This window comes from Patagioenas fasciata, chromosome 5 (assembly GCF_037038585.1).
Source record: "Patagioenas fasciata isolate bPatFas1 chromosome 5, bPatFas1.hap1, whole genome shotgun sequence".
NCBI classification, from domain to species: domain Eukaryota; kingdom Metazoa; phylum Chordata; class Aves; order Columbiformes; family Columbidae; genus Patagioenas; species Patagioenas fasciata.
The window spans coordinates 2,280,489-2,545,241 of NC_092524.1; the positions used below are offsets into that span (position 1 = coordinate 2,280,489).

Consider the following 264,753-nt stretch of genomic DNA (forward strand, 5'->3'; position numbering starts at 1 on the left):
ATGATGCCAACATAGTTATTAACCTACCCTTAGGAAGAATGTCTGCTGACTTTCCACCACCAGCGAGCACTATGTTTCACTTTCTATACGTTGTTTGAGATTGGGTTTGTTCCTTTCCTTTCCTTTCCTTCTTTCCTTTCCTTTCCTTTCCTTTCCTTTCCTTTCCTTTCCTTTCCTTTCCTTTCCTTTCCTTTCCTTTCCTTTCCTTTCCTTTCCTTTCCTTTCCTTTCCTTTCCTTTCCTTTCCTTTCCTTTCCTTTCCTCCCCTTCCCCTTCCCTTTCACTTCCCCTTCCCTTCCCCTTCCCTTTCCCTTCCCTTCCCCTTCCCCTTCCCTTCCCTTGCCTTCATTCCAATGTCTTTTTCTTTCTTTTCCTAAAGCACATTTAGAGTTGTTAGGCTATTTCTTTGGCTTTTTCCAAATACTGTGTGTTCATCAGAACATCACCCTCCAAAGATTAGGAAAGGAAGTATTACGGTTATTTCCAAAAAACAAAGACTAAGAAATTAAGAAAAATGCAATACTAATCCCTCTCTCCCTCACGGATTGGAAATGTAAAGTGGAAATTAGCCAAGAATATTCAAAAATACACCTAAAGTGTAAGCGGTTAATGAACTGAATGGCAAAGAGTCAGTTTATTAATGCTGTGGTACAGGATTATATGGAAAACCCAAGATTTTTGATGGGATTTCAGCCTCTCTCTAACCCTTTTGTGTGTTACATATATCCCTTCAAATACTCAGCCATAGCTCATGTCTGTGCTAGTTTGCATAGATTATATCAAGTAGCAGGAAACAGAGCGTTTCTTGCTGTGGAGATCACCAGGAGTAAAGCAGTTGTTTGATTTGTGTATTTAATGGTAGGGTGGTGAAAATGCAGCGCCAGGATCCTGGCCAAGAGACTAAAAGGATACGAATGTTGAGGCAGTGTAGTAATCTATATGGGGTGAGGTATGGCCACATAAAATGGGATCACCCACTCAAAGTGGATGTCTCATTGTGCTGGCCAGGGAGTTTAATTCTTAACGTAGGCAGCTAAATGAAGTTAAATACTTAGAGTCAGCCGTGGTAAATCTAGACCTAAATATTTGGCCTTGTTGGGAAAGCGGAGACAAATTCTGTTCACTACAATTCTAAAATAAAGTGTGCCTGTGTATACAGGGGAGAGGGAGGAAGAGAGGGCCTGGTAGATTAGGACATCATGCAACTAATGTAAAGATCTGGGCATAATTTGAACTCTGTTTTCAATCCTTCACATGCCTGAGTCTGAAATACTTTAACCATTGCCTGTTTTTCAGGTGTCTAAGTTTTTAGAACAACTGCTCTCCAAATACAACAGGAGAACACGAGGGAAAAATGTGTAGATAGAAAGCTTTCAGTTCCTGAATTTCCCACTTGCTGTTCTAATAAGAGGGCAATGTTCCCCATGGCAGTAAGTGGCCATGCACTTGATTTTGTGTGTAGGTTTTGAGCAGAGGCGGTGTGTGATTCTTTATTATGCCTTCCCTTTGTGTCCCCTGTTGTAGCAGCAAGGTAATTGCTGTCGTGCATTGTAGAGTTTGAGGTGTGAGAAACAAGGCTGATAAGAGAAATCACTTGCCCATTAATGTTATAAAATCTATTATGCAGCAGCTTTAAGCACGTGAGTACAGACATTTCTATAACTTTCTATAACTTTTGTACCCAGGGTCTTTCTCAGCTTATCTTCCAGTCATCCTATTAACAGTCCTAGAAGTTATTCCATGTTAACATACCCTAGGAAGCAGAATATTGAGTATATGCCTGTTTCCTTTGCTGTGTTGCCTGAGTTGGAGAGAAACTGGAAAAATTAAGTCAAATTGAGTATTGAGTGAGCTATTCTTCCCCACTTATAACATGGAGTAATAGTTCCCACAACCCACCATGATACAAACAATACATATTCTTTGTATATACATTATTTGTATATATATATCTGTATATTTTGTTCAAGTCCTTCTCTATTCTTGTGGCCTAGTCTTCATAGCTTGGCTCAAGTAACTTTCAGATAGGTTTTGAGTTCCCATGGCTCTGGGAAGCTTCTCCTTCATCTCAACATTCTCACCTGCCTTGTTCAGACACGCAGAGCCACATATTTAGTGGCTCTTTAGCGCCTGAATATGTGACAGGGAACTTCTGGTCTGATTGGCATAGAAGTATTGTGATCTGCTGCCTTGAAAAGCAAATTGGAGTGAAGTAAATGAGGATAATGCAAGGTTTTCTTAAGAGTTTAAGTTGTTACAAGTGAGGAAAAGTCAGCGGGAGAATCCTTCCATATGCTTTCATAATTTCTTCAAGGGGTTAAGGCATCCACCCCATGATCGTGGGTGCAGTTATGACCAAAACAGGGCTTAAGCAGCTGTACTAGCCAAAAAGGGTGTAACATGGTACGACAGAAAAGAGATTATATCACTTTTTCTACTCAGCAAGTCTGTGCTGCAAATCTTGAGTCATAAGCTGATGCTTTTTGGGGGCCAGTAGATAAGATCTATTATTACGAAAGACGACGTTGCTTCATCCATTGCAAGGATCCAATTCTGTCAATGCCACCCTTCCATCTGTACTATAAAACCTTATAGCTGTGTTTCAGCACAGATATCCCATGCAAACACGGCAGCCAGAGCACAACTCTTTATGTGACCATGGTATGGGCATAAGAAATTGTTCAGTCAGGATACAGTGGGTTTTTTCCCTCTGAATTCTACCATTTTCAAACATTCTTTTTCTCTTTCCTGACCTTCGCTGGCTTACATTACCTAATCTTCCAGAAATTTCTGCAAAGTAGCACAAACAGAAAGCCCTTTGCTGTGTTGTTATCAAGAGGACCTCTCACCGTGCTCATTAACAGTGGAGAACATCTCGATAACGGGGAACATCTGGAAATAATATGGTCAGCATCAGCTCTGTGCCACATCAGCTGCTCCACTCAAACACTATTTGTAGGCATCTTGCTCACCTGAGTCTTTCCTAGAACAGTGCTCAGGACCATCAGCTAAGTGTAATTGCTCCAGCAATGGGACTCTGGTATTTGGCTCCAGAGGAAATGTTTGGATTAAGTCACTGGTGATCTATTCCCTAAAACATGACCTTCAATTCATAGCAAAACAGGGAGAGTTCATGGTCATCAAACGGTCCCAGAAAACAGCAACACTTGCAACGTTTTGCACTGGAGGGTAATATGGAGCAGGGTGCTCAGGATTCATTTCTTACGCATATGATGTGCCACCTCTAAGGATTTTTGCAGTGTTCTTGTAATCAGCTTTCAGGAAAACCACAAAGACGTTCTGTTCTACTTCTACACACTTCCATTGCTGTTTACATTTGTTGACTTGATCAATGACCAACAAAAACGATGGGGCAGCCACAATTTCTCTGGGCATCCTCTTTCATTGTCTCACCACTTGTACAGTGAAAAAATTCTTCATTATGTTCAATTTAAATCTACCTTCTTTCAGTTTAAAACCATTACTCCTGGTGCTGTCACTACAGACCTTGGTAAAACGTCTCTCTCCATCTTTCTTAAAAGCCTCCTTTACGTATTGAAAAGCTGTGGACAACATCCCCATATATTCATTGATAGATGCCAATCTTGGGTTCGTTACACGGTGACGTGAAGCCAGTAGAGGAGCAGAAAGATTCAAGCATATTTTGGGGATAGTCAACCAATATAAAGCTTTACAGGTATGTGCATCAAGAGACCAAAAGTCCCTTCAGACCCATGTGAAGTTCAGCGACTTCTTATCCACAGCATCATTCTGGCTGAACGGTCCCACATCAGAATTCTTAGTAAAACATGAGGACCTTCTCAAGTCCCTGCCATGGCACTTTCCAGCTTGTTGCTGTAAACTCTGAGAAGTGACATCGATCCTGCTCCCCATTCCTGTAACGTGTTGCGCCACACGAGCAAGAATCAGGAAAGAAAAAGAAGGAACCGGAGTTACAGGTTGTGAATAATTACTTATGGACACGACTTGCATCCTCCTCCTATATATTGCGTTTTTATAAATCATGCTCCGGTTTATTTATTTATATTTTGTTCTGGTTTACTCAGCTTAATCAGCACTTTGGTTTTTTTTCTTACTTATCTTAATTGGCACTTCTTTTTCCTTTTTGCATGCTGTTTTCAGAGGCCCCTGTTTATGGAGATCTGGTGGTATTGTTTTGTGGCTGGTTGCTCCAATTACGTCCTTTTGTTACTTATGTTGTTGAAATTCATAGCGTCACCTATTACTGAAATTGTTACTGCTGCCCACACAAGTGTAATGAAAGAGGAATCCATTAAAAGGTTTTACTGACTTACAGTAACAAAGGAAGCAGCCTGTGCAATCCACTGGATTGATTTTCTACCGGGCCAAAACAGCAAACCTTGAGTCCGACACGTTGCTTATCAGGCCAAACAATATCTTCTTTCTCACTATTCACCACAATTCAGAATATTTTTCAGAGGCGAATTGTTGCAAATATATTGATAGCTGCCCCTTCTACCAGGGTAAAAGAACAAACCTATGCCACAAAATAGTGTGTTAGCAGAGACACACTGCAATAGAAGCACTGAATAGAAGCACTGCACAGCCCTAATCTCCTTGGATTACTCACGAGGACATTTTCCAACAGCAGGGACTGGTTATGGAGTCCATCAGTATTCGGGCTGTTTTCTGCTGAATATTCAGTGTTAAATATTCAGTGTAGGAGGGAAGCTAAAAGGAACAAGTTCTGCTGTGCTCCCAAAGGTGTGTACTGGCGGCAGCTTATCTCCAATGTTATAAACATGTATTTTGTAAAAAAGTACCAAACGTGAATCTAAGGGATGGCAAAGCCCAGGAAGGAGAAGGAAACGATGCTTTCTGACTGCCTGCTATGGCAAGGGAGAAGCAAAGAAACAGATCGATGCTAATGACTATTAAACTTCTTTTCTAGGCGTCTTAGTGCCTTGGCTGCCATTGGGAGCTGCGTTGAGAAATCAGCTTTAGTCTTTTCACACCTTCTTATAAAGGAGAAGAGCCACAAAGGCTGTTTAGAAAACTTAACATGGGATTTCTCACGGTTCTTCGGATCAGCATTTCTAACTTGAAACACTGACCGCAGAGTTATTATCAAATCCAAACTTCACTAGCCCAAGCAGACCCAAGGGCAAATGAGCACCAAGGAAAAAACATGCAAGTATATTTGTGAGAAATGTTACAAGTGTGTAGGAATTAACTCCAAGTAAATACTGCAAGCCATCAAAATACAGTAACACAGGCAAATTAGTTCCACCTTTGATCACACGCTTTGAAAACTCTATCCTAATTGTGTGCTTCTCCATCTGGGTTGATGCTGATGTGGGTTTTAACTTTTGCTTTTATATGGAATAAAAAAGAATCATTGACCCAGTCATGGTTTCATAACATTTTCAAGACTTTATAGTCTTGTTATAAAAAGAGAAAATTATGTGAGTGCCATGATTGCTTCAGAAAGACAGGACAAGCTGAACCAAGTGTTGTTTTGCAATTAATACGAATTCCCTGGAGTCCCCAAGTCAATAGTTTCCTTAGTAAATTTACAAACAAGGAGGGGGCAGGAGGAGGGGAAGAAAAAGCAGTTTCACAACCTACCATCCCATTTTGTGTGTGCTTGTCCCAGGTAACTGAAGCACCGAGCGCAGAGCTCTGAGATGATTATTGCCGCAAAGGGCACTCTGGAATCCTCCTCCGCCCTGTTCTGTTCTTGCTTTGAGAGCTGGAGAACTGGAAATACAGAAATACGGGTTTTCATCAGGTTCTAAATATAGTAGTGAGTTCTCATGGGATTGGCAGGGTTTTTTGTTTTTTAAACAGGCATAAGAACATGCACAACTCACATTTCTTCCAAAGGGGTTCATGGACTGTAACAACTGAATTAAGCTGCAGTGATTTATTTTTCTGGTTAACAACAGGTAAGTCAGAGGTGTATTTTAAGTGAAGTTTTCCTTGACTGTCAGAGACGTATTTTAAGTGAAGTTTTCCCTGAGTGTCAGAGCCCAGTAAGCCTGTTTGGGGAACAGAATGAGCTATTTGAGGGGAAAAACATAAAAATCAACTCCTTACCTATAGTTACAGGCTGTGCTTTGCATAGCTGGGATACACCACAGCTGCCACAGCAGCAAAGGAGCAGTTTGGGGGGGGATAAAACCCAGAGCAGCTGGAGCTTGTGTGGGAGCTTTGCCTAAAACAGAGCCCCAGGGCTTGGCCAGCACCTTTGGTCCTTCCCAACACCTCCCTGCCGACATCCCAGGGATGGGGAAAGGCGGAGGGCGGGGGCCCTGGGTGTGTCCTGCCCTTATATCCCATGGAGGGAGCAAAGCGCTGGGGCTGGTGAAGCAGGAGGAGAGAAGGAAGGAAGGAAGGAAGGAAGAGAGAAAGAAGGAAGAGAGAAGGAGAATGGCACCACTGCGGGGGGCAGAGGAGCTGCATGAAGATCGGGATGGGGACCCCACAGCGGGTCCGGGGCTGCGGTTCTTCACCTGGGAGGAGATCGGGCAGCACAATGGGAGGGGGACGGGAACGCAGGAGCGGTGGCTGGTGATCGAGAGGAAGGTGTATGACATCAGCCATTTCTACCGGAGACACCCGGGAGGGGCCCAGCTCATCACCAGCCACGCCGGGCAGGACGCCACGGTGAGCGGTGGGGATGGGGTGATGGTGGGGAGGGGTTTGCTGCGGTCTGGTTTTGGGCTGCGAGGAGGAAGAGGCTGGTACCCAGTAAGTATTAGGCAGCGAGAGATTGGGTGGGCTCACCTCAGTGGGAAATAGTTGAGCTTGGGGTATGTGCAGGATCTGGAGTATATCATAGACTCACAGAATACTTTGGGTTGAAGGGACCTTCCAGGCTCCCCCAGTGCCACCCCTGCCATGACAGGGACATCTTCACCAGCTCAGGGTGCTCAGAGCCCCGTCCAGCCTGGCCTGGGATGTCTCCAGGGATGGTTCATCCACCACCTCTCTGGTTGACCTGGGCCAGGCTCTCACCACTCTCAGGGGCAACAATTTCTTATGTCTAGCCCGAATGTCCCCTCTTCTAATTTAAAACCATCACCCCTTGTCCTGTCATAACACGCCATGCTAAAAAGTCCGTCCCCTTCTTTCTTATGAGTGCCTTTTAAGTACTGAAAGCAGGGTCAGGGGTATGTATTATAGCAGGATTAAAGGTATATAGCAGAAACAAGGGTATGTAGTGTCACTGCATCATTCAAGCTTTCCAACCTGCTATGGAACCAGGCAAATAAAGAGGTTCAGCCCGCAGGGCAAGCAGACTGTGTTTACCCAGCTGAAGTCTTTAGGATCACTTATCTGCTGATCTTGCTTTTGCAGTTGCTGTGAGCTGCAGTGATTGCTTACAGGTGGGGTGAGGTGAGGAAGATGCCGTGAGCCCTGTGGCAACAACAGCGGCTCCTTCCAGAAACGTACCTGTAGGAAAGGGTTCCCTCCTAAATGCCGCTCGGCGTCACTGGAAGGGAAAGCAAGGACAACGTGCTTTCTCAAGCAGTCTTCCTGAAAAGTTTCTGTAGTTATTGTGTGTGGTCCTTCTGACCCCGAAGGCGAACAAAATTGAAAGAATTAGCCAGTTAACAACTGTCCAGATGCTGATGAGTGAGCCTGTGAGCTAAAAGGCTTCTGCTCGTCGTGTTTCCACGTCTGACTGCTGTTTCGATGCCCTGGAAACCCGTGGTAACACACACACCAAACCACTCAGCAAATTCCCTGGAGTTCTTGCCTTCGGGTACACACAGGAAGGGTAGAAAATAGGGGTAAATTAACATCTATACAAAGACATCCTGAATGCGATTGCTTCCTTGCTGAGTATTTGGAAAGAAAAAAACCCAAGACAAATAGTTCCCTGGTCTCCCATATGTAAGTGATGTTTGAGGCTCAATGAACTAAAAATCATTTGAAGTCCACTAAGTTTAAATTCAAATTCTGTATTAGCTACACTTTGCATTCTATATTTTCTACTGATCATTTGCTCTAGTTAGCACCATCAGGTTTCTCTCATTTTAGGGTGCTGGGATACCCCAGGCAATGGATGAACCTGGAAAACACAGATATTTTGTTTTTGGGGTCTTACTTGGTTCCTATATGTTGGTTCCATGTCCAAACCATTAAACCCTGCAAGACTTCAGCCAGTTTCGTGTGACACCAGCTCAACAGCACATTAAATAGACTTTATACCATAAAAGAAAAATGCCCGGCTATTTCCCCCTCTCTCTTTTTAAGCATATATAAGAAAACACCAACTCAGGGGCTCTAAGGGTTTTTACTTTGCTCCAGAGATGTTGAAGAACACTCAAATCTTCAACAAGTCTGCACTTTTGGATGACAACAGCATCATCACTACTGACAAGGCACAATATTCAGAATATGTATTTATTCCAAGGCTAATTGTTCCATGTGATACTGGAATAGGTCAGTTGATTAAACTTTTGACTGCATACTATAAAAAAAATAAGAAATTATCTTAGTTTAACTGGGAGGTGTTACCAAGAGCTTATAGCCATGAAAGATGGTGACTTTGGAGAGGGTGAAAATCATGGAAGGCGCTCAGTAAGAAACCCGAGGAATGTACAAATGAATGTGATTAATGCCACAATATTAGCAAGGGTGACGTTACATAAAACTGTGGGGTCCTCTTATTGCCGCTTTTTGTTGTGGTGTTTTCTCACAAAGGGTAGAAGAACAGAGATAAGGACTTAGAAAACAGGAGCAACAACCTTAAGACTGCAATTTTCGCCTGAATTCGGCAAAGTTTGGTTGAATTTTGGAGACTGTGAAAACATCTGCTGTTGCAACATCGTGAAATAACCAGGAACTTGCAGTAGGATATTTATAGAGAAACTGCATGTTGATTCTTTTGATTCATCAGTGATAGTGCTTATATGCACAACATTTAAACCCTATGTATATTACATATATGCCTCAGTGATAGCCATACAGTTTCCCACACCTCTGTCGTTTTGGAGCAGGGAAGGTGTTTTGGGCACCTGGATGTCCAGGAAGATGGAAAAGTCACTAATATTGGGGTTGGGAAGTGGTGGGAAGAAGAAAGACAAGGGAACTAGACTCTGCTTTTGGCATATAGTGGAGATGCATTCAATTTTATCTTAGGGAGCTTGCATACTTGTAGTAATTGTAGTAGTGGAAGTCAGACCACTTCCATTTGCCAGCTGAAATAAGATCTCATTTAAGAGCACAGGACAAACAGGAGAAGAAAATGGTCAACCCAAGCTTGAGGGGATAGAGAGGCAAACCAGCCACCTTTGCCATTGTGGTTTCTCCACAGTCAATGTCTTGGGCTGCACAGCAGACCGAGGTTAGTAACACCAAATTTGTTTTTCTTACCCCTTCCTTTGCTCTTGTGCATTCGCAGGATGCTTTTGTAGCGTTCCATGTCGACAAGGTGCTGGTGAGCAAGTACTTGAAGTCGCTGCAGATCGGGGAGCTGGCGCCAGATCAACCCAGTATTGAGCCCACTAAAAATGTAAGTCTATCCCGGAAATCAGAGCAAAGGGAAATATTCTGAGATGAGACCTTGTTCTTCTGTATCAGTGTAGCTCCTGGAACAACAGAATCCAGGTTCTTCAGAATTTTATTTTGGTGCTACTACTTAGAAACAATACACAAATATGTCTAAATCCACATTATGCCATTGAGATTCCTGAAGATTAGTTTCTCTTGTCATGGCAACTCTCTGTGAATAGCAGAGCCTTGTTTTGCTCTCATGAATATCACAGCTATCACCTTTTCTTCTTTCTCCATGCTTTGAGAAAGAGCGAACCAAAAAATGGAGCAATGCTTTCCAGCTGATAGTGAATTTTCAGACTGTCCTCCCTTCTGTTGTAGGTACCTATAGGAAGAGAATGGTAGAGTGTTTTAGCCTTGAATTAAGTTTCCTATGCAGGTAGGAACCTCCTAAGCCCTCTTCCCCATCTATGGCCACACTTTGCCTATTTATTGACCCATAGCTTGTCTGCACCAGTGCCTTGCACTATGCAAACTCAACTTTTGGGAAAAGCTCACTGGCAAGCTCCTTTGTGAAGTGGGTTGCATGGAGACAGGAACAGGCTTGGGAGGCATCTGCAGAGCTGGCAAAGACAAAGGTGGGTTGGTTTAGCACGGGTGCTCTGCCCATTTCTTGTTCCATCCTCGTTCTTCAGTGCCCACCAGCCTGAGGCCAGTTGGGCTGTAGGTGCCATTTGTCATACGGGCATTTTCTCCTCCCTGTTCATCTTGGGAAGGGTAAAAATGTAGGATGAATGATCTATTGGAACTGGTGGCAGAAGAATAATAATTTCATCCAAAAGACCTGCCACAAGATGGCATGTTATGGTCATGCACACACAGTACACCTCCCGCTAGATAAAACTTCCATGCTGTTGCCTGCCAAGAAGATGATGGAAGAAGCACCAAAGACACCAATGTCTGGGGGTACAGACATTGTGCTCTGCGGTGGCTAATTTTTGCTTCTCTGCTTATTATTATTATTATTATTACCTTATCAGGCAAAGACACAGAGAAGCTGCAGGAGAGCAATGATGAAGTTCACTAGTGTGCAAGCCCGGCTCTTCCCCATTTGGCCAGATTCTTTGCCCTTCTTTTTCCCTCCATTAAAGTGGTCCTTGGCTTTGGAGGCTGCAGCGCTACACTCCAGAAACAAGGAACACGTAACACTGGTGCTTCCCACAGAAAATGCTGGTGAAAGACTTCCGAGAACTGCGAGCTGCTGTGGAGAAAATGGGGCTTCTGGAGCCAAATCAACTCTTCTTCTTCCTGCTCCTCGCTCACATCCTCCTGTTGGATGCCGCTGCTTGGCTTGTTCTCCTCTACTTCGGGACATCCTTGATGCCCTTTATTGTCTCTCTGGTGGTGCTGACCATTTCCCAGGTAAGCCACTAAGTCCATAGCATGTACACATGGACTCGCATCAACTTTCATACACATAATACCATTGCAGCTTTGTAGTGCTCCATTTTCTACCTTGGCATAGTTCTCCTTTGTAATTAGAAGACAAATACTATGCGATATATGTTTACAGAGATGTAAAGAAGAAATTCTGCATGTGGGGAGTTCCCACTAATCCTACTCTGGGTTTCTTTAAGTAAGACATATTGTAGCCTCAAGAGTATCAGGATTTTATAGATCCTTTCCTATTGTGACTTTGGAGCACTGTCCAAGAAATAAAACTCGATATTTCAAAGCAAAGGACAGGTGTACCACTGTCCTGATACGGATTCGTCTTTTGTTCCCCTCCCACTGTTTTCTGTTTGCTCTTCCAGGTCCAGGCTGCATGGTTACAACATGATCTCGGGCATCTTTCAGTATTCGGGCAGACCAAGTGGAACCACTTACTGCATAAGTTCGTGATGTGCCATTTGATTGTGAGTATCTGACCCTGGAAAAACGTCCTAGATTTGGTGGTTTTCCTGTAAAAGCGCATGTTCTGCAGGCTCCATGTCCCACATTGGGCGAAGGAAGGGAATTGGCTCTGAAAGCTCTGTACTTTTCATACTCTGTTCTTCACTAAAACAGGGGGCATCAGCCAGATGGTGGACTCTTCTGCACTCCCGGCACCACGCCAAACCCAACTGCGTCCAGAAAGATCCCGATGTCGATATGCACCCTTTCTTGTTTACCTTGGGGAAGAAATTATCTGTGGAGGTCAGTGTGTGTGCGCTCGCGTACCAGGCACTGGGAAGAACGCCCCACCGCTGTGCCATAAAGGTCTAAAACCGAGACGCGATGACCGTTTGCTTTCATCTGTGCCTCTTCAGCCTTTGCAAACAGCTCACAGTTCACGTTATTCTCCTTTTAGAATTCCTTGCACAGCTGACAAGCAGTTGTAAATAAATTAGACGTGATGTACGTGCATCATATATAGGGTGGAAGAGAGAAAACACATACATCATGGGGTTTTTTGACCACTAATATAACTTAGCCTTGGAATATCTAATATTTCACAAAATGAATTATGAATGAGATAAGAACACAAACCCAAGGAAAATGACCAGTTAAAATTCACCTCTGTCTGTCCTCAAAGTTATTTTCATCATAACTTAGAGATGAAATGTTCTGGTATCGCTTTTACTGCATCATTCCATTCTAACCCAGACAAAGGTGGTATTTGTGATTAGCAGTTTTCTTCCTACCATATACCAATGTAGGTTTTTCGGATGGGCTATTACCTCTGTTTTGGCTTGTCATAAGAATACCTGAAACTACTTTTCAGCAGCCGCTTATTTAACTTATTTTCCCCTACTGGAGAAAAATCTCATGGTTACTGAACAGTTCATCTCTGAAGGACTTTACAAAGCTGTAAGGCATTTAAGACTTACATTAATGGAATAAGGACTTATAGAAAAGGTGTATTATGTATGTGGACTAACAGGGCAGGCACACAAGAGGGAGACAGTAGGAGTGAGGGTTGTGGGAAGTGTGCAAGAAGAGCATCTCTGGGGGAGAAAGCAAATTATCTGTGCAAATTGCTTAGTTTCCATTCAGTACCTCTGTTGTTGTTTCTTTTTCCAGCTTGGGATCAAAAAGAAAAAGTACATGCCATACAATCACCAACACAAATACTTCTTTATCAGTGAGTATCTCCCTTCTTGTAGATCTTCCTTTTGACCTGTAGAACTTGAGCAGGGCTAAGGTGCCTGCACTAAACTAGCAGGGTAAGTTCAGATCTGCGTGTCTCAGATGTGCAACTCAGAGATGCCCTAGTTAAGGAAGGTGATCCCGTGTTACCATATCATGCCATATCTGTCAGAACTAATCAAATTTAAGTAATAGTCTGTGGGGTTTTGGGGCTTGGTTTGTGTGTAGTTTTGTTCATTTTAAGTACAACTGAGATGTCTGTTTGGAAGCTTGAATTTGAGTTCTTCTTGCAACCCAAAATCTCTGGCAGGCCAGGGATTTCTTATGCATTTCTGCTGTTCCACTGCTTTGAGCAACTGAATGGGGAGCCCGATAAGCTTTGGGGCTCTGGAAACCACTTGAAATATTGATCTGTGTCTGTTTCTCAGTTGGAATCCTCAAATGAAACCTTGGGTTTGCAGGCACTATCAGATTATGGACAGTCCTAGAAGCGTTCAGAGGCACTAATCACAGAATAGTTTGGGTTGAAGGGACCTTCAAAGTTCATCCAGTCCAACCCCTGCCATGAGCAGGGACATCTTCACCCAGATCAGGTTGCTCAGAGCCTTGTGTAGCATCCTAACCAGCATCAGTCAGTTGCTTTCTTGCAAAGCAAATACTGTGATTATTAAGTTTCTGGGGTGTCGTCCCACTCATTTTTCAGGATTCTCCACAGCCCTTTTTGTTGTCACTCTTTTCTAAAAGGATCCCTGGTCATAGCCCTCCATGGGTAAACAGAAGGCAATACCACCCATGCTGACAGGTGCCACAAGGAGCAGCAGGCTGTCATGGTGAAGAGCAGGACCTGTCCTCCATGAAGCTTCAGAGAGCTTCTTGTCTTACCTCTGTTTTACCTCTTGAGGTCAGCAGGCTCCTAGATCGCTTAGCATTAGTCTGTGTTGATGCATACCGACATCACCCAGAAAATTCCGCAGCCCTAAAACCTCTCGGAATATTCTCCATATTGAGTAGCTGTTCAGGGATCCTTTGCTTCCAGTTTGATTATCCATCATTTGGTCCGTGACACAACCAGTGACAATGACTTCTCCCTTACAGCTCTTCCTCCGCTCCTGTTTCCCACCTATTTCCAGTGCCACACGTTTTACATTGCGTACACCAAAAGGTATTGGGTGGTGAGTATTGCTGCTTGTGCAACCAAGAAGGGGTCAGCTGTGGGCCTCCAATCTTTCTTCTGAACATGGAGCCAGCTTCTCCTCAATTTGTGAGCAATATAACATATACCTGACATCACCTCCTATGCCAGGAAGCCAGAATTCATGCCTAACTGTGCCTTCTCTTGGGCATGTTATGCACAGAGGAGGACAGAACAACTTCCACCCAAAATGAGGTGGTTGGTCTAGCACTTAGTTCACGGTGTAGTCCTGGGCAATGGCCTCATACAAGTCTTTAACTCCTGTTTCTGAACGCAAAGTCATTTGCAAATGTATCAATTGCTTACGAGGGGTGAATGCTCAGATTCATCTCTATCATAGCAAGCTGTGAAAAAGTATCGTTGGTTTGTGTTAACTTGGATTGCTATAGATGATTCAATTCAGCAAAAACCTATGAAAGCTGAATGTTGATTGTTCTCTTGCACATGTAGCATGAAGCTCAGAAAAAGATTTAAGCAATTATAAATGATAATTACTTTCTTTTCTTGTCTCTGATTTTGGTAGGACTTGGCCTGGATGATGACCTTCTATATCAAATTCTTTTTCATTTATGGATCTTTATTAGGAATAAAGAGTCTCCTGGCGTATTATTTTATATTCAGGTGATATTACTTTAGAAAGTTCTTCAGCTTTCCTCTACCTGTTCTTTCCATCCTCCTGCCTGTCTTTCTCTGCCTTCACTTATCCTTCCACACTCCTCTTTACTCTTTTTTTGCTTATTTTTATAATTCTATAAAGTTAAATTAAGACTCTTCTGCTTGATTGCCGGTTCAAGTTTTACATTGCCTTATTGGCTCTGGCAGCAAAGAGACTTCACTGAGTGCTAAACAAAGTGAGAAATACCTCACATAGCAGTCAGTGCTTTGGGTGTTGGTTCTGTTACTGCTTGGAGAAAAAGAACATTTAACAGAAGCAGCTCAGCCAGGCATTGTCCAGCAGCATTGGCTTGAATGGACAATAGACTCCCCACCTCAATGGTTTTACTGATTCCAACCAGTTTAGTCCTTGGCTACATACAAAACAATATGAATACCTGGCTAAATAGCAAACCATATTAAATAATGATGAATTTCATAAGGAAATACGAAACTTTCAGGTTTGGAAAGTTCTTTGAGCTGCTGGATTAGCAAGGCTGGTGTTCAGCTATGTGTTTCTAAGTCTGGTTATGCTGTTATTTCAATGGTTTCCCATTGACTTGCTCACCTGAATTCTGGCCTCTTGTCTGATTGCGCAGGATGCTGGAGAGCAGCTGGTTTGTCTGGGTTTCACAGATGAACCACATCCCTATGGATATTTACTACGACAACAACTTGGACTGGGTGTCCACACAGGTAAAATATTTTCCATTCTTAAGAATTGTGACCACACAGGCACAGATTCCATCCATAAGACATGCAAGTCCTCTATCGCATTAAGGGTGAAAAACTGTTGGTACCTGGGAAGCGAAGGTTCATAGGATAACGGGATTCAGTTATGGTAACAGTAAAGGAGGAGAGCGATGATGGGCAATCTAAAATCAAAGCTAGATCCCAACTCTATTTCCCAAACATACCCACCTCCCCACTCATTGCATCATTCTGTTTTGGACCGTTTCTGCTTATGTAGAGATGGAAGTTTGTGTCCTGCTCTTGCTGAGCGATTTTGCACCAGCAGAACACTGGTGTGGTGTCCCCTCTTTGCAGAGAGGCTTCTTGGAGCCCAGCAGTAGAGGCTGAGCACCACAGAAGTTCCCTGCCACCTCTCCTTTTTCTGCAGATGTAGGTTTGAGGGGACCCAGGAGGAACTTCTGACTGTGCACAGGAGTACGGAGCCAGCCCCTGGTTGTACTATGGTCCATGTTAGCCAGTCTACGTACCTCTGGTCCACAAAGCTGAAGGATTGTGATCCCTTAGGCTAAAAGAACAGAACAGGACAGAGCAGCACAGCACTGTGCACCTTAGACAAATGGAAAGGCTGCGGTCACCAATTCACGCTGACTTTGCTTTCCTGTCCCCTCCTCTAGCTCAAGGCAACATGCAATGTCGAGCAGTCTCTGTTCAACGACTGGTTTACCGGGCATCTGAACTTCCAGATTGAACATCAGTGAGTACACACCCTCGGAGAGAATTTTCTTTCTTTTTTTTAATATATCTATCTTTTTTTCCCCGTATTCTTCTTCGCTCTGAATTCTACAAACAGTTGTAGGGCACCAGTGTGTTGGTCTTTAAAAAAGACTGAAAACCCTAAAGGGAATCACAATATAATTCAAGACCTTCACTGCACTCTCAGGAAGGTGAGAACGACGAGTGAAAATTGAACGTGGGTATGTTCTGTGAAACCACACAGACAGCAACAGGGTCTATTCAAAGCAGTACTTTGTAAGTGTTGGTGAAAACGTACATTCTAAGGCACCCTGTTTATAGTGTGACACAGCAGTTTAACTACCTATACTTTACTACTTACACTATTATTCTATATGCAACTAGAGGATGGGCTGATCTCCTTTTCTGGACCATGGAGATAGTAACTTCTGGACAACAGGTAGTTTCTTCCAGTTTATGGCATCGCTTAATTTGAAGAAATGTTGCTGGAGGGGTAAAGCAGGAAGGTCTTTTGAGTTACATGTGCTAAAAGCCCCCAAGTGGAAAGAAGGGATGGGAGCAGCTGAAGACCCTGCTCACTGGGAGCTGTGTGATTCCTGGGAAGTAATAATGACCGTGAACTTGGGAAAGGTAATGTTTCCTCTGGGGCACTGGAAGAGAATCTGTCTGTCTTCTCTTCACAGCCTTTTCCCCACAATGCCCAGACACAACTACTGGAAGGTGGCTCCTTTGGTGAAGTCCTTGTGTGCCAAACACGGCATCGAGTACCAGTGCAAGCCATTGCTCATGGCTTTCGCAGACATTGTGCAGTAAGTACCAGCACACCAGCAAAAACATTGCAGATGGATGTGAGAGAGACTGGAAGCCTAAGAACAAGGGTTGGCTTGTTCTTCTCTTACAAATCAATGCAGAGAAACTGATTTCCCTCAACACTTCCCTACGCAACCCTGTATAACATGGTTTCTTGTGTTCCATCTTTCTCAGCTCTCTGAAGAGTTCGGGGGAGCTCTGGCTCGATGCCTACCTACACAAATAAGACAACAAGGCTTGATGGCACCATTCACAGCCTGCCACATCTTGGCATTCCCAGCAAGCTGAGGATCAGGGACCACAAGAGACTCCAAAGGAGAAGAAAATGGATAAAACTGAAGGATCTAAATCCAATAGATATGAAGCTACTTGAATTTTACTTTTGGTCTTTCCTGGTGGTTTGGTTCAGATACATTAAGAGCGGAAAGGACGAGTGAAAATGAATGGTTAGAACAAGAAGAAACTCTTCACTAACCGCATCCGAGTAAATACGGCCAAGAGCATTTCTGAGCCCGAGTATGTGTTCAAGTCACATTATGGACTAGGGCAGCTGCACACACCTCACTTCATGTCAGTCCTCCAACCAGTTGTATTGTTTTTTTCTGGTACTCCTTGTATGGATGATTTAAAGCTCAATATGAAATTTGCTTATTTGAAGTCATTTGAAATCATACAGCGTTTGAATTAAGGTGGTGTTCCAGCAATGTGTTTACATCATAATAAATTATAATAAACTACATATCACGCTTAGAGTGTGGCAATTGCAATATGCAGTTGAATAGCAACATAAATGTGTTTGCTATTACTGTTCTCTAGAGAATCCTCATTGTTGCAATACCAGGAACCCCCACTGAGCAGGGAAAAATACGCAGGTTCCAACCAGCTCAAAACTGTTGCTGTCTTCAAAGTTTCTTTATTCATTGTGTTTGTTTGGTGGCTTTTTTCCTACTTTGAGTGGGCCTGAGCCATGTGTACACTCCCCATGCTCGTCTGCCTGGGTCATTTATAACCATGAGGTCCCCAAAGTGCTTCTCAAACACTCCACACCACATCCTCTGTCTTCACTTCTCAAAGCTGCTACTACAATACCAGATCTGTATTTCATTACGTTATCAAGCAGCTATATCTCGTTCTACACCAAGTAACTGCTTGGTACTGCTACCTATGGAAGCCTGTGATCATGCTATAGAAAGATAATAAAGTAAAATAAATTAGACATTTAAATCAGCATCACACCAGGTTAGGTGATGGACATTTGGACAGGGGAACAAGAGTAGAGGATCCAGACTCAAGGTTTAAGACTTTGGTGTGCTAAAGCTTATTAAGGCAAGGCTTACTAAGATCAAGCTTGCTAAGACAGTTCTGACAGTTCAAGAGTAAACTGAATTTCCTGAGTGGGCTCAGATTTTGGGTCTGCTCTGAGTCAGAGAAAGAAGCTAATCCAGCTACTTGGAATCAGTCTTCAGAGCAGGCAGTTTCTTTCCAATAGTTAGTAAATAAGTGTATTCTTTGTCTGAAGTGGGTACCATCACAAGTACATACTCAGACCCTGAAATAAAAGACCAACTTTGGGAACAAAAAAACTCATTTGAGTATCAGCAGTTAAGCGCTTTCTTACCATAATGAGAACTATGAGGTTAATAAATAGAGATCCAGCCAGGTTAAAAAAAAAAAATACAAGAAAGCCTCTGATTAGATAATGAATAGACTTTGTATTGTTTGTGCAATGATTGTCTGAGTTCTACAGGCCACGCTCTGCATCGACTTTTACTTCAAAACCTTTCACCCGGTACAGTCAACCATAACATGTAAAAGACTTTTTGCCAAAGCATTTTCTGCCCTGGAAAGGGGACAATTGTGTTTAGAGGTTAAAAGCACAAAGTACGACTCCAGAACCATGGGAGTAAAAGAAGCGGTTCCCGAAAACACTGTGGGAGACGTAAGGAATGAAGCAGGACTCTGTTATTCACACATTTCCACTATTTTAAAAGCCTTTTAAACTTAAGTAGTCTTTTAAAACTATTTCTTTGGGTAGCTGAGAAGCCTAACTTGGAAGAACAGCATTTCATTGTTGAACCTTCATCATCATTGGTCTTCTAGAGCAATTTGAAAAGCAAGATATAAAAAGAAGCTGCAAATGTTTTCATTAGTTGAGGAGCCAACAGTGTGTAAATAAGAAAAGGTGTGTGAGAAGGTTGAGCAAGATTGGCATGAAGAGCTGTGCATATATGTGGAATAAAACCTAAACAATATGGAGCAACGCCAGAGCAAACAGGAGTTGCCAGATTTTCCCCGGGTGTCTTTGCCCAATCTTATCAGCACAGGAGGGATGGCAGGTTTAGATGAAAGGCCTGTGTTACCTCAGCAAAATATTTCATAGCTTGGTGAGATTGTACACAGAAGAAATCACTGCGAGGGCCAAAGAAGGAAACTTATACAAATTAGTTATACAACTCACAGGACAAACATAAATGACTCTTACATAAAGGAGTTACGATACATGAAAATAGAGTGGAATGAAAATTAGCATCAGTGTCTTCTCTAAATATGAAGAATGATGGAAATAATACAAAATGTTAACTCACTTACTCTAAAATTCAACCCTTACTCCTGCAACTCTGAAATGCAAATCCTATCTTTTTTTCTAATAGTTATATCATGAAATGTGAAGTCCAGGACAGATAGTTTCCATTGGAAATAATACTGCGAGTTTCCATTTAAAATGAAGTAATTTCTTCCATAAAACATACCCTTTTTCAGAGAGAATTTAAGAAATAGTGCATGTGATAAATTTCATCTTACGCATGGCATCTCATGTTAATAACTAGATATTAAGTAACTGAAATAAGCAGATTCAATGTCTTCTGTGTGATAAAGCTGAATGGTAATAATTAAAAAAACCTTAATCTTTAAACAAAAAGCTGTTAAAAGGCTGACAGATCTTAGTCAAGCTTTTTATGGTATAATAACACTTTCATGGAAGTGTTGAAACTATTCCTCATCCTGCTATCTCCAAACTTGTATTTATAAGCCTGTCAGATGCAGAATTTCAGTAAAAATACTTGCAACTTACTTGTTTTAAATCTAAAGCGGCATTTAGGAAAAGCAACGAGTGTCAAAAGCACGTTGGACTCTGCACACACGCAGTGAATAAAGCGTGGAAAATGAGCAGAGATTTCTTCATTGTCGCTTTTCCAAACCCCTCCACAAAGTCCAGACCCTGCAGACAACACAAGAGCCATGATTAGGTAGAGCTGCATCATCTCATCACCTTCATATATGCTAATTTTTATTTTCCCCCTCGTCTCAAGCAACACAAAAAGGGACTTACTGCCTTATTTAACCGGGTTTAACAGAAAGATAGCGGGGAAAAAATGCAAGGGAGGCAAAAATACATCAGATTTCTGTTAAAGATTACAGCTTTGGGCACGGCAAGAGTTGTGTAACTGGGTCCGGGTCCTGGAACAGGTCGTGCAGCCCTGGGCTCAGGCGGGAGCAGCCGCGGTTGTTTGGGCAGATGTTCCTTAGAGCAGCCAACAAATGGGGTGTTGGATCAACCAGGCCATTTGCTCTGCGTATTTTCCTTTGATCTATTATGTCAAGACAATGCCAACGTGAAGAAATAACACGGTTAATTGAGACGTTTGTTGAAAGCAAGGAGGAAGCACAAAGACGGCTGGACGTGATCTATGAGGGTGAAGTAACCGCAGTTATAGAATAAAGCGGGGTGAGAAATCGGTGTTTGGGTTCAGGTATCTTGACACCCTCACCCTTTCACAGTGTTACACACCAACACAATCCGAGGATAGAAAATGAGATATTGACTTCCACGAGAACTCAGTTACCTGCTTCTTCACACATTTTAATGGCATCTGGGACAGAAAACCAGATTGAAAGCTCAAAACTCACCCTGGTGCATGGGCAGAGAAAGCTGAGCGAGGTATTTGGTGTTTTCATTCTGTTTGGGGTGCTTTGCAATCGCAGCTTAGTCTGTAAACAGTCTCTCACATCATCCCTCTTCCTCACTAATTCTTACAACTTATCTGCACAAGGTCAAGTAAAGATCCCCAAGTGTGGAAAATAGGAAAGGGATGATTGTTCCCCAGCTGTTTGTTTGTATCAGTCTCTCCACTCCCCATCAATCCTGAATCAACAGTCACCGTGAGACAAGGATTTATTGCACCGAAAAAAAAAAATCATTAAAAGATAACAAGGTTCCTAATGGAGGTCAAAGTTTTAAAATGGTGAAATGTGACATGAACAAGCAAAGAATAAACACTGAAGTTAGACAACAAATCTATATAAAACATTATGATTTATCACATGCTACAAAGTGGGAAATGAAATTTTTCTTCCGACTTGTTCCATTTTAGCTTTTCAGTATTGGAAGTGAATCATTAGGTCCAACTTTGACTACAGAAACCAAGTAAAACACCTTGTGCATTGTCATAATGATCTGAATGAGATGGCTTGAGATCGAGGTGAACATTTCTGAGGTTCTCAACAAACTATGAAGACATTGTCTAAGTTCTTCTGAAATAAACCACACAAAGTAACCAGTGTCTACTGTTTTCTTTGAGGGTAAAAAGCAACGGATCGTTATTTAATGAACCAGGTCAGGCTGCAACTTGTAGGCTGAAAAACATCCCCATTAATCACCTAAGTGTACTAGACCTCCCCGATCCAGCGACTTCGCTCTGTTGAGCAGGATGCAAGGAATTTTTATTTCATTTTAAAAAGTGCAACTATCAGTTTACCAGACTTTAACATGGGAAAATATGAAACCTGAAAATAAATTCCAGCACAGCTCCCGAGGGACTGTTTGCTCTGAGACCGCGGTACAGTGACATTTCCAGCTGTGCTGGGGTTGAAGTTTGGCTTCAGGTGGAACCCACCATGACAAAGTTCGAGCTTTTTATCCCACAGTTAAATCATACAGGCCCTACACAGCAAAACAGGCTGTAGAAGCGTCATAATGACCAGTGAGCTGAGTATTGAGCTACTTCTTTATTATTTTTACACCACTTGCTCATTGTTTAGCCTTAATTAGCTTGCCCAGACTATATAAACATGCAACTCTTTACAACTTTTTGTAAATATAGGGCTTTTCCAGGGATCTTCTTCAGCCTAAGTGATCCATCCCACAACTGAAATCATCCTGAACTAGAACAGGGAGTTTTCACAAGGAAAGGGATGTGACAGATGTTTTGCAGGTACCTTAAACACCTGTTTGTGAGGTGACGTACAGCACAGATTATAAAGCCTTTAGCTCTTAGCCTGGATTTAAGAGCTAAGTGGGAATCTAGCAGTTACTGACAAACCACAAATGTGGCAAAACTGCCTTTATTTCATTTACAACCAAACCAGAGGCTCAGTTCTTTTCCCAGTTCTGTCCAAAATGGCCTCATGCAACTGCTGGAGTTCCATCCTCAACATCAGTTGAGTCAAGGCCATGCTCATGTCCAGCTTTGCATGCCCTGACCTGCATCATGATCACACATCTGTGAGCCCAAACATCAGACTAAGCTCTGCAATATTGCCTGGGAGGAAAGGTCGAGCCTTACCATGCAATGTGTATCTTCATATAACTTACTATCAACAAGAGGTAAGAACATGGAGCATATCAATGGATCAATCCACTTCTGCAGCACTGGTTTGGCATCCCAAACTCCACAGAAAGCAAAACTCAAAGTGCAGGAAGAGTCATAGAACAGTTTGGGTTGAAGGGACATTGAAAGGTCCCCCAGTGCCACCCCTGCCATGAGCAGGGAGATCTTCACCAGCTCAGGTTGCTCAGAGCCCCGTCCAGCCTGGCCTGGGATGTCTCCAGGGATGGTTCATCCACCACCTCTCTGGCCAACCTGGGCCTGGCTCCCACCACCCTCAGTGTAAAACATTTCTTCCTTACATCTAAAGATGAATGGAGCCCAAAGTAAAAATATGCTCAGTTTCTCCTACCTGAAATGTGGGTTCTCAGGCTTAAGGTGGGTTTGAACCTTCACAGATCACAACCACCTTCTGCTGTGGAATTAGGTGAGGAAAGATTCTTGCTTTGATGGAATTTTATGAAAAAATGGTGACTCACATGCCTGCCTGTGAATTCATGTCTCAGATCTCCCAATGGAGAACAAACAGCTTTTTCCTCCAAATGAGGAACAGGGTATAACATTATTTGACAAATCAACATGATTAACTTAAGGGACACTGAAGCCACGGACACATGGTTCAGCAGACAATGTCACTCAATGACTTTGGGGTTGAAGAAAGGAATTCAGGGCTTTTTCCAACATGTTTAAAACGGTAACTATCAGATCCAGACCTACCTCACCCTTTATCCTGGAGAAGATTGAGCAATCCCACACACTCATCTGGTGGCACAACTCACTTCAGAGAACATCCAGAGATTCTGGAATCTGCTGCCAAACAATCTGGAAAACCACCTAGGAATAAAGAGGAAGGGGCCATGAGGAGGAGAGGTGCTCCAGAAGCTGTCATTTCCAAACCTTTTCAAATTCATTCCCAAATTCTATTGTTAAAGATGTGCGGCTAAAATAAAGCTAATAAGAAAACGTTGAGCAATTCTCCTTTATTCACAGCTGAAAGTTGTATTGCAGCAACCTGTAAAAGGAATATTTGCTTTTACTTGAGCAGAACACAAAGTTAAAACACAAGTGGGATTGTGTCACGTCAGGTAAACAGTCTTTATTCTCACGGTAAGTAGCCATAAATGCATTTATCAACTTGTTATTTGAAGAAATAGCATTATTGTTCTTCCAGTGTTGCCCAACCCTCTCAGCACCTTTGGTAAAGGCCAAATTTCACTGTACAACACCTGTCATGGTCAGTTTAGCAGCACAGGTCAGTCTTCTAAGCACAACTACACTGAAATTGTGAGTTTTCTAAACAAAGGTGGCTACAGAAGGTACGTGACACCCACCTTGTCCATCCTTGGTCTTCTCAGTGTTACTGCACAAGATGTGTCCTCTCTCTCCTTCATTCCCTGCTGCTCGAGTCTCTTTTCTGACTTGACACCAAGGCAATTCTAGGTTAACCTGTACACTAAATGAGTATAACCTACCGTAGAATTTGTTAGTGATGATCATTTATGGGTATTGTGAGATAAAGCCCACCAAGACCAAGTTAATAAAATAGCTTCCCATGTTAAATATTCTACTAAAACCCCCACAAGGTCCATCGGTGTATTTATCCACCCTCTTATAAAGGTGACCCTACAATGTATGATGAGGCATGACACACAGCTCCTTACCGTACAACAAAAATTAGTGATTTAGGGGAAAAAAAACTACGATAGTGTTCCCTTTTCTGACAGCTCAGGAAATTAAAGAGACAGTTCCAAACAAGGAATTTCACATAGAGCTGAGCAGAATTTAGTGCTTGGCCCCTTCCAGGTATCAGCGTTGAGTCCAAAGACAAGTAACTGAGTTCTGAAATAGATCCCAGTTACCCAGAGCTTCAGCAGCTTCTGCACAACCTCCAAAACAAAGAATTAGATGAAGGTATGAACTTCCTAGATTAAAACACCTGAAAACAGGCGCATATAAAACAGACATGTTGCCAAGAGGTTGTTAAATTCAGTTTTATTTCAGAAATAAGAGGAAGACAATATAACTCATTTAGAAGATGCAGCCAAAATTAAACAATTAAGCCTTGCTTACTCTTCTCTGAAACTCATTAGGATTTTGTGTGCCAGCCAGAAATATTCCTACCCATTCACAAATCTTTCAGCTCCAACCTGCCTCATCAAGTAAAAATTCAATTGAATCCCAGAACAGGTTATCGAGTTCATATTATTTTACTGCATCTAATTATTTTACCACAGCTAATTTTTCACAATAGGTCAGTGGATAAATGAGTTGGAGAAGCAGCAGTTCTCTACAATTTGATGGAGCAGCACTTAGTATCTGCCATCACTTCTTGGAACGCCGAATCAGGGAATATTCCTATTCAAAACACAATCTAAGACTCACAAATGCACAAAGTATTGAAAAAAAATCCAAACCTGCTATGATTGGAAATTTCACATTTACTTGAGTTGAAAACCAGTAGGTGGGCTCTGAAATTTTTTGTATTTAATGCGAGTTTAAATTAATTTAATATGTATGATATTTGTGTTTTTTCCAATCCAAATGCTGTAGGTGGTACCAACAGGCAAACAAGGAAAGCAAATATTGCAAATGAGGGTTAGTGCTGCACAACAAGGATCTGGACCAGTTACATGAATGCACTGATCTTTCTCTTTGGCATGGGAAGAAGAACGAACAGGTAGAGTTATTAAAACTTGAGGTGAGCTTCTCTTTTAGTCTGTTAGGATTAAATTCAACATGCAACACCTATGGCAGATTTTTATTCAAAACTCCACCAGTAAGCTTGGATACTAATTACCCCATAACTAGCTAACACCTTCCAAATAAGAAAAAACACTAGGTGGGATTTTGGCTCTCATAAAACAATAGTTGAAGCCTTGGTTTTGTTGTGTGCTTGTAAAATAAAGCATTTAAATGCAGATAACATTCTTTCTTAGGCCAACACTACCCAGATCCAACCAAGGTAAGTCCAGAAACTGCAAAATTATCACTTAACTGTTGCTCTAAATTCTCCAATATAAACGCTTTCATTTTGTGCCAATTAGTGACTATTAGTAAGAACTGATTAAGGATTATGCTGCAAGACTGAAAAGACAACAAAACATCCCTAAGCTAAAGAAACTCCTTTGGATCTAAGGAATTATAACAGGGAACAGCTGTCAGTTCAAAGGGTTCCAAAATCTCTTCAACTGATTAACTAAATCAATTAACATGAAAACATGCCTAAAATCAGGTTTTATCCATATATGTAGCTATAGACAGTCACATTCATAAACATGCCACTTTAAGACTAACTCTGAATTTAGCTCTGGCTTGACCAATAGATACCAATGTCAGATTATGGCAGTAAAAGAACAGAATTTAAGGAAGTGTTTGGAATAGCTTTGAAGAATGCCTATGCTTGAATTTGACCAACAAAAATATTCATGCATTTGGAGGTTCATTTCTCAGACATCTGGAAAATTAATATTTTTCTATTTAAATTCTTGCAGATTGGAAAGAATAATTCCACCCCCTCAAAGGAATTTAAGATGGAATCAATTTAGTTGTATAGTGTAAGAAATAAGAAAATAGCCTTTCCTACCACCCTTAGGTCAGTTATATCCAACCTAGTATTAATAAGCACAGATTATCTTAAAACACATATTAGGAATAAATTCACATATATTGAGATTCAAGTTGCTAGTTGCTTCATTTCTGTCCTAAGGAATGAGACAAAACCAACACTTCACTCAACTACTGCCTATCATTGTTTAACTTCCCAAAGGTCAAAAATGAAACTGAAAGGAGCTGTCTACAAATACACACAGACAGCTGTTTTATCAGAAATACTGAGCAACATCAACTTTTTATCATGAAGTTTATCCATAAGGATAATCACAGTATTATTATAGAAGTGCTGTTGTCCGATTTAGTCAGGAATTTTTACCAAAAAAACACCAAAGAGTATTTTGATTAAACTCATGTTTGCTTCCAGAAAAGAAGGCAATTTTTAATCAGAAATTTCCTTAAAAACACCGTATGTTGTTAACAAGCAGTAAAGCACTAGTGTTGAAAGGCACTAGGATTGTTAGCTTGTGTTACTTAGCTTCTAACACAGATACAGGCACTTGAAAGCTTAATAAATCAAGCCTGTAAAATGCTGCTTTATTTGTGCAGAAGTCAGCTACATTCATCAACAGCTTCATCAGGTTGTCCTGCAGTTATAAGGATGCAAAATCCATAGAGTAAATCTCTGCAGCGCACTTTACAAGTTGGATCTTTCTCTGGCAGACACACGGGATGTGGATTGTGTATACGTCCTGATTACATCCTAAAAAACAATGAAAAAGAAATATTCAGAGTGAATTCCATTAAAAGTAGTCAGGGGGAGTTCAGAAACAACAAACAAGGACTTGAAGCAACAGTTTTGTCTGTGTAGCGAACACCAAGCCCAAGAAAGACCCGTGGAAATGTTTCGTCCCCATCACAAAGAGCAGGTAACCATTGGTCTGAAGAATCAACCTGCACACATCATATATCACACACAGTTATCTGCCCAGAGCCTTGCAAACCCCAGCTGAAACAAAGGAATTGTACCTCATTGGTTAGTGAGCATTTAATTACAAGTAATTAGACCCACGTTGCCTCATTTTGTAATTCTACGTGCTCTGCCATTTAAACCAAATGCGAATCAAGATGAATTTCTCACTTTGTTGGGTTTACAAAAAGAAACAAAGAGAATTCACAGCCAAAATTCAGCTACAAAAATCATGAACATACGTTTTTCCCGCTGTCAGCGTTGTATTTGTCCAGCAAAGCCTGAACACGGGCACCATAGTCAGGGTGAACATCAGTGAAGTTTTTCACCTGAACAGGAAGACAGAACAAAAAAGGCAACAAGAAGTTTTTTAATTCCACTTGAAATGTGTTCTTTACCATGTTTTCTGCTCTGTGCTCTGCAAGCAGCACACAAGGGAGAAAAGGAAGATGAAAACTCTGCTAAAAGTTTAATTCTGACCAGCCAGGAAGGAGCTCTGAACATCCTCAAACGTTGTTTTTATGATTGAATGTACAGCTCTCTCCTGATTTCAATGAAGTTCCACTGGGAAGGGTGAAGATCCAATCCCTCCCCAGTAAAACATGACATGGAAGTCACCTGGTTTTTGAAACACCAAGCTAAACACATCAAGACATCCTTGATGTTCAACAGTCCCATTCTTCCCATCAGGAAAAAGCTACTTTAACAGTATATTACATTACATAAGTACACACATACTTAAGTGTCCTCTCTTGATAATTCCTGCATAAGAAAAGTCAAGGAGCTGCCTTCTCAAGGAAGAACTCCTGATACTCATTTCCACAATCTGGAATAAAGAGCAAAAGGCTAAAAAGCAAACAGGCCACTCACCGCTCTCTTCTGGATGAAGAGTTGCGCATCTTTAAGGTGATCAGCGATATTTTTACACAGCCTCTCGCGTTCTTCCTCATTCAGCACTTTGGTGTAGAACATCCGCACCTTATGATCAGAAGCAGAGTTTTATTTTGAAATTCCTACCTGCAGCAGCCAATAATAAGTCCTGAAATCCAGTGGTATTACTGAAAAATAACAGTTTTCGCTTACTAGTCAGGCAACACTTGAAATACTCAAAATACGTAAAACTCAAAAGGCAACCAATCTGTAGGGTTTGGTTTTTGGCAAACTCACTAACAACTCTTCCCATTTCTACTTTGAAATAACTGTTGTTTATTGAATCAATGCAAATAAAGATTGCTCTTGGGTCCAATTCAGGAATTGATGATCACAACACTACATGCATACTCTAGTTTGGGTATCTGCAGACATTGATCGCAAGAAGACAAAGTCCCAACTTCGAGAATATGGATGGCAAAGGGCTGTGAGAACTCACTAACTGTCCTGTCAGCAGAAATTGAGTTATTATTTCAGTTATATACTCAGTTATAATTAAGCTGTATGGAGATATTCCAAGTTCTCATGAGAGCTGAACTTCAGGTTATCCCAGATGCTTCAAAGAGGAGTCCTGGCTGAATGATTCTTAATATTCTCTAAACTCATCCTATAATCTAATCTGATTTAATAAGCAACATAAAGCCTTTTCATACATCATACCTGGGTCACATTATCTTCGTTAGCGCTATTGAAGCGCTGCACATCTCCCGTGACACACATGCGGCTTTCCCTCAGAACGGGCTGATCCTCCGGACCGCTAAAGCTATTTGGATAATAGTTTGGGGCACCACCTGAAAACAGACAACCCCCCCAAAAAAAACACCCCAAACAATCAGATATCAGCTCTGCCAGGTTTAGTCAGAACACAGAAAATGTTCTTTGCTTAGGAGAACCTAAGTCAATTATCCAGTTGTGATTCAAAAAACAGTTGTCAACATCTTTCTGCCAACAACCAACCCATCCTGAAGAGATGTGTCCTCAAGCCAGCACTTATCAGCAATTCAAATTCTCTTTGTAGTAAGTGCTTTTTGGGGAAAAATCTGTTTCAGCAATAAGAAGGTCTGGCCACTCTTACAACACTGCTAAAACAATTTTAATAACCAAAATCAGGGAAGTAATTCAAAGTTTTAGTCAAAGGCAGCACAAAAATACACTTTCATCTGCATATTTATTGATTATATTAATCTGAACTATGCAGGGGGTTTCTTTTAATCACATAATGAACTTATAGCACTGCATAAAACTAAACTTATTATCTGTTCTTGGACAGGAACAGCTGTTTGCTTTCCAAATATTCCCCTGTATCTTAAATCTCTCACGAACAGAAAGGAATTTGGCAGTACATGCGTAAGTATCATTATATTTAAAGATATTTTCATCATCACCTTGGTTGTCAGAAACACACATGGGCCCATCCCTCTGGTAATTGGCCACGCGAGCTCGGAAGGGGCAGTTCACAGGGATCTGCAGGTAGTTGGGTCCCAGGCGGTGTCTGTGAGTGTCGGGATACGAGAAAAGACGACCCTAAAACATTTAGCACAAGCATTAACCACTACTTGCCGAAAGAGATCACTTAAGCGGCATACGCCAATTCAATTTACATTAAATAGTAAAAGGGAGAAAAATGTTGCATCTATGTACTTGACATACTCCATATTATGTCCAAAGCGACACTCAGCCACTAACTCTGCTGGAATACCAGGGAAAACAACAGGTTGAGCTGAATTTATGCAGCTTGGGTATTTCCTACCGACTTCAGGATGCTAAACCTGCTCTGAAGCAGGAAAAGGGTTACGCGTGTGGAGAGGAACATGACCACAACAGTGCTAAATGGTACCAATAATACTCTCCTACTTCTTCTCAACCTTCAATTTTAAAAATGATCACATCTGAAATACAGCAGCCCCTTATTTATTTACTGAACTGAATCCGAAACAGTTCAAGTAACATCTGGAAGCCAAGAAGATGGACTGATTCTAACCATGAAGTCTGTGGGAGTCAAGAGGCAAACAAAAAGAACTGCATGATGGTTCAAGAGTTTATCCAGATAAAACTGTCAAGATACCTTCTTATTTTCTACAAGTATCATTTGAAACAACAATCTGCTTTTAATGTGAAAAAGCATACGATGCCAACATCCAAAACTCTGCAGACAACCGTGTACTACAGGAAGTTTTATCAGATATTTTGACCTGTAAGAAATCTGATACTGAACACCAGTCTTGTAGTTTATATCAGGAATTAGTTATACCTGTATTTTAGAGCATTTAAAGTCCACCTCTCACGCTCATAAGAGTTTATAATTCTAAGAGATGCTGTAAAGGCAAAAATAAATACGCAGATATTCTGAATTCTAGAGTTAGTAGTTCTTTAGTTCTTTCCTGTTTTCTTTATACTTAAATTTTGGATAAGCACAAATGGTGATCATTAAAAACAACCATCTGTCAGGTTCACTGCTGCGACACAGAGAGGGACAGGGATGTTTCCATTGACAGCAAAGCAAATGTAATGGTCTCCAGGTAAAATCCCATGCACGTGGTAGTTTACCTGCAGCATTTTGTCGGGGCTGGGCTCGATACCGGGCGGCATGTTGGAAGGGTCGTACGCCATCTGTTCCACCTCCGCAAAGTAATTCACGGGGTTCCTGTTCAAGACGAGCTTTCCCACAGGGATGAGAGGGTAGTCGCCATGCGGCCAAACCTATAAGACATCACACGCACATTAAAAATCAACATTATTATAGCGTTATGCAGCTTAAATAATTACCAGGTAACATTTGCCTGATTTAAGGATTGACTGAGAAAACACATTACTGTTTTTTGCTAGCAAACTTTTTGAGAAATGTCATATTTTCAGAAGTCTTTTGCAATGAATAACAGAGTCCTAAGGCGACTTATTTCATCATCCCAACATAATCCCAGCACTTGACTGCTTAAATTAAATACTTGCACTTGAAAAGCTGCCTAGGAATGCAATATCATAGGTGGAACTGGTAGCACGATTGTTTTCAGCTACTTAAAACGTAACCTATTTAATCAGTCTTTTTTCTTTGTTGTCATAGCCTGTACTTTCAACTTCAAAAGTCTTTAGCCATTTTGGGAGGGCAATATTAGAGGGAAAAAAAGTAATACAAGTTTATGTTACTATCTTTCAACAAGCCAGGCCTTGGAATAGCAATTGGAAGTCTGACAAAATCAGACCAATAATCAGAAGCTACATAATCAACACCACTTAAAACTAACGAGCTCAGGGTGCGACTATAGGATCTGAGATCACACTTCAGAAATGCAGGGCAGTTGTAATCTGCAGGCCTGGAATCAAGCCCTATTTCGCTGAGGAAGAACAACATCAGATAGAACATCAATATAATTTCATCTCCTGAATTTCTGACTCATCGTGACCTTATAATAAAGAGTGTGCTTAAAAAATAACAAGGGCAGACTAAACTTTGATAGGGACTAGTAAGAAAATAGTGCTATTCCATGGAAACTGTTAAACTTCTTTTATACATGAGCTCAGTTCTGGCATTTTTGCCCCAGGTTGGGCAGAGAGGTGGTGGCTGAACCATCCCTGGAGACATCCGAGGCCAAGCTGGATGGGGCTCTGAGCAACCTGAGCTGGTGAAGATGTCCCTGCTCATGATACAGGTGGCACCAGGTGACCTGGGAAGGTCCTTTCAACCCAAACTATCCCATGATTTGCTACATTTTCATCTCATGACCTTAAGCTTGCTCTAATTGAATATTCACAACAGTATCAGAGATACCTTAGTTACATCAAAAGGGTTAAATGGAAACTTCTCCGCTTCTTCAAAGGTCATGACTTGGATGTACAAAGACCAGGACGGATAGTCCCCCTTGGCAATGGCATTGTAAAGATCACGCGTTGCATAATCAGGATCGGTAGAAGCCAACCTTCCTGCTTCTTCAACAGGAAGATTTTTGATGCCCTGGTCAGTCTAAAAGCAACAAGAGTGGTAGCACCCGTTACAACATGCAGAAAGTATTGCAGAAATCATTAATAATTATGTACTTTAAAAAGACTTATACAAAAGAATGTGATTCTTTATGTTCCAGTCTCCATAGTTCAACTCAAGAAAAACAGTACATTCAACAGGTGCCTTCCAGGTAAAAATTAGTTCTCTAATAAAGGTGAAATAAATACGTAAAGCTATACTGCAGAATGGAAGGTATCAAACATGAAGGTATAACCCCTGCAGCAAATCACACATTTTCCACTCTTCCTGACAGGATGGAATGGTCCTTTACTGTCCCATCATCCCACCTTTTCCTATGGGACCACAAGCCAATATAAAGCGATAAAACAGCTGCAGCCTTGAGGGATGAGAATTCTGGATTCAACATGAAACTCAATTTCCCACCCCTATTTCTGTGACATCCTCACCTAACTAACTAGAATCTCATTTTAATCAGCTTTTGGTAACTCAAAGCTAAAAGCAGCTATATGAGCCCTCCTAGTCTAACATAATTGTTCCCAGTCTTGCTTCCAAGGTAGATGTCCAGAAGCTGTATGGCCTTGAAAGCTTCAAAGTGAAGTTGTTTTCAAGCCAGATACACTTTTCCACAAAGGTGTGGAAGTTCCGCAAGGTTCTGCGAGCTTCAAGTGCAGAGCTCTTGCAACACGGTCCTTATATTTTGGTAGATGGTTGAGGCCACCTTAAAAATGAGATCGATGCAGCTCATATCCACAAGATAAATGGGAACAGAAACCAGATGCAGACTGAGAAGCACCTGTTGAATCCCAGTCGCTGCATGGCCATGAACATATCGCACACTGAATAAAACACGTGTGCACTCAATGATAGCAAGGGAGCCTGAGAGGATGTTCTTGCACAGCTTCATGCCCAAAGCACCCAGAGGGATGAGGCTGAAATGCAACTGAATTCTCCAATAGCAAGAAACAGTTTCCCAAAGAAGGGTTTTTCATAGTCTAGTAAATACCCAGCGTGTCACAGCAAGAACAGCGATGTCCATTGTGTTTGCTAGAGGCATCCACCCCATATAAAACCAACACACACCTTTTTGCCAGGCCTGTGCACGAACAAGTCTTAATTAAACTTGCAAAGACACAGAACATTTTTAGACAATATTTAAACTTTTTAAATCCAATATGATGTATACTTCCCATAGATAATAGGAAAATAATAAATATCAATACCTTTGCGTGGAATTTGCAATAAACTGCTCTTCCACTAGCATTAACCAGTTTAAAAGTGTGAGATCCGTATCCATTCATGTGGCGATAACCATCGGGAATGCCACGATCACTGAACAGGAAAGACACCTACGGAGAAGGATCAGATGACATCAAGGGACGCAGAAGTGATAAAGTGACCATTTGAGACAAAGTTTATTCCATCATCTGCATCACCGCAAGCTACCTTAATGTTATTAATTCCTTGAGGAATTTCTAGTTTAAAGTTTAAGAGTGCTAATGAAACAAGACCACTTTGGTTTTGCACAAAGAACAATTGTGAATTAAACCTATGTGAAGTTTTATGCCCACATGAAATAGCTGGTGAAGCACAAGGTATTAACCAGTCATAATTTTAGGTTTTCTCCTATAAGTACAGAGCAGGTAAGCATGGATAATTTAAGCTACAAATATAAATAAATTCTTTCCACATTAAAGACAACATTTGAAAATTGAAGTCCTTAACTTCAAAGTCTTCAAGCACTCAACATACCACCATGCAAACTATCAAAATGCTGCTTTTCTTTAGATTTGTGAGCACAAAAATCTTGTGGTACTTCTTTTTTCAGTTAGTAATTACTGGAAGGCTTCTGTATGAACCCATTTTCTTCAAAAAAAAAAAATACAGGTGCATTTTTAATCTTACATTAGCTTTTTTTGAACAGCATTCTTGGACACAAATGCATTTCAGAATAATTAGAATGCATTGTGGATTGTAGCCTTTTTTGGAGCTGATGTAATGTGCCACACAATATAGAGCTTTAAATAAACTTATATGTGGTTGCATTACCTTCCAGTACTTTACTGTTCTCCAACATTAACAGTTTTTTGTTCCTCACTATCTCCAGTTAGAAAACTTAACTTCCCTTCATCCCTATATAAAATAGGATTATGAAAACAGAAGAATCCCACCCATTGAAACAAAAAAGGCTCAATATATGTACTAATAGCCTTAAGTTATTGTAGGCCTTCTATTCTTACTGTTCCTAGAAATTACATGGACTAGATAAACCATGCAGAAGAGATAGTTAATATCTGCTGTCATAACCTGATTTTCTTCATCACACAAAGAAGTCAAAGGAGAACTTCACCTGATGCAAAGACTCTGGTCGAAGGCTCCAGAAGTCCCACATCATGTCTGGATCCCTCAAGTGAGTCTGAGGGTTCCTCTTCTGGCTATGGATGAAGGACGGAAACTAATTTGTCCGGAAGGGGGGGAAAACAAAACAAAACGTTCTGTAACACTTCCAAATTATAGAGAGTATACCAAGCAACTCCTGCTACAAAATAAGCCAACTAGTTTTTTCAGTACGCTTAACTACGAAAGGAACAGCACCCTCAAAGATGAGACAAAGTTGTAACACCAACTAAAAAAATATCTGTATAGTCTTAACCCTCCTGTAACTAAATTAATTACCTTAATTTTACCGGTCTGGGCAAGTGAAACATTTACAATCAGTATAAATGGACTGTTCAAAGCTAAAGAATGCTTTCATTTTCTCACTGATACACTGAGAGGAAAATATCTTCCAATTCATATATCTCAACTTCACTGAATCTGATTCCTAAATGAATACAAAGATAGTAAAAAATATCTGTGCGGAACTCGTGTGCTCAAGGAAAGCCCCTCTACTTCAAGCGCTCTTAAACTTACACCGAAGGACAAAGAAATTGAGACTTAATAGAAAGACTCTGCAAGAAACTTTTAAAGTGAAAAGTCTTCCCCTCAAAAATAGGCTCAAAATGTAAACTGCAGAGTAAACCAGCTAATTTGAACATCAGTGAAACTGATTAGATCTGAAGTTAAAAACTTCATTGTGTACTTACTCACTGGCTGTTTAACAAACACAACTCAATGTGTGTGCTATTTGTGGCAAGAAACCACATTAAGTAACCAAGCATTAGTTCTAAACTTTATTTTTTTTTAAAAAATAACACCTTTTCAAATCAAAAACCATCCAGACCATTTAACAAAGTCTAGAGAGTGAACACCTTTTGCTTCCCAAGGAAGCAAGAACAAAACGTGAACAAATTCTTGGCCTCTTTCACAAGTATCCTCGCCTTTGGTGTTTACTCACCAACAGCGCATCCCGGATAAAGAAGATGGGAGTATTATTGCCCACGAGATCCCAATTACCCTCCTCTGTGTAGAATTTCATTGCAAAGCCTCGAGGGTCACGGACTGTATCAGCCGAGCCAGATTCTCCAGCTTGAGGAAAAACGTGAATGTACAGAAGTGTTATAATAGGAAACACATATAAATTGTAAGCGTTAAAATGTAGGACGTGAGAATATGCACTAAATGAATAAACCCCACCCTTGGAGGGTTTTAAGTCTTCTGTACCAAGGAATGTTTGGCGTATTTTCAACACCACCTCAGGCACTGGAAGGTTCCAAAGTGTGAACAGGCACCCGTTCAAGCATTTGGGCCACAGTAAAAAGAAACCCAAGTACATCCATTTGAACCAATTAAAAGTGGAATTTGCGTTATCACTGAGAGCGACAATATCACATTATAAACCTGAATTGGCTGATTTTAGCTTCTGTGCATCAAATCCCAGTGTGAAACCTTTGTTTGGAAGGTAGCAACCTAAATAATATCCTTAATATAAAGGGAGATTATAGGAGAGTTGTAAACCTTTTAATCCCCTTCCTATCCAAAACAGGAACTTTACACCAGACAAAGTACCTACCGCAATAGCTAAGCAAAAGCATTCAAGTATTGAGGACCAGCTAATGCTAAACATCACGATAACGAGGACGTTCATTCTCTCATTAAAAAAAATTGCGTACTACGGAAGAGCCAGCAAGAAACACGTCCTGACACAGCAAGGAACCGTGCAAAAACCCACTTGAGCACAGAGTCACAGCCCAAACTCCGCTCTGGGGAACATCCCACGAGCCCTTCAGTTCCGTGACCCAGGGAAAAGCCAGGAGGCCAAACCCAGCAGCTCTGTCAGCCTCCTTGCACTATTTTCTCTCCTCTTCTCCTTCCAGGATTGAACCCTCATTAGGGTTTTTCTTTTAAATAGAGTTGAAACACAGAAGTTTCAAAAGATCATTTTCTATCAGACAAGATATTAGTCATAACTCATTTTAACTAACAGCATTTAAGATTTCGGTTGCTTACGCATTCAGCTCTTCAATAAATAAGTTTATTTATGAAAGATGGTTTATTCTTCTTTGCTTCGTGCTTACTTTTCAGCATTCATCCCCAAACATCCCTACAGCATAAGAGATTATAAATATTGAACTTCCACGTATTAAACAGCAGCATCCAAGCGTTGATTCTGACCCATCCAGAAACAAAGCAAGCTCTCTCTTGTCAGAGGAGGAAAAACAGCTCAGACTTTCCTTTCTCCCACATTCCGGAGTGAAACTGGCTACAGAGAGCTGGCAGAAAGATGCAGAAGCTGCTTAAGGTCTCGCAATTCAAATAAAACCCACAGAAGGGGAATGGGTTGGCAGAAAGCGTTGCAAACTACCTTAAGCACATGAAGTGCTCCACAAAGCAAACATCGCTGTGGTCCACGTGTAAAAACACACACAAAGTTCAGAGCCTTACCCACAGTGGAGAATCGTATGGCAAGTGGGGTTCTCTTGCCTATGTGCTCAAACACTTTCGCCTTACAATACTGGGTGATGTCGTGGGTGACTTCGAAATAGCCAAAGGCTCCTGAAGAAAAGTAATTTCAAAATGTCAGATCTAGGTATACTCTGAGTGGAATGAAGGTTCCATTACGGTCCAACATACAACTTTAAAGCAAAAGGAAACATGTAAATACACCAGTCTAAAGAGACTTTATGACTATGCACTAAAACACTCATTTCTTTTCACAAAATGCAATTTACTTAACACAAACTACTATTTGCACAGTGCTCACTCTCCTCTCCTTGACTGATCGTAACACAGACCTTACTGCTACTGTGCAAACAACAAACAGTGGCTCTTTGGATGCTCTTCTTAATCCGCATATGTGTTGCACAACCTTTTGGTCCACCTGTCAGCTGGATGAAGCAACAGAGCTCTTCCCATCCCCACGCAGGAACTTTTCCCATGAACATTCACATTATAATAAAACCGAGTCCCATGTTTTCTTTTTCTATGGCAACACCTAATTAAAAAAATAATCAGCGGTGCCAGATCTACCCTATTAAGATCAGTAACAAATTTTAAAATGAGTTGGGTTTTATTTCAGATTGAAATATTAGACCATCATCTTGCTTTGGCAAATGCATCCACTGGATGACAAAACAAGAATCTCTATCAAATAAAATGCAAACAGACATTAAACCAGAGGTGGGCAAGTCTTCCCTTCCAGAGGAATGGGCTGCTATGGAGGAACAGATAGAGGAAGCAGTAATTACAGCAAATACAATCAAAATCTAAGGCCTATAACTACTTTTTCTCTTTAAAAACAAAACACAAAGTTTTTCAGTGCTTCAAGTTTTGGCATCGTGTTCTTTTAACCCAGGTCTTACCATCGCTGATATATAATTACTTATTACAACCTATAACATTAAATTATAGATAATTTGATACAATTTATCTGTCACAGTGTACATGTTAACTCTAAAGCTTCTTAAAGTTCAATTCTACACAGAAAAAGTATGTGTTTTAAACCTACCTGCCCCTTTTGCATGCACAACCCTCTCAGGAATCCTCTCTCTGTCAAAATGAGCCATCTCATCGGTGAAAACAACATCTTGAACGAGAAGAGGTCCGCGCGGCCCCACTGTCAGGATATTCAGTTTATCCCCTATGGGGTTCCCAGCACCAGTGGTCAAGACATCTGGGTTCTGAAAGTGAGAAACAGTCAACATCACACCACCAGAAATTGAAATCTATCTATACTAAAGCCACACAACGTGCATGTCTGTTCAATCATGCGTCAAAGACGTACTAACAAGGATATAGCAAAATGGCATAAGATTCTGCAACAGGTTACAGAAAATATAGATGTTTAACTACAGAATTATGTCTGGGGCTATTTAAGAAGAGGAGCTCATGTATAATCCAAGAGTGTTTTCTGCTGTTCAGAAACGTTACTAGTTCAGACTATTTATCTCAAGAAAAATATGAAGTGTTGACCTTAAAACATGAGTTAGGGTTCAGTTTGCCCCCCAGCTCAACAGGAGAGGATGGAGAAGGGGATGAAGAAGGTAACGCTGGTACAGGGGTGGAGGTGAAAGGGAAGAGCTACAGTGACACAGCATAAAGGTGAAAATGGGTTCCCATGGCTACCACTGATCTGGAAGAACTATGGAAAACAACTCTTAACAGCTGGACTCGATCTTAAGGTCTTTTGCAACCAATACAATTCTATAACCAATCATTCCAGACTCTCATACCATGGAAGAACTAAGGTTAACAAAAGCCCCAAGAAGACCAACTACCAATAAACATCCTGTCAGAAGAACAGCAAAGCAGAACTTTATTTTCTTTTAACTAACATCATTATCTTTAAAGAAATTATCCAAGATAGTCCATAGTCATTCTTTTCCTCTCCCTTCCATAGGAACTTTAGGTTACCACTCTTGCAGGCTACTTAGAGCTCAGCATCTTGTATGGTAGAAGTGACTCTGTACCCAAACAAAATAGCTGCTCCAAGACAATTTCAAGAAAAATCAGTTGGAATTCTATAGCAACACAGCTGAGTGTACTCACACTTTCTTAAATAAAAATAATCCAGTAGAAAAGACATTATTTGCATCACATTTGGGGTCATATGCTCCTCTAAGGTGAGAATCCTATTTCACTGGGTACTGTAGAAAATGTAGCAAGAAAGAGACCTGATGGTTGCAGGTGTCAGCTCTTACCGGAGCACATTTATTGTTAGGAGCCAAGGGGATGCTTGCAAAGGACTCAGAAGAACAGAACAGGAGTTAGTACAAAGAAAAGGAAAAAAAAAGGCAGAAAAAACCCACACCAAACCAAACCAACCAAAAAACAAATAAAGGTTTGCAACAGGATAAGCTCAATTACGTGAGTCAGGTTATGACCAGCTGGATGTTGGACTAAGCTGGCACACATCCATATGGACTCTATCCATACCATCCTACCTTCTTCTGCCAGTAGCATCCACACACCTGAACCGTGCTAAACGCACCAGAATAAACCCACTCACCCCCTCCTGGCTACTTCTCCTTCTTTTAAAGTTCTAGAAATGAAAAGGGATGGTGAAGAGAAGGAAAAGAACTTAATTCTTGATGAGAATATGTCTTCGTTATTATACCAGCAACTTTATGGGCTTCCAACTTCTACATTGACAATCTCAGTTTTGCTTCCCATCTACAGCCTGAGTTCTGGATGAGGCAGATTATACAGGGAGAGTTACATTAATATATACCTTTGTGTTACTCTAGCACATGAATAACCACATGAAAGACATTTGACAGGATAACTGCGTTTTTATTGTGTTCTTCCTAATCCGCAACACACGCTGCTCTACCTGGCTTGAATCGCAAAAATACCCGGGTTCTTTATTCTTCACTCACCACTTCTTTAGCATAAAGCTATAAGCATAAATTCACCTCATTTGGGATGCCTGAAACTCCAACCTGCACTGAAATCTACAAATATTTACAAAAGACAAAATAGATCTAGTTACAAATAGGAAAATGATGTTCAGAAACTGACAAGAAAGTTACCACTTAAGAATACTTTAAATAAAGCCTAAAGTCAAAGGAATATCTGCTTAATTAAAGCATTATAGGGAAAACGCAAGAGTAGAAACTGTTCTCAGTATTCTTTTCACTGCTTATACACCCCACGCTTCCTACCTTCTATTTTGCTCCATTTTAAATGAGCCAAAGGAAATGATTTTGTTTCTCGTGTTGAGAAATCACTTCATTAGAGCACAAGGGAAGTTCTCCCATCCCAGAGTTCAACTTCTTCAAATGGTACCCTAACATACAGGCCCCACGTGACGTAACACCCTTAAATATGTACGTTCTAGCGATCAGCTTAAACTACAAAGTGCTTAAATTGCCATTACAAATGAACTTCCTGAATTAGAATTTAATTTAAATTTTATATTATAGTAACTAGAAGGACACTACCACATTCAAGGAACTTTAGGAAAAATCTCATTCAGCCATTCCATGATTCAGTAGCATATTCTACTTCCAGATATTCACCAAGCACAAATTAATGTCATTATATAGACTTATTTTCTATACCGAGGTACAAATGCTCCAAACAACCCATCCTGACACCCGTTCCAAGCCTCTGCTTTGAAAAGTCCTTTCTTAGAACACGTACAGTTTGCAGACAATGAGAATATAAAATGCTCACACATCACAATAGTTTTAACAGAACTTTTTCATCAATATTTTTTGTCAGAGTTCTTCCTTTATTTCCATTAGTTTTGCTGATTAAAAGCTTCAAATTTCTCACAGCTAAAGCCCAGTGCATTAGTTTTCCTAACCATAAATTGTTTTTTTGTACTGACGGCTCTGCCATACTCATCTAAGATGAGCACGCTCGCTGTAACGTGATGAAAAAGAACAGATCCCACCAATGGCATCCTACGCTCACGCATTCTCCTCTCCAGCCTCCCTGTGTTGCCATTTCTTACAGACATTCCCATCCTCCCCACGTGTCCTACACAGACATTGACATTTCCACTTCATCCCATCCAAGGCGGCCTGTGACACAAAAACTCATCTACAGCTTCAGCACCATTTCTGAATTCTATTATCATTCTAAGAAATCTCTCAAAAGAAACCCCCAAGTTATGTTCAATTAGAGCCCAGTTCATCCTGGAGTTCTTCATAATTTCTAAGCAGCCCAGGAGGTTTAAACACCCAGCTGTACGACTTTAATCCACCCTCTCCTCTACAAAAACGGCCTTTCCCAAACCAACTGGCTATACTGTTGTCTACAAACCATTTATTCCATAATGCTAATGTTTAAGGCTACTAAAAGCAGTAGCTAAAACCACAAATTCTGAAACCAAACTTATCCAAAAGCTTTGTGGCTGTACAGTCTCTTTTGCGTAGGCGCTTTCTGAAAGTTGCTTTCTGGTGTTCACATAAGAAGTACAAACTGTTTTTTAATGGTAGGATATATCCATTTTAGTTTCAGGATAACGTTACGTGGTGCACATAAAATAAGTTCCATCGGTGTGAAAGGAGAAAAGAAAAGCCACAGTAGTTTTCAGAATTCTCTTAGTACTTTTGTACTCGAGTTTGTTTGACGCCTATATACATTCATATGGTTGGGCACCGCATACAGTCAAAACCTTAAAAGATATGAAGGGAAACAAAGCCAGAATTTTTGTTACAGCTGTTGTAAACACCACACACCAAAGTACACACTTCCAGGCGTTACTGATACTTTGCACCTCATACAAGTCACTTGAAAATTTTAATAAGTTGTCCCTACTTTATATCTTAAAGTCTCATGACTCCTTACGCAACACAGACTTTGGGTTGTGTCCCAGCCTTCAAATTGGCCTGTATTCAAATACTGCTTTGTTACAGAAAAGCCATCATCTGTTTAAAAAAAGTATAACTCCTGCTACAAAAATAAAGTCTTATAACACATGCTGGAATATGATGAAGCCACAATTCATAGCTGGAAGGTAGTTTTCATCCAGTACCTTTTAGAATCAGGGGGGGAAAAAGGGGGGGGAAGGAATAAAACCAAGGTCACTCAACTATGAACAGTGGGAACTGAGGCACTCCTGTCTTTTAAGACTAATGTTTAGAATAACCAGCAGCAGAAGTACTTATTGCCAAATACACTTTTCTGCTAGAAAATACAGAGTAGCAAGCGTCACAGCAATTTGGTGAAGAAGAGGGGAAATCAGCTCTTGCAGCATTTGTACTTTCACCCAAATATTTTGGGGGTATATTCTGCGCCTTCAGAAGACCGAGCGTCATGCTGCTGATCACGCGTTCTTATGATTTTGGCCAACCGCACGCCCCAATCCACTTGAACCTGGTAAACAAGCCTCTGTAAGTTGCCAAATGTACTTTATCTTCTATATCATCCCCTAGTTACATTTTTACTGGTCCTACCGATGTGATAGCAGAACTGAAAATGGGAATAGCCGATCTGAGATGGAAAATAAAATAAAAATCTCTGCTTAAGGATCTGCCCGTTTGGGCGCAGACAAAGCCCGTTCCTGCCCGGGGGCGCTGCGGACAGGGCAGCGCTGACCGCCCGTGTCGCTCCGGGCCCTGCGGCCCCGCTCGGGCTTTCCCGGCCGCGCCACCGACCCAAGCGCTCCGCCCGACACCCCGAGTTCCCACGGGGTCGGGTCAGGCTCTAAGGGGGGCAATCCCAGGGCTTTGCGGGCTCCAGCACCGCGCTCACCCGCTCCCCCCCAGCCCCTGTAATGGGGCAACGCCGCCCGCCGGCCCAACGTCCCCGCCGCGCGCCGGACCGTTACCGCGCAGCGTGCCCGGCGGTGAGCGGCGTCCCGAGGGGCGCAGCCCCCAAGCCCCGGCGGGTACCTGCGAGCCCCGCTGGCTCCGCCACTGCTTCAGCTGGTCCGAGGCGTCGTCCCGGTTGTCAGCCATTTTGCAAGCTTAGGCGACCCCCCCAAGGCAGGAAGGGCGGAGAGAAGCAGACACGGGGCTGCCCAGCGGGGCTGCGCTCGGTACCAGCACGGGAGAGGACTCCTCGGCGCGGCTGCCCCTCGCCCCGCAGCACCGGCCAGAAGCAGGGGCTCCCCCACCCACGGCTTGTACCCCAGCGCTGCGCCCACCCCCCCGCACCTCCTTGGCCAATAGCGCCGCGTCCAGTAGGCAACGCGAGCGCTGAGTGGGCGAGAGGAACGTCAATCAGGCGTTTTGAGGGAGGGGGGGTGCTGGTGCAGCCGTTCCCGCAGCCTGAGGGGGGCGGCGGTGGGTGAGCGTGCGGCTGCGGCTCTGCCCTTGTTGGAGTCCAAATGTCTGTAATTAACCCTATGGAGCTGTGTAAACAACTTTATTTTCGGTATGCCTTTTCAATTTTGAGATGTCGGTGCTCCCTAAAGCTGCTGATCGGGGGGAATTTCTGCAGTGGCGTCGGAAATTACAGGATGAGGGACCTGTGGAAACTGCAATTACTGAGGGAGTTTCAGAGGGAGGGTTTGGTTCAGCGGGAAAAAATGTCTCGCTTGCAGAATCGAGGTGGCCAAGTGTATCGTTAAATGGTTATTCTGCTATCTGTACCTCAAATGAGACACAGGTGATGCATTAATGTTGGTCATAATTCACATGCACCCGGTTGTAAACAACATTTCTTTGGAGGCCTGAGCTTGTAACCTTGAAAAACCCACTTCTGAATTCATAAGAAGACTCCCTGGGTTATTTTTCAAGGTGACTATTTTATAAAAAAACTGTCTTTTCATAAGAAAACACTGATTGACAAGTCCTATGGACTTATTGAGGGTGCATACACACATTCTTCCAAAATCAAGTAATGGATATTTCAGTTTGTTTAAGCAGCAAGATGGAGGAAATGTGGACATTTTCATGAAGAGTTATTGTTTGCTTTTCATTTAAAGTTTAACACTTTTTGTCAACAAACGTGTAGATAAACATGTCACAAGTCTGTTTCAAAGAGTAACTTGCAAAAACTGCTTCTCTTTCATTTCCTATAAACGCTTCTTATTATAACTGTAATGCTAAAGGGAAGAATATATGTGTATATATATGTCTGTGCTTAGAAAAACAAGAGGAGATTAAATATTGGGTAAGAACCTGCGCAAAACAGATTCCAAGAGCGAACAGGTGGCAACATCAAGGGCAGGTATTTTTCCAAAATGTTTGCACTTTGGCTTTTCTGCTTGCACTTTAGCAACTGCGTTTGATAACAAAGGTCAGATGCAAAGCTAAGTGTGAAACTAATACGCATCTTTTCTCTCATCTTGCCTTAATCCTTTATCTTTTCAGTGAAGAAATTCCACAGGAACCTCGCCGTGGATATCTATCTGTATTTATTTACATTCCCCTTCTATTTTGCTGTTTGATTCCTATGGCATCCTATTTGCCTGCATGATCCTCCTGTTATATTTGCATTAGGTAAACGAACTTCAAACAACTCTGAATTCATCATATTTACCTGGGGAGACAGGTTCTATGTTGCTGCTTGTCTTTCTGAGGCGTAATCCAACCCACACTTCACCCTTAATTCAGATTTTGTGAAATTCAAAGCCGTAACGCTTAGCATTTGTATTTTGGTGGGGTTTTTCTTTGTGTTTAAAGTGAGTTTAAACACAAATTATGAGATCAGTTTCACATGTAGATACTGAGATATGTAGCAGAGAGAAAACATTTGTAGAAGGAAATCAGGAAAATGCAGATAGGGAGCCTCTTTTTTTGTGTGTTTGAAACTTTCTGCTGTAGTTGTTTGGGAATGGTTTTAATTTAAACCACTAGAAAAAATGACTGACCTCAGAGGTAGAAAAGCGTGTTAATAATAATGGTTTACATGTTTCAAACAACATGCTTTTCTTTTCCTCTTCTTCTGTTCTACATAAATGATAAAGACTTCGGTGATTCTGGAGCAGACGTCTTCACACTTTAATAGCATATGTGGTTAGTAAATGTCAATGGATACACCAGTGCCAGAATAAAGGATATTTCACAGTATTTTTACTAAGAAGAGAATTTCATTTGCCTGTATTCGTGTTTTGCAATAACGTATTCATTTCCATAAACAGTTCTCCATCATCAAGAAGTTGTGTCTCACATTTAGTGCTGGAAAGACATCGGTAATACACTTCTTGAGATAACTGAAGGAAGAATAGTAATAGAATAAGAAATGCAGCACTTTTCAGGTGGTAAGGTATTCAAACATGTATTTAGAATTCTGGATATCTCCATTTTGTATTTTTATTCCTAGAAACAACATTTCACATATAAATATAATTTTCTTTTGTTAATGCATTTGCTTTTATTTTGTTTTGCTTCGAGTTAGAGGTTAAATGTTTATCTGCATTTGTTCTCTGTATTATTAACAGCATTGTCTGAAGCATTTAGCTAATAGCAGATAATAAAACCTGTATTTTGAAATGTGATTTTGCCCATTGACACTTCATTCTGCATAATATTGAAAGCTTGACGCAGCAATATTGTTTTCTGTTGTTAAAATCAAAGCTCTTAAGCTTTTAAATGGGTCATCCATCCAGTATGACTTAGTCACATGTGTTTTAAATTAGTCAAGTGCTTAATTGGCTCACTGGATGTCGGCATATATAAGTCTATTTGCATATATAAGTATAGGTGCTTGATCCAAGAGATACCTTGATACAATAGATGTCATTTTATATGTTCTAATTCTGTATAAAGAAGAGAATCCTCATGAACTGGATTTTCTCACCAATTTAGTTATCAGAAACTTAAAGGCAATTAAAAATGTTGGTTGGCCAGCAGGACTGGGAATATCAGGCTGTTATTTCATCACCAGTTAAAATGAGATACACGTGTTTGAAAATGTATGTATGTCTATAGCTAAATGCATCAGTATGGTTCTAGACTGACAGATTATTCATGCAACTCATTAATGTGCTGATAAAATGAACTAAACGGAACCTGTAAAAACTTGGATGTATAAGCAGAATTTGTTTGCCCACTATGTATGTTCTATGAGCCGTAAGCAGAAGAAAGGACAGACTGATGCTGCGCTGAAAAATAGTGGTGTGATATTTCAGGTTAAAATGTAGAATTCCATGCTGCAAGTGGGAAGGTGTACGGGATAAATGCTTTGTTAGAGAATGTGAAGGGAACAAAAGAAATTGCCTGTATGGCTAACAATATCAACGCTGCTTGATCATCTGAGCATTCCATTTTGAAAGGAAAACCCTAATTAGTGGAATTTTGAGTGCATGATTGACATTTAAGACACAAGGTGAATAACAACACTAATGATGAATGTAGCCATGGCTCATATCTCAACTTTCAGTTAGTTTTGGTACTATACCAATGCTAAAACGTGTCAGCTAATCACTTATTGTTCTTTACAGCGGTGATTTCTGAATTTTCCTCTGAATATAGTGTCACAGTTACGAGTGGAAGAGACACCAATGTGACCACAGGAAGCTTATGGGGGGGGAAAAACAACCAAACCAGCCAGTGGAGCAGCAACAAATGAGACGGATTCACTGTGACCACGGCAAATGTGGCCGTTGGGAAACAAGGACAAAAAAGAAGATGCGTTGCGTTTGTACAGTGTGAAAAAAGGAAACGTCACTATCTGTGAAACCAATAGACAAGTAGCTAGAAATTCTCCGTACATGATCTAGTCACTAAGTCAAAACTGTTAAACCTGCGAGATGTAATTTAGGCATCCAAATAATGTTTAAGTACCTGAAGAAAAGCTGGATTGATCTTTTTCTATTTAAGCTGTGAAAAATGTGATTCTCTGCAAGCAGAGATACATCAAAGACTGTTCCAATACATGTGGCAATCATAATAGGTCCATGTGATATTTGTGTACTAGAATATCGGTAAGAATTTACATATATAATAATCTCATGTGCTGACTTGATGGGTCAGTTCCCCGTGGGATCACCCTGAGGTTATTGTTGCAAATCCCCAGTACAGAGATTGTGATAATAATACTGTCCAAGTTTACCATACCTATAATCCACATGTAGTTCACTATGTTTTCTCTTTTATTTATTTTTTTGTTCTGAATATATAAATGCACTTAAAAATATTTAATGGAAGCTAGCTTATCACTGATTAATTTTTATTGTCTTTAAACTAGCTGAATAATAGATGCCGAACGTAACACAGATTTTTTTAAGGTAATTGCAATGAATTGTGAAATAAATGCAGTTTTAAAAATCTGCTTTATTGTACAAGAAGAATTGTGGCTGTCTCTTTAGTTGCCCTGTTTAAGGGGAATAACAGCAATAGACTTAAGATTGAGGATTGTCCCTTGAGACGGTCGCAAATAGAACCAAGGGAATAATTAAGCCGACTGCACTGGCACACTAATTAGCATTGTTTGAATTGATAGGACTTGTAGGTTCTCAGTACCTTTGAAAATCTGTTTTTATTGAGGTGTATTTTAGCCTTTTATTCCCACTTTAAGCAGCTGTTATTCTCAATATATTTGAAATCATAATAGGAGGCATCTAAGGCTGGAATCCCATTAAAAAGTCTGTATGTCATCTCCTCACATATCTCAATTTTGACAATAAAAAGGACTACAAAAAATTCCAATTGACCTCATTTTTCTCAGGTTTTCCAAGGTTTTGCATCAAATGGGTGAATTGAAATTATGGAAGCGTCTAATCTACTAAAAAAAGCAAAAGAATTCCGTAACTGCAATACTCTTTACAGCGGTTAGTTAAACTTTGGAATTAGTTTTAGACATCCTAAAAATTCTCTATGTTTATGGGCAGCTATGTTTTTAAATGTGTGCATGCTATATAAAAGTTTCGAGACAGGTAATAGTTATTGTTGATATACCAGCGGTTTCAAGGCAACCCAGAAGTGGTGAAACTGACCTGGAAACTCTAACAAATTATTTGTTTGCTTTGGTTTTCTTTCCGGAGATTGATACAAAGTTACCAGGTTAACTATATTGATACACATTGGCTGATCATTTACAAAACATTTACAAGAGGCTTCCCATCCGCTGTAGGAATAGAAATGAACTACAGATCATAACTTAGAAACCAGCTAAAACCTCCTAACCAGATCTGCAGTGATCTATCAGCGCTCCTATCCGGCTTGCTTTGTGCACATTTCCTATTTTTGTTGGGTTAAAAGCAGTGTTCTCTGTTTGAACAGCACAGTTGGGTCTTGATCCATAATGTGGATCAATACAATTTTAAGAGAAATACACATTATTCACTGAATATGCAACCTTATATTTTTTTTTCAATACTTCTGGTCTATTTTTCAGTAGTCCTCTGGTTGTCATATTTATTTTAACAGTGTGCTAATACTTCTTCTCTTTGGTATTGTTATCCATACATTTTCCTGAAATCTTTAAACATGTTTCAAGATATGGAAGGCTGAGATATATTAATTTTCTGTCTGCTTGGCAGATTCCCGAGGCTTTTCACCATCTTCTTCCATATTGATGATTTTGCTCCTTTTCCTGCTTACCAGTCATAGGGATGGCAACCAATACATCCGATTCACAAAAGGCTCCATTGTACTAGAAAATAAACCGCCAAGTGTTCTCCTATGGATTGGAGATAGAACTTGGTCCATCCCTCCATACTTTAGTGCATTTAAACAATGAGTTTTTTGTTGTGACCCAGTTCTAATGACTTACCCTATGTCATCCACCCACCATTCCTGAATCATCATTTTACTGAGCGCTGATGGATCCCGTACTTTACAATCCTGGTGCCAGCCCCTCTTTTAATGAATCATACAGACTATTCTTATATATATATATATATATATACACATATATATATGTATTTTTTTTCAGGACCACTTACTGAGATGTGCTGTGCACAGAACATTATATGTGATACTTTCATTACAGGTGATATGTCACAGGTATGGCTTCCCAATGATGCATGTACAAGAAAAGGGAGCTGGTAATTATCTACCCATTGCTTATATCATAAGTCTCATCCTGTAGCAATAACAAATTGGCCAGTGTCACTGTCCTTGTTGGAAAAAATAGTCCTGGGTTATATGATGACAAGCAACCATGGGTCATAACTGGAATTAGGTGTATAAGAAGGTGGATGGTGTTATATTGATTAAGACCATGCATTAACCAGGTGGTTCTTGAGCCAGTAGTGCTAATTAACACTACATGTGCATGAACTGATCTGACAATGAGTTTTGGAACATTATTATATGAGTGCTTCCTTACTGTTTTTCACGTTATTTTACTATTTAGGTTACAAGTAGGTACGTTCTCCTGCTGTAGCAAAAGCACGGTGGTATATGCATTCAGCATCTTCATGAGAATAGTGAGATCATAAAATACTGTTCATTCACGTAAGAACTGGGAACAAACACACTGCGAAGGTATGAACAATGCGTTGTGTAAGGTGCTTTTTGACCCTCATGTAAACTCTGAAAGTTTTCATGAATTAGTACACTCATTTATTTACTAAATTTGCGTTATGTGATATTGACGCCCTTACAAGGGCTTGTAAGAACCTTGTGGGATGAGATGTGGGATGAGCTGGGAAGCTGTTGCTAGACCAATGTGTATCAGTACCACAATAAATGAGTGATATAATAAATGAGTGAATAAATGAGGGACAAGGTAGAAGACTGTTTTAAGACTTGGGCTTTGCCCTTGCATTTCCTCTATCATTTGCCTTGAATTATTTTCAGCATTGTTTGCCATGGTGCATAAACACTATTCTCAGCATGGGCTGATACTCTTTGAGGCATCCACTTTGTTAGAGATACTTCCTGACAGTTTCCTGATTGTTAAGGCTTAGGAAAAATAAAACATTTAACTATAAGTGTATGTCAGGCTATTCTTCCCATCGGCTCTGTGATCACAGTGACTGACTCTTGATAATGTTATTGTCAATAGTGTATTACGGGCTAATACGAGAGAGTTGAGGACATGAACGTTATCTCAGTACACACGTGCCAGGAAGTGTGACACACATCCGTTGTAATCCATACGTGTCATTTACTCCATCAAGTGCCTCATGAGACAGCTTAATATTACAGCCAGTGAACGGCCTTAGTAATAACTGTAATTTTGACGTGAAGTTAATCCAAATATGTGAGTACTCTGGCGCATGGGACTATAGCAGGTTTCCATATATATGTTATATAGCAGCGAAAACATGACGTGTGACCCCATGACCAGACAACTGAGTTTATTGCAATTGTCTCCAATGAATTATTTCACACGGGTGGCAAATCACATATAGATTGGTCAGACCAGGTATTGTACCAGAGCTGGATATCTGGGTGACTAGCGAAGGTTTTCCTGCTGTAACTTTATACGTGGATCTCATAAATTCACAGCTGTTAAATGCTGAAGAACAGCATCATTCTTTGCATTCTAATTGTTTCGTCCCTGCGTAATAAGAATCAGGCACTCTAAAATGTTAATTAACAGGAAGGACTGAGATGAGCAGTGGTGGGAAAAGATGCCTCAGTAAGTTTTCCTCGAGTAGTGTCATGTAATGAAGCAAATACCCTTCTATCCACTTTATTTGATCCAATTCCAGGTGGAACAAGTGCAGGAAGGGTCTTCAATACTATATGTACTGATACATGGGGTTATTCCTCTCTAGATGCAGGACTTGGTGCTTCCCTTTGTTGAACTTCACGAGATTCCTGTTTGACCCATTGAGGACCCTCTGAATGGCAGCTCCTGCTGGATCAGTCATTCCTTCCATTTTTTTGTCACCTGAAAACTTGGCCAGCTGGCCTTCAGTTCAACTTCGTGATGCTGATCACAACTCTTTAAGCACAGCTTTCAGTCTACCTTCCTACCCACTTTTCTAGGCCAAAATTCATCAATTTGCCAATGTGGATGTTACAGGAACAAGTGTCGGAAGCCTTGTTGGAGTAAAGATGAATGATATCCACTGCTCTTCCTTCATCCACCATACCAGTGATTTCATCATAGACGGCTGTCAAGTAAGTCAGGCATCATTTCCCTTTCATATTTTTTTAATTTGTCCTCAATGTATTTGCAAATGGTTTCTAGGGTTTTTTGTTCCATCCCCTTCCCAAGGATAAAGGTGAAGCTGCCCAGTTTGTAGCTATAATAGTTGCTTTGGGTGACTTCTGGAGAAGCACAGTACAGCCCAAATCAGTGAAGTTGTCTGTATAGCAGCAGCAAACTCCTTTTTGTTCATCTCAGGAATCCATTGTACATGTGTGCAGAGATTTCCCTCCAAGTTCCTGTTCCATCCCAACAGATGGATGAGGGCCGAGTTAACTCTGAACGCGATGTGCGCCCTGACTCACCAGATGAGACCACGTGTGAGTTAACTCTGGGTTAATTCTGCACAGTTACGCAAAGTGAATGACAGACAATCACTCCAGGGGTCCAATTCAATTATGAGTTTTACTAAAAGTACGTGTTGGAATACTAGTTACAGAGGCAAGTGGCTTGGCAAAAGTATTTTATGATATCACAGAACTTATCAATACATTAACAGCAAGAGTCCTTCTATGAGCAATGTATTGGCAACCATTAGTAGCTATAATATGAAACTTCATAAGAATCCAACAGCAGAGCTTAAGATGATGTTACACTTATATGTTCAAAAGGAAAAGATAGAAAGACAGTGGCAGAGGGGAAAGGAATATTAAGGTATAAGAGAGAGAGATAGTAATATATCATGGAAGGAGAGACAAAGAAATAGGGATATAGAAAAAAGGAGATAAGGCAAGAGCAGAGAGAAAGGAAGAAAGAAAAGGGTGAGGGATCCAGCTACTCTTACAGCTCCACAGCATGGATGACAAGATTTGTATGATGATGTATGGCCTCTGGTGTCCCATGGTGAGGATGATGGGGTCCTCGAGGTGCTGGATTCCCTATCAGTGCTGTTTTAGGCGAGCTTCTTTATAGCTCTCTGAGTAGAGAAAAGCCTGGGGGAGGAAAGGTGTGACTGCAAAAGATCGACAAGTCTTGACAAGTCCTGGGCCACATCGAAGGGTCTGAGCTTTCCCCCTTTGTTTGCCAAGCTGGGCATACCAGAAGATGGAGCGATGTGCCCTCCAGCTCAGCCCAAGCTCTGGTATCTGTGGCTTGTTAGCTTCTTGTGGACAAGTCAATCGCAGTTCCCCCTATACTGAACGTGTCATCTCCTGTGGCTGGATGAACTCGTTTTGCCACAATGTTTTCAGCCATGATCCTTATCAATACACAACAGTTCCTTATCTCTCTAATTATATCGCCTACAAAAGGCAGCTTCTGAGTGTAGAAATGATATTTTTTGTTGATAGATTCTAAATGTTTCTTATGCTGAAAATGTGGTGTTGTATAAAATCATCACAAATTAAAGTTTTTAAATGGTCTTGCTTAACAGTCCTTATTAATCATAACAGGCATGACCCCTTATTTCTCCTCAGTGATAAGTTTGAGTAACATCTTATCTATCGTGATAAATAATAGTGAAGCTGATCCGCGCTGGTTTCCTATGCTAAGCAGCTTTATCAGGGAAAAATGAAGAGCGTTTTGGTTTTGTTTTGTTTGTTGTCGTTTTTACTAGAAATCCTGTTTTAACTGATGGTCTAAGGGCATCAGTGAGGCGGGTTTTGTAAGGACAGGTAGCATCATTTATTAGATTAAATGGGCAGGATTTGTTGGGCAGGAGCACTTGGTGGAATTGTTGAAAGCCAAGTGTAGTTATAGGCTGTGCTAAGCCACAGATAAAACCAAGACAGGGAGAAGGGAAGGTTGCCACTTATTAACAACAAGCCTAAAGATTTTTTTCAGTGTATTCTCTGTAGAAGATTCCAGCGAGTTCTAACTACCTGTAAAGGGATAGTATTATTTCTGAGGCTTTTGAAGAACAAAGGCTTGGCCCAAAATTCTACATTCAGAACATTGTGTTCTCTTTTTAAATTTTAATGAGTGCCATTAAGCAAATTCACTGATGAATCAGCAATTAACACTTTCTGAAGTGCAAGTGGTGTAACCTTTGAAAAGGTCATTCTGCACAAAACCAGTGGGAGAAGCAGCTGGTTTATCACATACTGGGGAAAAAACCTCTGTTCACTGAGAAGATCCAGCTGGTACCTCCCTTAATACTCAGTAGCTGGTGAGGTAGGCAGTGAGTAAGTAGTTAGTAACTTGTTAAAGTTACCAAACTCAAGTTAGACAATAAATTGAGGACTTTTGCTGTAGTGTAGAAAACACATGTATGTACATTATCTCTTCATCCATGTTGCAAATGTATTCTATTAACTGCATTGGATTTAAACCTGATAGGATTCACCTGTTCTAGTCACCGTTCATCTCTGCTTTCCCCCCACGTCTTCTGGTCTATGGGCTCAGACTGATTTTGCAGGTGTTGGGTAGGAACTGTTAACGGAGCTACAGTTTATTAAAAACCATAGTTCTGAATGCTGCGGATAAAACATTGTTAAATTAAGCAGCTATACAAGGAAAAATGCCACCTTTTCACAGCAGAATTAACAAACAGAATTAGCACTGGGGTAAAACAGAGACTGGAGCTTGGGAAGGAAATGTCTGGAAAGGACGCGTGGACAGTCCCAGGTGCAGCCCATGAGGTTTGGGAAGGGCTCCTCCGGCAGGTGCTCTGATGAACTGCGAGGGGGGCTGCACCAGCCCAACGCCATTTGCAGTGCTCTGCTCTGGATGCTTTTTGGGGGTTATTTTCTTTATTTTCATGTTTTTCTCCTGGTGGAACAGCTTGAGTCTACTTCAAGTGAGTGAAACTCACATTGCACCTAAAGGTAAGGTCTGATTATACAGTTCAATATATATATATGAACGTTATTTTCTAGGAATACACTGAACTTTGTGGTTTGAACAAGTAACAGCTATCAATAACTTTAAAAAGTATTAATTTGAAGTCTTTGATACAGGTAGAGTTTATGGGGCTTAACTTTTGCTTTGACTGCTGTATTTCCTTGAAAAAGATAAGTGATTATCTCTTAAAAGGATTTTCTATTTCTCTGGTTGCTGTTTGTGTATCAGATAGTACTGATGCTTTTTAATGCTAATTAACTTTAACTGCCAAAGTCTGCAGTGTATCGGAGTTAGAATAACACTTGGATCTGCGCTCTTTACATGAAGGAAAATGGGGCTTCTAAGGTGCTATATTTTCATTTATTATTGGTTTTCCTTTATCTGTTTTCCCTACATTCCTGAATGTCTTCTGATACCTTCTACTTTCTTAACACTTCAATTTTAGGGGGAAATGATGATGTCTATGAAAAGTTGTCTTCTATTGTATGAACATACTTCGTAATCTCTAATGGCTCCCATTGAAACATATGCAAAAAGAGTCCAATACTTATTGTGCCTTATACATCAAGGAATGTGAAGTTGTTCTTGTTGATGTTTGACTTGTAATCTTGATTGTTTGGGTTGGAGGTTTCGTGTTAGTCCAGTGTAGCAATTGCTTTCTCGAAATATACCTTAGTTTACATAATATAGTCTGTAGTTTTGCTACAAACGTACGCGCCTGGGCTGAAAGTGAACTTTTCAAAGAAAGAAAACAATTTGATTATTTCCTTCCAGTCTTGGTGCTTCTTTTAGCTATTTCTGGAAATCCGTTAGAAATTTGGCTGTTTCTAGTGCTCTGATACGGGCAGTAAATTAACATTGAGGAGCACAGAGCACGTGATGAACTTACTCTGTCAGTAACACATGGGAAATTAAGAAGAGCTGGTAGAGATCCCTTCCTTGCCTGGTCTTCTTCCTCCCACCTCAGCTTTGGTTTTAGTTGTTGGATGTCTTGGAGCTTGAGGTTTGCATCCTCGGGCAGGAACGTCCTTTCCATTCTGCGATCTGTTTGCTTTTGGAAAAGGCTGGTGATAATTTTGCAGTGGAGGCAGAGAAGGATTTATTGGGCAAAGAGTTATTGTATCGGGAAATATTACATGTGAGGTTCTAAAAATGGAAAGTAATGTGACTCCTCGCAGGGAGCAAACAGCATGAGGGAAGTGAGAAAGCAGACGCTGCTGTTGAGCCAGATGATTTTGGTATTGTTAAATCACTTGGAATGGTAGGAATAACAAACTGTGCGGGAGGATTGGAGAAGGGTGATAAAGGGAAAGAATTAGAAATGATTTGTAGAAATACAGTAGTTGCACAGCCAATTTTTTCACAATGTCAAGTTCCCGTGGGCCAGCTACGTAGCGATTCTCAGTGGCGATTTATGCTGGTTTTTGTGATTGAAATTTAATCTTGAGAGGTAGACAGAACAGGATGAATTTTAGAGGGACCTTTTGCAAAGGGGCATCACAAAACAAAGCACAAAGGTGGGGTTTTTTTAGTAGGAAAAAGGTGATAGGGATTGGTCTTATTGTTTCCCGTTTGGACAGAGTTCAGTGTGAAGTGTGATCTTAGAGATCTGGACAAGGAACTAAAACATAGCACCCTTGTATTGAGGAGGTAGCAGAGAGATGTGGGGACATGAGAGACAGACACCACATGGTAACTTCACCAAAAGCCATGGTTCAGAGGTCTACAGTAGTCCCTGATACCTAATATATAGGATTAAATACAAATGTAAGAGTGAAAATGTCATATTTAAAAGGGAAGTATATTGGTTGAATGCATGAGACTTCAGGCTTGTCTTACATTCAGGTATCTATTTAGCACGTGTACTGTCAGCTGTGTGTCTTTGCTGGGCTTGAAACTTAAAAATAGCGCTCAACCCTGAGAAATATGATGGAATAGCAGAGTTGGCTTTGATCTGTAACATAACAACCCAGGTATTAGAATTGTGCAGTAAAAATACCCATTTCTGAAATGACAGTGGAGCACAAATGAGGTGCCGAGGTGTTCTGATCTTCAAATGAATTGGAATGACTTAGAGAGGATTGTGTTTGGTTTTATCAGACAACTTGTGCTTCGTGTTCATGCTTCCATGGGGAGCAGCTGAGTTATAGTCAGGCTTAGAGCTAAGAAAGATAAAAGAAGATGTAATGTTAAAAAAGAAGGTAGTTTTGAGGGTCAGCTAGTGGGAAGTTAATACACACTGTTCAATCTTTTAGTATAAAGTGAAGATGCTTGATGCTGCGAGCAGAAGCGCTAAGTAAAATATATATTTTCAAGTATTTAATTCGTATCTAGTAGTAGTTCTGATATATTTTTCTTTGCTAAGCAATGAGCATAAAATAGTACAAAACCAGAAAATGAGGTTCCACAGGGTGTTATGCTTTTGAGGTAGGAAATCTCCTGTGTTCTGGCTAAGAGAAAAATCAGTGGAACAGTGAGTTGCCAGCTGTGCAATTAGGTGGTCAGGACCACACTGCTCAACGTCTTTGTTGGCTCCAGCCCTTGTAGGAAAGCGCCGCGCTCTACATCAAGTCGTACGCAAATACAACCCTTTTACTTCCTCTATTGCAAGTAGTTATTAAGGGAAAGTATCACATGCTGAGAAGAGATTGTTGCTCCGTGAGTGTGACTGCAAAATATTTACCTTTTGAGTTGTAAATGCGCTTTTTTAAACAACAAAACAAGCGTCAAAGCATTTGACGTGTTGGTTGTTGCTTTGTAAAGTGGGTGTCATCGCGGTCAGCCCAGTGTTTTAAATATCAAACATCATCTTAGAGCAAAATGAGCTTCTGTGTGTCTGAAAGAGCAGAAGTGAAATGCTGTGTTTGTAAATAAGAAAGCTGTTGAAAAAATCAGTGCTGGAAATACGCTGAATTACAGCTCATGGAATAATTTAGCTTGGAAGAGACCCTCAGGGTCATAGAGTCCAACCATAATACAACTCCGGCACCAAACCACGTCCATCAGAACCGCGTCTACGTGTCTTTTAAACCCCTCCAGATATTTGCAGCCACTGCGGTTTCCTGTACAGAGAAGCGAAACAAAGCTGAGCGTTAACATGGACTCTTGGCCACCTTCACTTTCTGTGTCCGATCCTTGTCACCTACTGCAAATGTGATTTTTGGGCTCCAGGGCCTGAGAAAACGTGTTTGCCTGGACACTTTGATACTTGGGTGCCCCTAAATATTAGCTATATGTGTGTGTATATATATATGTATATAAAAATAGATATAAAATAATAGTAGCGGACTTGTGAACTTTGGGGATGGTTTATACCTTGCAGAAAGATGTGAAAACTGCAGGTAAAAGTTGAATTGCTTAGTGCGGGGCACTGAGGTTTCTCCTGCCCCCCCGCGCCGGTCCCCGGCGCTTTGCCGCGGTGCAGCCGACAGGAGGCGCCCTCGTCCCGCGCACCCCGGGCAGGACGATCGCGGCGGGGGGGTGCGGGAGGGAGCGGTGAAACAAACCAGACACCTCCGCTTCGTACCCAGCTCACGGTTCAAGGTCAGCGCTGTGTAAACTGCCGCACAAAGGCTCCTTTCAGCAGCCGGCACGCCGGCTTCGCGCCCGCCCGCACAATCCTCCATTCAGGCGCTGATCCCCGCGGGGCCGGCCGTGCGCGACCCCTCGCCCCGAGGAGCCGCCGCGGAGATCCGGGCAGGCCGGTGGCAGCGAAGCGCCCGCCCGGTGCCGCGAACCGGCGGAGCTCCGCCGAGATCTAAGCCGCCCCTCGCCCCGCCTATCCCGTGTGATTTGCATATTCCCCGCCCCAGCTCGCATTTCACTGGCGGAGACGCCTCCCGTCGGCGCCGCTGATTGGTGCTTCTCCCCGCACATCATTTGCATGCGGCGCTGCGGGGCCGGACCCGGCGGAGCCGCGGCGGAGAAGTTGAGTCGGAGCCGCCGCCGAGTGTCCCGGCCCGGCCGATCGCACCGAGCCCGCCCCGCTCCGTACGACCTGCCCGGGCAGCCGCCGCCGCCCGTCCCTCCCGAGGCAGAAGATGGCCGAGCGCAGCCGCCCCGCGGGATGGAGGTAGCCGCTCCTCGGCGGAGCCGGCGTGCGGGGAGCGCTCCTTCTCGCTGGGCTGCGGAACCTCCCGCGCCGCGGGCGGGGCAGGCGGCGGCCGCTCGGTAGGCGCAGGATCCGCGCCAGCCTCACCTTTCGTGCTCTGTTCCGCGCTTGGCTTTGCCCGTCTTTTCCTATGGCTGGGATATACAGCTCTACTCTGAAGACCCTGGAGGATTTAACTTTGGACTCTGGTTATGGGGCAGGGGATTCCTGCAGGTCCCTCAGTCTCTCTTCGTCCAAGTCCAACTCCCAAGCCTTCACCTCTTCCCAGCACAGAGGCAACTGGTGGTGCTACTCGGGCTCCATGAACAGTAGGAACAACAGCTGGGACACCGTCAACACTGTTCTCCCAGAAGACCCCGAGGTCGCCGATATCTTTTCCAAGTGCCCTAAGCTGCCGGATCTAGAGGAATACCCTTGGACTGATGAAGACATCGGAAAAATCCTCCGAAAAGGGAAGGGAGATGGCAAGGGCAGGAGCTTTTCTCAGGAAGCCGTCCGGCGGCTCTCGCAGCTGCTGAGACGTGCGCTGATCAGGGTGTCCAGGGAAGCCCAGCGCCTCAGCGTGATGCACTCCAAGTGCACCCGCTTCGAGGTGCAGAGCGCGGTCAAGCTCATCCAGAGCTGGTCCTTGTCGGAAAGCTGCGTCTTGGCCACCGTCAAGGCGCTGTCTCTGTACAGCATGAGCGCCGGGGACGGGCTGAGGAAAGGGAAATCGGCGCGGTGCGGCCTCACCTTTTCGGTGGGGAGGTTTTTCAGGTGGATGGTGGACACGAGGATCTCGGTTAGGATCCATGAATACGCGGCCATCTCTTTAACCGCGTGCATGGAGAACCTTGTAGAAGAGATTAAGGCTCGGGTTTTGGCAAGCCAGAGCCCGGATGGTGGAGGAGGGGAGATCTCGGCTGAAATCCTGGAGATGGTAATCAACAATGATGCTGAACTTTGGGGAGTGTTGCAACCTTATGAACATCTCATCTGTGGGAAAAATGCGAACGGTAAGATCCAGCTTTTACCATTTCTAAGCTTCGTACCGGCAAGCTTTACACTAAATCCATTGATTTCTATAGACTTGGGTGGGTTTTTTTTGCTCTTCATCTGAATTGCATCTTGGTTGTGGTTTGTGTGTGTAAAGCAGACGTGATGGTTTTACCAGGAGAGAAGGATCCTGCGTTATCCTTAAGATGTGCCAGTTTATAAAAAGTGCGGAGGCTGCGGGAAACCAAACCCCGTCGTCCTAACAAATGTCCCCTGACTCTCTACCAGCTGCTGTTTTGAGCATCTATACTATAACTGGTGTGTAAACGTGTCTCTGTAACCATAGGGCGAAATGTGCTTTACAAGCTGCTCTTTAGAAAATACCCCTATTGTTTTTAAGCAAAATTTCAACTATAGTAAGTATCTCGCAGTTTCATCTTAAAGATGCTATTCCCATGTACAGCCTGGAGAGGGAAAACAACAGTTTTTAATGTCTTTTTTTTTTCTTTGCGGTAGTAAAGTCAGTTTCTGAGCAAAAACACAGAACTACATGGTACTTGGGCTTCCTTCTGGTTTAGCAGAAACCTGTGTTGTAATTACACTCATGCAATAAACGAGCTTGTGCTCGGCTTGCCGGAGCGAGCATGTAGGATGGTGCCTCGGTGATGAGAATAACATAGCATTAAGGTACTTACCTCTGTAATTTGTTTAGAAAGGAGGCTTTTTGAACAGTTAAGCAAATAAGCAGATAGAGGAATGTTGGCGTCTTCCTCTGAGGCTGAGGAGCGATTTGAAAGGCTTAAGTCACAACGGTTGTGTTAAGAAGCTGCCCTGTTTATTTTGCACTGTCACACTGAGGAGTACCATGGTTTTCCATGGAAAATTTAAAGAAACATTCAATTTGGGAAACTGTTCTGTGTGCCACACACAACTTCATAACTTTTGCTGGCCTTGTTGTTACGGTCAGATATTCCACATGTAGTACCTTTTGGATTTAACTCTATAAAGCCAAGTGGCTTGAACCTCTTCAAAAGATAATGTTGTAATGGGAGACAAGTAAAGGAGTGGATTTTCTTTGAGGAAAAAATATACCTTAGGTGAATGTTAGTAGCAAAATACTTTGTCAGAGAAGGGCTGACTCAACTTCTGCTCCTTGGGTGCATTGATTTCCTGTAGTTAACCCACAGCAAAGCAATGAAGTGGTGATTCAGGTCGCTGGTAGATGGGTGTAGATGTCCCTGTTGAGTCAGCTGGGTTCGGATGACAATGTACAAGGTTGGCTGCTATTAAAGTGCTCACAAAACCTCTCTTGTGCGCTCTGCCTGCCCTCTGTCCACTGACAATGTTGCTCAATGTATGTGAAATAAATGTTAAGAGCCCTTTGGGATGTTCTCTTGGCACTGGTACAAGAGCTGTCAAACATAGGCATCTACTCTTTAAATTACGAGATAGTTAGATGTAAGACTGTAAAGGGATGGGGATGTCTTATCCCCTGTCCGCTTGCCATGATTCTTTGTGTACCATGAGGGTGTTTGTCACCAGGTCCAAAAAGAGGCTTCGGTTCCCTCTCTTGTTTGTTATTCAGGGAAAATGGAGTAAAATATTGCAGTTCTGCAGAGTAAAATGTGGATTTCAGCGCTTCTGCTACCGGGCTTCTGTGCGTGAAATGTGGAGGAAGAGTCAATCCCTTGCGGAGCGTTTTTCTTCTTAAGAGAAATCCCCCTGGAAAAATGGCAGTGGATGAATGGAAGGTGGTGTTCAATGGGGCAACACGAGCGACTGTGCAGGGAGATGCTTATAAATATTCAAAGCACCAAATGGTCAGTTACGATAACGCTTGTGCAGCCCAATACCGAGCAGCCACCGGCCACACAGGGATTGGCTTCTGTTGCCTCTTTTGTTGTTCTTGTCTTTCAGATCAATTCCGTCAATAATTGAATGCATTTTTTTAAGTCTGAAAATTGAATAAACCCGCACATGAAGGTATCGTGTGATTTCCTGTGACAGTCTGTCACTAGTATTTTACCCTGACACAAGTCGGTGAATCTTCTAAATGGCTTTTCTTGCCGTCGTAAGACCACAAATGGTTTTATAGGGATGCAAAAAGCTTGAAATAACTTCTTTATTCTTTCTCCCCGTAGGAATTGTAAATTAGTAGTATTCACATCATTCCCCACAGTGCTTTCAAATGATCTTGTCTTTTACATTCATTTAAATCTGAGACGGATCTAGCACTAAAATAACTGAATTTATTTCAGTATGAGGATCAGAAAGTCTTCCTTTAGCGTCGTTTTTGTTTCTTTTCCAGTAAGGACATTTTACTGGAGTAGTCGTAAAGTGGGAACTTGGCGTATATTTGAGTGGGTTTTTAGAGCGCTGGGTTTGATGCTGGAGATAAAAAGCACTTAGAGGTTGAGTTCCAACTCCAGTCAAGCATCGCAATCTCCGGATGAGATCCGTGGCAGCATCCCATGCAGAAGATTGCGCCGGATTATCGTAATGGACCTTTCTGGCATTGTGATCTATTGAATACGATTTTCCTTATTAGATTAGGATAGCGTACTTCTTTGGAGTCTAAGAAACAGTAAGTAAAGACATAATTGTTTGTAGATTCTCAAGGGGCTGGGGTTTGGAGCTGCGTTTCTTCAGTGATATGATCTCCCATCGAAGACCACAGTCCGGTCACTGTTCTGAAGGTTTTGGAGGCTGAAAGCTTAATATGCTGCATTGTAACCAATGTGTGTTAATCAACACCTGGTGTGCGAAGGGTGAAACTTAAAACCCTGCGAATGCTGAAGGGGAATTTTAATAGTATTTTTTTAAAAATAAATAATCATCTGCGGCTTGCTTATTTATTTGCCCTTTCTGTGAGGCTGTTCTAGAATCAACTGTTCGCTGCTTCTGGGAGGGTTTTGCTGCTGTTGGTGTGAGGTCTGACTTCATTCTTGGAGCTCAGGAGCGGGAATGGCACCGGAGCTTGTGGTTGTGAGCTCTGCAGAGCTCTCCGGGTGGCTTAAGGCTTTCCAGACAGAGCCTACGTGGGATGCTGCAAATAATGCTGGAAATAAAATCAAACCTAAGCAGCTACAGAGCAACTGGAAAGTGAAACAATAAAGTTGTCACGTGAATAGGAATATAAGTTTTACTTTCTATTTTTTAATTAGATGGAGGTATGTGTTAGCTTGGTACAGCTGAAGTAGAGAATGCATCTGGGAGTTCCACAGGGATTTTTGCGACGCGCTAATTTGGAGTAAGAGTCTATTAATTTAAGATGCTTGTTGGGAGCCGAGGGGAAATATGAACTTACCTTGGAGATGCGATTCATGTACTTGGCGTTCCTGAGTTTGACTGGTGCGCGGTTCATTTGAATCTGAACTGTCAGCGCTGCAAATACGATTTGGTATTATTGCCGTGTTAACTACAGCCCTTACATCGCACTTAACTATCTGGTTATCGCCGAACGCTCCTGCGACAGCCACTACACCTGCTGTGCGGTTTAATGCACCAGCACATCCTGGTGTTCTGGAGATATAAGTGTCGACAGATGTTTTTGCAAAGGCAAAAGGGGGGTGGAATTTAACTTGGTAACTCTGCTTCTTTACACACCTCCCAGCTGAAACACTGGGAGTTCTTTGCAGAGGAAGTAATGCACAAATTAGCCTGGTGGTTTGCTCAGCTGATGAGTAATAGAAACAGAAACTTGTGTCTTGGGACCCGTTTCTTAGAAAGGGGTTGAGAGGGAAATGTGTGATCTCTCCTCGTGGTGGGAGGGAATGACTTGGACTCAGTAAAACCAGAGCAGGGATGGATTTTACTTCTCTTCGGTCCTAAACGCTGTGGCACAACCCAGCAAGCATCAAGCACGGGCTTTGGATTTAGTAACGCTAACTCACCCCATTTTCTTCTACATTTCTGATATAGAAATATCTGATATAGATTTTAAATTATAGCTGATTTTAACATTGAGGAATTTTAGAGCTAGGCCGTTATAAGATTCCTTTTTATCGTTATCAAAATGGTGTGAAATAAGTTTGGTTGGTTTTTGTTTGCTTCATGGTAGTGGACTGACATCCAGCATGGGGGGTAAGGGGGGGAAATCATGACATTTCAATAAATAGAGTGTCCTTTTGTTATGTGAACTGAACAAACTGGTGTGCTCATAAAGAACCTCATTGATTTTCATAAGCTGTCAGTTTTGCAGCTATTCGGGGAGAAAACTGCACGTTGGAAGGGGTGCAGGTGGTTTGAAAATCATTACAAAAATCGCACAAACACCTCTGTCTTTGGTGTCATCGTATCCGGAGCAGCAGTTGGAGGTATCGTTGCTTACAGGGGTTCGCTGGTCAGGAACACAACCAACCTACATTTCCATAGGTAGAATCCTATGTGAACTATGGCTTCGTTCACCTCTCTACAAATTCGCCCCCAACACACCTTGTGTGCTCTTCTATGCATCCAAGAGCTCAGGTTTATATCCACAGACCCACAGGCACCGATTCTTTAAGCCTAAATGTTAGTGCTTGTATATACATGCTCACCTCTCCTATTAATGCAAACCACGGGATGCACAGGTGAAAATACAAACATCTGCAGATATGCATCTTGCTTATGTTAAAGGGTAGATCAAGTAAAGCTAAAATGCCCTTTTTTTTTCCCTTATAGTGGGTTTTATATGTATATCTATCTATTTAATTTGGTGATGGTAAAAGGAAACTTTGAATTGCTGATGTTACACCTTTTGTGTTGAGGCTGGAATCTGTTGCTGCTAAAGCCAGGGGGTTGAGCTGAGGCCAGGATAGAAATTGATCCTTGATATGGAAAAGCAGCAGTTATACAGGGTTTTGTGGGTTTTATTTAGTTAGTTTTAATTTTTCAATGAACACATGTGCGATATTTGGGGTGCTCTTGCATGGGGTTCTTTGTGTGCTTGCAGAAAGTGAGGAATGAGCTTTGAGTGTTCACATTTTCAATAATAGAATATGATACAGTTGATATACATGTCTTCTGATATTGGGATAATTTAAATTAAGTCCTCTAATTTCCCATTTGAAGACCTTAGAGCGTGTAGTCAGCTGGTCTTTCTGAACTGAGCCACCAAAGTGTTTGGGTTTAGTTTTATTTTTCATGTACCTCATCTAATTTCTCATGTGATTAGAAACCAAAACTCATCCGATCTGGGCGGAATTGATGGTTCTCAGCGAACATCCCAAAGTGACCTCTGGCATCACAAATTGCCTCCTCTTTCCTGAGATCAGCACTGGCCCAGCGCATGGATGCTGTAAATATTCTACCTGCGTTGGAATATTAATTCTACCTAATCTGGGGCTATTCCAAACCGAAGGCAGGGTGGCAGTGAGTGTTGAATGAATTGTGTTTGGATCTTTTTACGCTGAAAAAATCTTGTTTGCCTATTAATGTTATTTTAACATTGTAATCATTTATTTCTGCTCGCGTACCTGGTCCGATTCAATTAGTTAATGGTACATTTAGACCTTCCTTCCTTATCTGCTTCATTTTCCTGTGCCTTTCCCCAGGTTGGTGGTGTAATGCACGGGGATGCGACATTGCCAGGGGAATGCTTAAGCTTAAAAGTAGTACTGAAAATACTTATTTACAATAGACTGCATAAAATTCTTACAGAGTTATCAAGCTGCAGAAGGGCATTGGGCTTAGGGCACAAGCACTCAAATCATTTCAGAAGGAAATGAAGCTCGAAAGGGCCTGTTTGCACTTGAAAGCTTAAACCCAAGATCTTAATGTTGAACTAGGAGTAAGTTCGTTTTTTAAAAGAACTCATATTGCAGAAATGCAAGAAAATGGAGAAATAGTGCCAAAAGTAATATTAATCCTGTGGTCCTCGCTAAGCTATTTGTCCTTTTGTAAAATGAACGTGTGCTTATATTCAGCGTTTTGTCCATTGTAGAAACAGAAGCTTCTAAACATAATAAAACCACTAGATACTCACAAGTGCCCAGCAAATCCCTCAGCAATCTTTATTCTTCTGAATGTTTGGAAACAAGGTCAAAATAATTATTTATGTTTTAGCACTCAGTTTGCATTGAGTCAGTGCTAAGCTTTTCAAGTCAATGTATGCAGTCCTTATTTATAAACGTTTTCACACTGTTAAAGGCTCAGAGTCCTGCTTTTTACACTCTGGACATTAAGAAAACCTTTCTCATTGACCAAGTTCCACTCCACCTATTACACTCTTACATATTCAACATAAGAAAATGTCTGTTTGCTCACATTGAACGATGGGAATTCAGGCCGATGGACAAAAGAATAACAATAATTTCTGATGCTCTTCTTGTTTTAATAGGATTAATTTACATGTCATTTTGAACATAAGTGGGTAGGATGACGTTTGGTTAAACGTAAGCAAGCCTGAGGCAATGGTAAAACCAGTACAAAGGTGGCTTCGTGCTTTCTTAATTTACAAATTGGGACAAAAATGTTTCAATAGAACTCCGATTCCTTCCCTAACAGAACAAGAGCTACATTTAAAAAAATATAATAGTAATTACTGGGTCTTGTTGAGAGCATCTAAGTCAATTTAAGGGTTCCAAGTTGTGCGTTTATGAGCAAGGAGAATGTTTTAAATGGTGTTGTCTTGTTGGCAGCGCACACCTTATAATGAGAAAGCGATAATAGGAAGAGGAAAGGCACCAACACCAAAAGGTTCGTTCCTTCACCCAAACGCATCCAGACTTGTCTTCCGACTTAGGTCACAAACCAAGCCGGGCCTGTGAGCTCAGCCTGGTCCTTAGGAAACGTTGGGCTGTGGCGGGTGTGACTTGGTGCGCTGGGCAACTGGAGAGACCGGTGCTGGGCCAGGTCTGGGCAGGATGGTTCGTCAGCCTGTAATTGAGGTGTCTGCAGGTTGACAGGGTGGTGGCTGCAGCTCTGGGGAGCGTGGGACAGAGTTTATAGTGCGAACATCACTGGTACAACTGCGGCCGTCTCCGGGAAACTGAGGATCAGTCCCTCCGGCTCAAGTCCAATGGAATTCTGAGCTCGAAAATCCGTGTCTGTTAAAACCTACTGGCTTATGTGTTGCTTGCAGATGAAAGTCCCGTAGAATTGTAAACTTCCTCCTCATCTGCTCGCAACCTGTTATTAACGACGTGATTTCATTAGCTGTAGTCCAACTGATGTCTTTTGTGGTGGTCGCACAGGAGGCCGTTGTTTGGATCGGCCTTCACTATGATGTTAACATGAAACATCTCTTTGAAATGTGGCTGTAACCAGCGGTGGTCATTAAATCAGGTCACAGGGATTGTTGTGCGCGCTTCTTGTGTCAACCCATCAACAACTGGCCGGTGTTCTTCACATGGGTCTGACCCAGACGGCTCCTGGGTTGGTTGAACCCATGAGCACTTGTGTGTCTTGTTCTGGTTGTTTAATTATTACAGCTGGACCACTTCTTTCTTAAAACTCGTTTAATGTTCACCAGGCTACTCAAACTTCATCGTGCCGGAACTGAGAAAAATAGCAGCTTCTGGAGGATGCCACGAGGTTTCACTCAATTATTTAAGCCTTTCAGGCTGTGTAGTATTAGGAACAGAAGGAGGCAAAGCACCTTCTTAATCATCTTGGGTCTACATGGTCCATGTATTTTACTTAAGACTGCATTTGGCTGTCCCTGTCCAAAATAAGTGGAAAAAGCCTTGACATAAGCAAAAAAGAGGAAAACTGTGGAAAAAATACTTAATTGCTGAACTTTTGTGCAGCGACACCAAAATGCTTGAGATGATGGAGGCTATTTGTGGTATAATCACTGCATAAAGACTCAGAACCAAAACCAAATAAACATTTCAGAGCAGCTTTTCAGCTCGTGCATATAGATTTATAACAACCAATCCATTTGCTATGGGGCTGTGCAAGATCAAAGTAAAAGTTGTTTATGATATTTCAGGGATGAGGGGATAGGAACACTATGGAAGACATAATGTGTTTGTCCCATTTGTTAATGTTTATAACACTACAGTCCGTGTTGGATGTTTCTGTTACTTTCATTTGTAGCCCAATCTGCAATCTGTTGCCTGGAACCTGGAGAATAAAGAGGAAAATATGACTGTGTGTTTACACTGGGACTTATACATTAAAGAGATAAACATGCAGAGGCTTAATTATTATCTATTATTTTCTTTATCCTATATAGCTCTGCTTTTTTTCCCTGATTAATTCCAGTGTGGCAATGAATAGATGTTCTTCTAATATTTACATTTTGTTGTTTGTGAATAAAACACACTGCTCTTCCAGCTGAAGGGCAAGAGTTGAATATTGGCAAATAAACTAAAGTAGGGAATTAGGCCAGTTTTGCCTCGTATTCTTTCTTCAAACTCTCTTGGATGTTTTGATGTTTTAATAGAACTTAGTAAAAATCAATTTCTCGTTGGCTTGTCGTCTTTAAATGCCCACCCGACGCTCCATGCAGCACAGATGTCACACCTGCTAGATGAAAGCAAAACCCCAGTGTTCTAGTTGCTTTTGGGCAGCTCACTCATCTTTAAATCCACTTGGATTGATGGATTTATGGTCCAATTGGACTGATGATCCCGCAGCTTCTCTTTTAACCTAAAATAGAGTCTCAACCTTCTGTGGTGGGTGAGGAAGAGGTGTCAGGATGCGGAGCAGGGACAGGAATCGGTGTGTTCTAACCAAAACGTTATGTGTGTTTGAATAATACAAGAGATAATATATGTTGAAATGTATTTCCTTTGTGGGGGTGGATATAATTTCTGGTTAATTGCACGTCGAATTTCTACTCTTTGGTTTGAATGTTATCTTCCATCCACCTCCCATCTGGCTTTGAGCTCAACTTACACTGGCAGTCTTGTTTAGTCTAGAGATCATAAAAATTGCTCCGGAGTTGAACTCGTGCAGTTTTATTATGGTCTTAGTATGGTTTCTGGTACTTTTAAGGTATTATATCAAATTTATAAGGTGTCTTTGGATATTTTCGCTGGAGTGATAGTTTAACTTAGAGTGGAGGGAGGGAGATGGACAACTATAATAGTAGCGACCACAACACATCATCTTCATTAGTTGTTTTTAATAAACCATTTCATTCAATTGTCAGTATATAAAGACTTCTGAAGCTTGTCTGTGGGCTATTATTTTTTTTCAAGAAGCGTTATGAAAGTTTCTTTTATGCTTTGGCAGTAAACGTGGAAATTTTGGCTTGAGTGAGTATCAGTTTTGTTCGAACTTATACTTGAGGGTGATGACAGCGAGATCGTCAAGTAGTAAAGTTGTCAGAATTGTTGTCAATGAGCTGCCACTCAAAGCAAACTTGGATTCTATGCAAAAAGTGCTTAACTTAAAACTTAATCTTGCTGGAGCAAAAGGCATAATTTCTATTCGCTTTAAGGGAGTTTTGATTGATATCCGGAATAGGTCGTAGTTCTGAATAATGCTCCTACCTGGGGTGGGGTGGGTAGGAGGAGGAAAAAGGCAGAAAGTCAAGAAAATGGGTCAGAGTTCTGAACTAGGCTTGAGGGGTCAAAAATCCAGTGTGTTTATTTACCGGTGCTGATAGACCAGAGAGTTTCACTACGAAATAAAGCGTCGGCTTACGGATTTCAGTCTCACAATAGCAAAGGAATAATTTTGCTTATGAGCAAAGACTGGGCTCTTTCTGAAGCATTTGCTTTGGTTCTTCCACTGAAATCCTGCGGGTCGAGGCCGCGTGTTTGTCCGCGGTAGCTTTGGTTTAGTACTTGGTAATAAACTTCAGGGCTTTGATGGTGGAGACCTGGATGTCCTGGTGTGTGCGCTGGGGCAGGGGGGATGTAAAGCATCTATACGCTGCGGGCGCTTTGTAGCTGCAGTGATGAGTGCGATGGGGGTGACTGGTGTGTTCTGGTTAATATTATTCCCTGAAAAAAGCGTGTGTTTCCCTCCATCACCCCTTTCGCCGTGTTCTTTCCGGGCAACGCCAGATGCAGAGTCTCCTATTAAAGCCACTCGGGGAAGATTTGTATTTAACACAACATTTTTTGATGGAAAACAAGTTCTTTTCTGGCGCTTTTTTCCTGTGTGTATCATCTTGGGTTTCATGTATTCCTTGCAGACATATGAAAATGCAGCTTGCATCACGGGTTATCTTGTGGGATGATGTATGTGCTGCACATCAATACATTTGGGGAGGGGGCTGTTTTGCTTAGTTTGCGTTTGGTTTTGTTTGTATTTTTTAACACTGTGACCTACTAGAACTGAGTGATTAAAACTGTGAAGTTTCTTCTACCTTGACAACAGCTCAGAATATAATTTATAACAATTAGTGTGGTGATGTAGATACAAGGCTGTGTGATTGTGGTCTTTTACATTCACTGCACAAGCCCAGAGCTCCCCTAAGGCAAGCGCAATTTATCAATGAGAATGAATATAGTTTATTAGCATGAAGCTAACTCTTGCTGTATAACCAAGGCTTAGATAATGTATATATGTTCTGGCAGAAGATGCTAAATTGGCACGGGGCGTTTGGCATCTGCAAAGCCTGCGCTCCAATTCTGTCCCGTTGCCACGGGCTGCAGACTCAGACAGGAAATCATGGCAGGGTGGGAAAGGCTCCAAAATACACAGGGCCGGGGGAAGGTTTGCAGTTAAAAGGGACTCGGAGAACAGGGTATCTGTTCTGCTCGACAGGCAGCGCAAAGGAAAACTGGCTCGGGTGTGTGTGTGTGCGCGCGCGCGCTTTAAATGTCATTTTATATGCTCATTTTTTTAAAAGCTTGAATTTTTTCCGTGTAAAGTAACGTGTGTAGCTTCAAATGATCCATTTATATGCGAGGGGCCTGATTCAGCCCTCGCTTAATTGGCCGTGCTGGTCTGAAAGAAGAGGAAAGCAGCGGAGAATCAGCTCCCTGTGGAGTAACCGGAGTTTTGTCTCCGCACGTCGAGCAGAGGAGCAGCCCCTAAATCTTCCCCTTTTCAGCAATAAGGTCTGGGTTGTGTGTACCAGCAAATATATAGAGTTCAGAGATGTACAGAGTATGGCCATAGGAGGGTCGACGTATGGTCCATCAAGGGACAGGGGCATCCAAGGTGTTTGATTGACGGAGCTGGATGGTTTTCTAGTGCTGGGTAAATCTATAGGGTCAGAGTTATCAATGTATTTTCTTTGAACTATAGTTTGAAACAGGGAATACTGGGGTGGGTTGCTTTGGTGATGAAACAGTTCTATCTGTCAATGACAGAGTATGTGTAATTATCTACAGGTAATGAGCTGCCTTGTTTGCAAAGCTTCCCAAAGAGTGCAACCGGTCAACTTCTGCTCCCTTGATGGATGATGGGAGAGAATAATTTCTCCATCAGTTGCCAATTTAATCTTTGTATAGAAGATTAATAACAACAAGCCAACACTGAGCGTCATGGTAATGACGTGTTCTGGACGGACAGAACAGAGCGATCTGTGGTTTTTGGTTCTGACTGAAGGGAATCGTACAAGAGGGTGGTTTGTTCACCGGGCATTTTCCATCCATAGCTTTTATTTGGCTGTAAGAACTGCTTGCCGCTTGCCTTACCTGTGTGTATAGACCCTTTACAGCTGATGGAAGAGGGCAGCTGTGAGCAGGAATGAGCTGAGGTCTGCGATGGTGATGAATCTGCCAAGAATGAGGCCGAAGCTACCAGTTAATCCCATTCAGAAATCAAATAACTTCAGTAGCGTTTAACCCTGGGGCTGGGATCTGTGACCCTGTATCTTCCAGTTACTGCTGCTGTTTTTATGCGTAATATCATCTCAAAAAGACTCGCTGATTATTATTTTTGATTTTTAAATAAAATCTGACTGAATTTTCCGCTTGCGGACTAAGTCAGCCAAGCCATCTGCCCGAGTCTTCAGCAGCGCATTGTGTTTCTGAAAAGCATTCTAGCGAAACACCGGAGTTCTGAAAAGTCTGAGCTGATTCTCCATTAGAAGAGATGATCCAAAAAGCTGCTGCTGATTTACATGTGAACACTGCCAAGTATTTCCCTGATGAGAGTGTATAACAAAGTAGTGCTTGAGTGATTGAGTAAGGCTGATTTGAACCATCTATTGTGGATTATGAAATTCCACAGTATCAAGAAGCTGTCGTTTGTATTTTCAATCTGTATTTTGCTCAGAGGTACAAGATCTTTCATTGTCGAGTCCCTTGAGCCGGTTGTGGGGGGACACACAGTATTTCTTGCTTAAAAGTATTTGCAAAGCTTGTGCGATCGAGCTTCATCTGATTTGTCAGCCATAGTGATTTCTAGAAGACGACAGAAAAGTTGTGTCTGATTTGTCTTAATTAGGGATTGATAGACAAATTCTGATTTGAATATGGAGACGAATTAAGGATCGGCTGCTTGCCTAACCTTGCTGTTTTCTAAACTGTTACTAAGGAGTTTGCTCGGTGGATATTTGTCAAAACGTATAGTATTCATTGTATGGGACTGGTTCATCTGAGGACGCTTTTCTGTTGGTCAGGGACAACAGGTTCCTTTCTGTGCTTGTGATGTGATGAACAACATGAGCTTTAAAAGACTCGTGTGGGAGTGATTTCTTCTACTTTTTGTGACTTGCTGTTGAAGAGAAACGAAGCAGTTTATATAAAGCAGCTGCTTATTTTGGAACAAAACCAGCATAGCACATTAAAGAACTCATTAATCACATAGCTTGACCTTCTTTATTACTGTAAAAAAACCTTCTTGCATCTATTGTTTGTTTCAGAACACCAGGGATGCGAAGAAATATGTTATGTATTCAGATCTACAAGTTAGGAGCATCGGATTAAGTTTTGATAGGGAGCAAAACCACTATGGATTTCTGTTGAAGCGCTGACTGTCCTTTTACTCATTTTAAGGAGCAGAAGCGGCTGTACAAACACCTGCACAAATTCAGAACCGCTGTAAACGCTCATCTTGTTCTATAGTTGCCATGTGTAAATTTTTGTCCTGGGACAGTGGCTTCTCTTTGTTCAGTCATTGCCAACACAAACCCCTTTGCTTCCCTGCAAGTCTTGGAGGACGGGAAAAATAAAAAGATAAAACCATTTCTCCATCTCCCCTCAAAAATCCCAACTCTCGTTTTACAAGAGACCGTATTCTGTATTTAGACTCTAAGTTCTTTGCTATATATCCCTGTGTAGTCCTAATGGTATCAGGAGAGTTTACTAATTGTAATCGTGTTAACTTGTTGCGGAGATTTTTGAGTAGTGCGAGTAAATGGACCAGCCATTAAACCCGGATTAGTTTTGAGATGGAGGGAAGGGGCCAGTAGATGACTTTTCAAAAGGCTGAATGATTTGGTCAGAAACCCGCTCCATGTATACACGTGAGCATGATACAATTGGCTGCTCCTACAAATGGAAGCGTGATCAGAAAAACGGGATCAAGCTTCCGTTCAGCTTTTAAGGAAGGTTGTCAACCAGCATTTTCATTTCATTGGGAAGGTGCGGTCGCGTTTGGGGTGTTCTCATAGTACTTCGTATAACTGGCAGCTTTAATTGGATGTAACAGTAGCAGCGGACGAGGTGAAGCAGAATGAGATCTCTTGGGGTGTGCATCGCCTCTTCCCTTACAGCACGCACGGCTTGTCGCAGCGAGGACTGAGGTCGGGAGCAGCGGAGTCGTGACTTTGTCTGAATAATGGCATTCATGTAGCTATGCTAATGAGCTATATTCTGCTGTCGATCCTACAGATTGTGGACTGGTCTCGGAGCTTATTTTACGTTTGTAACGGCTTCTGTCTGCAGCAGAGCTTGTCTCGATGCGCAGCGATGTAATGGATCAGAATCTGACCTTATTTTACTGCTTTCCCACAACTGTTGTGCTGCAATCACACAGCTGTTCACAGATATTTTTTCCCCAGTTGGCCGCTTTGGGAGACATTATTCTTTGGCCTTAACTTCCTAAAGCAAGTAATCAGCCGCTCTTTGGTAACAACAGGCAGAGCAGGCAGTGGAGCTGAAGGCATTAAGCGTGGCTTAAGTATTTGGTTATGCTCAAAATGTCCAGGCCTTTAATGAACACTAGGTTTATTTTTATGGGTAGTGAATTATGTGCTTCCTCCCTCCCTTTGCCCCGTCTTTTCCTCAGCTTATGACAAGCGAAGACAAAAGCAGCACTTAAGAAAGGAATGAAGTGTTTCATATAGATATATCTTGTAAGCTTTATTTCCATTAGTCATGGGTACATGCTCTGTTACATTCGGCGTCCCCACTGACATCAGGGAGGTTGCAGGGGTTGGGAGTTCACTGCTGCCTGTGTTCTGGGTTTTTTTGGCTATCTTTGATTCATTCATTGTGAAAGTACTGCGAGCTTATGAATTAGACCCAAGAAAGGGAGGGAGGAGGAATATAAATGAACGGTTTGGGAGCTGGAAATCTTGGCTGCGCTGGTGACATTAGAATGACTGAAAAGCTGGTTAGGAGGAGCTCCTGGGGGTCATCTCGTCCAACCTCCCACACGCAGCTGGGCCCCTTCCAGGGCTGGAACAGGTCAGCCATGGCTTTGCCTCTCTAAATCTTGATTTGTGGTGGGTCCCACAGCCTCTCTGAGCAACTTGCTCGCTCCTTAGTGAAGAAATTTCTCCAGATGTCCAGCCTGAGCCTCCCAAGGCACGGTTTGTGGTCAGTGCCCTTGGTGCACCATTGGGTGCTCCTGGGAAGAATTTGGCTCTGTAATTTTCGTAGCTGCAAGATTCTTTTGAATTGACCCTTATGGACCCCAGTACCATCCCCTGCGTTCTCTGCTCATTATCATTCTGCTAAATGAATACTGGACGTTCTGTACAGCACTGTGTATTACGTGGTCTGCCATCATCTCTGCCTCACCTGGAGTGTGGAAAAGCCTTTCTGGTCAGAAGCTGCTGCCGAATTCTGCCCGGGCAGAGGAGCAGTGACAAAGACACAGAAGCGTGGTGAGGAGGAGATAGCGAGCAGGAGGTTCTCTCCAAAGCGGTTGGCAATCCCAGGCTTTCCAACTCCTGTCTCGTTTCTGAAGATGCTTCTCTGCGATACTGAGCTGTTGCATAACTTTTTGACCGCGTGATTTTTCTCTGTTTATCTGTTAAATGAAGCTCATGATGCCTCTAACCTTTTGGACAGCATCTAAAGTTCAGTGAATGGAAGACCTTTGCAAACCAGTGCGTTCCAGCGCCTTGTGACCGTATATTCATACTTAGCTGTCAGCGGCCGTCATGTCCCCAGTCCCTTACAGAATGCCTCGCATTGTATGCTGGCATCACATGGTCTTTGATGATTTGTCACGGTGTTGGACTAGAGAAACACCCGGAAACCCTGTCTTTGAAACAAGCCTGCCCTGGCTTGGGTGCCAGCGCTTTATTCGGCATCATCTTTGGGCCAGAGAACCTGCAGCGCGGTCGGACAGAAACAAGCGTGGGAGGATGAAGTGTCATCTGACAACCCTGCGGCAAAAGCGAGAGCGAGCCCGGACTAATTTGGTCCAGGCCTAACCCCCGTGCAATGTCCTGGTGTCGCTGAAGTCCTAGACTGGATGGATTTCAGTGAGCCTGGTGAAGCTAGAGAGTGAGCTTCTTGCTCCTGCAAGCCGTGACTCTTGAGATTCCTCGTAGCCATTTGTACAGTCAAAACTATTTCCGATATTTTACAATAATAATTAAAACATAATACAGAAATCACCCCCAAAAAACCCGAACAAACCAACCCTAAAGTCCCCTGTGTGGCAGTCCAATGTTACTATACGCTTCTTGGAAACGCCTTGAGCTCTCTCGACTGAGTTAGATCTATGGCACCAATGTAGTGTATAGAATATATCAGTATTATCACTGTGCAGACACCTTCAAAATCAAGGATCTGTTGATCTTTGGATTACAGGCTTAGACTTTTTGCTGTTCATTTTTTGTCATTGCTGACTGACCTTTTAAATTTGCACTTACATGAATGCTGCCTATTTATACTTGGAAAATTGAGTCACTCTGTCCTGTTCAAGCAAATATTTTAGTTTCTCTACCCGCTGCATTATGGTGTGAAGCATTCACAAACCAAAGACTCATTCAATATCCCTTTGGAAAATGTGGCTCTAAGCAGCACCTGCCCAGGAAAGCAGGTACAGGGTGATGTTTTACCCTTCGCGTAACCCTTAATTTTTGAAGGTGATGTTTTGTTTTTAATGGGCTAATAATATGTAGGCGAGCAGCTGAAGAGAATTTTGTACCAACTACAAAAGCAGTGCTGGTGACAGTGCAAGTTTCGGTGACCTCACGCTGCTTTTCTTCCATGTTTAATTCATTTTGCTTCTAGGTTATAAATATTTGGAGGGAGAGGGGTGTAGAGCAGAAAGTTACTCTCTATTAACTTTGTTCAGCTCTTGATCAAAGCTCTTAATGTGATGAGACTTGTCTCTTTTCTGTGAAAATGTTGAGATTATGCTGAAAAGTTCCTCCATAGGCTGGATTGCATTAACCAGCAGTATCAGTTCTGGTTGTGGAGTCCCCTCTGGGGTAGCAGGGCCAAAGGAGACAAAACATCTATTTGACACATTCACAAACTCTGGAAATGTCAGCAGAGGTAATCCTGGCTAATTAATTGTATTCACTAATGAGGTGTAGACTGCAAGTATTGGTATACCCCAAATGGTGTTCTGTCTTGAGTAGTGCGACTAGACTGAGTTTGCTGGTAGCAAGAGGAAAGTTGCTCCCTACATACAAATTCGCGTCTGTCTTTCTCCAATTGAAGTAAATCCTTTGTGAAATCGCTCCCCAGAAGTGAGCTCACTGGGGCTGTTTGCTTGAGCTCTTGGCAATCAGCAAAACCCCTATAAGCTGGAGGATAAATGATCTGGTGGTGTCCATTATACCGCAATGCTCTCTAGTTATTCTCTCCTTTTAGTTCAAAAAATGATTAAAATCCTATTCTAATGTTGCATGTATTAGTTCCACCCAGCCATGTGAAATGCAAAGAAATGGCTCCTTATAGAATGTTAAAATGGCAGAGGTTAACTGTGCTTCACTATTTCACATTAACCCAAGTAACTTCAGTGAGCTACTTAAATACAAACATAAGGAAAAATAACCCCTGCACTATTCTAAGTCTTTTCCCAGTGAGCCTTTGAATTTAGGTAATTTCATGCATGCGGAGGTAGACTTTATTTTTCCTTCATCAGCTAAAATAACAATAAAGCTGAACTTGGTGTATTTATTTAATGAAACACAGGATCCTTGCCCTGATGGTTTTAATCAGTGCCCTCGCTATGTGGTAATTAGGGCTTCTCTCCCATGGTTCTGTTTTTACTTAACTTTCAGAATGTGTAGCCGGTTTAAGTTTCCAGAGATACTTGCAACTAACGTCGCCTCATTGAGATGCAGATTATCCGGAGGGGGCTCTTAAACACAAACTCACGTTATAGAAACTCGGACGTTTTCAACAGTTTCTTATTCAGTGCACAGTGTTTTCGAGTAAAACGTTGTATTTTGTGAGTAATCCATTCATTCCACCCTGCGGGTGTGGGCGGCTCTTCCATTTCTTGCACACGCGGATTTGGAAGCTGAAGAGGGCTGAGCGCCCATCAATTTGCCATGAAGTGGTGCTATATGCAATATACATTGGGAAACGGGCTATTGCTTTTTGTGGCAAGACAGAGCACATTGGGGAAAAGAGATTGCAGCAGGTTTCTGGTCTTTATGGTCAATAGCGAGCTCCTAAAAGTGACCTGAGAGCTGCATTTGTGTCGCTAACCCTACAAGCTGGGGAACGTTTGCTCCTGGCAGCTGCGGAATCACTGGAGATGTAGAAGAAATACACAGCACTTAAAGCTCTCTGAAACAGCTTCCCTGTGTAATATGTGATGTTAAAATACTAGGTGGCAGTTTGGTCCGATATAAAAGTTTTATTGGTATGAGTACGGGCCAGCCACGTTATTCAGGGAGCCACTACTGAGTTTTCCAGTCGCCTGAAATGCGTGTTAGTAAAACTCTTTTATAAAGCAATACAACCTCGTGTAAACTCCCTGTACGACGAGTCATCCGTGTCCTGGGGTTTAGCTGGTGGGATGTTTGGGAGGTGAGTCTCAGTTGCTGGTTTGTACAGGTTTCCTGCTTGTAAAACCAGATGGAAAGAGTTGAGCTTCTCCCAGTCGCTCCTGGTCCCAGACTTTAGCACAGGGATTACAGGGAAACCACCTTTGCGTTATGCTGGAGCCTATTAATTAAACCTTTCTCATTGCAGAACTGAGTCTTGCTGCTAATTCCTTTCCCTTCACAAGCATTAAGATTAAGAGGGAACTTGTCAGGTTTTACCCAGCACGCTGTATACTTAAAACTACTGTAAAATCAGCAACATGGCTCATTGTGTGCAAGCAGAGAAAGCAAAAGGCCTTCCCCAAAACTCGAATCTTGAAGCGATGAAGCTGAGACAGTGGGGCTTAAGGTTTTGGATTGAAAAGAAAAATTCTCTTTCATTGTGCGTTGTGCACATCTTGGAATAAATCGAGAGATTCAAACATTTTAGTTGCAAATACAAGTCCTGACCCCACCTCGCTCCAGCTACTGACAGGAGGGAGCTGGCCTGGGCAACTGGCATATAAGCGTTACTTCCTAAATGTGGGTGTGATTGCAGTGAGGTCTCAATATTTGTCTGAGAAACTGTCGAGATTCCTACCTAAATAGGTCTTTCCAGGCTTGTTCGCCACTCCTTTGATCTGGCTGGGCACCCCTTGCTTTCATTCTGTTGTAATTTTTACTTTGCAGCTCAGCTGTTCTTGATCATAACAGCTTATGAACTTGGGTATGTACCTCAGGTCTGACTGAAAATGTTTCATCTTTACGGTTTTATCATAAATAACGAAATTAAGAGATTGGTAATAATATGTACTTTAAAAGGCTTCAATAGCAAATTACAATGCATAGTGAGAAACCTGTTTAACTGGTACCGGTAACAGTCTACTGACAACAGCTTAACTTTAAACCTGTGCTTACTAAACACAAAAAATTGCATACACTTAGAGCAAATGTAATTTTCTTCTGTTGAATAAAACAGAGAAACATAAGTTCTTTTAAAAACGTTTGCTCTTACGTGTTGTATAAGAGCTGGTGTGTGAATACGTGTTGTATACGAGCTGGTGTGTGAATATAGGTTGCAGCTTGGAAACCCACGAGAATGTAGAGACTGCAAAAAAAATTGGTCAAAATACTTCCTTCATAATCCTGGGCCCAAAAAAAGGGAAAGATGACTACAAACGAGAATTATTACACGCCAGCAGTAGGGAATCCAGCACTGAAAGGATTTCCAGTGTAGCCTTATACCATTAGTACACTCTGCTCACTGGAGTGAGTTCTGTAGTAGCATCTCATGAAGAACACAGAACGGGGGGGGACACTGGGGGTGTCTCCTGCCTTCCAAATGAAGGATCAGATATTATTCCTGCTTCTGTGTTGTTTGAATGGCCAGTTGATAGCACTTAATCACTGGATGCAATCAAAGTATTTGCACATCTCTCTGGGTTGGGCCCCGTTGTTCCCACGTGAATGTAACAGCGTGTGGAAGGTTGTGGGGGAATAAACCTGACAACCTATAGCCAAGGCCTGAAATATGGGACATGCATTCATTGCTAGGGCTGTTCTGTTGAAAAACAGATCCCATTGGAAAAAAAGGAAAAGGAAAGTAGATCCCTTTATGAAAATAAAAATGCATCATGAGATACCTTTGTTTGTATTGGAGTCACCGTTATTTTTTTTTCTAGCAAGGCTTGGCATAGAAAATTCCATTGAACTGTCCAAGACCGCCTTTTAAGCCAGTGTTAGAGCCGGGATTGAATTCTGTTCTGGTTGTTTCAGGTTTAGAGGTTTTTGTGCTCCCTCCATGTCCACCTGTCACGTTAGAGCTTGTGACCTGGAGGGCGAGATGCACCCAGCACAGCACCGCTTGGCCATGACATTATTTACTAGGGATTTTATACCATGAGCATCGAGCCTTCAGTGACAATAACAGTAAAAATCACAGGTATTTGGAATACTTTCCACAACTACTTCTAACAGCTTGATAATTTCCCTCTAGCCTTGTAGGCTGGACCGGTCGTCAAGGAGAGCAGTGAAATACAAGTTAACCTGAAGGGTCGACGTTCTGCTCAGCTGGCTCACGAGGAAATATTTTAAGGAATACTTCCCACTGTGTGTTCACCCGTGTTTGAGTAACATTTCCCTCTTGTAGCAGAGCAAGCCCCCGTGCATCCTCATTACAGAAACGTGTTTGCGCGGTTCACCGTCGATCGCATCCAGCACCAACCCGCACGCACCCGTCTGGTGACCAATGTTGCTCAGCTCAGCCCAGATCTGACTTTTGGTTTATGATAAGCCACGGTGGTTTCCTCATTGCAAATGATGGGAAGTGTGTTTCTCTTTCTTTCCGAAGCACATAGTCATCTATTTTTGGATTTGGTTTGTATTGCATTCATGCTGACTCTTGCCGGGTACGTCAGAAAGCTTGTCATCCTTCTTTTTTTAAACGTTATACAGCTGAGTAGAATTAGGGCATACCATACACATGAGGAAACCCTCTCTCTTTTCCCTTTCAGCTATACTGGAAAGCTGGATTAGTTCACTGTGTGTTTGTGCAGATCACCGAGCGCTGTAGGCAGCGTAATGAGAGGTGGAGAAGCTCTTGTGAAGAAGATGACACCCAAGAGTTTCGGTATGCTGCTGCTGCTGCTGCTTCACACCCTGCTTACAAAATAGCACCAGGACTCCAGCCAGGAGCTGGGAAGCTTATTGTCATTATAATAAATAACTTGTGATTTTTATAAAGTACCCTTTGTTGGTTTACAAATAGTAAAAAAGCCTCACTAGGGCAGAAAAATGTTGCAGACTTAAAAGGAAAATTCGTAATGGATGCAGAAGTGTGTTCGCTGTGTTCTGTAGGAGATCATAGCAAAATAGCGGAGTTTTTGGTGCAAGCCCAGGACTGCGTGAATTTGGAGCCCCCAGACAGTGGAGGGGGGTACGGGACACGTAAAGCATCTTCAGCATTTCACTGTATCTCCAAACAAGAATTGGGATGCTGTCTGCCTGGAATTCTTTCTGATTTTGATTAGAGGATGTTTGCTTGAGACTTGTGGACAAATAATGTGCTGTGCTCAGGCCATAGAGTGCTAACCATTTATTTTGAGAGATTATTATGACTAGAGGTTTTGCAGTGATTTTTCTTGTTGAGAGGTGTGCTCCTGTAGCTGAGTGAATCAACAACAGGGGCCACCTTCCCACATTGAGCACATGAATTGGTTACTAAACTCCTTTCCATGTTGGAAGTGAAATCTCAATCTGTTTCCATTTGATTCTTCCCAGAAATTGTTAATCTTTTCTGCCCCATGGCAGATGCTGAAGATGAATTTGGATACACCTGCTACTGCATTCTTCTCCTTTTATGCCTATTGCACATGTGGGGCTGCAGAAAGAGCGACTGTCTGGTTTATGAAACCGATCCTTTGTTGTGTTTATGGCTCCTTCTAGAATTGGAACACAATTAAGTGTTAAATAAGAACCATTTTAGCTCAGGTAAAACCAGGTTCTGGCACTAATGAGTTATGAATCATGTTTCTTTTTTTAATTACAAATATAAAAATCCAGAGGCCTTCAGACTTCATAAAATATCAGATGTTCATCTTGGTTACAGCGGTGTCTCTGCAATGAGCATCTGGACTCATATCTCTTGTCTGCAATGAAAACTGTTTGAAGCAATGGCCTTTCAGACTGATAAAAAAATTAGTTAAATTGGTTATTTAAGATAAAAGTCAAAGACTGCATGGAAATATAGGCTCATTCTTTAAATGTATGTGACCATAAATTACCACCTGCTTTGGTAAACTTGCTACAATAGTATTACACATTTTAAAGAACAGATTTTACATAAGATGTGCTAAACCTCCAGAAATGTTATTGATTTATAAGTGGCTGAATGTCCTCATTGCTAAATTTCTTCCAAGACTTCTCTTCCACTGGAGAAGAATGGTTGGGTTTCTGGTTATGCAGAAGTTGTGGGGTGGATTTACTCTCCGGTGTTCCCTGTAGATCTGGTCTAACACCTTCTGATGTTCCTACCACGCAGCAGGATGGGACTTGAGTTGTGCATCTCTCCACCCAATCCCCAGGCACCTCAGTATTGTTCTAAGGAAAACGAGAGTTTCTAGTAGATTTACAGCTGCATATTTGGGGAAATAAGTCCCTGGAGTGGTTCTGGTTTGTAGGTTGGGGCAGGAGTGATGCTGAGGACCGAGTGTGGGCCATAGGGTTGTGGTTACACCAGGGGTGTGCAAAACTTTCCACATCCTTGGGTAGGTGTGGGATTTTGATGCTCAGATTCATAGTTTCCTTTTCCGCAAGGAGATGAGGAAATTGTTCATAAAAGGGGTATTTTTCAAGCAGATGCCAATAAATAACGTGAAGAGTTAATTGAAAGGTAATATGAAAGGTAATTGTCTCTTATAGGGGGGAAGAAGGTTTCATTTTCATCACTGCGAACTGAAAGCACGTTGTAGGTGGCCGCTTGCAACAGAATCCAAACTTGGCTCCGAGAACCGAGTTCATCCCTTCCCGAGAAGGGTTCTGGAGGGTAAATTATGCCCTTGCAAGGTGGGTGGCAACTGCGTTGTGTTGACGACGCTGTGGCCGGGTTGGTATCCCAAAGAGAACACCACCAGTGTTTAGGTGCAATAAGGTAGAACTTGGTGAATACAATCTCATCTTTCTCAGGCGCCTGTGATCCAGACTATTGTGGTCGTTGGGACTTGTAGTCTATATCTAGTGGAATATTTTTTGCTAAGGAAAATTGCTGGTGTCTTGCTAGATAGAAGTTGAGTGGCTTGGAAAAAACCAAACCAGTCAAGTTGAAGTAATGAGACAAATGCACATGTATTACTGCTCCTTTTCTGTGTTGGAGGGGTTATTCTAAGATAACATACTGTGATGTTACTATGCAAGGGCTTATATTGTCTGGCAGCATGGTTAAAATATGATAATTAGCATTAAACACATTCTCCTTTGCATTGATTCTTGAACTGCTAACAGAACAGAAAAGCAAGAAAGGCTTGATCTGTGCCCTAAGGAACTGATGATCAGCATGAGAAGGAACAGGGCTGTTGAGCAAGGCGGTATCATTGCTTAGTAGTGATTTTTCAAACAGAAACACTCTTCAGACCGAAACTTGAAGAGTCAGGTGCTAGTGGAACCCAAAGCAAATAGAGTACTTGCAATAAAACAAGTTACCCGCACCGTCCAGTTGAGCCTTGCTTTGAAATTAATGAGCACTGAGCTTTGCTCTCGTAGCTTAGAGTTTATTTTTGGAGGAGTATTTACTAAAATGTGCATCGTTGTTCGGAGTTTTTCCACGTGGGGATTTGAGCGCTAAGTAAGAGGTGGTAAAAATTCATGAAGACTATCTTTAAAACCTTAAAAGTGGGGCTATTTTGCATTTGTCAGGGCTTTCCCCAGAAAGAAAATACCATACAGAAAGTTGTCTACGTTAATGCCATGCCTTGCTGATGAACACTAATCCTTACACGGTGTAAGCCCTGAAATAGAACAGAACTCTGCGGTTGAGAAAAAATCTTATCCGTCAGAATATTCTTAATACCACTGAACAAAGAGAAAAGATCAAAGCCAACCAATCAACCCCATTTTTTTTTGTTTTATTCAGTTGATTTCTAAAGGCCCCTGTTACTATAGTAACTCCAGAAGGTCTTTTAATTACAAAATTTGTAAAACTACATCAATTATTCAGGACTGCTTGGGGGGGAAACAGTGGCACAAGTGAATTTGCAAACAAAGTACTGCAGACAAAGCTTGACAGACTTCCCATTGAGTGTGACAGGGAATAACCCACCGTCAGCATAAGCACATTGGGTTCAAGTTCTCAGCAAACCGTCCCGTTACAGGGTTCCCCCTTTGGCTAAAGAGACAAAAATCCCCATTACTGTCCAAATAAAACACTTCCCATGCCACAGATACAGATGGTAGAGCTTGTTCGTTATTAGACCCTAAATTTAATTACAGTGTATCTGAGCGGAGCAGTTGTGTTATCACGTTAATTAGCAGCTTAGAGAACTGTTCGCTATGGGAAGTGTTGAATACCAGTGTGTGTTGCAGGTACTGGCTCTATCAAAGAGGGATCATTTAGCAATAATGAGCACCTTTCAAATAATAATTGCGTTTAAAAAAATCCATGCTGTCATCTTTTATCATCAGGTGTGTTTCCAGAATGGATTTATGCTCCAAACAGACTTATAGAAGAATTCAGGGCACGTTATGTGAGCCATTTCTAAATGCCATCTCTGGAGTTGAATACGCGCTGCATTGATGCCTTTGGCAGACCCGCTGCCTTCTCTGACACCACGGGGAACTCGGTACTGAAATTTTGGTTGTGAATATTTCCATTTTTTAAGAAAATGGGACGCTTTTATTGACTGAAATTTGGAATCTCAATTTGGTGGCTCTATCTCTGTACTTCCAGTATGTAAGTTTCTTGTTTGTACTATTGATGTGTATATTTTGTGTGAGACTGAGTATATATGCATATGAGTAAGTACTTTTCATACAGCCAAACCTGTTATACATTCCTTGAACTTGAAAAAGCTGAAGACTCAAAAGTTGTGAAAAGCTGACATTAGTACTACTTTGCAACTATAGCTGAACTGTATTTTGGGAATCCGGTTACATAAAAAACAAGTCTGCTACATCACTTTTCAGAAAATACTCTGCAAGAAAGTACATATCGCTTTCCTCTTATATTCCTTACTGAAGTATGCCGTACATCCCAAACTTTATTTCATCTCTTGACACAGATTTTAATTGTATGGCCAAGTAGTAAGCTTACTTTTGGATCTAGCTTGAGTTTTAGACCAGCGTATGCCAAAACCTCCGTATTTATGTGGCATGGCCATGGCATAATCCTAATTTCTCACTGCCTAGTCTATTCCTGGAAGATGTGAGCCCTATCTAGTGATAGCAAATGTTCCTGTGCGGGCCGAAGAGTCCCAATTCAGTTTAATCTACTGTGCAAGTGCAGGAAAATAAGGCGATTTTAAAGAAGCATCAAAAGCTTCATGTTTCTTGAAGAAAGTAGTTAGTAGCCAGTGTTAGAAGTAATGGGGAATTGCCAATGCTGTGTAAAATAATAATGGGTGTGCACAGCATTCTGACCATGCTAATTAGCACTTATCTCTCAGCCTATTTCTTAAGCCCTGATGGTTCTGATACCAGCACTTTTATTGTGGTATCACCGTGGCTTAAAGTGCACGTGTGGTTGTAAAGCGTGATCAGGCACAGGCAGGTTTGGCAAGGCTTGGTTTTATCTTTGGAAGTCCAGCCCTGATGCTGCTGCACACAAAGACAAGAGGTTGGCTTAGGGAAGTCGCAGGAACTCTGGTGTATCAATGGGACATGAAGCTGAATTATTTCTTGGTTGTACAACCAATTATATTAATGAAAATAAAATACTGTGTGGGTCTTCCAGCATCTCAGTGACATGAAATTTGCCAGATTGATCCTTGCTTCATAAAACAACAAACTTCATAAAGATACCATTGACCTGGGGCTTCAAAGTAGTATTCACAAAGATGAATTTTAACTCGGAGAGGGATTTTTCCGTCAACTCCACTTGAACCATCCCCTGGAGAAGCTTCCATTTTAGACTGAGTGCTTTATTGGCTTACAGATCATTATTTCTCTGTCTGGGAAGTGGGGCTAATGATATTAAGTTTCGGAACCCATAGCAGAAAAGCCTCAATTTTTCCGTCATCTTGATGTTTTTATTTTCACTAAGAAGTTTTTGCACGAGGACTCTAATTTGATCTTGTGATGAAAGTTGCCTCCAAGAAAAGAAGAAAAATCTTCTATAACATCACAATATATCAAGAAGAGCGGAAACAACTGTTAGAAATGTAACTTTTTTGGGTGAAAAGCAGCATGGCTCTCGTGTCTAATGGCACAACCTCCTTAGGTTCAAAACCGCCACAGATTACCAAGTTTCTATTAAAGGATAATAAAGTCTATACATCAATGTGACAAAAGAACTCTCTTATCTCGCAGGAATAAGGATGCTCTTTGAAGAGCTTCATAAAAGACTGCAGTGCGAAATAAGTCTAGGGGGTGGTTATTTTGAATTTCTATAAAGTATGTCAACCTAAAGGCTAAAGGGATTATCTGTGAAGTAACAAAAGATGAAAGATGAATGTTTTACTTCCATGTGGTCTATGGCATCTCTTTAGAGAGCACAGGTAGAGATTGTTCCTCCCCAGCCATGGTTCTAATTGGGAATGATTTCGGATCCAAGGGATCTGTCCACAGTTGAAGGCAAATGCGGGTTTAGATTGAATGTGGATCTCAAGTGTAAGTAAGTAATTGTAATCCTGATCCAGGATACGGTTATCTGCTTCCAGAATTGGAACACCTTTTGCCTTTGCTTATACTCCTGGGTAAATTAAAGTGACCGGGAACAAAGATTAACTAGAATACATGCATGAATTTACTTAAGAATTGCTCTTTCTCCACTAACTAAACATTGGCAAGCCTCAAATCACAGGTAGGTTGGATCTGAATATTTAAATTAGTCATATTTCATGTTTATGGATTACTTTTTTAATTGATGAGCTGGCTAAATACTGAGCTCTCGCTCCAAGGCAGAGCCCCAGTGCAGGAGGCCGTTTTGCTCTCTATCAGCCACATACACAAACCCAACACATATCTAAGCAAAAGAGATGAAAGCAGTGAAATAATTTAACATCTAGTGCATTAACCATTTGATGACTAGGTACATATTGTTGTTTTCTCTCCTTTTTTTTTTTTTTCCAGAATTAATTCTGAGGTATGACTTTTCAAATTGAGAAATTAAAAAAAAAAAAGGATCTACTCTTTAATTTTCAGTTTAAGTAGAAAGGAAGAAACAATTTGCATTTCATAATACTCCTTGTGTGCCAAAAGTCCCTTTCAGAATGAACAATTTGGCCAGTGAGCAGCATTAAATAGATCTGGCGAAGGGCGAAGTTGTGTGCTGAGTAGTAATGGCGAGCACTAAATAGCCCTTTATCTCAGAACTGGCATATTGTACATAATGAAGATGATGAGAGGAAAAGAATTCTCCCCTGCTCATAGAGAAGCAATAGGAACGGAAAAACAAGCTTTGGAAATAATTGTCTTGATTTTTATGTAGGATATGTTCACTGAAATCAAAAGGAATGTAGAACTTTCCTGGGGCCGAATGGTTTCTGTGATTGATCCCTGATCTTCTCATACCCTGGGGAGCAGCAGGTTTGGTTCGGTGGACCGATATCTGTGGATTAGAGGCTTAAATACAGAATAATGTGCCTTCTGGAGGTGGGCAGAAGAGGAGCAGAGATGGATGGCACTGGTGGATAGCCAAAATTCAGGTTATTAAAACATTTGGATGCTTTTGGTGCGATTTCATTCATTAAACGCCAGGACTCGAGGGGGGAAATAAGGGGATTTGGGCAAAAGCTGCTGGAACTCAGATTTAAACCCCCAATCGTTCCCAATTATATCTGGCAAACGGCAGAATAAAACGAATGGTACCAAACTGTCCTTCTATGCGATCGCTGGACTGTTTGAGCTGTTTCAGTGTTGTAAATGATGAAACTGATAGCGCACTAATGGGATCCTTTCAGGCTTCTCCTTTATATTAATGAGTTTTAGTCATCTAAGGCAAACTGATAACTACTGATTAATAGCTCTCAAGCTGGCATCAAAGGCTCATTTTTTTTTGCTCCTTGATGGGTTATGAGTTAAGACAGTTAACAATTAACTCTAAGCTTAATTGAAATCCAGATGTTAGATTCTTGATGGAAGTTAATTTAATTCTGATCGTGGCTGTAGCTGATTTCAGTCTGATTTCTTTGTATTTCAGCAGCTTTGAACTCGCAAAACAAGAGCATGATTCGTTTCACATTTATTTTTTAGCATTTGCAGTCTGTTGAAGAGAACTTGCTAAACTAATATTGAGCAAAGATGAATTATCACAGAGGCAGTAAATAGCTACTAGCCAAAGCAATTAAAACCCCTCAGAAACACCGAAAATTATCAAGAAAAGGCAAACTGCTTTTCTTAAATCTTTAGGCTGTTTTTAGGGTGTGTTTTTTTTTGTGTTTGTATGAAGAACAGATTACACGCTGTTCAGGAAATATGGTATGGTAGAGACCAGAAGCAGAGCTACAGGTTTGTGCATGCGAGAGGTGAAATAACCATTATTTGTGTAAGAAGATGAGTGGGAGGGTTTGGAAGAAAGATTATGGAGAGTGAAATAAAAGCAAGGTCAGTCTGTGAGCAAGACTGAGGGTTTTATTGTAGGCTGGAAGCTGCTTACAGGTGAAATCTTTGAAATCTTGATTGTACGGTGTTCAGCCTCGGGGTTTTCTGTTGCTGCAGTGAACAGAGGATTGTCCGAATCTGCTAGAATAGTCAGTGCAAACCATACATCATGTTAACGTGAGATATACTACACTAATACCTACATTCGGCTTCAAACATTCCAGTTTTGAAGTCGAGGTTTTCAAAGGCCAAGCAGGCAAAAAATTAATAGAGTGTTTGTGCGATTATTATCACAAATGTGCCGCATCTTTCCTGGGCTGCTTACTGAAAATGACACGGGGCAGCTGAAGTTCTTGCCCTGACACTCAGATAATCCAGCTCAGCTTCTGCTTTTCAAACAGGAAAGTTTGTTTTTCAGAAGGAATATTGCTAAATTTTTTTCTAAATAAGCCATTTTTCCAAATAAAGAAAATTGGTGTGCCGAAAAATGTTGGCCTAGAGATCAGAAACACCATTCACAAGTCGGTTTTGCTTTGGGATATACAGAGATGCTCTCCTCTTGGTGCCTGGTGTTGGAGTTTTCAGCCTGACCCACAAACGGCTTCGTGCATTTGATGTGCACGGTGATGGGAACGAGATTTGCAAAAATCCAACCTCGCTATAGAAAGGAGAAAAGGAAAAATAAAAGGGTATTGGTGCACATTTACTCATTTAGTCTTCATTTTAGATCAAGACATTTTGCAGTCTGTAGATATTCCAAACAACGTCTGCTAGAAAGATAAATCCGTTGTAGTGGAAATGGAATGCATATTTTTAAATACAGACAGTTTTGTGATGTATTGTCAGTGATGTGGAGGAAATATAAATGTGAAAGCCATTTACAAAGCCTGTGCAGAACTTGCATGTGTGTTAAAGACTGCTGTTTAAACTTGAGAGTTAGGCCCCAAATCAGACTTCCTTGTCAGATGGGCTTGGTTTGCTTCTGATCTTAAGAGTTCTTTTAATTTCTAGAAGCTGAGTTTAAAAAAAGAGCTTTAATATTCTGTAACAGAATTATACATCTGAACAATTGCTGCAGTGTGAGGTTCCTTCCTCCCTTATCAGAGGATGCTGAGGTTGGTGCGTTGGCAGAACATGGTCCAGGCTGGAGCCATCAGACCGTGGTTACAGATTTGTGACGCTTTGCTGTCGCATCCCAACCAAATTTCCAACCACACAAAACTACCGTCTTCACCCATTCTACCTTTTGCCCAATTTTGAAGAGGCCAGCACATGTGTAAAGTATCACTTAAGCCATGCTTATTCTTGGGATCCTCCTAATGTTCATGTTATTAACTATAGAAGAAAGGAATGCTAATACAAGGAACTGAAATTACTGAAGCCTCTCAAATCCAGCTTAGAAGGGCCCTTCTAGCAGAAAACCCTTTATATGTTGTTTAGATATTGAAGGCGGTCCTGGAACATTACAAAGTTCTTATTTCCAGGAGCAAGAACTCTTCTAGCACTTTGAATGTTCCAAAATCCTAACCTGACTAATCCAAAATTAAAAGCCTATGTTTGAAAACAACCCAAAAAGCAGTTTTGATTAGGTTTGCTTTCTGGTGTTTTTAGCCTGTGCTGTTTAATTTATCTTTTCTTGTTTGTAAAGAACGGAAGGATGTTTTGTTTGCCTTTTTTAATTTGTTTTATGGAGCATTCTTCTGCTCATTGATACTGAAACTTTGGGAGATGTGCTTGAGAATCACAAAATCTCCCTGATTTGCAATAGCAAAACTACTACACTGGAGTCTTGACTTCACATTGAAGGCTGCTAAGAGCTCCCATAGCCCTAATAATAATTAGGGTAAGTCTTGCTTTTACTATTTTTAGCTTATATGAGATGAAAAGAAGTTGTTTTTACAGTGTGTGGAGCAGGTTTCATCCAGAATGTCTCGTGATCGCTCTCTGGATGGATTTCGCCTCTATTTCTCCATCGTGAGCTTTGTGCCAACTTCTGTAACCACTTAACATATGACAAACCATTCTAGCTAAATATTTAACATATATTTAGGTTTTTTTTTCACTTGGGATGAAGAGGAATCAACAACATATGAACAACCGCTTGGTCATAGACGTCCAGAGATGTTATATCATTGAGTATTCACCAGTCACAAGAACACAGCTGGGAAACGGCGTAGTAGAAAATTCAGGGTGCAGTTTTATGTTACAGTGGCGGTGAAATGAGATCCTGTTCTCCCTGGGCCGGCCACGTGCTCCACCGTGTGTGTTTGCTCTGGCAAGTTGGATCAGTCTGCTGGCTTAATGGAAAAACTTGCTTTCGAAAAGAAAAGCGAGTTTTCCATTGGATTGCTGACCTGAGAGGCAAGAGTGCATAAGTGAGGATATGTACTTTGGGGAAGAAAAGGAGGATTAGTAGGGCAACAAAGATGCTGAAGGGAGTGGAGCATCTCCCGTGTGAGGAAAGGCTGAGGGAGCTGGGGCTCTGGAGCTGGAGAAGAGGAGACTGAGGGGGGACTCATTAATGTTTACAGATATCTAAAGGGTGAGTGTCAGGAGGATGGAGCCAGGCTCTTCTAGGTGACAATCAATGATAGGACAAGGGGTAGTGGGTTCAAACTGGAATACAAAAGGTTCCACTTAAATATGAGAAGAAACTTCTTCATGGTGAGGGTGTCAGAGCCTGGCCCAGGCTGCCCAGAGAGGTTGTGGAGTCTCCTTCTCTGCAGCCATTCAAACCCGCCTGGACCCCTTCCCGTGGAACCTCAGCTGGGTGTTCCTGCTCCATGGGCGGATTGCACTGGATGAGCTTTCCAGGGCCCTTCTAACCCCTGACATTCTGGGATGCTGTGAGGATTTCACCTTTTAATGGCAACCAGTGCGATGTAAAACTGACCTTAGGTGATAAACTGATTCCATCTAGTTTGAGTATACAGAATAGTTAGGATCTTTTTCAAGCATCAGTTGGCACCTACAGGGTAAGATCCCGAATTTTGTATTGTTGGATGTGAGCTACCCTGGATGGTTATAGGAGTGTGTGCCAAAACACTGAAATGGGTGGAATTTGAATAGGCGAAAACAACACCCTTGGTATCACTGACTCAGCCCTTGCCTGTAGTCCTGAGCATCTGTTACATCATGGGGATTTCCTTGAGGAAAAAAGAGGTAAACACGAAACTCGCCAGCAGCATCACCTCTTATCAGAGGGCTTGGAATGTGTCTTTAACCACCTTTATTTGCCTGGGACGAGCACGAAGAAGCTGCAGTCCAGGTTTAGTGTTCTGGGTGGGTGCTTCTGTTTGCAGGTTGGGCACTGGCTTGATCAGGAGGAAACTACAATTTCCAGGGTGCAAAGAAACAATTCAGTCCCCAAGAGTTTAGAGGATAACTTTCTGATCTTTCTGATTCATAATACATGAAGTAGTGGATGGACACACTTGCTATAGAAGCTTTATGCAAGATCTCATCTCAGTCTGATCCACGTTGTTTCCCTTCACTTTGATATAGCTCAGGAGTAACTCCATTTGAAGTCGAGGCATTTATCGAGCAGAACCTTATCCTTTAGTTTTATTCCTGGAAGTAGTCCCTACAAGTAACCTGGTGGGATCTGTGCTGCAGAATCAAACCTCAAGTCAGTGAAAATTATGGTTTCGTGGCCCAAGTTGTATTTATGGTGTGAACAGACACTGCAAAAAGAGTGCGTAGTAACAGACGTGTTATAGTACTTAGAACTGGGCACTGCCATAAATACTCTCTGTATCGCTCTCCTGCTCTTTGACAGTGGAAAGGAGAAGAACTAAATTGCTTTTCCACCCTGGGGAGAGCAATAGCCATAGCGGGTCTATCCCAGACCTGTGAGCAGAGCCACTTTGTGCAGCTCCCCACAGCAACTCTATTGCTCCGAGGAGTAAAGCTGCACTTAACACACCTCTGTACATTTTTAGGGGGACTGTGACAGATATTCACTCTGGTTTGTGCATTCAGGAGCTGGCACTCTACAGATCAATGTTCTTTATTACAGGAGCTAATAAAAAGGGCTTTATCAGGTTACCTTGCTCTGTGGCTGGTTCTTACATCTGTCTCTGTTAAGCATTTTTCCCCATTTACTGCAAGGGGAATCCAGTCCTGGGGCTGCAAGGGCAGCTGGGTGGCAACACAAGTGTGCAGATATCACACAAATAGGAGCTTGCACTGAACAATCTAACGAAACCTCACCCATAAATTCTTTCCTCCCATCTATTCATCTAATGCTGCAAATTTCCTGTGCCAGAGAACCCATTTTAATTGACCTGAGCACATACATCATGCTAAAAAATGTTAAGAAACATCAAAATCATGCTATTGGATATGAGCTGCCTGTCCACTGGAAATCAGAATATAAAGAATGTATCTGCAAAAATATTTTGCAGCCATAGTAAATATCCTTGTGCTTGCCTGCTTGGTTTTGTTCAGTTACAGAATTGGGGGTGACAATAATAAACTGCCTCTCACGGCTTCATCGATGTGCACAAGCACTATTTTGAAGCTGTATTTTAATGTTAGTGTAGTTCTTTATTAATACACAGGGAACAAGTACAAATATGGAGGCCAAACTCCAGGCTTCTTTGTGAAAATCGTGAATGGAGAGAAATCAGAGTCGCAGTATTTTAAGCAAGAGCAGAGTGTGCGCTTTGATTCTTGAAAGAAAATAGGAAATTCAAATGAATAATTCTTTTTGGTCATTTGCACACACCAGAAGACTTGGGAATATTGCTTACCAGTACTGAGTTTTACTGTAACATTCAGAAAATCTTGTTAATTATTGTATAAAACTGTAGTTTTCCCTCTTTTATTTTTACCATGACCAGATTTCTAAATCTGCAGCTTTTAGGTCTGATCAGTGAAATTAATAGAAAGCATGAAGTTGTTTTGATTTTTTTCCGTATAACCTCTACCAGAAATACACGATATTGCCAAACAGGAAGGAAAACAATGAGAGAAATGTGAAAGCCATTGGTGGTGTAAGTGGAAGCCCCGCTCCCCGAAGGTTAGAGCTATTTCATGGTCCCCTTTTCAAATGGAGCATTACAGCATATAATGCAGCAATTATTTTGTTGGGTAGGTGTTTCATTACCAACCTGGGCCTTGGAGGTGATGGGAGAAAATTTGTCTTGACCTTCCAGGGAAGCCATAAAAGAGAAATGATGGCTAAATAATAAATGTCTGAGAGAAATGCGAAATGCCTAATGGTGCTGCGCTGAGCTTTTGTGACATCTGTGCGTTGTAGGATAAAGAGCTGGTGTATGGAATATTTTCCATTGTTCCTTTGCATTTTTGACCTTCCTCCTTCTCCTGGTTCAATCCCTTTCGAATACCATTGAAGGTGTTTTGTGGTTGGTTTTGTTTTCTGCAGGATGTGTGTTTTCCTGGGTTTCCCTTAGGACCGGAGCAAACCACAAAAGGCAGACTTGGGGAAAACTTTGGTTTCAAAGTGAGGGTGATGGGATCAGGTTTTTATTTACTCTCCTTTGCCATATGTGCAGCATTTGGTGTTGGTAGCTACATGAGAACGAATCTTGCCCGCTCCCATTGATGATCCTATGACAACGGGATCAATAATAGTGTGGAAGAGGACACGCAGGAGTAGCTGCTATGATGTGTAGCGCTGCTTTGTGTTGCTGCTCAGGGTTTGGAGCAGGAGTTCAGGTTCTTGGTGTTGGATGTTGTGAGTTTGTTATTTTTTTTTTCTTCTTTTAATATCCAAATTTATGTTTAATGGTTTCCAGCGGTTGAGGTTGTTGTCATTCCTAAGTTCTGAAACGTAGAGTTCTGTAGTTGTGTTGTTCAGTCCCGTGTTGAATAATCGTAACGCTTTCTATGCTTGTGCTCTTTCCAATTGCTTTGGGAAAGGCTGATTTCCTCTCTGAGTGATCTAAGACAAAACTGATTTTAATGGAAAAATAAATTGCCCTAGAATAAATATCCCATTAAACAATCTAATTTTTAAATCTTTCCTTCTAAGCAAGTATGAGTGTTGTCATGTGTTTTCTTATAATGTATTCCTCTAGATCTAATGGAGATGGAAATTCTCTTTTGCCAAGCGAATGTAATGCCCCCAAAGAATTGCTGATCTGGACAGATAAATGATCGTTACGTTGAGCTTTATTAATGTTCTGAGAACCCTTGTGTAACACTATCCATCACGCCAGAGCGTGGGAGTTAACTTCTGATTGCATCTGGCTTGAGTGCTCTGCCTCATTCACTCTGGAGTTTTACATCCCCAATAATTTCAGATACCAATCGATCAGCTGTTCTTCTGCGGGCGCTTGACAGTCTGTGTTTTACTCCTAACTGAAGCGTTTCTGTTCTTGGCTCAGAAGCGAATGCTGAACAACTTACCTACAGCTTTATTGTGTCCTTACGTGCGTCAGTTTGGTCTCTTGGGCTCTAAGATTTGGAGGACTGCTTCTGGGCACAAAAGGGTTACCATTATTAGAAGAGGTGCAAAAGGGAGAGCACGTAGGCAGGACTTTGATGCATAAAGCAAAACCTGACACCAGGAATTAAGCTGTAGCATCTGAAGCGCGGTATCAGTGGGAGGCAAAGGCTCTGGGTTCAGTGTGCTGCTCCCTCTTGCAAAGATAAGAGATTGACTTCAAAATGAGGCAAAATCATGCTTATTTCTTATCAGCAGTTTTTAACTTCGTATTCCCTTTGGGAAAGAAGAATCTAATCTGATAGGTTGGTCTCAAAATGTTGCCCGCACTAATTCTGGCCTGGGGTCTAAGGAAGCACAAGTGATGCTGAACACGGGCCAGATGGCTCCCTTGACATAGGAGCTGCCCACTAACCCTTCAGATCGTTGTGTTTCTGATGTTCCCCGTTTTCAGTCTCACTTTTCCATAGTTAGGACTCTTCAGTGGTTTCCCTTTCACCAGCCTCAGTGACCTTCCCAAAATCCTCTTTCCATTCTTAAAACTCGCTCAGATGCCGTTCTCCTTCCTTCTGGGCTCCTTTTCTTCCCCGACTTCTCCCTCTTCATTGCTCTTTTCCACATACTCACAAATACTAGTATATTGGATTATTGCTGCTTGATTTTATTCTTTGTCTCGTCCCTAGTGAAGCCTTTTGCCAATGAAGAGCCTCTGATAAATGTTGATGTCAAATGTGCCTGTTATAACACAACTTCTAGGAGCTACCGTGTCTCTGTAGTTGGACATGGACAGTGATGATGGGATTTCAGCCATAGCTGGCACTGAACAGTTTTGGACCGTACACCCAATAATATTCTATCTGAATCTTCATGTCTATTTATTGAGGAAATAGGTATCCACAGTGATTCAATGAGTACTGGTTTGTTTGGGGTTTCAGATGACTCAGTGTAATACACAAGTCTGGGGGGAGCAGGAGTGTGTTGTATTGTTTGTAAAAGCAGAAACTTGATGAGTTGAGAGGATCAAAAGCATGATTCACGGCTCAGTTCATGTCACTATTACAAATCTAGAAAAATACCCAAGGAGTGGCTGTAGCTTTGACTCATCTCAGCTGAGAGGTGGTTTTGATCATTGGGACACGTGCCAGTTCTTCTCGGGGCTCCTGGAGAGCGTTGGTACCGTTTTGACATCATGATGACTGTAAATAAGGATGCTTAACAAGACCCAGTATGGTGTCAAATATGTGTGTGTGTATATATATATAAAAAACATTTTCAACTTTTATTGTGATCCTGTATCTCGTGACAGGTACGTTTTGCTTTACGATGTCTCAGGGGAACAAAGTCACTGCTGGAATGTTTGCTCTTTTTACTTCCTAACAGTCCCTTAGTTTTGCCATAAAGAGGTGGCTTTAAAGAAAATTACCAATGTCTATGTTTAAATGCTCACGTTTCTGCACATTTCTATGATACAGCGTATTTTCTTTAGTCAAACTGACAGTGATGATACCACGTGAGTCTAAGTCTTTGCATGAAGCAACAAGAAGATTCAATCTATACATAGATATACTTTATTAAAAACAACATCAAAATCCTGATAACCAAGCCATGTTGTTTTTTCTTCTTTTCCTACACTCTAAGTCCCCATTTTATGGGGCTACACAATAGGGAGTCTATGTAACGTATGTACTGTGAAGATGTTTAAGGTACAAAGATGTTACTCAAGTTTAATGCTGATTTGCACAGAGCTTAAGAAGAATTAGAGAGTCGCTTTCCCCAAAATTACTTGCAGATAGGAGGAAGAAACACCATAACAGCTGTGAACATGCTGTCCCCGAAGCCCCCTAAGTAGGTAATGTGTTAATATTGGGAGCCAGGCAGTCAAATTCACTATAAGTAGTTAAAAGCTGCCTGTATCTCATGATAAAAAGAGTCACCAAAGCTGAGCTGGGCTTACAACCTCGTTATGCTGAACTGTCTGCAGAAAGTGGAACTGTCTTGCCATACGTTTTCAGTCCTTTTTGCCAAAATGCTTTACTGTCGATGTCTGATGTTAGAGAGCTCTCTTGTCGCTTCTTCGTGACAGTCGTGGACTCAGGTCCTGAGCACATTGTGTTCCATTTAGACGAGCATTGTGGAGCATACGTGAGTTGTGTTCTCTGTTCTGAACAGGAGTTGCAGGGTTTCACCCAGGGAAAGATAATGTATGGAGTCCATCCATCCATATCTGAGAGGGATGCAGGAAGCCAGTGGGGCAAAAATACAATTGTGGGAAAAGTGAGGATGAGACCACCCGGTCTCAACCTCTGGGTAAATGAGTTTGACTACCTCACTAGCAAAGATTTTGGATTTGCGTTAATTTCCCGAGTTGTTCTCAGAAATGCAGTAGTGGTTGCAGAGCCCCTGTGTAGTTCTGAGGAAGAATTCTCTCTCTTGGGCCATCTTGATCCAAGACTTATTTCCTAACAGATAAAATTGCTGCTCATGTGCATATTGCTGGTCTGAGTTTGTCTTACCTTACCTACTACATTTTAAGCATCTGTTATGAATTAAGCTGGTTCGCGCAACCCAGTCCCTGTTGTTATTACAGTATTTTTCTGGGCTTGGTTTGCCTCTCTGCTGGTGGGAAGCACCCTCCACAGCATACGGCTGTGCAAAAACCACCCTGCAGGACAAGATAAGAAGGATTCTGTGTGGGTGACTACATAGGAACCTTCAAAGGAGCGATGTGAAGAGCATCCCTTGAGACTTAACTCTTCTGATGAGCCAAAAGAGCATGGCACCAGTTGAATTTTCTGACTGGTGAGTTCACAGCATCTTTCAGAAGTTTCTGTCTGAAAGCAAACAAGAATCCTTGAAGGAAGTGTTGGATGTATCTGACCTAGTGCAGTTGCTGTTGATCTGTGATTAAAGCTTTAGTCGATGATCCAACAAAACTATGAGTGCGTCTGATGGGAAGGTCTCAGCAGCTGAAATGTCCTTTATGCCTATAGGAACTTGATGGCCAGTAAGGGCCAGTTGACCTCTGGGATGCCAGTTAACATAATTTCTGGATTTACGTGATATTGCCTGTTACCCCTCTTGGCTATTGGGACTGGTGCTTCCCCTTCAGAGGGGTTAATTTTGTCTCAATTTCTGAACACAAGGGAAGAAATCTTTGCCTCTTTATTCTTTTCTTCCCCTTTTGTTGCCCACGTTATAATAATTTAATTTGACAGCCTGGCGAATAGGATTTGTCAAATACTGTAACCTTAAGCAACACAGATATTGAAAACTGTGCTTTGAATTGATATAATCCAGATGTGCGAGCCAATAAAACGCTCAGATGAAATGAAATGTCGGGCTTTGTGGGGAGAGAAAGGGAGAAATGCTACTTGCCACTTACTTTTCCACATGGCATAAAGTGCAGGGTTCCATCAGTTGTATTGGTCTGCAAGAACAGAAGTGATTTTTGTCATTTCGGTGCTGGTAACTAATTGGTAAATATGAGATTCAGCTTTTCGATATCAATCATAAGACCTACTAAGTAAAAAACCAATTTAGCCTTTGGGCAGTGAAAAGGCTGGTCTTGGTAAGTATTTATGGCTAACTTGTTGCGATGACCCTCAGCTTACAATAATAAAGTTTAATTAAGCAAGTTCTGTAGTATCGCGTATTAAATTGTTTGATTATCTCTTTCTTCCCATCAATACAAGGCAACACCCAGAGATAACAGCTTGTAAGCTGTTGCTGCATCTGTGCTGAGCTTCAACATCCTATGCAGGAATTTCACTTGTTCTACAAAATATATTCTCAAATTATGTGTATAAGACGACTTCTACTTCTGTAATATTTCTTCTCCTGTATACAGAAAGAACCTGAAAAATGTAGAATAATTATCTTAAACGAATTTTCATTTAGATCTCTTCGCTCCCTCTGGTGATCTTTATTTGGCAGAAAGAAATAAATACTGAGTAATGATAATATTTATCAAACAGTTCATCCCCCGAAAGTGCGATTTAATTTTAGCTAAAAATGAGTATTCATCAAATTCAGAGCATAGGCATGATAAGTAGGATTAAATTTGAGATATTTGAAGCCAGGTGCCGTAGCTGTATTTGAGAGAGAGGATGTTCCCCGAGTTGTTCTGTATGTGCTGTCATAGAGAAGTTCTGCATCGATCACAGCTAATTCAGATGGAGACAACGCCGCTCAGAGATGCCAGTGAAGGCAGATCCACGTGGAAAAATTGCATGTATTTTAAACAATGCAGTGTCTGTCTGGGCTCTGGCTCTTTGAAACCTTGGTATAACCGAGCGCGAAGATGTAAGTAGTGGAAGCACCACTAGAAAAACTCATAGCCATTCAGCTCATCCTGTGATGTGGCCTCTTGGGTTGGTTTGGTTCATTCTTTAGCTGCGTAATCCATTTGTTTCTGCTGCGGTTCCATAAATCACGTGCTTGCTGGAGTGGAGAGAGTTATTTGAAAGGATGGAAGAACCATTAAGTAGAAATGAGAGTACGTGTAAAATGTTCACCCTGTGTAGCACTGGTCACTGTGGAGCGGAAGGACCAGCAAAATCTCAGCCGTTTCCCCTGTTTTTGGTTAACGTAATAAACATGGTCCTGGGTTATTCCCATTAGGGACACGCTGCAGCTTCCAGAACTGGGGAATAGCTTTCTTCTATCATGCTCAACCGTGGCTTTTGTATGTTTTTCCTCCAAATTACAACATGCTTTTAATCTAAACAGACATCAGTTCTGTCCGCCAAGCACATCAAATATGTATAGCAAGGATAACAGAGCGGAAAAAAAGGAACACGGCTCACAAAGTGAGCGTGTGATGGTACAGGGGAGAGGAGGGGGAATGGGAGAAAAAGGCCGAGCAGGGAACGGACCCCCCCGAAGCAAAGCGACTGATGGAAAAAGTGGGCAGTGAATGGAGGCATTGTATTCAGCTACATGAGGGGGATTCCCCGGGGAAAGGTTTGGTTCCAGGATAAATGAAATCCCCCCTCGAATGGTGTTCTTCCCTGCCCAGATACAGGCACGGTGATTACCTATTAAGAAACAGAGCCTTTATAACTTCTAATTTACACAGTTCTACAAGTGTCTTACTTCTTATTTATTGGAAGGGCTGTGTCATCTGCAGATTCTGCCCCTCTGGAAAATATTTTCTTTTAGCATCTCTCAAGCACCTCCTCCATTTTTTAGTTCTTCTTCCAGCTTTTATGCTTAGTTTAAGTGGCAGATACAGGCTTTTTCTACAGTCACTGCAAAACTACCTAGAGAGCAGAGTCAGCATTAGGTCTCCACGTCTTGGTGTTTCTCCATGTTCTGTGGGTACCAGGGAACAACCAAAGAAGGTTGAAAGGTTCTGCCACTTTTGTTGTTCTTGGAACCCCTGTTTTAAGCCTCGGAAAGATGAGGAGCAGGGGCTGAAGGTGCCTGCTCTGTACGGCTGGGCCGTGGGTCGGCACGTGGGAGGTGCGGGAGCAATTGGGCGACAGCTCCGTGGGAAGAAAAAGCTGCTTTGGGAAGGGGGTGTGAATGGAGAAGTGCTGGCATCGGAAGCCTTAGGTTTATTTGTCTTGGGCGAACTCACAAACGAGTACAGACGGGATGTACGAACACTTAAGAAGGTGGTTGTGAAGCGTATGTGGGACTGAGGAGGGATGAAACAGATGGGACGTCTCTTGCAACCCGCTCCAAGACCTTAAAGTCGGAGGATTTTATTATGTCATTCTTGTGACATAGCGGTAAGCTCTGTTTACTTTGACGGTTGTGTTTGAGGGGGTTTAACTTAAGTGATTGCTGCTATAATTAAAAAGTTACAGGACAATTTCAGTTTTCGCTGGAGAAGAAGTTGGTTTGAGCTCCTGTGATAGCGAGAAGTGTTAAAAACCATAGAGTGTAGTCTAAAAACGCAAACACCAGAAAGTTCCGAAATCTTAGAATAATATCCTAGGAATTTTGTTCTTTTCTTTCAACATTGCTTTTTAACTCCTGAGTACAACCAATATCTGCAATAAAGAAATATGTATCTGCCTGAGCATGGTGCATCTGGCACTGATTTTGACCGTTCAGCATTGGTGTTTACATTGTCATCGTTCTTTGGAAACTCAGCGAGTGCCAAAGCGCACTCACTTATGGGCTGCTTCAGGTTATTTAAATCCTATTTAGTCGTCAAGCTTGTAGATACAGAACTGTGGAATTGCTTTGGTTGGAAAAGATATTGAAGGTCGTCAAGTCCAACTGTTAACACCGCCAAGTTCACCTCTAAACCGTAGTAAACTGGATTCTTTGTAGTTGTCACTAATACGATGATACAGAAGGACTGTGATAGTTGTTTTTTAGGAAGTTGTGTTGAACTTTTTGGCAAACAACAGAGTACAGAAGTAGTCATGCAGAGAGCTGTTCTTGGAGTGTGAGCGCATCTCTAGTCAGTAGTGCAAACCGAACTATTAGAAGGTGTAGAAATGGCTTTAAAAACAAAAAATCAAGCTGAAACATGTTCTCTGTAGTCTATGGTCTCACTCCATTGCTTCTCCAGCCAGTTCCAGGGCAGCTCTCCCCAAGGACTTGGCATCGCTGGGGCTGTCAGGACCAACAACAACAGAGAAACGGATGGAGCTGGACTCAAACGGTGCCAACGCTTTATAACGTTACAGAGCTTTTATCCAAACAGAAGGATCCTGTGCTGAACTGCTTAGTGTTCCGTTCGTCTTACCAACCTGCACCTCTGGCTCTTGGTTTTGGAGAAGCATATTTCGCTTGCGTTGTGGGTCTTCTGAGATGTCGCACGTTCTCCGTCTTCTGCTTTGATGTACTGTATTTTGACAGTTCCTTCAAAGCTGTGCATGGATTGGGCTCCAGAGGGCTGTAGATTCAGGCTGCAATTTCAGATGGATGAGAACAAACAAGGGAAGTCAAGTATCATAGCAGTATCCGAACCCTGGGAAGCAAAATGGTACTTGGTAGCAGAGCCAATATGATAATATAAGAGCAGAGTGCTGGGAGCAGAATTATGGGACAATTGGAACTAAGCCACTTCTTTCTGAACATTTTCTCTCTGGAGCTCCTTTGGTTTGGGTTATGGTCTAAACTCAAGATTTAAGGGGAAAACGCTGAATTTCTGGCACTGCTCTCACACTGGCTCTTCCCTTGTGGTCACAGGTGAAATGTTTTGCTTCCCATCTGTAAAACAGGTCAGGGGCTTCCTTCCCGTCCTCGGAGAGATGGTGTGGGAATCAGCCTCTGTTTATGAAGTATTTTTATGTGCTGTCGTTCTTCGTGGCTCGGAATGGACTTAAACCATAGAAATATTTCTCCACGGCTCAGAAAAGACCACACCTGCCACATTGCTCTCAGCTTTATTTGAGTCACCAGAAAGCAAAAACAAACAAGAAAACAGCCCTAACAAATTGGCACGAGCTCAGAGGAGAGCAACCCGAACAACTCAGGGACTGGCTGGAGGGGTTAAATTAATAACATGAGATTAAAAGAGATAAATATATGTAGTTTGGTGAAAGCCGTTCCCCTGGAGTTAATTACGCCGTATTATTTTAAAGATGTAAATGTCGAAGGGTTTGCTTAGTGCGCTCCAGAGAGAGGGAATTGGCAGAGAAAAGAGGAAGCGAAAAGGAACTTTGAGTTGAATACCAAGGGAAAAGCATTTCCTGACCGTGGATCTGCTGCTCTGTCAAGCAGACTCGTGGGGAAGTGCTGAAAACCCCACTGTTTGAGACACCAAAGCCTCCTAGATGAGGAAGAACTCCTGAACTGAGATAAAGATAAAACCCGGTGAGCCTTATCTGTTTCAATTACTGTAATTTGAGAGACTCAGCTACCATTATTGATACAGCAGCAATGCCCGGGAGCTCAAATCAGATACGTGTTGTAGAAACACATGAACAAGCTTTCTGCATCTGCTAGAAAATCTGTAGAGCAATCAGGATCTAGACCGACCCAGAAGTTGGTATTGAAGGGCAGCACCAACACTGGTGTGGATGTTCTACCCATTCCTGTTCAGTTCGTAAATGCAAAAATACTGTCCCAGGCTTCCAAAGTTCTCCTGATCTCTGCAATCATAAGAAAAACTATTGGGAGGCTCAGAGACTACAGAGTAGGAAATCTCAAGGAAAATCAGTTTAGCTTAATTATGAGCATATTTTCCCATTCTTTAATGGTTTTGTTTCTCTCAGATTCCAGGTGTTCCTGTGCTGCACTCTATACCAGAGCTGACCTGAGTATTTGAGGAAGGGCAGCTGTGGTTCCCTGGTAGTCCTAGCAGGGTATATTAACCCACATTTAGTGCTGTGCTATTGCAATTACTGTGCTTCCAGGGATTAGAATAACTTGTTTAGACTTATCACAAGCATCTCTGCAATGCTCAGCAGTCAGCTAAGCATTTTTCCTAGAAAACAGTATCAGCAAAAATCAGCATTTCTGCCAGTTATATAAGATAGAGACCTAAAATCAAACTGCTCTGATTGTGCAGTTTATTGAAATCGGGCAAATCCTGAGCTCTGGTCTGTAGAGTTAAGAAGTCAGCCTTGATCGTGGCTTTTAAGTTGCCAGGCACTGGGTTTGATCAGAGAACTGGATCAAATGTCTTTTTAAAACAAAACAGTCCATTCGAAACCGCATGTGAGAAATTCTAGCTGTGAAGCCTTAATCATATTGCATGGGAAATACCTACGTTATTTGTTTAAATAGCTGAAGAAAATCTGAAGCTGGGACTTGAGTGCAGAATACTGTAAGGAATCTGTGTTGTGTTGCTTGTTGACAAGCTGCTGCTTTGCTAAGCCCACCAGCCTCTTTCACTGTCATTTTTCAATGAGATGGGAAGTTTGCTGCCTAAATGTAGTTTGGCCATCATGCCGCTACACACCCCGCACCATCCCATGGTTGTGTGCTTGGATCTTCCTTTTTCTTCAGGAAAAAAAACCTCTATAAAGTGTTTAGCGACAGGTTTTTTCCTTCGGTTGTCATCACTCATTGCAGTTCCTGGGATGTGTCAGCCTTTTCTTTTTATATCTGCAATATAAAAACACACGAGATCTTATTTATAATGCTGCTGCCGAGCTCCATTACCCATGCTGATGAACCCCGCAGGATTTTATTCCCAACCTGTAACACAGCGATAGTTCAGGACTCAAAACCCAGTTCCATTCCCTTCCCTGTCAGCATTTAATTGCTTTTCTACAGCTTTCTGCTGTATTAAGCTTCAGCCAAAGCAGAACAACTCTTAACATCTTGATCCGTGACTTCTCTTGTTGTTGTAATTATAACGATGCGTGAAGTTAAAAAAACGCATGCCATATAGGAGCTTTCAGTGTACTGTTAGCAGTATTCTGGTTAATTAGCTGATTAAAAATTTGAAAAGCCATAATACATTTGGTTTTGTTGAACTCTTCACTTCAAAGTTCTTACCAAGAGAAAGTCTGGTGTGGGGTCTATGCAAATTAAAGCCACGGTGATAATTCTGTTCCCAGGATCGGTTCTGGAAATCGGGGCAGAACAGCTGATTAATCTGGGCTGGTTTAACTTTCCTTATCCGTTCCCCGCCACCCATACAGCAGAACGGGCTCTCTGCATCCTGTCACTGACACTGTTCCAAAGAGAAATGCCGTGATAATAAGTAGTAACTTGGCTGTCCCATTCATTAGATATATTGTGACTCAATGATAACGTTAATTGAATTGGCTGAATAAGTGCTCTTTGGGCGGGATGCCAGTGTTTCTGGGACCTGGCGTAACAGACGTGCTGCTGAGGAAGCGGATGAGATACGAATTCATCTTCCAGTAGGCAGAGATTTGGTGCCTGTTCCTGTGGTTCCCATCATTTACAGCTCTGAAGTGATACGTATAGAAGTATATGGCTGGCTGCCATCCGGTGCTTGTGAGTATTGGGTTTTCTGGCTTTGTCATAGCGATGACGATTGGAATTAGCACTTTGCAGATGGAGTTCCCTGCCCTGGTGGCATCTTCAGTGCCAACCAAACTCTTTCTTTCTCCTGATGGCTGTGTGGCCCAGGGAGCTCAGTGCCTCTTTCCTCCACCTCCGTCTTTACCTTCTGCTCTTTTTAGGTCTGTGGCATAAGAGAAATCATAAGGCAGGAAAACATTTTTTGTTGTCTTTCAGGGATTCCTTTCATCATTTAATCATTATTTTTATTCAAGGACAGGTGTATATATAGTGGGGGCCATTTCAATTATTTTCTTCTTCGGTTGGTTGGATGTTCCTTGGCCTTAACTAAAAACCTTACCTAGAGGCAATGAGTGTGTGTACGTAGCTCGAGAGACAAGGGTGGTTTTCTTAGGTATTCTGTTGTGTTCTGAACACTTTATGTTTATTATTTTCCTCTTTTTCCACCCTCTTCTGTCAAACTTTGAGCTCCAGCAAGCTGCTTCTAACTACTAACATATGGCTGGGGGTGGGGAAAGATGCGGGAAGGAATACTCCAAGGAGTACAGTAGTGTTTCTGCATTCAGTAAGTTAGTCATTGGTGACTTCAGTTATTGCACTAAATAAAAGAATGATCTGTAAAGGAGCTGTAAATCTGAGAGAGTAAGCTTGTGATGTTCATATAGCGATCCCATAGCAGATCATGACTGTAGTTTACCTGCTGTTTTCATTCTGAGGATCTCAAAGCTCTTCAGTTCTTTGAAGTCACGAGATGTTTGTTGCCTCTACAAATGAAAACGTGAAGAGCTGGACAGAGCAAGATCTTGAGTTTCTTGATTCACAACAGCCATTTACTGCTGTAAATGCTGTGTGGAAGGGGTTTTGAAGATTCACCAAGTAGCGATGGAGTGGGAGATGAAAATGTGCCTGAGGCGGTGGAGAAGACAGAGACCTCTTGCTTCTTAATTTGTTCTTTGAACCCCAATATCATTAATTGTCGTCTCCTGGGTATTTATTGGGAAGGCAGGTAGCTGTAGAAATAAGAACGCTGATAGTTTTGAATCAAATTAGTTTAATGTATGGTATGTGTGTGGTCAATACCTCCATGAATGTTTGGTCTCACACGTGAGTTGCCCTCTGTGACTCTTGCTGGGAGCGAGCCAAGAGAACCAACTCGCCGTCGCGTTTGAGGTCCACTTGTAAAGCAGAATTTGGCTTTCTGCTGCTCTGCATTCCTTTGTTGTTATCACCTGGTTTCAGCCCCGCGCAGGGAGCTGAGGCCCTGCTGCAAGTCTCATCTTGAACACACACTCTGTCTTCTTTATTTTCTTTATTTCTTTTTTCCTTTGCGTTCGCTCAAACTCAAAACTTGGGTTACAAACCTCAGCGAACAAGTCCTTTGAGCTACGCCAATTGTTTCTGGAAGCCAATTGTTGTGTGTTAGTGAATGAACCCGGTAGAAGGAATGTTAAATATATCAGACTTGCAGCAACAAGTCTGCTGTCAAAAGGAATAATATTAACCTCTCCCTAAACTGATGAGATACCAGCAGTTGCAGCCACCAGCTGGTAGGAAGGTGAGAAACGGAATAAACCAGGAACAGGGATAAAATTGTAAGGATTATACAATGAGCTTCTTCATGTAGAAGAAAGCTTCTGAAAAGCAGGGGCCGTTTCCCGTCCCGCACACGTGGTTGTGCGCGGCTCGTCCTGTAAGCAAAGCCTCTTGCCCTTTTTATTTTATTTATTTTTAATCCTTTAACCCTTCCCGACTTGGTAAACGCTGAAGTGGAATTTGAATGCTGACTCAGAGGCGTCAGCACGTATTGCGTCCTGCTCGCTTTGATTCCTGCTTTTCCAGCTATAGCGGGATTTCTGCAAATGAAGTTTCAGGCTCTCGAATGCATCCACTTGCCCGGAGGAGAATAATGAAATCCAGAGCACTGCGATTCAAAACATTCCTGATTCCAAACCAATCCCCTGAGTCACTTGGTGCAAGGGACACAATTTAAGAGTGAGCTCAGTTCAAAACAAACCTGGAGTTCATTACCAATTTGGGCTGATTTGATCTCACAGCCCTTTTATTATTTCTTTCTGGGAGTCTCCGAGGTGAAAGTTGCATCTGCGGCTGTAGAAAGTCCCTCGTGTCAGGGATGTGCAGAACAGCCCACTCGCCTTTGGCTCTCAAACTCCAGGGCTTCGCAGTCCAAAATTAACCTCACGCTAAAAGTAGGGCACGGTCAAACGATTTGCCACAAGTCATTGACCTCCTTGTGCCTCGCTCTATTTATCCATAAAAAGGATGTGATTAAACTATGAGGTGCGTATTTTTAAATTAAATATATATATATATTTTTTTTCCTCCATCTGTACCAAGCCACGTGAGATGGGTGCTGTGTTAAGCAGATGCCAAGGCAACAGATGCTGAGATAGTATCAGGTATCTATTATACAAAGTTCTCTCCAAAAGTCCGGCTTTGTAAGAGTATAACTGACACTGAATCCAGCTCAGGTGTCAGCGGCCGTACTGCATAATTAATTATAACTTTATATGGCAGAGAGAGAAACAGAGTAATGCTTAATGGTAATAAATGGATCTGTTTACTTAGCATCTACGTCACAGTTCAACTTCTTTTTTTTAATCTTTCCGCTGGTTTATCATTTCATCCAGATGTTTCCATTAATTAATTATGTGGCAATTAATCCTTGGTGCTGTTCACGCGTCTGTTCCATCCGAGTAAATTTGTCCTACCTGGGCAACTAAGAACAAAGACATTTGGGAACTGTAGTCCGTTGGGTTTGGAGGCTGGGAGCTGTTGTGATGCTCAGGTTAGGTTGGCTATCAAGAATGTGGCCTCTCTTTGCTAAAACCTCTCCCTCTGCGGACAGTGAACGGCTTTTAGATGCACCCCATGCTTTTCCTGAACTGGGACAACGGCTAAAACACAAAACTGTTCCGCTCGCAAGCTACAAAACTACGTGTTTTCCAGTTGTAACCTGAGGATGTCATTTAATCTGGAGACTCTTCAGCTGCACGGTAACCGTGAAAGCTCAAGTGAGTTTTATTTTCAATACAGGGGGGAGGTGTATGTATTATTCATGATGCAAAATGTAACGCAGTAAGCAGGTACTTGTGTTTTCGTTCATTCATTCAGGTCAGTTATTTGCCTGTCAAAAAAACGAGCAAGTAATAGGTTGGGTTTTTCCCCCCTCTGCTGATTACACTTTATCCTCTTTCCTCATACCCTTCTTATCTATTCTTAATTCTCTACAGAAATGCTTCGCTGAACATGTCAGATGTTTGGTATTCTAGTGTTCTCTGCATGGGCTCAGACATTTTAAGCAGTTGCTTTGGAAGTCCTATAAATTGATTTACTAAATAGGAATGATCTTAAACTGTTCTGCTTAATCAAAAAGAAAGGCACGGGAATTGTAAATAGAAGTTAAAATCTGAGCGTGAATCATAAATCGCTTCTAAGGATATCCGAGTTTTGATTGTTTCTAGTGCAAATGCTGCATAGTCAAATTTTGATCTGATTTAAAGCCCTGGCAAGCCTTTGATGTCAGGGAGGTTACGCAAGGCTGGCTCTGCGAGCCGCTCCCCGTCTCCTCCTACGAATACAGCCCAGACTCTCCGTCTCTTCAAGAAGAACAAATGGGTCACTGGGAAATTCAATGGGTTTCGCTGAGGTTTGCCCGGGTTGTGGTGTGTAAGGCAGGCAGAAATTAATATAGGCCATCAAAAGCCAGATGTGTTAACCTGACAACAGCTGGCCCAGGAGTGTAGCACTGCCTGAATACCCGAGGCACTAAAGATGGGCATGTGTACCTGTATTTTTGTTTCCATGTTTAACAGCAAGGTAGGAGGAATCTCCTGCTTTTGAGAAGACCAAAAAGTGAATGCTTAACTTCTTATTTTATTTGGGCAGCAACAGTCGCCAAACCTGCATGTTGTTGTTGCTGTTTCTTTAAGGTAAGAGATCTGGAGGCTGCTAAAGCTTTAATAAGCACGTCTGCAGATAATGGCGTGTGCTGCATAGCTCAGCTCTTGCCTGTGCTCTTTTGCAAAGCCTTTCATCTTCCAGGCTTAGTCTCTTTTTGCTCATACTGATGTCCATATGTAAGTTGCGTAAATCAGCGGTGTCGCAGCGTCCTGGTGTACGCGAGAGGAGAAACAACAGATTCAGTGCAATTAACAGGGCAACTTAAATACATCCATAGTTCCATTTGGGATAATTAGGCAGAATGTTTAATAGTTCCATGTGCTCTGTTGCTACAGTGGAGAAGGGACCATCAGTACTTTAGTTACTTATAAGATGGAGACAGACTTTTTAGAAGGGTGTGTTACAATAGGACAAGGGATGATGGTTTTAAACTAAAGGAGGGAGATTCAGGCTGGACATGAGGAAGGATTTGTTGGCTCTGAGGGTGGTGAGAGCCTGGCCCAGGTTGGGCAGAGAGGTGGTGGATGAACCATCCCTGGAGACATCCCAGGCCAGGCTGGACGGGGCTCTGAGCAACCTGAGCTGGTGAAGATGTCCCTGTCATGGCAGGGGGGGCACTGGGGGAGCTGGGAAGGTCCCTTCAACGCCAACCATTCCATGATATGGCAGCAACTGTTTAAAAGATGAGCTGTTAGGCACTGCAAGCATCATAAGCTTTCTCCTAAATCCAGAGCTCACCTCTGGGCACTATTTCTATATATTAAGATCCACATTTTCTACCTGAAAGAGCTTTCAGTCTGAGATGAGCTCTGATAAGCAGCTATGACAACCATGGGAGAAGAAATAAGTAATAAAGGTGGATGGACGTGGCCGAAGGAGAAGAGGTGATGCAGGCACAGAAAAGTGGAATTCTGTCTGCTGAGTTTGGCAGAACAACTCAGATCACTGTTGACAATAGAAATTGGTCCCCGCTGTGCCCCTGGCAGGGGGGTGTCCCCTGATTCCGTGCTTGTGCTGACAAAGTGTGGTCAAACCACAAATCCAACTCCAGCTTGTGCCACAGGGAAGGGCAGGACTGCTGTAAAGAGCATAGCAATTTGGGATTTGTTTGCTTTTGTCGCTTCTGGACGTGGCCTTTCCTGTAGGTCTCTCATGACTCTTGAGTGTTCAAATAAGACCCTGAGGCCCCAGGGGGCTGCTGGTCACACTGGCCTTATAGTGCGGACTAACAGTGGTGGAGTGTGTATGTGGTTTTGCCTGTAAAAAGAGCTGGAGCATGTTTTTAAGGAGCCTATTTCCTTTCTGCCTCCCCGCCCGGGTGCATACAGATGTTATTTCGGAGAAAACTGCAACTACACTGGTTCGTAGAAATCATGTACTATGCAGCTTCCTAAAACCCGCTCCTCAGCCTCATGTATCTGTGCGCGTATCCACTCCTTTAACTCATAAAAGCCTGTTCTTCAGGGTTCCACAATGAGATTTATTTTCTGGGCCTTACTGGAAATATTATCACAGAAAACGGATGGCTAGTGAACCAGCTACGTTGTATTTTCCTGCCTGTTTTTTATTATGCCTGTGGTTTTCTCTAGATTTGCTTCAGCTGTGATTTATTTTAATCTTCTGCTCTGGCATTTACTGTTTAAGTTTGCGTGTTCCTTGCGTTTTGTTGAGTGTCACTTCTCTGCGCTGTGGGATTGTTTTGAGGTGACATCCAGGCTTTTGTGGTCTTCTTTTTGTCTTCTGAGCCCGTGGCACTGGTTGTCCGGGTCTTGGTCAGAGACAGGTTCTGACCTGGCATCTCCTTGATTTGGAGTTTTTGCCACCTTTTTCTGTTACCGTTGCTTTTCTGAACCTGAGAAAGTACGAAAATCCAGGGTTTTCTAGCTTTGAACAATGTTTCATATACCGATCACAAACCGATTATAGCATTTAATGATTGAGAGGTAAAGAGAAATTGGAAGAGGGAATATCTTTTGAGGCGGTTGAAAGGGTTAGCCAGAGTAAAGGCTGAAAAACAGAGATATCTGGGGCCAAAGCTTCCCTATAAATGCCCAATGGCACAGGTGATGGATCTGTCTTAATTCCCAGGAGTGTGGATTTTGCGGGTTTTGGCTGAAAAGACAACTTGCACTGAGCAGGGTGGAAATGGCTCCAGCTTCCAAAGAAGAGTCACTTGTGTTGAGCTACAAGTCCTACTCTGGAAATGACTTTTCCATGGAAGATATTGAGACAGATCCTCAGTCTTCAGGGACTTTTTTCAGCAGAAAAAAAGCTGGAAAACCGGTAATTTTAGTTAGGGTGTTTAGGAGTTTACTTAATATAGGAAATAACAGTTTGATGGCATTCAGAGGCATCTGAGAATATCTTGAAATATTTTTTTTAATTGAATTAATTATGTGCAATTTTTCAGCGGGGAGATCGTTGGGTGATGTAGGAGCAAAAGTTTTGTCTGTAGATTTGAGGTTCTTGTATTAGTGGAGACGGTTAAAATGTGACCATTACAGAGCCCAAGACGTCACTCGTTTTTTGCTGTTCAATGTGTGTGTTGGGGGCTCCCACTTTACAGTCACATTGGCTTTTTGTAGCTCTCAATCTGTGACCTCAGCGCTGTCACCTCCAAGACCCATAGTCCAACCCTGTGTTTATCCTTTGGGCAGGGACTTCTCATTTGATGCCCATATGATTCACAGTCTCACTGTGATACCTGCTTATGTCATATGTGTCCTGCTCCCACACCCACAGAGCTCAACATCAATCCTCTACTTATATTAATTATCATTATTTTCCTCCTGATTCTTTGTTAGCTGTAATACTTTCTTTTATCCTTCTATTTTGGCATTACTACAGGCTCCCCAGGGTTCATTTTTCAGAGGATTTAGAGAGATCTTCAAGAAGCTGTTTCACTTGTAGTTGTTGCCTTAATAATTTGAACCGTGCGACCCCATAGGGTTTAGTTGGTGGAACACAACTTGGATTTTCTTGGCCAGTACACAGCAGAACATAATCCAGTGAAGCTCATGTAAAATTGCTTTGAGGGTGGTATTAAGTGGAATATAGTGCTGTGACACTTATTCTGCTTGTGTATGACTTCTGGGGAAAGTGGCAGCTTAAAAGCAAAGGCTCCAAACCAAAGCTTTGGGAAAGAGAGATGGGCATTCCAAATATAATTATGTTAAGCTGCAGGAAGTCAGAGTTCCAGTTTTGGAAATAGCTCTGATTTTTCATGATTTCACATAGAATTGATCTCTTTCTGCTATAGTATTGCAAATTATTGTTAAAGTATTGTTGTTATTTTGGAGCACTTCGAATGTAGAAATGATAGAAAGGGCTGTCCCTCAGCCCTTGCTTCCAGTGGTGTGAGCTGCAGCTGCTACCTTGGGTCTTCCGTTGTTTTGTTGTTTATTTCTCTTTTTTTATTAAATATGTATATATACACATTAAAAAATAAACAGCTATCCAGACTTTATACGTGGCAGGATAAGCTGGTTGCAGTGTTAGGCTGTGTAAAACAAATCAATAATAATAAAAAGTTATTTCAGGCCAGTTTATGTGGTGTGATTTATGAGCGTTGCACAATCACTCTGTGCAGGATCAGACAGATGATGTTGAATAATAAAATGAACAAGGAATGTTTATTTGGGGGAAAAAATAGACTCTGGAGCAGCAGGCACATTCTGGTTGGTCGGGAGAATGTAGGAATGTTGAAAAGAGATTAAAGAGGCGTTAGGGTGAGCCAAGATGTTACGCTCTTTAGAAGAGCAAGGAGGGGAAGTTCATCCATTCGAGAGTCGGGCTGTGATCCGGCCAGCCCTTAGTCATGACCTTGTGAAAAGGAGCAGAGAGGCTGAACTGACTGTTTAATTGCCCTTTATTTTTGGAAAGAGCTGGTTTGGAATAAAAATTAGAAAAAAAAAAAAATAGTGTATTTTACATGACAAAACAAGCCATTTTTCTCGGGCTATCATTTGAGAGGAGACGACTCCGCCTGTCACAAACTTGGGTGCAATTTGGCCTTGCTGTGCCAGAGCCCCCGCCATGTGATGGCAATAACGTCAGATGAAGTCAAAGTTGCTCAGAGCCAGGCGGGGAATGTGGAAAGCTGCGAGGAAAGAAAGAAAGAAAGATGACAACTTGAGTCACGAACCAAGTGATGCAGAGAGCGATAAGTGCAATTTGGGCAGGGACGGGTGCCACGCGGGAGGTGGTGATGGAGCACGTGAGCATCGCTCCGTTGTCTGGAGAACTGCTGGTGTGGAAAGACCTTTTCCTCTGAAGAAATTAAATTGATTGCATGCTGGAAAGCGTGCAGATTCATTATTCATTACAGAATTATGGTGAACTGTCCTCTCCAGAGCCTCCACTCTTTTGCCTCTTGCTTCATCCACCTGTTGCCTTTCTTCCCAGGAACTCATTTCCCTCTCCTTATTTTCCTCTGGTGTTTGAAACCGAGGTAAATATGGAACAGAAAAACGTCTCTGGTAAGAGAGAAGCTGTGCTGTAGAAATCATAGAATCATTGACTATCCTGGCTTGGAAAGGACCCACAAGGACCATTGAGTCCAACTCCTGTCCCATGCATCTGAGGACCTTGTCCAAATGCTTCTTGAACACTGTTCTATCATAAAGGAAGGACCATTGAGGCCAACTCCTGTCCCTGCACAGGACAACCCCAAAATTGACACCATGCATCTGAGGACCTTGTCCAAATGCTTCTTGAACACTGTTCTATCATAAAGAAAGGACCATTGAGGCCAACTCCTGTCCCTTCATAGGAGAACCCCAAAATTGACACCATGCATCTGAGGACATTGTCCAAATGCTTCTTGAACGCTGTCCTATCATAAAGAATACATTCTCCTGCATTGAAAATGCAAATATATAATAAAACCGCTCATATTATTCCCCAGTTCCTAGGTGTAGAAAAGCAGGCATGGAGCAGAATGTCCTAAAGACTCAGAACACAAGGCACAACTGGGGATATAATCCGAGAAGTGTAACGTCCTTTTTGTGTGTCTGGAGCAGCATCCTCTCCAGTCTATCTTGTGACAGGCCAAGCCTTGAGCTCAGCTCTTGCTGCAAGACTTGAGCTTTCAAACAAAGTGAATATTTGTATAAAGCATGAAGTGAAGATGGCTGGTGGGGCTGTGTGTCTTCTAGTCTAACCACAACAGATTGATTTATATATGTATGTATATATATATAATGTTTTTTCCTCTCTATTCAGACACTGGCAATAAAGGGAATTTCTGATGTGTGTAACTGGTATTATAAGTCATTTGTCAGCTCCCACTGGCATGCCTGGACTTGCCTTTCATCTCTGGTCTTTTAAAGGCTCAGGAGAGCGCAGATAGATCCGAGCCTTATCTCATAATTTGTCGTAAAAGAGCTGCTTTGCAGAATAATTGGGTTTGAAATTGTTTTCTATCAATATGAAAAGATTACACTTTGATAAGGACAGAAATGCTGCCACAGATGTAGAGGCAACACTCAACCCGTGTGGTTACGCGGTGGATCTGGACAGAACAGTCCTGGATTGTGCCCTTGCTCAACCCCATGGTTTGTGGAGCTTGAGAATTAGGGGTTTATTGTGAATACCAGAAATCTGTCATTGCAGCAACCCCCACCTTGCCATAGACAATAAACTGCTTGCTTTTGGGGTTAATACTTCTCTTGAAAAGGTTTGTCATGGCTGTGTTAGTTTGCTGAGGGTTGTCTTGCTGTTTGCTTGTTATTTATGTCGGTTTTTCTGTTCATTTGTTGGGTTTTTTGATGTTTTGTTTTGTATTTTTTCCCGAGAGTACTTTGAAGAAAAAACAGAATTATAAAGTAGCCTCACTTGAAGGCTGATACATAGCACTGTGTTTTATATAGAGCATTGTGTTTCTATAAAGCAGCAAACTAATTTTTGACCCTTTATCTCAGTGGATCATGAATTTAACATTCACAATGACAGGATCTTGTCCCTGTGAAGACCGAGAGCTTTTGTCGGCCGTATTGCTCCCTTCCCCTGCATCTCGGAGCGTTTTCCAAGCATCTCTGAGGCATCATAAGCAGGGAGCGGTTTTCTTAACTGTTTAACAGATGAGAAAAGCGAGGGAAATGCCTTAGTCACATGATTTAGTGGCAGACTGGAATAAATTCAACGTTTCTGCTGCTGGGTCCCATGAGCTGTGCACTAAACCTACTGTTGCCTTTACAGCCTACTAAGTCTTTTCCCACTGTAACCTCCGTTACAGCACAGCCTTATGGTGTGTAATCCTGCCGCAAAATAGTTCTCCTTTTCTTCTGAGAATAGAGAAGTTTTTCTTCTAAAATACCTCCCCTCCCCCAGATTTTTATTTTTAATCATCCCCTGCTGAAAAGCTCCACATCAATCTGGTCTCAGCTTGTCCTTCCAGCAGGAGAGAGGGGTTTGCATTGGCCCCATCCAGAGCCGGGAATGTCAGCGCCTCTCTGGGTTATTTAAGATACATCTACGATGTCATAAATCTGGTGTTGTCATTCTAATGGTACAATAACTTGGAAATGAAAGGAGTCAGCTGGGGGAATGTGTGCGCACTGGAAAAATCATCCAGAATACTGTGCTGGAATGGGGGGTTGGATGTTGTTGTGGAAAAATCTTGGAAGCCGTTAGTCTGGTGCACAGAAGCAACGAAGCAAAACAGTGAGTCGTTTAACAAAGGGAGAGAATATGAGAAGTGGCAGAATTAACGCATACGTTCCTTCTAGACTCTTTTTCATATATATAAATATATATTTTGTGGTGGTGCAGGTCTTGTTGGCCCTATTCCTTAGGAGAAAGTGAACATAAAGTAAGCAAACCAAAGGAATACTGAAGTAGACCCTAGCTTTGACGTGACTTTTTGCGTCTTTTTTTGTACCTTCCAGCCGAAGACACTGAATAAACTATATCCTTGTGGAAATGCCTTGAGCTTTTTTCGGCTGTCAACCGGTGGTGTTGCATAAAACTGCTGGGTGGAGATGTATTTCACCTGGAGACCAGGCAGGTGCTCTGGGTTCACCAGTAACTACGCGAACAGAAGAATTATTACTAAGTTGATCCAGATACATAAATCAGTGCTCCTGCAAAGAGTGGTTTAGGTGTATCGAGTACATCCTAGAAGAAGGGGCAGGAGGTTTTTGTTGGTTGGTTTTTGTTGGTTGGTTGGGTATTTTCAGTATATTCAATGAGAAGAGATTCAGAGAGACTTCTTCCTTTCTACCTAAGAAATGCAGAGCTGGGAGCCGTTCCTAAAGATCCCGCTTAAACCAGAACTTTAACCATGTTTGAAATAATCATGTCTTCAGCAAAGCCTAAATCTGAACCAAAATTTGACAAATATACTGTGTCAGTATAGTGGGCCCATGTTTTCTGTCACTGCCTTTCGTGATAGTTTGAAATCCATTCCTCAGGTTTCAGGCAGTGTGCAGGTATAGCGGAAAAACCAAACACAAAGACCAACTTCCCTTCGGAGTGCTTGGTGGGGAGAAGAGGAATGCTCATATATCTAAAGTGTGCTTCCTTTTATTGTAAAATACAAAAAACCAAAATTGATAATAAAACCTTGTACAACAAATGCACTTAATTTTTATTTGTGGAGAAGACATTCGGTAGCAGAAATCAAAAAGACAACAAAACCTCTTTGAGATTGGTGACTTCTGTTTGCCCCGTAAAATCTCCTGTATTCTACTTTTCATTACCTATTTGCTTATGAGATTTCTATACTATATAGATTAAAAAAATCAAATATGAGCTACGGTACAATTTAGACTTAACATGAACCTTAGGGATGATGTGATCCAGCTTATAAAAGCTGGACTTGTTGTGGTTTGAAGCACCACAGTTCTTGCTCAAGTCAATGCATTATACTGAGTGCTTTTAGTTCAGTGTTGTATCCTGGAACTTCTCCCAGCCCAAAAGGATTAAGAGATAAATATATATTTTTTTTCCCAGAATGTTAGCTGTGATGGGAGATTAATGGGAGATTACTGGAGCTGTTTAAGAGGATTCACTCCAGTAAGAACTGAATATTTGGAAGCTGAACCTCGTTTCAGGTCTCCTTTCATCAGGATGCTCCAGTGTGTATGGGGCAGGGAGAGATGGAGAAGGGAGAAAAATCCTTTCAAACAAAATCCCCTTTACATGTGCCTAAAGATCTTCTTGATGAAGAGGTAACGTATTACCAAATAGTGTTTATGTATAAACAGAAATCTTAAGAAAATCTTGCACAGAAGGAGTCAACAAGTTTCATGGAATGTGCTATACAGGGACCAAAACAGAGAATTTCCCACCTTCTTTTCCTCGATTGCAGAAGTTTTAGCTTTTCCTGTAAAGTATCAGTAGTGTTTGTAGTTCTCCAGAATTTACCCAGGATTGCAACACGTTTTCAGAAGAAAAATTAATCAGCCCATCTGTGAGTAACATCAAGGATGCTTGGCGATGGTGTTTTCCCTAACAGTTGCCTTCAGGGCTGAATATGGAAGCTGTTAAAAAGCACACGGCAGCGACTTTACACAACAGTTTAGGCCAGGAAAAACAAAATTAAACTCCACGTGTCACAAGTGAGTTAAAGCAGTTGGAAAGATATTGTTCGCATTAAACTCTATCGGGATGTTTCATTAAAATTTCAGAAAACAAGCGATGTGAGCTTGAGCAGTTGTACCGCCGAGAATGTGCTCTGCAAAGTCACCACGTTAGTAAATAAATTAATCATTTGAAACTGGGGAAAAGTAGCCTGTGGGTTATGTCTAATTCTGTAGCGTTAGTCTCCTCAGCAAGCGTAGCCAGACTAAGTCACTTGCGTGGATCCTGTCTCTGCACGATGCCATGCGAGTTTTGCCTTTCATTTGAAAACGATGGTGCAAGAATGAGCTTCAGATTGTGGCCTCAGGGACTGAAACACGATAAGAACATCTGCCTGGCTGAAGAGGTTCTGAAATAATTGCTCTCTCCTGAGATTTTTAGGCCAACGCGAAGACCCTCAGAGCATCATCAACGCACGTTGGTGTTGAGTACACGTGGCAGCCAAGGCCCCTGGCTCGTCGGTCGATGCGCTGGCTGGTCCAACACAAGTGCTGTGGCCACAAACACAGGTCCTTCCACACTTCTTACCTCCCTGTGACCACTTTTGTGGGGAAGAAGAAAAGAAGAATCCCAACCAGGGCTTTAATGAGCACTGGGAAGTGCTTTGGACTTGCCCAATGCACTAGTCCAGCCCTGACTTCTTAGCGTTCCCCACATTGGTTCCTAAGAACATCTGAACATGGTTTAGGTCTGCAGGACAGTAGTTTTCATTTCTTAATTAGTAGGACAGCACAGCTACATGTGGGTAGCTACCAGGTTTTGTTTTCCCTTCACCCCAGCTGTGGCTGTACTTAATTTTCCCGATGAACTACCTTATTTAAAGTGCAAGAGTGTTCTTTCAGACACTTGAAGATAAAAGGCATCCATAACGCTGCTTCAGAATTAATGATGCCATGCCAGCTCCTTCAGAGAGTTTATGAGTCTTGGCTTCTTAGACTCTCATAAAATAGGTAATTTATCAGCTGTGCTAAATGAGAGAAATCACCCTCCAGCTGAAGTCAGGCACGTGAATGCTTTGAGTGCACTGGGAGAGGAAAAGCACATTATTAGACAAACTGTCATATTGTAACTAGATCGGCACAATCTCTTATTTCAGAGTGGAATTGTCTAAATATTGAAAAAGTGTTCTCTGATTATGATCTGCAAAGATCCAAGTATCAACTGACCTTCTTGCACGTGTTGTGCTTTCCTGTATTAAACACAGCACCGCGCACAGAATTCCTTGGCACACGGATGCTGTGTTTAAGTGTAACTTGTCATCAGCACCGATGGCTCTGTGGCTTTTGGGTTGGAACTACCTCGCCCTCATCCATCTTTGAGGTCAACCAAGACAACTCATGTCAGAGATCTACAGATTCTGGAAGTGGTTCTAAGAGATGCTCACTGTCCAAAGACTCTTAAGACATGTTAAAAACAAATACTATTCCATCCCCCCAAAAAAATCAAGCGAAAAAACAACCTAAGGAGTAAAGCAAAGAAATATCTTTATTTCTGGTCACAGGTAGGAAATTCAGAAGGCAAAAAGCGGACTTGCCCGTGGTCCTTAGCAGAGTTAGGGAGAGAACCCAGACCTCCTGCAAAACCATTTCTCCCTGCCTGTTGTACCAAGCAACTTGCTAATCTGAGAGTAATATTGTTCCAGTTCTCAGGCTATCTAGGCTGATGTAATATTTTGGCTACGGTCAGGTGGATCATAATAAATTTTCTGGAATCATTTCCAGTTCTCTGTTTCTTTTCTTATAAACAACTCCTTGTACTTGGCAAATTCAGTTTGTCTCAGAATGCCAAAACTGAGGGTAAGTCTTCTACTCATTTCTAAAAGTAAGTCTTTTACTATTTTCTCTAAAAGCAGAATAGATAAATTTAAGGATCCTAATTATGATTTTCAGAATTTCAGCAGTTTTTACAAGGCAGGGTGGCAATATAAGGGTATGGTTTCTGAATTGGAATTACTGCAGTCTCACCTTTTGTCCCCAAACATGTTCCCACTGCCCCTTTTATGCCTGCACTTGCATTTCTGTGTTTATACAGTGCCTATGCTGAGGCGAGGAACTGATGTGGCCAAAGCTAAACCTAGATAACAAAAAAGGAGAGAAATGTCCCTCTGTTTCCTGCAGCATCTCATGGTACAACTGCACAAATGCCTGTTCTTGCTTTTACTCTCCCAAGTGTCCAGGAACCTCATCTGAGACACAACACAGAGGCTCACGTTACAAACACAGGAGAAACATTGCTTTTGGGTTTTTTTGACAATTTTGGGCATGTAATACTCAACAGTTTTGCATTTGGGAAATGAGAACAGCAGAGGCTACAATAGCTGCAGGGCTTTGATTTATTTCCTTCTCTCAAAAGCTGCGGTTTTTGCCACCTGCCAGTGACATGCTGGATGTTTAAACACTATATAATATCACTCCAGCTACTGCATGTGGCCAAAACTGCGAAGTTTGGGCTCTACTCCCACTGAAGTTTTATCTGTGCGTGCCATTTTCTTTGCTATATTCCGTTTTGGGTAAAACCTGCTGGTTTACTGGGAAAAATGGGATTATGGGCTGAAACTCCAAGGGGGGAGCGGAAGGGATCTCTGTCCTGTGCTCTGGTTTGGTGGGTGCTCCATGACGTTCCTCAAGGTGAGATGGATTCCTTACACCTGAGTGAGACACCCAGCAAAATACAAATAGAGTAAAAGTGCAGCTGGAAATCAGGATTCCTGCTGTTTTTACACGCCACAGAGATTTCCACATTAGTTGCTGTCAGCACAGAGACCCCTTGACATTATTAGGTCAAAGCAAGGTGCTAATCCATCACAGAAAATGCCTCGGCACTTGGTTTATATTCATTTATCTTTGCTCTGCACAAATGCTTTGTTCCTTACCCTCCTTTGAATCCGGCCAGCCTAATATATTGGCATCTCAATCATCATTTGGCTCCTACTGAGATGAAGAAGCGGCGGTTGGACCTGCAGGGCCATAAAAGTAAATCAGTGATTTATTAGGAAGAAATAGGGCAGGAAGGTGAAGAGGATCTTGAAGGAAATAGGTGGTTAGGAGGCTGTTGCCTTCTTCTGTTCCTGTTTGTCTGATTATTCTGCCCTGCAAAACAGCGAAACCAAAACAAACCCGAGAATCTTCAGGTTTGCAAGCACAGTATTAAAAAACCAATTGCTTTATCTTTGTGGCTTATTATGGTGATCTTGAAATAAGCTTGTGAAGGTACATGGGGAAAGCAAATTACTTTGCCCAGGTAGCTACAGTGGATATCGGGTTCCATTGGTATTAAGAGGCATTTCCAGCTCTGCTGGATCACCCTTGGTTTATTGGGCCATTTTTCAGGGAATGAAGTGAGGGAAAGGGAAACAAATGGTGTCAGGGGTTAAAGGATATAGAGCGTTATACGAAAGGATATAGAGCATTATGAGAAAGGATATAGAGTGTTATAAGTTCCTCAAGACCCCGAAAAATTATGGGAAAAGAATCAAATATTTCCAAGGTAAGAAAGCAGAAGTGGCTCTTACTTATTGTCTTTTTTTCCATTCTTTCACTAATTCCTTCATCAGGGAACGTTTGGGGTTTTTTTTCCCGTTCTTTTCCCATCATCCTTCTTCCATGTATCTATTCCCAACCCCTCTTGAGTCTTCTGTGTGCTCCTTTCCCTTCCCTCTTATTGTTTTATTTCTTTTTAGGGAAAAATGAGTCTAAAGTAAAATTTCTATTTCAAATAAGTCTGCGTTGTGGCGCACCTGAGTTTCAGATCTGAGTGATGTGTCCCATCTCCTACCCCAAACTTGCCTCCTATCTATTTTGAAATTCAGTACAGTCTGGTTTTAGCCTTTACCAGCTCGTCCTTTTTTAAACAGAACAGTCTCTATTCCAACTGTTGCTTCAATAATTTGGTGAAAGGAACACAGCCATTTGAGGTACAAAGTATTTTTCGGTAGTTGAGCCTCCCTAAATCAGCGTCTGCCATGGTTCTAGCGCTTGCTTTCCTCTGTGACAAATATAAAAAGCCATCTAAGACGTATTTTCTTGGCAATGGTCAAATGTATTAGTGTTACTAGGATATAGTGGTTGCATACAAACAGCTGGATCCAAGAAGTGATTGCTTATGTGGTGTGGGATTATTTATGTGGTACAGGCCTTTGCTTTTCAAGGGCTTCCCTGCAGCATTAGGGATGCTGCTTGTTGCCATCAGGGAGAAAATCACAGCATAGAGCAACATGGTCTGGGTTCAGCAGAGGAGCAAAAACGAACTGAAAAGGAGGAGAGGAATCCAAAATGCTAATAATCCAAACGCTAATGCCCTTTTGGTTGCAGTTTGCGTCCTTCCTCAGGTCCTCTTCTCCTATAAGTGTGTTGCTGTGGGTCCTGCTGTTCTAATAGCAGCTGCCTGTGACCCTGAGCAAGTCATTTGGACACAGGATCATTCAGGATTGCTTGCAAAAATAATTGTCTTGCTGATTTTTAAAGGCGTTTAGAAGAATGGGATGTACAGTTGTGGGTAAGCAGGTAGATACTCCGGAGTTTGCTTCCTATAGAATTTGCCGATGGGGATGGGGCTGAGCTGCTCCCCTGGCCAAAAGTGCAAGAAACGCTGCTTTATTTTGCAATAAGCAGCGAGGGTTCCATAGCATTTAAAGAAAAGGATTTCACTTTTCTCTCTGGAGAAAATGTTGGGCACAAAATCGGGATGTTATTTTTGCTTGTTGGCTGTGGGAGCAACTGGTTTGGTATTTGGAGCGCTGTTCTTTTAGGGTTGCGCTTGCTCTTGGAGCTCCACGGTGTTTGTTCCTCCTGGGGACACCGTCAGGGTCCCTGCGTTTACACAGGATTGTAAAGCACCCAGAACCTTTCATCTCTAAAAAATAGCTCCCTTTTTACTTCTGCCTTAAGGCAATTTTTCCCTTTTCTTCTTTCATCTCACCTGAAGGAAAAGTCACCTTTGCAAATGATTATTTTCCAAGTGTCAAGAAAATAATTGTGTGCTGGGAAATGGTGTAATTGGAAACTCAGGTGCGAGAAAGCACACCCACAGAATCGACTTGGTCGAATCCATTAGAGATACGGTGTAATAAAGATATCAAAGTGTGTTTTCCCCGTTAAAAAAAGATACAAGATTGAGATTCTAATCTTCATTCTCCACACAGATGCCGTGTTAAAAAACTGATTGTGTTTCCAGGTTCTTCAAAGAAAAAGCCCACCCAGTCTGAGCCCTCCAAACGTTGCTGCTTTTCATACTTATGCAAAAAAATATGCTGTTCTAGAATAAAAATGCAGGCAAGCTACTTTTCTTCTGACCTGTTTAGAGCTACAAATCAGTGCTGGGGATCCATTAATCTGAGTAGTTTCCTGACCAAGTATTTAGATCTTAATGTAAATGTCTATAAATAATATAGCGGCAACAACATTCTTTTGAAAACAGAATTCAAAGAGGTACTGTTTGGAAAGTGAATACTTGCTTAGGGCAGTTATATTTAGGGCTGTAATGGAAGTGTACAAGTTATGCTTTTTATACAAACTATAAATGGCTACAACCAAGAGACGTTGACTCCGAAATGCATTTGGTGCTTATGCAACGTGAGGGCCAGGCCAGAGCCTTGTAGTGGAGTTATTGGGGTTTGGTTGGTTGGGGTTTATTTTGTTTTGTGTTGGTTTATTTTGTTTGGTTGGTTGGGGTTGGTTTGTTTGGTTGGTTTCTGCTAACTTTACAAATATTGCCAAATTCTTGTAGGGTTTATGCACCTAAAGGCTAAATATTTTTTTCTTCTCTTGTTTGTAACTGACGTTGAATTTTCAAAGGCTGAATCCTGGAAAGAATTGATGATGAGCATGTGATAGAGAGGACAAGAAAGACGAATGGAGATGCAAAGAGTAAAATAGGTGCTAGAAGCCCAAGCAAGGGGCATATATCTTGGAACAAAGCCAAACATGGATGTAGATGGTATGAGATGGTCCTTTAGAACCACACATGATGCCAGAAATAGGCTGAGGTGTTGCGAAGATAAAGGGTAAAATTCAGCGGTCGGTGAATGAGCGGAATTCCTCAGCTCCGCTTCGGAGTCTCTGGACAATCGGTCATTGTTGACAAGATCCCCAGGATGCTTTGATGTGAGGAAGCAGGAAGCTGCAAAATACTATCAGTAGTAAGAGGCTGATTTGCTGTATCGTGGGGAAAAAGCTGCCGAATACTTCCAAGTGTGTGTTTGAGGAAAGAAATACTAAAAGAGGAATAGCTTCTATTCTGAGATTGAATTGTTGCTACTCTTTAGCGCTATCAAAATACTCCCCGGCTGTAAACCCTGCCTAATGGCGCATGTCAAACACAAGCGTTGGTTTCTGGATGCTGGAGGTTTGTTTTTATGCTTGTCCCAACAACTTGAGCTCAACAAAGCTAATATTGGGCTCTAGGAAGTTTTGGCCTAAAAATGACAAAGCTTGTAGTTCATGAACTACTCATGCACATCAGTACTGGTGTGAGCCATTCACTGTAGCTACACTGACAATGATATTGGAGATTAAACTCTAGGTGTCAAATCTACAATATACTGTGTGTTTTCTTGTGGACTACCCACTCAAAATTTTGTGTTTTCTGGCCAGTGACTTAAAACCTGAGTATATATTTCTGTGTATGCGTGTGATCAGCCTAGCAAGACTCCAGACCTTGCCCTCTTGAGGTCGGACTTCATTGAGGCTCAGGACTGTGCAATGTTTCACTTACACAAAATTTCAATCTTACATTGAGAGACAGATGCGTATTTCCCCCTGACAAAACCAGAAGTGCGCAATTCCCCATTAGTGTTGCTGACAGGTAATGGAGACAATCCTTGAGCCATCTAAAAAAGATCAGTCGTTTAGGAGCAGTGGTTTGGTTACTGTTGAGTTCCTATGTCCTCGTGCCATTTTTTAAAATAAATGTAGGATAAACAGCTCTTACGATGCTCTGATATTTTAAGTCATTAACTGATTCAACAGCAGTCTTGATGTTTATTATTAAGCGGCCACAATGTCTACAATTCTGTTTTAATGGAGTGTTTACGACAGCCAGGGGAGTCTAACCAGGGCAAGCTTTATCAGGCCAAGGGCTCACCTGGATAAACTGATGGACAGGGGTCCCGTAGAGTTAAACTCATTCAAAGTATTTGTCTGGAATAGCTTGGATGGGATTACAGGGGATTATTCTGGTGAGATTCTCCATCTAGACATTCCCTAAGAAAAGGAACTGGGAGTGACAGAGGATATAAATCTACTCCCCTCTCTTTGCGTTTGGCAAGCGTACAGATCATGGGACGTATAAATAGGAGAATTGAAGGCGAGCAAAGAGGGGTCATTATGGCGCGTACAAAGAGCTCAGTCAGGCCACATCTGGAGAACTGGGCATGATTCAGAGACCATATTTCAGGAAGGACAGAGAACAATAGGGAATGGATTAGAAGCGAGTTTTATCGGGGGATGCGGGCTCTCGCTGGTGCCTGCGGTTTTGTGATGCTCCAGTCCCACTGGTTACCCCAAATGACGCTGGTTTTGCTGTAGAAACATCTGAATTTGAGACTTCTGAAGAATTCCAAGGCAATGGAGAAAGTGATATAAACTGCTTCTCTCTAAGCTTTCTAATCCCCACAGTGTTGCTACTGAAGGACCTGGTGTTTCTGGGGTTGCCCTTCTTTACCTGTCGTATCTCTCTCTTTTTTCTTTTAAAAAAATGTTCATATTTTAGCTTTCCTATATTGTTTCTTGTGTATATACGTATTATTTCTTCTTTATAACTTCTTGTGATGTTTTCGCTATGTTTGACAGAATAACTGTCCCCATATTGCACCCACATCAGAGTCTCTATTATGTTTAAGTCTATTGTGCCTTTCTTAACCCTCTCAGTCAGGTAAATCTTCTCTTCTTGTACTATAAGTTCCACTGAGGTGGAATTCTACTTTGTCACCATATTGTGTCCTTTTATCTCAGAAGCAGCTGAGTCTCAGAGAGCTTTGGGGTTCTTGAAAGCAAGAAGTGCAATGTAAATGAAAGATGGACTGTTGCTAAGGGACAAAAAAATGTACTTTTGGCACATAGAGGAAATGGGGACAGTGCTGAGATGCTGAGTAGCGTGGGGGAGTAAGATGAGAATGAGAAATGAAGCAAGAACGCTGCTGCTGTCACACTGCCCTTATCAGCAAGGAAGCAATAGACCCATTTTCCAGATAAGCGAACTGGGACACTGAGATTGAGTAAACTGGTCGGGGTTTACACAACTGTGTAATGTTAAGTCTTCTACCTGTTGGACCACAGTCATTTTTTTGGCACAGAGTTCTGGTTCTGCATTCCTTTCACGGTATTCATTATCTATTTATACCATGCCTCCTTAAACTTGTTGTTCTTGTTGTTGATACAGGGTTTTCTCTTGAATACACCTTACTGGATCCTGAAAATAAAAGTCCTAAAGACATAGGTTGTTATCTCTTAGCTTAACATTCCAATGCCTGGAAAACCACATATGCAGAACTGTAATGGATCACCCTAGTTTTAGGGATCTACTTGTTGATACATTAGCACACAAGCTCATTTTAAAAAGTTGTTGTAGTCATAATGCTAGCAAACATTTATAGTCATAATTATAGATTATTGTTATGTCATATAAAAAAGTTCTACAAACCTGGCCTAAGGCCTCGTAATCATGCCATTTATTTCACATCTCTTGATCTGGGTTATGAGACCAGTGGCTCCGTGTCGGCCAGTTTGATACAGGCAAGATCTAATGGGATTCTGAAGTGGGAGATCTGGACTTTGCAAGGATCTGGTTCTGATGCAGGAGCTTGGGAGTTACTTCTTCTCTTTCATCTCTGTTCCTCCAACTAGGAAATGGAGATGAGCACAATCACCATCTCATAAAAGCACTGATACCTTTTATCTCGTAAAGTTTGCTGCTGCTAGAGATAAAATTTAGCGTGTTTTTTGGTGATCATTAAAATATAAGCCAAGGATATGTTCCCTTGAGCTTGTGTTCAATTAAGCGCTTGGGGCCAAGCCAGGCTAGTGGTTGTCCAGAAGACCACAGGGGATATGGAAGTGGGATTAATGACTCAATAAATAATGACTCGGTACTAAACCAAGGCCTTTTCCCTACATTTATAGTCATTCACAATCCTGTATATCACAGCTGGATTCAAATCTATAGTGATAGTTCTTATAGATACTTCCTACCTTCTCCCTTCCAAGTTCCAGCACAATTCCACCATTTTCACAGCAAAAGGTGCATTTTGTGAATTTGAAGGGGACGTTGTCTCTAGGAGCAGTTGGACCAAGACCAAGGAGCCCACGTGAGGGCTGTGGAGTCACACAGATCCTTCCAGAAGTGTTTGTTAGGACAGCGGCTCTTCGGTGTATTCAGTCGAGCACTTGCTTGAATCTCTTCTGCTATTCCTCCTGTTTTCAATTACAGAATTGCTGTTTAATGTGGATGCAGATACAAGCAACTGTGTTTGATTTTTCTTACTGCTGACAGAGACAAACTGAAAGAGATGCCTGCCTGCCTTATAGCAGAAGCCACATTATTTTCCTATATGTTAGCAATTATACGCGTTGTTTCCTGATCACACGTCTTTCTCACAATCTATAGCATGACTGTAGTTGATTATAGAGCCTGATGTGTTTAGATTTGAGCGAGTTACATCAAAACCACTTTGGTTGCCTGTTTTTTTGGGGTGGCGGGGAACATTTGTTTATATTCTGTCAGAGTGATCCTGTCTGGTTTCATAAAATAAAGGAGGTTTGGGCTTTCTTGGCAGCGGTAGGTCCGCGAGAAGCAAACAGAGCCCCAGGAATTGGCATTAATTCTCTGTACTCTGAATTGATTGGCAAGAGGGAACTGCGTGGCATTGTGTTACTTGGTCAAACGGGAAACAAAAAACAAGGAGAGCCTTGAATGCTCCTTGCCATGAAGAATTACAGGACTTTGTGCAAGGTGACAGCCATCCCCATGTCCCGGCCAGATTCCAATGTGGGAACCGCAGTGGCGATGGGATGAGGTTTATCCCGAGTCCATTGAGGTCGGTGGGATTTGGCTGTTTGCTTCGGGGTAGTCAGCTCGTCACCGCCTGCCTTCAACATTTTGGCTCTCCGAATCGCTGGGATCAGCTATCGTTCTCACCTCGCAGGATGTTTCTTATGGAATTTAGCACAAGCCAAACATTGCAAAATCACGTTGATGCTGGAGACCGAGACCATTGTTTTCACTTGGTTTCCTAGTACATTATTGTAGCATATTCACAGCAGTTCCGATTTCACACAAGGCGCTTTTTGCAGCGTTGGAGCCTTTTAGAAACAATTTCTAACCCATTAAGACAATCCTGAATTTTCTGAGGGCTTTAATTTCTGGTTTTTTTTTTTCTGAATAGATCCTTTTTTTCCTGTTGTGCTAATTAGTATTATGGTAGCGATCACTAACGATCGCCAGTGGTTTAGGTGCAATGCAAACACACCTTGCCCAGAGAACCTCTCTTTATTCTGGCCAAAGCAGAAATCAATATACATTGTGTTGTCTCATAGACAACAGTGAAACAGAAGGGGCACTTCTTCTGTGCCAGTAGTTTACAGTATATACCCCATCCTGATTGTATTCCTGATTCTTTGCCTAACCTGTCGTGAACACAGCCAGTGCCTTTCTGAATTAAGGGATCCTAATCTAGATATGGGTGATTTCCATGAGGAATCTCAGACCACAGAATCTTAGTGTTTTCCAGACAAGGCTCCTTGGCCCTTTGCGAGCGACCCCATCTTAACCCCCAGACATCATCTAAGTGTTTGAAAATCATCAAATGACTGATGAGTTCATCACTAGGACGTTGTCTCCTAACATGAGGGATTTAGGTTAAAGTAGAGAAAGCACAGAGAAAATCATTCCAGAGAGGTAAAAATTATGGCCAGTCCTCTTTCATTAATTCAACAGCACGAAGTGTGAAGGTAACATGGGTACTTTAAAAATGACTTGAAATAAGGTTTTTAAACATACAAAATTCAGGTAAAAGTCTGTGTTTGCTTGTATCTTGATGTCCAAGAGTGCGAACAGACTTTTCCCTGGGCCTACCTCAGCCTGTGGAAACATTTTCGGCTGCTATTAAAAAGCATCAAATTACAGACAACCATTTTCAAAATCTTTAGGCAAGAAGAACAATTTAAGGAGCTGCTTAACTGGAATTTCACCCAGTTGTGACGGCCTTTTAAGATCGTTGGCAGCAAGTGCCTGTGAAAACGTTTCGTGTATTAGCTGAGGTAGAATAAATATGCCTTTATTTCCAGCTGCTATTTCAAAGACTATGGAAATAACAGGAATAAACTGTTAGCCAGGCGGACCTTAATCACAGCTCTACAAAGGTGCTTTTGATTGAGTTGCTAACACCTACCGCCATTCTAGAGGATCTCACTGACTTCACCTGGGCTTGGATCCCATACTTAAAATCTTGATTAATTAAGCAAAAGTTGTGACCAGCATGCCAGGATCCGGCCAGGAATGTGTAGGAAACATGACATAGCCCACATCAGAGAAAATGCCCTAAGAGTGGTGGTGTGCATGGCTCAATGGCTCGTTCCTGCCCGGTAATTACGTGCTGTTTCGCATTGTTGTTTTGTGGGGAAAACGCATTCCTGAGCGTCGGAAAATAAGTCGGCAGTTTTAACATGATTTCAAGCAGAGAGGGTGTTTTGACATGGATTCATTTATTTCAATTAGTTTTGCTTATTTAGCTAGCCATGATTAAAACCAGCATTGCCACAAATGCGAAGATACAGAAACGTAAATGCCGGATAGAAATTACCCTTATGGTTTGTACCAGTATAATGTCTTTTTTGGCTGTAAATTTCTTGATTTGGGTGGGAGGAGAGCAGGTACCATGATTTGGGGTACAAGTCTTCATCACAATGCAGTTGTCTCTGTTACCGAACAACGGGTTTTTAATTGCTATTAGAGATTAAATCACATTCCTGATTATGACACCAGTGGGCAAAGCTTGACTGCAGATGTACTTGTGCCTGAATTTGATCTGAAGAGCAAAGGTGACACGTTTCCAACTTTACACGGTCACTGGAAACGTATGGGAGAGGAAATCCTGATTACCGTGCTGCAAGACGCAATAATTATGGGCGGTGTTTCTCCTTTGCTGCCTGCTCCGTAATGGCTTTCTATCACAAAAGCGGTGTCGAGAGGTGCATTTTCTCATTCCCAGGTCTGCTCGTACCTACCCAGACCTGCCTGACGTGGCGTTTGTGAAATCTTATGCCATGAGAGGCTGATTCATACCCCATTGCCAACCCAGGGGAAATCCCCGGTGGCATCATTGGCCCATGGCCAGTGTCTCGGCCACTTCCTCACTCCTCTCTCCTACATCAGGGATATTCCACAGCCATACCAAGGCAGATGACAACATAAATCTCATCTACAACTATCTCGTGTGAGTCATTTTTCCAAAAGCAAATAAATCTTCCCTGTTTCCTCTCACCCGCAGCACCTGGCAAACTGTGAGCTGAGAAACTGAGAAAATGTTTCGTTTGTGAGCCAGCTTAGATCATTCTACAAATCTTTATTTTTAATTCCTCGTTAGGAAACAGAACCAACTGGCTGCCAGAGGAAATGTGCCCCATTTTTTTTGGTTTTGATCCCTCTGCTTGGCTTAGTAATGTAACTGGCAGTTTCTGGGTTTGCCCCTGTAGAATTATATACCTCTATTTGAAACTCTTGACAAATCGGTCTCTTTTCATTCTCCCTCTGCCATAAATTCAATCCATATGTCTTTAAAACATCCTTTCATAGCTTGAACATGGCAAAGGAAGTGGCTTAGGCTCTGTATAGGACACAGTGTAATTTAAAGCAAGTTCTTCTAGTTTGCATGCATCGCTTCTATTAGCTCTTAAAGCCTCGACTTCCTAATTATTCAGGTTACAGAGGCCATTGGCAGAGTTCTCTCCATTAACTAACAGTGATGTACAGTGGAGAAGCACAGCGGGACAAATCATTCCCTTATCCTCCAAATGCCCAGGAAGTTTTTGGATGCAGCCTTTGGCTTTTAGCGCCGAGCAGGATGTGAAAAGGGTAGGAGAGATCGATTCGGCGTACAATTTCAAAAGAAAACATCAAGACAAAGCAACAAAGCTCCCGCACAATGCGCCGCCGTTCAGCCGGTGGGGTTTTGTTTGACAAGAATACGCGGCACCTACGTGACGGGAGGTCACTGGAGTAGGAGCAAAAGTGTCTTCACATCGAGGGTTGAATTAGGGTCAGAAGGTGAAGGTGGGAAGGAAACGTGGGTCTATGCTGGAATATATTGGTCTGGCTGTGCATGGATCAAAGCTGAGAAATCAAAAATACAGGATGCAGCAGGGTAAGAACACAGGCACTTGTGGCTATAAGGGTCCTTGTCTGAAATAATGGGGAATTTGGGCCACGGTATGCGGCTGGAATTGCAGGGTAAATCCATGATTAACAACATGGTTGCAGCTGAACACAACTGAACACATAGTAGCAGCAAGGGCATGGGAACGCTGGCTCCATGGGCTGCAAAAGGCTTTTCAGAGTCCACCTGAGCTGCGGATGCAGCATCACGCCGTGTTTCATCAGATCCATCATCCCTGCTCCCGCATTCCCACCTTCCCTCTGTGCCACACAGAGCAACACAGTTCAGCTCGTTGGTTATAGAAAAACTATTCAACTAATGGATTTCTTGGGAGGAAAGCAGGGGAGGCAATATTGGGTTTTTTGATCTCTGTGTTGCACTGATTTGCTGCAGATCTGCAGTGCTGGACCAAAGATAAGGGGTGAAAAGGATGATGGGGAAGAGGTGAATGGCTTCCCCTTTTAGAGATCATCTGCATCTTAACACAGAACTACATGGGGTTTTTTGTAGGCGTCATTCCCGGCCAATTCACCCAAATGGTCTCTAATTTGCCAACAATGCAAATAAGTTGGAGGGATGTGCACAAAGTGGGATGGGGTCCCAACAGCTACACAAAGCTGCTTGTAAATCCGTCATTCTGCTCAGTTACTGTGCATTAATGCTCACGTTTGAGGAAGGTAAAATGCAAGGAGTGTGTGTGTGGTGAATACATGCGTACGGTGCAATTATCTTTCTAATCTCTCTCGTAGAGGGGTCATTTATAGAGATTAAAATATAGGCAACCTCAAAACTCGTGGGTGTAGTTTGGCGTATCCAAAGGTTCACCCATGCAGAAACCACAGTCTGCGCCTTTGAAACTGCATGAAGGTTCAAAGAACTGGCACAGCCCGTGGTTTTGTTTTCGGAGCTGCGAAGATTGCAGGTACCTGAGTCAGACTCGAGCTTATCTTCCACACCTCCGAAAATCAGGGCTTTCTATCTAGCGATCTGCATACAGCTGTTCAGAACCGCGCTGCGTGCGCACAGCCGGCTTGTTGCGTAAACAACATCAGAGGCTTCGCCCAAGCTTTTCATGTAGTTTTATCTCCACTGCAATTTGTTTCTAGTTTTTAAAGGCTGTCGAAACATCCAGCTTTACTCCCCGGAGCCTAGTTTCGCTGTTTTTACAGCACCGTTTGATTTTAATTGAGCTGTTCAAAAGACCTCGAGTCCCCCGAGAAAGGCGCCGATGTGTTCGCATTCCCTATGGCTGCTGTAGGGGCAGATTTGCTTTTCCATCCACATGACGGGTCTGTTCTTTGCTCTTTTCCCAGGTGTGCTGTCTCTACCTGCCTATTTCAGCCCGTACAACGACGGCTCCATGTGCAGCGATGGACGGGCCGACGCTTACGCCCAGCTGGAGCTCCGAACCTTAGAGCAATCCCTGCTGGCAACTTGCGTTGGAAGCATCTCGGAGCTGAGTAAGTTGGGGATATAACCGAAACGTGGGTTTCTTTTGGTAAAACCGAAGATCCAGCCCCTCTGCTGTTGAAGTCGATGGGAACGTTGCCGTTGTTGACGGCGTGAGCGGCGTTTGGCTGAGCTGAGATTTAATCATCTCGTGGCGCTGTTCATTAAAATCAGATTTTTTCATTAGTCATTATATTTAATTCACCCTGGAGATGTATAAGATGTGGCTTTTCTAGCCTTTTTGGCTAGTTAGTGGTATTAGTGCCAACAGAAGATAGATGTTTTTACCTAGATGCCTCTGGAGGCTTCTGGTAGGTTTGTGGAATGCAGCAGCACCTCCCTCAGATGGTGAAGAGGGTTCTTTTTGTGCACTGGAAATGTCAAGGCTGCAGGATATTAAAGGAAAAGCTTTTTGGTTACTTAAACCACAAAAAGCGGAGGGGGAAAAAAAAAATCCGAGAGCACTTCGGTGACAAAAACTTGTTCAAAACTTTCTTTTTTAACGCTAACCAACTGAAATGTTCCATTCCTAGAGCACTCACAAAGCCCCTTTAAAGTAAACAGAAATGATTTGTGTTTTCCCGGTCTACTTTTCCCTTTGCAACGTTTCTGCTGGCATCGCTTCCACAGCCTCCGCCATCTGAATGCTGATGAACGTCAGGGCCAGCAAGGAGCTTGTGGCTTTCACCATTTATTTTGCAACCTGCCTTAATTCGAGGTTTTCAAATTCCTTTAACACACCTCTATTTATCCTGGAACACAAGAGAACGTTTGTAGCACGGGGCTAAGATTGAATACGGCTTCCCCTCTCTCTTCCCCCGTCCCTGCTTTGGCCAACTTGGTCATTACATGCAGTGAATAGATCTCCTGATACAGTTGCCAGAAAAATAAAGAGAGTGAGTGTGCAAAGGAGAAGGAACGTTATTCTGAGCAGAAAATTTGAATTCCAGATGCATTTCTGCTCCAACTGCACAGACTTCTGTGTTAGTACCAGCACCAGAGGATTCATGATATTCCCGTAAAACGTTTGGATCCTGGAGATCCAGGAGCTACTGAAGTAGAAAGGTAGAGATGTTAGAAGGTTTTTCCATTCTAAAGCAGGTCCTTAAACTAAATATACTGTGTAACAAACAAGCTTTACATTGCAAGCTGAGATTTTTAATACTCCATCAATCCGAACCACTAATAATGTTGTCAAGTTTAGACGTAAAGTAGCTTTTTGGGTTTTCTCGCTAGAACCTCATGGGTTCAGCTGGTGGTGGTTTGGCAAATTCAGTGTGTTTTTGTCAGATATAAATGAACAAATAATAACTTCCTGAGAATTTCGGGGGGGTGACATTCATATATGGCACAGCTCAGTTCAGGGCGCCTTCTCAGGAACCAGCTTTGCGATGGGGCGACTATTTCGGTTCCATCCTTTCCCAGTATTGTAAGCGTAGGACACAATAGGGTAGCGTTTCCTGTGAGAATTTTAGGTGACTGTAAAACAGAAAGCAACAGAGGATTCTCCCAAGGAAAAAAATAGATCCTAGCTATGTATAGTAATCTATAGTAATCGTTCAGCTCGCTGGCATGGTAGTCAAACCACTCAAAGATGTGGAGTCCGAAGTCTTTATTGCAAAGCTCTTGAGAGTTCGTAGTGCACCATAATAAAAGTAAACAGGGTGTGCCCAAAGCAAGATTTTTAGACAAAACCAAGCTTTATGTGGCTGCAGAGCTGCTGTCTTGGGGTCGTTGCTCTGTGAACTTTCTAAAAACCTGCAAACTTAACATCCTTTCCGAGTAGAAGCTGTGATACGGGTCACCTTGGTCACCTTCCAGGCTTCAGGTCCACCAGAACTCTGACACGAAGACACGTTGGCTGGAGTTCATAGACCAAGAGGACTGAACAGCCCAAAAAGCTCCTGGATTGAGCTTTTACAAGGCTCAGGGGCAAATTTCTGGCGAGCTTGTGACAGTCAGCAGGATATAGATCGGCTTTTTAATAAGAGAGTCAGGTCTTGTTATTCTGGAGAAGCCCGCAGCGAGAGTTAGCAGACCCGTAAAAGAGGGGATTTCTACATTGACCGTAGCATCATTAATTTGTCACAAGTGCTGGGGTGGGAGGGTAGAAGGTTATAACTCAGTTGAAAGAAGTGGGAACAAACTCATAACAAAATGGTGATGCCAGAGATGAGAGTAAAATATTTGTACTGGTGCTACTGTCTTTGGCTTGTGAAAGCTGAGCTCCCAGGTTGGGTAGTGGGCATTTTGATAAAATATCAGTAATTTTTGTAGGCAGGCAAGAAAGAGGTATAGGTGGTGGGAAAGAGGAGAAAACCAGCATTAGAGCAGGGTGGAAAAATCACTGTTAAGCTGTTCTGAATGTATGATGACTGAAAGAAGTTAAATTTTGTATTTTCTAACTAATTACTTGTCATTTGAAAGGAAGGTAAATTTCCTATGCGACAACCTGCAGAGGGACAACTTGAGGGCATCTTATGCCTTCGTGGAGGAAAAAGAATATGCGCACACAAAAGACCTTCCTCTTAGCTGAGAGGGAGTTTATTTAGATGAAACAGTGCACTCGAGAGAAGCGTGGATGAATGGCAGAGAAATGCTTTTGCGTTCTTTCTCTTCGTGCAGGCGATCTGGTGTCCCGAGCCATGCACCACATGCAGTGTTTGAACACCGTCCGCCCCGGGATGAGCCCCGTGCGGCAAACCCGGCAGCAACAGCCCATCTCCTGGTCCCCCGACGCTCTCCGCACCCTCTACTATTTCCTCCGCTGTCCGCAGATGGAGTCCATGGAGAACCCCAACCTCGACCCGCCAAGAATGACCCTCAACAACGAACGGTACGTAGGGCGGTCGGCTCTTAATAGTCAAGGAGTTAGGCTGAGAAAGTCGCCTTTTGTGGAGTAAGCGTGGAGTAACACGGGCAGCTTTGCGGGATGCTACCTGTCAGGCATCAGTTGTTCCTGCAGTCCGGCCAGATTATGTTGTCAGCCTTGCCAAGTTTACAAAGCCTTGGAATTGGGACTGGAAAGTTGAGCTGGTTTTTTTCATGCAGTCTTTCCGAGCGAGGCATTTGCTGTCCGCTGCCAACGAGGCTCGTCTAGAGACGCTGCCAAAGGTACGTGTGGTTGCCTAAAGCGGTGAAGACCTTACCAAAGAAAACGTTCCCTTCTCAATAGCGCCAATTAACAATTGTCATCATTATCGGGAAAAGCAACGTCGTGCGCTGTCGAGGGGTTTGGAGGGATTTACAAACATCCTTCTTGGGGATTAATTCAGTAGGTGCAGTGCGTCTGGTATAGAAAGAGATTTATACAGGAAGCCAGTGGGTCTCCCTAACTTCTGCCAGCATCATCAGTGACTCTGAGAGTAGGACCATTATTAGAGCGGGGCAGATATTTTCCAGCGGGATGTTTTTTCTGTTAGAAACCTCCCTGGTTTCCTTCCTGCCCGGCTCCTTGGCCGTCTGCCTGACAGGCTGGTGGCAGCGAGAGCTGAGGAGCCCACAGAGCCCACAGAGCCCTGGCCACAGATTGAGTTCCTTGGTGGGCCAGGCAGCTCCTGCTCCTCAGCCCCGACCTCTCCGGACTTGTTAGGTTTCCCCCCAGTTTGAAAACGCGCATCCAATTTTGTGTTTATTTCAAAAATAAGTGCGAAATTCTGCTTTCTGATGAACCCCGTCCAGCGTTCACGCTGGCTTATTCTTTGGGTTTATTTTAGCCTGCTGGATGTTTTGCCAACAGCTCCATCCTGGCCCTCCACAAAACGAGCCCATGGTTGGGAAGTTTCATAATGTTGTGAGGCCACATTCACTAAAAGCAAGGTGCTTGTTGGATAGGGAAAGGAGAACATCTCTGCAGCTTTGTAGATAACATCGTTTCTTCTTCCCACCTTAGGCTTTATTGTACTGAGCCCCAACTTCTAAAATGGGTATAAAATCATGGTAACATACAAATAAGTAATTATTGCAATTCATTCTAAAAAAAAAAAAGACAAAAGCGAAGCCTCCCTCTCTTATTCCTATCTTCTTCTGCTCTTAAGGCTCTGAATTTTCAGATAAGGGTGCAGAAAAACAGCATCTAGAATTTCAGTCTTGGGAAGTTACTTTAGATTAAGGGAAGCTTCAGATAAGGAGAGAAGTATTTATTTGTCGCTCTTAAGCTGCCTGCTTTGCTGTAATATTTTGGGGTGTGTGTAGCTGCCTCCGCTGGTCACTCGTTTGCGTTTTCTCTTGGTTGCTGAACCATCGTTCTGTACTTTGGTGTAGTTTGTACTGGACCCAACGACTTTGAGGTCTCAGCCTAGCGGGGCGTCAACTGTTTTACAAAGTAAAAAAGGTTGTCTTTCTGTTTGTGTGATCCTCCCCCAAAATCCTTTCAAAAAGAGCAGTCTGTGAGTAGCATTAGAGGGAATTGATATAAACATCTGAAGGACTAAGAGGAATTAAGTGAAGTTGAATAAAATAGGAATAGGAATGACTGAACAACTCAGAGCCCGTTGGTATCTCTGGTTTGGGGCTCACTAATCCTAATCAAATGCCCTACCTAGTGCAAAATTACTTTGCATTTAAAGTTTGCACACTGTGCAAAAAATGAGTTTTCACGGGGCCAGATTCTATAAAGTTGTGCCGCTAGTTCCCACAGTCGTACAGCTGAAGCTGCTAAACAGCTTGTATCAGAAACGTAGATTAAGCTTTCTGTTTTGTGTTGTGTTCTTTTCAGTGCTCTCAGTACAATGGTGTTGCTGCAGCTACTTGTTTTGTACACTGAGGATAATAAATGGGTTAAATCAGGAGTGTGGTCATCTCTGCGATAGCTCCCAAACAATGCTCCTCGCATGGTTCACCGCGGTTTTGTTGGAGTGCAGGCTGCTACTCCATTCTGTTTGGAAATCCGCACTAGATCCCATAACAGCTGGCGTAAGGGAAATTTCTGCCATTGTTTCCTGACCAGTACTTAACTGCAAAGGAAATTAAAGAGGATATATTAAAATGGAGCAAAAAAAAATGACATTGGGAAAAAGAAAATACAAAAACAACAGAATCTGAGGACCATTGGTTTAAACAATTGGTTTTGAAAAGCTTGTAAAGCTTGGAAATTAAATCAGTACCACCCAATATACCAGAAATTAACATCCAGCCCCACGTTTCGTTTGTTCCAAGATGTATTTGTACGTGTCTTACCATTCTGACCCCTGTGCGCGTTACTTAGCGTAGCCAGTGGGATAACTTTTGCTGCCAGAACTTTATACAGGAGATAATTTACTCTTCAATAGCTTGAGAGCAGAGGTGGATGAGGCTGCATGTGCAACATCGGACTCGTGGCATCATCGATGAGGGCACTGATTCACCTAATGCCCCATTCTTTTATTCTTTCTTGTGCTAAATCAGCTGCAAACTTGGTATTGCTCTTTTGCACATTTATGCTGTTTCTCTGGAATATACTTGTTACATCTGCAGTTTGTTTTCTACTGAAAAAAATACCTCGGTGACAAACAAGGACAAGTAGCGCTGACCTGTTCTGCGTTCGGTTGTGTTGCGTTTCCCAGGCTCCTGTATAAATCTATCAGCGTTAAATACTAATCTGAAATTTAGCAAAGAGAGATGGTTGTTAGGGCTGCAGATGGGGTAAAACCTGATCTTGGGAAGGTCTGTGAGCCACATTGATTCAGTGGCAGGAGCTGCAGTTGTTCGGTACATCTGGAGACCTGATAACCTGCTGTCCGTCCTGCTCGGCGTTGTGTTGTCTGCGAGCTTTCTGTGCGATGCAAATGCTATGAAAATCATAACACTGGAAGGTCTTTACTGTAATTCATTTCAACATGAAGGCAAGCATAGAATTCAGGTTTTAAAACCGTGCCTAATGCGGGGTGTCATATGCCAGAAAGGGCTTTTAAATACCCAGACGAGCTTCTGAATGTATTCTGCAGCAAACTACAAGATATGAAAACACAGATTTGCAGGGCACCCCGAAGTACAGAGCCAGTTTAAACTAGACTGTGTACCTTATCCATGCTAAATGCTTCAGCAACTAAAGAACTGAGATAGGTAAAGTGCAGAGTCCTGCAGGAATGGGGTGGATATAGTGGCCTCTCTAGAGCTTGGCAGCGCTTTCTGTTTTGGCCTCTGGCGTGTGAATGATTTGGATACCAATAGATTGAAACTCTGGGAAGTTTGTGGGTTGGTTATATCTGGTTCTGATACTTATCTCCAGGTGAAGGCATTGAAGCAGAAGAAGGAGAGGAAGCAGAATTAAGAGAGAAAGCACCTAGATATCCTAAAATATTAGAAACATTTCCAGGATGAATCAATCACACAGCTGCTTGCTGTGTGATTGAGCCAATGACCCACTTGGAACCCCAAAATGACCTTATTTGCTGCATGGACAGTAAACCATCTGCTGTTTGGTGTCAAGTAGGCCACCTAAGGAAGGATTATGCAAATAGAGAGTGCCACTTGCACAATACTTGGCAAACAAACGCACCCCGGAGGTGACAACAAGCTGCTTTACTCAGTCCCGCTCTACCTGCCTGCCCGAAGGCTGAGGGATGTCTGTGCCATCAGGGAGCACAGCTGTCCTTGTCACTGCAGAAAAAGAGCTCATAGTCTGTATTGTCAGAGGGCAGACAATATGTTTTTGGATTGCGAAGAGTGAGGACGCGTGGCACTCCCCCGCTCTCTGCTCTGTTTCTGCTCTGGGTTCTTTCCCATCACTTATGTCAAGCTGGCTGAGCTTGGAAGCGCTCCACACCATTAGATCATGTCCCAGAGCACCACAGCGTGTTTGCTGCCATTGCTTGGGGTGCTGCGGCTTGAGCAGGGCCATCCAAAGGTAAACGAAGTTTCTTTCGCCCTTCTTTGCTTTTTCCCAAGTGGAATATAAAGCTTTTGCCTTGTTTTCAACGGTGTGTCATGGCAAGAATGCTCTCAGTGATATTTAAATTAGGGAGTATTTGCTTTCTATAGAGCACAAACTGAGGTCAGTATTGTAGTCTCATTTTACAGCTGGATGGATTAGTCTACACTGTGTTTATTGACTTGGCCAGGACAGTGGTCCAGCCTTAAAGCCAGAAATAGGCACCACTGACTGCCCTCATCCTATCTCTTTTTGATTATCATGTGCATACGGCATTTATTGTAGGAAAGTTCGCATGATCTAATACTTAAGAATAGGCAAAAAAAGTTGGATCCTGCTTCCTTGTAGCTGATCATGTGTGTCTCTGGTAGGCTGAGCTTCCTCCTCTTCCAGCTTCCCTGGGTAAAACCTATAAATTATGTTTGCCTGTTGTTGATCTTGTTGGTCTGTAGAATGTTCTAAAAGCAATTCTGGGCTTGTCCATCAGCGCCTGTGGATCTGGCCATGTCAGACCTCTCTGAGCCATCCATGTTGCAGACGTGCCAAGTTTTACACGTTGCCTGAGTTTACTGATGCGTTATTTTATTCCAAATGTGAGTACAACCCAATTCACATCAGCAGAAGCACACAGACTGTACCCATCTGACTCTGCCGGCGAAAATCCAGTAAAACGCCAGTGAATTCCAGAGCTGATGCAGCATTCGTCAGCTGCCAACAGTGAAGTTTGCGGCTTGCCAGTGTGATGGAAATTCACAGCTCTTCGGCTGGAAAAGCTGCGGACGCCGCAAGAAGCCAACTCGCAATCACACAAGGGGCCACCTCATAAGAAGAAGCTTCGTTCTGTTTTCCATGCACAGTGACCTAGAGGGTTTTTTTCTACTTTCAACAGGAGTCTTCCCATTGCATCTGTTACCTAACACGATCCAGAGCCCATGGAGAAACATCCAACTTGTATTTTTCAGTAGGGTCGAGCAAGAGAGATGGATCAGTGCCTGCTCTCCTGTGCCACCTTCGCTGGGCAGGAGGAAGGAGCTGAGTTATCTGCTTGGGTTTTCTCTCTTTTAAAGTATTTACAGTGCCTGCTCTGAAATGTTATTTATTGGGAAAGGATTAAAAATGCATCTGATACTGCCAGAAGAAAAGACTGTAGTGCTTTCATGCCGTTTTTCTAGTGCCATTTGCTCAAATGATATATTCTTCCAATATTTGAGCTATTGCTTTAAATCATCATTAGTTGGAACACTTGATATTTTTTATCTTGTGGTGTATAATCCAAATTTACTCTGGCTTGCATGGGAACCAGAGATGGGTCTAAACTAATAGTTCCTGACAGAGTGTCAAAATCCTGTCCAGCCGTCCCTGGATTCAATAGTGATCAAGTTTGTATCTTGGCTCTTAGATTCCCAAACTCATGCTCAGACCAGATGGAGTAGAGCAGTGGCCTTATTCTATTACCTATCATACTTTGTAAAATTCAATCTGTCTGCATTTACATCAGAGACCTGCATCGACTTCTACTGAGAGAAAAATAATCTCCAAGTAGTTTGTGCAAAGCACTGATTTCCAGAGCCTTCTGGTGCAGTTTCCCCGTCAAGAACCTTGCAGTGGTTGAAGCAAATATTTCTAAATCCCCCAGTGTGATGAAGATTGCCTCCTCATCACATTTTCTAAATTTCACGTTTTGAAAAAAAGCATTACTTTGATCTTCCTTTATACCTTTTTACTTGATGATCTATGGGTGCATCGTTAGGAATAATTAGCGCCTTCAGCTCTTTCCCTCACGCTTAGCTGCTCTCTTCCCCTGAGTTCAGAGAAACGCCTGGCACAACTAAATCTTCATTCTGAAATTGCTTAAGACGAGAGCGATTTGTTCGCACTGATCAAATTTACGCGAGGATATCAATTCGTATTGAAGAGAATATTAATATCGCGGTTATTGATGTGAATTGCCTCTGCGTTAAATGGGCATCAGACTGGCAGGGAAGGAAGGAAAATGAGGAATAACCTGCAGCTCCTGCTGCTGAGATCTGCGTCTGCTTGAGCTGCATCCTCAGCATCCCTGAGAGCTATCGCTGCTTGCAGAGCTATTAAGGCTTTTCAGGACAAATCTTTTCTCCAGATGGATGTTTCCAGACTCTCGTTCATCTGTCATGAGGCTTTTTTCCCCCCTCTACTCCCTTTAACTGCAGGTTTGTGGAATTTTATTAAGTGCAATAGCTACATCATTGTCTGTCTTTTAGATTTATCTGTGGCCTAGCCTTTCCTCATTCAAACTCAATATATTTGTGTCTGAATTCTTTTATTTTACAGCCATATCCCGTTGTTACCGTGCCACGTCAGGAGCAGAGCTTGATCCACTAAGTTTCAATGACCTCGGTCTTTGAAAAGGTCTGAAATAAAATAAGTTCTGCAATCTCTTGTCTGAGAGACCTTAATAAGTTTATATTCTGTCAGAACTGCCTCGCCAGTCAAAAATAGGTGTATAGGAATAAGAGAAGTAAGTGATTTGCTTTTAGAATAATGCTGTAATCATACGTTCACGTTTAACAGTACTTAAATCCACTCAGAGCATCCATGAAGTCAATGGGGTGATTACAGAAAGATGTGGTGGTGACTGTATTCCCCTTGCAATAGTCCCATTGATTTTTATTTCATTTTTCCCCCCTAGAGCCATTTTAATCTAAATATACTGATGAAATATAGGGAAACAGAAAGAAACCTTACATTGAACTGTGCCGTTCTGGCATTGCTTGTTCAGAGCGGACATAAAAACGTGCCCATCTTTGTTTTGAAGGGAAAAAAATAAGTTATCTGCTGTAATGAAAGATTAATTTAGTGGATTTATTAGAAGAATAAGAGGGCTATAAACAGATAAGATTAGCTTCCTTCACCAGCAGTAAGGAGAGAAACGGGTACGGCGTATTTTTGCCTGTTTCAGGCTTAATCGTGGTTTGAAGATATTCGTTCACTGGGAAGATGGAGTGAATGGCCCTGTTCCAGAGGCCAATAATCCACAATCTACACGTATGTATTGACTCAAATTGCCTGTTAATTGTCAGTGCTGTTCCTGACCTTGGGCAGGATCATGTAGTTATTGAGCCCAACCTAAGTAGTTGCGATATATTTAATATCTTCCACAGCTCTGAGAATTGAGAACATATATTATTAAAGAGGAGGAGTCAGTAGCTTTGTCACATTCGTGCTGTGCAGCTTTCACCTTCCTTCTCTTTATGGTGACATCTCAGCACATGGTACAGCAGTAACATCTAAAATAAAACAAACCACAAACACTTAGAAACTGCCAATTTGATCAAAAGTCAGATCCCGTGCTATGGGGACTCCTGCAAGTGTGATCCTGGTATCCAAACTGAAGGACTAAAGAGTGGTCCAGGATGAAATATTTGGGGGGTTTTTTTGGCTATTACTCCATATCTGTGGATGCTCTGAGCGCTATAGCATTGGGTGTGTGAAGTGAAGTGAATTAAAACCAAGTCGCGTTAAAGTCTATAGGTTTGCATTCCTAGAAATATTCCTGCCTTTGCCTGGCATCATCTATTGAGGTATTTCTAAGTCTCTTTTTTGTTGTTGTTTTAATTGTTCATTTCTTTATAGTTCAAACATTGCAGGGTTGGAATGTGAGGGGTGACCTTGGCAGTAGCGAAGGGAATTAATTGCAAACCCCGAGGATCGAATTCATCCAAGTGTAACTGCTGAAACTGCCAATGCAGTCTACTCTGAATTAGGTGGTTTTTTCTCCTGTCTTTTATGTTGTTCATATAAACAAACACTGCTTAATTATTTTTCTTAGCTTGGTGTGTCTCACACCTGGGACAAAGTAGCCTTTCTCCCATTTTACTAGCTGTAAGCAATTTGTAGTGGCGGTGGAGTGTTTCCAAAGCAGCCTGTATCTTCTGATCTCTCCCTATTGGAGCTGGGGTGTGGTGCAAACACGGATTATTTAAATTCTCCGCAAATTTGCGAGGAGCAGAATCTCACTGTGTGCAGAATTGACTGGCTTGGCACCCAGGGAAAGAACTGCAGGTAAAAAAGATGGTAATGGCTGTATGTGAATCTATGTGACTAAAGGCATCTTAGGCTGTCTTGAAACCTTGCTGCTGTGCTTCTACTTACAGTATTTGTCCCTTAAAGTTGTTTTACCCATGTCAGCCTGGTAAATAAGTTCCCAATCACCGATAAGCATCAATATGTTGTTTCCTAGAACGGGCTCTTTAGGCGGTGGTTGATCCTCACCCCATACCTATAGGAATTAAGAAGACATTTGACAGCCTATCCTGTCAGTTACAAACCTTTTGTTTGAAAACCACGGTTTTTTGCTTTCAGAGACATTTCCCAGCAGACCTCAGCGCTTGCTGGAAATCCCTAGAAAGCCTTTCTTTGACCTAAACCATTTCTAGCAAATACCCCCTATTTGTAAAAATGTTTGAAAACTAGAGAGATGATCTTTGGCTGTCTCGTTTAGCAACGAAGAGATTGTATCCACTGTGCATGTGTGTGTGCAATATATATATATATATATATATACACACACACCTGCAATTACTATAACCGCAGCTACAGTAATTACGGTAACTACCGTAAAGATGTCCAGGGTGAGTTCTTGGCTTCTGCTCTTGCGTTTCCATCTGTTCAGATAAAAAAGAAGGTAGGAAAATGAGAGCCTGGCAACTTCTCTGCCTGGATTCTCCGGGCTGGTACCAACAGAAATCTCCAGTGCCTGTAGGTACCTGCATTGCGTTTATTGTTTGCTGTTGCATGATGAGAAGGCTGAGCAGCAAGCCAGCATCAAAAATGAAGGAAAAATAATCCAGGGAAACTTAGAACAAAATTGTTGCAGCGTGTGCTACTAAAAAAGCATTAAAAATTAATATGACAAGGTCTCCTGGACTATTTTTTCACCTTTTAGGCACTGCCCATTGAAATAGCAGAGGACTGACTGAGAGTTTAAATTTCCCTTCTAGGCTCTGGCTGGTTTGCTGTCATTTAATATCAGCCTTTCTCCATTTTCCTTAGGCATAGCTCCTTAAAGACAATATTGTGATACCAACATAGTGCTCTTGTAGCACACGTAAGTAAAAAGCAGTGACTCTGTGGATGAAAGGCCCTGAGAATATTGCAAACAACGACGATGGTAACAAGCCAACAAGTTTCTCCTTTTTCAGTAATGGCTGTTTCCAATTGAAGTTAATATTATTTCCTATTGGGCTGAATTACAGACCTTTGCTTGCAGAACTTGCCGGTTTCCTGAGGAAGGAGTTACCCGGTGCTTTAACAAAGGCCACACTAAATAAAGACACAATTCTGAGCTTTTGCTGGCAGGTTGTTGGGGTTTTTGCTCTGATTGTTCCTGACATCTTTGTAACCGAGAGCTAAGAGCTCAGCTCTCCCAAAGAGTAAATGTTTCTGGCTATAATTTATGATAATGGCAACAATCATTCTTTCTCTTTGACCTTGTGGAGATTAGAAACTAAGCTTTCCCCGGGGTAATGCTAGGTTGGTATGTCTCTGTTTCTATTTTAAAGCAAACCCCGGCAGTTTGCACTTCTCTCATCCTATACGTACGAGTGCAGGTACCGCCGTGACCCGGTGGTCACACACCGGCTCCACCGCGCTGTTTCCATCACATGTTTTTACAGTAAACGCTGAACCGGCTGTTTTAAAGAGCATGTCTGCTCTGCAAGACAAATCCTATTCAAATGAGTTGCATGTCTGAGCTGATTCAGCTCTGGTCCGTGGATTCTTCTGGGGCTAAACAACCTCGTGTTGATCCGACGCTGGTCTAACGTGTTTGCTTTGAGAGGAAAGAGCATGAGCTGTGTTTTCTCCTACTGCTTATCGGTGTAAATCAGGAGCGATGCTGCTGAAAGGGGAATTTTCAATCTGGAGCCCAGTTCCACTGTAGAGTTTGTACTTGAAGTTCGTTCTTCCATGGGTTAGAACCCATATCATAATGGCTGGAGAATAGAGGGGGGAGACAGAAGCTGTAGGTTTTGATTCGTGGGCTTGCTGGAAAGCTCTCTGAGGATCTCAGCCATTCCTCACCTCTTTGGCTTCCTTCAGAAATGCAAAAGATCCTTCCAGAGAAACCCGGGGTCCTTCTGAGACCTTCAGAAGCGCCGGGATTTCTCAGCAGGAAAGGATGAGTTGCCCACGGAGCAGTACTAAGAGAAGATGGTGAAGCCAAGAGTTGAAAGGAATGTAAGGACATTAGCATGAAATTATAACAGGACTGATATAACCTGCTCAGAATGTATCATCTTGTAATTATCTTGCTTCCAGCATCCAGACTGTGTGATTAAGTTGCCTGCACCGTGCTGGGTAGTTGGGACTCAGGTCCCTCTTGTGGCTGCCACATTCTTCTCTGAAGAGTTGGTGCATTAGAACATCCCAGAAATGTGGGCATCACGTTCTTCCTTATACAAGAAGTCACAACAGTTTAATTATCTCACTTTGGAAGCTCTCTCGGTCTGCTAAACTCTCTGTGTTGAGACTAAATATGGAGTAAGTGGCCAAACTAACTTAATCTGATGGTACATGTAGAAAAGGCTTTTGCGTCAGGATAGTGATTGTGTTACAGTTTTGGCTATTTAGATCTTTATTCGTATAGTCAGGGCTTAGAGGTACCTGCTGTGAAGAAAGGCAAATGAAAACTAGTGTATTTCTCAAATAATTTAGCTTCTGTTTTCTTTGAGGTAAAAACTCTGGGAAGAAAGATATCTGTTTCCCGTGTTTCACGTACATCCTAGTGATTACTTTTCCTCTGTGTTTGGAATGCAGAGCGCTGGGTGTTGATGGAAAGGTTTATTCAAGCAACAGGTAATGAAGCGTAGAGCAGATGAAGAATTTGAACGATATTTTTCGTTCGATGATTGTGCACGTTGCGTGTGCTGGTGGAAGTGATGTGTGTTTAACTTTGCCATTTATAGCATACCGCTCATCGATGCTTCTGGGGTTTTAGATCTGCTTTCTGGCAGCAGAATTTTCATGGGGCTGAAAAGAAAAATATCCTTGTAATTAGGTATTGGAAACAAAAACTATCATTTTGTCATGCTCGTAATTAGCTGAGTGGGTAGCTGGAGCTTGGAGTCCTGTGTTCCTGTAGTAACCACAGGGTTGCAATGGCCACAGAGAAGCAGGTTGGACCTGTTGCAAGAACAGGTTTTAGCTCTATTCTCTTAACTCCCATTAGAATATTTATCTAACCTATTAATACAGGCTATTTAAGTCTGGATTAAATAGAGAGATGGGGTCACAGATAACCTTGATACAGAGAGTTGTATGACAATGGGGATTTTTTAATTACCTCCTGTCGTGGGGCTAAACAAACCTTGCTAGTGTTTTATTCCATCACTTGCAAACTCGGCATAAAATCTGCAACTCAGTAGTTCAGAGTACATGAGATATAAACCTTTGCTTTCTAAGAGAAAGCGACACCATTTTTATAGTTCAATAGAGATGTTGGGAAGCTGCTACTACAGAAGGTGGTAAAATCTTAACTTGACACATGTCCTGTCTCTATTGTTCTTGATTAGACCCAACTTATCTGCTGAAAAATCTCCAGCAGGTATACAGTGAGGTGTTGAAAGATGATATTATTTGGAATTCACTGAAAGTTTCTACACTATAACAGTCAAAGCAAGAGAGGGTTCAGCAATAGTGCCGGCAGAGCCAAGTGACTGTGCTGAAAGCAGAGTTAATAGCTGGAATTTGTGGCATCTGCTCAGACGCTCCAAATGTTGAAATTCAATTCATGCAGACTCTAAATTTAGGATATTTGGAAACCGAAAGACTCTGGGCTTTAGCTTAGTCCACCCATCAGAATCCCATGTTTAAGCAGTTACGTCTGCCGTTTGTAGTTCATCGATATCCATTGATATGACCATAAAAATCACGGTAAAAAAACATTTTGAAATGAGGAGATTTCACAATATTAAACACAAAACGGCAGAGGGGATTTCTAGTCTGGCATAGGAGGACTCACTTAATCTCACCAGATGTTTTCTTTAAGTTCAGGACATTTCTGTTGGTTATAGTTTTCATATCAATACACTTACATAGCTCTATTTATTTAATGATCTAAGGCAAAGCGCAAACATATAACACATTGTGCTTTCCAGTATAAAACGGAAACACATCCATTCACCATTGGTACCAAACATCTTTGGATGAAACAGAACTTTCTTCATTTCTGCACCGTTGCTCTTCTCAATATTTTAGACAAGAACTAAGGAATGAAACAGAAGCTCCTTGAAGATGTAGGTGAAATACGTTCATTGAGCAGCTTGCCATTAGGACAAAGTGATGTTCTATTGCAAAATAATAGTTAAAAAAATGCCATACTGGTATCTATTTTATCTAACAGTGAAGTCACTCCTCCTCCTAATCCATCATTAATGACAGATCTTATGTGTCTTAGAGAGAAGATGCTCCCTATTCATTCGCAAATGTTACACCCCATGGGCTTGATTGCCATTTATTCAAGAAAACGGACTCGTAAATTTTGATTGTAATACAGCAGCCTGCACCTGGGTTGTGCAATTACGCTGTCGGATGGAGCGGGTACCTGATTCTAGTGCGCGTGTTACGTTATTGTACCTGGGAGCTCCAAAATCAGCTCTTTTCATCCCTATGCATTGGTGTGTTCCTCATGCCTTTGTGCTAAATGGGTTTCTGGAACTTTTAGTATTCCAGGAATGTGAAAAACTGAAAGATTACTCAGATTTTTATTAAAACACTGTCGTCAGCATCAGGTGAGGTTGATGTTACGAGAAGGACATGGTCACCGTGGTGTGATACGGCGCAGAAGTGTAACATCAGTCAAGCAGTTAGAAAAAGAGAGGTTTCATCAACTTCTTCTTAGCCCTGAAAACAAAAGACTCATCTTTTAGCATTGAAATGGCCTCTAGATACCATTCTTTTCTGCTTGAAAATTTCTCTTTTGAAATATTAATTAGGTTTTGGCTTGTGCTGCAAGGAATGTTTCCCTGGTTGTTGTGAAAACCCTTTGCTTTGCTGAGGATTGTCGTTGTTTAGCCGAACAAACTTTTGCAGTTATAATTAAACAGTTTTCAGCATTCCAGAACGGCACCAAAATATTTATCTTTCTGGCTTTTTGTGCACACAGTTGTAACTGGGGAGCTCCAGGCAATTTTCATCAACGTGGCAACGCTCTGCCTGCAGAACTTTACAGCTGGGCCCCGAAAATCAGTTCTACGATTGAATCTGGCAGATTGGTTTTGGCTTGAGGATCGGCGTATGTGTTTAACATATGCACGTTGGCAAATCAGATTGAAGTCATAACCAAAGGGCCTGTTGTCTCAATCCTCCTGGTGCTTCGGGAGTTAAGTATAATGGCAAAAATGAAGGATGAAGGAGGAGTCTCAGCACCGGGTAGTGAGGAACCACGCTGATAAATCTGCTTGCAGATAGCAGTGTGGTTTTTTATTTGTATTTATTTAATTTGCCAGCGTTGCTGCTGGGATGAACCGTAGGAGTTACCTCTCGGTTTTTCTGCCCACAGGATCAAGGCTGATTAATCCAAGAATAGCAGACAGCCCGTTCTGGCTCTCTGCCTGTGTTTATCTCTGCCTATCGCATAGCATGCTGCTACAGGCTCATTTCTTCAGTGCCTGTAGTTTGTATTTGTGTCCTGCTCCAAAATGTCCCGGGGTTTTCCTTTTGCAGGAGGAATTGTCGCACACGGCAAAGTTTCCCCTTGGTCTTTGGTATCAGCCTCCACGTGTCAAACTGGTTTGGGGGGAACCAGACGTGCCAGCCATTGCTTATTTTCCATTAGCTAGTGATGCCCATAAAATAAATGATAAAGTGGTAGTATTTAAAGTAGTGTTTAAAACAAGTAGTATTTAAAACAAGGACACAAAGGGACTTTTTGGGATTTTCCGCGTGAGTTGATTTTGGAGGACAGCTGAAAGTTAGAGGCAGTTTGCGACTTGCTGTGTAATTCAGCACAAGCACGTTTGCGCTTTGAGAAACTTATAAAAGGAAGAGTGACAATTTCTGAGGGGGGTGAAGATGCAAAGTGTCCTTTCTGTGGGTCTGGGCAGAGCTGGGGGTGGCAGCGAGGTGTGTTCCCACCACCTCTATGAGCGGACACAGGTTCCTTCAGAGTGACTGCTGGGAGAAGGCTGCGATGTGGTCAAGTCTTGTAGGGAAAGCATTGGGTCATAGACTAATTTGGGTTGGAAGAGACCTTTAAGATCATCAAGTTCAACTGTTAACCAAACACTGCCAAGTCCACCACTGCCCCATGTCCCTGAGAACCTCATTTCCATGTCTGTCCAGCCCTCCAGGGATGGTGACTCCAGCACTGCCCTGGGCAGCCTGTTCCAATGCCCCACAGCCCTTTGGGGGAGAAATTGTTCCCCAGATCCAACCTCAACCTCCCCTGGTGCAACCTGAGGCCATTTCTTTGTGTCCCTGTCTCCCCTCCAGCTGAACCCCCGGGTCCCTCAGCCGCTCCCATCACACTTGTGCTCCAGCCCCTTCCCCAGCTCCGTTCCCTTCTCTCAACTCAGCACCTCAAGGGCTTTCTTGGTGTGAGGGGCCCAAAACTGAACCCAGGATTCGAGGTGAAACCTTATAAAGCGGAGTGCTTGCAAACCAACGTAGTCACCTTTTCATAAGAGCTGGGAAAGGCTTAACAGATCTCATGAAAATGACCCCTGTTTCTGTGGTGGGAAGAGCTTGTGTCTCAGTGACCACGTGAAGATGCTCTTGGCTGGTCAGAGGTGGGATTTGAGACCCGGGTCCTTCAGACGAGATCTGTAGAACTGTCCTGTGCAAGTCTGGCGGTACAGGCTGAGGCACACAGGTCACTGGTTAGTGCTGTTTTCTCTGTCTAATTCAGCAGATGTGACAAGAAGTCAGGTCCTCATAGCTGCATCTGCTCTTCTTGCGCGTGATTTAAACCTACGGCTGTGTGCTCGCTGGGGTCAAGGCTGCAGGGAGGTTCGGAGTCATGCAAGAACAGCTCATCTCCCAGATTGTTTGCAGCCATCTTCAGCTGATGGAGAACTTTAGGGCGCCGAGGAGCTGGGAGCAGCAAGAGGAGCACGATCGGTGGTTTCCCTTCCTCCGCGGTTGCTCTGTTGAGGTGGGTGCCCGCCCGGGATCAAACAGCTCTGTGCGCGCCTGGGGGAGCAGATGGGACCCGGTCACATCCTTGATCGCATAACCACGGCCATATTGTTGTGCTTGAAACTATCGTGTACATCTATCTGACGCTTATCATCAGCTCTATACAATTTGAGTTGGTTTTAATTATTTTCTGTCTTTCTAGCAACCACGAGTCCCTTCTGCCACAGCATACAGATGTTACAAATATGTTTTTCTAATGAGACACATAGCACATTCCAGAGCAGCGCAGGGACTTGTTTCCAGCCCGAAACCAGAATATTTCCCCTGTTGTTAAAACAAAGTTAGCAAAATGTGATTATAACAAATAAACCACGGACTTGAGGGTCCTTTTTGAGATTCATAGCGAGTTCCTAATTATTACTTATTTTTTATTTTTTTTTAATGAGCTTGAATTTAGTTTTTACTTTGATTTTCAGTTAACCTGTCTGATGCTGCACCTGATTTCTCAGAGCGGTTTGCAGGCAGGGGTGGAAAAGATGCTATTTCTGTCTGTGGTCACCAGGATTGCCACAGAGGATCAGAGCTGCCAGTTCTAAATTTAAACTATTCTTGTACCATTTCATATTCTATAAGCAGAGGAAACTGTGAAGGCAGATTCAGTGGAGAAATGATCCCAATAAATGTAATATTATCCAGATGTTTTTCATTCCATTAGAGTCTGGCTGAAGGATAACTTGCCAAACTGTGGAAGCTGGTGTATGGCGTATCCAAGCCAAGACCTTAGTAACTTGATAACGATCCACTAAAATTTGAGAACACTTATCTCCTAAGATGTGACCCCGCTGTTGTTTCAAGGGATTTCAGAAGAAACGTTTCTTTTCGGGCCAGTTGGCCGCGATTGAGTTTGTTCTTCCTTTTCTGTGAAGATCTGGGACCGTCTGCTTTGAAAGACACGTGGCGTTTGTTGAGATGATCCTTGAATCGGATCCGGCGTGGCAATTCCTGTCTGTTCTCTGCACATGTGGGAGGGTTTGGAAAATTCAGGAAAAATATTTCAAATCCGAAAGGAATGGCTCCTGATTTAAGCTGGTTGTATTTGGGAGCAGAGATTTTGTGTTTTCTCGAAATCATAGTTTCTCTCATCATTTTATTCACGTATAATTGCATACTCAGAGATATTTTTTCCCCTGCAGCTTAGGAGTGTAGTGTTTGAGAATCCAAACTGTGAGTACGCCGCCGTTATCCACATCAACGTGACACGGCTTAGATTTTGGATGCTCTGTCTTCCTTCAGAGTCTTTTCCCTTCTCCAGCTTCTGAGATTTGTTTTCTTTTTGACTTTTTTGCCATCCTTGGGGTTTTTCCAACTTGGTGTAAAGTTCAGACAGGGCAGCTTCTCCTGGCCACCCTCCTATAGGATTCACCGTTGTGTTGCAGATTAGTTTGATTTCCATCAATCCGGCCGTCACTCCCAGTATTCCTGCTGGTCACATAACTCCCTTCCCTGTGTGTACATGTGCAAAACGGCTTTTAAACTTATTCCCTTTTATTTTATTTAAAAAAATATATAACAGGTGCGACTGAGCTGTATCTTTTTATAGCTGTTTTAATTCTCTTTGTGTTACTGACTTTGAGCTCTATCATTTTAGGGTAAAATGGGACTGAAGCGTAGAGTTTGGTTCCAGCATTAAACCCAGACATCAGCTCACTGCACTGCAAGCCCTTCTGTTTTCAGTTCCTTGCAAAAAAAATGCAATGATCTCTAAATACTTGGGATTATTATCTGCATGTAGCCTCTCTGTACTTACAGCAAATCAAATATTGGGACTTTACTTACAGTAAATTGAATATCGTGGGCTACGCTGCTCTGGCCATCAGCGTTCTCATATTTACACGTGTTTTGTGGTGCTAAAGTTTGCATGTGTTTAAAATGTTAGCAGATGAAGAGAAGGGTTGTTCTGTCAAACCATTTAGCAGAATATGGGAGAGGCTGGATGGGACACTGTCCCTTGCAGGACCTGCCAAGAGGGACACAAATCCTGCCCTTGTCACCTGCTGCCATTAGGTCAATATTATCTTTCCCGCTTTAGAAGAAGGGGATTCTTGTTTAGAAGAACAAGGTGGTTTTGTTCTTGATGTTGCTGTCACTGTTGGCTCCCTCTTTACTTTGCTGTAGCAAAACAGGAGGCTACGAAAAATAGCCCAGGAGGAGATGAGAGGTGGCTGTGGGGAAAATGTGTCTCTGAATACCAAGCTCCAAGTGCACTGTCCTACCATTAAACGCAGAGGAAGAATACGATTTTCTAGCTCCTCCGGAGCTCTTTTCTTTTTCCATACAGTTCACTTCCCTCTGCCAAAAATGCCTTGGCCCCAATGCTCTTAAAAATCCTCGGAAGAGCCCGTTTTGGGGACTGGTTTCTTTGTGCTGCATGGAAGTCTGTGATCCCCCAGCGCATCCTCAAGGGCTATCACACAGGATTCCCAGGTGCCAATCATGTCCTAGACCATTCTAATCAAATTAACGTAGTATATTTTCCAGGAAAAAGTTATAGCTTCCTGTAAATTCTCTGCTAGGTGCTGCTGCCACTATCCTCCTTGGTTATTTCTAAATAAAACGAGTTGTTTTAGTTCAAACAAGGGGCAAAAGCCCACAGTCGCGTCCAATTCGACTTTGCTCTCCACCGCTATGTACTTTCCCATTTTACGTGTGGCATCACGCGAAGACGACTTCAAGAAGTGAAACAAAGCAATGGTGACACATTATTTTTCGCAGAAATCCAGGAGTTTGTGTCCCTAGTGAACGACCGCTGTGAGTGCGACACTTTCCCAAGGCAGGATCGCTTCACGTGCAAAATTTAATGAGCTGCCAAATGCTTCTAAATGTCAGAAAGTCCAGAGGAAAACGCGCAACGCAGACAGAAATTAATTCTTTAGCTTGCAGCATCTCCCAGTTAATTTTCCATGAAGGTTTTTTTCCCCTTCCCCTCCTCCAGTGTTCTTCAGACTGTGAAATGATCAACGTTTCCCTAGAGGCAGATGGATGCCCAGGTTAAGGGCCACAGGGATGAGAATTGCATTTATATTCTAGGAAAAAAAAGGAATAATAGCATTTATTTTTAGTGCGGCGCAACCCAGCGTTGGCATCTTATTCAGCTGAACTGCGTCTCTTCTGCCCAGATCATGCAATGATATTGCTCATCTGAGGTAGTGTCAGTAAGCAAAGTATGAAGAAAGAAAATAGCTGGATAAAAATAGAAAGCCCACCCTCAAGCTAAAAATTGTTAAGAGAAGTAAAGCTTTTACAGCAAAATAGAAATTGAAGTCGTTATAGTTGCTCCTGATAGAATAAACAATTACCCAACTTGCACAGCAACGCCAGTGGTAGGTTTGGGATAAATTAGGATGGCGATATGAGGAAAACATCCTTTCTAGTATTCCTTTTTGCAATCTGCAGTCTGCTCTTCTTCGGGCACAGCGTAATTAGGTGAGTTTTGAAGCCTTTGGGAAAATCTGTTGAGATGAAAAAAAATAATGAAGAAACAAAAATATTTCTCCTTCTCATTCCTCCCAACCCGGGTTTTCCACATTCAAAGTCTGCTTGTGCATGCAGCCCATTTATAACCCTGGCACACCTCAGTTATTTACAGAGTGGAAATTTCTTCATGGTGCGTGTTATTTCTGGTGTTTGCTGAGCTGCTCGGTGCTGTAACCATGACCAGGATTTGGCTCGTTACCTGATTAAATGATCAGAACTGTGCTGGATCAGTCCATGAAGGTATCAGGGAAGCCTAAATAGCTTCTCTGCCCCAAAAGGTGGTAGATAAATCACTTGTAAAATGAATTTTTCCCTTGTTCCTGAGGTATTCACCCCATCGCCTTTTGAGTATTTAATTCAGGTGGTTTTAGCCTAACTCTCTGTCCCGGGAGCTTTGAATCATAGAAGAGTTTGGGTTGGAAGGGACTTTGAAAGCTCATCCAGTCCAAGCTCCCTACAATGAGCAGGGACATCTTCACCCCCATCAGAGCAGCTCTGCTGAGTAATTAGAAAGTCTAAAGAATGAATTTAGGCTCCTCCCTTAAGTGTCTGAATTTAGAAGGTGTAAATGCCTCTGTTGTCGGGCAGATAAGGGTTGATGTTCTCTGGTTTCCCGAATGCCTGGTGGGAATTGCCGCCCTTCCCATAGTTAAGTCAGTCAAACTGAATTTCCTGTGCTCAAGGGGTTAAATTCATCCCATCCCATGGGTCTGGGACAAGCTAAAAGCCTAAACGGGTTGGGGGAGCCAAGCTGGGCTTCCAGAAAGTCTTCCAACTGATGAGCTAGTGGGTAATTTTCAAAGCGATGAACCCTGATATTTAGATTGTTTGATATAGAAATTAAACTGGTAAAGCAGCAAGTGGATGTCCTGTTAAAAACACCCTTGCTTGGCAGTCCTGGACCTCTGGTTCTGTAGGTGCTGCTTCGCTACTCAGGAGAAGGAGCAGAGAAAAATAGCGATAACGCTCTTGTTTATAAAGAGATGATGGCGGCGGTTCAGAATGCGCTTTGCAAAATGGGAATGGGTGGGATATACTTACAGAGTGCAGTTATTCCACCCGGAAGGACGTTCAGAGCCATACAGAGGGAGTTCTGCTTGCAAATCCCATTATTGATGAACGGTTTCAAACGGGATCGGTGCTGCTCGCTCTTGCTGTGCGCACGCATATAGATGTGCAGCTTTGAGAATGCCTTTCATGGGTTCAGCTCCTTTCATTAATGCTAAAATAATTTTATATCTTCTGGAATTGGTGCCTTCTCCCCTCAGTTATTTTCTTTCAAATGCTTAAGTGAAAAGGGCTTTTTTTCTTTTTTATTTATTTTGTTTTTTACTCCAGCATTCATGAATTTGTTACTGGAAATGGGAAAGGTGGTTTCAATTACACTCCTGAGCCTTCCAGAAGGGCAGCAGGTATCCTGGGGGAAAAATCAAGCAAATAATAGATCAGTCTGAGAGGATGGGTGGATATGTTGTGTATGAGAGTGTTATGGCACCCATATATTATTGTCTAATCTCAGTACTCCATGTCCATTCCTATAGCAGGGGAGAGCTAGTCCAAAATGGCTGTTGTTATTACCTTATTTATATTCCTTTATTGCCTTCATATCAAGCAAAACCTCACGGTGTCTGCTGGACAAATTAGGAACAGACAGATTGCTTTTCCAGAAAATGCTTATAATTTGTACATTTATTCTTGCATAGGGATGTCTCTATGTTTAGTCGTTGTCTTTTTGATTCTACTCGTTCCTCCGTAGCAAAACGGTTAACAGGAGAACACAGATCATAGAATCACAGCATGTCCTGAGTTGGAAGGGACCCACAAGGATCATTGAACCCAGCTCCTGTCCCTGCACAGGACAACCCCAAAATTCACACCATGTGTCTGAGCACGTTGTCCAGTCTCTTCTTGAATTCTTTTTGCAAATAATCCTAGTTTTGGGGATACTCTGTGAGCCATATGGGCCTGCCTGGGCATAAACCGGCTGGGCAGAGTAAAGGCATCTGAAAACAACTGGGTAAATATGAATTCAAGTAAAATCATAGGATGACGTACTAAAAGTAATGATATTTTTATTTGCCTTAGACACATAAATATTAAAAATGTTTGACTTAGTTGTGGATGGACATGTTATGCCCTTGTAGGAAAGATCACCTAATTAATTTTAATTTTAATTTTACTCAGACTACGTATTTATGTTTTCTTGTAGTCTCATGCTGCAATGATAATTTTCTGTACATTGTACAGAGAAGATACTGAGTCCCTATTCAGTGAGGACAGCTCTTGAGAAGAGATGCATTAGAAAACACTCATTTTATAGGAGGCAGACGTGTGGAGCTTGCTTCTCCGTGAGGAATATTATTTAAAATGGGAGTTCTTAAAGTACATCTATTCCTACAAGGCAAAGGAAAATCGGGATAGATTGTAGCTGAGCTCTTAATGATTGCTTCTCTTTCATTAGCTGTGGGTAGCAAGAGCACGTAAAGGGCTGCAAACAGGTATTCATGATTCTCCTTAGCAAAAATGGCACTGTGCAAATAAATGTCCATGCATCCTCCTAGGATGGGCTTTCTGGTTAGTCCGGTTCTGACCTGTAGTCAATAACAGTAGAAGCAGGTCCCTTCATTTCACTCTGGCCCTATTTCCTACCCAGTAAAATGCATTTCGTGAAGCCAGCACATCCAGCACGACCCCATTTTGGGTACGAAGTGGTTCGGTAACTATGTCGGCTTGGTTTTTGCCATGTTTTCCAGCCCCTTCATGCTCCTGCCGCCGCTGATGGAGTGGATGAGAGTGGCCATCACGTACGCCGAGCACCGGCGCAGTTTGACTGTGGACAGCGATGATATCAGACAGACGGCCCGACTGCTCCTCCCCGGGCTGGACTGCGAGCCCCGGCAGCTCAAGTACGTGCAATAAGCTTTATGAGCACCTAAAGTAATCAGAACTTCTTACTGTATTCCCCGGGAGCCAGATCTCAAGGTACAGAATCCCAGAATGTCAGGGGTTGGAAGGGACCTGGAAAGCTCATCCAGTGCAATCCCCCCATGGAGCAGGAACACCCAGCTGAGGTTCCACAGGAAGGTGTCCAGGCGGGTTTGAATGTCTGCAGAGAAGGAGACTCCACAACCTCCCTGGGCAGCCTGGGCCAGGCTCTGACACCCTCACCAGGAAGAAGTTTCTTCTTAAATTTAAGTGGAACCTCTTGTGTTCCAGCTTGAACCCATTACCCCTTGTCCTACCATTGGTTGTCACCCAGAAGAGCCTGGCTCCATCCTCCTGACACTGCCCCTTTCCATATTGATCCCCATGAATGAGTCCCCCCTCAGTCTCCTCTTCTCCAGCTCCAGAGCCCCAGCTCCCTCAGCCTTTCCTCACACGGGAGATGCTCCACTCCCTCCAGCATCTTGGTGGCTGCGCTGGACTCTCTGCAGCAGTTCCCTGTCCTTCTGGAGCTGAGGGGCCACAACTGGACACAAGATTCCAGGTGTGGTCTCCCCAAGGCAGAGCAGAGGGGCAGGAGAACCTCTCTGACCTACTGACCACCCCCTTCTAACCCACCCCAGGTACCATTGGCCTTCTTGGCCACAAGGGCACAGTGCTGGCTCGTGGTCACCCTGCTGTCCATACAGTTACATACAGGCAATACGTATCTAAGCTTTTAGTATTCCAAGAGATAAAGAAATTTTGGCCACACGCTGCAGCTGGAGTAGGAAGATTTCGTCTTGCCAAAAGTTACGTAGGGGGAATGAGGCAGACACAGACTGAAACACAATTACTTGGCTTTTTATGCCCTAGCCTTAATTACAAGATTATTATTTGCTTTTTGACATACCTTGATCAAAAGTATCTTTTAAAATCTTCCCCTGGCATATATATTGAACAGGGATTTATTATTAGCTGAGTTCATTAGCACATCACAGGTATTTTATTCAGTGTTTGTAGTTCTTTAGGTTGGTGCCATTAGCACTGGTTTTGATGTCAGAGTTACATCTTGAACTTTAGTACCAGGTGAATTCTTGTTTCTTGGGTGAATTCTGTCCCCCATATACCTTTGGGTTACATGAGTGGGTGGGACACATTAATAACAATAAATAATACTTTTATCACGCTCTTAAGTGATGAAATGATCACCCGAAAAGATAAAGATATACCTTAGAATTATTTTTCATGAACAATAAAAGCAACAAGGGGCTTTTAATCAGGAGTCCTGCATCTGGTTTGGTTGCTTTTTACCTTCTTCTGGCAGCCAAAAAGCTCTTGCTTTTTGCTACTTCTCTGTCTCCCCATTTGTGAACTGAAGGGTAATTATTACGCACAAAACCTAATGGGAACACTTTTCCTCTCCCTCTTCTCTGCCAGCGTATGTGTGCTCTGCATCTACACACAGGCTGCTCTACCTTAAGGTTGGATGGTAGGTGTAGTGTAGGCAACTTAATAGGGGCTAAATTAATTTTACAGACGTGCCTAATGCTTGCCAAAACCTTTGAACAGTTCCACAGAAGACTAAGCTAATCACAAGCCCTTCCAGTCAGTTTTATGGGGTTTTTTTTTGCAGTCTCTCCTTTAGGAAGAATTTTGATTTCCGAATTGCATCCAAACCTTCTGCTTCAAAGGCGTCCCACGCTATATCTGTACCGTATTTTTTTGTGCGTGCTCACATACAAAGCACAGCTAGTCCTTTACTTTATAGATTGTGTATGTTAAAATAATAATTTAAAAAAAAAAAGAGCAGGGATTTATGTGTTTGATTTTGGGGTGTTTGATTTTGCTGCCGACGTAGGCTAAAAGGCTTTGTCAAAATGAGGTTTATCACAGTAACTTCGAATTGAAGCCATACCGACACAGCTGTGAAATGAAGGGCTCAGTACAAACCCAGAAAGCCCAAAATAATGTAAGAAATAAGTAAATAAAAGTGAGAAGAAGGTCGAAAGGGCCTCAGCCACGCTGTGTGGGATATTGGGGCAGAGGGTAGTTCAGTTGCTGGGCTGTTAAGGGTTGGCAGTACCGGCCCAGGGAAGGACGGTGATAGAGGTTTCCATTCAGTTTGTTGTTATTACAGAAGGAATGGCAATTTGGCAAGAAAATTAAGCTCCTTTCACACCTTTTACCTCACCGGACTGTTCCTCCATAGGGCCGTATGCCGTGTCCATTCCCTGAAGGTGAATCAGCCTCTGCTTTAGCGCAACACATCATCTTTGTAGCAGAGGGCAAAAATCAAAGTTAAGCTTGATCAGGTCTTTGTTTTGAACTGTCTTGCCTGAGTTTTAGTTTTGGAGGTCTAAGAATGTTTTGTGATGTGTAATGCAAGCAGAACAGCTTTGTCTTTGTGCTGCATGAAAGTTTTAAACTAACAGGAAAAAAACATGAGGAGAGAGCAATGCCTTGTTTCCAGCATCCGTCGTATGATCCTTTAAAGCAGCTATTTGTATTTAGCCATTACAGCACATTTAGGGGAAAAGGAAATCTTGGATCTGAAGCCAAATTTATCCCTGGCTTGCTGTTTGACCGTCAGCAAATTGCAACTCGCTTTTCCCCACGAAGAAGTCCTATAATGACAGCTCCTTGCAGTGGTGACGCATCAGGCAGAGTGTGTTGAAATCCCTGAAAGAGAAGTTGTGCGGAAGAACAAGGTGTAATTAGTATAACCTGCAATTCAGAGCTCTAATACCTCTTTTCTGACGCAGACTGCTCGGGCAGTACAGTCTCCCACAACTGTTTGTGTTGGTGGACAAAGCCGCCTAGTGCGATGCTCTCAGTTTGTTTGCCAATTTATAAGAATCTTAAGTAGGCACTTGTTGCTGGTTGAATGATAATACAAGCGGGGAGATGCGAGATTGCAAAGGACTGTGTTTCTTTCCCACCTATTTAAATATAAATGCTGAGATTTCAATATTAAGCTATTAGCACACATTGTTTTTTTTTTTTAAATATTAATTTTCCTCGCTACAGGCCAAATTTAAATGGCTCACTACCTGTAGTTACAGTAATAGTTACCGCCTATGAAACCCAAAGAGCACCAGGCTCCTGCTCCCTCTCCAATCCATCCCTTCCCAAACCGGGACCTCAGCCTTATCCCTTTCTGGGGGCTCTGCACCCCCCGATGTCTCTGTGTCACCTTTAGCTGATCCCCTGGGCACAGCTGGACGTGCACAGCTGGAAAGCCCAGCGTTTACCCGAGGAAGCGTGCGAGCGTTCACCTCTCCCCTCCGCACAATAACAACTCGCACACGGAAAACCCGCTGTGGTTACAGCTGCCGCGCAGCGGTTGTGCACGTGTGAGCTCCTTCCCCCCGGCTCTGGTAGGATGCTCCAACTTTTAGCACGCTCTAAAAGAAAAAGAACACTTTGCATCTATGCTAGAGGAGCGTGCAGGTCAAGCCACGGCTGCAGAACAGCAAGTGTAGAGTGACTTTTGCATGGGCAACTGGTTTGTTGTATTGGTCGCTCTGCAGAACCCGGTGGTGAGTTGTCCCCACACCACCCTTGCTTGGGTGGAATCTGACCTGTTAGCAAAATAGGAAAATGTGCAAAGACAGGTACCATCCCTTTAAAAGCTACTTTCTGCAGTTTGCTGGATTTCAAGTGATGTCATTTTATTTTGCTTTTTGTGCATAGGATTCTTCTTTTCCTGCTTCTTCTTCTCCTTCGTTATATTATACAAAGTCCACATAATAACAATATTATGATATTACAACACCGTACCAATCACCTCAGTCAAACAAGATTATTAATTGACTCTTCTAGCTCTAGGGTTTATGATTTATATGTGTCTAGCATCAAGCCTTTTGCCTTACTGTCCTCTTGTGCTCTGTGTGTCCTAATCTACTATCCAGATGCTTCCGAGATCTTGTCTTCTGATCAAACGTTTGTACTCAGCTGCCGCAGACACACGTTTTATTTGCAGATGTATCTCCAAAGAGCTGGTGACTCCAAGGCTGTCACTTTGCATCCCCCAAGTTGTCCCCCGCTGTAGCTCCTCTCTGAAAGCGGCTGCTGAGATGCTGGTGTCCCCTGGATGATGTGGCCGGTCACCAGGCTGCGGAGGGGTCTCTGTGAACTCAGCTTATCGTTCAGAGCATCTGCTCACCATTTGTCATCCAAGTTCAGAAGCATTAAAGAAAAAAATGACCAGCCGAATTGAAACGTGAATAAGATGCATCTTGAATCTTCTGTTCGGAGCGATGAGTGTTTTACTGATCTGGCAGGCTGAGCAAAGTTGCCAAAAGACCTTTGCTTTGTTGAAAGCATCTCATTTTTCAAAGGAACTTGGCAGGCTGATATCTCACTCTCGGAGAGTTTGCACAAGAGCCTGTGTTGAAAACCAGACAAGCGGTAAAGGAGAGATTCACCCCGAAATAACATCAAAGGGCCGCTGGTATCAGTGCCCAGCTGAGATAGGAAACACCTCCAGTTTGGCCGTGTCCCTTTGGTGTAGGGGATACGCTGCCAGGTTTGGAATTCAGAAGCTTCTGAGCAGATAACCAGAGGAGTTACAGCGATCCCTGGGCTCCTTCCAAAGCAGATAAAGGTCATTTGATAGTCATCTAGAGGATAAGGATTTAAGGGAACCTCATAGAAATGCTAATGCACTTGCTTCTATTGAGGCGTTGGAAAAGAGTTGAGAATGCTTCACTACCTACATTTGATTTTGATTTTTTTAATTAAAAAAATAAGGGTCATTGTCTTTCAGAAATGCCTTTTTATTTCAAAATAATAGCTAATCTGGTAAGCAGACAGCGTAGTTGTTTCATCCTAGAACTACACTGGTATTCTATTTTACGCACTTTCTCTCCACCTCTTTCTCCTCCCTGCAGTGTGGTTTTGTGTATGTTTGATGGACTATCCTGTAACAAGCAGGAAAATACAAATACGATATCTAAAATTCAGCAGCCTGATTTCTGTAGATGGGGCTAAAACAAAAAACACAGTAAACTAGGAATTATTTTCTCTTTCACAGACCTGAATGCTGCTTCAGTTCCTTCCGGAGACTGGATGCTAAGGCTGCTACTGAAAAATTCCAGCAGGATCTGGGGTTCCGGATGCTGAACTGCGGAAGGACAGACCTGATCAACCAAGCAATCGATGCACTGGGACCTGACGGGGTCAACACCATGGATGATCAGGTGTGTCACAAATTCGGTGTTCCTTTCCACGTGGCAAATCAGTGCGTGAGGTTGTGTTAGCTGCCTCTCCAAAGCTTTTCTAATTCTAGCTTGTGTTTTAGTCTGAAAATGTATCCCTTAAAAACCGGAAGAAATAACCCCCCAAAAAGGCAGTCAGAGCGTGGAGTGAATTGTTTATCATCTGGAATGTGGATCTGCTCCTTTCTTGGTGGAACGCAGGTCAATACGCTGCCTGCGAATGGAAACTCCGGTGTTTAAATGCTCAGACAACGTCAAAACAAAGTGGTTTTTGCCAGTGACACTTCTGGTTCAACAGCCCAAATCCCGTCTGGGTCAGTGAGGAGTGACCAGAAGGTGTTACTGTCTGTGAGTTACGTGTTCTCAGCACGGTCTGGCAAATACGAAACAGCACCAAGAACCCCAGTGGGGTTGGTATCGATCAGTTTAGCTTTGTTGAAAGTCCATTGTGCTGATGTATCTATTATTTTCTTCCAATTTTTACCTGCTCGCTGCTCAGCTACATTGAACCATAGGGATCTGGTGGTCTGGGGAGTCCTTAATGGTTCTGCTTGTGCTGTCAGTCCCATCAAGTAACAGCAGAGTGTGTTCTCTGGGGCATCGTTCAGTGCATTGAATTAGCTTTTAATCTAAAAGAAGGAAAAAAACTGTCCCAAATAAGCAGTCGTGATAGCTGTCACAGCAATGAGAATGAGCTGGCGTGTCTCAGAAACAATAGGACGTTTGGCAGTAGGGAGGATTTATATCAAGTAGAGATGTTTTCTCATAGACAGCATTTTACTGCGGTGGCGTTTCAGGCCAAATCCTGAAACTGGCGCATCTTCCATGGTGCTTTCTATCACCATATGATTATAAAGGAAGAGTGAACATGTACACAAATACAAGCAGAAACTGCTTCTGCACGAGCTTATATGTAGTTGCCTTATTTACATATCCAACACAAGGAGCTTTGTGGGGTCTCACATCGTAGGTGCCCTTGATACTCACTTTAATAAAGTAACAGAAGTGGCAGATTTATATTACAACGCTCTGCCACTTTCAGTATTTATTTTTTCCATAAGTTTTTGCAGTTCCTGCTTATGTAGCCCCGAGGCCTTTTGTTTCCTCAAAGCAGAATATTTTGTTGTGAACATCACAGTCCTAACACCGAAAACGGTGTCAAGACCATCACCTCTCACCGCAGGATGTTTTTTACCTCTCTTCAGCCAGCAAACTGGGAGCTCTTTGGCTTTTTTATGCATAAAGACCTTGCGTTCTGTAGGCAAATCATTGGAAAGTTTGAGGAGCTTCTGTTGTCACTTATCGATGGTCTCATCCTCTGGCTGGTCCTGCCGTGACCAGGGGGATCGTGGTGTGCTGGCAGCTCTGGTTTTTTGCACAACACTGCTCCCACATCTCAAAGCAGCGTCTTGGCATTGACCAGGGAGGGCAAGACAGGCTCCCTGTGGAGATATTGTTGCTCTGAAATTCTCATTTTCTGGAGCAACCCAGCTCGGCAGTTAAGCAAGTGTCCTGCGTTGTGCTGCCAGTCGCGCCGTTAAATCCAGACTCCAGCAGCGACTCCGCAACAGCTGGAATGTGAAACCAAATCTGAACTTTGCAGCTGGCTTGTTGTGCCCTTCGTAGACTGGTTTGGGTTGGAAAAGACCTTTAAAGGTCCCCCAGTGCCACCCCTGCCATGACAGGGACATCTTCACCAGCTCAGGGTGCTCAGAGCCCAGTCCAGCCTGGCCTGGGATGTCCCCAGGGATGGTTCATCCACCACCTCTCTGCCCAACCTGTTCTACTGCCTCACCACCCTCAGGGGGAAGAATTTCTTCTTTATATCTAATATACATCTACCTTCTTTCAGTTTAAAGGAGTAACCCCAAACCATTGTGCCCAAACTTAGGAAGGCTGCCTTGGGCATGGCAGCAGAGAGCAGGTCTGTCCTGTCATAGGACAGAACATGTAATACTGGTCCCTGGGAAGCTCAGTTCTTATATCTGCATTTCTTTTGGTCACAATGAGTCTTCTTGCCACCCTGCACAGTAGGCAGGTACCTCTGAGGCATCGCAAATACGTGTGACTATCTCTCACCTGGCACGTATGGCAGAAGTTTTGGTGCAAATGCTGTAACAGATGGAACTGTTGGACTAATTTAACTTCAGCTTAACTTTAGATCAAGGTTCAGATTTTCCCCACTCCCAGAACGTGAGCACATCCAAGGCTGAGGTGTGTGTTCAGACCCACTTCCATGTGTATATGGAGATGATATTAGAGAGATGATCTTAGAGAATTCAGAAGATATATTCAGAAACTTGAGTTTGGACCAGGACCCTGGATTCACTTCTAGTGGGGACCAAGCAGCGTTTTGGTTTCACAGGGTTTGAGGTGTTTGGGAAAACAAGCTGTTCTTCCCTTTGCACTCTGAGGAACAAGCAAGGAATGCAAAGCTAATATTAAAAATAAAAGTAGGGTAAGTCTACGCAAACTTGGAATTGCGGCTGTTTTGGAAAAGAGCGTTTGCAGATACAAGATCTCTGCGTCAGATGTAATTCTGCTTTATAATCCATGTCCCTCTCTAAAGATGAAGCTGTATTATTACACAATGAGCAGCAGAGATGCTGCCTGTGAAAAATCTGAATGTTCACAATAACCTGGGGGGGAGCCATGGGATGTGAGCAGGAATGGATTTTACTGGGCCATTTCCTTTCTGTCCTTGGCTACTTGTGGGCTGAGCTCGGTAAGTAAGGCTCATTTCCCTCATAATTCATCTCTGAGCCGTCATGGTTTGCTGGATAAGTAGGGAGAGAGAAAGATTTATGGGACTGAAATGCTGAAATATTGTGGCAAATAGCATTTTAGCAATGGGGCTATGTTGCCAAATAAATTCATCTTGTGTATTTTCGTGTTGTTTTCTGCTTTCGGTTCATCTGGCTGCAAATGATCCAAGAAACGCTATTTCTTTTTTTTGCAGCTTTGAGAAGGCTCAAGAATTGCGGACAACACATGGCTGGGATTTTCAGTGATCCCTTTTTTATCCTTTCAGTCTTGTCCCCTGATATTTGGTCCCCATCGCTTTCCAATCCTTGTGCATCGTGCCGCTCTGCATAGAAACCAAAACGTTCTGAGCATTTACATGTGCTGTCCCTATACATGCAAAATCTTCTGTACATTAAGATTCAAACTCAGTTTTGCTGTTGGTATAGAAAAATAACTATTTATTTTTCCCTTCTTCCCAAAGGGTATGACCCCGCTCATGTACGCCTGCGCTGCTGGGGATGAAGCCATGGTCCAAATGCTCATAGATGCTGGAGCAAATTTAGATATACCGGTGAGTAACAGAAAACCCTCTCCCTGTTATTACTCATATGGAAACAAGAGCAATTATGAAATCTCTCCTTGCAACTGAGCAAAGCATTTATTTCAAAAACCTTTGTTTTAGGGATTTGGGAGGGGGATAAAAACCTTCAAAACCTCTTGGAGTGTCCCCTAAGTAGCGCAAGTTATGGTTCCCCGGGGTTGTCAGGACTAAAGAAAAAAGCCAGTTCTGTACAAATCTCAAGATTAGAGCAGACAGAGACTGCGGTGGTTCCTGCGAAACGGAGAAATAAACTGAACAGCAGAGTCAATTCTACTGTTAAGCAATGTTCTTTATTTTATCAGCGCTGGGGATCACCCTCCATCAGTGCTCCAAAGACTGGATGCTCTTGTGTTGCTTATATTCACAGAATTATTACATATGCATTACAATTTTTGAAAATTTTGGCATGCATCTATACTAAGAAATCATTGCTGATGTTAGTTACTTAGTTTCTCACAATACATCTATTAATTATTAGTTAAATATAAGCTAAGCACTCTGCTCCTACACAACGTGTTAGTTAATTTTCTGTCTCCCTCTTGTCACGCAGAAGGATCTAAAAGTTGAAAGGTATCCCCTCGTTTTGCTGAAAGCATTCATCACGTCAAATTGGTTAATGATGGGTGCTTCTTTTGTAAATTAATCACAGTGTACATTAATTTAGCAGCTTCTGACCGCCTGGTTCTCCTCTCACAGGTCCCCGGTGCATCCCCGCGACACCCCTCGGTGCACCCCGATAGCCGGCACTGGACGGCTCTCACCTTCGCCGTGTTACATGGACACATCTCAGTTGTCCAGGTAAGCCAGGAAACCTTCTAAAAACCGGTGGAAAAATCGCATGTTTGGAAAACGAGAACCTAACGCGTGCTTTTCTCACGGAGACCTCAATGCTGGAAACACTCTGGTTCCTTTTGGTCCTGGGAGAAAGGCTGTGAAATAGTTCACACCATGGTGGTATTTCTAGCGAAGTCTCTGAAGGTCGATTCTTTATTTTTAATAACTTAACACTACGTTTGTCTGAAAATAATCTGTTGCTGTTTGATCAAAACTTTGCAAGCAAAATGATCAGTATCTCTAAAGTACCTTTAGAAGGTTTTTATCCAGGTTGTAAGCAAAGAGCTTTCTGCTCTGAGTTATAAATTGCCAAACTTGATTTTCAGTCGTCAAACCCACAAAATAATGAGCTGTACAGAGGTTTAGGTTGGATATTAGGAAAGAATTCTGCCCAGAAAGGGCTGTGGGGCATTGGAACAGGCTGCCCTGCAGTGGTGGAGCCACCATCCCTGGAGGGGTTTAAAGACCTTTAGACGAGGTTTGGTGCTAGAGTTGGGTTATGGTTGGACTCGATGATCCTGAGGGTCTCTTCCAACCAAAATGATTCTGTGATGACAGAATTCCTAGGGAATCCTTGACAGCAAAACACGGCGTGTTTCTTCATTGTTCTTTGGATTCGGTGTCAGTCCAAGGCTTTACCGCTGCTTTCTGACGTGTTAATTGGTTTATGCATTTACATGGGCAGAAATTAAGCGTATGCTGATTTCTGGTGTAATGGCAGCAAATCATCTGTGACCTCCTTTATAATCCTTGAGAATGGCATGAATGAGACTTAAGCCGTTGTGGGAATTGAGCCTCTCGTATCCCACCCACTCCCTTTCTGTGGAATTAACGCAGGGGCAGCGGAATGGGGTGGAATCCTGGAAATCCCACCTGAATATCAAGATAAATTCAAAACTCATTAGAGCAGACAGTCAATTACTGGTGAATTGAATTTACCTTCTGCTTAAAGCGGGGGGGAAATAAAAGATGTAAGCAAATGGGAGCTGCACAAAGTCACTTCTTGTTTGTGTATGTTTGTGAATAATTACGAACACTAGATTTGGTATTACAGAGGTTGGACAGCCTTAATTTACATGTGAGATAAGAATTGATTCTCTCAGGGGATGTAGTCAAGTATTTATCAGAGCTCCTGTTGGATTGTGTTACCGACAAGCTTTGTTTCTTTCTGTTTGGTTAAAACTTCTAAAGATTACATGAACCTTTTTAATTTGGCAATTATTATTATATAAAAAGGGTAAATGTCATGGTGTATGAAATGACCTTTGTGGGTAAGGTCTACCATGCGATACATGGAATAGCTGGTGTCTCCAGAGAGAAACAAACCAACTAAAAGTCGTATAATAAAAATGTGAATGTCTGTGCCCTGCGTGCCAAGGTCAAAGTTGTCACTAATTGGGGATGGCTGAACACTTCATAATTGTGACAATATTGTAGGGTACAGCACGCAACGGGAGAACGTCCAGAGCCGCACGTCATGCTCAGCGTGACCCAATGTCACCTGTAAAATGTCCCAGTCATCTCATAACCTTCTCCCCATCGTCTGTGAGGGGATAATTCCCTCGCTCAGTGGGTTCCAAGAGGGATGTTTGGCCCCCAGGGTTAATTCCCTGCGGGAACCGTGTTTCCTGCACACGTAGCCTGAAACTAAATGAGAGGGAATTCCTGTGTTAGAGAGCAGCTCTGATTGCGGAGCTCTACAGAGTTGGGAGATTACAATGGCAAAACCATGTACAACAAGGAGATTAAAAACAAGAAAGAAAAGGAGAAAGGGAGGTGGTGTTGTCCAAGCTGCCAGCTGAGCACCTTTCCAGCACAAACTCACCATTGAAAGCACAGAATCATAGAATGGAAGGCACCTCAAAAGCTCATCCAGTGCAATCCCCCCACCAGCGCAGGAACACCCAGGTGAGGCTAAAAAAGCACAGCTAATGCAAAATAAGAAAGCTCTAAATTACCATTGATGTGGATGCTTCAGCCCTCGGCTGAGCGAGGAAACGCACGGGAAATTTGCCTTGTGATGGATATTTTGCTGTACCCTTTGAGATGGTCTCTGCGCGTGTGCACTCTCTGCTGCGAATCCGCTGCTCTTCCTTCCCAGCCTCTTCTGTTTGCTCTTTCTGAGTCGCTCTTTGCTCACCTCCTCGTCTTCCCCGTGTGTCCCGCAGCTGCTCCTGGACGCCGGCGCCCACGTCGAGGGCTCCGCTGTCAATAGCGGAGAGGACAACTACGCCGAGACCCCTCTGCAACTGGCGTCGGCAGCGGGTAAGCTGGGGCAGCCCCCCACATTAACCACAACCAACACACAGCCGGCTCTGTAAAACACGCTTTTGAGCTATCACCTATATAATGGGCAAAGCGCAATGAGCTGGCTGCTAAAAAAAATCAGCTTTTTTGTTCATTTCTAAGCCACTAGAAGGCTTGGCGGTGACTAAGAGGCGGCGTCACGTTGCAAGAGCTCGGTGGGCGCTAAATGAGCTTTTGGAAGTCGTACCAACGCTGACCTCCTGCCGTAGTAAAGCTACAACGCCTTTGCACAGGGCACTGTCGAGAAATATAAACCAGCTACTGTCTCGTCCGGGCATGTCTTGGATCTAAATAACTTCCAGATGTAAAAATTAACAAGTTTAAATTCAGCCTGGGGAGAAATAACTTGCTATAGAAAGAAATTAGTTGTATTAATTTATTAAATACAAGTCAAATTCTGCGTTTCTTCTACCGAACTGTCACGAGTTGAGCATTCCGTGAACAAGTCTGTGCTGGCCTACAAGTACCTGTTGTTTTTCAATACTTCTACTTCAAACTGGTTTTATTTCTTTTTCCTTTGTTTCTTTCTGCTTCGTTTTTGAGCATTTTTGAGACAAGCCTGTGGCTTGTTCTGCTCCAGGCTCTATTGAAGGGATAACAAACCGGGCTCCTCCGGATGGACACTCGTGCTTCATCTCTTGCCATTGCTTGATACCACATCTAATTAAAGAAAACAGGCCTGGCCGAGCGTGCACCAATATACTCGCCCAGTTAAACTGGTTTCTGCTGGCATGTATTAAAAGCACCAGGCCAGTTTAATTCTCATTTTAATTCTCCAAGGTGTTACGAAGCCTAACGGAGATTTGCAGGATGCTCTGAAAGCCTTAACAGTGTAAGAAGTTACTGGTGGCTGTGCTATGTTTGCAAGGAGTTAACGGGGAATCATGGTTGTGTTTCTGTCTGGTTTTCCTAGGGAACTACGAGCTGGTGAGCTTGCTGCTGAGCAGGGGCGCGGATCCACTCCTGAGCATGTTGGAAGTCAACGGCGTCTCCTCGTCGCTGCATGAAGACATGAACTGCTTCAGCCATTCAGCTGCACACGGGCACAGGTAAAACCCCCTTTGTCTTCAGAATGTTGTTTGTTTTCACCTAAGGCTATCACTGCATGACTTTATATATATACATATATATGTCTTATACCCAAATTTCTGGGTGTGCAGTTCAGAAGATGCTAAGACTCTCCCGAGAGCAGCTGTTTTTTAGTACCGCACGCTTTCTCAGGCTATTCTTATTTGGATGTAGGTAAAACCTTTTGAGAGTTTTAGGGGACAGAACAATTCTTTAAACTGGTAATTGCTCCTTGTTACACCACTTTGTAAAATAAGCAATGCAAGGCTTGCATTATTCAGCAACTATGCCAAGTTGGATGTAGGTGAAACCTTTTGAGAGTTTTGGGGGATAGAATGATTCTTTAAACCAGTAATTGCTCTTTGTTACACCACTTTGTACAATAAGTGATGCAAGGCTTGCATTATGCAGCAACTATGATTAAAAAGGATTACATTTTAGTCAAAAGCACAAAAGAAAACAGGACTATCATTGCTTTTTCTTATTCTCCCACTTCCTGGTCTGGCTCTGCAGCACTAAGAGCGAGTAGGAGCTGGTTCTAGACCACATGTGAGCAGACTAAGTTCCACCTAGGGGCAGGGTATAGGTGATGGTTGATGTTCTGAGACAATCTAATCACGTTAAGGTGGCAAAAATAATCTGCGGCAGAATTTGCTTGAGTGCATCTCTGGTTTTTGGGTGGTCGATCGAGAGATCAGTCATTAAGATGATGAAAAGGCAAACTGGGCTTTCCAACCCTGTTTGCAGGGTAGTTATTTACAACTCAGACATTACTTACAAAATCATCCAGAAATCCTTCTGTTCCCAGAAAAAAATGTTAGTGTAATGAACCAATTAATTAAACCAGCCCTAAAATCGCCCATGTAGATGGGCTGAGGGATCCCCAGGGTCTCAGCACGTCAACCAGTCCATGGAGGAGCACGTTAAGCAGCATCTCCCAATTCTGTTCCCCCCCCAACAATGTTCTGCAACACCTACCCAGGCAAACTCTGAAATTCAAGGCTTATTCTCCAACTGAGTAGTGCAGGGTGATCCTAAAGCACAAAATTAACTATATTTCGGGTGCAAAGAGAGCACCAGCTAGTGGCAACTCAGCATCAGCGCTCGGTGCTGGGGTGGATTTGTTGGGATGGGGATGTCCGAATGCTGCAGATGGCTCCAGCTGGACAATGGGGATGAAAACTTTGTAAGCTGGCTGGACACAAACAAGAAAACCTCGTTCTTGCAACCGCTGCGTGAAATTCCAAACAAACAAAGTTCTCCCTGGATTTAGTGATACAGAACTATCTTTTCTTTAATGGTTTCTATTTAGTGATAGAGGAAGCGAGTCTGACTAAAGCAAGGTAAGAGTGTTTGAAGATGGGCACTTGGGGAAGCAGCAAAGGTTCTAACAGACGCTCTCTGTTAAAACCAGTCTTATTTCAGAGCTTAAGATGCTTCCGTGCCACAGTACAGACTGCAAAAAGTCCTGTTAGCCCCAACACTCTGCAATATGCCCTGCTACCACTAAAGTACAGGAAAATATTAAATTCTTTTAATATTGCTTACCAATTTACAGCATGTGGGACAAGGAAGGACGAGTGTTTTCAGTGCTGCTCCATCTCCGCCAGCTGCCTCTCTTTGGGAAGGAGATTACTATTTATTAAGGCAGATCACCGCAGTCCTGTTTGAGCAATTGATATTTGGTTTATTAATAAGCGATCTCTCTTCTCCGTCCCCAGGAACGTTCTGCGCAAGCTCCTGACGCAGCCGCAGCAGCTGAAGGGAGATGTCCTGTCCCTGGAGGAGATTTTGGCCGAGGGGGTGGAGAGCGACACCTCCAGCCAGGGCAGCTCCAGCGAGGGCCAAGTCCGGCTTTGTAAAACGCGAATGAAGGCTTTGCAGGAGGCCATGTACTACAGCGCTGAGCACGGCTACGTGGACATCACCATGGAGCTCAGGGCGCTCGGTAAGACGTTTATTTCAAGCATTGTGTGTATTTAAGGTGCAAAAAGCTTTTTCTCTGTGCCCCTTTCACTTGGGGAGAAATCTGGGAACCCCCACTGCAAAGCTATCCCAAGCTTCTGGGAGCCAGCTGTCTCATTGAAGTTAAAACGTGTTTAAGGCTCTTCACAAGTGTTTTTTCAAACTCCCACTGATCTGGGATGCCCATTACTTTGGGCTGGATTCTCTTTTCCCAAGTATTAAAAGCAAGGACCATGTCTCTTCAGCAGATGCTCTGACACCCAAAATTCAGTGTTAAAGAGGCTGGTCTCAAAACCAAAGATAACAGCAGAGATTTAATGGTTTAATCTGAAAGAACAGATTTGATCTAAAGGTAGCAAAGAGGAGCTTTGAAGCTTTCGATGTGTAGTCTGTTACAGGCAACCAGAAGAAAACACCTCACACCCTGTTAGTGTAGGGTCAGGGATACTTACAGCTTCAGATCAAATTTATTTTGTAGTTGTGACTACCCATGAAGCTAAAAACACAACAGGGAGCCCCTGGTCCTTACCGATCAGCAGGAAGTTCCACCTTACAGTCCTGGTACCTCTGCTGTTGTAGATAAGTCATTAATCTGTCAATGGCCTGGTTCAGTTGTCTTTAGCATCAAGACAGAAATGTATGCGCTGTGATGGTGAATGTAAAGCTCTTTGTTGCCACTAACAGCAGCAGAACTGTCTACTCACAGGTGCTTCAGCAAATTGTCATCTTTCACTCTCCTTTTTGCTGTGGCCGCAGGAGTCCCGTGGAAGCTCCACGTGTGGATCGAGTCACTCCGGACAACCTTCTACCAGTCCCGTTACTCGGTCGTCCAGTCCCTCTTACGGGAATTCGTCACCATTAAGGAAGAGGACTACAACGAAGAACTGGTTAACGAAGGGTTGCAGCTCATGTTTGATATCCTCAAAACCAGCAAGGTAATTAGTACTTTTTGTAATAGTATCAAAATCAAGTGTTTGGGTTTTTTTGCTGTTGTACAAATTGGCGCACAACAAGAACAAATGAATTCCCGTGCTAAGTCCCTAATGAGTTATGGTATGAAAATGGCCCTGGTAGCATTTCTTTAAATTGATATGCAGCCCTCACAGTATAGAGCTTCATTTCAATATCAGTGAGCGTCATTTTGGTGAAGTCCAGGTCAGCAACTGGCTTTGAAACCACGTGAATGCAAGAGGAAGAGTTGCCAGCACGGTACTGGGCATTGTAACTGTACTTTACATTAAAAGCAAGAGATACAACTTGGCTAACTAAAAAAAACTCCAAACAAGGACGCAGAACTTGATATCTGACAATAAATTGGTGTCGTGAATCCGATCTTGCTGAGAAGGTGCTTGTGGGCTCCCATTACAGAGCAGTGGAGGATGCTGCTGGACCCCTGTAGCTCAGAACCAGCACATCCTTGTTCAGTTCCCGCGCTTGTCCTCTCTTGGGAAGTTATTCTTGTAGAGCACAGTCGCTATAATCCTCGAGTGAACTGTCACTGCCCCTCTGAAACCTGCTCAACGCAAAGCGCCCATTGCTGATACCTGTTCCGTCCTTCTCGCAGAACGATTCCATCAATCAACAGCTCGCCTCCATCTTCACCCACTGCTACGGCAGCAGCCCCATCCCCAGCATTCCCGAGATCCGAAAGACGCTGCCGGCTCGGCTGGGTAAGACACCTCAACATTGATGTTCTTGGCTTTCTTTTTTAAAGCATCATCAGTTTCAAAAAAATATTCACCCTCTTTGTTTGCTTTCTTTTTCCTTACCCCAACAGATCCTCACTTTCTAAACAATAAAGAAATGTCTGATGTAACTTTCTTAGTAGAAGGAAAGCTGTTCTATGCACACAAAGTCCTGCTGGTTACTGCGTCTAACAGGTGAGTGGCTTCCTACCTGCAAAGGATACGACTACAGACCATAACTCAGGGCTGCAGGACCAAGCCGCATCTTCTTTGCTTGTGTTAATAGCAAGAGTTTAAAGAGGAGTTTTTCCTTCTATGTGTTAGAGACTCCCAGAGCTGTATGAACATAAATAACCAGTAATTATCCCTAAAAACCTGCGCAGTTACTCGTTTCTTTTCCCGTTACTGGCACAATAACCACGTTTTGCAGCTATTACAAGGTGCAATTGGATCAAACCAAAGCAATTTCCAGCTAAGTTGTCCCTGAAGTTCTAAGTTAATTGTCATTAAATGGAAAGAAATGTTTCCATTTTCAACTGGCAAACAGGATCTTCATTTCCCCTTGCTTAGGGTGTTTGTCAATAGGTGACGGGTATGTGAAGCACTAATACACAAATCTGTTAAAACCGTTCTCAGGTTTAAGACGCTGATGACCAATAAAACAGAACACGACAGCCATGGCAGCAAGACGGTTGAAATCAGCGATATGAAATACAATATTTTCAAGGTATGTAGCTTTTTCTACCTTTTCTTTACCCTTTCCATCTTCTCCCATACTTAGAAGCCAAAGGGCCAAGGCTTAATATCAGCTCTAAGTTGTTTTGAGCTGGAGTTCATTTCAACACACGTGTATTTCAGGAGTATTCTGTATATCAGCAAGGACCAACCTTCAAATAGGAACCTCCAGCCTATATTCTTATTTCTTACCAGGCAGACGACTCTTCCATTAAGCACGAGAAACTAATCTTCTATTGAAAGTAGCGTTGTGCTTTTAAGACACCATTTTTGTACTATTTACAGCACCATTTACCTGCTGTGCTGAGCAAAAAGTAAACTTATTACAGCAGGTGGACTGCCGGGCTTTGTATTAAATCAGATGATCAGAAATTCCTTCCGAAAAAGGCTCAAAATTGCAAATTGCACTTTGCTTTTATGACATCTCTCTTGAGTGGACCTAAGGGAGGGTCATTTGTGATGGAGAGAGAAAGTCGGTTATTGAACACACATCCCGGGAAGAAAACAAGGCAGTGAAATGGGATAATTCGGTTATTCCAGCCTTTCAGATTTGGAAATCTGGTACGGAACTGGGGAATCTGAAGTGCAGAACTGGTTCTGTAACTGTTTTAATATCATCTCGCGTACAGAGAATGAAGTTGACCATAAGAACAACTTTTTCCTGCTGGAAAGGGCTGGGCAAGTTTTGTGTTGGATGCACAACATCCAAATTTTGAAGCTCAGGCCATGACAGAAGAAAGAAAATGTAACTGAAATGAGCCTCCTTAACAACAGTTTTACAGCAAAACCTTCCTAAAGATAAACGTTTGCTTCACTGGAGCGAGCAACAAGTCAGAAAGCGTAGTGAAATACTTCAGGGGGTTAAACAATTGGATGGTAAATAGGATCAGATGATGGTGTCCGACAGCAATCTCAGTTATGATGCACAGAGAACACTGAGACACACCAGAGATCTACGTCCTGCTCAGGGTTCTGCTGGAAAGCAGCTTCGCTCCCCTGTAGTTCTGTTATACCAAATAAGACCATTTTCAAATTAAAGATTCAAAACTAAAAATTTGAAATTGAAATTTCAAAACTAAAATTTTGAATTTAAAATTTAAAGTTTAAAGGCTAAAATTAACATTTTAAAATTAAAATTAAAAGGATAAGGGTATCATTTTGAAATTAAAATTAAAATTCTAAAATGAAAATTTTTAATTCAAAATTAAAAATTTTGACTTTAACATTTTGACGATAAAAATTTTGATTTTAAAATAAAAAAATTAAATTCTAAATTTGTATTTTAAAGCTAAAATTTTAAAAGTCTAAATTTTTAATTTAAAAATCAAATGTTGAAAATTAAAAATTTTGAATTAAACATTCAAAAATCAAATGTTGGAAATTAAAAATTTTGAATTAAACATTCAAAAGTCAAATGTTGAAAATTAAAAATTTTGAATTAAACATTCAAAAGTCAAATGTTGAAAATTAAAAATTTTGAATTAAACATTTCAAAGTCAAATGTTGAAAATTAAAAATTTTGAATTAAACATTTCAAAGTCAAATGTTGAAAATTAAAAATTTTGAATTAAACATTTCAAAGTCAAATGTTGAAAATTAAAAATCCCCACAGCTGCTTACCCAGCACAACTTCTTCCATCACCAAGCCCCGTCCTTCCCAGGATAAGATGGTTTTTGGGGGCGGTTGCACACACGGATCAAAGAGCAGCCGCCGCTTCTCGCTCGCCCTGCACACAATTTGGCCTTTTCCTTTGGGGCTGGGAGCTGCTGGGAAGTGCGGCGAGGTTCGTGTTGCTCACACATGCGCCGTCACAGCCCAAAATCCTCAACAGGGCCCTTTGCAGAGTCCGAGGGGGAAATAAGTGTTAGAAAGCAGGTTTGCAATGGGGGGTATGGAAAAGGGGAGCTCAGCCATTCCCAGCATCTTGTGACAACAGCTCCACGCTTGCCCGTTTCAGATGCTGATGCAGTATTTATACTACGGAGGAACAGAATCCATGGAAATTCCCACCACCGATATCTTAGAGGTGAGAGCATTTTCTTCTACATCTTGCTAAGGCTACAAGGGCATAAAGAGAGCTTGAAGGGCAAAATCCAGGAGTTAACAGCCAACTTCCAACCCAACAGCATCCTTGACGCTTTGAAACGAGCTTAAAGTTTCAAAACACCCTTGCTTGGAAATAAGAACTATCAATTATGTTTTATTATGTCCATGGGATGCTGGGGGGAGGTGGCACGAGTAACCTGGTGAAAATAAAGCTTGCAGCTAAAGGCTACGCACAGCTATTTGGGTTCTTTTGAGGGGGGGGGAAAGGCCTTTCATGATCTCAAATAAGGTGTCTCTTGTCCCCAAAGCTGTTGTCGGCCGCCAGCCTGTTCCAACTGGACGGCCTCCAGCGCCACTGTGAAATCCTCTGCGCCCAGACCATCAGCTTGGAGAACTCTGTTCACATCTATAAATACGCGAAGGTACGGATGCCAAACTGCCTCCTTTCACAACCCCAAGGACCCGGAACGCGCCGTCTCGTTCTGGTAACTCAATACAACAGGCGCAGGGCGGCACCCGCTGCGCTGGCAACTCAACCGCAACCAGTGCGATGCTGTAGTTCCAGTCTGAGCCCTACACAGCCCCAGGATGTTTTCTTGTCTAAAGCAATAATGAGGTGGAAGCGAGATCCCCGCAGAACAGGCTGATAGAGCAACATCACCCAGCAAAGCCTCGGAGATGCAAATCCTCAAAGCAGCGGGGGCAATCCAGCTAAATAGCACAGCAGCTAAGGAGTAAACCCTTTCCCAGCACCCCTACTGCTAAAATATATCCTGCACAGCTCCAGAACTGGCACAAACTCTGCTGTGTGGCATAGATATTCACCTCTACAGCAAATAATTCATGTTACTAATAGAATAATATAGAAATACTCTGCCATTCCTGGAAGTTTGCAGGGTCAAATCCCTTAGAAAGGCCACACGAAGGGCTGATAACGATGCACTTGTAGTGTCACACTGATCTTTTTCCATTCCTGACTCCACCACTTCTTCCAGGCTTGTTTCTTTAAGGACCTAAAACTTAACAGTATGCAGTGGTAGAGAGGGAGAAGGGAACATTCCCCACTGGCCTTTTCAGTACTTCTCCTTAAATCACTGCACAAAGTTCCCAGAAATGGGGGCACGCAGTCCTTCACACCTCCAGGTTCATTTTCTCCTCTTCCTGAGCTTCCCCCACCCATTCTGAAACCAAAGGAACCAGGTCACAGCCAGAAATCCACCTGGCGTGGTTTAGAAGTATTTTCCCCCCATTCAGCTCCTTTTCGTCCTACAAACCCCATTGCCACCAGCAGCACGTGCCACCTGGCACCGCGGTATTTTGCCTTGCAGGACAAAAAGTCCCTTTTTGCACAGTTGAATAGGTATCTTGGCCATGTTATCAACCAGCTGCTCTCTCCTGCCCGAGGAGGAGATTGGAGCACGGGCCAGCAGCAGGAAATCAGGGGAAATAATTTAAAAGAAAAACTCAAATGCGTCAAAAAGTCCTCAGGGACTTGAACACAAGAGCTATGCGGAGAGGCTGAGGGAGCTGGGCTTGTTCAGTCTGGAGCAGAGGAGGCTTAGAGGTGAGCTCAGCACTCTCTAGAACGACCTGAAGGGCAGTTCTAGCCAGGGGGGATTGGGCTCTTCTCCCAGGCAGTCAGCAATAGGACAAGGGGGCAGGGGCTTCAACTCTGCCAGGGGAAATTGAGGCTGGAGATGAGAAAGCAATTCTGTGCAGAGAGAGTGGTCAGCATTGGAATGGCTGCCCAGGGAGGTGCTGGACTCACCGGCCATGGAGGTTTTTAAACTGAGATTGGACATGGCACTTGGTGCCATGATCTGGTCAATGGACTGGAGTTGGACCAAGGGTTGGACTCGATGATCTCTGAGGGCTTTTCCAACACAGTCGATCCTGTGAAAAAAGCACCAGAAGAAATTATCAGCCATCACTGGTCCTACCTTCAGTGCTTTGCCACCGTTACTACCGTCCTTTTTCTGGCTTAGAAAACATTAAAGGGAAAAGGCTAAGAGAAGAGGCTCAGCGTGTCCTTTAGTTCCGTGAGATCGAGCAAAGGCTTAATTTGATGTTCCTCTCTCCCGCAGATTCACAACGCTCCCGAACTGGCCTCTTTTTGCGAAGGCTTCTTCCTCAAGCACATGAGCTCTCTGCTGGAGCAGGACTCATTCAGACAGCTCATCTCCAGCAGGACCAGCAAAGTGCAGGGCCTGGACCCGCTGCGGGACTTGCAGACGGCGCTGGCCGGCCGCCTGCACTCCGTGTACGTCACCTCCCGCGTGTGACGGGGACGCGGCGCCCACGGGAGCTCGAACCGCACGGGGACGCGTGGTCAGGAAAAGGCGCCGCTTTCCCGTTCGCCTTCTGGATCATCGAGGCCAAGGGCGCCTCGTTCCACCGGCTTGGGGGCAGATGGCTTGTCTGTGCCGCTACTGTCACAGAAACACTGTCACACGAGAACTGAGGACGTGGGGAAGCCGAAGGGAAGATCGACGCTGCCATTAAACCCAGCACAGCGCAGGGCTGGAGAGAAGCGAGGCGACTTACCCAGCCCCAACGCCTCGCGTAGTTGCGTCTGTCTCCACGCAATGGGTGTTTTACCTGTAAAAAGGCTGCACGGGAGGAGATTTCTAATCCTCTCTGAACACACAGGCTGGTGCACACACTACTTCACTATAAACACCAGTGTCTATACGTTGAAAGAGACTCCGACATACATTTTCCCCCCCCAAACTGTTTGCACCTTGAGAGAGAGAGATTTTGTAGATGTTCAAAGCTGAGTAGAAACTAATACTAACTCTGAAATTACTCTTTAAGCCTAATATGAAGAACTGAGTTGGGAGGGGGAAATTGGGGGTGTTTTCTTTTGCATTTTTTAAATACGGTTTCACTGTGCTGGTTGTTAATCTGGATTCATCTTTGAGAAGGAAAAAATAGACTGTCTGCCCTTTCATTACCAAGGTTTGATAGTCTCAATCACTTCCACCTTAAAAACCTGTTTCTGAATGTTACCTGTGAGACCTGACACCATAAAAGATGCTTTCTAAAAGCCTCAGGTGTAGCAGGAGCTACCACCATGTTAAAAAAACTGTCCAAAAGCATAAATAATAGCAATAAAAGTCTCCCTAAGACCCTGAAGAACGTAGAGCTTGGTGGTTTGTTCCCTCTCTGGAGGAAGTTGGGATCAGAAGCTTTGACTTCTGGTCTTGGTTTCCACAGCCTCATCCATGGAGTGACGTTGTTTTCCATGGAATTCTGTTGTTTTCCATGGAATGATGTTGTTTTCCACAGACCTGCTACCTCAGTGGGGTAGGCTGCGGTCTAACACTTAGGCGGCAGCACTTACTTAAACCTTTAAGATCCCTCAACTCAAAATACCCAAGATCCACATCAGCCAGATGTGCAGACAGATGTTTCTGGTCCACAAGGCCTCACTGTAGTCCTTTAGACTTAACGCTAAAAAGAGACAGTTCCATCTACAGTTTAGTTTCGGGGAGCGATGTTTTTGCGTGTGGGTTTGGTTTTTAATTTTAAATAAGCCCAGCCTTAGGAAGGCAGTTGTGTGAAACCACAGACCTCACTCTTACCAATGGCTTTAAGACAGAGCTTCAGATAACCCCACAGACCTTTGTTAGCAACACCTAAAACGTTTGCCAAGCTGCTTTCACTGGCCATAGGTGGGTGAAGGAGAAGCAGCAAACTGCTGCTCCTTAGAAATTCAACTATTAATGGCGTAACTAAAGGAGGAGGCTCAGCCCAAGCTCCTGAGCACAACAGACATGGTTTATGTAGATTAAGGGAAGAAAACACTCCAGCATCTCCCAACAAACCCAGCAAAGTCTGACATTGCCTCATTCCTAAAGGATTTACACCAGAAACAAACTGCGGGCAGGGATGAAAACGCTCCGTGCAGGCTCAGGAATCAACAGACACGTTGGTCCTGGCACGCTCCAGTTTATCATCCTTTAGGTCTGCAGCCACTTCTGAACATCGCCAGCTTCAATAACCCTATTTATTATCAGAAAGCCATGCAGGGGGTTCAACATTCGCATCGGCCCAGCCTGAAAAATACCGCAAAAGGCTTTATCTTGGAAAGTATTTTCAAGTAGCTGCTCCGGCTACCTGTACAAATATGTAGGTCCTCTTTTTGTTGCTGTAATATTACGATGCTTTGTTAATTGTACATTAATTGTTGTCACGTATGTAAATGTACCAGGATTTTATTAACAACAACATTTTAAAATACACAGCTGCTGGGTTTTGCTTGGTTTTGTTTTTCTGCCCTTCTAACAATGAGAAAACAACATATTGAACAGCACTTCTGTGGAGAGAAAAGGCAGCTGCAGTTTCAGCATCTTCAATTTGTTTTGGCATATATACCTATATCTACACACACACATATATATATATATATCTCTTTCTATCTGTCTACACACACCTATATATATATATATATATCTATCTCTCTCTCTCTCTCTCTCTCTACACACACCTATATATATATCTCTCTCTCTACCTATCTACACACACCTATATATATATCTCTCTCTCTCTCTCTACCTATCTACACACACCTATATATATATATATATATATCGCTCTCTATCTCTCTACCTATCTACACACACCTATATATATATATATATATATATATATCGCGCTCTCTCTCTCTACCTATCTACACACACCTATATATATATATATATATATCGCGCTCTCTCTCTCTCTCTATCTGGCTACACACACCTATATATATCGCGCTCTCTCTCTCTCTCTATCTGGCTACACACACCTATATATATCGCGCTCTCTCTCTCTCTCTATCTGGCTACACACACCTATATATATCGCGCTCTCTCTCTATCTGGCTACACACACCTATATATCTCTCTCTCTCTCTATCATCTGGCTACACATACCTATATATCTCTCTCTCTCTCTCTGGCTACACACACCTATATCTGTCTCTCTCTCTCTCTCTCTCTATCTGGCTACACACACCTATATATATCTCTCTCTCTCTCTCTATCTGGCTACACACACCTATATCTCTCTCTCTCTCTCTCTCTCTCTATCTGGCTACACACACCTATATCTCTCTCTCTCTCTATCATCTGGCTACACACACCTATATCTCTCTCTCTATCTGGCTACACACACCTATATATATCTCTTTCTCTCTCTCTATCATCTGGCTACACACACCTATATCTCTCTCTCTCTCTCCCCCTCTCTCTCTCTATCTGGCTACACACACCTATCTCTCTCTCTCTCTCTCTCTCTCTCTCTATCTGGCTACACACACCTATATATATCTCTCTCTCTCTCTCTCTCTATCTGGCTACACACACCTATATATATCTCTCTCTCTCTCTCTCTCTCTCATCTGGCTACTATCTCTCTCTCTCTCTCTCTCTCTCTCTATCTGGCTACACACACCTATATATCTCTCTCTCTCTCTCTCTCTCTATCTGGCTACACACACCTATATATATATCTCTCTCTCTCTCTCTCTATCTCTCTATCTGGCTACACACACCTATATATATCTCTCTCTCTCTCTCTCTCTCTCTCTATCTGGCTACACACACCTATATATATCTCTCTCTCTCTCTCTCTCTATCTGGCTACACACACCTATATCTCTCTCTCTCTATCATCTGGCTACACACACCTATATCTCTCTCTCTCTCTCTCTATCATCTGGCTACACACACCTATATCTATCTCTCTCTCTCTCTATCATCTGGCTACACACACCTATATCTCTCTCTCTCTCTCTCTCTCTCATCTGGCTACACACACCTATCTCTCTCTCTCTCTCTCTCTCTATCTGGCTACACACACCTATATATATCTCTCTCTCTCTCTCTCTATCATCTGGCTACACACACCTATATCTCTCTCTCTCTCTCTCTATAATCTGGCTACACACACCTATCTCTCTCTCTCTCTCTCTCTATAATCTGGCTACACACACCTATCTCTCTCTCTCTCTCTCTCTCTCTCTCTCTCTCTCTATCTGGCTACACACACCTATATATATATATATCTCTAGCTATCTACACACACCTATATATATATACATCTCTAGCTATCTACACACACCTATATATATATACATCTCTAGCTATCTACACACACCTATATATATATACATCTCTAGCTATCTACACACACCTATATATATATATATATACACATCTCTAGCTATCTACACACACCTATATATATATATGTATATCTCTCTAGCTATCTACACACACCTATATATATATATGTATATCTCTCTAGCTATCTACACACACCTATATATATATATATATCTCTCTAGCTATCTACACACACCTATATATATATATATATATCTCTCTAGCTATCTACACACACCTATATATATATATATACATATATATCTCTAGCTATCTACACACACCTATATATATATATATATATCTCTAGCTATCTACACACACCTATATATATATATATATCCACACACATCTATATATCTATCTATACACACCTCTATATATATATACACACACCTCTATATATATATATATATATATATATATATATATACATATACACACACACCTATATTTTATCCTTTAAAGCAAGGGATGAAAAGGCATCAATTTCCCCTTCCTAGGCTCAAACATTATTGAAGTAACAAGTTTAACTTGCATTTTCCCTTGCTGAAGTTTACCTGCTTTCCATCGAAAAGCGGCAGACAGTAGCGTCTAAGACAGACTTAAAATCCTGTTCTATAACAAATTACCCTCACAAGCATTTCTTAGCATTTGATTTAAGTGATCCGAGTGAAATCGGATGGGAACGATCCATGTGAGGTGCTTTTTCTTGCATTGTGCCATTCCAGCAGCCCTCTTGGAAAGCCACCAATACAAACACCAACCTGCCCTCGAGAATCACGGAGTACAAACAGCCAAGGTTCCCTTTTATCCTACCGAGTAGATCAAACAGAACTTCCTAGTTGCACATCACCTCTGTTTTATACAGCGCTGCCCCTTGGAGCCCTAGAAAGTAACACAGCGGAGTCTGCACAGCTTTGCTGGCCACGACTCTATCAATTCATGGAGCAGAGGAGATGAACAGAGCTCACACATCTTCCTGAACACACGGGGTGACTTTCAGGCTAAAATAAAAGCTTTTTTGCTTTAAAATGAGCCTTAGCACAGCAGGTGAGCGCTGGCTGATGCCGCACTGCTACGAACTGGCCCTTTGCCCTCACCAAACGCTGCTTGAGCAACCAGACATCGCCTCCTGCACCTGCTGTAGTGGTGACAGCCAAGGAGACACAGGGGACAAAGAGGAAAGTGGCGATTCCCTTGAGGAATGGGGCAGAAAAGCTGCTCTCACCGCTGCCTGGGGCAGAGAAGATGATTCAAAAGGCAGATTTGAAAGGGCAGGTTTGAGCATAAGGGACCCAATAACCCATAGAATAATTTAATAATGCACTCAGCACTAGTTGCCCAAGCAAAAGAGGCAGAAAAGGAGGTATGATAAGAAACCCCAGCACAGCGGGATTTGCTGAGAGCAGCATGGCCCCAGAGCTGGAGTCATTCCAGTGCCGTCCAGTTTCCTACCGGTAGTAACTAAAGACCGAGCAGGTCAGTTCACAACTGGACGACCGCCCCTGTGCACAAAGCTTCACCTATACTGCTCACTGGATGGGGAATTCACTAGATCAAGGAGACAGGATTCTGCCCAAGACCACATTTAGCTCAGGCAGAAGGTGCTGCAGGTCCCTCACCACCTCTCTCCATCCTCTGCTAATGAGAAGGAAACACACACCATGAAGGTGCATGTAGTTACCAAGAGACAGGCTCATGATTTGGAGAAATAGCCAAAAATTCAGCTGTGGAAGCAATAAAAAAAACCCAAAACACCACAGCAATATCACAATGACCAAATAGAAGAGATTTCATTTCCTCCTGCCCTGTCTGCATCTCGCCCCATCCTGCACACCAACCTTCCCTTCCTTTGATCGCTTCTCGCAGAGCTGGGGGAGGCGAGATGATGCTCAGCTTCACTGGTTTTACCCCTTCCCGGGTACCTCGCAGCTGTCAAAATAGCTCACGGGTCTCGAAGCGAGTGGGGTGATTCCACTGACAACCAGGTCACGTCTCCCCACCACCTGCCAAGAGCTGCGGGGGCTCCACGGGGCTTCCCCATCTTCCTCTAATTAGCCACACTCTCCATCACTTGGGTACCGGACAGGAGGAGAGAGTGAACCTGCAGCAATGTGACAGCCAAGAAACGCGGAAGAAAAGGCCATAAACTGACCTTGTAGGCTTAAAACGGCGCCCGAGACACAAACGCCATTGGGTTGTGCAAAGATGCATCCCCGGAGTGCGACAGGAGGAGCAGGGAGCGCGTGCTCCCTCCAGCATCCCCATCCGCAGGGAATCGGGTACAGAAAAACCAGCTCCAGGCAGCGCGAAACAGGCTCAAAAGCAACCAAATGCTAAAATTCAAAGGTAGGGAACTCGCGCCCTTCTCAGCTCCTGTGTCGCGCGGTGTTTTCAGCACCATTCTGGCCGCAGAAAGACGCGATCGTGCTTTGTTGCTGGGCTGCATTCAGCCAGCCCTGACTTTAAGCTGGGATTTGTACCCAGCTTGACTGATGCAAAGCACAGAGGAAAATGGAGTTTGATGAGACTTGTTAAAACAATAAAAAGCCACATCTCTCACTTATTTTAGTATCTGAAGGTTGGTTTGTTTGTTTTTTCCACTGTTCATGGAGCAATAAACAGGCAGAGGAACCTAAAAAGCCGCCAGAAATCATAAAATGTACATGGAAAACCTGAAAAAGAACAGTTCGGCTGAATACACTCCTTAAATACAACTCCTGCTCAGCACACACAGCTCAGATCCTCCAAGACTATTATCACAACCACAATCCACCCAGTTCACGGACAACAGAGCAAGGATCACTACAGCCTGTAGGAATCACTGCGAGAATTCAGCTCAATAGTAAAATCCTCATTTGCTTGAAGAACCCAGTTTAATTTTGCCTACTATCTGCCGCCTTGATTCACAGACAATTTATAAATCGACAGTCGAATTCATGCAGTTTCATGGCTATTTAGCATGGCCCTTATAAATAAACAGAAACTTTGACATGTTTTTCATATAAATACGAACTTTTTTTGAACTTCTTGTCCATTTGATCCTCAGCTTAACCCTTAAAAACCACAAACTGAACTCTGAGCCCCAACAGCACGTGGATGTTCTACAATAAAACCTCTCTTAAACACCAGTTTTGAACCTATGAGCAGAACCAGAGTTTAACACCCCTCCTAAGAGGTGCATTATAATTTGCACCACTTCTACCTTTTAAATAAGTTCAGTCAGCATCTTCTCACCACAAGAAACAACATCCAAGGGAAAAAAGCCTTTCTGATACTGTCACCTAGGAGACCCAGAGCAAGCAAAACAACCCCTGGGTGAACAAATGCAGCAACCTGCATAATTAGAGAATGGGAAATAATCACTGCTGCTTTCTTAGTGCGAAGTTTCGAAGAGCCAAATACTCTTTAGAGTTTAAAGCTTTGATTTACAGCCTGATAAACAACTGGAATCTTGCCAAGCAGAGCACATGGACAAATCAACGCTATTCAGTCAGTAACCATTTGATATCAGTTCCTTGCTTGACCACCACTTCAAGCACATCTTTGTTGCCCCTTCCTCAAAAGGATGTGACCATATCAGGAAAATCCATTAAAAAGAAACACCCCAAAAACACCTGTATTAAGCTAAGCAAGACATCAGAAAAACCACAATCCTCCAGATATCCATGGGGAATGTGGGTTTGGTGCTGCAGAGCCCCTGGGTTGCACAACAGGCTCCACTCCATCTGCTGGAACTGCTGGCCAGGGACCACAGTTCTTTGTTTCTCAGGACCAAGTCAAACAATAGGTTGTAGCTCTTCACCCCTCTCCCTGCAGAGCCACCACTTCCCATATTTTTACAAATAACAGCAAAACCAAAGAGAATTCACTCACCTTTTCTCCCGAGGACTTCTTGGGAAGCTGTGAGGAGCCTCAGACTTCTTGCCTGCTCCTTTTGCAAGTTCTTTCGAGCTGTTTCAGGGCAGCCACCACCATAAGGCCACCCCACAGCTGTGTGATAACGAGCCCCTCATCAGGCCTTTAAAAGCTGCAGCTGCCACCAACTCTCATTTTGTGACCTTCTAACCCAAGTTACACACAGGTTGCCCTGTGCAAGGCCCATCCTTAATGTAGATGTTTCATAAACCAGCCTCCTAAAGAAGAAATAGTTTTTTCCCTAGGAAGAAACTGTTTCTTCAAGGATTTGCTGGAAAAAAGGAGTTGTGAGATCTACAAGTAAATGTACTGCAGCTGTAGTAAGTCTGTTTCAAATCTGTAGGGTATAAAGCCAGAACACCAAGACAATGCGGGGGGAACTCAGTTTTGGGACAAAGATATTCCTGTGTCAAAGGTTTTACCTGGTTTTGAAGCCTCTGGAATCTGACAGCCTGCAGTCACAGGAAGTCCCAGCTCCAAACTGGTACGTATTTATTGCCAATAACAGAGCTGGGGAGTTGAGGGACTTGTCTGCTCAGCTGGCCCTGAGCTCTAAGATGGGATCACCCAGACCATGTATTCACAATTGTGCTGATTTTCTGTGACCTTCACACAAAACTTTCTACCAAAGCCAAGCAGCAGCTCCAGGTCCAGCACAGGGGGACAGGGTGGCCCAAGCAGCTTCCCCAGCACCTGTGAATGGTGCCACCCTGCTCCAGAACTGGAAACCGTTGAGCTGGGGGAATGCTGAGACCGTGCAAGTGTGAATGCACAAGAGCAGCGTTTACTACAATAAGTAGGAACTACAGGCTGCCTTCCAAACTGGAAGTGTTTGTTATATACCCCTGTGAGCAAGGACGACATCACGAGTTTGAATTGACGGCGTGATTTGTGCTCCCTGAACAGCCAAATATAAAATCAGTTGTTGTTCACACCAAAAACTCCTTCCTGCTCCAAAGGAGCAGCAGTACCACTGAAATGTGCTGAAATGCTAAAAGGCAGAGCCTCAAACCAAAGCCTTCCACGCTTCTATCCTTTGTTGTCCAAGCTTTTTTAATAAAGACGCCAACCATTAAGATGCAGGAAAGTTTACAGCTCGATGTGCCCTCTTTGAATGGAAAGTCCGTAGCTGTTAAAGTGCCCTCATGATGTGGCAGCGTGCACAGCACCTCGCTGCAGCCACGCTTCATAAAAAGCCTTCCCAGACTGGCTCCTGGTACTGTCACTGTGCTTCCTGTAATATAAACACCTTAAAAATGCCTCTAAAGCTTCTTCTTCACTCCAGCTCTCACCCCCAAAAAGCAAGTATTTTGGTTTAAAGGAGAACAGTACTTCTTAAGTACAGCACTGGTTAATTCAAGTCCACTGATTGGCTTTAAAGTCATTTCTTCCGCTTCTGCTTTATATCTTTAGTCTTCTGAAATTTCTTCTTTGGCTTGGGTCCTCGTGCTGTTTCTAATTTTCTCTTCTTGTCACTGGGAAACAGGAACAAAATATCTGTTAAAAACACATGTGATTCTCATCCAGCTGGGAAAGATTTTTGTAAAAGGGGGGGTGAGGGTCTAGAAATGTGGTTGGGAGAAAGTGCTTTCAAATTCTTAGGTCATTTAAACTGGTGCTAGAGAAAGCACAAATGGGAGTATGACCAAGATTTTCTAATCTTCACATTCTCTAACCCAATTTGAATAAGTTACTTCTTTAAAAGCGACCCAAGGGAGAAAATGAAGCAATTCCTGTGTGTGATCACGATCAAGACTTAACCATGTCAACAGAAAAATGCTGCAATAAGCAACTGAGTTACATGAAGACAGAAGGAAACTCTAGAGCAACAGAACTGAGAGCAGCAGCCTGGCCATTGGAGCAACCCCTGAGCACCCAGCAGAGCTCTCAGGTCCTCACACCCTGATTTCTCCAGGAAAACTGAGCGTCTATTGAGGACACTACGTTCATTTTATCTGCTTTTAACTGTTCAGCTTCAGCCTTTTGAAAAACAACATGATAAGGCAGCAGGAAAGACCAGAGAGACTTCCATGGGGTATTATTTCAGCTTTCTTTACCTTTTCACGCTGACGACAGAAGCGTTCTGTCCTGCTTTGCTTAGCACCTCATTCCATTCGTCGTCGTCACCTCGGATAATATATCTAAGTGAAAAAGGAAAATCCAAGTAAAATTGCTAGCACATAATAATAATAATAATAATAATAATAATAATAATAATAATAATAAATAATAAATAAAGGTGATTACACTGCCCAGCAGACACTACTCTGCAAACAAAGCCACTGCGTCAGCACCCAACCAGATTTGGAAATACACACAAAACTAGACCAACAGAGGGATACAATGGTTCGTCACGATCCTGTCAGCAGATTCGGTCCAAACTAGGTCAACAGCAACCAGCAATTGTCCCCATCCAACACTGGGCAGTGTCAAATGAAGCTCTCGCAGGAGCCTCTATTGTAAAAATCACGAATTGTTCTGGGAAAAGCTCTCGTCAGAAGAGCAGAGCACGCAGAGTGCAGAGCGCAGCTGTTAGGGAAGCACAAAATGAGGCCACAAAGGTTATATTCTTTCTTTCCATAGCAGTGGTGTACAGTCCTTTGCCCACCAGATTTCTTAAAAGATAAACCTTCAGTCACTACAGCCTGACAACCACAATCAGATCTACATTCACTATATGGATTTCTTTATAACAGTCTGAGGGCTTTTTTTTTCCCTTTTCCCCCTCCAAAAGAGAGGAGAATGGTTGGGGTGGTAAAGGAAGAGGATGCAAAAAGCAATGGCTTATAATGTTATATATATGCATATAGTTAAATTAGCAGGTGCTTGTAGACCAGCGCTAGGCTTGAATGGTGCCGTTTTTCTGCATCAGTCCTGGGAAAACTGAAGATCTGCAGCTTTCTTTTGAAAAGAGAAATGAAGACAATGATTGCTATTCAAATAAGCTCATGTTCTGTGCCCCTGGTGTGGGTGTTCAAGTACCCTGGAAATTCCACATAAAGTTAAGTGGTGGAGCAGAATCGAGCGCTTGGTCTCCACCTCACGTTCTTCGGGATTTAGAACAGACTGGCCTTTGTCCACACAAGGCTGAACAACACTGGCCAAAACCTTTCAGATCCAACAGCTCTGGCTCTTCTATTAGTTTTCTATAACCTGTATTGAAAAGTGTTCAAAATAGGTTTTTCTCTCTCTTTCGTCATGGAGAACAGAGATGTATTTCTGGGTGAAAAAAAAGGAACATGGTCCAAAATGACCAACGGCTATGTAACACTATCCATGAAAAAATGGAATTAAAACTCTTTAAACATTCTGGTTATATTGTTTTCCTATAGTGACCGACTTGCAAGTCACTTCCAATCGCATCCATTTTTGTCCTTCCTTCAAAAGAGACAACCAAAGATTCAAAGCAGCTTTTATTCCTTTTCTCAAATTTAACAGAGATTAATCCAGAGCCAAATCAGACAAGTTTTCTAGGATGTCAGTATAGTAAACAGGGTTTATATGATAAAATGTAGGAGGAGGAGAAGGGAGAGAATCAGAGTGGCACATGTAACTCCTGCTGGCCCGCAAGAAGAGACATCTGCTGATACTTGGAGTAAATTGCTGGTTCAGCAAGTCAGTATCCTACAAATTGTCCAGCTCTACAGCAGTTCAAAGGCAACCAGGCACACTGTAGGTAGTACAAGAGGCTCTGGTTGGCTGTGTTCTTTTTTAATTAAAGAAGAGAATATTAAAATTAGCCAGGTGCTATTTTCACCTGAGTTGCACAAGCAGCTCAGCTGGAGAGCAGACAACAGGAGCTGGGTATCCCGCTTTGAGGAAATAATGACTATTTCTAGAAGCACGGGAAGCTGTGAAATTAGAAACAGCCCACAGCCAGGCAGCTTGTTTTATTACTCCGTATTACAGAACTATATAACTTACGTATGTGTAATATGCATACTGTACACAGCCAGGATGGTTTGAGACCATGATACTGCAACAGCCTTGTGCACGAGGCTCAGCAAAACGCATGAGTGACGCAGCATTCAAACAGATACCAGGGGAAAACTGGATTTGAGACCCATACAGATAGATCCTTACTGTGTGAGGTCCATTCCCTTCAGCTTCTCCACCTCTTGCTTGTGTTTTTCCTGGAATTCCTTTGCGGCTTCTTCCTACAACAGGGCAGCACAACAGATGCATTAAGTTCTCAGTGCAACAGTGACCACGTAATGCAAGGAAAATGCCTTTCCCACTGAAAGAGAAGTACATCCCCTAAAATAAATACCAGATGATGCTGAAAGGCATCCCTCTTTTATATAATTGCATTATGGTGTTACTCGCCTACATACGCTTGTAATGTATAACTCCAAAAACATCTTAGTCGGTTCTGCAAAAAATCTGTATTGCAGATTAACAAAGCCTGACTACAAGCATGTAAAGCAAAGCTGTCAGGTTTTAACGACCATAAAGTGACAGACACGATGTGGAATTCTCTCCATCCAAGAAAATTCAGATTACAAAGCTCCTGCACTCAAGGGAACTCCACAGAGCGTTTACATATGGATGAAGAAGTTGTTCGTAATTACCAAATCGTCATTTAAAGATTTCAGCGTTGGCTCCATCACAATATCCTTTGTTGCCACCATCTGCTCCTCCACAGCTTTTTCCTGGACTGTGTTGAACAACTGAAAATGAAATAAGCCAACACATGTAAGACTTGCTGATGTTTCTTCTAGGTTATCACTTTAAAATATATAAGAAATGCTGTCTGTCCCCAGGAAACCCTTCTAACCTTGCAAATACTATCAGGCAGTTGTTTATTTCTGACGCATTCGTTCAGTCACACTGAAATAAAAGCTCAAGGCTGCTTCCTGAAGGCGGAATTATACACAGCTTTTATAACAAGTATAAAACTAAGATGAGTCAGCACTCAACGTCACTCACATAAATGCGGAGAACTCTTAGTTTACAACAGACTTTATTAGTACAGCATCATTTGATTAACATTTGCAGCTAAAAGCTGCATTATTGTTTTGTGTGTTATTTTGTTCAAGATAATTGTAAGGGTGTTATGCTGAGCACGAGTTCTGTCCCTCTCTCCGTCTGATAACTCATCACGTTTCTCACTTTATCACAGAGACAGAAAACCACACCCAAAGCTTTCCAGTTATTTCACTGGACTTCAAGTTTACCCCTAAATGACCTCAGAAAAGTGTTTTGTCAAGAAGAGCTGAGATGCCAACAATGCAGTGAACAATCGTAAGCAAGTGGCTCGGGCTCAGCTGCCAAGACGGGCTGTGTGCTCAGGATTTTAGTCGCGATATTTCAACATTGAAAAACATAGCACAAGCACTGTTATTTGGGAAAATGCTGTATAAATCAATGTCATAAATATCTGATTTTCCACTGGGATTTCTTACAAAGAAGCTCACAGTCAATCGCTGGGGACATGTAAAAGATACACAGCTCCGATTCAGCTTTCTATTAGTGCCAGGGTCGGTACTGGAATTACACTGGGGTCCAGTAAAACCAAGACAAGGCTCGTTGGGACGCTCCTACCTGGACCACTTTGCGGATGATCCTGTTGAACAGGCCCATCAACTGACTGCTGGGCAGCTCCACCTCCTTCTCCAGCTGGTCCAGAGATTTGTGCTGTAGGCCAATCCCTAGAAAAAGGGCCTGAGGAGACGACATGTATTTCAGTTACAGAAGCTTTTTGAGCAAATACAAATATATATTACCCTCTGCACTCCCTATATTTCACCAAGTCCTTGCTCTACTTAAGTAACACAAGATTTCTCTGGTACGAGCTGAAGATGCGGTGGAACACCCCTAAATTATTCTGTAGACAGCAGGTGCCATTCCATACTTAGTACAGACAAATCTGTTTCTCCTGAAGTCCAGCTAAAGGTGGAAAAACACTACAAGCAGGAGAAACCATGAAGAGGACTACAAAGAAGCAATTAACTGAAGGTAAACATTTTTTAAAGATGACACAGAACAAGAAACTATTCCAAATGTATCTCCAAAAAGAGGTGAAGCACGGCTGGTTCTCACAGCAACACGTACCGACTGCGCAGCAGAGAGAGAGATATCGCCCAGCTGGTTGAGAAAAAACATCCTGGCAATGGTAGGGACCATATCCATGATGAGATGATAGTCCACCATGTTGCGAGAGTACATCTCTAATCGCTTCAGGTCATACGGGATGAAGACCGATTCTAATTCAGCACGGCTGATGGCTACAACAAAAAGACAACAACGTCAAGACTGTTCTTCAGGGCTACCCAGTATCTCAGTATTAAACACATTCCTTTTCCAACTGCTACATGTTCACTTCCCAAGACACTTCAGAATTCAACACACTAAAGCCGCTCTCATAGAAAGATCACGTTCTAATTTCCAACTTTCTGACGACAATATTCTTGCTAAGATCCTAAGCAAGCTGCTCTTCCTCCTGCCCCTTGCTATGCAACACTTCCCTTTTAATTCCATATTGGATTTGCAACATCCATCCATGTTTTGTGATGCCTTTGGCTGTTATAGTCAGTAGCTCTCCAATTTTGGGTTACTTAAATCTTCAATTAAAATAGGAGGAAAAAAAAGAAACATGCCAAAAAGCCACTACCTGTTTTTAGTGGCAGAAAATGCCCTCTTAGCTTTCACTAAGAAACAGAAGCATTTTCCTGGATAACAGGAACACAACACAGGAACTGACCAAGAGCAATTCATGGCACTTCACAGGAGACATCCTACAACGTGTGTTTCTGAGAACTCTGAGGAATGCGTACATAGACTTTAAACTGCAATCCAACGAACACGGTGAGCCCGGGTACTCACGCGGTTGTGGCTGCTGTTTGATATTTCTGTTCTGCAGAATATTCAACGCCAACGATGGAGAGAACGTGCTGAATTGGTACGAGAGCAGAGAAAGGAAGCGCCTCCTAAAATCTACAGTACAGGGCGATAAAATAAATTACTCCTGTGGACCTCTAGAATAAATATCCCAGAAGATTCTTGTAGCGTTAGCAAAATGAAAGTTACCTTTCCAGAAGGCAATAAGCCAAGACTCCTGTTCAGCGTCCTCTTCATCCAGCGTCTTCAGCATGATGCACGAATGCTCACCCGTCAGGTCATTCTAATAAATGAGATTTATTTCCGATCATCCCCATTAACCTTTTGCACTCTTGTGCTCAACTGAAGAAGGTAAAGATCTTCTAAATCAACAACAACACAGGTATCAACTGCTACTGGTCACCAGCACCTAATGGAAAAGCAATGAACTTCTAGAATCTGGCAGATCCCAGTGCTAAGGGATTTTGGTTTCTTGATGTAACCAGTAGCACAAATTCCAGGTACAGCTCAAGAGCCAGAAAAAACAAAGAAAAATGCGGTGACACAGGACAAACAGATTGTTCTCCCCCAAAATACTATAACTTCTAGTGCTATTTTTTGTGAATACCTAGAAAAACAAGAGCAGGCAGCTCAAGGGCCACTTGCATGTTTTACTAACAACCCCATTAATAACACCCACCTTGGCTGTCATTTTTAAAGTGCAAACTACGTATAAGACCATATTCACAACCCTTTAGTTAACCATAGGCCCAAAGAAGAAAAACAAACATAAACCAACCCCCAAATGTAGCCTCAGAAAACTTTCCTGCCCAAATCGCATCTCCTAGAAGCCAATGGAAAGATGCCCAGTGGTTTCAATAGGGCTGGATTTCATTCAGAAACAGTAGGTTACTTACTGGTGTCTGCCTTAGATAAACTGGCACAAATCCAGCACGTTTCCAAAACCTGGGGAAAGGGAGAAGAGAAAACGCGCTGAGAATTACGGAGGTGTTGATTCTACAATAATGCTTGTGGTTAAATTCAATCCATACAAGAACAACTGTTGAAAAGTAAGGAAAAGTGTGTAAGACACCCCACCAACTAACGAAAATGAGCACTGACGGAAAGCAGTAACAGCAATCAGACTACAGTTCTAATTTAGAGGAGTGAAAAATGATGATTGTGATATGAAACTATGAACAAGCTGTCAGAGGCCGACAGCCATGGCACAAGATTATTGTATCTGACGTGCTTCCAGGATCTCCTTTAAAAATAGGTGAACAGGTTTTGCCCAATAATTTCAGCGACTTCTAAGGGATCCCCAGGGGAGGGGCTGAGGATTTACAGCTCACTTCAGAGACTTTGCTTGTCTTCAATGAACGACCATTTTCCCTGGCATCTTCCAGGTTTCAAACAGTCACTTGTGGACCAGAGAGAATCCCAAACTGATCAGCAAAATCCTGCTGATCTTCCTACATCTCAGTTGTGAACTGATCCTATTATTCATATTGCCTGGTAAAAGGAGGACCAGTAGAAAAAGACCTGCTGAGACCAAACATATGGTGTCCCAGACAAAAGAAAGAAGCCAGACCCAAGAGCAACTGTCACTGGCAACCTGCCCCTCCAGGTCATGACGTGACTGCTCAGCAGCTGCGCACGACGCTGAAAATGTCAGCAAAAAGCCCTATTTCTGCACCCCAGCCTCTCCCTGCTCGTCCTTTTATTTGTTCCACCACAACTAACCATCAAATAATTAAGGAAATTAGCAGTGGGATAGTTTATTCTCCCCCCTCTGCCCCAAGAGTGACCGTTCAAATAAAGACATCCGAACCATTTGCTCTATAATTTGCAATGGGAAGAATTCTGCATTATTTTGGGACTCTGTCCCAAACTATTGATTCGCTACTTCCCACACTAAAGCTAAGAAAGCCTCAGAAATCTAGATATTTTGTTGAATTGTATACTATTTATTATACGATCATGCTTTTATATAGAACCATGTTGTAAAGCGGAGCCGAAACTTAGGAAAAATTAATAAATGATTTAGTGCTGCAGTAACTCAGCTCCCCCATGGTAAGAAAAGCAAGAAGCAGCTGCAGTTTGTGGTGAAAAGCATTTACATTAGACGGGAAACTAACAACCAGCAGAAGTTCAAGTTTCTACAGGTCACATGAAGTACTGTTTAACTTCTCCCTACTTATTACAGGCTGTTATTTCTTCTCCAGCCTGGAAAATCTGCGCAATTAAAGCTAATTAACTGTTTAGAAGGGTCACGGGGACAACCAAGAGGGGAATGGGTTTCCCTCAGAAGGAGCTTGAGGAAAAACTTGCATTTAGCATCAGCTCTACTGTACATCAAGGAAAGGTCTTAGAGGAGAAGCTTTAGAAATCGAGTGAAATATGAAGAGATAGTGTCCAAGGGATAAAATATCTGCATCTGTATTTACACATTATATTATCTACATATATTATGTAATATATATTAATATATACTATTTACAGAGTTATGTTTTGCACTGGATGTAAGTAGCAAGTAACCTAATGTCTTACTTGAGTAATCTTGGTGTTAGGCCATAAGACACCCCCAAATAGTCCAGGTTTTCAGCTTGTCTCTCGCTCAGTTTAAGAAGTAAAGGGGGCAAGTCTTTCCGAGGTGTCACGACCTCTTCCAGTAAACTAACCGTCTGAAAGAGAAAGCGGAAATGCGTTGGTAGCAATCCTCACAGAAACCTGCAAATTAAATCTCTTATTCTGTATAAAAAAATAAATACGAGGATTTTCTCCTTACACGGAGAAACCATCACCGAGACTTAGAGCGAAAAACAAGCAGCACAACAGAAAATCCAAGAAATGCACTGAGCTCCATACCTCACCGCTTACAGTTGTAATTTCTTTCGGCTTTTGAACTGGTTCTTCTTCCAAACACGGAAATTTGCCTTCATAGTACATCTGCAGTAAAGCCAGAGCTCTGCTGCCGTAGCCCATCTGTGAAGCAGGAACAATACACTATAAGCAAAAAAATGTATCTAATTTTTAAGGCAGGGCAACAAGATTCACCCCTCACGAACCCATGAACAATCATCAGGCCAGAGATCACTCAGTCACTGCAAAAATACATTCTCTTTGCTACACAGCAGCTCCATGAAGGGCACAACAGGATGTCCCAAATCACAATGAGAACCCGCCTGGTAGTTCAGGACTTGTAATAATTCTTGGTGCTTAACTCTGGCACTCAGAAAATGCCAAACACCAGCGTGAATGTTCGGTAATTCACAATAAATCTCATTGGAGCCTGACCGTATACTGCTGCTTGGGATGCTGACAGGCTACAACGCTGATTTATCACAATAACCGGGGTCCAAAATACTTTACCCCCTGATAATCCGGGTGAACCGCAATACGAACAACACGCCCACCAGAAAGGCCCCCGAAATCCGGATCTTGGAACTGTGTAAGAGACAAAAGTCAATGTAAAGAACACAGATGGGTACTCCAAAAATAACAAATAGTGCTGAAATGTATCTTGGGTGGGAGTACACAGCCAAATTATTCACCTGCTCTGAAACGGTCCAGGGAATAAGATCACCAGAAGCTTTCTTTCCCCTGGAAAGGCTGTTCATGATAGACTGGCGAGAGATCTCTCCCTCCAAGCACACCTGATGGAAAAGGTAAAATACCATTAATGGAGAAAAACTCTGTTCTCCTACAGTCACTCCACTGCAGCACAATCACAATTGACACCCGGTTGCTGCGTCCCTGATGCGGTATTGACGTGCACATCTGGCGCAGCAGGAATTACACTGCGGGGCAAGACAAGCCTCAAGAGATTAAAGCATCGAAAGAGCTCTATGAATTTTCTGCAGGCCATCAAAAGCAAACATAAAAGCTTGTCCCACCAATATTTCTCTTTAAATGTCATTTATTTTTCACGTAAATAGGCCTTTTTCTTTTATGAAACAGTAAAATCGAACACAATCTAGAATCTGCATTAAAGAACAAAGCACACGGTCAGATCTCCAGCAGTCAAAGGCTGAACATCTCTACATCTCTAGGCAGGTACATTGTTTAACAGTTCACAGCTATAAGCTGCTCTCTTACCTGAACAACGGCAAGGACTTCTGGTAACGAATTCTGGGTGGGTGGAACAGGTGGCAAAAGGCAAAAAAGATGATGGGCAGGTGCATCCGATAGCATCTGGAGGTCATTGGGCGAGTTCTGGAGGGTAAAGATGTATCAGAAAGTTGCAGAACTACTCCACGTGAGGAGCTTTCAAGTCGAGTGTAATGTTAGCAGCTCCACTTTCTGAATTCGGGGGTAGTAAGAGACTTGGAATTAGTACAGTACTAATGGCTGAGGAACATGAGGGGCAAGTTCATGGCTGTTAAACCAGACAGCATCTGTTTTTCTCAAGTGAAACCTCTTGCTCTCACATGCACGGAACTTAACTTTCCATTTTTATATAGCTGCTTTCAATCTACCAAACCTTAAATGCTTTTGTTTTGAATTGTCAGATTTTTGGTACTTATGGACTTCACCAGCCACATTTACTAGTCACCTATGGTCTTGAAACCTTGAGATGAATTATTTCTCTTTTCAGCACTACAATGGTACCACTCTTTTTCTTAATTTGAGGCTACTAGAATATGGTAAAGAGAAATGCAGAAGAGGTTCACCATTGATACTACTCTGGTAAACTTGTAGTCTCATCTAGAATTTAGTCTCCAGAATTTCTCTAGATAAAAATATTCCAGCTGTCTGTAAATCCGGTGTATTCAGCCAAGACCAAGGCAGAGATCTTCTCCGAGAAGGGAGAATACTGTATACAATAACTGAAGCTGTTCAGAAAACAGTGATTAGGTCAATTAAATCAGACTCTCTCCACCAAATTCCTAGCTGAAATTTTGGCAGAAGTAGCACAAGCTCTACCTTGTAGTGTGAAGCCACATAGAGGGCCATGAGCCTCTGCAGAAAAACTTCCGATGCTCTGTGGTAACAAAAAAGGGTGTCTCTATTCACGTAGTATCTAAACAGAGGGGTTAAGGACTGAACCTCCTTGGAAACACAGAAAAAAGCTCATTGTTGGTTTAGGAGTAATATTTCCCAGTGCAGCCTCAGGTTATATGCTGGTTTCTGCTCTTAGGCTCTACAGATCTATCGACAAAAATGAATGACTTTGGGCAGTGTTCCCAGCTTTCACATCCTTCATTTGTAAATCTAAACCTTTTATAACTTCAACAAGGACTTCCAGTCGTTCAACCCTTCCTTAGGATTCTCTCTGCAATAATAGGGGAGTTTGGTAATGTCCTGGTAACACACAGCACCAGTCTTACAAAGGCAGCTCAACTCCAGAAGTGTAGTCTTAATAGACCTTTGCCAAAAGATCACGTGCTGATGGCATCACGTTAGCTGAAGAGCTTGAAAAAGCCTCCTTTCCTTCACCTGAAAGCAAGACATTTTGATCAGAACACAGCATCTGAGTAAGGATACAGGTCACAAGTCTCAGGCAGCGGGCAGCCGGAGATAATTCTGGTGATGTTGAGACAGTCCAAACACAGCAGATCATTCAACCACTTTTCAACTGGGTCCCCAGGGGCGTATCTGATGGACTCGTGCAGGGAGATTTCATGCAAAGTACGAGCTGCAAAAAGATTTCAGAGAATGCCTGGTGTTGGAAGTTGCAGCTGGTGAACAATTCCATAGGATGGGGGTCCCAGGGGATCAGAAAATCATTATTTGTTCAGCTTTCATCCCTTACAAGCTCCTGCAGTACCTGAGGTGAGTTTAGCTGTAGCTGTAGATTTGTTCTCCGCTGTCATGGTGACTTGGGTTTGTGCACTCTGCTGACGGAGCTGCTGAATGAGCTTCAGAGACAATGAGCGACCAGTTCCCTCGTACCTGAAAAGCAGAAGGCAAAAGTCTGAAGCAAATAACCAAACAGCAATTCGCAGCCACGGGGAAGCTCCAGCACAGAACTGGGCTGCCATCCAGAGCTATGTGACACCCTGAGGGCTGTGATTCTGGGAGAACTGCTGCCTTTTGATGTCCTTGCGCATGTAGGATGGGGCAGCCTGCCCTGTCGCTTCCATATTGGAAGGAAAATGTCATTCTTCCCTCTCTCCTAACAGACCGTGCAATCCTGTTCAAGTATTTGCTCCTTGTAGCAGAACTGGTGCAAGTTAAACACTTTATGAATCCACAGTGGAACCAAAGGAAAGCAGCAAGTATTGACTCTTAGTTATTTTAAGGAGCAGTTCCATGACAGATAAGAATCAGCGTGACCTGATGCAAGAGTGTATAATACAACAAGTACTGTGGACAAGAGACAGTCCACACAACTGTTTTCCCAGGTAGAGAATTGCTGCCCAAGCCTTACCCGTTGATAGTAGAAGCCATGAAAACAAGATAAGGGCCTAGCAGGTTCTTCACCAGGGGCAGAGGAATAGCAGCAGCTTCATCAATCACAACCAGTTCAGCTTGACCCAGTTTGACAGAATCAGCGGGGTGTATGTACTGCAAGGAATGAGAGGACACTGCCATTGTCAACACCACCTTGTCTGGGAATTAGGGAAAAGTCAGTGGGCAAAGCTGGAGCCCTGAAAAGCTGTTTGTTGTCCCTGTTCTTCACAACCATCAAGCCAGAGATTGAGCCATGGAAACAAACGGCTGAGAGAAGGTTTGTGTTACCCTAACAAGGACTGGAGCACACATCTTGTTTTGCAAGTTTCCACACAAATTCATCTGCAGAGATCACGAAAATAAAGGAAATCTAATCACTAGAAACATATGTTCTTCCTACACTGTTTCTTTCATCTTCCTTTGCTTTTATTTCAAGAAACCCACATGCAAGTACCAAGGGAGCTCTGTAATCTTCAAGTTATGCACAGAAAGAAATAAGATGTTTTGTGAAAGTCATCCACCGGAAGAAAAAGGTCTGCCTTAAAGCAAAATTAATCACACAAAATGAACCTGCTTAAAATCAAAATAACTACAGCAATGGTAAAGCCAACAGTTAGGAACAAAAAGTAGAAATGCAAGAGGGGTCAGTTACCTGAATGGTCTGTCTGTGCTCCTTGAACACATTCACCCTGACAACAGCCTTGTTAAACTCCGGATTTAAGGACTGAACAATCTCATAGTCCAGATGTTCCTGAAAGAAAACATGTTAAACAGCATGAACAATACAAGATCTAAGAAAAATATCGTTTACCATTATCATCAAAATAAGCTTGCTAAGAGTATGCTGTTATTTCAGATTCTACTTATAACTCTTAAAGCAAAAGCTTCAGAAGCCTGAGAACTAAATTATTTACATCTCTTAGAAAGTATTTCACAAAAAACATTTTCCCAACTTAGAGAAGGAAACATTAACTGTATTATGATTCACGTTTGCACAACTTTACTAAAAAGGCTGGTAGCTAATATATGTTACAACAAAATCACAGATGAGATGCAAAACCTCCCCTGAACAGAATGTTGTGAAGTATCATAAAACAGTCTGTGGTCCTTACCTGATACTGCAGTGCATCAAAGCCTTTAAATATGAACTCAAAGAGAGTGTGAAGGTTATCAGGGCTTGGAGAGGTGACAAAGATATTGGAGTAACTGCATAGAAAAATAAAACAAGAGCTTAACGCTTTTTCTAAAAACATCTACATATATATACTAAGTAGAATGTTTTCTTTATATGAGGGGTTGATTTTACCTAATAATCAAAACACACCACATTCCTTTAGACGCATCTCAACTGATGTGTGATTATCTTGATTTTTAAAGACTGACTTTTCTTATTACTATGAAATAGAAGAATTTGAATATCAGTGTATTCAGCAATCAAAAGATATGAAAATAAAAAGAAGGGATGTAGGACTGGAAATTACAAATCTATTCAGATCCATTTTTAAACTCATGGGTGCAAATAAAGCCTGGGAGATGGGGGGATCACTCACCCAAAAGCTACTGCTCCAGCAATAGCCAGTCCCAAGGCAGCAGATTTCCCACGGCCCCTGGCTGCTGTCAATGCCACGGTGCTGCGCAGAGTCTTCTCCGAAATGGCTTCAATAAACTTCAGAACTGCCTTTGCCTGATGATCAGGAAAAAGAAATGGAAAACAAAGCTCAGCTGTGTTTGGAATCATAGAATAGTTTGGGTTGAAGGGGCCTTGAAAGCTCATTCAGTGCCATCCCTGCCACGAGCCCATCCGACTGACACACCATATCTCAGATTTCAACACCACACTGACCTGATCCAGGGTTTTACAGCCATCCACCAGAACTCCCACCGGCTGGGTGTCCTGCAAGCTCTCCTTCAGTTCTTTCAGCTCCAAGTCCTGCGGCCGCAGGTTCTCCTCCTGTCAGCACAGGATTTAACGTAACAGGATTAGTAAAGGACACTTTGGCACAATTACATCTTTGTGATGTCTTCTGGTATCTTTTATCAGGCGGAGAAAGATCTCCGAAAGGAAATGTTACCACAAGTTGAATATACTCCCTAGAAACAGAAAAATCTAAATGGACAGACATCTAACACTTCAATTTTAATGCATCTTCAGGAGAACGGTTACACAAGAGGTGGATACCCTGGCTTCCCCAAGCTTAGAGGGAAAAAAGGAAAGGATTTTTCAGTAAATGGTAGTGGAGAACGACATTGCTGGGAAGAAGATACCATGGAGAAATTTTCTGAAGAATTTAATTGATTCTTCAGCCTTCAGGCTGTACCAACACTTTATGATCTTTATTATACCTGTCATAGGAGGTGTACATATTGCCAGGTATGGGGAAAAACTACTGCAGCAGCAATAGATCAGTTTTCAAACCAATATCAACATTTGCAAAGCCAAACAATAAACTAGGAGACAAAGACAATCTATTTTAAAAGGGAATGAATTCTGATTTTCCATATTGTCACTTAAAATCCCAAAGGCATCAATCTGTCCATCCAACTTGTGCTGCTGTCAATACTGTTATAATGCCAGGGGGAATTTGGTGTTGTGTGGTTTGTTTGGTTTACTTTGGGTGTTTTTTGTTTGCTTGTGTTTGTGTGTTTGGTTGGTTTGGGGCGGGTTTTTTGTTTGTTTTGTTCTGGTCTACAACTGAAAGTGACATAAAGGATACATTTCTAACAGCACAAGCTCTATGTCTGCCTATATTCAGTGAATGTTTCCTGAGATGTGGCATGAGTAACTCAGAAATTGAAATGACTACCACAGCTCCTGGGCACCAGGTGTCTCCTGAGCCTGTAATCTACTTATTTCCAGTGCTCTCCCACCCTCCAGCCCTTGAAAGGTCTTTTGATTTGTCTCATCCCAACTGCCCATCAGCTTCAAATCTCTCTGTGCACTTCTGAAACAGCAGCCACAGCAATTAAGCTCCACCTTGCCAGACTAAACAGCAATACAGCAAAATCAATAAATACAGGCAAGCACACAACAAAAGCTGTGACAGACAAAAAGGCAGCTTCCCATGCTTCACCCGCACCAGGTGTTATCTTTGCAGAACATTCTACTTCCTCTCTGCAAGACCATTATTTGATATAAATCAGGGTGAAGGGAAAGCTCCCCCTTTTTTAAACCTTTAACACACCGTGGTTGCCTCAGAGCAGTTTTCCCCAAGGGTGATGTTGCTCACTGACCTGCGAGCGCGGTGGAACAGGTGTGATGTTTGCAACGTGACTGGAGATGGGCAGGATATTCAGCTGGTCATCAATCACGATGCAATTCTTGCATGAGGCCAGAGACAGAATGAACCTGAGAAATCAAGAAAAGGCAACTCCATAAGAACACCAGCAACACAGTTGCATTTTGGTAATTAATTTAAACTCTTTTCTAAACCCAGACACAGTACTTACAGCTACTCATGTTACTTGCTTATCATAAAATCAGGATCGTCTACATAAAATGGGTACCCACTTACCAGGATGAACACTAACTAAAAACAACCTAGCAAGAAAACTAGAAAGTGATTTCCAGCGTTTAAGCAGGAGGTCGCTGCAGAAAAGCCTAAGACGTGAATCCACAGAAACTGTGACAAATGCTGATCCCTAAAGACTGCACAGTGCCGGCTTATTCATCCTTCTAAGTTCTGACCTGCATTCTAAGGAACAAATTCTGCAGTTTTCCTATGGCTAGAGCTATGGCTCACTCACTCAATAAGAGCTGCTTATTCGATACGATAGAAGCAGAGAAAATACCTTTACAAGACACTTCTAAAACCACAGAGAACACTCCACACTAAGCAGTTTTATGTTTTACAGTAGTGCAATAAGTATTTGAACTTGGGTGCATCTGGAGCCCGCGTTTCTACAGAGCGTTTCAAGAAAGGGACTCAGAACACTTCACAAATTTGGGCCTATCCTTGTAACGTATGTCACAATTTTGTAAGCAATTCCTCCAACAACAAACTGTACTCATTCCAGAATAGTACATGAAAACTTCACTAAAGCACCCAAGAAGCTCCATCCCAATGCAAATCTATAGGCTGCCCTCCCAATCTCAAGGCATGACGTTGTTCCAGACAAGATCCTTTGCACTCTTCGTAACTCACCTCTCATTAAAGCGTCCCACCACGTCCTGGTGCGCCTCTGTTCTGTATCGAGAGTGCACATCCTGAAACAAAAGGGAGAAGTCAACCTGGAGAAGGAGCAGCAGTAACAGCGACATTTACACGATCGTTACGCATGAGACAATCCAATTTCCTTTCCACTCTTGTGGATCTCAGTCTGCTTTTCTTTCAACACCACAATCCATACAGGATTCTGATTTTCTGCCTGTTGTGAAACATCCACATTTTCCAACTATTTGTTTAAAAATGTACTTTTCCCACCCATAGTTTTCACAGTGGTCTTACTTCTTCTTGCCTGACCTAAAGGTCAGCTCTGCCAGGTACAGAACATTTCAAACACCCCAGGGATGCTACGGAAAAATAGTCTAGCACTTTAATTCACCTAACGGCATTATTACTAATGGAAAGAGTTCCTGCTCTAGGTGTAAGTATACTCAGTGTGAGTGAGTCACATCTAGAAATATATAGTAGTGGTGAAGCTGATACCACCTAGCAACAGGTCACAAAACACTTGAAAGGCCTATTTTTTACTTAAATTTTCTGTTACATGGGCAAATAGAAGAAATACTTTCCAAAACTATTGTGAAACAAAAGCACACGGTTACATTTGTGAATGATGGGTGTTTCTCCCTTGTAACCTTGCAGCACTTCAGGACACAGAGGTTGGCAGAACTGCCTAATCATTCAATTATAGATGAATGAAGGAGCAGGAAAGATAATGGAAGGAAGACCACAGCCCATAATAAAAGCAAAACTTATCATCATCATGATGTATATAAAACAGGCATATTATGTTGAACATACCATGGTCATTGTATAGAGCTGCTTCAGCGAGTTCATAGTTCTCAGGAGAATCACCACGATTCCACCCCCTTCCACTGTTTCAACAGTTCTAGCCAGCAGGTTTGGGGTCAAGGCTTCAAAATCCTAGGAAACAAATAAAACTTCGAAGATGCTTTGAGTTCATCAGTGCAACTAGCATCTACTAAAGGCAACAGAAAGCCTAAAAACATCATTTCTCAAAGTTTAATTCACACTTGACATCTGCATAAACCAATATCACATTAAAATTCTACCAACAGGGCTGTTTAACCCTCACAAACTTGCAAAAATACGCAAACGCTTCAAAACTGAAATACCAGAAGCAACAAATACTATTCCTGCAGCATTTAAACGGAAAGCAATCGATACTAGTGCAACATCCTTTTTAAATCAGAAGTTTAACTCCTTACCTGAAGTACGCACATGCCGAAAGTGTTACCAAGGATCTTGTGAGTTTCGTTGTAATAGCAGTAGCGAATGTTTGTGGCTGCTATAAATAACTCAAAAGGATCGTCGTCCTTTATGTTTAAAGTTCCACTTTTAATCTTCTTCTGTAGTTGTCTCATCCTCTTCTTCCGGTGGCTGGAGAACAAAATTGCACAGAAATTTCTTTGGAAAAAGGTTTGAGAATTCAGGCCTGCGTTCAAGTCTAATTGGAAGTCACAGCGCAGCCTCCAAGGAAAAACATCCGAGACCACACTTGCTGCTTCCACGAGATGTTCCCATGTGCCTCAAGTGGTGGATTTCACACAGAACCAGCTGATTTTGCAAGAAACCACCGGGTTGGAATCATGGGTTCTCAGGTAACGCTTCCTTCTTGACTATGTGTGCAGACTGCAAGTACGCACACAAAACTAAGAAATACAATTTTAACCACTTTTTCAAAATGAAGGCATGCTAATGCTTCATCTGCACTCAGTCCTAAATAATACTGAGGCTAAAAAGTTGAGGAATAAAGTTTTGGTCTTTTGAGGTTTAAAAGTTGAGGGGGAGATTGGTCCAGAGCTACAGAAAGACACCTGGTGCTGGTGTCAACTGTACTACGGAAGCCAAATTTGAAGTTCTGGAAGACCAAACTTCCTGTAGCTCCTCCAAGAACTGATCTTGTTTCTCCTTACAACCCAACCACGCAACCTAAGCTCTGCAGACCAGCCACAGAGCTTTTGCTTCACACGTTGTCATCTTACCTGCTAAAGCCCAGCTCCTTTTTGTAACACCACAGGACGGAGGGTCTGGCCTTCACAGTTGCTTTAGACAACATGTGATGAAGTATGACCACCTGCCAACACACAGAAATGCTCCTGAACAACTGTGCTGACAAGCAAACATTGAAGAGCATATACACTTAATAGTTAAGAGCCACCTGATCAACTCATTATCTTACTTCCCCAGGAACTGGAGCTACCTGAACTGACTTATCCTAAAATGTTACGGTCTTGCCATGCTGTTCTTCCCCTTTCCACTCAAAAAACACAAGCCTAGAGTCTCGGATGAGAAACGAGTTTACTGGATAATTTCTCCCATTTAATGTTACCAGGTAGGTCCAGTCCATGCTCTGATGTGGTGACGTCTACAAGGTGACTCGGTACATAAAACGTGGCTTGAGTGCAAAAAATGTAACATCTTACAAAGGACTGAAATAGGAATAAAGCTCCTGCTAGCCAGAAAATCAAATATTTTTTTTCCCAGTTTTTTAAAAAAATCCCGATTTGCCAGTAATAGATTTTATTTAAATTCACAACTTTCTGAAACAGGTGGTGTTTAAGGCCAAGGTCTCCTAAAGCATTTCTGACAGTGCTTGGTGTTTCTGCATGGCGATGACTTACGTGCTGAGACAGACCACTGCTCTGCCTCAGGCTGTGCCGGCTTTAATGTTGGGGGTTCTTGTTTGTTTCATAGAATTATAGAATGGTTTGGGTGGAAGGGACATTCGAAATGATCCAGTGGCACTCCTGCCATGACAGGGACATCTTCACCAGCTCAGGTTGCTCAGAGCCCCGTCCAGCCTGGCCTGGGATGTCTCCAGGGATGGTTCATCCACCACCTCTCTGGCCAACCTGGGCCAGGCTCCCACCACCCTCAGGGGCAAGAATTTCTTCCTCTTGTCCAGCCTGAATCTCCCTCCTTTAGTTTAAAACCATCATGACCAGGATCCGATCGATCTCCTGGGCTGTGAGCACCCACTGCCGGTTCATGGCCAATCTCGCATCCACTAGCACCCCAAATCCTTCCCTGCTCTCCGTCCCTTCACAGGCTCACAGAATCATTTTGGGTGGAAAAAGAGCTTTAATATAATGGAGTTCAACCATAACCCACCTTGGCACTGCCCCATGTCCTAAGAACCTCATCTTGTGTCTGTTCAACCCTCCAGGGATGGTGACTGCACCACTGCTCATCCCCCAGCCCGTACTGATACCGGAGTTTCCTTATTTTTAGTAATTATTACTTTAATTATTTAAAAATACATATTTTTGTCACAGAGGAAAAAGCCGCGCCCTGGGTATCCCAGCCCAGCCGCCGTGCTCGTTATCCCCAGAGCCCCCATCCCGCCGAGCCCTCGGTTACCTGGTCCTTGCCCCGGTCGCCCACCACCACGAACAGCGTCCGCTGCCGCTCCGCCACCCCATTCTCGATCAGCACCCGGATGCGGTTGTCCACTTTCCGGCGCTGCATCGCTGCGGCCGCTCGGTCCTTCGTTCCCGTTCCCGTCCCGGTTCTTCCCGCTCCCGGTTCCTCCCGCTCCCGCCGCCCTCAGCCGGCAGCTCGCGACACACCACGTGGGGAGCGGCACGGGCCAGGGCGCGCGCGCCGCGCACAGCAAAAGGACCCCCTGCCCCGAGGCTGCCCCTGCCGTTCGCCTGCGCCGCATATCTATATATAATTATTTTATTATTAAAACACAATTTAAGCTACTTTCCCCACAGGGGAGTTGAGGAAACACTCATTGAGCATTTATTAATTTGCGGTTTGAGGTGTGTTAAGCCTTTCCTGGTTATGGTCGTTCGCTCCAAAGGGCTCCTTGAAGGGGAAAAATACGCAGTTTTGGAAGCTGTTTTTTAAACTATCCCCCCCTTTTTAAACTGCTCAGTTATGTATTACATACACCAAAAGAAGAAATAACCCAGACTCCCAGAAGCACAGATACAAACCAGTCCAGTGGCAGGCCCAGGAACTTCCACATCTATTTGTGTTTTAATTGGGTGTCTTTTGTGCCACCATAAACCAAACTTCAGTCTCAACGGCAAGATTGGTTTATTTCTCTTCTTTTAATGCTTTGTTTTAAATAAGTCACGCGTGCAAAAGCCAGCCCTGGTGTAGTAAACACTGTGCCACCCATTATTTTATAAGATATTCCTTTTCCAGTTCTACATTAGGGATATTGTCACCAGGTGTCCCTTGTTGAGAGGTAAAGGAAGAATAAAAATAGGCATTTAGATACATCATATTCCCTTGGAAATAAGGCAAAGGCAGCATATCTACAGAAAAATAAATCTTTAGGATACAGTATCATCTGATACCGAATTACAGAATCCCAAGGAATGTTAGTAACCTCGCTTCTCAATAAAATGAGGGAGTTTTTAACACCGAACTCCGGTGCCCAGTAAAACCACAGCTGGCTGCAAGTTTTCTGCACAAAATCCCAAATTGCACAACCGTGGAGTTGCAACAGGAAAGCTATTTCAATCGATCTCTGAGAAAGTTTTTGGGAACAATTTATTCTCAAACCAACCACCAAACTACTCCTAGCAACCTGAAATCTCTAACATTGACCTTTCGATGCCAGTTATTTGCATAGATGTATTTATTCTTAGCTTTTAATACCGTCCAAAAAAAAGTTTTGAACATTTGAAGTTTTTGAAACCAGGCGACATCGTAGGAAAAATGTGTTTAATACCACCAGAGCTATTTTGGGATAAAATATTTGAGATAGATCAAAAATTAATCAAACTATTGAATTAATCAAGTATTTCTTGAGGAGGTGAACCCAGGTAAATCCAGCTACCCAGACAAAACCACCAATGCAACAGAAGTGTAGTGAGAAAATCCCTTTGGGTGTTAAGCATGAAATATTTGCTTAAAAGGCCATAAAACATTTAAATAGATTTATTTTTCAAGTGTTTACATAAGCCACGGACCAATTTATTTTAAACACTGAGTTGAAGAACTGCAAAGACGTATATACAGGTATGTTTAAGGCCATCAGAAAATTTAAATCTGACAATTCACTACAACGTAATTCTGAAGACTTATATGATAGATGCATTACTATTTATTCTAATTTGAATAGTTTCATAAAAGGAAATACATTTTTTAAAGTTTAATGGGTAATTACTAAGATTTATCTTGATACCGAACTTTGAGGTGTGCTCTTGATCCACTGCTGGCTATTCGAGCACATTTAACAGAAAGGAGAAACTGGCCATCGTAATTAGAACTGAGCTAATTACACCCATCTGGTTGTTCTATGAATAAGAGTTTGGGGGGGAAGAGAACCTACCTTTTAAAATCAATGGGTTAATAATTGCAAGAGCCAACGCAGATTGAATTCAGAACAAAATGTCAAGTTAGAACCGTATTGGGAAAACTTCAGCCTAAGATTTGCCTCAGGATGTGGATTTTGGAACATAGATTTCTTTCCCTCCATGAAGGCTACATCTACAGAGCCGCAATTTTAGTTGTGTTATATTCCAAAAGCACAAGGAAGTGGTTAACAGGATAGCACCTCATCGCTTCGATAAAGGATTTGGAAAATTGGTTTCTCATTAGAGCTCTGCTATATATAACACACCAAAAATTCAACAATGCTGTTTCTGCAACTCCAGGGGAAGAGTCAGAAATCAAAGATGCTGGGTTTAAGTTTCTGAGGAAATCTACAAGGGCCAGGGCTTTGCTTTTACATAAAGAGACATTAAGTTTCTCCAAGGGTCTGCTACAAGGTAGATGTTTTCTTTCCCTTTGACATTAAATGATTCCAATGCCAATTCCGTGGTGCTCGAATCACAGAACCTTTCGTCATGGAAAATGTCCTGACTGGAACAAAAACAACATTTGAAGGTAAAAATCAAGCAGGATTTCCAAATTGGGAAGTTTGAAGGATCTTCCCCCATTTCCCTTCCTCTGGAAAAACAAATCGACCAAACATAAACCACATTATAATACGGGAAATTCCCCGAAGTTCACGTCAAAGCTCTTTCTGTTAAGTTCTGCCACTGAGCCCAAACACTCATGTTGGGATGGAACAAAGAAATTGTAACCGTTTTCGTCATCTAGAGGAAACCACAATTAAGAGGGAAACTACACGATTTTACAATGTTTGAGTTTCCAGTGAAGTTCCAGACAATAATCAGAATTGTATTTAAGCCCAGATTTAAATAAGGAAATAATCTTCCAAGTTCAAATGAAAGTTTTATTGTTTAGGACCATTTTGTGCTTGCTTTACAGGTGAGGCACTGATTTTTTGGTTGAATCGGTGGTGAAACACACCTTCCCACCCCATCTGTAGAAATTCAAGCCATTAAAAACCTTTCTAGTCCCATCCACATTCAATGCTGATGGAACATGGCAAAAACGGGCACGTGGATTTGAAAGACCAAAGGTAAAAGTCAACTACTCAGTTTAGCCAATGCTAGAACTTAAAGAAAAATAAATAGATCAAGATTTTTCTCACCGATTTGGTTTAGATCTTATTCTGCGGGACCACAAAGGTTTTGCCCTATTTGCTTTTAATCAATAACTCTTCCGCTAAGTAATTATTTTGGGGAAAGAAAGAAGCTCGATCCGTTCTCCAAAGCCATGTGTGAGGGTGACCTGTGAGCCCATCCAAGAACCTGCCTAACAAATGAGGCTGGTAGGACGTTTTCAGAAGACACATTTTTAAGATCACGAAGTTCTCTGAGAGTTGTGAAGCCCCAGCAGAATATTTTACCTGGCTGTTAACAAGAAGTCAACGTTACTTTTCCAACTACTTTGGATGATGCTTTGGAGATTTCTATACACCAAAGTACCTTGGAAAGAAAACAGGGGTTAATTGAAGGCTGGAATTCCCTTTACAGTGAAATCCAAAAATCACATTGGTGAACTGTTCTTAAAAAGAGAGCTCGTATACAAGGGAGAGGTAAAATGTAGCACAAAACTGACCTTGGGAATGAGACAACAGCTCATACTTTCTGGGTTAAATTCTTTAGTAGGACGTCTGTGGAGGAGCCAGGTTTCTCATCTGGAAACTCAAGTGATTTTTACATTATTTACTCAAGAATCCTTGTATTACAGCCAAGAGGAAGATGCTGAAGCTGTTGGTTTGTTATCAAACACATACCTCTGGCCATGATCACAGCCCAGCAATATTAGATAATCTCTTTCAAAAGACTTATCTAGGAGTGCTTGTGATCTGGATGTGACTCAGATCTCGAGCGAAGTTTCAGAATAAAGGTACTTCAAAACTCCCCTGAACAGGCCAGGAGACCAGGTGGTGGATCTACGTGCCATACTGGGACTCAAGCCAATAATTCGGTATACTGTTTATTAGACACATGTACTGAGATTAAAGGAATCAGTGCAAATTCCCAGATTAAACACATTTTACGTACTTGTTTGATGGTTATTATGAGAACACATCTCCCTCTATCAGCATACAGTGGAGCAACTACTCTAACGACCGTTTGCATACACCGAAAGGCTTACAAAGTTGTGTCTCAATTAAGAGGCCTCTCAACTACCCACTGTTTCATTAATAAATTTAAGTTAAAAAACCCCCCACAACCCCAAACCTGTGAGTGGAATGTTCTGATCCGTTCAGCGGTCCTTAATTCAGTATGCTGCAAGTTTACTGCCAAATGACAATGAATGAGCTACTTGAGAAGCATTTGCTGTGCAATGGAAAGAGGCGAATAGCTTAAAAAAGCCGATGCACAAAAAAATAATTTAAAAAAGGATTCACTGTTTTCCTACATCAGTTCAACATTAAAAGGTCTCTTTTTTATGTGTTTTTCCAGTTAAAAAAACAGTCGGGACCATTATCTCAGTTACAGCTTTCTAAAAAAGACACAGAACAGCGACTTCTCATTGGGCTGCAGTTTATCTTGGACCGGTACGGAATGTTTCTAGGCCTTGACCAAAACTGCCGCTTCCAGGCACCAGCAGCATTTCAAGTGTGTAATATCATCTTCACAAGCTTATCGCTTCCCTCGGTAAAGAGATTTCTCATTTGTGCTCTTCACACAGAACATGGAAGTGATACCACCATGTATTTGTATAGAGTTTCAGATCATTTCACAATGAAGTCAAAATATCTGACTAAAAGTTCTGAAAGTTCAGTTATGATACAAAGTAGAAATGACCCTCTGAGTGAAAACAACCTTCAGTTTTGTACATAAAACACATAGCTGTTCCTTAATTTCACGTTTTCACAGGTAGAAATTATTTAATGAGCAATACTTAACATCCATAGCACTGTTCTTCTTGCCCGTGCTATAGAATGCAACACAACTACCAACACCTCTATGGAGGCAGCTATCAATAAATTCTCCCCACTGCAGAGAGAGTGCATGTGCGCAAAAGGCAGGCACAAGTGAGTTTCCAAAGGTTATACCACAAGTATGTAGTAAAACGTGAGTAAGACTTGGTATTTTCCGGCTCCTAGTCTTATGCCATTTCTTTATACATCGCTGCCTTGATGAAAAGTCCATAAAAAGAAAAGTTTCCCAGAAGAAGTCACAGCTATTAGAATAAAATGAGAACAAACAGGAGGAGGGTTTGCAACTATTCAGGGAAAAAAAAGAGAATCTACCAGGATAAAAAGAAAACAAAGAAAAAACCCAACCTTAGGAAATGTCACCCCAGTACATTAAATGTGTTTCAGTCGTTGAAAACCAGTGTTCCAGGATACAATTTTTATAAACATGTTTTATTTGTCTTGCTTATATCATTAGAACTGTAACTGCTGGCTGTCATTTCCCTTCAAAGGGGAAATCAATTCAAACACAGACTGGTGCTTTTCAAAAGAGAGCAATTAAAAGGGCAGCAGCAGCGGGCATTTGAGATTTCTTAAAACCTTCAAGGCTGCAGGAAAGACAAAAGGACATGTGACCAAAAGTGTTATGATTATCCATTAGAGATTTCCATCAGTACCGGCATCAGTTATTTAGGTGAGAATACAGCAAGGTCAAGTATTAGTGACAGACAATGTGCAAGTCATAAGGAATGATAGAGAATACCAATCCTTACAAAAGTCATTGCTATCAAAGAAACTGAGAAGTGTTTCAAGAGAGATATCTAAATACTTCACATCAAATAGAGTGGCCATCCGGATTATATCTCACATTTGTTGCAAAATTTTGCTGAAGTGCCAAATCAAAGCTTTTCTTTTTTTTTTCTTTAAAAAATATTACACAATTACATTAGCAGTTACACAAGCGATTTTAAGTCCTTAGCCACAGTAGACAGGAGTGCTGCAGCTAAGGGTGCTGCTTCTTCGTCAAAAACTGGCTAGAAGCCTACCTATTTAGGGAAATATACATTGCTATGCATCTTTAACTGTTCAGTGCTTCAATTGAATAAGAAAAAGCTGAAATGCAGTTGCTTTACCAAGCCACACTTCACCTTTTCCATCATGGGAACATTAAGTTTTGCCAACTGCCACCACAGCAAATCCAAATTGTAAGTTACGTCATTTTTAAATGCCAGAAGTGAGTCTTTGCTTTTTCCTGCCACTTCAGTTAACCATGGAGATTGGATCACCCTGAAAATTGCCTTTTTTTTTTTTTTTGCTTTACTCTTAGCAAGGGTGAGGAATCTGAATCTCATGTGCAAGGCTCAAGATGATGCTTAGGACAGAACATGCAGAGTAAACGTTGTTTTGTTCCTTTCCATATCCAGGTAATATAAAGCTGGCAACTGTAGTCCTGTCATTACGGGTAATGAAAATAGTCCCTTTACAACAAACTTCCTGTAAGGGAGAACAAATAGATAATAACTCTTCTGGTAACATGTATAGTACACTGGCCAGTGTGTTTTTGGCGTTTAATGTAATCCTGTGAATTGGTTTAATTCACTTGCTGAGCATTCATTTGAGGCATCCCTCTGTTTGGTCTTGGGGGCCCTCCACGACCTAGAAAACAGAGAACTAGCCATTAGAATTATGCACAAAGTCGGGTTATTTTAAAAAACCCCTAGAAACTCCAGTCTAAACTAGGTAAGAATTCCCAGGTGTGTTTAGACTATATATGGTTCTAAAAGCTCCTTCAAATCAAAACTAATCAGCATGTAAAAAGTCTTTACAGTTTTTAGCTTTATTCCAATACTTTTTTCCCCAAGATCCGCTAATAACTAAAGATTCTCATGGAAACGTCTGTATCAAGACGAAGTCTCGTTACCAAACATCTACTACAAAAGGAATGGCGGAAGTAGTGTTGAAAATAAAATGTAGAAGTTCAACTACAGCCTCACCACATACATGGGTTTTTTTGGTTTCTCAGAGGAAAACATGTCTAGCACTTCTGAAGCTACAGAACAACACACCTCCCTGAGCTAAAAGCAACAATTCTATTGGATCAAAGACCGGATCTAAGCGGAGGAAAGTTTTGTATCCTTAGATCAGAACCGACCCCCACAACAGCTGCAGAAGGACAACTTTTAGTGTAATGTACAATCTTGTGACATCTGCTTTATAAGCAAGTCCTGCTTGCAAACTACTACACTAAGGAGATCTTAAGCCATGATAAATTTCACACACACAATCTCTTTCTCAAGGTTTTCATTAACAAAAGGCAATTAAATAGTTCTGCATTTAAAGGGTCAAAAGCAATTGTAACTTGTTTTCAAAGAATTCCTCATTCAGAACCCAATTAAACTTCCACCACGTGTCCAAAGGAGCACAGAGTAATTCCAGCCAGCAGGACAGACCTCAGGACGCCCTGCAAGTCCAACCCCTGCTCAAAAACAGGGTCAAGCATAAGGTTGGAGGAAAGCAAGTTTATTCTTCAACTGTGACTCGCCGAATAAGGAGCAAGGTGGCTTTTTAAATCCCAAACTTCAGAAGCAGAATCAAAAACTTCCATTCAGCTCAAATCAATTATTCGCTATTGGGAATTACCTCTAGGAGCTCCCCGGGGTCCACTTTGTCCAGAGCCACGTTTGAAATTCTGTTGATATCCATCCTGAAACAAAGAAATGAAGAAGGTTACAACATAAAACCTGGGCATTTTGTTACACTTCAGGAAGCTGTTAAGTGCCAATAAAACAATAGGCTTTGAAAACAATGTGCACTGGGCAAAACACCTGTGACTTTAACATATATAATTTTATTTGCTTAAATTAATCTTAGAAAAATAAATTCTTAGTCCTGCTAGTACCTAGCAGGTATAATAAAACATGTAACAACAAATTCTCTCTCAATTTACCAGATACATTGTTCAATATAAATAAGAAACGTAAGATGACCTATTTAGTGTTCAAATTTTACAAACCACAGAGAGGTCAAACAGCTTAATTTGCTAAAGGACCCATCAACAAATGAATGAAGTGACATTTTAAGGGCAGGATCAGAATCTGTCTCATTTGCTTATAATCATTTTTGTGGGGATAGGCAGAGTCAGACATCCTCCAGTCAGTCTAAGCTTTGAGAGAACAACATACTTCCTTCTGAACAAAACTCAACACATATTTCAGAGTAACATACGGGCAATCCCAAAGAAGTTTGAAACATTAATTTCAACAGATTTAAGTTGTTCTTTATTTTCTTACAAATCTGTGAAAACAATTTAAGAGTTCTTTCTAATTCACTCAACCTTGCTCTAGTTACTACACTAATTCCTATAGAGATCAACTGGTCAAACAGAACACATTTCCCAATTACCACCAGCTAGTTTTAAATATCTGTTTAGTACCTGAAACTTTTGTCTTCATTAGCAATAAAAAAAGCCCTCAGAAAAGCCTTCACTAACGGAATTGTTTGAGCACTTCGATTGACAGGTACTTTTTGCTTCTAGAATGTCACAACATACAGTAACTTACCCGCTGGTAGTTTGAATAATCCCGAGGAGCATTAAACTGGGGCTGCGTGTAACCGCTGTTTGGAGTGTTGGAAAAGGAAGGACGGTAGCCATCGTATCCTCCTAGGGAACAGGGGACAAGTCTTTCATTTGGAAATGATAATGTATTACATTATGCTACCATATAAAGAAAAACAGTAACAGTATTTTACCTCTGTCCGAGGGGAAAAAATAAAACCCTTTCAAGTGCTATTGACCTGCAAATTGAGCAAATGTTTGCAACACCAGTGCTAATATTATGACAAGAAACAAGAATGATGACCTAACACTTGGCATCCACATCCATTTTAAGCAGGCACAAAGTGACCACTGCATTCCCTAATGCTATCAGTTGTATTTTTATTATACAGGTTTCTCCTCTGCTCTCCAGCCACACGAGAGGAAAAGAACATGGCAAAAAACACATTGCCGTATTGTTCACTCTAACACCAGAATACCTCAAAAGGAAACGGTCTCTCTCCCCCATTCTAACAAACACATCTTCATAACATTAACACCCACATATAATAATATCCAGAAATCCTAACAGTTCTCTCATTTATGCAGAACTACGATGTCATTCCTCCACTCCTGTTAATTCCCTCAGATGATGTTTGTGAAATTCTGTTGGATATTTCCACTTGCAGTAGATGCCTAATCAAACTAACACTAAGCCTTCAGCACAGAACATAAAAAGCTTTATTTTATTATTTAACATCCTAGTAGGAAGCCTAACCAAACACCGAGCACTTAAGTTGCTTAAGTTAGCTAAAGCAAATGGAATCACTATGAGTTTAAGTATCTTAACAGAGATACTACTACAGTGGGTCAGTTTAACACTTGGTGTCTTGACACTGTGTTCCCAGCAAGAAGTAAATAAAAGTCAAATAACTGAATTGAATAAAGCTGTTTACCCCTAAATCCATTTGCCGGTCCCCTGTAACCATTCATTAAGCCACGAGCCCCGCGGGATCCACCACGAGACACTCCTCGGCTGTTGTAGTAAGGCTGACTGTTGCGTGGAAATCCAGTATTCTGCTGGGGAGGTTGCTGGTGGTTCCCCGCCACTTGGTGAGGCTGGTCCGGGGAACCATGGTAAGTACCAACCACTATATTGGAAGCGGGGAGAAAAAATTAAGTATAAAAAGTCTGCGTTTGTTTACGTTCCCACATATACTCTTCAAACTCAACATTCAAAGCTATGAAATATCCTTGAACGCATCAATAAATACTCAGCCATTCAAAGAAAAATTATCTGTAGAATTAAGTTTCAAGTTTACTACTCAGATATCCCACAATATAAGAACAACCCAGAAACGGTGAAGCGTTTAAGTCAGTGTCAAGGAGTCTCTAGTGCAAGTTCAGCAACAAGTATTCCTAATGCAAGTACAAATTTCCTGTGGTATTCCAAACACTTTAAAAATCAACACCACACTGGAAAAGAAACAGTAAGAATAAGTTAACCCACTTCTGTAACTTCCTCCCATCTGAACTGGCAGAGAACCACTAAGAAATCTTTGCTTTCACTAAATTCTGTTAGGTGCAGTTGTGCTGACAATGGTGAGATTGATGGGAACGTTTAACAGAGCTGCCATTTGGCCTGTAGAGACTGGAGGATTCTTTCTTTCTCCAGGACGTGTGCATGAAAAGGCAAGAGCAGAACAGACAACTTGAGACCACCTGCATCTTTGCAGTAAAGTATGGCACTACATCTTCACAGAATCGTCAGGAATGAAGTGGATTTTAAAAGCAATCCAAGAGCTATAGGCTCAGGAAGCATAATAAAAGAGGAATTCTGTATAAAACAGCTGTGAAATTTAGCCCGATACTAGCAGAACTTCACAGCCTGATCATTTGCTCTACTGAAACTGCTGCCATTTTAGTTTTTACTAAAAAAAGCTTACCTGTCTGGAGCTGATCTTGCTGAAGATCTGATTGTTCTACTTGGTGAGGCTGATTGGAGAAGCTCTGGTTGTAACTGGCCTGGTACTGATTTTGCTGCTTAAGGGTTTCTGGCTCATTAACAGGAGGAACAGGTGCATTCATGTTGAAAACCTGTAATGGCGGAAATAAAGCTCTCTGCTCCAATGCATTTTTTACAATTCCCCACCACATCATGTAAAGTATGCAAGTCTGAGAAACGTGAATAACCAAACATCATTTTATATAATTAATTACACGACTGACTCCAACAATGAAAGGAATGACTACCAAAACAAAGGGATTCGGTATTAATTTACTACTTACTGTTTGCATGGATTGGAATGGAGCTGCATTAACATTGATTCCGCTGCTATGCAAAGGTTTGCTGGATCCAGCCTGGAACACCTGCGGCTGGGACGCAGTGGGAAGTGATGATGATGAAGGGGTCTGGTCTGCGTTCAGTGACATTGAAGCCTAGTAATTAAAATAAACAAAATTTTAGCAGCTTTTTAATAGCACAAAAGATTCAACTTGAAAACTTCACTTTAAAGCCAAAAAAAGTGGCAACACCCCAGGTTCACCTCAACAAGTGCTTTCTACTTCAGCTGAAAAGCCTCATTCACAACAGAACGATGGGAGAGGAAAAAACAATCCATTTAATTTAAAACACAACTAGAAAAAACTACAAAGGGAAATGAACAAGTTCCTGAGCTAACCTCTAGTTAATGTAGAAAAATAAATCGCATTTCTTAAGCCAACACCACCAATTCTCAAATGCTGATGTTGGCATGTTACTTCTAACTAATCAGACAATCCAGTAAGTCAAAAGTCTTACTACAAGGGACTTACTGGCCACAGGCTCCAAATTTTGAAGTTAAACAGACCTGAAGCGCTCCCATCAATAGATACTTAAAAATGAAAAAACTTTATTTACAAAGAAACACAGAGTAACATTTATTCACACCTGCAGAGTCCTTCCCACCCCTGTGAAATCCAACTTGCCTGAATCTGGTCAATTGATTCTTTCTGCGGCCGTTGCTCTGTTGTGTGAGAAGGCTGGTACATGGGTTGGGAGGCTGTATATCCCTCACTTGTAGAAGAAACCAAGGGAACCTGATAAAATAAATCCCAAAGCCCCCAAAAGTCAGCTGATACTCACACACAGTTTCATCTTGACATAAATTCTAAACACCTACAGGGATCAGATTGATTACTTGAGACCACCAGAGTCCTTCAGAAATGCTTAATACAAAATCAGGACCTTCTTTAATCACTGACCAATTAAGAAGCCTGACACATCTTAAGTGAAAAGGTGAACACATCATTTGGAAGTTGCAGAAGTAAGTTTAAGAGATTCTACTTACACAGAAATTTCAGGAAACATCAAGTGAAAGCAGAATTCAAACTCATTCCAACTGCTCTACAACTCCAATATTAAAATATTATCCAAGCAACTGGGACTGACGCTTAATAGAACAAGTCAAAAACAACACTACAAACTATTTAGTTAATCCATTAAATCTATTTGTGGTCTGACACCATTTGAACAGACACAGACTGCCCTTTAACTGAGTAATTTTGATTTGGGCATTTCTGTCGCAATGACAACTTGCTTCTATCTAAATTTAATTATATCCCTACCCATAGTTTAATATGGAAGAGCATGCTACTATGCAAATAGTGACGTGAAATTATTAAATGCACAGAGAAACACCAAGTTAAACTGCTATATTAGAGCAGAATTCCATTTTTTTTTAATTATGGAGAAGGAGGAAAACACTTAAAATTCCCCACTGTCACAGGGAATACAGATTATAAGCGATAGCAGCCTAACACACAGGCATACGCAAGTCTGTGCACCAAAAATTACATTGACACACTGAATTTGAAACCTGAGGTGAACTCCAGAGATTGCAAGAACTGGTAACTGCTGAGAAGTCCACACTGGGCCACTAGAATGGGCAGCACAAAACAACTGGGCTTGTGCCCTTCAGTTTAAGGGGCCTCATCAGAAACGCAGTTTCCCCAATAAACTTGTACTTCAGCCTTGAACCCACCAGTTTTCCAAACAGGGCAATGCCTGGTGAGACTCCACAAAACATGCAATGCCTGCATAGCATAAAAACTGTATACAATAATGCCTTTTAGAATGTGCTGAAGAGATAACTGAGATAACCTATTTCCCAAAAATCAGAACTTCAGCTTTTTGAGTTTCTCATCTAGTTAGAAATTAAATTCTATTATAACATCAAGACTAAAAAAATCAATTTAAAATTCAAAATACAATTTACTAAACATGTTACCTGTGTAGCTTCTGGTTGCACAGGAACTTGATTAGGCTGGGCAAGTCTTGACTCAGCATGAACTGAAGTAAAGTAATTTCACTTATTACATAGCGCAATCAAAGCTTTTACAGAATTTCATTACCATCTTATCTAATTCAGTTATTTGAGAGCTCATCATCGTAAAGATGATTATGCCTTTAGCATGGCAACACTATACTCAAAATATCACTATTTCCATGCAAAGTATGTTTTTATCCAATTGTCCAAAACAATCCAGCCATTTCCAAAAGGCTCAGCAAAACCACATTTCGTTCATTTAAAAGGTTTAAAATGTTTCATGCTTCCAAGCAAAATCTAGAAGCAAGATGATGCTTCAAAAGTACAATCACATTTCTGAGATAAACCCACTTGAACAGTATTGTATTATTACTTGAGACAGGCCCTTTATTACGTAGTAGTAACTGAAGCATTCCTAAGAGACGACTTGCAGGCTTCCCCAATATTTATGCTTAGGATTTACCATTACAAACCTGGAGGGCAAACCATTTGTGGCATGTCCAAGTTCTGCGCTGGATTCATGGGCTGTGCAGATACAATGGCAGGATCAAGTGTTTGGTTCTCAAACTCCAGCATAGAGTCCTGGGAAAAAAAAATATAAAAAAATAAAATCAAATCTAATTTACTGTGTTTTAAAAATATTAACGTTCAGAATACAGAAATGACCAAGTCGCAATTGAAGCTTAGTCCACAGCTACACAACTGCTGGGTCTAAAATATATTTTGCATCAATTAAGAGCATAAAATTTCCCATAACATTTATCACAACAAAAATTCAGTCCATGTATACAGATTACAGCTTATCTGATAAAAAGATAATTGGAAGGAGATTTTAATGGCCAGACAACAGGCAGCGATCTATTCTATATCCTAAATCAGCACTTTGTAGGAAGAAACAAAAAAAGGAACACAAGTGTATGCCTCATTTGTTACCAAGGTGTCTACTTTTCTTTGTCGAGAAGAGGTTTTTTCTGTATTCCATTATCTCCCAAGGCACTTCTAGTTGCTCCAACTTCAGAGGTTAAAGAGGGCCTTCAAGAAGCAACCCAAAAAGTACTCTCTTCATGTGTTGTAGATGTTTTTCATACCACAAAATTTAGAACTAGCTTCTAGAAGGGATATTTTATGGCTAATCTCACTTCAGCAGAATATGCTACAGCTCCCAGTGATGCACACTGTTCTGCCTCCTCTGTAGATTCAGTACAACCAAGGACTGAGAAACTGAGTAACATCCTAATTGCAGTTTGACAATAATACAGGTTTGTGGGCTTTGGACAAGACAGCACTATACAATTTGCAAGACCATTTTACTTTTTTAATAAACTACAACAGACTCTCTAATAAAACCATGACTAGCGGCCAGAAAGCACTATTTTGTTTCTTTGGTTGTGTCTTCACAGCACTGCGGTGGGTTCACGTACCTGCATGAAGTTATAGGGGCCCTGCATCTGCGCCATAAGGTCCTGTACTCGCTGTCTCCTCACCAGAGGATCCGCTTGAGCCACGGCACCGAGCGTGTGAGCTTCGGGAACAGGAGGAGACGTCGCTTGTGTCTGTTGCTGCAGCGAATTTACAACCTAGCAAGAAAGAAGCAACCGACTGAAATTTCAGCTTAAGATAACACTGCACAGAAGTGACTCAGTCATTCCTGACATTTATGGCTATTGCTTAATTCATTACAGATGTAATTACTGTAGCATTCTTGAAGAAAAATACGACATCCTCCTATAGTCATGCCAATATTGGTGGGCAACTAATGATCTGAGCACTTCACAGGATGAGAAAGCTCAGACCATGCTCTATTTTCTTTCCATCTAGTCTATTTCTCATTAAGAATAGTGCTAACAAAATTTGTTTAATATTACAAGGATTTTTTTTTTTTTACAGCGGGATTTGAGACAGCAATTTATCAACATTCGGAAATCTGAAGAAAGGGAAAAGCAAGTTTCAGAAACGTGCACACATGGAAAACAATTCTTTTCTCATCCCTTTTTGGTAAATTTAAGTACAGCCAGAATTTACGGGTCTTTCTTAAGATTTCAAAAATTGACATTTTCACAGCCACGTCTAGACCTGAGCTCTCAGGTGTTATCCTAATGGGCTGATTCACGGTCTCACAGAACAGCAGGCAGGTTTGCGCAATGGGAAGACTGCAAGACAGCACCACAGGGACACCCCAGCAGCACCGATTCACTGGACATATTCCAATATTATGCATGGAAATAAAGGTACAACTAACAGCAACACACTTTCAAATACCACCTCAAAGAGAGCAGAGCAACCAGGAAAGCTTCAACATGAGCATCTAAGAACACCCAGCATCATGTAGTTTGAAAAGCGATCGTTACAAGGACAGTCGAGCTGCACAAAGCTGCATTTTCGCATTCCCAGTTTTGCTCTTTAGGCAACTCCCACAACAGAGAAGTGCCCTTTGCAATTTGCATTTATGGCAACAACGGTTCTTTAAAAGGATGATCACTGTCAATAACTTATCTATCACTTCTCTATTCCCATAAGCTTTTAATTATTAATAATCTTCCAGACAAACAGGCAAGCCTTCAACTTAGAGGTGCACAGCATATAAATGAGCATACATGCACCAGAAAGTTGAAAGTAATTATACAAAATATCTGGTTTCTGATTAGAGCTGTGGAACAGATTCTTGTACAGCAGTTGTGACAAGAGGCCAAACAGTCCTATTTCAGACAAATTCTATAACCACAGGTCTGAACTCTAAACTTGAACTCCCTTCATCCATCCTCAAAGCCTGTACATTTTTTAAACTTCTCAAAGAAACCTACAGCACCTTCCTACTCCTTGCTCACATATCGCATTTGTAGGTGACATTCCACACATGCAATCGCCTCACAGACTCAAATGACTCCTTCCTTGACCATATCCCTGGTTATCTGCAGTAGAAAATAAATAATAAATAAAAATCTCTAAACAAAAAACTGACCACAACATACATTCCTTTCCAAGAGTCCCTTCAGATCCAAATCTCTACTATTAGCCATCTAAACAGAGGGAATTTGACAACTCCCATGGAAGTATATCCACACTGGAAATTAAACACAACTGCTCTGCTGTATTATACAGACTCCAAATTTCAGACTGTTTCCAAAATAAGAACTAAGTACCTTTTTGAAAATGTTATTTAGAGCACATGTGTAGACCTCTCGCACATCACAAAGCTTTAAAAGGAAAGATAAAAAGCAAGCCAGCTGACTAGGTGAAACTTGTACGTAAAACCAGCAGCTACGCATCTACTACGTAACTGTTACCAAAAATGTTCTATCGTGCAACCTACGAAGCCCAAGTCATTCATAAAAATTCAGTATCTTCAAGAAAATGCAAGTTGATGGAATAAACAACACACGAGACAAAACTCTATCAAACATTTTCCTTTTTCACAAATAGTACAGTACTAATTTCAGACAGTGCTTAATATTTTACATTGTTGTCTTCAAACCTTTTCTTTTTAATGTCAAAACAAACTGGTTAGGGCCTGTCCCTTGAGTCTTATTGTCACTACCAGGTACTTGGTGCTATTATAATCATAGTGGGAAGAACCTACTGAAAAAGTTTGAAGCTTTGCATATGAAGTTGTCAATGGACAGGCTGAAGTCAACAGCTTTCCAATACTCTGGTGCATGAAAAAGCTCCAGACTACTCAAATACAAGAATCATTATTCAAAAAGCAGATTATCACCCAACGATACATCTCTATTCATCTTATGCGGACAGCAGCAAGTTGAAACTTTTATTTTAGGACAGGTGAACCTCTCTGCAGAATAGTATTTGATTCCAATTGCACGCTCACCTTCTGACACCCTGCATCATCCATCCAAAGTTCCATAATCCAAGAGACAACTTTGGATATAAGCAGATTTAGGTACGTACTCCAGGAACTGCTTACACAGGAAGCAGTTAAAATCAAACACCCTCCCCTTCTGCCACCATCACCAGACTCTCTCCTCAAAACCAGAACAACAAAACCCCCACTGATATTACCAATAACGGACATTGTCACCAAAATTAAATCATCATACAATCCAAATGCAAATACACTTAGAGAATTCACAAGCAAATCCTTTGGTTTAGAACATATGAAAGGCTCATAATGTCATTATAAAATACTGTCACTTCAACTATAAACATAGCACAGCACAGAAACCTTAAATGTATCATTTCTACTCGAGGGTTACTAAAAAAGAGACAAGTTTGGGATAGTCCTCCTCTTCATTAACAATTATGGAGATCTTCTGTGTAAACACTATCAGCTTCCAAAATTGACAGCTGTCATTCACAGCTCCTACTATACTAACACCACAACTACCTTGAGCTGGAGAGCACACGGGCTCTACACAACGGGTATCGTCATTTCCCTAAGGACAACTGGGTTGCATTCCCATGAGGAATGGCATTTTGGTGCCTGCAAGAGTCACTTCAAAAACAGTTATTCTGAACTTTCTCTTTTTTTGTGTTAAATCTGAGAAAATAAGGTTCTTAATTATGAAATAGTCTTCAACTCCAAACTTCTCTACATTTCTCATTTGTAAGAAATCGGGATGCAAAGGAGAACTGAAGTATATAGTCTTTGTACTGTTTTACGAAAACAAAGCTGATATAATCCAGATTTAACTGATTAGTGAAGACGTGTAGAGAATTAGGAGTTTCTGACACCGGTCTGATACAAAAATGCAACCTGAATTCTTTTACCATACTAGTGCAGTTACTCCATATTACTATTATTCTCATGAGGAAGCCTCTCAGTTTTCAACTCTGCAAAACACAGCCTCATAGTTAGAGAGCAGAGGGAAGCACAACAGGCTTTAATTACAAGAACACTTCCTGGCCTCTCATGTCTTCATGCAGAGAACTGAACCTCTGAACCACTCTGGACACTTGGTATCATCAGATGTAACTCCGGTGTATTTCAAGAGAGATGGAAGCCATTCAAGCATTAACTTTAAAACACTGTGTCTTTTAAGAATATACCAATAAAGCATAACTTTAATGTATGTTTTTGGAGGGTTTCTTTGTTGTTTTTTTCAAGGTATTTCTTAAATCACATTTAATAGCAATGGTACTTTAGGGTTTTTTAAGGGAATTGAATACCATGACAAGATACTACCAAAATCGTTCACATACATGGCAAAGTTCTCTAGTTATAGAAGCCTCACTCCCACCCTAAGTATTATTAAATCTCTGGATGGTTTTCAGCAAACTGAGATAGGAACTTCAGCCAGACTGAATTTAAAATTTGGTACATTAGATACTCATATCAAAATGGCTCCTCTCTTTTCACCACCTTAAGAAATTATGAACACTTAAGTCTGCTCCTACACTTACAAGAGCCTGAAGATACCAAGGAAAAGAGTCTAAAAAACTGATCATCTGTAATTTGCTGTTAGAGAAGGCCCAAGTGAATCAAACATTAAGTCTCCAACACTTAAATAACACTGCTCACACTCGTTCCTAACAGATGGATACCAGCTAAGTCACAACATACCAAATATCTGAATGACTCCATGTGACCTGTCCTTTCCAGTAGGTGAAAAACACAAATTCTAGTATAATAAAATGGGTTTTTACATGTAATTAAGTCTAGAGTCTGAACTATTAAGCTGGAAACGGATCCTAATAGCAATGCACCACACATGTCGCTAGTGAACACCACTCAACTGCAAAGGAGTAACAAGTTAAAAACTTGAAGAGCTACAGTTCTTGAAAGCAGAGGTGAACATCCAAGCATATTTTAACATCAAGTTGTGTACATTTGCAATCTGGGGTAGGTATTAGTTGAGATACTGATTTCAGCTCCCTCCCCACGGAACTGCTCAATGAAACACAAAACTAAGTTGTGCTGTCGGCAGCTGTGCAGATAAACTTCAGTTCCACACTTGCAAAGTTCTCTTAAAAAAAAAATCTTAAAAGAGTCTTTTTAAGCTTAAGACTTAAGTCCCATTTTCCCAAGCAAGCCACTACTGAACAAAGCAAGTCACTACTGAACAAAGCAAGTCCTCTGCAAACTCAGCCAGACTATGTAGCTTTTATTTGAGGTACTGCTGAGCTAAATAGGTAATTGAAGAATGAGTAGTGAGTCCAAGCCTACTTAAATGTATTTTGACATATTTATTGGGGGAGAAAGGGTGCAATACTAAAACCTATCAGGAATTGTGAGTCAGCGGAAACAGGGATTGCAATTTTACCTGCAGTACACAAGATCTTACCTCAACCGTTTCAACTGTCCACTCATCTACCTGTTCCTTCTCACTACTGCTGAACTGAGTCTCTGCCATGAATTGTCTGTTTACATACTAAAATAAAAATAAGAAAGGGTATGAAAGTAAAAGTAAGTGGCATTAAAGCTATACAAAATGACAGTCTTTCCCGTGAATAATACCTCCGTTGATTCAACTTCAGTTGGCTCAGTAAATTCCTCTGCTGGATCAGGCTCTGCAAGAAAAAAATATAGCATTTACGTAAAAAACAAACAATGAAAACCACCTATGTTACAGACCTAGAAGATACAAAGTTAGATGAAAACACCTCTCCTTATAAAAGTGGAATTCTGAATAAGTGTGAAGTGTTTTTGCAGTCAACATTTATCAAAAACATTGACTTTAAAGAAGTATTACAAACTATTAGTACACAAGAAGTCCAGATAGGTATAAGAATGAACGGACACACATTACTCCTGAGTGATGTTACTACCTAACATTAGAAGCTTGCTACAGGTTAAGGAAGGAGTTGCCTTGTCAAATATCTTCAAGGGGGTGGGATTTTGATCAGGTCTGAAACTTTATTTCTAAATCATAATGAGAAGTTCCACAGGAAAAACAAAAAAGGAAAGAGATAATTTTTACAGTATGAGACAAACAAATATGCTGGTCATGGGGGATCTTCATGTTCTTACCAGCTTCTGCTACAGTGTCTTCTACTGCAGGTGCGGGCGCTGCCTCCTCTTCCTCACACAATCCATTCTGATGATTATGGGTGCTATCGAAGTAACTAGTTTGAAGAATGCGTTCGACTATCTCCTTTAGCGCTTTATCTAGGAAAAAGGAAGAAGTTAAAGATTAACAGTGACTCAGTCATAATTATCTTTTCCTTCCTTCGTGAAGATCCCACATGCATTTTATTATCCTTTTGCTTGGAAGATCTTGGTGCCCCAGCCTAGTTCAGGTGCACTACTGTTACATAATTACTTCTGTTCTACCAGGTTATATTAATAAATCAGAAAAATCTGGAGGGCAAGGAGAATCTTAGAGTGTATATAATACCCTTCAAAGTATTTGTAAAACACTCCCAAGTGAGGTGAGGTTTATTAATTGAATTACCATACTTTTACTCCTGCTATTTCAAAAATCTCTGGTTGCTTAGACTTCAGTTTAGAACTCACTGAAGTTTCAACTGTAACTACTGATTTATTTGTAATTCCCTAATTAAAGGACCTCGCTCTAAGTCAATTTCTTACAAAACAACTCAGTACAAACACGTTTACACAGGTATCACCTTCATGAAGGCTCTTCCCCTGAGGTGAAGTGGCTCAGAACAGCCTTTGGAAGCAAAACAAGCACAAGCATGCACTCCCTGCCTCAGATGAATGCTGGGGTGTCTTAACCCAAAACCAATCAGCCACACTGGCAAGGCAGCATTACTGACCGTCTAGACCAAAAAAACCCCAAACCAGACTCAAAATGGAAGATTCACAACATCACTAAGAGCTCATCACAAGATTCAGATACAATTACTCAGCCCAGCTTCCTCCAGTAAGATAATAACCAGGTCTCCAAGGAGAATACGCCAGTTCTCTCCTGAAAACCATCCCTGTACCTTCTCCTTCCCCCACCTCTTCAAAAACGTATGTGGTACTTGTCTTTGGGTTCTCACAAAGATCTAACATCACAACCACTTCAGACTTGAGTTCTTGCAAAACAAATACTAAAGAAAATCCTAACCTGGTAGCTTCTCACAAAATTTCATTTCAACAGTAATTTGAAGTTCTGCCACAAACAAGGAAAGTCTTGTTACCATTAATGCCACAGTGTCCTACAATCTCCTGTGTCTCATTCCTCAATCACAGAATCATAAAATCATTTAGGTTGGAAAAGACCTTTAAGATCACCAAGTTCAACCGTTAACCCAACGTTGCCAAGTTCACCCCCAATTTACAGAGTTAATCAAAACAGGGCAAAAGCACAATGCTTTTTGCAGGAAACAAGGGGGTGCAGAACATCACACTAAATAAGGCCATGTCAGTTTATATATTAGGTCACGTTACTGACAAAGCTCCTTGTCCGTGCACACGTTTCCAGAAAACAAAGAATTGCTACTAAGCGTCGACAGGAGCAGAATACTGCCGAAATAGCAGGAACAGGCGACGCTGAAATACTAATGCTGCATCAATTAAAAAAAAAATGCACCACACAGTTCACACTTCAGTAAGTTATTCTGTTAACAGTCCAGCTAAGGTCTGAAAAAATTAGAAAGATAATTAACTGCCAAAGTTCTCTTATATCAGACATCGTATTTTAGTTCCAGCACAAATTCAGTGCGCTACCTCTAAATACAGAGACTATACTTACAGGTTGTTCCACAAACTGGTTTCTCCTTCCCTTCCAGTAAGTCCCACAGGTGAACAGATGCTTGCTCATACTGCTCATTCAACCTTAAAGAAAACAGTAAGAGTTAATTTCTTACCAAGTCTCTAAATTATCACAGTACAAATACATTCTTAACTGACTGCCAATCATAAAGTAATTAACTGGAAGCCTACCTCATGTTCATGTCTCGTTCAGGGTAAACTAGCTTGTAAAACTCATCCAGCATTGTCAGCTCTTCCTCTGTCAGTACTGGCACTCCATTTGATCCTTGTTTTAAGTCGTTGCGCACTTCATCATCACCCAACTTGTCCAAAATAAACTGTAGCTCTAGTACAGTCTTTAAACGCTTCTGCTCAGCTTCTTCTCGCATCAGTTGCTCTCTGCGAGCTGTCTTCTTTATTGTTTTCTGGATCTATTTAAAATTAAATTAAATTTAAATTGCTTAAACTTGGATTCTGTAGTAGACGCAGGGGAAAAAAATAGATTAGGAATGTCTTTTATTGTTAAGTAGAGACAAATGTTGAACTGCCACTTATCAATCTAACATTACAGAATAACCCGTGAAATATAAGGAATATCTTCTAAGCAGAGTCCAAAGCCTGCAAATTAAGATAAACTTTAAAATCAATGCCATAAAACTTGGATCATATAGGATCTCAACCATATTTCTACTTGAAGTCCGTACTCATCTGCATGACTTATAAGCAGTTCAGTCAAGTAACTGCAATTACCATGTCTAAAGCTTCAGTCACAAATGTGTTATTTGAAATCAACCCAGCTTGCTAGTATCTGCTTCCTTTAGGAATTATTCTGTAAGCACTAAGTGGGTTTGATCTAGATGAAAGTGGCAAAAAAGTACAAAATTCAGTACCTTTTAAACAGACATTGTGACTATTTACAACTCCTGGCTTTCATAACTCAAGGAGGACTTGGAGCAATTAAAACATACAGAGAAGGGCAACTCAACCAATTAATGGGACAGAGCAGTTGGCTCATTAGTGGAGCCTAAGTCCTGGGTTCTCCAATTTGAAAGAGTAAGGGTGACCCACTTTTTCCATGAAGGCCACAAAGGCCAGCAGGTAACACGAACAGAGCAGTTATTCATCATGTCCCATGACTGTGTCAGGCATTCACCGAAACAAGGAGATCAGCTTAAAACAGACAAATGAAAGTACTCGTTTCTTACACACCATGGGAGGGAACTCAAGGAATGTTTTGCCATGAAAGGCTGGGGAGATAAGACAGTATCAGCAAGTTCAAAAAGAGGATTTAAGTAAATTCTTGGACACAAGGTCCAAAAACACTAAAGGGAACAGAAACGCACGTATAACGTGCTCAGTTTGAGCATCGTGGATGCTACAAGGGAATGGACGACACGATAATTCACGTCCCACACTGTAGTTTTAGATGTATTTGCAATTAACAAGACAGCAAGAATCTTGAAAAAGGAACCGCAATGCTTTCAGTTGCTGAGATTTGATATCCTATGGTAATATAAAGAAATGAAAACCCTCCACCACTTGCCAAAGAGTGGAGGCCTGTGAAATCTCTTTTAAGAAGATGCTACTGGTTGTAGTAAGCGACTTTCTGTGATACTGCATGACAGTCCTCTTTCGCAATCACACTGTTTTCAGCAGTCATACTCTGTCAGAAAACCACATTATTTTGTGTAGTCCATCAGAAAAACTTTAGAAATAGACTTCAGAAAACCTGACGCAAACCAGTACACAGAGTAAAAGAAACCAGGAAAACACACTAGAAATCATTTCATCTCTGAAAAAAGAAAGCATTTCATCTCTGTAAATACAGGCGATTACTGCATCTAGGATTAGTGAGAGTGTTTAAAGCCCAAGTGTTTGGTATGGCAGCTGAGAGCCCACATTGCACCACTTGCTCTTTACTTACGTCTTGGCTCAGAGCCATAAAACTCCTCTGCAGTTCTTTAGCGAATTCCAGATTATTTGTCACTTCCTGGTATTTTGACACCGCATCCTTTAAAAACAAAAAACACAGAAGTAAACCATCATCATAGAACAAAATACGTACTTCCAAGAAACAAATTCCCACATTCCTAGTTCCTGAGTGTAACACAACACCCCTGAATGGAACTGCAGTCAACTTTTTATTGGCCAAAATATTGAAAAGACCTGTGTATGTCTTTAGGGCCTCTAGTTTCTCACATAAATATGCTGAAGCATATGCATATATATGCTCACATGCATGACAGACTACCCTGAAGTTTGGTTTTAGTCAGTTTCTAACAAAAACTAACTGGCAGGCTGGACAAATCGGGAAGAAGAGTAATCTGGCAACTCAAAACGGTTCAAGAGATAAAGGTTTGAGAATTAATGCGTTATTGAGTCAGAGCCAAAATCAGAATGTTATACGGAGCATCATGTTCCCTTCTCCAGATATCCTTATTAGTTGTTGTTTTCTTAAAGCTAACATTCTGATTTGCACTAAAGGAATCCAAAGCCCTTAACCCACCTTGCAGTACTGAAAAATTACAGAGATTCAGATAATGGGAAAAACCCCACCAACAGCTGAGACATTTACACTCTTGTGAGAAAATTATGGCACGTTCTTGTTAAGAACATCTAAGCCAAAGAAAAGGTAAGGCCCTACTTTCCTTGAAAAACAAGGAACATGAACTGTATTTGCCTTTTTAAAAAAATATCCATTTGTAACACAGCCAAGTAAGAAACATACAGATACGCATTAGATGATTTGCAAAATTCATCGTTCTTGGCTGATTTGTAGAAGCAGAAGACATAAGGGAAAACAACAAATCCTTTCACATTTCTCCAAACAAAAAAGGTTTCGTCTTTATGAAGTGTGGTAGTGAGGCTGTGGTCTTCATAAAACTCAAATCATGAGCTTCCCTCCTCAATATGAAATTGCAGTTTTCTTCCCTGCTCAAACTGAATACTTCTCACGGATTATTTTCAAAATATGCCATTAAAAAATAAAAATATACCGATTAGTGATATTTCAGTTAGCACAGAAGAACCAAAGCAAAGCCTAGACAGCTGAAAAGATCACATGAACCAAAGGAAGCCGCTAATTCTTGTAATTGTGAACAGCTGCAATAGTTGCAGGGTACTTTTTTTCCTTCACTCTTGTCAGTATTTAAAATCATCAACAATATATCGTTGATTACAGAGCATCTGGTAATCTCTAAGTATCAATATGCATGTTTGTATCATACAACTGAATTTAATTTGGTATTTGCTTTATATTAATTACAAGTGAAAAGCTGCTGTTAAGTCAAGTTCTACAATAACCTACTTTAAGAACGAGCTCCAAAGACAGAGACAGCATACACCCAGTAAGTCCAGCTTATCTACAGCGTCACTGTCCTGGTTTTGACTGGCATAGAGTTCATTTTCTTTCTAATAGCTGTGTTTTGGATTTAGTATAAGAACATTGATAACACATTGATCTTTTGGCTATTTCCTGGTAGTCAAGGAATTTTTTTGGCTTCCCATACTCTATATTCGGTATATTCTATTACTATTCTTTTCCTTTGCTGTGCTATTAAACTGTTCTCATCTCATGAGATTTTTCTCCCTTTCCGAGTGTCTCTCCAATCCCACTTGGACGATTGGGGAGTGAGCGAGTGGCTGCGTGGTCCCAGTTGCCACATGGGGTTAAACCACGATGTCACATCTGCTGCACTGACAGCTGTGATATACATGTGGACACAGCTTATTTTGAGAACCCTTTAGAACTTGGTCTAAGCTACATCTCTGACTACACAATATTTACAAGCTACTATCAAGTGACTAAGCTCCTTAGGTTCTCCCTGGGGACATTTTCTGTGACAAAAAGGATGATGTCCACAGAACCACTAAGGCATCATTTAGCTCCTTCAACAGTTCTAGGTTAGAACATGCAAATTTTCACCACAGTTTATTTACAACCTAACCTCAACAACCATAAACCATTATAACACGTTCCTCTACATATTCTTTCAGTTTCTGATTAACAGAAAAACTGAGATGTTCTAGGCAATAAAAAGCTGAGGCAAAGTCAGAGTTCAGAAAAATATCTAGCTTTTAACAAAGGGAAAGTGGAAGTGAAATTCATCCCTTCCTTCCCCACCAAGATCACAAAGCAATTTAACGCAAATCTGGTTAGTATTTTTTTTTTACCAGTTGATCCTGATTCAGACGTTCTCCCTTGTTCATTCGTTCCTGGTAATCATCAAGTTTGCTCTGAAAAGAAAGAAAAATGCTATTATGAGGAGCCAAAAATCAAATAACTGCTTTTTTCTACTTGTGCTAAGAAAATTAGGTACGGTAGTATTACAATGAACACAAACTGAAAGACATCACACAAGCATGTAATAGTACCCAAGAAAACTTTCCTGGGTTAAAAAAATATAAATATTTCGCCCAAGAGACACATATTTTAATGTTATTTGGCTATCACAATCCGCCTTCACAACTAGTCTCAATTTCATAGGAAACGGATATTCTTCCTAATGGGGAGAGCACTCCCAATGCACATTTCCTTCAATCCAAACAACAGAGCTGAACTAGATTCTAAGTCAGAGCTTATTATCACTGTATCACTACAATAACAAAAACATGACTGCTAAAAAAGTCAATGATATTAAGATTCAGAACTGTACTTCTTTCTACTTGCATCAGTTAAGATAGTTTTAAAGAATTTGAAAGAGTTTTCAATCCTTTGTGCAAGAATGCCCACCAACACAATTCATATTAATAGCTCTAAAATGTTTTTGTTCAGGAGCACTGAGATTTCTTTTTCATAGAGAGAAAGTGGAAAAAAAATCATTAGGTCATTTTCAGCAGGATCAGTTCTCCAATCTGCTTAAATACAAAACCACACAAACCACTGACACTAGGCAAAAGCAGGTAAAACTTATGTATGCCCAAGTGACAACCTACAGGTTAAATAGAAAGAAAGCAAAGTCTGTAAAAATAACATACCTAACTACTAAGCTGTAAGTTTTCACCATTTCTGTATTATCACATACGACTCTATTTTTTACGATATTTGCCTTGGTCTTATTCAAAGAATGCCATTAAAAGGAATCCTTTAAAATTATCTTCCCAATCTAGTGTAAAAGCACCACAAAAATGAAAGCAAACAGAAACACTTCATTTTGAAATGTAAAAAAAAAAATACAACCCTGGTGCAGCCATCACTTCAGAGTTTCTACTTGCCAGAGAGAGACAGGTTTTTTTGGTGGTGGTGGTCTTTGTTTTTTACTATATTTGTTTCCGGACATCTCAGTTCAATTTTACTGATATTCTTCTAGGTAATCCAACTTCTATGCTCAATCTGAAACCTTTCAGAAAGATCGAAGCCTGTGAAACAGTTTAATAAGAATGCTCCTCTTACAAAGGATTTGATGCCCAGCATCCCTTACGGAAACATATAACCACCACCAAGAGACTTGGTCCTTTTGATGTCACCTAATGCCAGCACAGGTTACTCTCTTTGGAAATCCTACAGGTCAGGTTCAACACTTAACTGCTTCACCTTTCAGTGCATCAGAGACAGTCACGGCCTAGACAAAGTCAAAGAACTTCCTGAGCTCCAAAAATACATTACTGGAAATTCCACACTTGGGACAGACACTAGGGGAGTAATAGTTGTCAAATGCAGCAGCCATGGTAATATATATAAATACCCCCGGAAGAGCATTTGGCATATTGAAAACGTGCCACAACAGGAAGTAAGGTCATTTTGCTGTTCTACATACTAATTTGAGAATAGATGATGATACGGTTGGACAATCACAGAAGTAGTTTTCATGATTTGAGAGACTGTAGCTGAGCTGTGAAGTCAAACTGCAGAGTAAAGAGCTAAATGTTGCAACGCCCCAGGGCAAAGCCAGCCCAGTTCACCAACACCTCTCGTCCTTAAGGGACCTTATATCCTAAGACAAACGGGGCTTTGCAGAAAAAGGAATTTGTAAAAATTCCTACTTGCTCAAGCCACTTACTCCCATGCTGCAGATCACAATTCCCTTGGTCACACTGATGCAGTTGTTTGTGAGGCTGCACAGTAAACAGGCTGCTAATGTGAGCCAGTTTAAACAGTGTCTACAAAATCGTGTTTAAAAAAAAAAAACCCTAACAATTTCTGTGATTCAGTTTCAAACACAAAACAGTAACAGTAAAACAAACAGGACGGATCATCAAGTTCTAGGAGAACACTACTTATAGCAACTTTGTTGTAGGAAACATATACTGCAAAATTAAGCTGCAAACCACATAATCCATTTCGATGGCTAAGGGCACAAGAGACAAAAACACCCTAAAGAACTAAAATTGTTTCTGCATAGTTTTTCCATGCAGCCTTACGTCAGCATGGTACCTTCAGATTTGTCATATTGCAATAAACTATTCAAACGGTGCATAAGTTTTTCTGAAATGGTCAAATATTCTCAGGTCTACTGTAAATGCTTTGTTAAATTTTATGCAGCAATTCATCAACGAAAAAACAAAGAGTGATGTTCTATTTCTAACCACTAAGAAGAAAAATTACTTCTCTTTTTCTTCCTTAAAAACATCTGTATCTGAAAGGTAAAAGTGAAAGAGGGAAAGCTCTTTCAGCTGCAATGCAGAGGACAAGCAAATGTGTATTTAGTTATGTGTTATCACAAAAATTTCAAATGCCAAGTAAGCTTTTTTCTATTTTCCCAAAGACACTGTGAGATCCAAATGCTGCATTACACAAAAATATTAAGGAAGCAAAATGCTTTCTTTTTAATCTGTACTGTCAACAGCAATCTAAGAGCAGCATTAGGGCTGTAAAATAACTGCAGTAAAAACCCTGCTAACAAATCTACTGCAGCGTCTGCAAGATTTTCTTAATTTTAGCCCCCTTTACACAACTTCGCCCTCGCTCATCATGGATATACATCTTGAAGCATAAAAGTTAGGCCAGCAGAAAAATTAAAGAAAAAAAAAGAAGTGGTAAAGTGAGCCCATAAACTATTAAACAGGTTATGAGACAGCAGCCCCCAGTTCTGCGCAAGGCATCGAGCTTCAGCTCTTTTTCTACTGCGATACCTTAAGTATTTTGGAGTTTCCTAGGAGAAAAGCTGTACGTGTAGGCTGCCAGGGTGGGGGGCGCAGAGGGAAGTTGGTGCTGTTCATTGCTTAAATATGCCCTACATTTTAATAGGAATTCAAAACTGAGTTACTTTATTAAGGTAACAGATACCTTCCCCTCACACTCAAGTTCTTATTACCTTCAGTGAATTGCCTCAAAAATGTCATCCCTAAGTGGGAAAAAAAACCCCACAGTTACATGACATTAGCTTCAAAACAGTATTGGTTTTTAAAATGCCTGACCACTCGGCTGTGCTGTTACAATCACTTACAGTGCTATGGTACAAACTGGATCACTGGAATGATCTGATTAAAATAACCCTTAAAAAGGGGGACTAAGAAGAGGAAGGCACTATATTTAACCAGATAATTTCAATGGTGTGTTTTATACCCGTTACAGCAGCACAAGTGTATATGACAAGGTGGAAGGGGAGAAGGTAACCTCTTCAACCAGCTGAAGTAAACATTTTGTAACACATACTTCACTACAAGCAAAGAAAAGATGGAGGGGACTATTCCAAGCCTGTGTTCTGAGATCTCTCCAAAACTGCATTCTACAACTACATTTGTGATTTGTTCCCCCTCCACCATCATCTCTCCACTCATTCACCAGTTTAACTCATCAGCAAAGACTGCCCAGAAATTACTAAAAAAGAAGAGAGTCTTTCCATTTCCTCAGAAAAATAGACAGGAAAGAAAGATCAAAAAAGTAACCCAAACTGTATCAGAAAAGAAGCACGGAAGCTCAGAACTTTTAAAAAAACCCCACAGTTCTCATATTCACTGTCTGAGTACACTTCCTATTATATATACACACCTAACACAAGTCCCAAGAAGCTGTTTCAGTCACGAGTTATAACCAGTAAGATGTAATGAAACATTAGCATCAATACTCCAGAACATGAAACACTTCTGTTTAAACTAAATTAAATGTTTGAAATCACACTAGTAAATATTCTTGTTTTTTTTCCCAAAGTGTATTAAGTTTGACAGTTTAGGAAAAAATATCTGCATTAGTTTTTCAGTGATAAAGACATCTTAATTCTGACACTGCAGTCTCATTATCAGCTCATCACAAAAGGGGAATTCTCCTGCTCACCACATGTTCCTGGCCCTCCCCACATGCCACCAAGGACAGCTGTGTGGGCAGGTGACAGATCCCACCACACACACAGTGACAGAGATACAGGAATGGCCAGGAGTGGGACCCACTCCTTCCCAAAGAAACACAGAACTGGTGGGTACATGCAATCTTTTAAATTCAAAAGCAATAAAGTGCTTCTTCAGTAACCTGAACTAATTTAAGCCACAGGTGAGTGAAACTCCTAAAGGTTTTGGTGGCTGCATATCTCTTTCCAAACCACCATACAGTATTTCCTATAGAATCAATAGGAATCTACAGCTAAGTTGACTACACTGCAAGATCTGGATTTTGTTCTACGCATCATTTATGTTCAAAATGAGTTACTTTTACAACAGCAAGTGAATTCTAGAACAGAAACTGGGTTTTCCCAATACATTCTGTGTAGCTTTTTCTTCTGAAAGAAAACGAAAGGCATCAACAAAACATTCAAGCAGCATCTGAAAAACTTAACCAGATGATCTTCCACAGCTTGTAGGAGTCATATCTAGTTAACAGAACTTGCTACGAGAAATAATCTCTATGCTACATACAGCAGCTAAAAGAAAACCAGGGCAAGCTGAAACCAGGAAGTATCAAACACCAAATAATTTCACAAATAAACCTGCTTGGTGTTTAAGAGGTGAAGCTTGGTTACCCAAAACCACTACCGAAAGAGGTTTCAAAGAAAGATCTGCACTTTCAATGCACAGTTTCAAACCAATTCTGCCATTTTTTAGTTTCAAAGTCACATTTATTAAATCTGAAAGCAAGCTTCTCAAGGAGAGCTTCTGGAGAGACACTCGCAAGCCCTGAACATCCAAGAGGCCTAAATTATGGTGCAAAAGCACTTAAGAGCACTGCAATGGACTGGCAACCTGAAGCGCAGTGTTTCCTGCCATCATTAGCTGCATCTACAAGAACAGAAAACTGACCTCAGCTGTTGCTATGGGTTTGTAACTGTTCCCTACAGGAAATCCCACATTTTACTGAACCAAGTGAGATCAACTTGAAATACCCATCAACTCTTCCAGTGAAAATTCTTTCCCAATAAAGACAGAGGCACTTTTTAAGTATTCATTTTTCAACCCAGTCAGGATTACACTTAATTGGGAATTCAGAGATGGGTTGATAAAGCAACAGCATGTTAAGTTACCAGCTACAGCTGAAATGTGCCATCGTTTTAACTGTATACGCCACATTCAAGTCACATTAAGTAGTTCAAGCTAACATGCTTTCTTCATATTTACAGCTGCCCAAAACCAATCTTTGTGATCACCTGCCCATACCTTAAACCACATGTCAGCAAATGATTTTGTCCCTCTTACAGAACAGTTGGTTTTAAAAACTGTTTTTACACAACTCATGCTTTATTACACAAGTTGAAAGCAAAAATAACTTTGTTTTCTTCAGTTGTCACTGTATCAGGACATGACTTTGATCTACATTCAATCAGCTTAATTTGGAAAGGTTTTTCCGTCTGAAAACAAAAAGCAGAAGGGACAAGGAGAAGAAGAAAATGTGGGTCTTACTGAAGAATTGTTTCCTAGGGAACCTGGAGAGCCAGCAGCGTTCTAACATCAGACAACTAACAAAAACCTAGTGGAGTCCATACAACTTTTAAATTAACTAGGCTTGTCAACTATCCTGAACTTGCTTGTCTGAAGGTCTTGCAGAGAAAATACCCCTCAATTAGCCCATCTCATGCACACACGAATTCTTAGTCACCTAAGAACAGAAGAAAACAGGACAGCATTTCTATCGTTTCCAAATATAAAGAGATGAAGAGAAAACAGACATTTTCAGGCCATGTTTGCACATACATTTATGAACAGCAGTTCAACCTCTCATAGTTCCTTTCAACACAATACTCATGCTTCCAAATAATGAGGTCCCTTTGAGAAAGAGAAAATGAAAGCATAACTAATAATCTGGTATTTTCAGTTCCTACACAAGGAGTCAAAACATTATAGAACTAACACATACTATGGTTTGAACTTATGTACTGTAATTTGATGGTCACATTTTTATCCTCAGAATTTAGAAAGAAACATTACACCACATAATTTACTACAACATTTCTAATTTCTTCATGAAGGGTGACCTTTCCACACTAAAAGTTCCACACACCATTTAAAATCCAAAATGGTGCCCCTTACAGAGCAATTATTTTTCATCCTTCAAAACCATATGTCTAAGTCAAGTATATTTTTGTACTCATTCTCAAATACAAAGCTCTCAAAATCACCTCTACTGCCCTTCACTACCAGCTGCTGACAAAAAAGGATTAGATGTTCAATTAAGCATAAGTTTTCAGCAAGGTTTACTGGATTTTCAACCCACTCCTGCCTCTGCCGTATCCAATACAATTTATGCATGTTTAAATATATATATTCTCATCAAAATCCTCAAAATAAAGGAAAATTATATTTATAATGTAAATTTACCAAGTAATAAAAGAAAAAATTCTGATTGCCCCATGTGTACAGTAAGATTTGTTTTCAGGACCCTAAGCACACAATGCTCTCTTTATTAAGGCATGTTAATTTAGTAAAGAACTGTCAATTCTTCTACCACACAGCAGGCTCAAGCCTGAAAACAAGTGACTCTGCTTTAATATCCAAGAACAATTTATCTCATGACTTTTACAGTGTTTACACGAGAGTCCTACTTCAATAGGCTTTGAAACTTCTTCAACCCGTTAAGATCTAAGAGAAACCTTTGAACTTTAATTCATTGGTGTGAGGGCACATCTGGCTCAAGATCCAGCCTTTGCCTTTTTTTAAGCCCACACTGGCTAGCACCAAGTACTCCAAAGTGATACTTCAATTTTAATGGAAAATCATTCAATACAACCCACTTCCAGAAAAAAAAGACACTTTGTCCCCTGTATTCACTTCCTTTGACATCAGAGTTACAGAGAGTCAGCAGCCACAGACTCACAAAAAGTCCACCAAAAACAAGGGTCTTCATGAGACCATCAATTTTCACTCTCTTCTGCCAGAATAACTGTCTCCCACACATCCTCCAAAATTAACGTACTGTCAAAGTTTACTAAAAGTTCAAACAGAATGGCATGGTCAAAGCAAGTGCAAATTAGGGGTAAACTGTTTATTTTAAAAATAAAATGCTACTAGAAAGGAAAGCTGTTGGGCACACCAGAAAGCGCGCTTATCTTCTTCATTACAAGCACAGAACATATCAAAAGAATGTTCACCTGCTTATTTTAGGTTTTATACATTTTGAACATCCTAGAAAAATATTTTTGAGTATTTTTGTGTAAGTTAGATACAACAATAATTTCAAACCGTTTTATTTTATTGAAACAACTAGAGATGTACAGAAAGATCTGCACTTTCTCAAGTTGAGTACCAGTGTTCTTGTGTGCGCACATTCACATGTATTAACAACAAGTTTAAGACAGATATCTTGTCCTCTCTATGCAGAGACAAGGAACAAGGAAAGATCCTCCAATTCTAAAACTTATCTAATGAGCTCCTGGCTTGCTGCTTTCTGCAGTTTCGTTTTCAAGAAATATGAAAACTCAGTGACTGTTTAAAGTGGGACACTACACTGTGCACACATCTACAGATAAAGCACAGCATGTTTTATTTGCAACTCACCTGTAAAGACTAACCTTCTGCTAATATTTCCACCTTCTACAAATATGGAATACTTTGGTTACTAGGAACTAAAGTGCTAGTTAAATATAAGCAAACAGTAATTGTGCTTGTTTACTTCTAAGCACAAAAATAGACAGAAGGCTTAAATGCAGACATAAAATTATTTTTTAGCATTCCTTAATTTTAGTTTAGTAATCGAGTGTTTTGAAGCAAGTCGTTAGGCTACATATGCATTAGTATTTTTCTGATGGACACCTTACGCTCTGTAGCTTGGAAAGCCCTGTGAGGCTCACTTAATCCAGTGACACCAAGCACTGAGTAGGTGCCACATAAACCGTAAGTAACCACGACACCCTTTCTTTTCTGTCACAACTCGAACTGTCTGAGGATCACGGATTTAGTAGCTGCTATTTCTAAAAATAACTCCTTAAAGGCCGCTTCCAGCTGACCTAAGACTCCCAAACGGGTGAGCTTAAGGCGATGAAAAATGAGAGATGAAAAAAAAAAACACAGAAGCAAGCGGAGGGTGGGGTGGCCGGCGGCCCCCGGCTTTGTGCAGCTGCTGGCACAATGCGGTTCCACGGGGAGGCTGGGGCGGCCTCCGCCGCCATGTTAGCGCCGCTTCCATGTGCCCGGACTCGGGGGGAGCGGGTCGAGCCGCAGCCCCGCCGGGGCGGGGAGGGGACAGACCCCGCGGCGGGAGGGAAGCGGGGTGGGGAGGGTTTGGGGAGAAGGGAAATGGGGGGCTGCTCGCAGGGCCGGGCTGGGGAAGGCCCCAGCGAGGGGAACAAAAGGCGGAAGGAGCCACGCCGGGCGGGGGGCTCGATGGGAGTGGGGGGGGCGGCGGCAGCCGTGGGCCCGCCGGGCGCTGGTGCACGGGGACCGCCCGGAAGGCTCCCCGGAGAGGTCGGCCGGGGAAAGGGGGCCGGGGACCCCCCGAAAGGGGAAAGGGAAAGGCGCTCGACCTTCTGGAAGCTTCCAGCGGGCGGCCCCTGGGGGCGACGCCGGGAACAACCCGCAGGCCGGCTCGGCCGGTGGGGCACGGCTGAGGAGAACGGCCGGCGGCACAACGGAGGAGGAGGAAATAGGATGGGAGCGCCCAGCGTTCCCTCAGCTCTCCCGGGGTGAGGGGACGGGCGACCGAGGGCCCTGCGCCCACCCCCGGGGACCCACTCAGCCCGCCGGCCAAGCAGGACGGGGAAAGCACCTTTTTCTTCTCCAGGTTGCGCAGCTTTTTGTCGATCACTCCCAGGATCTGCTTCATGGCCTCGGTTTGCACCGAGGTGATGCTGCCGCCCGATGACTGCGGGGGGGCGGCGGCCGCCGCTGCTGCCGGGGCGGCCTCCCCGCCCGGGCCCGCCTTCCCGCTGCTGCTCGCCATAGTGCTGTTGGTAGCCGAGGGCATCTCTGTGTGAGGGAGAGAGCGAGAGAGAGCGCGCGCGTCACGGGGGAACGGGCCGCCGGAGGGGACACGCGGGAGGGCGGGCGCGCACACGCGGTCGCTTCCCCACACCCAGGGCGCGCGCGCGCGCGCGCTCGCCGCACCTGCCGGCGCGCGCTCTCCCTCACCCACCCACCCGCGGAACGGACTCGGGGTGGGGGGGAGGATGTCACGTGACCGCGCAACCTCGCGCCGCTCAACGGCCGCTCGCCGAAGCCCCAACGGTCATTCCTCCGAGCTCGACCCGCTTTCCCCTTCCCCTCCCGCCGGTGACCGGAGGGGCCTCGCCGCCCTCCTCACCGTCCGCGTGAGTGGCCCAGGGGAAGGGGGGGACTCAGTGCGCTGCGCTCTCGCTCTAGGAATGGCCGCCTCAGCCGACTCCGGCCGCGCTGCTCCTGCTACCGCCGCACCGCGCTACTGGGGGAGAGAGCGGGGGCGCGCACGGCGGCGCGTAAGGCGAGGCGCCGCGGGAGCGAGCGGCGCGGGGTCCTCGCCGCTTGAGTCTGCCCGCGGAGAACGCCTGAGCCCGCCAGCCCTGCCCAAGCGGAGGAGGCGCTTCCCGCAGCGGCGCCGTCGTTCGGCTCGCCTCCAGTGGGTCTTTCAGGCGCGCGGCGGGCGCCTCACCGCCAGACACAATAGGCAGGCGGGGCAGCTGGGCCCAGCGCCCCGCCCGCCGGCGCGTCCGTCCCTGCCGGGGCCGAAGCTCCGCACCGAGCCGGGTCCCTGTGGAGAGGGGGGCAGACTTCCTGCACCCCAGCGCGGCTCTGGGCCTGTGAGACCCCGGCGGCGTCGAGCTGGTTCTGACCGTCCTTGTGGAGCAGGCGCTGGGCCCCACTGCGGCCCTTGCTCTGAGGCGGCCGCGAGGTCTCCTCACAGCGGAGCCCCTCGCGTCATTCCCGCCTTCCTGGGAGCGAGTCCTTCCCGCCATAAGCATGGCTTCAAAAAGCGTTTTCTGCCTATTCGTGCCTTTAGGGCACGTCCCGAAAGCTGTGGGAGGTGCTCCGGAGGGTGGTTGTGCCGCAGGTGTAATTGGGCCTTAATAACTGCGTTTCAGTCACGGGAAAGTTGCCTCATTTCTGCTGGGGTTTGCGGTGGAGTGACCTGCATCTCCCTCCATATATAATCCCTGAATGCTATGTAACATTTTAGTTTTACATGTTTGCAATGAGGGTGATGAGAGCCTGGCCCAGGTCACCCAGAGAGGTGGTGGATGAACCATCCCTGGAGACATCCCAGGCCAGGCTGGACAGGGCTCTGAGCAACCTGAGCTGGTGAAGATGTCCCTGCTCATGGCAGGGGTGGCACTGGGGGAGCTGAGAACGTCCCTATGCCTTTTTAGAGAGGTACAGCTTGAAACTTAGATGCCCCGGCCTTCAATGGTCTGGGTATGTAAGTGACATTGGAAAGGTTTTAGTGTTTGTCTTTCTGGAATTAGTGGATGGAAGGTTTTGGGAATATAAGGCCCTGAAAATGCAATTCCCAGTAGTTGCCAATTTGAGGTGGGATTTTTTATTGTAATACCAGTTTAATATTATATTTTTACATTGTTTTCTAAAGCTGACTTTTTCATTCATCTGTTTAATTGTGGATCCACACAATCCATTACGTTAACACAAGAAAGTGCTGATTTTTGAACCACCGAGCCAACCTAACGGTTCTCCACCACCAAGAGACCTCTCGTGCCTTTCCTCTCCAAACCCCTGCAGATTATCGCACAGTCCTTGTTTCCATCGTGGCTCTTGCTTCCCAGAAATTCGATAATCCAGCAAGAAACTGCTTTCTTTGACCTCATCCTATAGCAAATTCTGAGTGGTCAGACGTTTTATTTCATTCCATCTGTAAATATTGCATCTTATGCTCCGACGTTTTGTGTACACCTATGTTTCTTGTAGCAGCTCAATGCTCTGTCATTTTGTATTGAATTATTTGCCTTCCCAATCACCTCTTTTTGCATAGCAGGTTATAAGACAACTGTAATAAATCACCCAACATAATTATTTCAGTTCAATAAATGAGGTATAAAACAAATATCTTCAAATATTAGAAGTCTGTTTCTGTTCACTTCACCAATAAGATTTTGTTAATACCGTTATACTTACAACATTTAATTTTTACTCATTTACTTCTCCAAGCCCTTTACACAGTAGTTGAAATGACCTTTTTTGCCAAGCCAAATGCAGTTTCTTCGTGAACACACTGGGGCTTTTTGACCACAAAATATAATGCTTTAATATAGAATTCTTTCATCCATCCCTATTAATTTCTCCTTTTTCATATATTGTCATTGCAATTCTGCATGAACTCTGGGTACTCAACAGCTTAGGTGAGTTTTTCAGCCAAGTCATAGGATCCTAATGTAGTTTGTACTCAAAACCTGTATTGCTGAAGAGCTGAAAAAACCTGCAATGAAAGAAAAATCAGAGCTGATGGAAGAATTGGTGACAATAAATTAAGAATACATGTTGGACTAGAATAAAGCCCTGATCATATCCACCAACATGAATATTTATTCTTGATGGAAAAGCGTAACACCAAATAGAGAGTTTTAATGGCTTCTAAACCAATTAAAATACTGCTCCTAAGAACAGTTATTACATGAGCACTGATTACATGGCAATTACTGCATCAAAGCTCTTTGTGATTCCACTGGATGCAGTTTTGGTGAGTCAAAGAGGGAACTGAGACTATGGCTGAGTTTACATGCTAAAGTAGAAGTGACTATAAGCAACATTAAGTACTTATCTTACACAGGGACTGCAGAAGGAGGAATTGCTTATTATATTAAAACAAACCAAACCAAAACTCTCACGCAAACAAGCTGTACTGCACAGTCAAACTTAACTCTTAATATCTCTTAGTACTCAAAGTTCTTATAATTTTAGGCAGGTCATGCTGTCATGTATTCATCTACCTCTTTCATATCATTCCTCAAAAAAAAAAAGACCATAAATTTGTCATAATTCCGTGCCAATAACATTGATCATCTGTACCTGACAGAGAAAACCCTGTGCAAGAATTCCCCACCGCCTAAGAAGAGTTGAGACCTCATCCTCTTTAATTAAAGGAGGGTTGAACCCCTTCTGATATGTGATTAAGGTTTATCTTGGCAACTCCTACCATGACAAAGTGGTAATTAGCATGTGGGTCTCAACCTCTACATTTCCTAGAGATAAACACCCCCTCACCTCGTGAGGGGTGATCTCCCTGTAAATCCGGATTCGTACCTCTTCACCTTTGAGATCTTTGATGTTAGTGAGCTGGTTGGAATCACACTTGGGCATAATTACGGTGCAGATCAAATGTTTGTATTTGTAGGAAGCTGGGTTTGTATTTCGTGTTTGTGAGCTGTGGGAATGGAGAGGAAGTTCCTGCTGGAAAAGCGTGTGGAGCACTTCCAGAAACACAGACTTCGAGACCACAAAATTGCTCAAGATGAGGGAAGGGAAGGGAAGGGAAGGGAAGGGAAGGGAAGGGAAGGGAAGGGAAGGGAAGGGAAGGGAAGGGAAGGGAAGGGAAGGAAAGGAAAGGAAAGGAAAGGAAAGGAAAGGAAAGGAAAGGAAAGGAAAGGAAAGGAAAGGAAAGGAAAGGAAAGGAAAGGAAAGGAAAGGAAAGGAAAGGAAAGGAAAGGAGAAAGGGAAGGAAAGGAAAAGGAAAAGGAAAAGGGAGGTAATTGCTTTTCCTCAGTGTCCTGATAGCTACTTCCAAGCAAGACAGGTCTCATGTGAGTTCCTTGTGAGGTCCAAGGACAAGCCGTGTCTCCCTGCAGCTCTCGTTCTGGCCATTCCTAGGCAGGCAATCGAAGCAGATAAATGGAGACATGTTCCTCTCAGCCTGCGTCGTTCCATCTCCTTGTTACCCACTTCTCCAAAACATCAAGCAGTCCTGCATCTAGTCAGCTTTCCCACTCTGTTGCAATCCTTTCTGCTTCCCCACAGCAGCAACTCTGACCCACAGTGCATAGTGTTCTCTCCTTAAATGCTCCATCTAGTCCCTGTTCATACTTGGAATTACTCTGAATAATGTAAGGAAAATAATATAATAACTTCTATTTATTCTCTGTTGGCTTATATTTCAGTAAGATCCAGAAGGCTAAAATGGAAATTCACATGATCACAGATCTATTAATCAATCAATCATTTTCCTGACTGATCTCATTGACAGTCAGAACAGGGATAGATTTCACTTAATTTAGAAAGACTGAGTATACGGCTCAGTCTTCAAGTGGCTAAATCAACGTGTTGCTTTAATTTCCCAGCTGAAAAACTCTTTATTACCAGCTTTCAAATGGCAAAATGTCTCCCAATGTGCTGATGTGCAGATCCCAGTGCACTGAGATGAGAAGATGCCTCTTTGCAGTCTGGCTCTTGTGTACTTGTTTGTACTGACCTGCTTATCTCAGGCTTTATCATATCATTTACATTTCTTATCCTAATGCCTGTTTTACAGTACAGCGTAGTCAGAAAGGAACAGGAAAGACTTAAAACCTCTTACACAAAATATTCGGATGTGGAAATTAAAAGTGTGCTTAGTAAGCATGACTAAAAGCACTGGGAACTGCCGTAAACAACAGTATTTGAAACTTAACCAAGGACAGATACAAGTTGTACATAACGATTCCACTGTACAAACTTTAAATCCTCTCAATGTAACCGTGAAGTAAAAGAAAATCACTGGATGGTTTATGATTGTTTTAATATCATGGGTTGATAATTCTTACGCTGCAAGTCAGTATTCCAGGTTCAGCTGTTTTGAGGAAGACTGAGCACAGACCTTATGCTAAAGGTTTATCTGAAGAGAAAATAGTGGTGCTATTAAACAAATATTTCCAAATATGTCGGTGTTACAATTACCTGTCAAAGGTGTGCTGTATTCAGGAATGTGGCCCCTTCCTGACTTCTCAACACTCCAGAATATATACACAAATCTGTTCCTCACAGCCATATACATCCCAGGGAAGCTGAACAATTCCACTGAAGAATTGCAAATACTTCTGCTCCAAAACAAACCAAACAAAAATAAACCGATCAACCAACCAAACGAAAAAACCCAACCAAACCAAACAAAAAAGAAAAACCCAACCAAACCAAACAAAAAAGAAAAACCAAACCAAAGCCTCGAGCCATAAAAATCACATAAAAATGGGTAAAGAGGACCCAGTATGTTCCAGTGTTTAAAGGGTGGCTACAAAGCAGATGGAGACTCCCTTTTTACAAGGAGTCACGTAGAAAAGACAAGGGGCAATGGGTACAAGTTACTCCTGGGGAGATTCCGATTGGACACAAGGGGGATTTTTTTCACAAGGAGAACAATCAGAAATTGGAATAATCTCCCCAGGGAAGTGGTGGATTCCCCAGCACCGGACACTTTTACGATCCGGTTGGACAGGGTGCTGAACCGTCTTGCGTAGACTGTGCCTTTACCAAGAAAGGTTGGACCAGGTGGTCCTTGTGGTCCCTTCCAACCTGATATTCTATGATTCTGTGACCAAATTCAGGTCCAAACTCTTCAAATCCGCCGGCCAATTCTACTCCCCAGCAATAAATGGATTCTAAACACCTTTGAAGAGCATGAGAGGTCTTCACCAGGCAGATATTTGAACCACAAACACCCAGGTTACGACTCTGCCACAGCTGGGGAAACCAGAAATTTGGGAAGAGCTTTCCCTAAGGAGACTCAGTTTGTCTGAGGACCAACACAAGATTTAATGTTTTTTAAAAAAAAATATTTTGATTCACTGACATTAATAACCAACCTATTACAGTAATAACATGTTACACTCTGAGAATTGCAATGACCGAACAATTATCTACTTAGAAAGTAAAATTAATTACATCATGTTTTAATCACTTAACAACCAAGAAATGGTCATTGGGGTGAAGGCTGGGAAATGTCATGAAGAATTATCAGGGAGTGCAATTTGCTGGTTAACAGAACATTTTCCTCGCATACATGGAGTTTGGAAGCGGGTTTACATCAAGTCCCCACGAAGTGTGTTTTGTTTGGTGTCACCAGGTCTGGAACAGGCGCCGTTTGGGGACAGGAGCCCTTGTTGAACCCCAGGAGCTGAGACCTGTGGTTGGCAGCAGTAGGTAGGACTAGAGAGGGAGAAAACCCTGGTCCAACAGCGAGCTGGAGGAAGCTGGTAGTGGAAATGAGACTGGAGAAAGAGAAACACTGAATTCCAGTTATTTTCCCAGGAATTCACCAAAAGCTGATGTAATTTAGACCAACACAAGGTGTGTTTGGTGCTGTGGCAGGAGGCAGTTTGGTCCAGATCTCAAGAGCCTGCAAAGATGCCATTACCTGGTAGATGATGGATCACACCGCAATGAATCTAAATCTGCCCAGGGTGTGATTTGGGATACATATTTGGGATACACCGCTTACCAAGGGCCTTACATGACCCAGGAATTTTGTGTAGGATTGTTAGTGGGGTGACTTTCCAGGTTGCTTCGGACTACTTGAAAAGCAGTCTGATGTTTAATGTGACAATGATGAAGATAGTAACTGTGATCAGAAAGGCAGACAAACAGCAAGACAGTCTTTAAATCGAGCAGACAGGAAAAAGAAAACATTCAAATAGCGTGTGTCTGTGGAACTGTGTTTGTTTTTGCAAGACAGGTTGCAATTAACATTTGAAAAAGTATGTAAATAATGTTTCATGCAAATATTCCCTTGGACACAGGCTGGCAATCTATTAATTATTCAAAAACAAGACGAGCGTTTTGTCATTACCGTCTGTGGCCTGTTCTTTGCTTTAATCCGTCCTTTGGTCCTGGAGCTGCCACATTTCCATAACTGGGTCACCCAGTTCTTTCGCAACTTCGCTTTCTGCTGTGAAATGAAAAATTAGCATTTTGTGTGACACACATTCAGGGCTTCCATGAGGAGCTGAATAGCTCCTCGAGAAAGTAAGGAATAGTGACATTTGCGGGAAAATGGGAAGGGAGGAATTAGTTCCTATTTGTGGATAAGGTGAATTTCCAGTGTCCGCTGACTTTGCCAATACAGTCTGGATGAAAATCATTAGTTGGCCACAGGAAAATGACGATGTTATTTGGTGCACAGGTGTGATATTAGACTTCTTGTTTGTGCTTCGTGTAGTGAAAAACACTATTCTAGTGCCTAAGAATAAATGATAATAAAATATTATAATAATTATAGGCGTAATTAAAAAAATCTTTTTAACTCGGGGATAACATGAGTCATTGCGAGTGATTTATCGGGTTGAAAAGGTGGTGACATTGGAAATATTTGCGATTTGAACCACTAGAGAGCGTTCAAGAGCTGCTTTAAAAATCCATTTGTAACACCTCCCTTACACTCTGAGGTGCAGGGGACAGTCCCAGCACATCCGAATCGATCCTTAAGGAAAAATCATCTTGGAAGTGTTTGTCCTGAAAGGTGCATTTCTATTTTAGTTTTAATATGGCATGATATGGATTGAATATGCTGAGGATGAGTAAGCAATTCCATTTTATTAGCTGAATAGAGACAAAATTTACTCCTAATTTGTGGACACAAATGCTGCACATTGTCCTCCCACTTTAAAAGTGCAGTTTCCAAAGCCGGTTTTATTAAAGAAGCCAAATATTTCTGGTTAGCAAAGGCAGTAAAGAGCTCCAAACCACAACCTGCATGTTCAGGAGGGGTCTCTTCCTCCCTATACAAATATATTGGGTGGCCTTCAGGAGGTTTATGCTCTTTGTCAGATAAAATCCCTTCTTCCCCTCACCTTTCCCGGCCCCAAACATCAGTTTCCAATGTTTTTCCAGTCCTCACTGCCCACTCAGACCAGTGGCTTTATAGGAATATAAATACGTGTTAGCGTTTGGTGTCTCGTGACAATATTTATTCCTAAACAATGACAAAGAATAACATAAGCACTAAATGCAAACAAATTTCCATCGGTTCACTTGAACCCCCAGGTTTGACTAGAAAAGGGAGATTTTCCAAGTCAGGACAGAAGAGAGAATGGGAATTCTATCACCTGAGAGAATGGGAATTCTATCACCTGATGGAATGGGAAGCAATAGAAAGAGTAAACTCAGCTTTAAACCTGAGTAAGAGTGGAATTGGCCAGAGGGACTTGGTCATATTTTTTCTTCTTCACAGGTAAGATCAGGTGGAGGAGGCCAAATATTGAACATCTGTGTATCCTTGGCCTTCCACATAGGGTTTGGTCCATATCAAAAGAGAGGAGTTGGGCTTTGTACCCTCGCAATCAGTGGCAGTCAGGGTGAGAAGTGAATGCAACAGTCATTTTTATGAGTAAAAATGGCAAGTTTTTGATTGAGTCTGATCTTCAGGGCTTCTTAGTAATGATGCTGAGGAATCCAGAGCTAATTTTCCTTCTAGTTGTTTTGTTTTTCTTCTGCAATGTCCTGCCTTCTATCCACCAGAAGGCAGAATTGAGGTTTCATGAGCACATCTGCCAAAAAATTGCACATCAGGATTTACAACCTCTGTTTTCCTCCGGTTTCACCATCTTCTGTCTACCAAGCGCTTCTCATTTCCAGGAGTCCCAAGACCTTCACAAACCCGACCTGACCCCAGCATTGCAGCAGAAATCACGCTCTCTGCAAACCACCGCTCGCTCCCCAGCCTCCCAGGACACGCATGGAAGAATATATCATCTAGTTGAAACTTCAAGGGGAATTTTAATTAATTGAGTTGGAATTTGGCCAAGGCAGAGCCTTTAATATGTCTTCTTTGCCGTTCTCTCATCCGAGTCCTTTCTCCAACATCCCTCCTCAAATAAATTCTTTGGAGGAGCTCGTGCATCAGCAGCGCTCAGATTATTTAATGCAGCCACTTCTGGCCTATAGACTGTTAGACCTATAGACTGAGGCCTGTTAGTGCTCTCTTTCATATTTCCAGCTTTTCCCTTTTTCCTCCTTTTCCTTAGCACCAACTCAACTCCCTGGCCATGTATTAAAAATGCCTATTCTTTCCAAGACAGAAACACTTTCTTGTACTGATAGATGCTAAAACCCAAGATGACTGCAGCAACTCCGCCAATTAGCAAAGCGAATCAACTCTACCTCATTTATCTGACAATTAGACAACATCATTTGCATAATGTGAAATTTAGATCTTCCGTTGTCACGTGCTTTAATTCATTTACCATCTCAATGTCCATTTGAAGTACACGATGAAAACGCTGGTGAATTCATAGCCCTTTGTTTCCTACCAGCCTTGGCTTGAACCAGTTGCTTAATTTTCCATCAATTCCTATAGCACTGCAGGAGTTCCCAGCATTTATATCACCAATGGGTTTGTCTGAATGTCACATCATTTTTGCTGTGTTCTGTAAGGCTCCTTCCAAATCAAATGCCTTCATAGCATCAAGGAAAATATCAAGCACTTTTGAATCCCATTTTTCCTTTTGTTTCCTCACCAGCTGTAAAAATCTGCATATCTGATTAATGCAACTTCAGCCTGGTCTGAAGCCACACGGTTTTTCTCTCCTTATTCGCTTTAAAACCAGCTTTGACTATTAGTTTCATCCTGGCTAAATCCTGATTCAGCGCTGCCTTACGAGTCAACAAGTCTGTTCTTGCAAAGTGTTGTTAAATCATTCACACAGGACGATGTTCACCGTGCCAGTGCTGCCTTTGATCCTTCGTGCTTAATATTAAACTGATCTCACAGTAACCGAGTCATTGCCATTAACAGGTGTTTCTTGGGGGTCTTCAGCAACTCTTGATCCTCTTTAACAACAGAGATATAATGAGACCAGCGTAAAAGAAAGTGTGGCTTAATTCTTAAAGTGATATCTATCACACTTTTCAAAAAATGGATGGAAATGCTATTGTAGTCTTTCAAATGTCACCCCCATAGCCCCGTTCCCTGAAGTCCATGAATAACAACAGTCTGGGTGGAAAGAGAACTTAACAATTTAGGGAGCAACTATGGAATGAAAAACCCACCACCAGGACATTTTCCTTTCAATGTCTGTTAGTAGTCAAACAGTTTAAAAACATAAAGGGGTTTTTTTGTCTGATGTGTATGTATACATTCCTTATGTATACATTCCTTATTTATAGAAATATTATCAGATCCAGTCTGAAATCTTTGTATGTACAGGGTTTTAAATATCATGGCAACAAGTTATGCAGATTAACTGTTCATTGGGTTAAATATATCTATCTATCTATCTATCTATCTATATATATATATTTGGCCATAAAAATCTATTTTCTCTCAATGTCACAAAATGTGTCCTTACTTTTGTACTATGGAGAGGGCAAACTGGACAATGACCTCGACTTTACTGTGACTTCTGTTGTTCTTTATTATTCATATCTCTGTTACGGGCAAAAAAACTAGCGCTCAGTGTTTATGATTTGCGTTTAAAGTCCTTCTGTGTATTGTTCCCATAAACATGGTTGATTACAACAGCAGATGCACACAATTACTTCTGTGACAGTAAAACACGTGGTTTCTCTTTGTTGTGCTCCAGCTACATTTTTTACCCTAATCCCATACAGCATCTTATTCCTGAAGTTTTCTCTCTAATGTCTCTCCTAGCTCCCTTTACATCTTTTCATTATTTTCTCATCTTCCCCTGCCCATATATATTTTAATTATCAGAGCTCCAAGACCCCTTCTCTCCTGTGAACCCCTAATTTATCATATCCCTGTGTGCCTCCAATGAAGCTGCAATGGAGTTGAAGGTGGTCAGCAATTCACAGAGCAAGTATTTGGGTTTCTCAGAGCTCAGTACATCACGTACACTTCCCTTTTTTGCTGTCAGCGTGGAATATATATATGACACATCCTATGGCATTCAACAGAAGGGTGTACAGGGGTGTCCTTTCCCAAAAATAAGAGAGGTGACTTGCTTAACGTGGATGTTTTATTACGCAGGGTCGCTCTGCGTTCAGGGTGACTAAAGAGCAGGAAAAAAGCAAGAAAGTTTTTGTTTTTAATTCTTTTTTACAGGCCATTTCTCAGTTGGTTCCGTTGCTATCGCTTTGAAGACTATTTTACACGCCCTTGTGAACGGCGCGTCGGTGTCTCTGCGGAGGCCGATAAGGACGGGGGAGAGGTGGTGGTCCCACCCCACCCGCTGACCACACGGCCTTTCCCTTTCCTCCTCCTTTGCTCGCTCGGTCTGAGATGCCAGGACACACGGGAGGAGGCAGAGCTGCCTCCTCATTATCGTCTCGCTGCAGAGAAAGCACCCGGCAACATCTGCCTGCGTTTGTACCCTGTGTTTCCAGCTGTGTTGTTAAGTCACTTTATCAGCTCCTCCAGCGACACGCGGGGAGTTCACTCAGGGGACGGTTTTGCAGCGTATTTGGGAAGCTCTACAGCCCCCTGCATGCAGAATTTTGGGAAAGGATGGCCTCAGGTGGGGATCACAGAATCACAGAATGTCAGGGGTTAGAAGGGACCTGGAAAGCTCATCCAGTGCAATCCCCCCATGGAGCAGGAACACCCAGCTGAGGTTCCACAGGAAGGTGTCCAGGCGGGTTTGAATGTCTGCAGAGAAGGAGACTCCACAGCCTCCCTGGGCAGCCTGGGCCAGGCTCTGACACCCTCACCATGAAGAAGTTTCTTCTCAAATTTAAGTGAGACCTCTTGTGTTCCAGTTTGAACCCATTACCCCTTGTCTTACCATTGGTTGTCACCCAGAAGAGCCTGGCTCCATCCTCCTGACACTCCCCCTTTCCATACTGATCCCCATGAATGAGTCCCCCCTCAGTCTCCTCTTCTCCAGCTCCAGAGCCCCAGCTCCCTCAGCCTTTCCTCACACGGGAGATGCTCCACTGCCTTCAGCATCTTTGTTGCCCTGCGCTGGACTCTCTCCAGCAGTTCCCTGTCCTTCTGGAACTGAGGGGCCACAGCTGGACCCAATATTCCAGATGTGGGGAAGTAGAGGGGAAGGAGAACCTCTCTTAACCTAGGATGGTAGGTTTGGGCCAGCAATATCACATTTTAGAATCATTTTGATTAGAAAAGACCTCTAAGATTGAGCCAAACCATTAACCCAACACTGCCAAGTCCACCTCTAACCCGTGTCCTGAGATTGCTGGCACTATATTCACAGGAGATCACGTTGCCTTCTGGCAGTTTCCTTCATCAGTCAAGGACGTGCCAGAAATCTCTTTTAATCCTCCCACCATCCCTCTTCAAAAGCTTTTACCCTCTAAGGAAGAACCTCAAGGGAATCCCAGACTTGGAGCTGATTTCTTCTCATGTTCCCACAGCTGGGACCTGGTGGGAACAACAACCAGATGTCTTTGGGCGCTCACCCTCGCAGGTGCCCACGCTTGGACATATTTTACCTTTCTCAGACATTCCATGTTGGTAGTTCTTTTAAATAGTAGTTTTGGTTACAGAAAACTGATGTTCTGCTTATTGGTATCGATACCATATGTGCTCCTCATCTGGAACCACACAGGCACGTAATTAACCAAGAGAATTTATGCAGCCCTATTGAGTTCTGCTCAAATATTTACACATTGTGAGAATCTTTGTAGGACTGGGCTTTGTTTTAGGCCAGCAGCTGTTTTATTATTGCAGTTCCAGAGGGAGCTTTCCTAAATTTACATTGACTGTGTAACTTAAGCATGGACAAATTTCACCTGAGTGCTTTTCCTGCTGTCTTGTATGACCATCAGAAGAGGATCTACTTTACTAGATGTATACACACACATCAACCTGCACTAGAAAACCTTTCATTTCATTCTGAGCTTTATCACCGGGTGATCTTTCAAGTATCTCTACAATTGAGCAGGTATTTAACAGCCAGTCTAGCATTGCAGAACAGATATTTTCAAAGTAATTTTGTGTCAAGAAAAGTCTCTGCGGACTCGGTTTAACAAAGGCGCGATGGATCTGACCCTTTGTATTCTTTGCCATTAAAGCCAGTAAAATTTCAGCTTTTAACTCTGTTGTTACCTTGCCAAACATCATTTCACTCCCAGGAAAGACTGGCTTTGTGTCATGGTAGGTGAAATAGTTGCCCACCTTTGCTTGTAGCTTTTATCCAACTCTTTTTGCCCCCTTTGTATTGCCAGACCTTTTGATTTGTTGTGTCTCTTCTCTTTCTGAGTTAAAATAGTTATTATCTTGAACGGAGATTTTCCTGATCAGTTGCCATAGTAAACAAAGGTTTCATTTACAAAACTGCTTTGGGTGTTTATAGACATTAAGCACATTTGGATCCACATTGTTCACACCAAAAGATGAAATCTCAGCCTTCTTTTTCACCTCTGAGATTGTAACGTAAGACATGGATAATTGTTTATGAAGGATTATTGAAACGTATTAAAGTATTTGTGTGGTGGCAACTAAGCCGAAAGTTTGAATTTGCTAATCCTCTGGTGGACATTTCTAACTTGATGAAATGTTAAGAAAGAATTTATTAAAGATATTTTCTTGTTGATATGTCTCTTGTTTTTTAACTGCAGCACAGCAAGTGAGACCAATCCGACTCAAGGATTTAAAATGAAGAATACTAATCCAGTACTAAATATTCTAACATTTTGCTAGTTGGACCACTCATTTTAAAAATAGTATTTCATAATTAATGTTCTTCCCACCAGATCACTTATTCCATTCGTTCCGATGTCCCTCTTTGTGATTTGACCCCAGCTGGCATCCCAGTGTGGTAGATGCTGCACCAACACATTCTGAGATGGATCCTACACAAATAGCTTCCAAGGACAAGGGAGGCAAAAGGTGGTCGAAAGGGAACAGGATCATTAACTACACAAATGAAAACTCCCAGAGACTGATGAGACAGTTGTCCCAAAATCACCCTGGGAACCTCTGGCACAGCCAAGAGCTGAATGAACATCTCCTGAGTCCTTCAAAGACGAGCCTTCCTCACCCCAACAGTTTATTTTCTAATCCAATGCCAGTGGAAAGAACCCTTTGATTTCAGTGCTGTTTGAACAGAGTCCCAAATGCCCCCCCACCCCAAATCCATGGCTGTTTTCCCAAACAACATAAAGATAAGACCTTATCCAACGCAGAGAAGAATTTTAACATCTCCTTTTGTCATCCTTTGCCCAGAAGTTCCTGGTGAATGAGCCAGAGCTCTGTACCCTTGCTGGCAGTCAGTGTGCTGAGACAGTTATTTCTTTTTGCCACTTCTTGTTATTAGCCAGGTCTCACATGGGTTACATTGGTACCATCATTCTCTCTTTTTGGAGTTTTGCAGTTTGAATTCAGATTATTTTTTTCCTCGGCTCTCATCTCATATACAAAATACATAAAGGAAAGTCTGTTTTCCACAAATTCCGTGATGCTATTTTTGCAAATCCAATATACAGACTTGAGCATCAAATATGCAACTTCACTATTACCATGTTTTTTCCCCCCTGGGTTATTATACAGTGGAAAATTTTGAGGCATTTTGGACATCACAATATCAAGAACATCATTCAACTTTATCACATATAAAAAAAGCCCAAACATATGGTTAGACTCTAGTGTAAATCTACTGACTTCAGTGAAATTACAACAGCCATCATTTTAAGCCATTCATTTCATGTCTCACAATGAGAAGACACACTGTACAGATTTTGCATTTTTATCATTCCCATCAAGCTAGAAACCAGAAACCAGCAGCTAAAATTTGTAGCCGGTATTTCCAAGAAAAGTAAAGACCCCGTGTTCTCTTCCTCTGTCTTATTCCTATTTTAACCCTTGTGCATTTGCAACATCTAATTCCTACCTTTGGCAAAAAAAACACAGAAAACCAACAAACTCAAAGCAAAGCCAAAGGCTGGCTCTGTGTTTTTTGCTCTGAAAGCTCCTGGTCAAAGCTCCATCCTGGCAGTCTGTCCTCTCTAAGCCTGTGCCTACCAAAAGGCTTCAAAGCAAATATTTCCAACACATATTGAAATGCCCATACGGAGTCTGTTTGCTTATCAGCTCATTTATTCTCAGGGGTAAAACCCACACTGGTGAAGTCGTCCTGAGTAACGGGGCATCCTGAATGATTTTATATTTTTGACAAATATTCGATTTTTTTTTTTGGCATCTGCAAAGACAAAATAAAGAAGCTTTAGGTTGCGGTTTTTCACGTGTCGTTTGAAATTTGAAAACTTCCATGTCAAAATTAACTTATGCAGGAATGGTTTTTTGCCCAGTTTGTGTTTCATGTGCTTGTTGCTCTGTCCACTATTATTATTTAGCGTTTACTCAGCCTTGTTTTCTGTGTTCGCCTGTTGCATCCCTTCTGGTACTGTTTTAAAAGCTTTCCGAACCAGAGCCTGGCTGCTCATGGGACGATTAAACCACAGAGTCTCTGTTCCCGCATCACACCTGTGATGCTGCTGCAATTGCAAATGCAGCAGCAAGAGTCCTGATCACAGCAACAGAAAATTTCATTTCACCTCTGAAATGTAGAAAAGTCAACCTGCAAACCCTCTGCATAAGATGCTAAAAGGGAATCAGTGAGGGGAGAGCAAGTTACAAGTGGCATTTTCTTGTTGCATTGTGAGCGACTCTCCCATCAAATTGAAGAAGAACAAATGGTCCGTTTGTTGCGGAGATGCTGCCCATCTGTGGCCGTGTCTAATCAGAGTTAATTATGATGAGCTGAGCCTCTGGAATCCTCCTGGTCCCCAAGCTCTGCAGGACCCACCACTTTATTCTGCAGCTTCCACTGCCAGCTTCTGGAGCTGCCTATTATCAAGCAGCAAAAGGTAGAGATTGTACAGGATCCCTGGCAAGCAACACAAAGCATCCCAGCTTAATACTAAAGCAATGACTAATCAGGAGATCCCAGGAGGACGCTTTGCAATAGCTCTTGCAAGGGTAATGAGGACAATTTTCATGGCTGTGACACTTTAAGCCAAGCAAAACGCGAGGTATCTTGTTTATTCTTGTTTATTCTTTCCTGGAGCAGTAGGTAACAGAGATTCAGAAGGAAAAGACTCATCCTGGGAGAAGGAATGCACCAAGGCGGGTTGCAGGACGAACAGCCACGGTTGTTGTTTTATCATAGCAGGGCTAACAGCTAAATTCTATTAATTGCCGAATGCTGTTTTGTTTGGCAAATACAGGAAGCAGTTTACATGGCTACGCCGTGCTCTGGTCCGCAGTCCTTCTGAAATAGTATTATTGTAACGGGATAATACTGATTAAGGACGGTTCCCTGAGGAAGAAGGGCCTTTTGATGACTGAGTCATTTCCTTTCCCTGCTCGACTCCAGCTCCATAGCGATAGCGCTGCTCTCACCGCACACACACACCCTTTGTGGCCAGGGACTTCTCCAGCCTGGAGGGCAAAAGCACACACCTCGGCCTTAGGTGGAAATGCCCGAGTCCTAAAGAAACCACTGAATCACCACAAATACACCAGGAGTCCAAGCAGAGACTGTTGTTTGTTTCTTTTTCCCAAAAAGTATTCTTTTTGCCAGTCCCTTTTTCAAAACTACAGGATAATACTGTCTTTGGCTACACCACTCTGCTGGAGTAAATTTCCAACCCTTCTGTAGAATTTAGCTTAAAAGATCAGGGGAGTTTCCCAGTCAGATTCTGTGTTATCAACCAAAGTAAGTGTTTCTGTTCGCTTTTATAGAACATGCTGAGAGCAGGTTGGATCTCCCCACCTAATCCTAATGTAACTACTCTGCACAGTTCTCATAGCGTGTACTTAACGGTGGGTGGGTGTGTTACGAGTGGGATGGATGGCTGGATGGATGGATGGATGGATGGATGGATAGATGAATTGATGGATGGATGGATGAATTAATGAAGGGATGGATGATGAAGGGATGGATGGATGGATGGATGGATGGATGGATGATGAAGGGATGGATGGATGGATGGATGGATGGATAGATGGATGGATGGACTGATGGATGGATGGATGGATGAATTGATGAAGGGATGGATATATGGATGGATGGATGGATGGATGGATGGATGGAGGGATGGATGGATGGATGGATGGATGGATGGATGGATGGATGGATGTGTAGGTCCTGGTCAGTGTACAGTCAAATGATATTGAGGTACCTCAGGATGAAGTGTAGATGAAATTAAGCTGTCTCACCACTTGGACAGTGTGAAGAGGCCATTATGTCAACCAGTTTTATAAGAGAATTAACTTTACACCAACCACTGTTCCTGTGCCATATTCACACATGTTGTGGCATATCTTTCTCATATAAAAAGCTTCCGAGGGAGGTAACCCCAAACGGATGTGGCACCCAAGCATCTTCATCATCTTGCTAAGCGTGGGCAGCTCTTCCCCTTGACTAATGTTGACTGATGAGGGCAACTTTCCCAGTGCAAACTGGTGGAGCATTCAGGGGAGGGTTGGTGCCAGCTTGCGAAATAACCCTTTGGGTGGAAATAACCCTCTGCGCGGAAGGACCTCGCTCTGCATTCTTGCAGATGCTGAGCTTTTCTTTTATGTTCTGCTGAGGAAATACAGCAATGTTTGGAGAAGCCAAGCAGGCAGGCAAAGAGGAACCAGGGCTCTTTTAAAATGCTTTGGCCACAAACAAAAAGCCCTAAAATGCTTTTTTTTCTGCTCTCTGTCCCCTCGGCGCGCAGGGACCAGCAGCCAATTGCGTTATAGCGCTGCTGATTACTTATGATTCCCTTCCTGTGAGGACAGGCCCTGATGTGTTGTTTTTTGATAACGCTGGCTCCTTTCGAGCAATAATGCTGGTACAGTTTCCTGCCTAATCGGAGAGCAATTACTGTACCTCAAAAGGGAAAACATTTAGAAGAACCCAGTTTTAGCTCAGAAGTGATAACAGGGACATTTTCTTGCTAAGCCACGGTTGGAATTGAGCTCATTCAAGCATCTCCCACGGCAACATGCGACAAAAATCAAAGAGATAGGAGAAGCTGAGAGTTGTTCTTATCTACCATGTTCCTACGTGAACAGGATCCCCTGCTGCTTGTGTGGTTTGGGAGCTGGGATTTCCTTGGTGCCCATCAGTTGTAAGAGAACATGAAATCTTTTCCCTCTAGGTCCCTAATCTGAATTTGCTCTAGTTTAGGAGTCAACAGCGTTTGCTATTACTGATTTCTGGTCGTGTTAGTGGCCTTGGTCTTTTCTCCACTGATGACAGGTGACCAGGTCCAGAAGCAGAAGGCTTTACCTCAGTGGTTTGCAGAGCTGTTTCTGCCTTTGCTCAGCTGGTAAAGCCTTCGCTATTTTCAAATTAATTTGCCCAACCTCAATATTTGTCCTTTTACCTCTACTTTTCCTGTTGTTTTCCCATCTATTACACAGAGAAGCGCTCACTGCTTCATTGAGCCCCATGGTGGTGGTACCCAAAGGGATGTGATCGCATCCCCCAGTCCTGCATCCCCCACACAACCTCTTGACCTCCACCCCGGGAGCACAGACCACTAAGAGTTCACGGATATAAAATCTGAAGCGCCGAAGTAACAAAATCCTCTTTGCCTGAGTCACGATTTCCCCGTTTGGTCTGATCCGGGGGTCACCGTCCTTCCAACCTCAGCAGAAGGGTTTTACCTCAAGGGCTATTGAGATTACTGAGCTGCTTTTACATCTCCGTTCCTCTCTCCCTGAGATGACTTTTGTCAGTTTGGTTGTTTGTTTTAGCGGTGATGTTTTTAAATTGAAGCCCAGAAGGCACATAAACCAAGAGGCTTTTAAAAGCCAGAGGATAAATAAAACACAACCTTGAATAAACAACAGGGGTTTTGTCCTAATTTCCTTCCATTCCTTAATGGTTGCTGATAAACTATCTGAATTTCTCAGTGTATTGATGCCACAATGACAGTAATGTGAAACCCATAACCCCACAATAGCCAAATCATTAGCTTTTAGACAAGCAATTGTTTCGTTCAAAGTGGTTTGTAGGCTATTGTGGGCTTACCAGGCTGCTCCTTTCTCTGCCCCATCACAGACTATTTCAGTGAGATGTAGTTATCCAAGAAAACTGTCAAGACCCACTAATAGAAAACAATACCTTGTTTGGCCAGGTGAGAACATGCACATCATGTTTCACTACTGATTTTATACTTACCACTCTGTTGCTAAATAATATTGTTTGTTTTGTGGATGAAAAACTTTCTTGCTATGTCAGACTGTGACTGACTGAAATATTAACACTTTATGTTGCTTTCTTTTTCCTATGCAGAGCAGCAACTAAGTAAAGACGTTATTTTCAGGACCTAGGAACATGTTTCTGAGTGAAGAGAAGTGGAGGGACATACCAAGGAGACTTCTTTAAGAAGATTCACGCCAGGTTAAGCATGGTCCATGTCACTGCTTTCGTCAGCCAGAACTTCGAGTCTGGTTATTCCAGAGGAGCCAACTGGTCCCAGTTCTGCTGATTGAGATGGGAAGGAGAGGTCTCAGCACCAAAGCTGCATTTGTGCCTGTTGTCCTCTACAGTTATCACCACCACGATGGCCTTTCCTTTATTGTTTCTGGTCATTCAGTGCTCACACTGGTCCATCCTGGAAGGTTATGGTTAATTCCTCCCTGTGTATTTTTTGGCACTGAGGGTGGTGGGAGCCTGGCCCAGATTGCCCAGAGAGGTGGTGGATGAACCATCCCTGGAGACATCCCAGGCCAGGCTGGACGGGGCTCTGAGCAACCTGAGCTGGTGAAGATGTCCCTGCTCATGGCAGGGGGGGCACTGGATGAGCTTTCAATGTCCCTTCAACCCAAACCATTCTATGATTACCAATCTATGAGGTTTTTCTGCTTCCAGCAGCTATGATCCATGAGTCCACTCACCCCAGCTGTGCGCCAGACTCTGTACCCAGGGCAAGTCAAAACAGCCCCAACACCCACCCCACGTCTTGTTTTGAGAACATTCCCAGGGCAAGTCACACCCAATTCATTTTTCTTTCTGGAAGTCTCAAAACAAAACAAGCTGTGCTCGGTAACATAAACACGCAAACGCTGAACACGGCCAGAAATCGGCAGCAAGCAAAACACAATTATAGAAAAATATGACTTTGGGCAAGTCTAGACACAGACAGCGTTCGTTTTGCATGTGTGTGCACTTAATGTTTATTGCTTGGCAATGGGCTACATGGTAGAAAAATTGTTTATCCTCTGTATCAATCCATTCACCTTAATTTCAGGACATGTATAACTTTTACTAAAGGATGGTGAAAATTATCGCAACCAGATTTAACTTTGCTTCAGAAACAAGCAGAAGATGCAAACAGGCCAATTCATAAAAATACTTTTAAATAGCGCACATAAAATGACTAAATATCCAGGACTGAAAACTGGGAATTCAGAGACAGATGGAAAGCACAATAGTTTGTTACAAGAGCAGCAGATGAGCATCATCCTAAATAGCAGTAATTGTCCACCTATTGTTTTTTCCTAAGGGATGATTTTCTTCTATGGCAAGAAAAGAAGCCAGATCCGTCACCAGAAACTCAGTCTCTGATCATCCACATGAGAATCAAGCAGGGTATGGATTCAAGTATTGAAAAGAACAGTGTGGCTTTGTTAAACTATGAGTTTACAGAGCAAAAAGCAGACGATCTCAGCTTCTGCAATGTAAGACATGCTGGAAAAACAGAGATTCGTAATCCAAAGTTAATTTACATTTCAATGGTGAAGGCAAATTAAAGTTCTCATATGCTCAGGATTGACCCAGAACCAAGAGAAATGGGAGTTGAACGTTCCCCTCCCAGTCACCAGCCTTTTCTTTTTCATCCCTACAAGCGTCTTGGCCATTGCAATGTGTCCTCAGTTCATCCTCGGAGCCGGGTCTGAGAGCAGCCAGCCTGGCTGCCTTGTGATGGATTCTCTCACTTACAATGATTTGGAGAAAAATATTGTTCATGGGCTACATAAACAATTTTAATTGGCTCAGGCGCCCCAAATGTGCTTTTTTTGTTTGGCTGCCAAGGTTGCTTTCTCGCTTGCTAATTATGTTTCGCTTTAGCTTTCAGCAAAAACAGGAAATAAAGCATCCATTACTCGAATGACAACTTTTCAACGAGGCAACATTTCAACATCCATTGTGTAATTTCCGACCTCGAGCCGCCTGGGAGCTAAATGCCCTGAGAACCGTATATCCCCGCTTACAAGAGCCTTATCAGCCCCCTGTGCTCTTAAATAACAGGGCACAATGTTTATGAGTCTGAAACATGGACCAGAGACATTTGCCTCTTTTGGTCCCTACCCCAAGAACCCCACTTCGTGACACAAGATTTCACGAATTCTGCAGAAGAACATCTCAAGAGGCTTTTGGTTTCTCTGAATGATGCCCATTTTCATGGCATTTCTTGTCTCCTGTATGCAGTAACAGGTTTCTTCTTCCAAATAGAAGATAACTGGTAGGACAAGTCAAGGCAGGTGTTCAATATTCACCTGCTGCTGGTACAGAAGATAAAAGATGAAGGAAGTTTGGAACCATCACCCATGTGTCAGGCAGCTTTATTGAGCCATCAGTCCAACTCACCGCTTCATTTTTCTCACCATTGTATTCAAACCAGCTCTTTTATGCCCTCAAAGAAAGTTCAACATAAATGTCTTTGCGAATTTAAATTATCGTCATCCAGGTCAGCGGACACGGAACTTGGTGCAAACAAAGTGTCTGCAAAGCTGTGGTTACAGGTATCGTTTCTCCTACATAAAGTATCTGATGCAAACATCGTGGATTTGCCCAGGATGTCAGAAAATCAAACAGGCAAGAATCTAGAAACAGATTAAAATATAGTATCTCCTCCCTTATATGAAAATAGGGTGGTCCCAATCCACAGCCCCAGCAGAAGAGGGTTATACATATATTTTCCTTTTACATCTCTCTTTCTTTAGTGCTGATATTGATTCAAAGCTCCGATGTGGTGTATTTTTTGTTAACAAGCCTTATGTGTTAGATATTTTTTTCCCCTCTGAGATGCCCTGTCTTTTGTGGTTTCCAAACACACTATCAAAACCACCTGGAAGAGATGCTGTGTGCCATTTCCCAGCTCGGCTGTGGAGAAAAAGCTCTTATTCCTCTTGTTCAGCCAACTGAGCTGTAATTGGCAAAGCAATAGGTGTATACCACATTGTGGGAGTGAAAGAGGATGCCCTTTAGATTACCTATAAAACCCTTTGATTCAAACTGCTGATGTTGCCATAGGCAATTTGCTAAGCTTATTGATCATCTTCTGTTTAAATTAAAGTTTGATGTCCTGGAACAGGCTATTCAGCACCAAGAGCTAATGGGATGGGATGAGATACAGGGAGAGAGAAAAACACATGCACACGGGGGAAATGGATTGTGGTCAAAAGGGAAAAAAAAAAGGGTTATATGCTGAATAGGTTCCATGGGTCAGCTAGCAATAAATATCATGGCGATAAAAGAGTCCAGTGTGGATATCGAAGGTACGGGATTTTGCTGTGTAATTAAAGGAAAATGGGCAGCTTGTTAGAAAACGAAAATGCCAGAGAAAGGAGGTGACAAACAGAGTGTTAAAGATTTATTATACATATGTGCATGCAAGCTTGGTGATTTCTGCCAGAAACTCAAGCTCCCCTGAGTTTTTGGTAAGTTGGGTTAGATGTGACCAGTACAGGCGGGAGGTGGTGGGATTCAGGTAAGAGTTGGCCAAGGCAGCTTGGAAGAGGTTGTCCCTAACAGCATCCCCCTCATCATCAATCGTGCAATCACTCAAACAAAACAAAAGCTTTAAAAGGAAGAAAAATCAGGCTTTCATAAGGAATAAACTCTACCTTGATGGAGCCGTACCCAGTGGGACGGAAGCTTTTTTTCCTCGCAAAAATCTGGCTTGATTTCATGGTCTTAGACTAACTTTCAAATATTTTCATTGCACAAGACCACAATTGTCCTATCATTGATGAAAAATAAGCGCTTGCACAAGGAATATCAAGATGAATTCCGTATTTGAGTTACCGAAGGTGTAACTGAGAGCACAATTAAACTCACTTTAGACTTGGAAACTGTGAAATCAGCCTTCGCATAAGAAGAACTGAATCCTGCAGAGCTGTTAAGCCATAAACCATTGGCAGAATGGTTTGGGAAGTCTTTCTGAACTAGGATTTCTCTCTAAGCCATAGCAGAAGCATTGCAGTAGGGCTGGGGATATACAATATGTGTGTGTGAATGAAGGGGTTTTCTTATCCAAGAAGCAGGAGGACAACAGTTACTACTAAGTTTATGAGTACAAACTAGGACGGTATGAAGAGTAAATTTTGCCAACGTCATCTAGGAAGTAATTTTATAACCCCCAAACCTTAATAAAGCTGAAATAATCTTGGAAAATAGTGGTCCTGTGACATGGATACCAGCAACATCTCCTCAAGATAAGCTGGCGGCTGCTGTTGATTTGGTAGGGGATTGTCAGATGCTCTCCCATTTCTCCAATATTGCTGTAAATATGTGAGTCAATGATCCTTTAAAAAGGAAAGGCTTGCAAGATATGGGTCTACTTCTGAGCCATCTAAGAATTCAGAATTTTTGTTAGTCCTGAGCCCATCCTCTTGGCATCAATCACAGGACATGTCAGTAGCTTTAGCTTGCAGGTTGGGGGGAGGATGTTGTTCCTCCATGCTAAAAGCCATTGAAGTCCCAGGAATAGCGTAGACAGCTCTTGTCATTGCAAAGAAAGAGTTTTCACTGTTAAGCAATGGAAGAATTGTCTTAATTATCTGATAGTGATGCTCATGTCACAGCACTGAACAAGACGCGGTCCCACGCTTGCTGGAAAGCAAGAGGAACACAAGGAGGGAAGAAACTCCTGGAGTAAAGATACAAAGACTTGTGACAACAGCGATGTGTCCCACTTTCCTTCGACTAAAATGGTGAAGGTTAGAGGCAGATGTTTACCAGGAAAGCACAGTGGAAATAAGAAATACAAGCTTTTTGCTACCACATCACGCTAAGTCACATCATTCGTTGCCCACCTCTGCTCTGGAACAAAGTACTTGGTTGCTCCACACCTCACTTACTGCTTTGTATCCATCCCGTATAAATATAGAAAACTGTAAGGTTTAAACCATTAACCCTTCTTTGCTGTGAGAAACCAGAGAGAAACACACCAGCAAATACTTCATCCCTTTTCTAACACAGGTCCGAGAAGCCCAAATGACCCAACTGCAGATGTTTTCCAGCCATCGAACCTTTGCTGGTACCCAGCGAGCTGCGGTGCCTGGGAAGAGCTATCGCAGGAAACCATCTGTGCAGAGGCAGCTTTTGCAGGAAACCCAGCCAGGCCAGCACCCATTTTTTATTATTATTTCTCTCCCTGACAGTTTTCTCCTTGACACGTTAGCTAAACGACACCGGGGAGGAAGCGACTTGTCAATTGAAATTCATCACTTATTATTAGCCGTGGAATGCAAAGTACTTTAGTTAAGAAACCGATGCGTAGCAGATTTGCATTTATTTCCTGTAGGCGTAGTTAACAGGAAATCTATTTGAAATAGAAATAATTCGAAAACTACGGTGGGCACTTTCAGAATCGATGAATCACTGAGGTTGGAAAAGACCTTTAAGATCATCAAGTCCAACCGTTCAGCTTTTCCTGAGAAGAGTAATTTTGTCTGGCCAGAAATTTATGCTCAGTGTTTTGGTGAATTCTCCATAACACAGAAGTGTTAGAAAGACAGCTGAAGAGAATAGGAAAAGAAGAAAGAAATCAATTAGTGGACAAAGTCTGATAAAAACTTCAAACGAGTCACAGAAAAGCAATAGTGCAGAATGTATCTGTAGGATCTCCGTGGACACTCTCCGGAGAAAGCAAAGCAAATCCCACCTTCTAAATTAAAATTATGTCTTTTCCATGGCTAAATAATGGCCATTAATTCTACAACACCCATAGGGTGGTGGGGAGAAAATACAGAAAACTATGCTGGTCTTGCAAACTATCATATTGCTCATAACCATTGTTGAAATATCATGGGAGTTATACCACCTTGGAAATCCTTTTCCTCTGCCCAGGCCGCTGGATATGTAATTGTTCTATTTCCTATTACATAAAACAATCAAAAGATCTTTAGAATATTCCCTGAGCAATTGCTGTTCATAAAAATCTTCCTAGATGGAAACTGTAAATCCATAAAATAAATCTAAAATCTAAACCACCCTATATCTATAGAATAAGGTGTATCAATTCAACGTAGACCGTGTTATTTTAACAGTCTGGTGATTCTACTTGTTTTATCTTAAAAAAAATAAAATAATACACCTTTTCCCCAAATATAAACCTAAAGTAAACTTGAAGTATGTTGTTTGTGCCAACTCTGCTGTGGGGAAGACTGCTAGGTTTTGGAGTCAGCCTTGTGTTCACCCACTGTGAATGGCCTCAGGTTGGTCTCAAACTCTAAGTCTACATTGCAAACTTAGGCTGGCTCAAAGATGGAAGGATCAAGTGATGCCAAATCAACATAGCAGCGCTGATAAAAGCTCCTGGCGC

The 264,753-nt window shown here is 42.2% G+C and overlaps 5 protein-coding genes and 1 long non-coding RNA gene across 8 annotated transcripts; 3 read left to right on the forward strand and 3 right to left on the reverse strand.

The window, feature by feature from the left end:
* The first annotated feature begins 6,363 nt into the window (after positions 1-6,363).
* LOC136101932 (acyl-CoA (8-3)-desaturase-like) lies at positions 6,364-17,405 on the forward strand. Its single transcript, XM_065838543.2, has 12 exons — positions 6,364-6,650; positions 9,397-9,507; positions 10,713-10,910; positions 11,303-11,404; positions 11,556-11,684; positions 12,552-12,612; positions 13,713-13,789; positions 14,333-14,430; positions 15,063-15,159; positions 15,831-15,910; positions 16,593-16,718; positions 16,894-17,405. Exons 1-12 carry the CDS (start codon positions 6,414-6,416, stop codon positions 16,943-16,945), a joined length of 1,368 nt encoding a protein of 455 aa, XP_065694615.1. The 5' UTR covers positions 6,364-6,413; the 3' UTR covers positions 16,946-17,405.
* Positions 17,406-24,300: 6,895 nt separating this feature from the next.
* On the reverse strand, positions 24,301-42,684 carry CAT (catalase). The gene is made up of 13 exons (XM_065838595.2): positions 42,454-42,684; positions 37,617-37,788; positions 36,554-36,664; positions 35,067-35,197; positions 34,080-34,184; positions 32,953-33,078; positions 31,541-31,732; positions 30,322-30,474; positions 29,160-29,298; positions 28,435-28,565; positions 27,715-27,822; positions 27,087-27,173; positions 24,301-26,637 (listed from the first exon to the last, which is right to left on the reverse strand). Exons 1-13 carry the CDS (start codon positions 42,517-42,519, stop codon positions 26,572-26,574), a joined length of 1,587 nt encoding a protein of 528 aa, XP_065694667.1. The 5' UTR covers positions 42,520-42,684; the 3' UTR covers positions 24,301-26,571.
* A 157-nt stretch (positions 42,685-42,841) lies between these two features.
* LOC139828059 (uncharacterized) lies at positions 42,842-47,151 on the forward strand. 2 transcript variants are annotated; one of them, XR_011739227.1, is made up of 3 exons: positions 42,842-42,937; positions 44,649-44,768; positions 45,951-47,151. It is a non-coding gene; the product is annotated as an uncharacterized lncRNA (long non-coding RNA). The 2 variants fall into 2 exon arrangements; XR_011739228.1 differs by lacking the exon at positions 42,842-42,937 and adding an exon at positions 42,949-43,735.
* A 10,088-nt stretch (positions 47,152-57,239) lies between these two features.
* Positions 57,240-176,373, forward strand: ABTB2 (ankyrin repeat and BTB domain containing 2). Its single transcript, XM_065840001.2, has 17 exons — positions 57,240-58,444; positions 130,181-130,327; positions 132,942-133,152; positions 154,569-154,721; positions 159,776-159,941; positions 163,186-163,275; positions 164,002-164,103; positions 166,308-166,404; positions 167,360-167,495; positions 169,236-169,462; positions 170,236-170,414; positions 171,044-171,149; positions 171,257-171,359; positions 171,801-171,891; positions 173,858-173,926; positions 174,255-174,368; positions 176,031-176,373. The coding sequence occupies exons 1-17, from the start codon at positions 57,580-57,582 to the stop codon at positions 176,226-176,228; spliced, it is 3,054 nt and encodes a 1,017-aa protein (XP_065696073.1). The 5' UTR covers positions 57,240-57,579; the 3' UTR covers positions 176,229-176,373.
* Positions 176,374-185,051: 8,678 nt separating this feature from the next.
* Positions 185,052-205,006, reverse strand: NAT10 (N-acetyltransferase 10). Its single transcript, XM_065838821.2, has 28 exons — positions 204,779-205,006; positions 203,401-203,492; positions 202,624-202,795; positions 202,196-202,318; positions 201,374-201,435; positions 200,463-200,577; positions 199,075-199,182; positions 198,782-198,915; positions 198,344-198,437; positions 197,884-197,982; positions 197,209-197,345; positions 196,606-196,730; positions 196,323-196,473; positions 195,762-195,858; positions 194,934-195,050; positions 194,390-194,491; positions 194,208-194,282; positions 193,704-193,820; positions 193,386-193,519; positions 191,753-191,801; positions 191,046-191,139; positions 190,842-190,952; positions 190,071-190,243; positions 189,561-189,680; positions 188,588-188,686; positions 188,100-188,173; positions 186,074-186,157; positions 185,052-185,491 (listed from the first exon to the last, which is right to left on the reverse strand). The coding sequence occupies exons 1-28, from the start codon at positions 204,884-204,886 to the stop codon at positions 185,398-185,400; spliced, it is 3,060 nt and encodes a 1,019-aa protein (XP_065694893.1). The 5' UTR covers positions 204,887-205,006; the 3' UTR covers positions 185,052-185,397.
* A 5,089-nt stretch (positions 205,007-210,095) lies between these two features.
* CAPRIN1 (cell cycle associated protein 1) lies at positions 210,096-239,833 on the reverse strand. Of its 2 annotated transcripts, XM_065837994.2 has the most exons (19): positions 239,696-239,833; positions 239,162-239,361; positions 230,272-230,334; positions 228,023-228,109; positions 226,291-226,529; positions 226,100-226,182; positions 224,428-224,565; positions 223,915-223,967; positions 223,742-223,828; positions 218,927-219,082; positions 217,979-218,087; positions 217,467-217,528; positions 216,166-216,276; positions 215,488-215,637; positions 215,145-215,295; positions 214,155-214,349; positions 213,224-213,324; positions 212,304-212,367; positions 210,096-211,319 (listed from the first exon to the last, which is right to left on the reverse strand). In XM_065837994.2, exons 2-19 carry the CDS (start codon positions 239,357-239,359, stop codon positions 211,255-211,257), a joined length of 2,112 nt encoding a protein of 703 aa, XP_065694066.1. In that variant the 5' UTR covers positions 239,360-239,361; positions 239,696-239,833; the 3' UTR covers positions 210,096-211,254. The 2 variants fall into 2 exon arrangements, with proteins under 2 accessions (XP_065694066.1, XP_065694068.1); XM_065837996.2 differs by lacking the exon at positions 223,742-223,828.
* Positions 239,834-264,753: the final 24,920 nt, after the last annotated feature.

Excerpts from the sequence above, each read along its gene's own strand:
- LOC136101932 (XM_065838543.2), top strand. The coding sequence starts at position 6,414 with ATGGCACCACTGCGGGGGGCAGAGGAGCTGCATGAAGATCGGGATGGG. Across the intron at positions 11,685-12,551 it reads GGAAGAAATTATCTGTGGAG|CTTGGGATCAAAAAGAAAAA; the intron begins GTCAGTGTGTGT and ends TTCTTTTTCCAG. Across the intron at positions 15,911-16,592 it reads AACTTCCAGATTGAACATCA|CCTTTTCCCCACAATGCCCA; the intron begins GTGAGTACACAC and ends TTCTCTTCACAG.
- CAT (XM_065838595.2), bottom strand. The coding sequence starts at position 42,519 with ATGGCTGACAACCGGGACGACGCCTCGGACCAGCTGAAGCAGTGGCGG. Across the intron at positions 36,665-37,616 it reads TGTGCATGCAAAAGGGGCAG|GAGCCTTTGGCTATTTCGAA; the intron begins GTAGGTTTAAAA and ends ACTTTTCTTCAG. Across the intron at positions 27,174-27,714 it reads TCTTCATCCAGAAGAGAGCG|GTGAAAAACTTCACTGATGT; the intron begins GTGAGTGGCCTG and ends CTTCCTGTTCAG.
- ABTB2 (XM_065840001.2), top strand. The coding sequence starts at position 57,580 with ATGGCTGGGATATACAGCTCTACTCTGAAGACCCTGGAGGATTTAACT. Across the intron at positions 171,150-171,256 it reads GACGCTGCCGGCTCGGCTGG|ATCCTCACTTTCTAAACAAT; the intron begins GTAAGACACCTC and ends TTACCCCAACAG. Across the intron at positions 171,360-171,800 it reads CTGGTTACTGCGTCTAACAG|GTTTAAGACGCTGATGACCA; the intron begins GTGAGTGGCTTC and ends AACCGTTCTCAG.
- NAT10 (XM_065838821.2), bottom strand. The coding sequence starts at position 204,886 with ATGCAGCGCCGGAAAGTGGACAACCGCATCCGGGTGCTGATCGAGAAT. Across the intron at positions 203,493-204,778 it reads GCGACCGGGGCAAGGACCAG|GTGGTCATACTTCATCACAT; the intron begins GTAACCGAGGGC and ends GTGTGTTGGCAG. Across the intron at positions 196,731-197,208 it reads ATGGCTTCTACTATCAACGG|GTACGAGGGAACTGGTCGCT; the intron begins GTAAGGCTTGGG and ends TCTGCTTTTCAG.
- CAPRIN1 (XM_065837994.2), bottom strand. The coding sequence starts at position 239,359 with ATGCCCTCGGCTACCAACAGCACTATGGCGAGCAGCAGCGGGAAGGCG. Across the intron at positions 226,530-228,022 it reads TTATGGCTCTGAGCCAAGAC|ATCCAGAAAACAATAAAGAA; the intron begins GTAAGTAAAGAG and ends AATTTTAAATAG. Across the intron at positions 212,368-213,223 it reads ATTATTCAAACTACCAGCGG|GATGGATATCAACAGAATTT; the intron begins GTAAGTTACTGT and ends TCTTTGTTTCAG.